This window comes from Rhinolophus ferrumequinum, chromosome 14 (assembly GCF_004115265.2).
Source record: "Rhinolophus ferrumequinum isolate MPI-CBG mRhiFer1 chromosome 14, mRhiFer1_v1.p, whole genome shotgun sequence".
In the NCBI taxonomy this organism is placed as follows: Eukaryota; Metazoa; Chordata; class Mammalia; order Chiroptera; family Rhinolophidae; genus Rhinolophus; species Rhinolophus ferrumequinum.
Window position 1 is genome coordinate 66,480,966 of NC_046297.1, and position 271,491 is coordinate 66,752,456.

At 47.4% G+C, this 271,491-nt stretch overlaps 1 protein-coding gene across 3 annotated transcripts; it reads right to left on the reverse strand.

The window, feature by feature from the left end:
• Positions 1-9,488: 9,488 nt before the first annotated feature.
• On the reverse strand, positions 9,489-234,785 carry KCNQ3 (potassium voltage-gated channel subfamily Q member 3). 3 transcript variants are annotated; one of them, XM_033126087.1, is made up of 16 exons: positions 233,965-234,785; positions 45,279-45,369; positions 43,449-43,575; positions 42,008-42,180; positions 38,829-38,984; positions 37,660-37,770; positions 36,063-36,158; positions 34,300-34,394; positions 29,051-29,077; positions 19,073-19,275; positions 18,212-18,314; positions 16,132-16,263; positions 13,602-13,700; positions 12,018-12,102; positions 10,649-10,779; positions 9,958-10,460 (listed from the first exon to the last, which is right to left on the reverse strand). In XM_033126087.1, the coding sequence occupies exons 1-16, from the start codon at positions 234,348-234,350 to the stop codon at positions 10,106-10,108; spliced, it is 2,370 nt and encodes a 789-aa protein (XP_032981978.1). In that variant the 5' UTR covers positions 234,351-234,785; the 3' UTR covers positions 9,958-10,105. The 3 variants fall into 3 exon arrangements, with proteins under 3 accessions (XP_032981977.1, XP_032981978.1, XP_032981979.1); XM_033126088.1 differs by having other exon boundaries at positions 10,649-10,737; positions 233,965-234,784; XM_033126086.1 differs by lacking the exon at positions 10,649-10,779 and having other exon boundaries at positions 9,489-10,460; positions 233,965-234,782.
• Between the last annotated feature and the right edge of the window lie 36,706 nt (positions 234,786-271,491).

Genomic DNA, 271,491 nt, shown 5'->3' on the forward strand with positions numbered 1-271,491 from the left:
TCTTTTCTGGTTCCTACAGGCTACAGGCACTGTTTTAACAATGCATTATGTCCATGGGCATCCTCACCAGCCTGCCCCGTGTTAGCCAACGTTGTCCTTTGACTTACAGAGTGAATAGTGGCAACTTGGATGGGTTGTTTACCTTTGTGCAGGTAGGGTTTTCAAGTGGGCTGGTGTATCAGACGATGATGCCCCACCCTGTATGCTCTCTGCCCACTGCTGAGTTCACCTGCAGTTGTAGCAGGCAGGCAGGTCCCAGCACACGGGCAGTTCCCCCTCCCACTGGCCATAGCTTTCTGCTCCTCTGCCTTAGGGCTTTGGCACCTCGGAGCTTGTTTAGTTGTAGCACAGGGAAACCTGACAGAGTAGAGCATTGCAAGCCCCAGGGGCAACCCTCAACCCAAGAAAAGCAGGAATCAGTGGATGAACGGTTGATTCCTGTCCCAACGCAGAACAATTCTGTGGTACATTTCCGTGGGTTCTTAGAGGGTTCCTGGTGTCATTGAGCCCAGTCACCCACAAGGATCAGCTCACTCTTTATTGGCTTTTCTCCCTCCTCATTCCACTCTCCTGCTCTCTCAGTTGTATTTCCTGGGATCATTTTCCAAATAAACTATCCGTACCCAACATCTTGTCTCTATTCTTCTGGAAACCGAATGAAGGCAGCTTGGCATGTGGGCACAGCATAGAGTCAAAGCCGTCAGTCATGGAACATCTGCTGTGTGCTAGACACTTTGCTAAGTTCTCTACACCAATCCAGATAATCACCTTTCAAGGTCGATATTATCCTCCCCACATTACAGATGATAAGTTAAGGCCCAAGAAAAGGCTAGGTAATTCTCGGCGTTTCCCCGTCCCACCTCCCTCTTTCTCCTGACAAAACATGCCTTCCTTCTATACTGATGAGAGAGAGAGGCAACTTGATGAGCTTTACTAATTTCTTTCCCGTGGACTCCCAGGCCCTCTGAGTCGGCCATTCTTTCTCCCTCTCCCCGGGTTTGGGATGTGAAGCTTCTCCAAAGGAAATAACATGAGGCTTGAGGGCAGGTGGCCCTGGAAGTTATTCTATTTATAACTTCCACGTAAGAGTTTCTGACATTGCGCAGGTCTTTTTATGTTTCTGGGTCTTGATTTCCTCATCTATAAAGTGGGAGTGATGATGCCTTATCACTGTAATGATTGGATAATGTTTTAATAACTGTACTTCCACCGCCCGTATAGTGACTGTTTCTAAGGAAATGTGCAATCAACATCGAGCTGTCTTCATGGCTATGAGCTATACTTTTGCATTTGGTTCTTTTCTTCCTCTGGGTCTGAAGGCCATCAATTATTTTTCTTTCTCGTGTCTGTATTCTCTCCCTCTCAACTGCTTCCTTTCTCACATCTTACAAATCTACTCAAGTCTCCTCTATCACCCCCTCCAGCAACCAATAACAAACTCTTTTTACTTGTCACTCCATGTCACCAACGAAACAAATAACATTCTGCCACATAATCACAGAAATGTCTATTTATTAATAAGTGGTACAGTATTTACTTTTTAAAGATAGAACATAAAAAAAATCAGGTAAGAATTATTTGCATAAGATATATGGAAATCAACCTATTAAAGTTCAAATAGTGGACAGAGCCAGAATATAAATTACACATACCGTTTAAAAATTACAGGAAATGATATTATAAAGAGCACTAAAAGGCCACTTGTGGAATAGTTGTGTTCCCGTGTAAGCCAGGACATGAAGAAAGCCTACATTTGTAGCATGGAGACAGATTCAAGGAGCAAGGCACCAGAATTCTATGCCATAAGAGGGGTTAAAGAAAATACAGTCCGAAATCAAATACAATGGATTCGTGTCATTGGAAATTTGCTCTTTAGAGGTTGGTGTTTTCCATCATCGTTACGTTAGAAAGAGAAAAAAGAAAAAGAAGAATAGCATATCCGATTGGAAGCAATGTAGAGAGCACTTTTCTCTTTTAAACAGGGAATGACTGACAAATCTGGTGAAGCTGGCCCATCGTTCTAAGCTGATTTTCAAGATGGACACTGCCTCACGTTTACAGCAGCAAATTTTCTGATTCTTGACAAAATGGCTGTCCCCAATCTTGGAACTTCGCCTTCCAGGAACTTAACCCTTCTCACAGGAACTTGGGGGGGTGGAGCTGCTCTTCCTGGCTCCGTTGAAAAAGTATTCAGAGGGGAAAGTAGGGCTCCATTACTAGATCAGGATGGTTTCCACTGGGAACCTTGATCTTTTACTATCAAGAGAAACACAAGTGTTCTGTATATTTGGCTTCCCAAAGAGTGTTTCTGAAGACTCACCTGTTTCTGCAGGATTTCAAAGACCTGAAACAAAGGTACAGTCTAAAGACAAAAGACCAGAGTCAGGAGGGACATTATTTGAACTTGTTCGGTTAAAACAATGACAGGACATCCTTGGGGGCCAAGAACAAGGGGCTCTTATGGGATTATCTGCAGCCACACTGAACTCCCAGAGCTAAGGGATCCCAGCATGAGCCAGATGAATAATGTATGTGGCATTATATTCTGCCACTGACAGCTGGATTGCGAAACCACTCAAATGAACAGGCAGGACTCACCAAATAGCTAACTGAAGAAGTCGGCGCAAAAATCACTCTTTTCTCTAGGGACCCAATGGGTCTGTGATTATTTTTCTATAAAGCTGACTGGGCAGAGGTGGGCAGGGCATGGTGGAGGACCACAGGGCACAATTTGAGGGCATTTCCATTGACCTGGGAAACTTGGGGGTGGGGGCAGAATGAGCTTTGGAGGTACATGTGCTTTGGTTATGATCCCCGCTCTACTTCTGATAATGAGTGACCTTTGCAAGACATTTTCCCTCTCTGCTTGTTTCCTCATCTGTAAGATGGAGACGATACACCTCCCTCGTGGAATTGTGATGAGGACTGCATCAAGTCAAGAGACAGAACTAATATGTCACATGCAGCTCATAAAGAGAGCTGAGGGTCAGTTTCTCCCCCCCTCCCCTGGCCTCCATCTTGTGGGCAGAGGCAGAGACTGGAACATTGAAAGAAACACTCTCCCAGTTTTCATTTCTCTTAGGCATCAAATTGTAGTTCATCTGACAGTCTAAGAGGAATTACAAATATATTCCTAGTCACTGGGCTAGGCTTTTCGCCAACATTCAGGTCATTCTGAAAGAGAGCCTATTTTGATTTATTTCCCCAAAACTTATTTTAAGAGCAGTGCTAACATGGGGGCTAAGAAGACTTAGGTGGAATGATAGTCTTTAAAATCAGTGGGTCAACTATTGCCATCCAAGAACTCGAGCACCTTTATATGTCTTAGGAGCTTCTGGTTCAGTCAGATTCAGGAGCACTGAACTTCCTGCTGCTGGGTTTAACAAGGGCTGTTGGGGAACCTGCTAGATTCTGGCAATTCTACCCCAAGAGTAACATAAGTAGAAACCCACTGTGGAAATCCACATTGGAGCCAACAGAGGCCTGTTTACTTCCTAAAATAATTTCCTAGTTACACAAACGTAAAATGTCTTCTGAGTAGGTAGAATCCTGTTTGCTTCTTTGTAGCTTTTGGTGAAGAACTTAGAGAGCTGGTTGTGACCTGGCCAAAATGGACATTCCCTGGGACAAAGCAGGAGGAATCAGGCTGTGCTCAGGCGAAACCCAGAGATTACAGCACAAAGGGATACCTTTAGTGGAACTGGCAACTTGGGGTCATATAGATCTCAACAGAAATCACATCCTATTTCCTAAAATCAAACCCATAAACTTTTTTTCAAAGAAAAGTTCTGCTAAATGGACTTATAGATGAGAGTACAATATGAAGCATGATTCTGGAGCTCAGTGAGTCCAAGTAATGGACTAAAGAGCTGAACCAGTCCAAGCTTGGCCGGACAAGGAGGAGACAAAAATAGAAGAGGTCAGAGGAGGGGAGGGGAAGGAAAGGGAAGAAGGAACGTTGTCATCTTTCAAATCATGGGGTCCCCACTCACATTCCAGAGAACAAGTCCCAACCAATGTGTCTAGTTTCACAGTTCTTGAGTGGCCAGGAAGTTTTCCTTCATCTCCTGGTCTCAACAACAATACTTTCTTCGCATTGGTTGACTTTTAGTTTTTGATCCTCAACATCTGGACCAGGAGTTAGCAGCCTTGGGTTCTCAACTCACTCTGCTAACCAATCACTCACTCCATCGTTGAATATGATTCTCGTCTCTTGAGCCTCTGCTTCCTGATCGAAAAAGAGAGGGGTTGATCTGGGCGAGTAAGGTATTAAGGTCTCTTCTTGCTCTGAGCATCTAGGAATCTACGAGTTTATGTCTCCCTGCATCTACGCTAATAAAGCAAAATCCTAGTCACAATTTGCCAACATGGATGCTGAAGTTGAGGCTGTTAAAAGGCCGGGAATAAATTCTCTAGGGAAGGTTTGGGCAAGCTTGAATCTTTCTTCTGGAAGTTCTCCATTCACTGTCAGGATGTTGTCTGACAGACGTCACGGCATGGTGGCTTTTCCTCGTTGGAACCCCTAGCTCCTTTGGATTTAATTATTCCTATTATTTGGCTTTGCCTCCCACAAAGGATCCTTTGAGAGAATGGTGCAATATCTGGTATTGTATGTCCAATGGAACTGCCACAGCGCAGCGCCTGGGGTCCAACATTCCTGCTTTTCCTCATTTTAATACAAAAGTAAGCATTCTAATTTGTAGAGATGTATTTACTTAAAAAGCAATTGTAAAAGCGCCTGATTTTGTTACATAATAATTGGGATTGTCTCTGCCACCCTTTTTCTGCAAAAAAATATTTTTCTAGTGTAAATTTAGGGTTCATAAGTAATACCAGAGTGCGACAATGGAGTCCACACATACTGTAAGAAAGGAGTATGTTTAATAGCCCCCAGTACGTGGCCATCACTGTACTAAGAACTATATATGTATTGATTGTCTCATTTAAAAATCAAAACAGGCCAGAAAAGTCAAGCACTTTTGAATGTTCTGAAACTCAAATTCAACCAGGTCACCTCTATGGCCATCTTCTCTCTTTGACATTTCCATTATTGGTTTCCAAAACCACTAACGCTATGCAGGTAGCCTGGTTCCTAACGTGTTCTAACCTAGGCATCGGCGAGGTGAGACCTGCTGCCTGTTTAGGGTACTCCTGACTTGGTTTTGAATAGTGTAGTACCAGTAACACAAGAAATATGGGTTGATTTGGATACAAAAAAAAGAAAAGAAAGAAATAAAGGACTTACAGTCTTTTTAAAAGTTCATCCTGAAATAAACAAGCCTTCAAGGACAAGTGAAGACCTGGGGGAAATTCCTAAGGTGCCTGGGGTTCAGAAAGCAAGGAAAGCCCTTGGGGTCCTAGGTGCCTTGGAAACATATGCATGGAAAACAAAAAGCAGCTCTGTAGCGTCTCCTGGGGAAAGCCTGGCGCGCTGGGCAGCACTGCACAGCCAACTTCTTAGAGCCCTGGACGGATTTCTTCTCTCGCCCCCGAAGAATTGGATCAGCAGATCCCCACAGGCAGACTCATGCCTTTCTCTTGAAATAATGCTGTGGCTTGGCCTGCACCATACGCTGCTCTTAGTCCACGTGATGAAAGGAAGTAGCTCAGCTCCTTGCCTGAACTCCAGCCTGCAGGAGTTCAGGGAGGAGAAGTCTGGTGTTTTCAAGAACCTTCCCAGAAACTCTAGAACTTCCTTCTTGGACAGCTTATCTGGAGCCGTAAAGTCCAAAGCATTGAACCCAAACTCAAGAGTCCCCATTCAACCCACTCAGTCTTCCCTGGGCTGACGGGGTTACCACTGTTTTGATGCAGAATTTTTGCTCTCACATTACTCCATGTTCAGTCTCTCGATGATGCCACGCTAAGAAGCACTGCTGTCTGTATAGTTGTCTTCAGGGATGAAATCAGATACTTGTCATTCCTCGGTAGACATAGTTTTGAAGGGACCTCTCATATTTGAGGCCACCGGATTCCTAGCTTTTTGAAAGCAGGAACTGTGGTTTTCTTAACTGAATTTTTAGTGCATCGTACAGTACCTGGTAGACAGCTTAATAAACTTGTAAATGAATAAACAAATGTTTTTATTACACTGTCATTAGAATGGAGTTGAATTATGAGAATAGTCTTGGCAAATTATGAGTAGATCCTGTTATATTAGAATTTTCTACAAGTAATTATTTCTTCAACTTACAGTGTCCAGGAACTGCCCTACATAAAACAGGCAAGTCATAATACATAATTGTTGATTAATTAGCTAATTTTGAACGGTAGTATACCTTGGGGTTTTCTAGATACGTTTTTATGAAAACTAGAGTTTCATAACATCAATGTCATGTCTAATCAGTCTAAGCTCTCAGTTCCCAGAAAAAAGTACAGTTAGTGAATAGAACTGTCTCAATTTGATGATTGTTTTTTCCTTTTCTCTTACAATTTTTTTTTTCTTAAACTTTTTGTGTTTGCTTGTGTGCTGGTATTTGATCATCAGAACTCACACTTGATCTCAAGTACTTTCTTCTCAGCCCAATAAGGATCACATTTCACCTAACATTTCAAAAGTAGATTTCTCAATCATTTTGATCCTGCTGAAACATGACCTCTCAAAATGTTCAGAGATCCTATTACGATGCACAGATACTGAATACGTATGAGGGGATCGTAGCTTCCCTTGGAAAATTATGCCTAGTTTTTATGACGGAATTGATTTTAAGGGATTCTGTCAAAACTGCAATTTCCTGGCCAAGCTTCCTGGTATCTCTGAAGGAGTATAATCTTGGGCCACATTATTAACCAATTCTGTTGGATGATTCCATTATGCTGTTCTTTTGTCTGACAAAAAGATCTTTGTAGAAGCATACATTGCTTCTCCCCGAAACTTATGTTTAATCCTAGACCTTGAATTTCTGTCTCATCGATGCTAACCATGTGGATGATACTGTCTATGGTCTGATTTTCTGGAATGTATGTTTTTATTTTTTGAATGTATTTTTTTTAAAGGGGGATATCAAAGCAAAATATTCCAGAAGACCATGTTTCTTTTTTCTTGGATGGAAAAGAATAGATTTTAAGTTTTATCACTTATTCATTCATGAAAAATGGATTTTGTCTTTGTACGGATGATGACAACTTACCACACATTGGAGACACGGTGGCAATGAACACAAACACAGTCCCTGCCATCGTGGCTTATGATCCAGCAGGGAAACGAGCCCGCCCTCCTATGGTTTGGGAAAGAACACAAGCTCCAACCCTTTGGAGGTTATTAAAAGAACCTAAGGCAGCCCTCTAACTTTGGATCTGTGGTGACTAATTTTAACCTGAGGATGAAAGGCTCACTGTTCAGCTGAGAACTACACTGAGTTCTGGGCAAATACCTCTATTAAGATGCTGAGACCAGCAGGTTCTGTAAGAATTTTAACAAGTTAAAAAAATAATCGATGCATATGCAGAGAGTTTGAGTCATTCTTCTTCTTTTTTGTTTCAAATAATCCATATACATATAACAGAACAGAGTAAGATGTCAGATGGTGGGTGGCTTAATCATTTCTGGTGAAAGATTCCAGGAATGTCAGAATTAAGAACCAATCCCTAAACAAGGGGCATAGGGATGCTTAGGTCATGAACTCCAGCGGCACTTTCTGGGACATTGAAGGACCAACTGATCCATGTCTTTTGCTCTTCACTGCTGGAAGGTCAAACGGCCAACCATAGGGGAGGGGGCTTTATGTCTGATGTGTGTGACCATTCTTGTGGATTTCCCTCCTCAGACTTGAAGGTCAACACCCATCCATTTGTGACACTCTCCACCTAAAACTCCCTTTCTACCTCTTGCAGTGCCTGCCCTTGGCCAGGGACTTCAGACTTTGGTTGTAAATTCCTAAAGGCAGGGACCAACCATTCATTATCACTGTACTCTAAGCCTTTTGCACGGTACGTGTTGACATGCAGGTTGAAAGGAACCAAACTCTGAGGAAGTAGTTCCACTCTCCAATATAGTTAAATGCAAGACCACTGCATTAGGTAACGATGAAACCATCAACCAGATGTCTGCCACAGATATGATGGCTCTTGACAAGACTGTGAGAGAGAACTTGTAAGTAGACATTCGTTTAGGTCATTTCGATCACCTTGATGGTTACCATGGCGACCATTCACAACCAGAGCTCAGATGTGTAAAAAGGTGTGACAATAACACTGTGGAATAGTCACTTAGCTAATTCAACCCAAACCTAACAGAAACTTTTAACACCAAAATGTTTCAGAGAGTAGCGGTTTCCCATATGAGATCACAGCTTATTAAGCTTGTCCTTAATATATAATACTTAGACAGTTGGGCAGTGTTCTCCAGGCTGTGTGCTTACACTTCATCTAGTCTTATTGGTTACGGGTGGTTTAAAAACTCTGAAGGAGTGAAAATGGATGGTTCTGGAAATTTTGCCCATTTGCATATGAATACACGTTGTAGCTTACTTGTATTATTATTATTATTTTTTCCTAGATCCAAAACGCAATACATCAGTAAGCATAGTTTGCAATGAAAGCAGACATCCTTCTCCTGCTGGATAAACTGTGTGGTAAGTGCTTTCCACACGAAACAGAGTACCGCTATCTTGGCACACTTCCTGGGTCCCATCGTGTAAAGGGCAGAGTAGTGTGCTCAGGGGAGACCAGCTAAGGAAGCAAGTCAGCTGACTGGGCTTTGAGTCCCAGCTCTCCAGGAGACAACGGAAGGACCCCGGCCGGACATGTCTCTTTACTTGAGCCAAAGGTTTCTCATTTTTACAAAGAACGATGTAGACCAGATCGTTGCTGTGCCCTCTTGACTTTAATTTCTATTTGAGATGGGTATTTTGTACAAGTATCAGGGGGAGGAATGGCAGTTGGAACTGCATTTTGAAGGCACTGCCCTTAGCTGCTGCCCCAGTGGGACACCTTACTTCTGATAAACGTCACAGTCTTTGGCTACATCAATTGGGAACTACTTTAACTTGTGTGAGAGTGTGTGTGTGTGTTTTCTCCCCACCAATTCATAACTCATCCAAAATGCTACCCTTGGGACTACCACCATTTTTTCCAGATGAGGAAACTGAGGCGTGCTACTAGACAATGGCAGACTAAGGGGGGTGGGTCCCTTTAAGAGCTTTTAGAAGGTTTTGCCAGTTTTTCTAATTAATAATTTTTAAAATTCTTGGTTTTGGCGATGTGATGACCCTCTCATTCCTTTCCTGACATTTTAGCTCAGAAGGCCACCTCAGAGGTACGCAATGCGTTTTTGTGGGGAAAATTATTTGCTTGCTTTAGAAAACAGTTAATCCATCAGTGGAGTGTTTTACATAAAGGAGCGGTGATCTGAGAAATAAACTACTTTCCCTGCTTACCGAACCAAAACCCAAAGCGACCGACCAAACAGACACAGAGCACAACTCATCAATAATTTCTCCCTGTCCTGGTCCAACCGTGATTAAAAGTAAGAAGAGCAGGTAAATGTGTATCCTAGAGGCGATTAGCAGTACCATTTATATAGTGTCAAGTCATGCAAACCATGCTGAAAAGGAAGCGGCTTCGTTGTGGTGACATGGGGAACACAAGGCCATGACAAGCCCCTGCCTGGGTGTGGGTCCACTGCACACATGCATGCGTCGGGTGCAGCCACTGGTGATCTCACCGCTAAGTGTCGGGCGTGAGAGCAAGTGAGCTATACAAAGTCTGTCTACAGTACAAGGAGGGTCAGCCCGTGGCCCCTTTCACATGGGCTTGGTGGAAGGGGTCCATATGGAATCAGAAATCCCGTCCCCTGTGGATGACAGAGGCATGGAGCCACTGGGGGTGAAGGGGTCTGTGTCTGTGTCTGTCTCACCCTCGGCGAGATACCGTTTCTCCCTCATCCAGCTGGAGCCCCCGTTGGGGCCAAACACGTCGTCTCTGTCCTGGGAGATGCTGAAGCCACTCGGAGACCGTTCCAGCTCCTCGTGGTTGACGGACATGAGGGACAGGGGTGTGTCGCTGTCCCTTGTGATGCTTCGTCTCTGCCGGGGGGAGGTCCAGTCTGAGCAGGGCCCGTGCAGTTCCACCTGGGACTGGTAGCTCACTTGGGAGTCGAGAAGAGTCAAGATAGGCAGGACCGTGGGCCTTTCCATATATGGTGCTGTCGTGGACAAAACGGTCGCTTGAACCTTTCCAGAACTGGGTCCCCCTCGGGGCGGGTTTGCTGGGTCATGGGCGAAGAACCCATAGGGGCCCACTTTGTCCACGGGCACCTGGTGGCAGCTGTAGGGGGCGTTGGGGGCTCCTGTCTCAGAATAGTTGCAAACGATGGTTTGCAAGTTCTCTTTCTCATCTGCCTCGGCTGGGGAGGGGGTCCCCTTGGGCGGGAAGTACTCCGTGACGTGCACCCGCATTCGTTCCATGTGCTGCGTGTGCATGTCCACGAGGAAGTCCAGTTTCTTCCCCATGTCATGGACCTGGAAAACACAAGGAAGCGGGAATCACTGCTTTCTCTGGGGGTGGTGTAGTTGTTGGCAGCGTTTACTTCTCAGAAGGGAAGAGGGCTCTGACATGTCCTCGTAACGACCACAGCTAATGATCTTGTGCCTCCTAATTTCGAGCCCTGTGCGTGTATTAGTGCGAATCTAGAAACAACTTAGGCTACCTGAGCCCAGGCTGGAAGCAGAGAGACAGTCCGAGGAGAAGTGCTAGTGGCCTTCCTTGTTCTGGAGGATGAAGTGGCCTCGTTGCTGGCTGTGGGTTAAGGAATGGAAGTTCTTGATTTGCATGTGTCCCCTTAGACAGAAGCATGTGGACTGTTAGTGTCCGTTTCTCCTATGTGGTGATGGGAGCCCCAAAGATGCAGGGCAGTGGTTAGCAAGAATCGAGCTTCTCAGAACGGGACACCCTACCTAGCAGCCTTGGAGGCAGTGGGAGTTCCACTGAGTTGGGCTGCAATGTAGTCCTACAGATTAAACTGGGAACTTACTTAGTACTTGTGAGTGTATATACACAAGTGTGCGGGTATACACGTGTGTGATGTTCTCTCCCTGACAAGTCATACTTACCAGGAAGTACCGTGGGCAGGTGTATCAACCGCTTTTCCAGACACAAAGCATAGAACTAGGTAATGGCTGAGATGGTACCCAAGCATCAATGGTAACTAATACTTACATAGCAGTTAGTAAGTGTCTGACTCTGTTTTATGCACTTTAAAGATATAACTCATTTAATTTTCACAACGACCCTACGAGGTGAACACCGTTATTCTCTACTCTGTAGGTGAGGAAACAGAAGCACCAAGAGATGCAGTAACTTGTCAAAAGTCCCAGAGCTGGTAAATGGAACAGCTGATTTAAAAAAAAAAATACGTAAATTAAAATTTAAAAATGAAAAACGATATTCTTGATATGCCAAAACAGAATAATCATTCAAATTTTCTCTCGCTTCTCCTGCATAGATCCAATTTTGGGCTATGAATAAAACACAAGGATGGATAGCGATCCTAAAGGAAACTGGCAGTGCCATTTATCTAGTGTGATGTTAGGCAAACTAGGCTAAAGGGTAAGTTTCTTTACCACGGAAACGAGAGGCGAGCGACCATTCGCCTGAAGGCCTCTTCACACAGGCCACACGCTGACCTGGACTTGGACGGAAGGAGGGCTAAGGACACAGGAAATGGCGGGAAGGGAACTAACATTTCTTAAGCACGTGAAAATAGTAGCTACCATCTTCCCAGTGCTTCCTGTGTGCCAGCTACTCTGCCAGGTCATTTACATGGATCAACTCATTTGATTGGCACAGCTCCCTTAGGAGGTACTAAAATCTCCCATTTTACAGACAAGGACACTGAGGCGAGGACGAGGCATTAACCTGCATGCAATCCCCCTGCCAGGAAGTGCTAAATCAGGGATCCAATTTCTACCTCCTTTCTGGAATGGCAGACACTCCATATGTCCCTATGGAAAGAAAACATGACATTTGAAAACAAATTCGATATACTTGTTTGTGGGTGAGGGCAAGGAAAGACCTACCTGTCTTTCGACTTTCACAAACTTTCCCATCATGCTTTGGTCTTCAGTTTCTGAGGTGGATGCTCTGGCAACAAATGGTTCATTCCTAGGACAGAGCCAACAGTGCCGTAAGACCGTTGTTATCTATTTCCGCTTTGCCAAGTCACTGCAGCTCAGCGGGCCACGGTCCCAGGAGCCATCACGCTCACACACGGTCTTCAGTCTCAGACGACTGGTTGAGCGTGCATTGGGGGGTGCGTGGGTGGGGAAGAGGCTGCCTCATCTCTGAAACGCTATACAGGGGGTATCAGTAGTTCATCTGTTCCATTTTGTTAATAGTGGAACACGGATGCTGAATCTAGAACATGATACGAGACGTACGGCTGGTGAGAATGGGATGGAGATGCCTGCTGGCCTTGGCCCTGCAGCTATCCTCACAGGTGACGTCTGCCTAAATTCCCGTTAGTTGCAGTACTGTCACAGTCTGTGCAGAAAGGCACTTTCAGGGGAGCCCAGCTAATACTGCAAACCACGAAGGTCCACCACTTCCTAGGTACTTGATGTTCTGTGCTAAGTCCTCCTGGCTCCTGCTAAGTCCCACGGTCTGTCTTTGGGTGAGCTGTCTTGAATCAAAGCAGATGGCCAAAAACACTGGTGGCCCATGTGTTCAGTCCGGCCCAGCAGTGTTTTCCTTATCCTGCACAGGGTTTTAAAAACAATGACACCATCTCAAAAATGGGGATTTCACCTAAAAGCTGGATCTTCAGCTTTTCTTGAAAAATTAGACTGTCTGGAAACACGATCTTCATTCCTAAAATCAGCTACAGCAGAAGAGACCTCCTTTGGATGGGGCACGTGCCTTCCAGGTCCCCAGAGACCACCATTCCCTATCCCAAATCCAGGACCGATGCTGAAGATTGATTATATGCCTTTATCATCTTGCTTCTACCCTTGTTTTCTTTGCAATAAGGAACCTTATTGTTAGAAGGTGCATAGTATTTCTCGTGCCTGACTTCCTTTACTCATTTACACAGTCGGCCTTGAAGGCATTTGGGAATAAAGAAGCATCAATTCAGGCAGTGCACTTGCTAAAGGCTGCTCCTCGTTCATCAGGACCTATAAAAGGAACATTTCCCAACATTTTGGGGGGCAGAGGGAAGGTCGAGCGGAGCTGCTCCGCTGAGGGACAGAGCTCTACCTGTTACCATGTTTGGGGGCCCTGACATCTGATTTCCTTCTCCATTTTTTTCTGGAAGAATCAGTCAATCATGATGACTATGCAGGATAAAGCCAAAAGAGCTGACCACAAAGGCCTTGGGTCCTGCTGACCGGAAGTATTCTTTCAGTCCCAATACAACTCAGAAAACTTCTCTAATTTTATAAAAAGGAAACCATTATTTTCATTTTTCAATAACCATAAAAATGTGTCACCCACATGGTCTGGGTAGAGGGGCAGTAAGTCTTTTGCACAGAAACCCTCCAAACGGCCACAAACCAGAACAGGCTTCAAACTCTTTCTCTCCATTTCATCTAGGGGACTGGCGACCTCCCCCAACCATAACGGAACCACAACCGGGCCTGTCAGCTGATGTCCACAGGCCCCACCTGGGAGACTGCTGGGACGGGTAGGTGAACGCTGCCCCTTTCTGAGACTTCTTATGTTTTGGAGTAGATGGCGGTCCAGGGGTGAAAATCATGTCTATTCTGGAAGAGAACACACAAAGAGGGGGATTACATCGCAAAGAGCTTTACATGTGCAGAGAGGAAAGCAATTTATTTTCTTCCCTCGTTAGTCAGGAATGCGTTTGGAATACATAAGAGAAGGGGAAAAAGAGAGATGGGGAGGAAAAGGGGGAGGGAGAGACAGAGAGAAAGAGAATTTAGAATCTCAATACATTAGTATCTTTTTTCTTTGGTCTGGTGGTACCGAGGGCATCTCCCCATTCCAGGGGAGAAAGAAGCAATCAGATCACTGAGCCTGGTGAGGGTCAAGTCTCCTTATTTCTTATAGGAAATGTCGTACGTGCTGCAAGCCTAGCTGGTCTTCCAGCTCTCTTATTCCTCCCCACAGCCTCTAGTTAGGCAGTTAAACCCTGCTAAACCATAGGCTCTGTGCGTCTGTGGCCACTGGAGGCCTGGTTAGGTGTGACACTAGCGCCCACACCCCGCTTCCTTTTCTGTGTAAGGCCCCAGCTCCCCATCCCTGCAGCTCTGAGCACAATAGGTGACAAAAGTCCCCCCATGGAGCTGCAGGGCTGGGGCAGGGGCGGGGCATGGAGCAGCCTGAGGACTCACCACAGGCCCAGGTAAGACCAGGCTCCCAGAAGTAGCCATGGGTCCTCCGGTTTTGGCAAAGCCGGCTGCTCCTCCACTGACACCATCATGGACCAGGTCGCCCCTCCTTTGTCTCTGGCCCACTCTAACATGAGCGCAGTCGGGGATATGCCATGAGTCATCCCGGCCGTCAGCCTTCAGCCATGGCTCATGGAAACACATTTGCCGGCTAAATCTCAAAAATGACGGCAGTGGAAAGGTTCACTCTACATTCAGATGGGCCGGTATTTTGGAGTTGGGGATGTCCTAGACACCACGCGCCCTCCGTCTCTCAGACAGCCGTAGCTGCATAAATAACAGCATGCGAGGTTCAGAACTCGTCCACACATGCTTTGTTAGGCAGGCAGTGGGCATGGACTGACTGCCCGCCCCTGTGCTAGGCAGCCACAGTTGACATTCCAGTTACAGATAAAGCAAGGTCACAAATAAGCATTCCTCTAACCCAACAGCACCGTTAACTTCCAACTCATGGAGTGTGGTGGTCCTAGCCCCTTTGCAGGACACCCCAGTGGGGAAATAGTCCGATGAGGAGACCGAGGTCCAGAGAGGACACGACTCGTGTCCATGTGAAATTTCACACAGGTCAGAGAAGGAGCTTCAAACAGGACTTCGGTTTCCTGACACTTGTTCTATGACTTCCTGACAGCACGTTTTCCTTTATTTTCTAAATGGTTTTTGTTTTTAAAAAGATATTACAATTCATTAAAGAGTCGATAAATTTAATAAAAAGTCACACATGGACTCGTCATCTCAGTATAGCTACTGTAATTGTTTGGGGGCAGTCCTATTCCTTTTCTCTAGGCCCCCTATATGGGAGAGTGTGTGTGTTGTGGGTATTTCTGAGCACACACACGTGCGTATGTCTCTGTGGTCATATTGTACATATATATTAGTCAATATCATCACAAGAACTAGGCACAATATATATGTTATATATATAATTATAATTTTATATATATGTGTATGTATATACATGTATATATCTGAGTATTATTAGTAATCATATTATGGATGTATTCACAGGTCATACAATTTTTAAATCTTATTATATACATTTTCTAAATATCGTTTGATGGATACGTAACTTTTTAATGAGAGCAGGTACCATTCTTTTCTTGATCACATTTTATAACTGAGGAGGTGTGCTTATTAGAGAGAATAGGAACTTTGTAACCAGTGGCACCTGTTTGACGTCCAGCTCTGCCACCTCCTAGCTGGGTGATTTGGGGTAAGTCCTTTGCCCTTTGAACTTTGGCTTCCTCATTGATAAAATGGCTCCTATAACACACTACCTTGACAGGGTTATAAGGGATTAGACCCATATAGGAAGAGTAGTACCCAGGTGGTCAACAAAAATGGTGGCAATTATGAGTTGGACGCTGATGATGCTCCCATATTTTTGTTATGATAAATAATAATGAACTTTTTTTAACACAGTGAAAAATTTATATTTAGAATTAGCCAGCTGGACTCAGTTCAGATGACTCCTGTTTTGTTGGCAATATCCAAAGTCTCGTAGCCAGCGGCCAATTGGACTTCTGCCTGCCTGCCTGTCATGAGGCCTAATCAGGGTGCTGACCATGGCCACGCCAATGTCACAGAGCTTTCTCCCAGCCTGTCTGGTCTGCAGCCAGTTGGCCTCGACATCCATCGTGTCTGAGGAATGTTCTTTGTTCTTAAAATGTCTCCCCTGCATTTTGGATTATTTCTGAATGCCTTTCACCCTCAGCGCTAAGGTTCACCAGGCTTTGATTCCTTAGCGGTGAGGCGAGCGCAGTCCTTCCAGACGTGAGTGTCTTACCTCGTCTGAAGGTACTTTATCCTGGAAAGCATGTCGAGATGTCCTGCGGAATACTGCTCAATCACATCCTTCACGTCATAAGGCCTCAAAGTCTCCTTGAATTTTTTCTTATAGAGACGGAATTGTAGAATTCTGCGAAATAGAAATATTGGTGGGTCACGAATAGAGAGTGAAGGAGACAAAATACAAGACTAACAAACTCAGGGGTGAGAGGAGACAACAACCCAACTAGAAAAGGACTTGACGGGGAGAAGTCCCAGCTCTGGGTGGTGGGTCTCGCCCTCCGAAACACACAGAATAGGCGGGTTAGAACCTCTCCCTCACGACCACCTCCCTTCCCTCATGTGAATAACAATCACATCATAGTAACAGTAAGAGCTAACATTCACTGAACATTCATTACAGACATTGAGCTAAGTATTTGATGAACCATCTGCTAACGTAGAGCACATTCTCCCATTTGTTAATAAAGTCAGAACTTTCCTCAGACCCCAGGTCCGTGTGCTGCTGACATCGCTCTGGCTCTCCGGTACTGTGTCTAGATGAGGACAGCAACTCCAGAATAGCCTCTCTAAATCTTTGGCGTGTGAGCTCCTAGAAATGAGAAACTACTTCTGTTCCTCGAGTTTTCTCAGATTCTTAGTAAAGTGGGACACTCAGAATCACAGATGTCAAACCCTCACTTCCACCTTCCTTCTTGGGAACCAATAAGGTCACCCCAGATGATTAATGCTCCTTGAAAACCCCATCCCGAGGTCCACTCCCGCTGAGCACGGCATTAATTAAAACCCCTAATCACAGGTCAGAGCACTTTTAAAGTTCATTTTGTTTGTCATCACCCATGGCTCCAGCCTCTGAACACTATTTTGGCACATTGCTTCTCCCATCCAATTGACTTGCCCTCCTTTTCTAACTTTGTGTCATTGTATAAGCCTGCCCTTTGCATAACTCCAGCTGAGGTAGGTGCCAGCAAACGATGGCTCGAAGGCAGATCTGGCCCACAGCCTGTTTTTGAGAGTAAACTTAGGTTAGAACACAGCCACAGCCATTCATTTATGTATTGTGTATGGCACTACAAAACTCAGAGTTGAACACTTGCAACAGAGGCCCATGGAGCACAAAGCCTCCAATATTGACTATCTGGCTCTTCATGGAAAAAGTTGTCCCACCCTCAACCAAGACATCAATGAAAATGGACAGGGCAGGAGCCAGACAATGGAGCATCCCAGCAGAGACCTCCTTCCAGGCTGACACAGATTCATCCACGGGTTTTCTCTGAGTAAGACCATTCAACCAGTTATGAATGCAGGTCGGTGTGCTTTATCCAGGTGTATTTCTGTCACACTGCGCATATGGTGCCATGAGAAACCAGGTCACGGCTTTGCTGAGGTCCACGTATTGTAACGGTCTTGTGCTTCCCTGATCTCTTGGACTGGGAACCTTGCTGAAAACATCATGACCAGTTCTTGGAGAATCCAACTTATTTTCTGGAATTCACTGCCACCATCGTGGAGTGCTTTTAAGTCCACGTTCTAATCAGCGTTTGTTTGAAGTGGCAGCAAATTTTCATGTTCTTATAGAATGCTAAAGCAAAATAAAACTAGCCAGGGTAGATTATAATTTCATCTGATATAGACAAAAAGAAAATCCTATAATTGATTATCTTGTTAAAAATGCTAATTAAAAAGAATGAGATGTATGAAGGCAGAGGAAAAGCTACTGTGAGAAGGAGCTTATAAAGGAAGAAAACTTCATGTTAATAGATTCCCTGTCCCACTACCCTTTAGAAGAAATGGTGGCCAAAGCCAGGCAAGAGCATGACAGTTGGAAATACTGTCAGGAGCCTGTGGGAGCATTTTTATAAACAGGAAAGCAAGAGTCACCCATGATGACTTGTAGGACTCATTCTTCTTCAGGCAGCACCCCACACAGAGTACTGACATACTCTTTGGATCTGACTCAGGGCTTCCTCGAGGGGCCTCCTGCCCACCTTCCCAAAGCCAGGAGCACTTTTCACAGGCATGTCCTGTGGAGTTGAGCTGGGGCCTGGGGAAGCCCACAGGTACGGGGTGGGCCTTACCTGACGGCTCGGATGGCGGCCTTCAGGGTGGGGATCATGTCTTCAATGAGGAAGTCATTCCCATAGCCCCTGTCTTCTGCCATGGGGTCGCCTGTCCCGGCATCTGGGAGGGAGACACCCATGTTAGTGGCACAGCCACAGCCCTTGGAAAGGCTCAGGACCTCGTTCAGTCCCAGCCGTCCCAGCGCCACCTCCAGGGACTCTGTTCCACCTCCAGAAACCCCGCAGCGTCCTCCAGTTGTGACGTCATCCAGCCTTTCTTAGCACTCCCCTTCTATTACCCAGGCGTCTGAGCCAGAAGTGCCTGCTGTTCAGGACTGTTGGTCGGGGCAGGAAGCTAGAAGGGAAGCGCCATGAGTTCCAGGGCTCCCGAGTGGCCCTTTGGAGGCAGCAAAGGGCACACATGTGGGCGTTAGACAGACCTGAGTTTAGATTCTTGCTCTATCAGTCATTATGCTCATGACCTTGGTTTGGCGGGGGGAGAGGGAGTCACTGTCTGAGCCCTGCTTGTGCCCAGCTCACTCTGCACCTGGACCCTCTCCATCCTTCAAGTTGACCTCCAAGAGAACACACTGATCATGGCCACCCTTAGGAAGGATGGGGACACGTCCCAAAGGTCTCTGAGGCATCTGCCCACATCAGTGTGGTGATTATGGCCCAGGAGAACAGCTAACTTGGTGGGGACATATCACAGAAGCCTCCAGACCAGGGGATCTGGACAGGATGAAGCGAGAAGTTGGTTCAGGGAGGGTAGGGAACGGGCTACTTTGCAGACTGTGAAGGGAGGGAAGAGAGGAAGGAAGAGGGCCTGGCAAAAGCAGAAGTGGGGGGACTCAGGGTGAGGGAGAAGAAAGGCCTTACCTTCAGAACTCTGCCAGAAAGCGTAGGCTTTCATGCGGAAGGCGGTGCGAAAACGCTCTTTATTGTTTAAGACAACAGGCTTTGGCTCTTTAGAAGGACTTTCTTCTATGGCATCTACATTCAGAGGGGTAAATAGCTTTCCTTTAGTATTGCTACCACGAGGATTAGAAAGGCGAACCCGATCCAAGAGACCCAGCTTTTGGCTACAAAATAAGCAAAAGTGAACAATTTTCCTCCTTGAGTGCAGGCTTTCGTATTTCCCCGTCCCTCTCCATAAAGACTCACACATTCTCCGTGAATGGGACAGGCGTGCCCTCAATGCTAAGTCTGATGTAGCCGCTTGGATGGGCGGGGCTTGGTTCCGATCCTAGCTCGCCAATTTACTAGCTATGACACCTCGGGGGCATTTCTTAACTTTTCTGGACTTCAGTTTCCTCTTACACTGAAGAGGAGCTTAAACGAGATACAGGATGTAAAATGCCTAGCGCGTAGTAGCATGCGCAAAGCTTCGTTCCTTCTCACTGCCATCTCCTTGGTATCAGTAACTTTGTACCACTCCATGATGCCCAGATAGCGACTTATACACCCAAAAAGCCTGACCAAATGTTCCCTGAGCAGAGGTGAATGACATAAGTTACACACAGCAGGTATCCAAACCTGGCGTCCACAGACACCTCCCCTCAATCGGTAGAATTTAGGGGGCGTCCATGAGCCTGGTTGGGAAAAACATTACCCCTTTAATTTACTAACCTCTAACGGAAACTTAGCACGTCTTTCTATGAAGAATGTAGGTAATAAACCCCAGGAATATCCTGAGTGCCCGAGTCATAACCCGGGGCTTTCCACAACAGAAATCGCAGATTATTTTACACGCTAGTATCTCCAGGTATTGTGATGCAGGTCACTGCTTCAAAGTTAAGGTGGTGTTCAACCCGCCATGAGGTCTCGTCATTAGATTCGTCACAGAGAAGCACACACATGACTGCCTCTCATATGCTTAAATGTTCTGACGACTATGTTTCAATGCAGTGTTGGCACAGGTTTTCAACTGTGAGGTCTACTAATAGACGGATTGTTTTTTCAATAAATATGCAGTTAGCTCTCTGTTTCCCCGAGTTTTGCACCCCCAGATTCAACCAGCTATGGATCAAAAAAATATTTTGCATTTGTGGTGGGGGTGCACCGATCTTTGCCATTTTGATCAAAAAAAATATTTTGCATTTGTGGTGCAGTTGCACTGATCTTTGCCATTTTGAGTATCCGTGGATTTTGGTATCCAAGGAAGTCCTAAAACTAATCCCCCACAGATACTGAGGGATGACTGAAGGTAAATTTGGGGGAGGTCAAAAGTTACATGGGGATGTTTGAGCGCCCTGGGGTGGCCCTAACCCCGGTGTTGTTCAAGGGTCAACTGTAATAGTTTCTTCTGTAATTGGATGCATTCTATTCGTGGCTTTAAAATTGTTATTCTGAGAAAGGGTCCCCGAACTTCATCAGACCACCAAAAGTGTTCTTGGCACCAAAAACAGTTACTAGGTCCAACATAAAGTCACCCTGAGGCAAAAACCAGCTGCAACTGCACCTGAAGTCCAGCTGTACCCGTCACCATCTGTGACCTTTCTGAGCCTCAGTTACTGCATCTTTAAAACAGGGAGAAGCACTCCCGCGTCGTCTGATTGCTAGGAGATGGTGTTGGTCAAGGAGTTGGCATAGAGCTGGCACACAGCAGGCGCTCCATAAATATCAATCTCTTCCCTCTAGTTCTCAGCTTCCACCCCTCACCCTAGTGGGACATGAGGCACGAAGTCCTTTTTGTGTGGTATAGAAAGAAGCCACATTGCATGTTTTTGCAACGTACCGGGGGTGCCAAAAAAATGTATACACATGATGTGTATTCATCTTTTGTGATCGGGCTATATTGAGTATTACCATTTTAATACAGGTTTTCTTCCCTTTCTTAATATGTGCATACATTTTTTGGGGACACCCTCTGTACAATACACTCATATCAGTGGCTTTCTCTCCATCGTCCCACACAGGGCTTGACACTCAGTAGGTGCACCATGTACTGGTGGAATAAATGCTTGAGCGAACGTTTATGGGTTTTCCGATCAGCTCTGCAGTGAACTGAGATAATTTAGACTTTCTAAAGAGCATGTCTGGTTATGACAGCCATGCGCTTGGCGCCTAAAGCAGCTGACGTCTGCGGTGTGGCATGGTGTGGTGTCGTGAGGGGGTCACGGGTGGTGGAGGCTGGAACATCCCCCCAGCCAAGAAGGGGCTGGGACCCTCCGCCCCACAAGTTGAGCAGGTGCCCTATGCCCTCTGAGCAGCAGGTCTTTCTGGGTTCAGTGAGTCTAACACCACCTGCTTCCTGGAGATTTGGGGAGCATTACCCTCTATAATATCGGTCACATTTCTTGCCTTCAGCCTGGCAATGAGAAGACACTAAGGCATCTCTGATTAACAAATAAAGGAGTGAACATATGGCCGAACAATCGTCCTTCCTGACTCCTCCGGACTGTTCTCTCTCACCCAGAACCGCTACATTAATAAGCTGCCCAGGGTAAATTCAGAGAAACTCCAGTACTTACATCGCTCCATTTTCCCTGACCTGAAGTCACAAGTTTCAGAACTGCTTTCCTCACCAGTATGAGATAAATGACTAATAGGACAGAGAATCTATCAGGGTCCACAGGCTAAAAATACTAGACAAGGCAGGAAGGGCTAAAAATATTGGACAGGGCAGGAAACCGACTGAACACACACAGAAGACTTTCCTCCCTTGGAGCTACATAAAAGGGGGACTTTAGGCCAGACTTCTCAGGGCCCTTCGTCTTAGCCCATCTCGCGGATCTGTCCTTCTCTCCATACCAAACCCCCTGTCTATCCCCACGTCTCCTGCATGCCCAGTCCTCCATCTGGCCATGCCTTTTCCTGCCTTCTCAGCTGACCTCATTCCCATCTACCCTTTAAAACGCCCCCTCTGCCCCAGACACACCTGCGGTTTTCTGTCACAGTGTCTATCACACTGCGTGGAGACCATGCGTTTCCATGCCTGCCCACCCCACTGGATCGTGCAGTCCTAGCGAAGCAACTACCCTGCCTGTTTGTCTCTGAGCCTAACACACACGCTGCTCTGCACCTCCCCCGTTCATGGTAGCGGCATAAGTCATGGATTTGGGGGTACCCCCCGCCTGGGGGGAAACGTCCTGAGAAAGATGTGCCTGAGGACACGGGACTCATTCTCTCTGGCCCCCAGCTTCGTCTCTCGCACAGGGATGACAACCGGCCCTCGTGACACACGGTTGTCGAAGGGGTCAGTGGAGGGATGCACGGCCGCTGTCTGTGAGAGGGAAGCCTTCGATAAACGCTGACTGTCACCATTACCTCGGTAAATGAGCCTCTTCCCACAGAAGCACGAGAACGCTAATGATGTGCGAAAAGCATGGATAAAATTTCCTGGGCCACAGGAAACTTTTTTTTTTTTCCCCCAGATGAACTGAAATGAGTTCTTGGGATTTGTGTATTATTTTACAGTATAATTAAAATTGTTTTCAGTTACAGTTGACATTCGATATTATATTATTTTACAGTACTTCTGAATGCTAGTCTCGAACACTCCCCATTGTCCCTGAACTTGACCTTGGCAGGAGATAAGCAGACAGGGAGCTCAATTCCAGATCAACTAAGCAAAAGTAATGGCAGCCGCTTTGTCCTGACTTGAAATCTCAGCGTAACTGCTGACTATTAGAAAGATAATGAGAGGACTCTCAGGATTCTCTGTGTGCTGGATTTAGGCTTTGCTTGTTTGGCATGGAAATGGTGCGTTTCAACCGCTAACAGTCTGCATGGCTTTGGCTATGTTCACTTAATACCCCTTTGGTCACAGAGGATGGTTTCTAAGAGATGGATTCTGCCAGCATTAGGAACCTAGATGGGCCGGATGCAAGTCAGAAGCCTCAGCTCTGAATTCCTCAAAGCCATTGCACCTAAGAGGCTTATGGAATTCTTCCTCCAGTAAAGTGGGTGATCAGCTTATTTCTTAATTGTATTGCCTGAAAGCCAAGACCCCAAAGGATAATCAAACGCAAGGCCAAGTGCACCCCTGAAACCCAAAACCCATCTCTGCTCTTCTCTGTATGGATTTCTAGTGCGTCATTCAGGCCTTGTGCTTGCAGGGGCTGTAGATCTAACGAGATAAACGCTACTTGCAGTTGATATCACACTTCCTTGGAAAGCTGGGGTCCCTGAATGTTTAAGTGCAGATAATTTTCAAACATGAATCGGAAAAACTAGAAATAGATGGACTGGGGACGGGAAAGTAAAATCAAGAGTGATTTTTCCTGGCGGAAGCAGACCTTGCCCTGGGCTTCTGCCTCAAGGAACTGCAGCCATATTAAACTCCGTGCAATTCCCCAACATTCACACCCACCAGCCTTTACACATTCTGTCGCCTGTACCTGGGAAAACCTGCATCCCTTTTTTTATCTAAATGACTCTGACTTAATTGTCTGAAACTTGGTCCAAGCATTAGCCCCCAGGCTCACTTCCACTCTTGGTCCAATTAGATATCTGTTCACTGTGCTTTGTTTAGGCTTTTCTCAGCCATGGCACTTAGCCACCATAACGAAACATTTGACTTATTAGGGACTCTCTCACTAGCCGGGAATCATTCTGACCCCTAACCCAGGGGACATCTGGCAATGTCTGGAACCACAGTTGATTGACATGACTTGGGGAGTGCTAATGGCATCCAGTGGATAGATGCCAGGATGCTGATAAACATCCTACAGTGCACACAGGGCAGCTCCCCACAACAAAGAATTATGCTACCCAAAGTGACAATAGAGCTGAGATTGAAAAACTAAAAAGTAATCTGTTGGTCCAGAAACTGGGCTGTGTTCAATTATCCGGCATCTAACACAGTGCCTTGCACACAGTAAGCACTGAAAGCATCACTATGATACTGAGTGAAAAAACGCAGGGGTACACGATGTGATCTTCTGATTACTAACATGCACCCAACCTCAGCGAAGGGAGTGCTGTACAGTGGGAAGAGTGTGGGCTTTGGAGTAAGAGAACTGGGTTCCAATCCCTGCTTTGTAGTTAATATTTCAACGTGGGTAAGTCAGTCATTAACGCTTTCTGGTTCCGTTTTTTCACCTGTAAAATAGAGCTAATATTATCTACGTATTAAACAAGAATGTCTTCAACACCTTATACATGCTGGGCTCCTGGACACTTGCTGAGTATACGAGTACAGCGGTGACTAAACAGACGCGATTTTCAGCCTCCACTGAGGCTATGACAAAGTCCAAAAGGCACATTGTAAGCACACAGATGCATGTAACTCTAGCTATCTGAGCAGAAAGCAAAGGAAGTGCAGTAATGGAGACAGGTCAGCATCGGGAGTGTGTCCAGGGAAGGCCTCTGGGGTGGATGAGAAGACCAATGAGGCAGCCGATTCCAAAAGCCCAGATGGGGACGTTGAGGCCCGAAGGGTGAGAAGAAGTCAGAATTCTAAGAAAAGGAGTGAGAACGCTCCAGGCAGAAGATGTAAATGTTCTCCCCACCCTCCAAAATTTAAAAACTAAATTAAGAAAAGTAAATTTAGATCTCCCCACCGTTGGGGTTTCTCAGTGGCTACGCCATCCTGCTGGATTCTTCCTCAGGCACTCCCTCCAAGGGTCGAGTTCTTTCCTGCCCCAATCTAAACTTTTCTCACTCCCAGTTCTGTTAAAGTCTCTTTTGTCCCTACTCTCAAATTCAGCTCCAGGTCCACTTTTGCACATTAAAAACTCATGGAAGTGCTCCTAGGAACAAAGTCCAAAGAGAGACCTCGGGCTGGTACTTTCGAATCCAACTCCTGCTTCCCTCCCTCCACCCCGCCGCCCCCATCCAGACACAGAATGAGATGGGGTTTGTGGGGAGGACCTGTCAATGGGGCTGTGACATTACAGAGTAGTTAGAAGGGAGGAAACCCAATAGGGGAGAGGAAAACCCAATAGGTGGATGAATGGGTGATGGAAACGGGTCAGAGTCTGCAATGCATTCTGTTTGCTAAGGAATGACGTGCTCTTAGCTAGAGAGGAGGCTACACGAAGGGAGAAGGAACAGCCTTTTTCACAGTTTTGCAAAGTCATAAAAACGGAACTTCCACCCTCTTAGAAGCATTAAGAAGAAACCTCGAGCCCTTACTGGCTTCTCCCCAAGCGAGGAGGCGAATTGTCTGACTGGCCTATGGTACGTGTGCAACAGCTACTGGCTCATTTTCTTGGTTGCGGGGCGGGGGGTGCTCCATATGAAAAGCCAATTATGTATGCAACGTCACACATGGTTTCTCTCTGGCTATCAGTGCCCCCTGGGGTCAGACAGGTCATGAGCCCGTGTGGCTGGCTGGGGTAGTGTGTGCTCTGTCCGTGTGCTGGTCCCAAGGCGATCTTCGTGAGAAGTGCTATGAAGCTCACTATTGCCTCCAGAGTCAATTCTGCTTTCCCCACCCAATGTAGCCTATATTTGGATCCTTCTCTGAAACCCCTATGTCCCTTGTCAATTGGTTCAAAAATCAAAGGGAAAATGGTGCTAGCACTCCCCCAGATTCCAAAAGGAAAATTGAAACTAAGCTCTTAGGACATGTCGGGGATCACCCTGAGGTTAAACAAAATTGATCCAAATCTCATCTCTGCATCTCAGTTACTCTGCAGCCTGGCACCAGTCTTGCAAGATCTGGATGGCAGGAGAAAATATGAGCAACAATGGCATTGTGTCCAAGGCTCTTATTTTGCTCTGGGTAACAATTTTCTCATCAGTAAAATTAGGGGATTGGCTTAATTGCGCTTTCAATTCCTGCATGCCATTAACAGTCATTGATTTTATGACATGGAAGGAGATTTACTGCCAACATCATCCATCACCCTGTGAGGTGGATTTCATGTGGCTGATGTCACCGGGAGAAGGCATCTGACCAATGCTCCTTCACTTCCCTGCCTCCACCGCCCCCCTCTCACGGCAGGGACTCCAGCTAAGTGAGCTAAGAAAGCGTAGAAGAAAACAAAACAACTGATTAGTAACTGTTCCCAGCAACCATGAGGACCAGCATAGTGATCGGGACCACGAACTACGGAGCTCGAAGCCATTGGATACAAGTCCTGTTCTTGCTACTTTCTTAGCTGTATGACTTTGTGCAAGTCACTTGCCTCTTTGAACCTCAGTTTTCTCATCTGTAAAATGGGGATTAAACATAGTTTCGACTTCGTGGGGCAGCGATCTGGGCTAGAGGTGCTTAGAACTATACCTGGCAAACAAAAAGCATTCTTTATTTATACATTATTGTTATTATACCTGAATTCTTTGATACAAAGAATGACCGTCTACTAAATTTGACAGCTCTGTAATGGGAAGGGCAAAATACAAGACAGGAGAGAAAGAAGATGCCTGGAACCAATTTCTTCCCTCTCCAAAGAGGAGACGCGTCCCAAGGGCCGCTGTTCAGATTGAATTGTTTGAAAATATAAAGTGGACAACTGAGCTCAAGCGAGCAGTTACTGTCAACAACAACCTGTCTTGAAAATTCAAAAAACGCTAGCTTCTACCACGCAAATGCCCCTAGTTATCAGCACTGCTGCATGTCCACTGAGTAGCTATAACTGACGTGCAGAATGATGACCCTAACACAAAATGCCAATCTTTTCTGATTAATCGATAGAACAAATGAGGCTCGGCATGGTTTATTGTTGATGTTCTGTAATGCGACATTATTTTTAGGGATTTGAAAATGTATGGGTAGAGTTTATGCTTGTGATGGGCAACTGTTTTTTGGCCACTCTGTGTTTCTTCGGGGAAAAGGACCCAGTTCTGTTGGGGAGCTGACTCCTCCAATGTCACCCAGGTGAGTGTAATGGGGGCTGCCAATCATAGCATCCAGACCCGACTCACACTGACAGGTGGATGTACGACCCAGAGTTGGGCTGGTAGTAGCCTCTTACTCTCGGAGCCATGGAGATTGTCCAAGATGTGACCCAAACGGGGCCAATCCAAGTGCTTCCCTGGGATTTTTCAGACTGGAGTTGGGTGAAGGATATGTGGACAGAAGACAGAGGAAAAAAAACTATGGCTGTTTGCATCCATCCTTCATCAGTACGGAGAAAGTCAGGAGAGAAAGTGAGAGAGAGAGACAGGGAGGAAAGAGAAGCAGAGACAAGAGAAGAAGAGAGAAATCCTAGAAGGTCCTATTCCTTATTACCCAGGGCTTCCCATTTGCTCTGATGGATGACTATTGGGACATGGCATTTTCCTCCTAGTCCAAGGTAGTTTAAGTTGGGTTTATGACATTTGTCATAAAGAGTTTTGTTTGTTTGTTTGTCATGAAGAGTTTATCCATCCACCCAGCCATCCACTCACTATTTCAGTTAGATGCATCTAACTGAAAATCTTAAAATGCATCTACCTGGGCCCTAATTAAACCGGAAGTGCCTAATCCAGCGCATAATAGGAATTTGCTTGTTGGTTCCAACTTGGCTGAATACTGCTCATGTCTGTATAGAAAATGCTCTACAGGTAGATTTAGTACCTCACTTGCAGTATCAGCACCTGCATGAGTATAAACCCTGTTGGTCATGAGAGGAGGAGGAGAGAGAGCACCCCATTTGGAGTCCTGAGACCTGCACCTTGTAACCCCTGGAGCTCATGGGCTCTGTAACTTGGGGTGAGCCTGCACTATTGGGAAGGGGACTTGGTGTCTGTAAGAGTACCTGGGAAAGAATCTCTGAGGTGTCTTCCCCCTCTGCCTCTGTGAGCTATGAGCTGCTGCAGGTTCTGTAGCAAACGACACTGTCCTTGTGAATTGTCCAGCCCTTCTCTGCAGTCTCCCCAAACACCCCCTACCGTCCGAACTGGGTCCAGGAAGGAACGCTAGGTCCATTTGAAAACACGCACAAGAGAGGCAGAAAGGCTGTCTGTGTTTCTGCACAGGAGCTAACTGGCGCTGTCTGTAACTGTTTCTTCAAGGTAACACTACGTAGGGGATGGGCCATCACGGCCCCCATTCAGGAAGGTTTGCCCAGCTTCCCAAAGGCCCCTGTCCTCAAGTGCTTCCATGACAATGCAGACCAGGGTCCTGTCCCTCCTCCGTCCCAACTCTGTCAGCTCTACAAGAACAGCAGCTGAGCGTAATGTCTAGGAGACGGATTGCAAGGCCTCCCAAGTGGTTTGCCCGCCATCATAGATTAAATGTACATTTGGTATACATATTATATATTTATACTTCTAAATATAGAAATATTAAGCTGACATTTGCGAGAGATGGCCTTTCTTGACAATCTTGAGCAGGGTCCATAGGCTCCCTCTATTGTGGCATCTTCTCGACAGGGAGAGAGAAGGGAGAGGTAGAGAAACGCTCGTAACCCAGAAGCTCAACCTGCCTCTGCAGCAGTCTTTAGTGAGCTTGCTCTACTGGGGAAACCTCTGCAGTTGTGGGGATCATGAATTATAATCTTGATTCACTTTTGGAAGAACCATCTGTGAGCCCAAGAAGCAAATGAAGTGACGTGTAGTAGAAGTAATATGGTCTTAATATTCGGATCTGAGTTTGACTTTTGGTCTTGCCATTCAGTAGCTGTGTGACCCAGGGGGAATTACTCAACCTCTCTGAGCCTCAATCTCTTCTATCCACAAATGAGAATATGAGGGCCTGTCTTACATTGAGGTTGTGAGGACCAAGTAAGATACCATACATGGATTCCAGGCACAGAATCCAGCCCTAAGGAGAAACTCAGTAAGTGCCAGTTGCTATTATGACTATTAAGGTGTCCTTCAGTAAATTACCATGAAGATGGCAGAGGGCTATGGTGTCCCCAAACTCTATCTGTGAGCAGCATGGCTGCCTAAGGGCCTTTATCGGGCCTTATACCATATAGACCTGGACCCTGTGTCCCCACTCAGTGGTGAAAGGAAGGGAATTCATAATCAGAAACATACCTGGCTGCTGCCTCCAGCTGCTCTTTCCTATAAGGAGATGAGGGAGAAAAAAAGTGAACAAAGTATAAATTATATGGAACAGCTGCCCCTCTCCCCAACATTGGCCCCCAAACTTCCCTTTGATGAAGATAAAGGAGCAGAGGGAGCTCTAGGACAAGATGGTGAGTATGGAGGGGAACCACTGAATGAGATCTGGGTTCCTTCGGCCAGACCCCAGGCCTCCACCGGGGCGATGGTTCACCTCTGAGCTCTCAAGGTTCTCCTCCGCCATTCATTCGTTTACTCATCCAGAAAATGGTTGCCGAACACCTACTCTGCCCCAGGCCTCGCGTGGGCTCAGGGGATTTATTTAGCAGTAGGGACAGACCAGAGAACCAGGAATTCCATAATTTAGCAACCACACACCCCGTAACCCTGTCACGACCACCATCATCATCGTCGCAAATATTACTGAGCAATAATTAATGGGCAGATAGTATTTTCAGTGGTTTTTATGGATCAACTCATTTAATCCTCATAACAACCCTATGAAGTAAGTATTGTCATCCCATTTTCCTGATGAGAAAACTAAGGCACAGAGAAGTTAAGGACATTACTCAAGTTCTCACAGCTAGGAAGCAGCATGGTCAGGATTCAAACCCAGGAGCGACTTCGTTCCTGAGTCCACACTATACAATCGGGGTGATGAAAAATGGAGTCATCCATTCCAGGTGTCTTCCAGGACATTCTAAAGATGAAATGAAACTGTATGTATGAAAGCAGATCCAATGGTGCTTGCCCAGAGGGGAAGATAACTGCCTGTGGTCCCCACTCTCCATTTCTAAGCACTCAATAATCTTGACCCTGGTCACACAAGGAACAAGGCCTGGTTACACAGGGAATTAACTGGGACATTTCGGTCAAGTCACTTCTACTTCTTGGGCCCAAGTCTTCCCATCTCCATTTTGGTTCCAATAGCGAATGATTCCAGAGCTTCCCTGTCCAATATGGTAACCACGAGTCCCATACGGCTACTAAGATTAAAATTAAAAACAATTAAAAATTCAGTTCCTCAGTTGCACTAGTGGCAGTCAGATGCTCAGTAGCCATGGGAGGCCAGTGGTTACCGTTGGACAGCACAGCTGTACCCCATTCCACCACCACTTTTAGGGAACCAAGAGGTATGCACGCTCTTGTTGATGGAAAGTAACATCTGGTTTCTAACATCTGCCCTTGTCTCTGTTGCATAGAGGAATGGTCCATCGATCGTCCCCAGTATCTTCCGGCACCTCCTCAGATTCCTGCCACGTAATTGCACCAAGATGACACAGTCTATGCTGGCCAGCAAATCAGAAGACCTGGGTTTGGGTCTCAGCTTTGCCCAATGTGATGTGTGGTCTTGAGCAAGTTCCTGAACTCCTGGGGACCTCCGTTGCTTCTCATACAAAGTTGACTTTGGACTTGAAACTGAGTTCTTTGCAATTCAAAAATGAATTGATCCATTGAAGTCATAAGAAAGGAAAAATAAACAGGGAACACCGTCACCCACCACTGCTTGCCCCAAACACATAGATACTTGCAAACTGACAAAGGACGACCCTCAGCTGGAAGCTTTGATATGGCACCACTCCTAGGAGTGGGTTATACAACTTCATTCTTCAAAATCTTCGGGAGGAATGTAAAATGGTGCCGCCACCATGGAAAACAATCTGGAAGGTTCTCAAACAGTGAAACACAGAGTTGCCAACTCGACTCCTAGGTATATACCCGGGAGAACTGAAAACGTATGTCTATACAACATGAACCCAAATGCTCATGGCAGCACAACGGCCAAAAAGCGCAACAACCCGAGTGTCCATCAATAGCTGATAAATAGATAAACAAAATGGGGCATAGAAGACAGACTATTAGTCAGCCATAAAAAAGGGATAAAGATCTGATACACGTGATGAGACAGGATGGTTAGCATGTCCCTAGGTAGACAGGGAGGTCCCTGGTGGAATAAACAAAGACAGCCATATCCTAAGACTCCAGGTTTTGAAATCTCTCCAGGACAAAATGTAACAAGGCCTTGAGGTTAATCATAAAATTCCTTTTGGCCTGACAAACGGAACAGATCTGATAGATAAGAATAGGTTACTTTGCTAATTCCTCCAGGATGGGCAAACAGAACAAACCTGGTAGACGGATTTCATTAGAAGGCGCCAGTTCCCTTCTTCAAACAGCTCGCCTTCCCCAAGCAGGCAAGGGAAGGTATAAAAGTAAGAGCTTTTGCCTCAGTCAGGGGGTACCCCCATTCGGGACCCTCTCCCGCTTGGGAGCTCTGACTCTTTGCTTTCAATAAACTATCCTCTTTTTAAAACTCTGCCTCTCCTGCATCCGTGTTTCCATTCTTCAGTCCCACGAGACACGATCCCGGCCTACACCCAGAAACTGCTGGCAAATCCAACATCACCTACATCATTTGGGGACTCACAGGAAAAATATTCCTCCATCAATGACGACATGGGTGAAAAGTGAAAACATTATGCTAAGGGAAAGAAACCATATATAAAAGGCCACATATTATGTGATTTCGTTTTTATATGAAATGTCCAGAATAGGCAGAATAGAGACAGAAAATAGATTAGCGTTTGCAGGGGCTGGAGGAAAGAAACCGAGAGTAACTGCTATATGTATATGGGAACGTAACTAGAAACACCACTGAATTGTCTACTTAAAAAAAATGAATTTTATGGTATGTGAAAACCTCTTATGGTATGTGGAACATATCTCAATAAAGTTATTTTTTTTTAAGCATACATAAAAAACAAAAATACTCAGGAGGCAGGTGAGGCCACGCCAGTGTATTATCAACCACTTCTTTGCTATGAAACATATGGAGGGGGCTGGAATTTAGGGACTTTCTTTTTCCAAGGGCCTGCCCTGTTTCAGAATGTTTGCTAAGTGCATTTCTCTAGTGACTTTACACGTTTGCCCTTGAAAAGAAGTAAGCCAGAAAGAAATGTTCTCTCTTAAGTTTCAAAGCCATTGTCAAGTCCCAGCAGCGGTCTGCAGCACAATGCATTCCTTCAAGCCTCTGACAGCTAGGACAATAGCTTGTTTATAATAAATCAACCCCACAGAATGGGCCCATTGCCAAGACCTTGGGATGCACAGCAAACGGAAATCATCTTGGTTCTGCATTCAACATCGCTGCACATTCTTGTTTCTGAGTTCGAGGTCACTCTGTTCTCTTAATGGGAAGTCACTTGCTACCCAAACGAAGACTGATTCCATCCAAAACCCAAAACAGTCATAGCAACGACAGAATTTTACAATCCATCGGAACCATAGAGGTCATCTTCTGAGCATTTGAGTCTAATGACGAGGAAGACACAAGCAGTAAACCACACGTTACCATTTACTGAAGCCTGGCTTCTTCTCATCTCAACTCTTCACAAGGCCTCACTTCCTAAGTTGTTCTCCCTCTTTGCTTATCCCCTTCCAGGTCCTCTCTCTCCTCCCGCTTCTTGCTGATACTACCTTGGTCCCAGACCCCATGACCTCTTATCCTGAATCCTACAATCATCTGCTAGCTAGTCTCCTTGCCTAGAACCTTGAGTCTGTCCGCTCCACCCTCCACACGGCTTCCTGTCACCTTCCTGAAACACGGATCTGAACATGTCGTTCCGTGGTCACATGGCTTCCCTTTGCCTTCAGGACCCAGGTGACATTCCTTCACAAGTCACCTGCGACCTCCCATGGTCTGGCCCAGCGCTTAGCACAGACAAGGGGCTCAAAAATATTTGTGGACTGAGTGCCCTGAATAGAAATTGGCGCACGCCACCAGAACCTCTGGAGAGTGACAGCACGGCAGGAGGGAGGTGGGAGCAGCAAGCATGGGCCTGGGCTTTCAGGCGTGTGGGTCGTGGTCAGCGTCGGGATCTTATTGTTTAGCATGATCACTGGTGGGTAGGGTTTACGCAGGAAAATGAGTTAGTAGAACCCAGATCTCTTGGATTTCCTTCAGTCTTTACTATAATCTATTGATGGGGATATTGGGGTAATTGAGGCCACGTTCAGAGACGGGTCTCAGGTCCCATAATGAGCATGTGGGGGAAGCGATGGAGACGGAGGGAGCCGTCCGGCTAGTACTGGGTCCTGCTCCAGTCCATGAAACCAAAGATATGTGGCACACACACACTTTGGAGCAGCCCCCAGCTGCAGGCGTGATGCGGAGGGTTCCTCGGCTTTCCTCCCAACTCAGGAATTTCAGCAGTCCAGCATTCTATGCACACGCTTACAGATCTGAGCTCAGGACGGCAGTATGGAAAACCTGGAGAGGAGCAGCCTGGTTCAGCAGCCCCAGGAGTGAAAAGACCGAGGGCCTGGCAGCCTGTGGATGGGGCTGACATTGGCCAAGATGTCCCCCAGTTCTGAGCCCCCGTCCTCCAGTCTGTGAGAGGAGACAGGTGAAGGTGGAATGTCCCCCGGGCAGACCGTGGCCACTGTGTTAGATGCACACCAGGCGTCTGTGTGAGAGGCTTTTCCCAGTCTAATGCCACCTGCGTCTGCACACCGCCCACTGATTTTAACACGCCTGGACCTTTGGAAACCTCTGCTTTATTTCATAGGATGCCTGTGAGGATTAAAAGAAATCTGAACTTGGATACCTGGAACATATTGGACATCTAATAAATACTAATTTCTCTCTCCCTTTCATAGGTGCTGGTCCTGGAAAGAGGGTTTTGTTTGTTTGGTTTTTTTTTTTGTTTTTCCTGAGGCTTTTCATTTCATCTCCCTTCTCTGAGAACACAAAACAACACAGGGGCCCTGGAGGACCTCTTGTTGCTTCCTCTGCCCGCCTGTTCCTAGCATTCAAAGTGGTCTGGGGCATCCAGGATTGCTAGGGTGGCCCATTGCCCTGGCTCCCCACTCCCTAGGCCACGGATCTTGCTCAAACATGGATGGGACCGTCCCTTATCAGCTACTCTACATTGTCTAGCTGGTAACCCCTGCTGGTACCCTGGAGTCATCTGGAGAGCTTTAAAAAATACTGATGCCTGGGCCCCCTCTCTGGGATTCTGATTTAATCAACCCAGGGTGTGGCCCGGGAACCGGGATTTTTAAAGCTCCCACGTGATTCTAATGTACAGCTCAGAGGGGGACCCACTGCCCTGAAGGATGACCTTCAGCGAGCCATGAAGGCCACAGGCACCGGGACAGATCCACAGAAGGGACGGTCACTCACGCCCCGAGCACTCCAGTTGCCTGAAGTCACCACTTGCCTGAAGAACGGAAAAGAGACGACTGATTCATAGAACCTCCATGTAGCCACAAGGTCCATCCTGCTGGGGTTGGTAGCGTAGTACCTCCAGGCAGCCTGACGGGGAGAGGAGAGGGGCAGGAATGAGCTGGCATTGCCCAACACGGTCTCACCGAATCCCGTTAGAACACTGTTTGAGCCCTTGACTCCTGAGACTTTGAATGTGCATTGAAGCCGGGATTCTTGGCTTTTTGTAGCACCTTTGAGAGAAAAAACTTCCGTACCCCATCGTGTCAGAGCTGAAATGGGTGGGGGGGGTAGGGGTGGGGAGGGGTGAACTGCAGTGCAGGGAGAGAGGGTGCTGCGTACAAAATCCCTGGGGGGCGAGGAGGACTTTTGCTGCAAGTTCCCTGAGACTTTGCCAATAGGTAGCAAGACAAACGTCGTTTCTGTGCCACTTCTGGGCACAAGAGATAGCCCGGAAATGAGATTTTGATTCTGAAATACTATAACTGCTAGGATAGTGTGATGGCTTGGGATTTAGGGGTTTGGGGCAGCCTCTGAGATTGGGAATGACCTAAAAGCTATGCTATGTAGGATAACATCCCATACCGCCCAGTATCAGACCCACAGAGACACTCACGACAACTGGCAACACGTTCACGAGTGAGTGGTCATGCAGACATTCAGTCCCACGTAGCGATAGCCAGAGAGCTTTACTTCCCTAATCTCTGTGCTCCCAGAGGCCCAGGAAACCATGAAGCAGGATGTCCCTCTGAAGTGTAGGAGGGGACACCTCTGCCGGCCGGTCTCACCACCTCTCACTACTGTCCCCAGCCCCAGCCCATGGTGCGGGGAGTGATGGAAGGGATGCAGAGTTGGCAGCCACCAACTGCTGTATGACTGTGTACTGGTCAGGACAAAGGGGCAAACCCTTCAGCATTCTGCACACAGAAGACATCTCTTCCTCTCTTGGCCAGTGGGCCCCTAGCCGTGGCAGATGTGCGGGGCCACCTCTCCTGGTCGCCGAATGGCTAAGGGGCCGGATTCCAGGTCGACTCCTCCTCCTGGGCCCCTCAGCCAAGACTGCGGTGGGAAGCAGGAGGAGAAGCCTAGTACAGACCCACATTCTCCACTCCAACACAATTAGAAAAACAGCAGATGGGCCCGTCCCTGTCCGAGTTCTGTGTCTATTTCTTGATTGGCTTAGAACCGGAATGGGAGAGTGATAGGATTGTCACTTTCAGTACCCAGAGACAGGCCATACAGATGACCACAGAAACACCCAAGCCACCCACAAGCAAGCATGGTCCTGGCTCCCTTTCCAGTTCATGGATATGACCATGCACGTGCGCGTGCACACACACACACACACACACACTCACACAGTCACTCACAGATACACACACTCACAGACACACACACACACACACTCACACTCACACTCACACTCACAGATACACACACTCACAGACACACACACACACTCACACTCACACTCACACTCACACTCACAGATACACACACTCACAGACACACACACACTCACACTCACACTCACACTCACAGATACACACACTCACAGACACACACACACTCACACTCACACTCACACTCACAGATACACACACTCACAGACACACACACACACACACACTCACTCACACTCACACACTCACAGATACACACACTCACAGACACACACACACACACACACACACACACACTCACAAACACACACGTGGGGATCTTAGTCCGTTGCACTTCATCCCCAGGCAGGCAGACCTGAATGAGCTCAGCAGCCGGCTTCCTCCTTTTCTCAAAGTGCTTCTGACGATGTTGTTCCTGCACCTTGAGTGCCAGCCCGGACCCCAGGATGCCCTGGAGGGAGAAGTCAGGCTCTGAAGTCAGCCCCACCCAGGCTTTCCCGGCACCCCACCCCCAGCCCCAGGAGCACAGTGACAACACTGAGCAAAGGGCAGATGGAGGGAAGGACCTCTCCCTTCTCTTCCAGGGCGTAGCTTACTGGGTTAAGTGGAGCCCTGAAGTCAGGGGGTCCTGACTCTGCCACTTGGGAGGCACTCTGCCTGGCCACTTCTGTTACTCTGCCACTTCCTGACTCTGCCTCTTTCAAGCCGTGATACCCTGGGCAACCCTTGTATCTGCTGTAGCTCAGTTTCTTCCACATGGAAGTGGGATAATAGTGCACACCTCATAACGCGGTTAAGGAAAAAGTAAAGTATAGGAACTGCCCAGTGAGGGGTAGGACAGAACGGAATTTTAAAAACATCACCTGCTTGAATTGGCATTTGAGATTTGGACCATACTTGGAATTGCCCAGAATTGTAATCTGTTTTGATTTCCAGGTCAGACCTGCACGTGGATTAAACGGGTAGATGTATACCCTTTTCAACTTGAGAGAGACCTTAAGAGACCATGTCGCACTCCCACAACCCCTCACCTGTTACAGAGGAAACTGAGATTCAGAAAGGTCACATGCCCAAGGTCAAACAGCATAGAAATCAATAGACAAGGTAAGGTGTGCAATGGAAAAAGAACACCCCTGACTTCAGGATGGCAGGTGAAGTGGGTAGAAGTGAATTGTTGTATCAGAAGGTTCTTTCCAAGCTTCACCGTTAAGAGCCAGGCTACAGAACCAGCAGACCTGGGACTCCTGGGTCCACAACGCAATAGCCTGTGATGCGAAAACTTTACTAACCCAATGAAGCCTCAGTTTTCTCATCTGGAAAATGGAGATAAATATAGCACCAAACTCCTCACATCGTCATGAAGATGAAATGAGATGACGTAGACAAAGCATCCAGCAGGATTCCAGCCCACAGTAAGTTCTACAGGTACCATCTCTTATGTTAACACTACACTTATGGGCACTGGGTTTCGGGGTACTTATTATCTATCAGGGGTTAAGACTCACTCTTGAGGGAAATACATTTTTTTTTTTTTTTTTTACACAAGCCAGGAAATGACAGGGCAAGCGAAGAGACTCACATACACGAAGGATCTACTACGTGCAAGACACACATGGGGGAAAGACAGCATTCCGGTCCTTGAGGAGCTCACAGTCTCCCGTGGAGGTAGATATGGAAGCATGCAATGCCAGCACGGTGTCAGAGATGCGTGGAGGAGGGAGGAATAACTCAGCCTAAAGAAGGCAGCGCTGAAACGGGAGATACGTGGAGGAATCACTCCTGGCAAAGGGACAGGCACAGCCCATGGTGGAGAGGCAGGATACTATGCATAAGGGGGTGGCTAGTGCACTGCCAGGGCTGGAATTCAAGGTATGGGAGGATGGACGATGAGGTGGGGGCCAGGCAGTGAGGGTCCGGCATGTCCCACGACGGAAAACACTGAAGGTACTTACCGCTGGAAGGGCAAAAAAGGAGACGCCGATTAAGGAAAAGGTGGCTGCAATCAGACGGCCTTCCCATGTTTTGGGAGTCTTGTCTCCGTAGCCAATGGTGGCCAGTGTGATCTGAAGAGAGAAGAGTTCGGATGTGGGGCTTCCCAGGGAGAGGGACATCGGGGATGTGTCCACGGAGCTCCACCCGTCAGCCTTTGTGCTAACATGGGGGCTGCTCCCATTTAGAACAAGGTTTCCAACGCAGGAAAGGCACCAAGTCAAGGAACGTATATGGGAGCCTTCCAACCACACCTGTTTCTGAGTTAAGGATTTCCTACTTATTGGCGATCACTTAGCAAATATTTCAATAATTGCAAATGTGTATGTGCATGTCTGTATGCACACTCGTGTGTATTTGCATGTGTGCTATTCACGATCCATGTTTCTGAATATATATGGTTCCGAATACAGCCATGGTTCCGAATGCATGTATGCCTGCATTTATATGTATTGTGTGCATACATGTGCATGCCTAATGGTTGGTGTGTGTTGTATATTCCTGTGTGTGCCTACATGTGCAGGTTATCAGTACACATGTACTTATGAACACAGAAGGCAGGATATCAGAGCAGTTAACAGTGTGGCCTCTGGAGCCCAACAGGCTGAATTCAAGTCCCAGGTCAGCCACTAAGTGGCTCAGCAGTCTTCCTTGCATTAGTTACTTAACCTCTTCATGCCTCAGTTTCCCCATTTTTAAAAAGGGTCTAATAACAGGAGTTACTTGAATTTAAAATATGTTAACAAATGGGAAGTGCTTAGAACAATGCCTTGGAGCCAAGTAAGCCTTCAATACGTGCTAATTTTAGTACCACGTGTCCTGTGGGGGTGGAGATGTGTGTTCGCAGGTGCATGGCTTGGCTGGTAACAGCACACAGCTAATGAGGTAAGGTCCCCCGGGACCAGCCTATCCAGAGCCCTGATTTCTTATAAACACTATGGAAAAGCCTGTTCCAAGTGCACCTTCTGCGGGGGAGTCTCCCAGTGGTAGGTTCGGAAATGGAAGAGGCTCAGCTCTCACCTGTGACTGCAGAATGCAGCTGCCCAGCTGAGATGCCCATAACCCGCCCCCTTCTCTCTCAGTCACAACAGTCAGTCCCCACGGGGAGGGGGTCTTCAAGGTGGTGACTCACCAGGCCCCACCAAAGGGCATCTGCATAGGTCTCAAACTCCTCTTTCATCTCTCCTCCTTGTGCGTCTACCTCCGGCACGTCTTTCTCAACCAGGTAGACAAGAAATGAAGAAAGGATGAGCGTCAGGAACCCAATGTACCAGGCGGTGATGAGCTCCTAGGAAAGCAAGGAATGGACAAGGAAAGTGGTCACTGGAAGCTCATTGGGAGGCAGGAATCCAGGTTTACCAGCTGTGTGACCATGGGCAAGTTGCTCACCTTCTCTGGTCCTCACCTCCCATCACTGTAAAATGGGGTTTGTAACATAGTCATTATTTTCATCCCTAACAGAAAGAGTCTAGGAGGAGAGGAAGATTTCTGCGTTAGGGTGACCTTGCTATTACAGCTCAAGAGGCTTCACAGCCAGGAGAACCTGGCTGCCGCCTCTGAGCTAAGGCTCTGGACTCAGGGGACTTGCTTCTGTGCAGGACTGGGCAGAGCAAGGGTAAAGCTCAGCTCGACTGGGAAACCGAGCGAGTGTGGGGCAGTGGACAGAGCTGTGGACACTGCTCCAGCCCTGTCACTGACTGACTGTGTGACCCTGGGCAAATGACCCCTCCTCCTCAGCCTCGGTTTCCTCATTTTTAAAATGGAGGAACTGACCCACAGAGTTCCAGAAAGTGCCACAGGTACAACTGGTGAAATGCTCATAGATCGTTTTTATGTTAATCACGTATTGATTTACACCATATTAAAAATGAGCATAAATAACGCGTAAAAACCACTGTGTCATGGAGACTACCACTCAATAGACTAGGACATATGAGAAAGTAAGTAAGAAAAAGATGACTGGAAGGAAAATGTGAAGGGATAGTAAGGATGGCGCCGAGATATGGCAAAGATCGGCATCGCTGAAGTTTCAGATGTCCTGACCACAACAACCCCGCAGGTTCTATTTATCTCCCTCTATTCCAGTTTCAAGGTTTCGCACAGTAGGTCGGGCAAGAAGAAAGTCACGGTTATTGGTGCACACGATCTGGAGAGGAGGCCTGTCAGGCCTGCTGAGTCATCACAGAGAACAGAGTTGTTCACGTGGATATACTTCATCTATCTGACTGTCTGGCCCGTCAGTTGGTCTTAGGTGAGCAGGGTCTCCCTGACACGTGGCCTCCTGCCTCCCTCTGCACCTTTGCTGACAAACATCTTGCTGCCTGAACTGTCCTTCCACGTGGGACCAACCAGAGCCTTAGCGAGTCATCTTCAGACGCATGTCACCTCCATTATGAAACTTTCCTGGATGTTTGCTCCCCTATCTAGAGTTACGGTTCATCTCTCGTGCCTTTCTGCCGCTGCGCTTTTCTAATCAGACTTCTCTAAATCTCTAACACTTCATTACGTTCATGTGCTTATAGGTCTGGCTTTCCCAAAGCCTCATATGCACAATGCGTTTGTGTGAGTTCACTCGACAGCAGAGAGAGACAGGTGAGCTTCGACAGTGCAGGTAATCCAGCCAGCATCCCCCTGCGGGGGGGTTGAGAAGGGAACCGGGAGTTGGATTCGTCCTTCCCTGGTGGCTGTCTGAGCACCAGCTTCTTGCCTTGTCGAGTGTGGTTCTAGCCTTCCCATGTTTTCTCCTACCCCCTGGTCCTCACATGCGAGTCAGAAGCTTCACCTGGTGTTTAACTAAAGAAACAGCTGTCTGTTCGTGTGTACACAGGAACACGGGCTGTGTTGGATTACGAAGAGGCGATATAATGGTCCCCAACGAGGAGTGAAAATGTGTCCCAATTCTGGGCTCGGCAGTCATTTAAAAGGCTATCCAAGGTAATTCTGACTTTACCCAATTTTCGCCAGCAGCTCTGTGGCTGCACCCTGATATCCAAGGGCTCCTGCACACCCCTGAGCCCCACTGCCGTCAGATTGGGGCTGGGAGACTTGGGGTCCAGTCAATGTGGGGGAGCGACAGAAGCAACTTCCTGACTGTTCCTTAAATCCATTCTGCAGGATGCTGCAGGCCCCTCTGCCTTTGCCTTGGTGACTCAAGACTCATTTTCAACACAGACAAGGGCCACCCCGGCCACATCAGTGAACAAGAAGATGGCAGTATTTTTGTGTAGGTCACAGAGACTCCAGGGCTTCTTTGTTCTGGGAGCAGAGCCGGGCCTATCCTAACCCTCCCACACTTCATCCCTGGGCTCCGCTGAACGACACCCACCCTGGAGGTCCTTCACTCTGATTTCTCCTGCACTGGCCTCCGAGGGGCTTGTCCTGCCCGAGCTGAGGCACAAGGTTCTCCTTCATTGTCCAGGGTTCAGCTAAGTCAGGCATGGCAAAACGAAGTGGTACCAACGGTTCGGGCTAACAACAGGGAGTAGCACCACAGCTCCAGATACACTGGACCCTGCCTGGCTCAGGTGCCACACCTGCTCAAGCCCACAGGAGGGGATCAGCCCGAGTCCCACCCGTCCTAGCTTCTGACCTCCCGTGGAGCGCTGAGCTTCACGCAAACCACTGAACACGGACTCTGGCGCCGGGCTGCCTGTGTCTTGTCCCACTGTGTGACCTTGGGAAGGTTACTTCCTCTTTCTGTATCTGCTTCCTCGTCAGTGTAATGCGGAAACGACAGTGCCCCACTCCTGGGGTGAGCCAATCCGCGTTCTAGGCTCTGATCAATAGTAATTGGACAATCGCTATGACTTGGGTGTATTCCAAGTGCTTTTCTCCTACGAGGTGAGTGCATTCTTCTTATTTCATAAACGCAGGAACCAAGACCCAGAGAGGTTACAGAACGTCTCCAAAGTCACAGCAGTCAAGTGTGGATCCACACGGTCTGCGTGACTCCGGAACCTTCGCCTCCCACCCCCCGCTGCCTTGCATTAGCGCGTTTCAGTATCTCAGGAAGCGAGGTATAGGCAGTATTATACCTGTCTTAAAAATGAGGAAACTGAAGGTCAAACAGCATTGAGCGACAGGTCATTTGCATCGGGTGGAGCTGGGACTTGAGCCCAGGTGCAGCCATTTCTGCTCACTGCAGCACACCTGCTCAGGCCCCGCCCCCTCGCCCTGCTCCTCTTGCTGTCATCAGTGGTGGCAGAACGACCACCCTTTGGGGACACCACATGGGAGGGGACAAAGGGCACAGGTGGGTGAGAAGCCCACGTGGTCTCTCCAGTAGGTGCGTGGCTTCTCCATGGCACCTACTTTGCTGTGGGCGCAGATGGCGGAGCCCAGGAGCTTCCAGGTGCCGCCCCTGCGGTCCATCCGGAGCATGCGCAGAATCTGCAGGAAGCGCAGGCTCCGCAGGGAGGTGGCCAGGACGTTGCCCTGGTTGCCCACGGCGACCACGGGCACAGAGGCAATCAGCACGAAGATGTCTGGGGAAGAGAACAGAGGGCCGGTGACCAGTGCTGTCCGGACCTGCAGTGGAGCCATCGCAGGCACCATCTGCCAGCACGTGAGCGTGAGCCAAGCACTGTTGTGTTAAATCGTGCCATCAGCCGCACACACGTGGTGAGTAGGCTTATTCTCCTGTGACAGAGGAAGAAATGTGGGATATAAGGTGTCGTTGAAGCCACTAAGGACATTTTTTCTGATTAAAGGGGAATCTGCTGGAATGGAGAGGAGGAACAGAATGGCTGGACTCAAATATTTGGAGAGCTGTCAGAGAAGATGAAACAAATAAAAACCTTGAGAGGTAGTGAGTGCCCCCTGACTGGAGGTATGCGAACAGAAGGGTGACCGACTGAAGTCTGCCGTGAAGGGAACTGGAGCATCAGACAGGAGGGCATGTTGGACTAAACTCTTTTGGAGGGCCCTTCCAACCCTGACATTTTATCATCCTGCAACTTGAACCATTCCTAGAGATTTGACACTCTAAGTCCCCTAAGTCCCCTCATTGAAGGCAGGTTTTGTCGTGTCATGATTTTAGGAGGATCTTCAGATGGGAACATGTGGGTCCATGCTGTACCAATAGGGGTGAGTGAGAGCTTCCACCTTCTCTGCTATCAGAATGCCTGGCCCCGAACGGAGGAGCTCAGTGATACCTCTCCACATCAACTTTTGGGTCAGGACATGGCAACACGGTGGGGTTGCGCACAGGTGCTAAGTTCTTCCAAACCTGGGTGTTAGGATGGACTATGCTGCTTATTATCTGTGTGACTGGAACGTGACTCAGCTCGGTGAGCCTCAGTTTCCACCTCTAGAAAATGGGCATAACGTGATTCTCTAGAGGTAATTCTCAACCCGCAGTGATGTCACGCCTCCCTCCCCTACCATAGCCAGTCTGGAAATGTATGGGCAATTTGGCTTGTCACAATGACTGGCGTGTACTAGTCTAGTGACCCGAGATGCTCAACATCCTGCAACGAGCTGGCTCCTTCATAGTCCAAATGCCAGAGTGACCCGGTCCCCCTTACGATTCACGGCTCTGTGGAGTCATGATGAGAAGGCACAGCAAGGAGAACTCAGCACCTGGAAGATGCAAGCTGTTCTTCCTCACGGAGGGAGGGTGAGAGGCTAGGCTGGCCTCCGTAGGGGCCCTTGAGTTCCCAGAAGAATAGTGTCTGCTTAAAATTTCCGCCGAAATTTTAACGCACCAAAAGAAGGGAACACAGGCCTCCCTGGACTCGGGGACAGGGCTTACCCAGCATGCACAGTGGCTTCCTGGCAAACTTCAGCCGTCCTCGCCAGCCTTTGTATCGGCAGCAACATCCGGCAGCCCAGACCCTCAAAGCAAACTCGGCTCCAAAGATGAAAATAGCAAATGTTTCCTGCATGAAAGAACATATGGAGAAACACTGATTAACCGGGGCCCAGTTGTCCGGAACCAGCGGTTTCTGTTCTGCAGTTTGGAAGAGCTGGAATTCTGTCGTTCTTCTGGGCGTCGAGGAGAGAGAACGGGTAGATATCTCCACGCAGGTCGGACGGCTCCCGTCTTCATTCTGATGCGCTAAGTGTCCTGAACATGAAGCCTTGCAAAGTGACTACTTGTTCTTTTTCTCTGTGTTTCTGTTCCAAAGGATCATTAAAAAAAAAGAGAGAGAGAGAGAATCCCTTTCATGTCCTAAAGGCTCCTAAGAAATGCAGGTGGGTTGAAAAGAGAGGGAGGTACCAATGAAATCATCTGCTCACCAGTGTCGTCCCCCCCCGCCCCCACCCCGTGCCTGGCCCCTGGTATTGCTAACAGTGGCCAGTGGTTACTGAGCACAGTTCTTGGGCCAAGGTACTACCCGGACAGAGGCTTTCATGATATTATCTTCATTTTATGTTTTGAGAAACCGAGGCAAGGAATGGTTCAACAAATTTCTCAAGGCTACCAAGTGGCAAAGAAAGAATCCCAGGTTGGGACTCGGGCTTAGTGCCCACGTCTTCCTCATAAGCACCATGCTGCCTCCTGGGACACCGGGGCCGCTGCTTCCTTCCTGTGCCTCCTGATTGGCCAGACACTGACCCCTCTGCCCTCCCTCTCTCTTTGGTGATCTCCCTGGGACTCTGGGAGAGTCCACAGCGATCCTGGAAACTTGGTTCCTAGAACTGCCTGTCTTTCCAGGATGCACCCGCTCAGGTCTCAGCTGAGGGTCAGGGCAGATAGATTATACACTCTTGGCCTCAGAAGGCACTTGCTGATTCTGGCACCAAGGATGGCATGTCAGTGTGAGGCAAAGATTCTGTTATTTTGCGAAACCTAACTGGCGGGCTGGCACCCCTTCACTGTGTGAAGGTCGGGACCGCACCCTAAAAAGGTGGGCTAACTGCTATTGCAGCAAGGATGCGTCACTCAAAGGGCCAGTGGCCAGTGCTGTCCGGGCTGCAGAAGGAACCAGCCCTTCCTGGGGGCCCCCTATCTGCCTGGAGCAGAAGAGGCTGCACCCAGCCCATCAGCATTCGCTCCTCACTTTACATTTTTCATGTATTTTAGTCACTTTACATTGTTCACATATTTTAGAAGATGTGAGGAAACCAAGAGTCAGTCAGGGGTGTTAGGTAACTTTCCCAAGAATGCTAGGTAGCCCCACTCTCTCTCTACCGCACCACTGGAGGGAGAATGGAGTGAAAGCAGGCAGAGGCCCTGGGAAGGAAGAATTAAGAGTTTTATGTAGAAATGGGATTTTGTACCTGGCCTTGAATGAAGTAAGAGATCCTCAGGGTTCAGGGAGAAAAGGTTTTAGAATGGAACATGCCTTTTTTAACGTTCAGAGGATTGGGAAGCTGTATTTTATCATTAACATGTACTGGTTTTTGCTCTGACTTGGTTTGCGTCTCTCTCTAATCTGAAATAACAGTGGAATAACAATGTGTCCAGGGAAGACCCGACCCGTTGATCCAGACATTGCTTTCTCATAGGCCTGGACTTGGTCAGAGACTCCAGGAAGCCAAAACCAGTTGGGCAGAACCACACCCTAAGGCAGACTCCTGACCTTGGCCGTGAAAGTCCAACCAGAGGCGATTACCCAGAAATGCTGCACCATCTTACCAGTAACAGCAGCCAGTCTCCTGAAACAGTCTCGTACTCCTTGAACGTGGTCAGGACGGCCAGAATCAAGCACCCCAGGACGATCAGGAACCTAGAGGGGAAGAAAGAAGGAGACTAAGGAAGAGTCGAGTCCTGGCTTGTTTCAAGGCTAGACAGAGAAAGGTGACAGCGGGGTGAAGCTACAACCTCCACCAGACATGGGTAAGCACTGTCTTATCCCATTTAACCTGATAACAAACCTGTAAGACAGGTAGGGGTTAATAACCCAGTTAAAGAAAACAAGGCTGAGAGAGGTTAGGCACTGTGCATACTTCTGCTTTAGCAGCTAGTTAGTAATTCAGTTAGAATTCAAACTAGATCATTTGGTCCCAACCCCGGGGACTGCTGATGCTCAGAAGACCAGAAGTTGTCACAAGCTTTAGGACATCAACAGGAATGTGAATACATTAATAACGTGCCCTGCACATATAGGACGGGGATTTTCAAATATATGAAAATGTTCTCAGTGTAAAGAAAACACAAACTCGTTCCAAAGATTAATAAATTCAGCAAAGGCCTCTAGCACCATGTCTTAGACATTTCTTTTTTACAGCCAACAGCTCCTCAAGGAAACGACCTCTTTCAATTGGGGATCTTCAGAATTGTTTTTGAAATTACAAAGCATTCTTCACGCTAGAAAGAAGAGAAACCACCATGCTGAATACCAGTCCTTGGAAAGTCACAGAGAGGTCAGCTGGTCCGTGCCCCTGCCTTGGGCAGGAGCAAACTGAAAACGATCCTTCGAGACTGTTACCTTTATAAACTTGGTGGGGGAATGTGTGTGTGTGTATTTGTGCGCATGCTGTATTGTTTCAATAAAGAAACATGGTTCTCCTTCTCTCTTGGTGGAGCGTGTGTGGTTCAGTGGTCAGCATCAGGTTCCCTGGGTGCCCAAGAGGGAATTTATAAGCCAGGGTCCAAGGGTGAGGCTTGGTATCATATACCCAAGCTCTCCTGCTCTATGTAATCTGGCTCTTTGACCTACTAGGTTCTAATCCATGCTTTTTTGGCTTGCTTGTGTGAGTACCTACTTGTTCATTCGTCTATCTATCCATCTATCTATCCAATATTTATGTGGCAGGCATTCGGCACACACAACTGGACTTCAACAGTGAATAAGCTGGGTCTGTCCTAAAATGTTAAGTGTGTGGTCCTGCAATGCAAACCATCAACCACAGCCTTGTATGAGTGCCTTTGTCTTTGTTGGCATTGACCATGGAGCTGAAGTCCACGGCGGGGGCAATGTGTGGGGAGGGAGAATAGCTCGGCGTCCCATTGCTGAACTGATTCAGTGAAAACTGGAGCCAGGCTCTGAAACTCTACCTACGCTCTGTACTTGGAATACGTAAATCTTGGGAAGATTCTACAAGGCGTGTGTATGGTGGGCATGCCCTAAGGAGGGAGAGATTTTCCTGCCGGCCTTGGAGTGAACGGCTCTGTTGTGAAGGGTCTATGAAAGCCACAAGGCAAGAAACTCTAGTGGCTTCTAGGACCTGAAAGCAGCCCCCAGCGCACAGCCAGGGTGTAAGTGAGACCTCAACCTTACAACCATCATGTGCACTTGGAGGAGAACTGCCAAGCTCCAGAAAGGCTCACAGCCCGGCCCACACCTTGACTGCTGCATTGTGGGACCCCGAGCAGAGGACTCAGGTAAGTTGTGCCCAGACTCCTAACCCACAGAAACTGGGACACAATAAACGCGTATCTTTATAAGCCACTGAGTCAGTGGCAATTTGTTGTGCAGTAATAGAAAACGAGTGCAGTGTGGCATGGGGATCTGTGCCACATGCATCCAGTTTTTACAGAGCGGGATAACCGCCCCCGCCAACCCCATTCATCAGCTAATATCTGGGCTGCACTTGTGTTTGGTCTGTGAGACTCCATTCCTTGAGGGCAGAGCCTGTCTTGTTTCTCTCTGTGCCCCAGTGATTACCTCAAAGCCTGAAAATGAGTAAGTAGCCACAAGTGTTTATAGAATAAATAAAAACAATTGAAGAGATGAGCAATTGCCCTGCTGTTGTTGGAATAAAAAGCAAAGGATATAAGGTGAGCCTGGAGAGACAGGCCAGAGGAGCATATGAAGCGCTTTGTAGGCCAGGGGAAGAAGATTTAAAAAAATATACAGCTCCATATCATATCTGTATCACCGATATCTGTATCCATATATCCATCTACATCATCTCTACATATCCATCTCTATATCCACATTCATTTCTCTCTATGGCCATATCTATATTGACAGAGACTGCCCTCTCACAGGGCAGGAAGCTGCTGTCATGGGCTGACGAGAAAGGATGAGGGCTGAACTGGAAAGATGACTGGGGTCCCACGAGAGAGTCTTCCCGGTGGCCTCAGCAGGATTTGTAACTAACGGGAGGCAGAGGCTGAGCAAGAGAGCTTCTGCAGCATCTCAGGGTGGATGACAGGGTGGACAATGCGCTGGTCACACACGTCGGAGGACGTGCACGGAACCAGCAGACTACAGAGAGAAACTACTGTGGACCTGCTGAGTATGAGGTGCAAGTGGAAACAGCCAGCAGGAGGCTCGAAATTCAAGTCTAAAGCTTAAGGGAGAGGTTGCGGCCGGAGAGCTCAATCCCTTCCAGCTCTAATAACCTGTGATTCTAGAGCCAGGAGAGAGAATAATTCAGGTTTAACCAATCACCTAAATGCAGTGTTAGCCTAGTTCCCATCTGCGGGGAGCATGCAGAACCAGCCTGTAGCCAGCAGGGGGCAGCAAATGCACAGAGGAGCCCCGCATTTGCAAACCCATCCAAGAATTGCAAGCACCAGCAACCTCAGGAATTTACTTTCTGAGATTTGAGAACAATCATTCATTTATAAAGCTAAAATCATTAAGGAAGTTCCTTTACCTAAGAAGGGGAAATGCTCTTTGGTCTCTCGCACATTTCAAGGTATACTTAGAACATGAATTTGGTTTCAGACAGTGTCAAGGATGGAAGCCAGATATGGGTGGCTGGACACCGTTTTCCCTTCTCCCCGTTTTGGCTACCTTGCTCTCTATGCCAGAGCAATTGTTATTTGCCTTCTCCTGTCACATCGGTTTCCTGCTCGGTGGCAGTTTCCTTCATCCCACTTTCCTCTCACTGTCCCGCCTTCCCTGACTTCGTTTTCTCTCCTCCCCACCCTCTCCTTCCCTCCACTCTTCCTTTCTCCCTCTTCCTCCCACTCCTTCCTCTGCTCCCACCCAGTAGTGCCTCTCCCTCCCTTCTGCAGGGGTGAGCCAGGGTTCCTGGTGGGAGTCTTGGGGGCAGCCAAGAGCTACCCTTCTATCTGCACTGTCCCGGCTGTCTTTGCAGATGAGGCCAGAGTCAAGGGCCTCAGACCTGCCCTCCAACCAGATACTTCTCCTTCACCCTCCTCCTTCGCCATCTTCCACTCAAGCCAGGGGAGCAGAGGGCCAAAGGTAACCGACGCAGGAGCAGCCGCTCTGTAGCTACACTTGGTGTCTTAAGTGTAAGGTCCAGGGGGCCAGGACAAACCAGTGCGTCCTGTCCAGGACCCTCTGACACTTAACCTGTGTCGGGCAGCAGCCCAGAAGGTGCAGGGGCTTTGCACAAGTGACAGTGGGAGAGAATCCGCAGTGGCACCTGGAATTCCCCACCACCCTCACCTCCCCCCGCCTGGCCTCCCTTTAGAACTGGGCCCACTGGAAATGTGAGACCAGGCTTCCCAGCCAAATATGCCCTCACAGGCTTCACACGGCGAGACAAAGCGGATGGGGAAACCCCTGCACTTGTCTCAGAACATCTTTTGCACACGGTTTTCTCCTTTACTCCTGAGAGCCACACTGTGAGGCAGGGGGATTGTCAACACTACGCCGTATTCCCATTTTACAGGCGCAGAACCAGCTCAGGCAGCAGGCTCACAAAGGGAGTGAGGGGATAGCACTGCGGGGGACCCGTCCCCAAGGCTGAGCGCGGCCACGGGGTACTGAATGAGAAGCTGCAGACAACAGGGCAGGGCAGAGCCAGTTGGAGAAGAGGGAGGGCAGATGGCTCTCAATCCAGCTCTGAGAGGTCACTCCCTTCCCTTCTCCTGGACTCCCAGGTTGGGGGAGAAAAGCTCACTTCCATTTCTGGGTCTCACTTCCGAGACCCCGCTGGCTCCTGCTCTAACTACAGCTTCTCCTGGGCAGCTTTCAGAGTGCCTGCAGCTCCTAAAGTTCCTAGACCGAGGGAGGAAAGCAGCAGCTGACGCCAGTGGACTCTCCTCCTTATGCTCCTTGTCATTAAATAGGGATGTGCAGAAACACCCTCCGTCATCAGACGAAGGCAGAACTGAACCTTCTAACAGAGCAGGTGTGACTGACGTCATAGGTAGCCCACCTGTCCTGATCTTAGCCACCATCACTGGTCCTTGCTCTCGAGCACAAGATGAAATGTCAGGACCCTACTACTCCCCATCCAAAATGCCTCAGAAATAAAACACCTACGGTGTGCCAGGGATTTCCTTATTTCCTAGGAGTCAGCCCAAAGTCCTCTGGGAATCACAGTGCCCAGCACAGAGGATTCACTGAAGAAGCTGCACAGCTCAGTTCTACTTCCAGCTGTTGTTTACTCGTGGAGGAGCCTGGAGATGGTCCTTCCTCATCCCAGGCCTCACTGGAACACTGGGCTTGACACAGCACGGAGGCCAATACCTCTTAGTTACTGCGGGAGTGAGTTTGAACTGGATGAGTCAGGTCTGTGACTGAGTCCCACATGGCTGACGGAACGTTTTGCCATTTCATCAGGCCTGGGATTCCTTACTTAGAATGGGCGCATCAACTAGGATTTGGAAGAAGCCCTAGTAAGATGCTGCCTGGGTCCCATGATGCACTGCACCATCATCCCGGTCTGAGTCACCACGTGGCTACCTCTGCAGGTCAGTGTTCTCAGGTCCATCCAGCCTCCAAAAGAAGATCATAGTGTTTTTTTTTGGGGGGGGGAGGTAGGAAGGATAGAGGCTTCTGCCTGAGGACAGAGTTATCGGCTTCTCCAGACCAAGCAGGTCTGTTCCACACTAAGAATATTGTCAGATGAGACATACAACAGCCCCACTAACACTGCCGCCCTCTCCAGTACCCCGTCTTCATGTGACACTTCCAGATAAAGGTGCTGCTATCCAAGCACTGGCAGGTCACATTCTTTTCTCCCACCAGGACAGAGACAGGAGCCATTAGCTCCACACTTCCAGCTCCAGCAGGACACCTGGGCCAGGCTGAGTGGCAGACATAGTGGGGAATCTGGGAAAAGCACATGGAGAGCCACAGGCCATCTCTGGCAGATTCCTGTTTTATTCCGCAGAACAAGCCACGTCTCCGATACATCCTGAGATGTGAAGGCCAATCTGGCCACCAACCCCCTCGCCCCGCCCAGTGGCATTCATTATGTGCACTGTGATTCTGATGTGTCAGGACTGTGTAGGGGCTGCAAAGCCTGGGCACCAACAAAGCATGTTTATTCAACTTCTTAAAGCTGCATTCCAGGAGAGGAGACGACATAAAGTGACATGAGACATAAAAGTGACATACGTGGTAAATTCCCTCTGCTGAAAGGGGCCTAGGACCTGTGTGGCGTTTGTGATCGTGTCTGCCGTCTTGCTAGTAGGTTCTCTCTTGCTGGCTTTGGTGAAGCAAGCTGCCATACGGGAGAGGCCCACATGGTATGGAACTAAACTTGGCCTTCAGCCAACAGCCAACAAGGGACTGCATTCTCCCAACAACCACAAAAGGGAGCCTGGAGAAGGATCCTTCCTCACTCGTGCCTTCAGATGAGACCACAGCCCTGGCTGACACCTTCCTTGTAGCTTCTGTGTGAAACCCTGTGCACGAGACCCAGGTAAGGTGTGCCTGGATTCCTGACACACAGAAACTGAGATAATGAATGCAAGGTGTGTTAAGCTGCTAAGTTTGTGATAGTTTTTTAATGCAGTAATAAATAACTAATACTAGTTAGCCAGGATCTGAATCTTGGCTCACCACCTGGAAACCAGATGACCGAAGGGTTATTTTTCTGAACCTTAATTTCTCATCTATAATACAGGAGTGACAAATCAAGGGGGTTGTTGCTATCTTATTCTTTATCCCAGTTTTGTGACTAAGAGATTGCACAGAGCAGCAAAGATCCTCATAACCAAAGGTCACTTCTCTAGCGAAGTGTCCATGAAGACGTCCTTGATGGTGTAACATCAGCCTATATCCGCAGCGTGCACGGTTTTACAGGTCAGTCTCTGCCTCCCCATCTGTTAGGGTATCCAATAGCACAAGGGGAACCGTTTGCAAAGTCAAAAGGCAAAGCTTACAATAGATTCAGGATTTCGTGAAATTGATGGATATGATGATGGACAGCTGTTCTAAATACAGCAAACCATTAACAAGCGACAATCTTATCAGAACAATTAAAGACAAACCAATTGATACTGCAAAGGATTCAAAGTCTCATACCATCCTTCCCCAAGATGTTGAGAAAATAAAACGTGAAGTCATATTGTATTATCATATAATTCTGGCATGGAAAATATACCCCCAAATTAACACTTGATTCAGTCTTTGTTCATTCCAACCATTAGAGCATAGTTGCAATTATAACCTAAATTTTGTTGACTGTGAGATAACGATAAACACATTTGTATTTTCGTTACTTTTTTTGTGATAAAATACTATTAAGGCAGGGGTGTCCAAACTGCGGCCCGCGGGCCAACTGCGGCCCGCAATCCATTGTTAATTGGTCCGCAGCAAATTCCAAAAATAAATTTAGTTTACTTAAATAAACCAGGTGAAGCAACACGTACTTCACCTCGAGTGAGTGGCCCGGCTGTTTGTGTGTTTTACCGCATATGGCCCTTGGTGAAAAACGTTGAAAAAAATTTGGACACCCCTGTATTAAGGTATTTTTCTTCACTGCGTGGTATGAAGTTTCGGTTCCCATTTTCAGCAGGTTCCCCTGAAGTGGATAGTCTGTGGAATAAAGGGAGCCTCTAAACCTACCTCATGGGATAGTCATGTGGATTAAAAGAGAACCAAGTGTGTAAACTACCAGAATTCTGGCAAATAGTAGGCATTCATCAGATGCCAGTTTCTTATCTCTTTCCTTCTCACCTTATGCTCACAGAGGAGAGTAAAAAAAAAAAAAAAATGCCCTCAATGGTACAGTTGGCCCTTTGTGGCCCCATCTGTGGATTCAACCAACCAAAGATTGAAAATACTTGAAAAAAAAGTTTCATTGTTGCTGACGTTTACTATGTAGTTAGGCCTCCAATGGTTACAGCTATACTTTTTTTTCCTTGTCATTATTCCCTAAATGATATAGCATAACAACCACTGACACAGCATTTACATCGTATTAGGTATTATACGTAATCTAGAGGTGATTTAAAGTACACAGGAGGATGTGTGTAGATTATATGCAAATACTGTGCCATTTTATATACGAGACTTGAGCATCCTTGGATTTTGGTATCTGCAGAGAATCCTGAAATCAGTCCCCTGCAGGTATAGAGGGAGATGGTATATGTATAATCACCTCCCTTGAGAGAGAGAGATATATCTTTATATATCCATATATAGTCTTTATATATATAGTCTACATATATATAGTCTTTACATATATACATATACATACATATATATATGTATGTATACAGTCTTTAAAAACTCCATGTTCTTGGAATTAGGCAAGAAGATCATAGTGATAAATAAGCACACACAAATCTCTATCTTTATCATTAACTATGTCCTATCCATAGCAATTTATAGATACACAGGTGTGTAATGGAAACGCAGGTTTTGACCATCTAAACCAGGAGTTAGCAAACTACAGCCTGAGGGCCAACCAGCCAGCTGCCAGTTTCTGTAAGTAAATTTTCTTATACCACAGCTATACTCCTTTGTTTATATATCATCTGCGGCTGCTATTGTGGCCTGAGTAGAGTAGCTGCAACAGAAACCATCTGGCCCAGGAGCCTAAAATATTTACAACTGGCTCTTTAAGAAGAAGTATCCTAACTCCTGACCTCTACTAATAGCCAAGGGCAATTAACTCAATCAGCATCACTAACGACGTGTTACATGTCCAATATAGTACAGAAAAAAAATATTTAAAACTTAAAAGGGACTTCATCTCAAAAACACCTATGTTGAGTTGGATTCCAGAATATTTAACACAAAAAAAAAGGAATAAAATAGGGGCATAGCAATGCTTGTGGAGGAAAAGAAATAAAAACTTAGGGAAAATACAAAATATGAATAAAAATCAGTATAGGGCCTGCAGTTTAAGCTTTTTTACTTTTACAGTAAATATGCCTCTGGAAACATCTATTTAAGTTTCACGGTATGTTACCATGCATTTCTTCTCATTGATGGTTTTTAAACAAGCCAACAAGTTTGAACTCACTGTTGCTGCCCCAGGAGCATATCTGTGGATGGTACTGTGTTATTTTAAGCTGTGAGAAAAACTGGTCCGTGACCTGACCAAGGGTCAAGGGGACCTCCTGTCAGGGAACAGCCAGGGCCCTGGGGCCGGACACATGAGGGTCTCAAGTCCAGCCTCATCACTGGGCTTCTGATTCTTCATCTGTAGAGTGGGAATGAATGCCTACCTCCTAAGAGGATTCAATGAGATAAGAGATATAAAATGCTTACAGGTGGGCAGTAGGCACTCACTACTTGGTACTTTCCTTCCAAGTCTGTCGCTATACATACCCAGTTACAAAATATTTATAACTGGGAGCATAAATTTGGGAATCGGATGTGGAATAAGTTAAACTTTTGACTACACTATTTACTGCTGTGTGGCTTTGGGTAAGTAACTTAACCTCTCTGATCCTCCAATCCCTTGCATTCACTGTGGGGATAATTATTCAACTTCACAGAACTGTTGCGAGGACTATGTGTGTCTAAGTTTCTCCATCTGTAAAATGGGGATAAAAAAATGCGTAGGCTAATGCTTGATAAATGTTAACATTATTATTAACATGACTTACTTTTTAGTATTCTATGTAACACAATGCCTGGGAAATTTGTAACTTCTTAATAACTGGAAGCAACTGTCATTATTACAACACATTTGGAATTCATACAACACATATCATCTTTGAGTAAGTCTCCCAAGAAACACTATACTATTTTATTATCTCTCAACACCATTGTCAGACATTATAACTGTATAAACTAAGAAAGGGAAACTGCCAATTAAATTATTATAGTCATTGATTGTATGTCACGTTCATTCTCATTTTAGAGATGTTAAAAAGGGGAACCTATGCATTTAGCACTGATGAAACGGAGGTAGGTAAAGCTGCCTTATGACCAGGTCTTTTAGGACAAACGCTTTAATGGGACGAGGCGTTAGGACAGGAGTCTGGGCGTGTTGGGTGGCTGGAGGCAGATCCTAGGTCCCCAGCACCAGCAGGGCACACGTATGAAAGTGGGGGTCCACGGTTTATTTGGCCCCAGCTTTCTATTTTTATCGGAGCTGGTACAGCTCCCAGTTTGAATTGCCACACATTTCACATCTTTCATTTCACAGGAACGAAAGCTCCCTATTTTCCCGGAATTAAGCTTCCCTAGGCTCCCTGAAGCTAGCAGACGGATGAGAGCCACGCGCTCGGAGCTGGGAATCCCAAACGTGCTCCTCAGAGCTCCAGGTTTTCCTTCTTTCCTGGATTGACCCTAACAGGCACCCCTACTTATAAGGACCTGGGTTTGAATGTGGATTCTCCTTCTTGTGAGCTATATATGACTTCCAGGAAGATACTCCATCTTTCTGAACTTCAGCTCTTCCACTTAAAGAGTTTTGAAACGAAGACGCAAAGGGCTGCCCACAGACTTGTGATGAGGCCCCAATGAGATAAAGTTTGTCAGGTGCCCACCCCGCTCCGCAGCCAGAATGCAGAGAGCCCTTCTCATTCCTCCCATCCCCCACCACAGCTGTGCCCCCTCCCCGTCCAGGCATACTGAGTCCTTCAGCAAATGAGTTCCATCCTTCCTCTGAAATAATACCATACATCTGGTCTACCTCTCTCTGTCTCTATACCAACGCCCTAGTCAAGCCACGTCCTTCTCTTGGCTTGCTCCAGCGGCCTCCTGATGGTCTCCTACAGCCTTCCACTCTATCCTGGAAAGTCTAGAGCAACATTTCCCCAGCCTCATTTCTGTCACTGCCTGCCCTCTCTGCCTCCCTAACCCCTTGCTTCTACTCTACAGAACGGCTTTTGTTTGGCTCCCCATTTCCTCTCTCCCCCTTCTCCTTCTGACCCATCATCACCCCACCTCCACACACACAGAGCCAAGCGCCCCCTGGACAACTTGCTTTATTAGAAAGAGAAGGGTCTTCAGAGGTAGGCACACCTGGGTTCGAATTCTGGATCATATTTCTAGCCATGTACACTTGATCACACTGTCTGGCTTCTGGAAACCCCAGTCTCTCTCTTGATAAAATGAAGGTAACAGGACGCCACTGCAAACACATACCAGAGGCTGCTATCCCAATGCAGGGGAGGCTTGAGCATCAATCAGACTGAAGAACTTTCAACCCCCTTGCCACCATTCCCAATGCCAGGAGTGCACACTCCCACCCATTTTATCAAATTTCAACCATGTTGACAGGGTTGTATCACCTTACAGAACTTTCCCATGTGCACAGTACACTCCCGGGGAAAAGCATGAAGGTATTACTTTTACACCTAACTAGGAAAGCTGGTCCTGGAAGGCTGGACAAGATACAAAGCTACGTCTTCACTCAGCCCACTCTCACCAGGACCCTTTTTATGGACTTTTTCATACTTGCAAGGCCTTGGCACAGGATGCATTGTATTCGAGAGCTGGATGGGGTGGAGGAGTCGTGCTCATCGTCAAAAGAGATAAAAAGTAAACCTTGAAAAACCAGAAGAGAGAAACAGCAGGTGCTTACTTGCCTTTGTTGCAGAAATCTGCATGATATTATAGGGTCGGAAAAACAAAGGCTTCATTGAAAAGCAATAAGCCTCAACCCCGGAAAGTCCAGCCAGCTTTGTAAACAAAATATTCCTTGTTTCACAGTCGGGGTGGTATTGTTGAGGTCGGAATCCATTCTTCCACGGACACCCACTCTGCACTGAAAGGAACTTCAAGAGGGCGTTTCATTTAACAAACACTTGCACAGCACCTACTATGCAGTGATACTGTGATTTATAATAAGAAATATACGTGCGATCTTTTTCCCTATTTCTGGCACGAGCTCCTAAAACCCTTGGAATTTTACAACAGAGGAGAGTAATAAAGCTGTCTTTTGTTATGTTAATGAGGTGACTTTTGGAAAGCACCAGATGGATGGGGGCTGGTTGCCAGGAGAACCAACCATGTCATCAGAGGGTTGGAGCTCCCAGCCCCACCCCTTTTGCCCCCCCACCTTTGAGGAAGACAAGAGGGGCTGGAGATTGAGTTCAAGCGACAAATGGCCAATGATTTAATCAATCATGCCTCTATAATGAAGCCCCATAAAACCCCAAAAGGATGGGGCTCAGAGAGCTTCCAGGTTGGAGACCACCTGGAAATGTGGGGCGAGTGGTACCTGGGGGGGCACAGAAGCTCCGTGCCCTTTCCCAACCCCACGCCCTGTACATCACTTCCATTGGGCTGTTTCTGAGTTACATTCTGTTATAATAAACTTGTGATCTAGTAAGTCAAACGTTTCTCGGGGAGCCGTTCTAGCAAATGAATGGAACCCAAGGAGGGGGTGGCTGGAACCTCCACAGGCAGTTGGTCAGCAGCCCAGGTGACAACCTGAACATTCCACGGGTGTCTGAAGTGGGGCTGGCAGGGCAGTCTTGTGGGACGGAACCCCTAACCTGTGGGATCTGATGCTATCTCCAGGCAGACAGTGTCAGGACTGAGATACATGGTAGGACACCCAGTTGGTGTCAGAGAATTGTTTGGTCCTGTGAGAAAACCTTCCCACCTCCCAAATCAGAATTAGGTGCAGAATTCTTATATGCATATTTTGAAGCACCTACTGTGTACAAAGCACTAAACGAGAGGCAGTGCACAGTCATGCAAAGAGCACTTCTGAATTAGACACTGTATCTGACCCTCAGCCCCTCCTGTTCACATTTCTGTGACTCAGATGAAGTGATTTGATTTCTCTTAGCCTCTTTCTTTGTGCATTGGTAATTCCACGGTCCACTTTGCGAGACTGCCCTGGATGGGCAGCAAAGGATGCCAAGTCCCCGGATACACACTCTGGTAGGTGGGAGGTATTCCACTGGGGTCCCTGGTAATATCGCTGTGGCTTCAGAAACTGGGCACAGCACCTGCTTCCAGCAAGGCCAGAGCAGAATCTAAGTGGCTGTATTTAGAGAGGTCGCCAGGTGGAGGGTCACCTCTCTCTCCTCCAGAGGGATGAGAAGGTCCAACAGAGGCTCCACAGCGCCCTTCCCTAGGCCTGAGTGGAGAGGGACTTTGGCCTATGAAGGTGCATGGCGGGAAGTGATGAAAAATCGTGAGAAGGCTGCATGCTTCCCCATGACCCCGCCCACCTTCCAGAAGGAGAGACGCACATTTTCTCTCCAGTGTGCCACCTGTCTCTCCCACCGAGGCACCAAGATCTCCTGAGAGGACTTGGGGCTTCTCCAGATTCTAGAGTCTGGACACAGGTATCCCTTTCCTTCCACCCCAAGTCACCTGTGCTCCCCCCATGCTCTTCCTGCCCTCTACTGCTGCCCTGACCGATTTTTCTTCTGCAAGTCTCATTGTAGGTCCAAGGGGTTCCAGCTTCGCACTGGTTCCTGGCCACGGTGCACGCCGACAGATTTCTCGATCCTATGCACGTTCAGTCCTCTTGGTTTAAAAGACCCAACTCACAAAAAAAGACATTCTAAAGCAGACAATGGCAACCAAAATAAAAGAACCATCATATTTAATTTGAAACCTAATGAATCAACTACTTTCATTTTCCCCTGCCTCCTTTCCAGCACAAGGACACAGGACATAGAATTTTTACATATTTGCTTTGTCACGACAGTATGTCCTACATTTTCTTATTAAAGCATAAATGTTCTCCCACTTCGCTGTAAAATATTCAAAAACAATCACGTTTAATGAAAGATGAACATTCTGTGACATCAGTGCACTGAAATATACACGGCCATTCTCTTGTGGCTAGATATCTAGGTTTAGATGGCTTCCAATTCTGTTATTGCAAATCATGTTATACAGTAAATATCTGTCTGCATATAATTTTTCCTTGTTTACGATTAACTCCCTATAATAAATCTCTAGAATAACTGGGCTTTAAAGGTATGGATGGATTCTTGACACATTCTGCCAGACTACTGTTCTAAAGGGTTATAGGACTTGAACCTGTCCCCAGGAACATATGAGGACCCCATTTTCACCCAATTTCACCAGTATTGGCAATTAACATTTGCTAATTGACTTGCTAGTTTAATTAATAGGAATAAAATGGCCCCTGGGGTTTGCATTTTAAAAGGGAATAAAGCTTTGCACCAAAGGACTAAGGTACTTTTTATGGGACCACCAGCGGAGGCACAGAGCTCCTAGGAGAAAAAGGGAGCAAGTCTTCCCAGCAGCTGTGAAATGGCCCCAGTGGCATTCACCTTCTCCACCCACGTAGTGGCCAAATCAGAGAGCAGGCTTTTCAGCCGCCTTCAGGCTGAAGAGTGGGAAAACCGCCAGTGTATAATTGGTGTATTACTTACTTTTCTTAGCATGCCCTGGAGACTTTTCACATTCAGATATAAAAATTAGTCTTCTCAGACCCAAACCAAAAGGTATAAACATCTTATATTTTTCTTACCTCCTTAGCACCTCCCTGCAAATGGCTTCACTGTTTCTTTTGAGGGCCTACAAAGTAAGATCTGGGTTCCATGCCTGTTTTCCCCCCAGCATGACACAAACCCCAATTATTCAGATTTTTTCTTTTTCTCTCCTTTTGGAAATCTCATTAGAATGGAAACATTTAGTGGCTTCAAGTTTCAAAAATGAGAGAGATTCCAAAAAAAAAACAAAACAAAAAACAGAGTGTGTGCCTCATGCTAGCACTAGCATGATGGAGACACATCTGTTTGCCCAGCTGCTCTTGTCGACACAATAGCCATCACGGCTGATTGTTTTTCGCAATTTCTTAGCCTCCCTATGCTCCATGTTTATCTTTAAATGCTCCTGGAATTTTATAGTCACTCACTCCAGCCTTCATCCAATACACATTTACTGAGCAATTCCTCTGTACTGAGAGCCCTTTGTCAAGCTACAGAGGACCCAAGACTCAGTTCTGCTCCCAAGATACCTGGCTTCATAAAGAAACCAATGATTCCAGTGGAGAGCGCCCAGCGTTTAGGTGGACATTGCAGAGATGGTCAAGACCAACCTACTCAGCTCACAGGGCTTATCAGCTCTTAGTTACAATTCCAAAAATGCACAGAATCCTGGGGCTCAGAGACCCCTTTCCTCCCACCTACTTCTAAAGTCAGTCACTCAGGGGAAAAAATGCAAGATCATTCACTGGCTACAGGTATTAGGAGTTACCTCAAGCTTGGGCTCCCCTGGCTCTATTGTCCCCACTCCTAGGACCAGCGTCAAACTTAGTGAATTGAGGCACCAGATTTATCTGGGGGGAAGGGGCTGAGAAAGTGAGGCACAGGTTGCATGTGTTTTGATATGTAGGAAAAGAGGGATGGGGAGGAAGGAAATACTAGGGTCCGGAAATCAGATTAAGTCTTTGCCACCAACTCCCTGGGTGGTCTTGGGCAAGGTGACTCTGAGTCTCAGTTTCCTCAGTTGCAAAATGGGTCTAACCATTTTGGAAGATGGCACCAGCCATCTTCTCCAAGTGCTCTGACAAATGCTGCTGAACTGGAAAAAGAAAAAGCAGAGAGCGGTGGTGAGAGGTCAGAGAGTGAGGAGGACACTGCACAGAGAGCTCAGAGAGTGACTGATGAATGAGACGGACAGGCCCAATGAATGTGAAACCCCACTGCCTAGCACCCTCAAAAAGAATGGGGCCTGACAGAATTACCCCCAGTGTGTCTAGCAGCCAAAACACCCACAAGGGGCCCATCTCTGTGCCCACACAGGTAGCTGGTTCCCAAGGACGGACCTGCCTCCTCCTGCTCATCACCATTGCCTCATAATTGAACCCCACAATTGAAGGCCTGTTCTGAGCCACACTCTGTCCTGTCCGCCTTCTCTCCAACAGCCTGAAGCCCAAAATGCTCCCTCCTAGACCCCGAAGCAAATAAGTCACAAACTTGTTCTAGTCTCCAGAAGGGAGAGTGACGGAATGAACCTGAGCTGAAGACCTACTATGCGCTGGGCAATGTGCTAGAGCGGTGCACGCGTGCTCTCTTGACTCTCCCACCAGGCCCCCTAAATCTCTCTTTCACAATCATGTTCTTTAAACCCGGCCTCCTAGGACAGACCTTCAAGTGTCTTTGCCATCCCGATCATTCTCTTTTGGACACGTTCTACTCTCCTTGTACACTTACTAAGTGGTCCTTGGAGCTACACATGGGTGCTCTTATGTAACGTGAAAGGCCCTCCATCTGTATGTCCAGGCACGGTCCCTTTTAGAAGAAGACTCTTCTTGTGTGAAGACTCACTCTGGGTACCTTCTCAGGCTTTCGTCTTCAGGCTGCAGACCACGTGCTCCTCCTGGAGACAAGTCCTCCTCTCCTCACTCTGCTCAGTCTCCACCGATGTCACCACCCATCCCCCTGGGCTGTGATGCTGGCCTTTCCCTACCTAGGTACGAACTACCTGGGGTAACGCCCTCCAGGTGAGCCCGCCCTGGCCTGCTCCTGTCCATACACAGCCCACAGGCAGCCACCGCCGAACTGCCTGGTGCTGCGGACAGAGGTGGCCTGCTCGGACAGCCTCTGAAGTCACTGGGCCCCGTGGGGGCACATGCATGGCACTGCTGACTTTTCAAAGTGAATGATGGGAAACTGAAACACAGCCTGCTTCTCACGTGTATCACGAAATCATGAATCATGTATCAGTGCTTGTGTAACTGGCTTCTGGCTGGGCCCACGCACAGGCCTTCACGTGAACCTTTGGGCGACTTCATCTCCTGAGACCCAGGCCGGCTCTCTAGCCGTTGCCGCCATTTCGGAAACTCAGTGCTGCCGCGGGACCATTAACCGTCCCTTCCAGCTTTCCCATCTGAACGTCTGGTCGTCTTCCCAGGGGCTCCATGGTCTCCCCCGATGAAGGAGCCACTCCCCTCCACACCTTCCCATGACTTCCCCCTTCTTCCTACACAACCCCTGCGCAGGGGGAAGAAGGATTCTGGCTTAGGTTTCCCACTCCCCTCTGCCCCTCCCCCCCCCCCCCCCCCCCCCCCCCCCCCGCCCCAGTCCATCTCCCAGAAAGACGGGCTGGCAAGCCACTGCCAGTTTGCCAGTTTGGCAGAACTGGCCTTTCCATCTTTCTCTCTCTCTGAGAGCAGCTGCTGGTGGTGCGCCAGGATCAGGGCTCAAACCGACACCAGTTACATTCAGCTCCTGCAAGGCGCTTATCATCCATCCCCGTCACCCTGAGATGGTGGTAGAGCTTGTCCTTCCTCTCTGCCTTACTCAGACACGGGCCTCAGGCTCAGAGGATGTGGAGAGCGCTTTCCGAGTGGACCCATCTGAAGGCCAGCCACTGATGTGGCAGGCCATTGCAAGCTCTGGTTTGGAAACCATCCTCACCACAGTAATGAAGACCCCAGATCCATTTATGAAGGTCCCCATGACCTCACGGGGCTCTAATGGGAACAGAGTGATCAATGCTTCTTGGACGCTGAGGTATGGGGCTGCATGGGAAATGTGTCATGAGGAAAGCATTTCAAATGGGATTTTTTTTCTCTTTGTCTTTAGAGATGAGGACGCTAAGTTTTCTCCTTGAAAAGAGGGCAAGGGAAAAAAAAGAAAAAAAAAAAAAAAGAAAACCAGACACAGAGAAGGAAAATACGCAGAATGACTCAGAACTAAGGAGTCTAGCTAATGCCTTGTACGTGGGTACACGTGTCTTCACTATAAAGATAAAGCAAGGTGCGCAGGGAGGGGTAGTGAAAAGACCCAGGACTGGGGTCAGAGACCTGAGTTCTAGTCCTGACTCTGCCCCCAACTACCTGGGTGGCCCAGGGCAAGCCACTTTACTTGTCTGGACTGTAATTTCCTCCTAGGAACTAGATAATTTCTTTAGATCCTTTCCAGCTCTGATACTAATACAAAGACCACGATTTAAGTAATAGATGTGCTCCTGAAAATATGTGGGTAAACTTTTTTCCCCACAATGGAAGTAGATTTTAAATAAACCAGGCTAATACTTCTTCCTCTTTTTCCCTTTTCTCCCTCCCTTCCTCCTTTCTTCCCTCTCTGCTTTACGTCCTTCTTTTAGAAGCAGAATCCTTTCTTCAAGAACAACCTTATGCAGAAGTCAAATAACCATAACAGGAAAAACAGGCGGTGGCTTTATGGGAGGGAATGATACCTATTCACCCCCCTTTCCATCCCCCACTTCCCCTCTCCTTACTCCCTCCTTCCACACACACAAGCAATCACACCATTTGTGAAGCACTGAATCAGACTATTTCCTTATTTGAAAGAGTCTTTGTTTTGATGAATGTTCTACCTGGAAAAACAAAATGGACTGTGTCAAATGTGGGCTAACAAAACCCTTTCATGCCATTTTCTGGTTCGCTTTTCTCTAGAAACCCAGCAGGCCGGGTGATTTGCCCCATGCCACAGGTGAGGAGACTTGGGCCTACGGATGACACGTGGGACATGTCATTCTTGATCACCTGGGGGCAGTGTCTGGAGCGCAGCCGGTGCTCGGGGAGTAGATGCTGAATGAATGGCAGAGGACTTGCTGACCACCCTCAGTCAATCCTTGCCCAGGCCGAGGGGCTCCAAGGGCTTTTCACCTCTGCTGGTTCACAGGCACTGAGATTCTCGTGAAACAGAAGATCAGTTCTAAATATCACCCTGTAAGTTTGGATTGTCGGTGGGGCACGGCTATCCCCACTCGCACCCCCAAACAACAGCGACATAGTATCTAAGGGGCTGTACCATCATTCATAGCAGAGGGAAATAAATCGCTATCCTAATTTCTTCTCTTTGTAAAGATGATTAAGGAAAAGAAGAGAAAGACAGGTATTCAAAAGCCTTGAGCAGTTCTGTTTTGCCCTGAAAGATTGCACCAGACACTGCTCGTGCTCTGCCCAGGTGCCCTAACCAAGGATCTTTAACTGTTCCCCAAACTTCTGCCTCCAATGAGCTTTACCTCCTATTCTGCTTTGGAGGAAGTAGCCCCTGGGCTGCTGCAACTGTTTTATTGGTGATCAGGAGCACAGGGCAGGAAGTGCCCCCAGGCGGGGGTGGAGCTTAGCCAATGACTGATTGGTGGGGTGGGCTAGTGAAGGCTCTGCTTCCTGTCTGGAGTCAGCACAGCTCTGAGCTGTAACCCAAATGCTAGAGCTCTCTATGGGGTAAGGTTGAAGCTGCCCTCTATGGGACTTTGCTGAAATTGTCCCCTGGTTTATATTCTGTACCGTAGAGTTGGGTTTGGGGGAACCTGATATAAGATAAAGAGGAGACTTGGAACTGAGAGTCCATAATTCAGTAAACATAACGATTCTGAGAATATGCAAAAAAACATAAATAGCCACATTTCTCTGTATAATGAACTCCTCTGATGATCCACGGAGAGGAGTTGCATTTCGTGGAAGAGTGGCAGAGGCCAGAGAAAGGGAAAATGGAGAAGAGAAAAGAGGGCCGAACCACATGGGAATGTAAAACGATGACAACAACAAAAAGAGCAATAACATAACACAACCTGCAACAGCCCTGAAGCTCAGGAAAGTTTGCTCCTTGCCCAACTGCCTTATGGACATGGCATTCTGAGGGACGTCAGGGGAACGGGTCGTGTTCTAGTTCTGGGACGTCACATGCATCGGTGAGGAAGCACTGCTCCCGTCCCAGGATGGTATCTGTGCAGGACTTCTCGGCTAAAGGACAACAGGCAAACATGTCCATGTTCCAGCCCGGTCTGTGAGGAGCAGGCTCCCACCAGTGGTGCCAACAGGTCGGAACCAATTCCACTTGGCTCCCAAAGGACAGGGAACTCCTGTTGACATCTGGGGTTCATGAGTGTAATTGCAAAGACCCCAGTGGAAGGGACAAGTACACACACAGCTCTTAACATGCATGGAAGAAAGTGGAAAATGCCACTCAAGGGATGCAAACAGAGTGATTGTGGAGCTTCTTGGAGGGAGAATATAGATTCCATCATTCGGTTATTTGCATCTGAGGAAATGCTTATTCTCTCACAGTCCTCTAGACAGCACAGAGAGGGAAGACTAAGAGCGGGAGAGGGTGTTACTCCAGGGCACGCAGGTGTCAAATGGAAAGAGACAGTGGTGTGCTGGAGCCTGTTCTTAGGACTCCCGAGAGCCGACTGTTAAACCCTCAGGAAATTTTCAGGCCACAGTTCAACACAGCTGGTATTAAAAAACAAATTACATAAACGTACAATAAAATAAATTATATCAAAAACAAAGGTGAGAAAGCTCAAAACGCATCACTAATTATTTTGCATTTCGCTGTTCTCTATGCCCTTGAGGTTATTTCTTTGGTTATCTGTACAGTAGAAATATAATGGTGCATATTTCTTTCCTGTGTTCAGTGGTGTCATGCTGGTAGTTTGAAATTGACCATGGTGGGATTATTTACACCACAGAAATCAGCGCACACTGCAATTTGGGGGTCTTCCTTTCCCCTGCTCAGAGCTGGTTATTCATCATTTACCAGCACACCATTGGAGAAGAATTCTAAAAGAATGTGCAGGGAGTATGCAGAGGAAATAAATGACTTCATTCATTCATTCATCCAACACTCCTTATTGATCACCTACTATGTGCAATGTACATGTAGTCACAGCTTCTTCATGGCTGGCTGTATGTAGCTCAGTCAAAACTGAGTGAATGAGCTAATTGGGGCAGAAGCCCATGTAAAACACTGGACGTCCCAACGATCGGGGATCTTCAATAAGTGCGTTTCGAGGACTATCCAGCTCATATACAACCATGGCTCCAACTAATGGCTGACGAAGAGCTGCCAAGGAGGGGTCTGGCGAGGCTTGCTTCAATAAATAGATAAGGATCACTTAAAAGCAGCCATTAAGTATTTGCATGCAAATGGCTTTTTGAGAAACAGTTTGTTCTCCTAAGGAGGTTAAATATTTTCAGTCTTGTTTGTGTTATTAATTTGCTTAGCCAAGTGTGTGGTTCTTGATGTCTTTTAAGTAGGGGATGCAAAGACCTTGCAAATTGGGCCTTATCCTTGAACCTAAATGAGGGAGGTTTTATGTATCCCATCAAAACGACCACAGACTTTGGGGGTATCCCAAGGAGAATATATCTCTGCCCCATTCAGGTCAGGGAGGCCTGGTGTAACCTACAGGATGGGGAATGAAACTGAAAAATGAATAAACACGAGGCGTGCTGCACCTGTGAAGTACCTAGCACAGGTGTAACCCACAGGATGGGGCATATAATACGAAAAGGAACAAACCCAGTCATGGGCATAGTACCTGAAATAGTACCTGGCACATGCTGGGTGCCCGGCAAATTTTGTTAAATAAATGAATGCTCTTATGCCATCATTTTAACCACAGTTTTGACCAAAAAGGGTCTTCTAATTATGGTAGACGGAAAACAGCCATAGAAGAAAAGGAGGGAGGAAGGAGGATTCGTAAAAAGAGTTAGACACTTTTCATACTATATCTCATTGAATCCTAAAAAACATGTGGAAGCTTTTATTTTCCCATTTTTACAGGTGATAAAAACTAAGGTTAACCAGCCTGCCCAGCCTCCCACAGGTAGGAAGGGCAGAGGGCGGTCAAAATCTGGTCTGTTTCAATTCAAAATCCATGAACCACGAAATAGTGACAATCTTCCTGGAAATAGTCAATTTCAAAAGAAAATCTTTCTCCACCCTCCAGAAAGCATGAATTTCCCTTCCTGGAGAGGACAGAATAGTGAAAAGTGAAAACTCACACCAGAAACACAATGGTGGCCCAGCAACACCTCCTCACCTCCTTTCCTCTTTCCTGGACCACAGTGTGTGTGTGTGTGTGTGTGTGTGTGTGTGTGTGTGTGTGTGTGTGTGTGTGTGTGTGTGTGATTGCTGATGTTTATTTTCTCGAACACTGACTTTTGCTTCATAATGATCTTGGTTCTAAACGCTACTGACAGCATCTCTGTCCCACAAAACTGTCTGTAAGGTAACATGGCCTCCACAGGGTGGATGAGAGAAGTGAGAAGAGGGAAGGGATTGGGCCAAGGTCAGTGCCAGCATATGGAATATCTGGGAATCCAGCACAGACTCATCTGTCTCAAAACAATTTTCCTCGAACAGTTTTCTGGAACTGCAATGTGTACACAGCAATCATGTGGGGACCTTACAAAACGCAGATTTGATTTGGCAGCTCTGGGGTGGGGCCTGACAAGTTGCCATGTGATGCCAAGGTCCCAGGTTGCATTTGATGAGCAGGTCCCTGCACATTCTGCCTTATTCACGTCCAGGTCAACTGATTCGTTAGTTTCCTAGAACCCATTCCATTTATCCTCATTTAATGCGGGGTCAGTTCTCACTTCGTCCTCTTGGTGAGGTCTCCTGCTCACCAATCATACCGGGGACCTGACAGGGCCAGGCGGGCGGCCGTCTGTCCCCACTGGAGTCTGGCTGTCTGTCTTCCCCTACCTCCTCTCTGTCGCTGGGCCAGCCTGCTGTTTCCCCTGGAGCTCCGCAACGTCCCTGCTCTTCTCTCTTAGCCTACACACAGCAGCTACTGCTATGAATAAATGGTCTCCGAGCCTGTAGCGTCATGAATCAAGTTTTCATAAAACAGTCATTGTGAGCTTTAAAAACGTAAATCTAAGGATGTCACTCTTGTTCTCCGGCTCCTTAGAAAGGGGATGGGACCGAGCCCTTTGCCCTGCACCAAATCCACCGGAGGTTTTCTCTGCTGTGGACAGGATGGCTCAACCCGAGGTTTAATTTAAAAGAAAATAAAAGATTTTGCTGCTAAGGAAAAGGAAGACTATCTCTGACCAATCCAATCTATTTCTTCCGTTTTACAGATGAGGAAAATGTGTCCCAGGTGGTCCAACGCCATTCATGAGGTCGCCAGGAAGGTAACTGTGGAACTAGCATACATCCCAAGACCCTGCTGATATTTTCTCTGCGTTTCTGCTTACCTCTCCATTGCACCACGCCTTCCTCACAAACCACCTTCCTTCCATTTCTTCTCAGTATTGTTTTCCTAAGATCCACTAAGTGAGTTCCTTTATTGGCTGAGAGTAAAATATTCACGCCTGCATATTTCTTCCAATCTGCCCCCTGCAATTCCAAGCATGAAGAAAAGCAGAAAGACGTGCAGACTCTGCGTTTGTTTTCATAAGCGTCCGTCGCAGACTAGACTGATTGCTTGGCCATGAGATCCTAAGCTCGGGAACAGTTAGAACCAAATAAGCAACAGTGACCACAGCCACCACTTCCTTCCCTTGGAGGAAGAATTTTTAAAAGCTTTTCTGAGGTACCATGGCCCAGGAAAGCTGAAGTTCTTTCAGCTTCGATAAAATGAATGCAGAAGCTGATAGAAATGACTACTTCCGGCCCCGAGATGATGGACATTTTCCCCTAAAGTACTATTCTTTTTAAAAATATCAAGAATATTTTGTGATGAGGGAAATCCCTCCTTTAATCACAAAGTTCGCCCAAAAAGCCTCTGTTTTTCAATCCATACAAGCAAACAAGGATCCCTAAAATCGGTGAATTCCCACATCAGCCTGTTGGTCTCAAAACCATCCAGGACAAGAGGCTAAAAAACATATTCACAGTGGCTTCATAAATAATATTCCTGGAGTGAATCAGTGTGTAGTGAAGCCTACTGTTGGCAGGAAAAACAAGTACTCGGCATATAATTGCTTGCTAAGTTAAATGGTCTACTTAAGTCTAGAGGAGAGCTGGGGGTGGGCTGAGAGCAAGGGAAGGTACTCTAATTAGTCTCTGGGTTGATGGCAAAGAGAAGACTAACCCAAGAGGAGCCAAGTCTGGAGGTGGGGAGGTGTCTCCTGCACTCGATACAGTGAAGAGGGCATCCCGCTGGAAGAGAAAACCAAGAGCCACGAGGATAGCTTCAGATCTGAGCCAAGAACTCAAATGTCTTGTGCAGTCAGCCACGGAAGGCTTGGGGCAGCGTCTTTCACACGCTGTGGGACATACATGCGGGTGGTATATGAGGGAACGTTTAGTAGGGTTACGATCATTATCTGTTTAATGTGGACTTTGAAAAAACATATAATTTAGCACATCAGATACACGACTTCACAGACAGTATTGCTTCCAATTGGGCTAAATTTATGGGAGTAAGAAGCAGTGAATGGACATAGAGAAAAACAATAAAATCAATACCAGGTTGGATGTGACAAAAATCATGCAGGGGCACAGGAGTGGAACGACAGACACTTGGCTTTTGTTTCGCCCCTTTTGCCAGGTGGGACTGCCATTTGTATTGATTGTAATTAATTAAGGTGTTTAAGGAATTTTAGTGCGCGATTCCCAAGATCCTGTGACCACTTCAAAACATGAATGCAACCTATTATTATGTCTTCTGCAATGAATGGCATCAAACTTTAGTGTGCGTGAGAATGTCCTGTGGCACTTATTTTAAAATGCACATTTTGGGACTCTTACCTGTAGACGCTAATACTGTATGCATGGAATGTAGTTGGGTTAATCTGAAATGTTAATAAATTCCGGGAGAATCTGATGTGGTAGGTACACATTTTGAGAGACTAACTTGTAAAAAGAAGGAATCTTAATTACTTTTGACATCTCAGTATGGAGCACAACACGTGACATATAGCAGGTGATGAATAAATGTTAGGTAAACACAAAAAATAAATTATTAATACCCAATAACAAATCCAACCCCCCATGCATTTAATTTATTGATTTAAAATTTACACCCTTCCCGAAAGCAATGGAGATAGCCCATAATGAAAATTCAGGCCCACACAAATATAGACAGGATGACGAATTGCTTTTTAAAATTTAATTTTATGGATTGATTAGCCCAGGCTCAAGCTTACGGCTGGTGGCCCTCCCTTCTGGTCGTGGAGACTGTGAGTGTCTATATGCCCTTGAAAGTGAGGAAGCGTTCTGAAGAACATTCTGCCTTGCTCCTCTCTCAATTCTGACCTGCCTCCCTCGTCTCCGTTAAGTGTGGTCAGATGCATCAACTTGTTCGTCAGCAGGAACATATCGTACCCTTAAGTACCAAACCCAAAGCGTGCTTTCTCAGTTTGCCATTCTATTCTCCAAAAAGTGTTAAAATTAGATTCATTGTGGCTAATTGAGTCAAAGAGAACAGGACGATCCTTTTTCGAAGTGGCTGAAAAAACAAGCCAATCTCCAGTCCGTGCTCAACTCAACTACCTCGATTTCAAGACTTTTTTTAGCTGTCAAGAATGCTCGGTCCTAACTTTGCATTCTGTTTGTTGGACTCTGCTTTGCCGAGCATCAGCTATGTAGTGGTAATTCAATTAACTGGAAGAATGAATGCATGGATGAATAAATGAACAAATGAATGAATGCCTGAGGAATGGTCAGGTTTCATTATTGAATATCTACTGTGTTCCAAGTATTATGTGAGGCACTAATAGGGTGATGGAGAGAGTAGACGTGGTCTCTGCCCTCTCTGGGCTTACAGCTTACAGGCTGCATTAGGCAGATATTTATGGTAACGATGGAAACGGAATGGACCCTCCAGTTTGTCCTCTGTTTGCCACTCAGGAAGTGATCTGGATGTGATTCTCAGCAGATCTTGTTCTGTGTGAGCCCCTAGAGGAAAAACTGTTCTCTGTTGACAGAAGCAATAGTGAGGAATATTGTGCCTAAACGAAAAGAACTTGAAAAGTATCTTCACACTTCATATAGGGATGGGGTAAGACAAATATAAAAGTAGCTAGGGCTGAGTGCCTGTGGGGGAGTATTTACACCACAGGAAGTGGCAGATACTACCCATCAAGGCTTTTCTTTGAGCAAAGTTATTAAATATTTACTGGCACGCCTCTGGTTATAGAGTCCAGGCTAACAGCTGAAAGAACCTGCATGGAACCAGGATTTAGACCAGAGCTGTACTCAGGCAGCACTGGCTGCCTTGGAGGCAATGCATTTCCCCTCACTTGACATCAGCATGGAGATTCAACTATCACATGGGTGCATGGAATGGATGACCTTGAAGGCTGCTTGTTACCCTAAGAGTCTGCATTCCTAGGCTAGAAATAGTCATGAAGGATTTTAAGACTGCGGTGGCAATAGCAATACACATGAGAATGAAACACCATACTGTGGAATATTTTCATCCACTGTTGGTGGAAAAGGGTGTGTGTGTGTGTGTGTGTGTGTGTGTGTGTGTGTGTGTCGGAGTGTGGAGGCAGGTCAGCGGAATCATCATGGTTTATTACATGGTGGTGTATCTAAAATAAACAAAGAAGCTGACAAGTGGCCAATACCCAAATTGGAATAACTTACAAGAACTACAGAGCCAGAAGGCCACGATTTCACACAGTAGGCATGGTGTCCTTAACAATAAACCTGAGTTTACTGTAGCTATGAAGGATTGTACCATTTTGCAGAAGTGTAAAGAGAGGCAGACTGAGGCTAGCGCAAGGTCATCCTGGGAAGACAGCAGGGTATCAAGTATCCGTGAGCTCCTAGAGCTGCAGTCTATGAGCCAGCAGAAGAAAACGGGTTTCACTGCAGATCCTGCCAAGACCAAATCAATTGATACAAACTAGGTGAGGAAAATATCATTATGTGCCCACATTTTGGCAACCCTCTCTGAACAATAAAAATAAAAATAACTACCATTTATGCAAGGGTTTTGAGAATTTCACATCCATTATCCTACGAGCCATCACTGCATCCTTGCAGGAAAGTATCACTGACTTCATTTTTCAGACGATAAAACCGAATCTCAGAGAGATGACGTCCCTTGATCATGGTGGCAGAGAAGGAAGTGGCACACACAAGTCGGTATATAATCAAGTACCGAATACATACCTCACTCCCACCAGATCCATGTATGGCTCTTATTCCTTCCACTGAAAAGGATCCGTAGTCCTCACACCTTTACTCAGAACCAAGGATGTGTAAGGCCCTTCACCATCGGACCTCCAGGTACCAGCCCCTCTCTGCTCACAGCTCTCCAGGGAGAGTAGCTCCCATCACACTGTGCTCTTGTTTCTAAGATGTTTTCTAAATGCTGTGACTTGTACATGCTCTTCAGCCTGTTCCATATCCCCTCTTCCCAGTCTCTACTCTTCAAAACTCTAATCACAAAACATTAAAATTTAGCTCCACTGTCCCCTCCTCTATGAAGCCTTCCTTAGAATTCCCGAGAACGTTATTCGTTTCTTCCCCTCTGTCCTTCACTGTGATCCCATTTTGACAACTGGGGACAGAGCTGCTCGGGGCGTTATGAGCTGAAATATGTGCTCCTCCAGTTCACAGGTCGAAGCCCTAACCCCCAGCACCTCAGGATGTGACTGAGTTTGGAGACAGGGTCTCTACAGAGGGATTCCATTAAAATGAGGCCCTTTGTGTAACCCTCATGCAATCTGTGATGGCCTTCTAAGAAGGGGGGGATCTGGACACAGAAAGAGGCACCAGGGCTTGTACACAGAGCAATGTCCATGTGAGGACATAGAGAAGGTGGCCGCCTACAAGCCCAGGAGAGAGGACTCAGGAGAAATCTGCTAACACCTTGAACTTGGACGTCTAGACTCCAGACCGTGAGAAAATAAATGCCCGTTGTTTAAGCAACCCGGTCTACGGCCTTCTGTTACGGCAGCCCTAGCAAACTAATTCAGGGGGCCTACTTGACTGGATTTTTGTGGGACCCTGCAGCCACCGCAGGCTGGTAATTATGAGGGCGCCGTGATGAAGGGGTATCTCTGGCATATTGGCTTGGTCAGTGGCAGCTGACACTTTTCCAGCATGCTCGGAGGAAGCTATAGTTTATCTCTATTTTTCATTTATCTCTCCTATACTTGGTGGTTCTTCCATATCTTTTTCTATGTTTGGGTTACAAGAAACACGCCCTCATCATAACTGCTGGGCTCCCTGGCCTCTCCGTACCTCTGCTGCCGTGCACATGCTTTGTTCTTGTACAGAGTCTGACTAATCTCCTTCTGTATTTTGATGTTTATCTCTCATCAAAAGGCATCAACCCTGTTAAGAGAAGGAGACCTTTTTCTAACCTTTCAAGTCCATAGCACTTACCACCTTTACGTACATTCAGTATTTGAAAACATACAGTGAAGTCTGTTTTTTCTACCTCTGTACATTGTGCTGGGCATGTAATAGGTACAATAAATAAATGAGTGATTTTTTTTTTTTAAATGAGGTAACTGTCATGAAGTCCTTAGCCCAATGTTTATTATACGGGAAGTAGTCAATAAATGTCAGGTTTCTCCTCTTGATCATGATGACTGGTACTGAAACCTTGGTCTTCCACGATATTAGAAGGCAGTGCCTCTTTATCCCAACCCCACTGTCAGTGGTTTTGTGGGAGACTTTACTATTACGTGTAGGAGATTGTATACCATTCCTATTTGGTCATTTGCCCATAAGAAGATTCCATACTGACCTCCCATTGCCTGTATCTTGCAGTTATCTTCTTTGCCCCACGAACTTCAGATTATTGTTCAGACTCAGAGAAGTTCAGAAGAAGCCTGATCGAGTTCACACAGAAGTTAAAAACCACCACAAGACAAAAACGCAACAGGATTCTGTTTAGTTCCTTCAACAGTGAATAAACTGCATTTGATGAAAACTCTCTGCTCACACAAAATCAAGTTGACAACATCAAATCTACCGCAATTAGCCAGAGGGAGCCCCTATGAACTCATCATACGTTTAGCAAAGACCCAGGCAGTTTTGCCTCCGGGTAAACTTTTTTGATTTATGCAAATGAAATTCACATGATTTCTCAACTAACGGAGACTTTTCTTTTCAGTGTAATATGGACACCATATTACACTGAATAAATTCACTTATCTATCCATCTGGTCATTGACTTATAAAGGCAAAATATTTATTGAGCACCTACTATGTGTCTGGTGTAGAATTAGCCACAACAGATACATAGTTACAAGAGAAAAAGTCCTTTCTTTCAAGGAGATGGAGGCCAAGTCCTAAAGAGCTTGGGATGTCCTGTTCAGGAGTTGAGCATTTATCTTGCAGATAACAGGGAGCCATGGAAGGTGAAGACATCCAGAATATATCACTGTGGCATTAAAAATTATTTTGAGCTGAAGTCATTTGAGAATCAAAAGATGGAGCAAAAGGCGTTGTCTGAACTCTCCCCAGCCCCCAATCTCCATCTGCCTACAAGCAGAGCCTTCCAAAATAATTCAACTGCCATAAATCCCCCTTTAAGAGAGGCTTCCTGTTTGGGGCAAAGACTGGTTCCTATCAAGTCAGCATTGGGATAAGAACTCACATGAACAAACATTGCCACAAAACCATCACACCCCTCCTCGAGTCTCCTAAGGGCCCACTTATCTTTCCCCAAAGTCATTCCTTTTTCTGTCAGTGCCCTTTCTCCCCCTCCCCTTCTCCTATTAAGATTATATTGTAAGCCCCAAATGTTCTTTGAGCCACATTTTCTGCAAGCTTTCACATACACACATGAATAAAGTTTGTCTTTTCTCCCATGAATCTGTCTTTTCTCAGTTTAATTTGCAGATCCCAATCATAGAACCTAAGAGGGTAGAGGAAAAGTTCTTCCTTCCTGACAAAGCATTTTAAACAGAGAGAGGGAGGGGAATTATGGTCATATTTGTGTTTCATAAAGACCCTTCTGGGTGTGGGTGGAGAACGGCATGAAAGGTGCTGCCAGGGTAGCTTTTCCCCAGGCGATTGTTGATTGCCACAAGCCAGTGGCAATGGACGGTAGCAGGGGGAGGCTGACTCAGAACACACCGAGCACTTGAAGTTTACGTGGCTTCTCCACTTCAGCGGGATGGATGGGGAGTCAAAGACGACAGGGATTGGAGGACGGGGCAGCTAGCACTTGCCCTTTGCTGAGTTTTGGTACAGAAGCAGGTTTGGAAGAAAGCTGATGAGTTTAATCGTGAAGGTTGTGTTCAAGGTACCTGTGGGGCGATCTGCAGGTGGTGATGGCTAGTCAGCAAACACAGGCTGAACTCCTGAGAGACGATGATCCAGAGCTAGAAATGCTATAAATCCAGAGCTAGCTTCCACCCTAAGCTAACAGGTGGTCAGTAAACCACGGCAATGGAGCGGACCATGCAGGGCATTCCAGGAGAACAGAGTTGGGACACTCCCAGACCTTCCAAGAGGTGAGTTCTTGTCACTAAATGTGCTGGGAAAGGGAGCAAATACAGCATTGCCCCAGGGCAAAACATGGCAAGGAGAGAGGAGCCTTTGGCAGAATGCATCAAGACTAAGAATATGCCACAAGGAGACTTGCAGTGGGGGAGCTGGTAACCACATCAACTCACATAATTGGACCTTTCACAGAACACGGTGAAGAAGAGCTGCTGTCTCTGGGCGGGCAGGATGGGGTCTGATCCACCCGGGAAGCCAACTCTGTCAGTAACACGTTTGTTTCTCTGCCTCAGGGCCATGTTGGAACTAGTTCACCTGTTTACAGGTAACAGGACCAAACACCCCTCCCAGCTTCTCCCCAAGGCTGCGTCCTCAGGGGGGAGATCAATCTGCATTCCAAAGGGCCCCCTTCTAGGGCTTCCAGCAGGAAGTGCCCCTGGAGGATGCAGTCCTCATTAGTGCCCCAACAGCTGCTCCCTGAGTTTCCCAGGCCAGGATAAAAACAGCTCCATACCTTCCTGGATGAAGCCCCTGAGAGAGAAAAGAGAAATCACACCCACGCCCAGCTGAAATACATCTTCCATTTTCTCAGCCTGTCACTGCTGAGAAAGAAAGAGACAGCTGCTGCTGCCAACACAGGCAGAAAGAAAAGGGGGGAAACAACCCTCCAACCTTTCACCATATTAAGTCATAGGAATTTTCTTACAGTGTGTCTTCCTGCCACTCACTCTGGAAGGTCCCTGCGACTTTATTTTGAAAGTTTCTACAGCGAGCAGCGAGACGAGAGTTTATCCCAATCCTCAGGCAACAGAGCAATGGGAAGACATAATTCTTAAAGGCCATGCCCACACGAGTGTGTGGAACGAAAGCACTATAAATCACCATTGGTTTCCAACCTGTCTTAGTTTTTTCTTTTTCCTTAACATTTTGCTGTGGCCATTTGTACAACATTAGGTTTTTCCCCCCATAGCTTCCGCCACCCCGTCCTCTCCAGAATTATAGCCATTTCTCACCAAGAACCCTTGCTTAGTATTATGAGTGTAATATTGTTCCCCTTCCCGTAAGGTATGTTGAAGTTCTAAACCCACTACCTCAATTGGTGACCCTCTTTGGAAATAGGGTCTTCATAGAGTTAATCAGATTAAAATGAGGTCATTAATCTAATATGACTGGTGTTCCGTAGAACAAGGGGGACATTTGGACACAGAGACAGGCAGGCACAGAAGGCAGACCATGTGAAGACACACAGGGAGGCGATGGCCATGTGATGGCATCTGCAAGCTAAGGAAGGCCAAGGATTGCCAGTAAATACCAGGAGCTGGAAGAGGCAAGGAAGGAATCTTCCCTAGAGCCTTCAGAGAGAGTACGGCCCTGCCCACACCTCGATTTCCGACTCCTGGCCTCTAGAACTGAGAGAGAATAAATTTGTTGTTTTATACCCAGTTGATGGTACTTTGTTAGGCCGCCCTAAGAAACTAAGGCACTTAGATAGGTGGGTCTCCTTGCAAATGCCTTTCAGCCTTTCCTTTGACTTGTGATGTCCACCCCAATTCTCTACCACCTGCCAGGCCATGTCACGTTTTGCGTGATGGCCCGAAATCATAACGTCCTTTAGCTCTTTCCTCCAGTCCTTACCAAGGTGATCCTGACAGCTGCACATCAGTTCTAATTTTGAATAGTCTTAGAAAGGAAATTCGCATTGACTGAGCTCCCACAACATACCAGGCAAGGTGCTCAACACTTCAGATGTCCTGTCCTGTACAATATCCCATTAGGAAACAGCCGCAACCATCCCAAAAATTTCCAGCAGAGGTGACTGAGCATCAGAGACCAGGTAGTTGATGAAAGTGGCCCCACTGGGAAATGCAGAGACTTCGATTTAAATCATAGACAAACAACTCTTTAGCATATGCTCATTCTTCTGTACCTTGGGAAGAAGTCCATTTTTCTTGTCCAAGTCTGTGTTCCTGTTCCTGCAGAGGTGATCAAGCCACTTCAAGGATCACTGTAACACCAAAGCTTCTCAATATTCACTGTGCACACAAATCACTGGGCTGGGCTGGGGGGCGGGGTGTCTCGTTAAACAGCAGTTCTGATTCAGTAGTCCTGGGACAGGGCCTAAGAGATAGCATTTCTGACAAGCTCCCAGATGATGCTGGCCTATGGACCACACTTTGGTGAGGATCTATATCACAGGACTCAATAGCCAGGAGGTCCATGCTTTCTCTTCTCATTGTCATGTGCATAAATTCTTCAGCACACACCTTCAGGGTTTGCTATGCTTCTAGTACTATGCTCGGTAATATGGACACGCACCAAAATGAAGAACTTTAAAATTCCTTAAGGGCATTAGCTACTATTTGACTTATTTTCCTTTGAACAGCCAATACAGTGGGCATATGGTAAGCACGTGGTCAACACATGGTTACATCCCGACCTCCTAAAATATAGCACTCAAGTTATAAAATCATTGCTGAAATTTACCCCTGTGGCAAATGTTCTCAGTCAGCTATTAGCATTCATTTTCCCTTCACTTTATTCCTAATGGATACCCATTTTCATTAAGAACTGCCCAAAACACTAACTCCCATGCTTGCCCTTGTACGTTGCATGGTCATGTGACATTGTTCTGGCCAATGAGATGTGTCAGGAAGGCTTTTAGCTTTTCCTTATAAAAGGCTTCCTGTGTCTTCCTTCTTCTGTCTTGTACATTGGTTTAATGCAATGTAGATGCAGTGTTTTATCACAATGAGACAACTAACACAATAATCATTTAGACATCAGCTCTGGCATTGTTGAGCGGCTGAACAAATGTCAGCAACTGCCTGCCTCATATATCTTGTTATGGGAGAAAAATAAAATCCTCTCCTTTAAGCCAATCTTTTTGGTGACCTGTGCTGCTGCCCAAAGCATTTCTAACTAAACCTCTCTTACCCAGAAGAGGACATGCCACTCATAGCACCAGCTGAGGTAAGAGTAGTTTATTTAAAAGTATGAGCCTGCCCGGTGGCTCAGGCGGTTGGAGCTCCATGTTCCTAATGCCAAAGGCTTGCCGGTTCGATTCCCACACGGGCCAGTGGGCTCTCAACCACAAGGTTGCCCATTCGACTCCTCAATTCCCCCAAGGGATGGTGGGCTGCGCCCCCTGCAACTAAGATTGAACATGGCACCTTGAGCTGAGCTGCTGCTGAGCTCCCGGATGGCTCAGTTGGTCAGAGCGCATCCTCTCAACCACAAGGTTGCCGGTTCAACTCCTCGAGTCCCATAAGGGATGGTGGGCTGCGCCCCCTGCAACGAACAACGGCAACTGGACCTGGAGCTGAACTGCACCCTCCACAACTACGATTGAAAGGACAACAACTTGACTTGGAAAAAATCCTGGAAGTACACACTGTTCCCCAATAAAGTCCTGCTCCCCGTCCCCAATAAAATCTTTAAAAAAAAAAAAAAAGTAAAACTATGTCAGATGTTGTTAAAAACTCATGTTTTCCAAATCAATTCCAGTCAAATACCAACCAGAAGCATATTCCATGACTTGATTTGGATTATTTCAGACGCAAATCTTCTGTCCTGTTTTCATTTTCCTCTTGACTGCTCATCCAGATTCTATTTGTCCATTTCATGAAATTATTTCAACTCAATCTCTGGTACAGAAAATGCAAAATTCTGGGTTTACCCGAAAGTTGCCAGTTCAACCTCGGTATTCTGCCAGGGCATGTGGGAAGCCCTGTGCATTTAGGATGCATTCTGGACTATCTCCAAGCTGCAGGCTCAACATTAGTGCTGACTCAGAGCTAATAAATCACCTGGGCAGCCTACTTTAAAAGCATCAATGGAAGTTTGGTTTCCCTCTTAGACTTTTGATACTATTGGGAGGAAAAAGCAGAGACCTACATCCTGCTTTCTTCCATTCATCTCACACATGAATACATCACTCTTCTTTAATGCTTAGGAGAGATTCTAATTTACACAGGCCCTTTTGTTTACCTGTTTTAGCCTGAGGACATAGAAAAAAAATGTTTGCCTTTGTTAATATTTTATAGAAACCAAATATAGATATATAAGATGAACTAGGCACTCAGGCATATACGATGGAATTACATCTTATATTCTAAAAGCAGATAAGCAGGCAAAAATCCCTTTAATAATAATAAAAAACCACCCATGAAGATCTCCAAAATTGCTCTTAAACTGTCAAGACCTTGCACTTCCAGTATTTCAGCTGAAGCAATAAAGGAAAAGGTCTACTTTGACCTGTGGGAAAAGTGATGAAGTGAATAAATTGAGTGACCAAATAATTTATTGTTCAAACCAGACCACTTTTGACAGTAAAAGGTGGAGCTCTAACAATTATGCTGGGACAGCAGGTGTAAATGAAAGCAGACCTGGATAGACCAGGACATGTGGTCACGCTATAAATAAGGACTGTCATCTTTGGCTTTTCCCTAAGTGTACAGAACTGAATGCTGATCGTGGGCGTGCACAGAGCAGATGAATCCACTTTACACTTGCAGATATGAAAGAATACAAGTGTGTCATTGCATTTGTACAGCCCCTTGTAATTCCTATGGCATCTCATATCCAGGTTTCACATGGTCTTCACTTCCTAAGGTGGGTGTTAACATCCCCCTTTTGTAAATGGAGAGACTGAATCTCTGAAGGGTTGTGATTTGCCCAAGACCACATAGATTGGTGGCGAGAGAGTCAGAACTGTGCACAATTCTTCCATCCCCACAAAAAGTGGTTTTTCCTTGGTAGGTGGAAGTCCAAGCAGCTCCTCCATTCCAGGTTTGGGAAATTAACTCTATGTAATAACAGGGGAAAACCTGAACAGTGTTCTTGAGAGCCAACCTCAAGGTGAGGCTTCCATCTGAGGGTGGGTGGGGGTAGGGGGTAAAGAGACAGGAAGATTCAATCTGGGAGATTTGAAAACAATAAAAATGACACTTACGGACTACATACTGCATCCTTGGCACTGTGATAGGACATATATGTGTTTTATCTTGTTTGGTTTTTACAACAAACACATGAGGGAATTATTCACGTTCCCATTTTTTCAGATTGGGAAACTGAGGCTCGGCTCAATTGAGTGATCTGCCCATGGTTAGGCAGGTAGCAAGTGGCAGATCCAAAGCTAGGTTGTGCAACCCCACACTTGTCCTCTTGTCACCACATCAGGTTGCCCAATTTGGAAAATGGGAAGCCTCAAGACCATTTGCTTCTCTTCATCACCACCACTGCCCTGGTCCAGCCACCATCCAATCTGACCTGGATCACTGTAAGAAAGTCTTTGCCTCACCTCATGCAGTCCATTCTCCGCACAGCGACCAGAACCATCATTTAAAAAAAGTAACCTAGATGTAATGGTGATGGTTGCACAATCATGTGAATATGAGGTTGGACAATTAAGTTTGCAAACTCATCCTAGAAAAAGTGCTACACACCTCCTTGCTGAACATCACTACGGTCATCTTCGAAGTACTCCCCTTGCGAAGCTATGCACCGCCACCAGTGCCTAGTCCACCCTTCAAAGCAATTTTGGAACTCTTCTTCTGGAATGGTCATCAGAGCTGTCGTCATATTACCCTTGATGTCCTGAATGTCATCAAAATGTCTTCCTTTCAATATTTCCTTTATCTTCAGGTAAAGAAAGAAGTCATTGGGGTCCAGATCAGGTGAGTAGGGAGGGTGTTCCAATACAGTGATTTGTTTACTGGCTAAAAAACCCCTCACAGACAGTGCCGTGTGAGCTGGTGCATTGTTGTGATGCAAGAGCCATGAATTGTTAGTGAAAAGTTCAGGTCGTCTAACTTTTTCACGCAGCCTTTTCAGCACTTCCAAATTGGTTACCTGTTTGTCCAGTTGGTACAAATTCATAAAGAATAATCCTCTGATATTAAAAAAGGCTTAGTAACATCATTGCAACGAGTCCACGAACTTAATTGTCAGACCTCGTACACTAAAACCACTAAATGGTACACTTGAACATGGGAAATTTTGTGGTGCATGATTTATATCTTGAAAAAAATAGTAATAGCCAGAAAAACAACAAACCGTATTTTGAAAACTAGTCAGATCGCACCATTCTCCTGCGTAACATTCTCCAGTGTCTTCCCATTGCACTGCACTTGGAGAAACACTCAGTGTCTGGATGTCTGACGAGCCTACGTGATGGGGCCCTGCCCCGTCATCCACCCATAGCCTGGACTAGCCTCCTCCTGTTCACTCGCTGTGCCGGCCAGTTCTTCAACACTGGTGCAGGATGTCTGCATTTACTCCAATGGTGGCTGCGGTGCTCTACTCGGCTCTGTAGGGCTGGCTTCTTTGCATCTTGGCCAAAATGTCATCCCTTGGATTGGCCTCCTTCCTGCTCCTTCTAATACATTGCTAGCATCTGCCAAAGATACTTGCCATGGCATCACCACGTTCATTTCTTGATGGCACGTACGCCTGTCTGAAATCATCCGATGTATGGCTTTACGTGTCATCGTCAGCTCACCCGACTTGGCAGGTCCTGCCCAAGGCCTGGCAGGAAACAGAGGATGAATGGAATTCTTTTCTGGAAAAATCCATTGAAAAAACATGATTCTACTGTGTACGGCCACCTACACTAACGTGGCAGTGGGACTGGACAAAACCAGAAAGAGGGTAGTTATCTATGTGGCTTTTTTTAATTCCATTATTACTGGCAAGAGTTTTCTGAGCTCAGTTAGAGAATCACAATTGCAAAGGGCAAACCATTTTCATTTGGAAAATATCTGATTCTGCCTGAGAGTGAATGTTTTGAAAATTATTTCTTAAGGGACAACTGTTTCCCAAATGATTTCAGCTTAACTACGACCTCCATCAACTTATTCAATCCAAACAGACAAAAGAACTGACAAATCTTTGACACTTGCAGAGATTAAGTGCCTTCTTGTAACAGAAAATTAAAGGCAATACTGACACAGAGAAAGCAGAGGGTTGATTGAGAATTAGACTAAGATCAATGCTAATAATAACAACAAAACAACAATGGCTGCCGCTCAGTGAGTATCTGGCCTGTGCCCAGAAGCACGCTAAGAGGTTTATTCACATCATCTCTTGATATGCCCATGATGGCAGGTAGAGCTCTAAGGTGGCGTCTAAGATACCTGGCTCCTGCATAATTCCAAGGACTGCGAGTATGATGGCTTTCACCCCTGTGATAGCGTTACCTTATATGGTACAGTTGACTTCGAGAATGGGAGCTTATCAGAGTGGGCCTGACCAAATCATATGAGCCCTTTAAATCTTGGGACTAGAGGTCAGAGGAAGTCAGAGATTTGAAGCATGAGAAGGATTCAGCACAAGTGAGATTTTCCATTGTTTAGCTTTGAAGATGAAGGGGACCATGTGGCAAGGAATGTGGGTGGCCCTGAGAGCTGAGAATGGCCCCTGGCTGAAAGCCAGCAAGGGGACAGAGACCTCCACCCTACAGCCACAGAAAATGAATTCTGCCACCCACCTGAATGGGCTTTGAAGAAGACTTTGAGATCCAGGTGAGAGTGAAGCTGGTTGACACCTTGATTTCAGTCTTGTGATTCCAGCCACACTATGCACGGACTTCTGACCCTGAAACTATGTGCTAATAAATGGATCTCATTTAAGCCACTGAGTTTATCGTCATTAGTTACACAGCAATGGAAAACTAATACACTCACAGTAACCTTACAAGGTACATTCAGTCAGATGACACAATGGGGAGTGGATGATGATGATGACGATGGTGATGGTGATCATGGTGGTGGTGATGAGGATAATGGTCATGATCATGGTTATAATGATGATGGTGATGATGGTGATGGTGATGATGGTGATGGTGATGATGGTGATGGTGATGGTGATGATGGTGATGGTGATGGTGATGATGGTGATGGTGATGATGGTGATGGTGGTGATGATGATGATGGTGATGATGGTGATGATGGTGGTGATGATGGTGGTGGTGATGATGGTGATGGTGATGGTGATGATGGTGATGGTGATGATGGTGATGGTGATGATGATGGTGGTGATGGTGCTGCTGGTGGTGCTGCTGGTGGTGGTGCTGCTGGTGATGCTGGTGCTGGTGATGCTGGTGCTGGTGCTGGTGCTGGTGCTGCTGGTGCTGGTGCGGTGCTGCTGGTGGTGCTGCTTGGTGGTGGTGGTGCTGGTGCTGGTGCTGGTGGTGTTGTGACTGGTGGTGCTGCGGCTGGTGGTGCTGCTGGTGATGGCTGGTGCTGATGCTGCTGGTGCTGCTGGTGCTGTGGTGGTTGCTGCTGCTGGGGGTGCTGCTGCTGGTGCTGCTGGTGCTGCTGGTGCTGGTGCTGCTGGTGCTGCTGCTGCTGGTGGTGCTGCTGCTGCGGTGGTGCTGCTGCTGCTGGTGTGGTGGTGGTGCTGCTGCTGGTGGTGCTGCTGGTGCTGGTGGTGCTGCTGCTGCTGGGTGCTGGTGCTGCTGGTGCTCCTGGCGCTGGTGCTGCTGGTCTAGCTGCTGCTGGTGGGCTGCTGGTGCTGCTGCTGGTGCTGCTGGTGCTGCTGCTGCGGTGCCCTGCTGGTGACGATGGTGTGGTGATGATGGTGATGATGGTGGTGGTGATGATGAAGGTGATGATAGTGATGGTGATGGCAACATCTACTGAGTAATTACTATGTGCTCTGTGCTGAGCGCACATGATCTCAGTTGATCCTAACTCTGAACTTTACAAGACTTCGAAAATGCTAGAAAATCTAAGGGTGCCCCATGCCCCACTCCCTCCTTCCCTCCTATTTAGTTTGATTCCATGGACTGATTGCTCTTGCAAACACACTCTGCTCTCGACAAATTGCTAAACCAAGAAGATATAATCAGCCACATTCTAAACCATGTATACATAAAAGCCATGTAAGAGACTGAGGGAATTTAACACCTCTGTAAGTACCTCTAAGGTTAATGCTTGGAGAATTAAGGCACATTTCATGTAATCCACTGGTTTAGGAAACCGATGATGTTGGGGATGACAAAACGACACACAAAGCAATTTGAGAAAGGAGGCGGCTTTGCTAGTCTCCCAGGAAGCCTTGGATATTATTACAGAAACTGACAGAGTGCAAAAACTAAAGACCACGCCAGGGCTGCAAAGTGCCCACCAATGTCATTAGTGACCCCAGCAATGATTTCCAGTGGAATGTGATATTTCACACAGGCTCAAATGATTGAGCCAGATCCTACAGAAGGCCAATTATAAATCAATTATAGAAAAACTCTCAGTTAAAGATAATACAGCAATTCCTGTACTTGAATTTTAGCTCTACATCATAATTGATGAGTGATCCTGGCCAAGTCATTTAAGTTTTCTGAACCTGTTTCTAAGTTGAGAAAATAATACCTGAGTTGTGACTATTTAAAGTTCCAATGTCATAACACAAAGAACAATCTTTGGTACAAGGTAAGTAACAGATATGTACCAGCTTTCCTATCTCCCATTTCCCTTCAAATCATGGCCTCTGAGGCCCTCAGATGGGCATTTAGATCCTGGCTCTGTCACTAATTTCATTGCCCTGGAAATGACTTAGGTCTCAAGGAAATTTTAAGGCTTTAGTATAACATACCCTTTCCAGGTGTGCTGGGAAATGCTGTCTTTATGACCAACTCTTCATGCTACAAAATCATGACACAGATTCTGAGAAGGAAGCCACACCCCATGATGTTTAATTCCAGTGACTTCCATCCTCTACTATGCTCACCTCCCCTGTGTACTAATCCCAGAAAATAAAGCAGACTTTCCTCCAAACAGGCAACCAACACCTTCTTCATGCCATCAAAGACAGCCCACGGGCCTGTGATTAGTAAGTGTCCTGGCACCACCTCCCCATGAGGGCAAAGACTTTTGTGGGTTTTCTCCACCGGTGTATCCTGAGCACCTAGCGTCATGCCTGGCACGTGATAAGCTCTCCATAAAAAATTGTTGAATAAATGAATTAGTTGATGAGTCTACAATGTGCCAGACGCTGTATTACAGATTTTACATATACTAACTTCTTTAACTCTCACAACACTCCTGTGAAATAGCTGTACTTGTTACAATCATTTTATAAATGAGGAAATAGACTTAGTGACGTGAAATAAGTTGCCCAAGGTCACAGAGCTGGAAAACTGCCAGAGCTCACCTCACGGTGTTTATGTGCTTCTAAGTATAATGTAAGATTCTTCTTACTTTATAAAGACGCCATGCAATGATATTATTTCAAATAATCATTTTGTTATGCTAGTTATTATCCATTGCCTTTCTTTGTCCTTAGAAAAACAAGGAGTGGTAGAAAGGAAAACGATTATTCCCATGCTTTACAGAGGTAGGAGCAGATGAGGAATTTGAACTAACTTCACTAAGACTACATCCAACACTGTACTATCCAAGACATCTGCATAGAGCAAGGATATTTTTACATGCGTAGGAACTTAGTCTTCTCTGCACCACCACTTAACAGCAACACCAAATTTCTTCTGAGGCAGGAAGTGAACTCAGCTCATTTGTTTTTTATGCATCAGTGGGAAAGAAACACCTATCTGAGCCGCGGAGAATAGCAAATACCGCGTATGTGGGTGAGTCAGAGCTGCTGACCTCAGAGGGAGTGAATGCATTTGCTTGCTTCTGTCCAGTAACTTTTTACTAGTCAATCAACAGGCATTTACAGAACACCTACTATGTACAGGACACTTTGTAGGGAATTACGGGGTGGGTGGTGGAAGGTACTCCCACCCTGTGTAGGAATTGGGAAGGATGCTGATATCCATGGACCACCTATGATGTGCTGGCAACTTGCACAGCTTGTCTCATCTGACCACCAAAACGACCTCTGGCCCTGTTTCTTCTTGGAGATGTCAACTGACCTACCCAAGGCCCCACAGCAGGTAAGAGGAAGAACTGGGATTTGAACCTAGACCTTGTTGATGTCAGAGCTGCAAGTTTAATTTGTGTACTACACCACCTTCAACAGCATAACATCTAGTTGATAATGATCTGTTTCCTTGTTCGTTTTCCTCACCAGATAGATGGTAGAAAAACTAGAGTTGATAAATATGCTAAAAATGTAAACTCCATGTCTATTTCATTCACTGCTGGATCGCCAGCACCTGGCAACGCAACACACAGTAGATACAAAAGAAACATTTATTGAAATGAATGATTATTTGAATTATTTTCATATTAGAATCCCCCAGGGCTTATCATACCTCCTGGCATTGTATTTTGGGGGGGACAAAACAATGTTTACTTATTTATAGGCACTTTGTTTACCCAAATCCTATGGAATACACCTCACTGTTCTAGTTTTATTTTATTTATTTATTTATTTTTAAAAATTTATTGGGGTGACAATTGTTAGTAAAATTACATAGATTTCAGGTGTACAATTCTGTATCACATCATCTATAAATGCCATTGAGTTTTATAGATGAGAATGTAAGTCTCAGAGAGAAGAGGAGTTTGCCCCGGGACAAACGACGTTGCAGCAGAGGCTGGCATGCCACATCTGCTCTACCATGATGTTTTACACAAGGAAACTGGCAGTCTTTGAATGCTTTGAGGAGGAATTAGATAATCAAATCTGTGTTGCAGAAGGAACTCTGGCAGGAGTGGATAAAAAGTGTCAGGATGGGAAGATACTAGATAGGAGAAGTAAAAGAGTCATCTCACCAATGTGCCCGTTCAGTTCTGATATGTGCTATGAGATTTAACTCTCATGATATTCAGCCCATTCTACAGATGAGCAACCCGAGGCTCAGAAACATAAAGTGACTTGTCTAAACTTACACAGCTGGTATATGGTAGAGCTAGGATTTGAACCCCGACATGTGAGAGATGATACAACCTCACACATCTGACACTCGTCTCTAGTCTCACACTGTCACTTCCAAAGAGGAAAGAACAATGTGATCCGGAATTGTGCCCAACAGCTCCCTGGAGGAGGTGGCTGGTTTGGGAAGCAGAGCAAGTGAAAAGGGAGTAGGGAGGGAATTCTAGGTAGAGGAACTGCAAAGGATTGGGGGCCAGAGAGGAAACACGTGTGGAGTTCTGAGGGGTTTCAGCCTGATGGGAACACAGTAAAAAGTAGTCAATAAAAAGTGAGTCTTTTTCTTACTCAGATATGAAGACTGTATCAGACTCCCCATCAAGTGAGCCAAGAGTTGCTTCATGAAAAGAGCAATAGCTTTGGAGTCAGAGATTTGGTGTTGGGTCCTGATCTCCAACTTAACAGCTGTATATTCCTGGCTAAATTACTTACCCTTCCTGAGCCTCAATTTCAAAGCAAGATCCAGTTACTAATGGTTCACTGTGTACAGTAAGTGCTCAATAACTGCTCATTTCCTTTTATCCCTTCCCTTCACTGATGAACCTGTAAGGGTAGAAATGCCCAGCAATTCTTCTTGCATCCAGATTCTAAGCTCTTAGGATAATATACTGATTTCATAACGTAGGTATTATCGTTTTCATACCCTACATGCGTGCCCGTTCTTTACTGAACACCTGATGGAGACCAATGGCAAAAGCATTTACTGAGCGTTCAGATGCCAGCTGCTGAAAGGAAAGCCACAGCCTGGCAGAGAAGGCAGGTGTCCTGGGTGTCACCGTGCAGATTCAAACACTGCTGGGGACCTAGGTTCTGGGTTTTCCTACATCCGCTAGAATCTGAGAACTGGACGGAACCCGAGATATCAGCAGGTGCAGGATTCTCAAACTTAGTGATGATTTCTCCATATTTCCTCACTACCGGCACCATCAGCTACTTATTTTTCTTGAGCTTGAATTTTTAATGTGAAATATATTTTCATATGTATTTTTCAAAAGGAAAATTTATATTATTACCTTCCATAAACAGAAGAAAGTTGTGAAACTACATACAATGGGGAAAAGAAGACCGACTAAATAGCCACATACTGCTGCCTGGCTAATGCTCTTTTTTTGGTGGTGTTTTTTAAGAAAAGAGAGGGAGGGAGGAAACAAGGGAAGGAGGAAGGAAACAAGAAAAGAGGGAGGAAAGGTAACTAGTAAGTGATAGCGAGATGTTAAAAATATACTACAGTGGATGCCCCTTATCTGCCATTTTGCTTTCTGTGGTTTCGGTTACCTGTGGTCAATCGCGGTCCCAAAATCTTAAATGGAAAATTCCAGCAATAAACAATTCGTAAGTTTTACACTGCAGCCATTCTGAGTAGTGTGATGAAATCTCACACTGTCCCGCTCCATCCCACCCTCGACGTGACTCAGCCCTTTGTCCAGTGTCTCCATGCTCCTGTCCCTTAGTCACCATCTCGGTTATCAGATTGATACACTGTCACTGTACTGCAGTGCTTGTCACCTGATTTTACTTAGTAACAGCCCCGAAGCGCAAGAGTAGTGATGCTGGCAATTCAGATGTGCCAAAGAGAAGCGTGAAGTGCTGCTTTGAAGTGAAATGGTATGTACACATAGGGGAAAAGATAGTATATATAGGGTTCAGTACTATCTGTGGTTTCAGGCATCCACTGGGGGTCTTGGCACGTACTCCCTGTAGGTAAGAGAAGACTGTACTATTACAATGAGACTTTCTCTTTTTAACCAGAAAAATTCAAACAAAAAGGTAAAATCTCTTCTACTGCGTGACTCAATGTCATCTAGTGTCCTGTTTCTCCATTTACTTTTTAAAAACATCTCATGGACTACATCCATATTTGGGAAAACACGGAGCCAGCCCGTCATTGTGCAACTGGGAGGCTGGGGTCTGGTGTGAGGACGCTGACGTCCAGTCCCATGGCACAGAAATGAGGCAGGCGTCCTCTCTGCTCCCTTCTGCACAGAAGCTCGGGATTCGATGCTTCTCTCATTTCTGCCTGTGTCATCCCATAATCCTTTATTAGAAACTCCAGAGCCTTGAGGTAAAAATCTTTTCATCATTTAGAGAAGGATGGTTTTTATTATAAAAGCAGATTGGGTATCTTTCGGTCAGTATTCCTTTTATGCATTTATTCACATAATTGCAATCACAATATGCATACATTTATTCTTTAGCATCTCGAATGGTCCTGTCTTATCTCCTGAGGGATGTAAAGTATCACCTCAAGCTATATAACTTGTGCCTGTCCATATCAGAAGCCTTGGGAAAGAATTGACTTTCCTTTGATTATTTTTCAGTGTTGTCTGTCCTTCAGTTACCTCATTTGCAAAGTGGGGATAATATTAGCAATACTTAGTCACAGGATGGGTGTGAGGATTCAATGAGATCACGTGTGCAAAACACTTAGAACCGGGACTTGCATGCAGAAAGAGCTGTATGTAAGTTTCTCCTGTATTACTCTTACTTGGTTTACCTTATCCAGGCCAAAGTTGGAACCAGCCCCACTTCAGGAGCTCTCTGCCAGAACATAGGGCTGACTTCTGGAAGCTGAGATGAGTTCAGGTCCTGCCTAAGCCCTTCAGCACTCCTTTCTACTGTGCCCCTCATCTTGGCACCCCTGGTTCTCCAGGATCTAATCCGTGCCCTCCTTTCTCATGCCATCTCCTGCAGTTTGTTCCTACTTGTAAGCATGTTGTTTAGTTTCATCATTCTGGAAATCTCCTATGCATTTGTCAAAGATGTGTTCTCCTATAGGAAAACCTCCCTTCTTTAAACTCTTTCCTTTTATATTATGACTGCAGCCTATATATGCATCTAATGTTGCATTTAGCAATTGAACTCTAAATATACAAGTGCTATATGAATCCATGTATTGGTTTAAAAAATTACAGATCAAGTTGAAAATTTTTCGAGTGTTTTAACCACCTCTCTTCATGCCCACCAAGAAAATAACTCAGTTGCTTGCTTTCACCACTCATCTTCCAAGTGAATCATGAATGTGGCCATGGTTTATATATGTCTCTGATATAACTGTTATCATACTTGACGTATTATTTTCCTACTCAGCATGTCTCAGAAATGTAAGATAGTAGAACATATAGATGACCCTGTTCTTTGTAACTACTGCATAGTACTTCACGGATAAACTTGTCACATTTGTTTAGCTATTTCCCAACATACATGTTCCTCCATCCCTGTACACGTTTTCCTGGGCAGATACCATTCATTTGCTTGTCTAGTCTACAATTTTATTTATCTCAGTAGTCCTTTAACCTAGTAGAGTGTCTTATTATAAAATGTGCAATGACTCGTTGAATGAATGTAGGGATGAACGGATGAATGAATGGAGAGAAAACTCTAAGGATCACTCCAGAATCTTATCTGCAGACCTTGAGAATTCAGAGCATGGGCAGTTTCCATACAGGATATGGTCAGGGGCCCTCAATTATTTTAGGGGAGGTCAATGGCTTACAGGAAACAGACTGCCTGGCCCATTTTTTGATTCTTGTACAAATGCCCAGAGCCCTTTGGGCAAAGGCAAAGGGGATTTAAATAAACCTAGGAAATAAATAAGTCATTGCTTCAAAAGAGCCAAATGGGATATTTCCAATAAACCATTTCTCTATAGGAGAGAAGAAACCGGGGGAGAGGGGAGCATGCCCAAAGCAGCAAATTTATGCAGAAGCTATAAAGTTAACAGAAATAGGAAGTTTTAGGGAGTTTGCAAAGAGAAATGTGCTGCTTTAGCATCCCATCTTCAGGGGATTGCTGGGGTGCTGGTTTCTTTTATAAGGCAGGCATGGAGTTGGAAATATCAGCATTTTAAATCATTGTTTAGCGAAGGGGAGAGTAATTGCAAAGGGGAGAGTAATTTCTTTGCTTAGGCAAGCCTGATCACTGCCTTGATAATGTCCCTTGCTCATTTGTTCTCTCTCTCCAAGAAGCTGGAAGTATTTGATAGATTGTTACAGTCTGTGCATTTCCTATGGCAAGCCATTACGTCAGATTATTTAACAGATTGTTCCATTTCAGAGTTTGTTTTTTTTTTATTTAACTTTCTTATTTATTTTAAGTGTGTTTTTCCAGGACCCATCAGCTCCAAGTCAAGTAGTTGTTTTCAATCTTGTTGTAGAGGGCGCAGCCCACAGTGGCCCATGTAGGGATTGAACCGGCAATCCTGGTGTTACAAGCCTCGTGCTCTAACCACTGAGCTAACCGGCCGCCCCCACCCCATTTCAGAGTTGAGCATGTTCCCTCTCCTTTCCTGCCTTTATTCATGCTGGCCCTTCTACCTGGAATTCCTTTCATCACTGCCCTTTTCTAACCAACTCTACTGAGCCCTCGGACCTCAGCCCAAACACTACTTTCCTCCAGAAAGTACTCAGCACCTTGGAGAATACTTTGTAGGGCTGTGTGTAATACATACAGGCTCTCTATGTATGTGACTCTGTGCACCTGCTTTAAACTCTCTGAGTCTCACTTTCATAATTTATAAAAGGAGGAGGTTATCAGTATCTGTCTCATCAAGTTCAGGTAGGCAAGGAGATGCTTAGAAAGTACTTGCCATTAAGCCACTGCCTAAGAAATGACAGTCATTGTAATAATAACTGCTGTTAGACTTTTTATCACGTGGTGTTCGCTCTTTCAAGGCTGAGGTGGGTCTTCCTCTCTATTCCCTCAGCAGCCGGTGATACCCCCGTGGTGGCTCCCATCACACTGTCCTGTCGTCATCTGTTGAGCTTCCTTTTCCTCGCTGTGACCGCCTGCAGAGTTCAGGTTCTCCATGAATTCCAACAACATTCTAACCTTTACCAATGGATATGCATTGTCTCCCCCTTATCTTATCGCATAGATGAGGTACCTAGAGATTAAACTGGGCAAGTTTTCTATTTCCTTGAGAGAGAAGAGAAAATGAGGCGCAAAGAGGCTGACTGTCTTCACCAGGGTCCTCCAGGTAAGACAGTCCCCAAGACCACGGCCCAACCGTGTCATCACCTGCTAACTCCCATTAGCCATCCCAACTCCCAGTTTGCTACAAGGCAAGGGAAACGCCCACTAATGACTGAAAATGCCCCGTTCAATGGGACTAGAACAAGGAGGGAGCAATGAAAACAACAGCAGCAAACACTCCCATACCACTTACCAGGTGCCAGACACGGTGCAAGCACTACACAAACACAAACTCACTTGGTCCTAACCCTAACCCTGGAGCAGGTACTAGTATCCCTATGCCATAGAGGTGGAAACTGAGACAGTAAAAGGCTGGACAGTTAGTAAATGTCAGCTTTTCCTACTCTTCCGATACCAGACTCTACTTTAGTCGCTCCTAAAAGCTAATCCACAGGCCTCTTTCAGTCTGTACATTTCCATATATAGATACAGATACACCATTGACAGTGTTCTTTTTCCAAGTAAACACATGACTCAGTAAATGAATATATGCATGTATGTACTATATATTCATGAATATGTATTAATATATATTCATGTGCTTATTCATGTACTTGGAGAAAAAGACACTGTCAACACTATTAACGTTAAGTCACAAACATCACTTGCCCAATTAAAAACAGGAGACGAGCTAGAGCATGATTCCTTCATATCAGCCTCTAGGGGGAGCTCGAGACCCACTCTGGCCGGTTCAGATCTCACTCATCCAACACCATGGGCAAAGTGAAAGCTCAGATTCCAACAAGATTTGTAGGGTCGTTTCTTCTAATAGTGGCGCCCGGATATTCTTTCCATGTCTTCCACTGCCATTTCTTGGCCCAAATGAGTCACGTGGAGCTGTCCCTTCTCCTACCAGGCGTGGGCACAGGCCCCAATCCAGGCAACCAGCAGATTCCCTCAGCTCCTGCCATGGTGATTGCAAATTAGTTCCATCATAGGTATGCAGGGATGGGGCTTGCTGGAACTATTGGGGAAGAGGTATTTCTCTTCTCTGGGATGGCTCATTGCTAAGACATCACCCTGGAGCTGCTGGTTGTGGTCTTGCTTCCATGAGGAGAGAGTCTAAGAGAAAACGGAGCCTCCACAGAGAAAAGCAGAGCCAAGAAACAAAGAGGTCCCTGACAACACCATTTGAGCGCCTGGGCTCTGCCTGGCTGGCTCTTCAAGCGATTCATGCATGGAGAGAAAGAGAAAGGCCGACACCATGGGATATTACATGTGAAGGTGACCTGCATTTAGGCGGAAGCTAACTACACAGTAAACAGTCGGTGGTTATCCTTTTATATGGTTGGGGGCATATATTTTTAAATATTTCATGAAGTTGCTGAGGTGGGTTTAAGAACGGTTTACACCTACTTTAAAATACAGAGTAGAGGTTCGGGGACTCAGTGGCCTCGTCACGTGTTCATGAACAGAGTATAACAACAATCTCTAAGGACCACTGGCACATCTGTGGGCCATTTCGCCATCTCCGAGAGGATCCCTGGACCTGAAGTCAGGCCCAGGCGCCTTGAGACACTTGCCATCTCACAGAAGGGCACCAGCGTCTCCTGCAGATCAGTGCATCCCACCCACCCGCTCCTCCTAAGTGGTGAAATGCCATAGCTGCCCTCCCGGCACTCAGGGAGGTGACCCCAAACTCATCCCTACCCCACTATCTACAAACATTTCAGCAGAGGCAAACTTTAGTAAGGGAGGATTTTGTGAAGAACAGTTCATCAATGGCCAGATGTTTTAAAGTCAACCCCTGGACCAGATGACATCAGTAGAAAGACCTCTGTCGGTATTGTGCTCCCCAAACCTGCTTTCACGGGATGGTGTGGAGATGAGCAGCAGACAGGGCTTTGCTCTTGATCGGAGGCCCACGGCGGCCACACAGGAGCCAGCTGCTATTGTCTGTCGCCAGGTCCCCGGGGATGCTCTCGAGTGTGCCGTCATCTGACAGATCCCAATAGCCCACTTTTAATCACAGCTTACAGGAACACCGGGGGTGACACTGCTCCAGGTAAAACACTGTTCTCTCACTTTGGCCTTTGTCTCTGGTTTTGAAGAGGGCAGCCATTCCATGTCACCATCCTCATCAATGGAATAGTTAGAACATCTCTGGAAAAGCTCCTTTCCACTTCTTCACAGAAAGATTTTAGAAAGGCTCCTACACGTCTCTTTCTGGAATTCACACACACACACATCTTTTTTCAGGCAGGATCACATATTTATGGAGGGTGTTCTGTGTGCTAGACACTGTTCTGGGGGATAAGACCGCCCCGTCACCCCCCAGAAGTTTGCATTCGAGCAGAACGTGGGGTTCACTCCAAAAGTAAAGAGAGCAAACTTGGAAGTTAGATGTGGGCACCACTCCTGGCTCTGATCCCAGCTGCCAACCTTGCACAGGTCACCTTCTCTGGGCATTTGTGACCTAGTCTATAAACTGGGGTCACCATGGCTCCCTGACAGAGTTAAGGGAATTAAATGACGTAATGGATGACAAGGCCTAGCAAAGTGCCCCGTGAGAAAAAGAACTAACATAGCAAAGCACCTACTGTGTGGCAGGGCATTGCCTGTAGGTACTAATGTTATCCCCAACTTACAAAAGAAGAAACTGAGACACAGAGGAACTAGGCCCAAAGTCACACCACCAATAAAGGTGAGCTCCGGGCTGGGACATCGGCTGTGTGATTCTGGACACAAAATGCGCTCGCACAGCTCCTGAAACATAGTGGCCCTCAAGCCTTTGCATTCCTCGCTGCCTCTCTGTCCTCTGCTTCACTCCCTTTTTCTCTTCTCTCCTTCTCTCCTCAGTGGGCTTAGAGAAAAAGGTGTCTAAGAGACACCTGGCATGTTTCGCAAACCATTCAGTTTCTCTCCTGGCTCCCCCTTCACCAGGTCTAAGCATGCACAGCGCTCAGAAACCAACCACGATTGATTTTACAGTAACCTGGAAATCTCCTCCATCTATTCCTGGCCTGTGAGCAGAACTTCACAAAAATTCACTTACAGGATGAACTTTTCCACTCTAAAGGCCCCACAGAAAATCCCACAGGCTTCCTCGATGACCTACATTCTAAAGTTCAAGTTCATAAATAGCCCAGGTGGAGAAAGCAGATGGGAGCTTTTTTTTTTTTTTTTTTTTGCCCCATCAAGGAGATGCAGGAGGTGGGCTTGGGAAGCCAAAGCTGCTAAATCTTTAGGACCTTGCTACTCAAAGTGTGGTCCACGGACAAGCATTACCTGAGAACTTACTAAAATGAAGACTCTCAAGACTCACCCCAGAGCTACTGAGTCAGAATCTGCATTTTCATCAGGCCCATGTGACATGTAGGCGGATGGCATTAGGGAGAGGGGACAGGGATGCATAGAACGAGCAGGAGAATGGATGTCCCCTGCACTCCTGCTGACGCGGAGTAGATGCACTTCCCGTTAAGCAACCGAGTGATTGGTAAGCAAGTAATACAGAAATGACAGCGGTCTTTAAGGAACAAATGAACAATTAAAAAACAAAAAAAAAAAACACTTGCTTAGACAAAGTAGGATTGTAGAGAATGCATAATGTGAGACGCACTGGCCTATCTCCCAAGGATGCTGGCATGATCACCAAACTATTGGACAGATCATCAAAGTATATACTTCTACTAATGCCTTCGTCACATTAGATTATCATTACATGTTATTATCATTACATACCATCCTCTAGACTGTGAGCTTTCTGAGGATAAGGAGTGCATAGTATGTCTCTTTGCATTCCCAAAGGCTGACAGTAACGGTTTGAAGACTAAAAGAACAGAAAAGACTGTTCAGGAATAGCAAATAAGGACCTCCCCCGCTCTCCCACCCCCCCCCCCCCCCGCCCCAGCTCAAGTCCTCTCTCAATAAAGGTAATGAAAACTGAAGTCAACTTTTTAAGAGCTCTGGAAATTAATCAAAGGCTTGGAACAATCCAGGAGTATTTATTCAAGGGAAATGGCGACTCGCAGCAGTTTTGATGTACCTTTGTTGCATTGTGTTGCATTTTAACTTGCCTTGGTCCCATTTCCCTTCCCCAGTCCCATGACAGCCTTAAAAACCAACAGCCCCACAAATCAGAATGAAAAACAGCAGTCTAGGAGTCTCTAGAGGGGACAGAATGGGGTTGCAGTGCCTTCAAAGCCCGATTCCCAGATAGCTGTCAGGACTTGATCTGTCGAGCAGTTCCCTGGAAAACACCATTTGCGGGGGCTAGTCTTTATTTGACCTAACTCAGAGCGTGGCTGTGAGAACAGCTTTTTTTCAAGAGGATTTTTTTTTTTTTTTTAATAATCAGTGGGAATTGTTAAAGGCTGCAGCTGACCGAGGTGGCAATAACTATTGGGAAAACAAGAAGCTAACAAAAACCTTAAAGGAAAAATCTAGGGGGCCGCCTGGGCTCCTGAACAGTCCTGGGAATCTAGAAGACCAAGCACGCACATAGGGATGTGCACATGCCCAGGCTCTAAGCTCTCACTTCCGGCTGGTTTTGAGGTTCTCGATAAATAAAGTGAAGACTAAGGTGGAGTCGTAAACTGCCTCCCTGACCATTGAACGCATGCCTGAACATACACAGAGAATCCCTCAGCAAAGACAGGGAGATCTAGGGTCCCCAGAATTTAAGGAAATCCTTGCCCAAACAGTAGTTGACCACTAAGCTAACTGAAGACTTAACTAGCCACCCTTGAAAAAGAATAGATTTTATAGAATTTAGGAAACTCACTAAACAAACACCAGCAATAAACAGTAAATAGCAACACAACAAACCCTGGTGGTATCTCATTTCTAGAGTTGCCACATTTTATTATTTAAAATGTCCAGTGTCCAATTAAAAAATTAGGAGCCATGAAAAGAAAAATGAAAGTATTGTTCATCCACAAAAAGCAAACAAAAATAGTCAATAGATACTGTCTCTGAGGAAGCACAGATATAAGACTTACCAGACAAAGACATTAGATCTGCTATTTTAAGTTCAAAGAACTAACAAAAATCATGTATAAAGAAATAAAGGAAAGTATGAGAACAATGTCTCACCAAATAGAGAATATCAATAGAAATTTTACACACACATACACACACACACACGTGTGCATGCACACACATGCACATTTATCTAAACCAGATAAAGAAACCACATGAAAACTACAGATCAATATCCATTATGGATACAGATATAAAATACCTCAACAAAATAGTAGGAGACTGAACCCAGTAACAAATAACAAGGATTATATACTGTGACCTAACAGGATTTATCTCAGTAATAAAAAGTTTGGTTCAACATATGTAATCAGTTAATAGGATATACTATATTAATAAAATGAAGAACAAAAAAATACCATATGCATCATCTCAATAGACATAGAAAAAACATTTGACAAAGTCTAACACCTTCCAGAAAAAACAAAAAACAGTCAACAAAACTAAAAATAAAAGGGAACTGCCTCATATGATAAAAGGCATTTACAAACACCCTACAGCTAACAACATACTGAATGTACGGCAAAGATGAATGCCTCCCCACCCAACAAAATCAGGAATACAACAAGGATCGCTTCCTTCACCACGTCTATCAACACTGTACTGGAAAAGTTCTACTCAGGACACTTAGGTAAGGGGGAAAAAGGCATCTGAATTGGAACAAAAAATTAAGGTATTTTCAAATGACATGATCTTGTATGTAGGAAGTCCCAAGGAGTCCACGAAGAAACCATTAGAACTAACAAATGAGTTCAGCAAAGCTGCAGGATACAAGATCAATACCCCAAAAAAACTGTATTTCTATACACAAAAATCAATGAACAATCTGAAAATTAAGTTAAAAAAATAATTCCACTTGCAGCAGCATCCAAAGAAATAACATACTTAGGAACAAATTTAATAAAAGAAGTGCGATCCTTGAACACTGAAAACCACAAAACAACATTGAAAATTTTTTTAATTTAAATAAATGTTAAGACATTCATGTCCACGGACTAGGGGATTTAACATTATTATGATAAACATAGTCACAAAACTGATTTACAGATTCAATGCAATCCCTATCAAACTCCTGGCCACTTTTTATATACATTGGCAAGGTGAGACCATCTGGTTCCAATTTGACCTGTACTCCCAGTTTTCTTCTCCAATGACTCAGGTGGGTTCCAAATATAACAGGAGGCTGCACCACATGCACGTTTGTTCATTTCTATGTGCTATGTACTCTCTCCTATCGGGACCGTGGGGACAGAAGAGCTGTGTCATCCTTTCCCACAAGGGACAACAAGATTCATTCACTTAGCAATTATTTGCTGAACACACACTATATGTCAACCATTGTTCCAGGAGCTACACATCCATACAGCTATGAAGAGAGCAGGGAAAACTTCTTTCCTCTCAAGGAGCTTTCATTCCAGTAGGAGTACAAGCAATTACAAATGAACAATAAATGCGTATGATGTCAGATTGTGATAAGCGCAACAGAGAATAACTAGACTAGGTCAAAGGGAAAGGGGGTGAATATCTGGTGGGGGGCATGAAGACAGTGGGTGGCTGGGATAAGCACTGTCTGGAAAACTGCTTCCAATAACGTGGGAGACTTTTAACCCGTAACACTTTCTTGCTTCTCACGATGGAATGATCCCCAACACGCTCCCATCTTTGGTGAAATAGCAGCTAAAATGAGGTGCTACCTGCTTGGAGCCTCTGCCGTGGTTCACTTGTCCATTTTCGCTTTCATCCATATCCATCCATCCATCCATCATCCATCCATTCAACCCCAACCCTCCATCCATCTAATTATATCCCATCGTCTCATTCATACATTCTTTCATTCTTTTATTACTGAGACAAATTCACATACCATGAAAGTCACTTTTTAAAGTACACATGTCGTTAGCTTTTAATATATTCTCAACGTTGGGCAACCATCACCACTATCTATTTTGAGAACACTTCACTACCCCCAAAAGAAGCCCCACATGAACTCATCATTCCCCAAAGTCCTAAGGTGTACATCTTTGCGAACAGGTCAGAGGCAGAAGAGGGACGTGGGCCGAGGGACACGCATGCAACTCAGCTCTGTATCAGGAGTGGGTTGAGAAAACTAGGGGGCGGGGAGGGTGCTCTGGAGCCATCAATCTATGCTGATGGACCAGTTTTCTCCCTGAAGACTGAGTTGCCTTGTTCTTGTCATGCGTGCTCCCTAGTGCAGCCAGCTTCACCCACGCCTGCCTCTCGGGCCTGCATCACCCAGCAGGGCTCCGCTTTGCTAAGTGGACTGCACGGGCCCTCGGACCCCGCTGTCTCATTCCCCCGGTGCACACACGGTCCGCGCCCGGCCGGCCCACACCCTCGTCCTCAGCTCTGCAGCGGGCTCCCCAAAGGGTGGGCGATGTTTGGAAGCTTGGAAGAGGAAGGCAAGACACAGTCTTCCCTCTGTTTTCGGCAGAGCAGAGTGGCAGGATGTGTGGGTGGCGAGCACAGTGGGGACCCAGCTGGCAGGAGCAGATGTGACCTGCAGAATGGGGAACAGTGCAGTGGTGACAGTCTCCGGTAGAGGTGTGGGGGACGAGGGTCACTGCTGACCTCGCTGCCCGCACTGAGAGGCGCCTTCCTGTTTGCAAGCTTCACCTGCCCAGCCCCTGGGTGGCAGCGGCACGGGGATTAGGGGATTCGGCTGCTCTACTGGTTTGCACCGCAGCCACAGAATACAATCCTTCACGTGTAGTAACGGGGCTGGGACTCGGGCGGAGGGCAGGGAGGCACCTTCTCTACGCCAGGCCCTGTGCGCAGGACTGTGGATTCATGGACGAGCTGGCAAGGCTGCAGCCCTCAAGGAGCTCACTGTCTCACCTGGCATACAGGTAAAAGGATGAATACACTGTGGTTTACAGCATGATAGGGCTAAGTCCTCAGTGGACGTGTCAGCTAGGGCCTTTGTGGGGAAGTAACCTCTGAGCTGAGGGGCTCGGGATGACCAGGTGTGGGGAGGGCACGCAAGCAGCGGGAATCACGAAGACAAAGGGACCAGCAAGTAGGTGGGGCGTCTTGCAACCATCTTGTACCATGATCTGCTCTTGGGGCAGAGACGTGCTAAGGAGGGTGGAGGCAAAATATAAGACGGTTTGGGTCCCGTTTGACACCATGGAGCTGCCACACCAGCCTGAGAGAGGCTATGTCCAGCCTTCATGTACACAAGGGGACAAGAAAATCTCTGTTTTGTCACTTAGGTCTTCTTTCATACATCAGAAGCTAAACGTAACTGAAACACGCGGACACTCAGTTTATGGAGTTCTCACTGTGGATGGCCAGTGAAGTCCCTGGATGAACTGACTCATTTAATTCAGCCAGTGACCCTCTGAGTGGGTACAAGCACTGCCCTCATTGTAGTCCAGGGACCTGAGATACTGAGATCTGAGTAACTTGCCCCCCAGGTTCTGCACTTACTAGGAGATGGAGCCGGGATTCATCTCCTATCTGACCCCAAAGCTGATGTCCCTGGCATTCTCCTGTGTCCCACTGAGACTGAGCTGAGCTGACACATGCCCTCCTCCTGCTGGTGTGCTTCTGACCTCACGGCTGGTTTACATGGTGACCAAGGGCATCTTGGCCTGGCTGCTCCAGCCCTGACAACATCCGCCTGGTAACTCATCCAGTGCAGGCAGTGATCGCAGATCTCAGCGTGCTCTCACGGGGCTCGCCCAAGGGCGGGCTTCCTGGGGCTGGGACCCCCGCTTCAGGCTCCCTGGTTTCCATAGAAGGAGTGATGTGACACTGATTGCTGGAGCCTGCATCCCCTCTGCTCTCCAGGTCCCTGCACAGAGGAGGAGTTGCCCCAGGGGCACTGACCCAGCAGGTTGTTGCTAATGTGCCTCCCAGAGCTGGGGCTGATGGAAAGGACCATTAGCCCAAATAGCCAGAGGCAGATGGAGGGAGCCACAGGGCCACCTCAGTAGACTGTAAGTGTGAAATCAGCCATCGGGTCCCAAGAAGACCACGTTGATCAAATCAAGGTAGACAAATGATTGCAGAAAGCCAAGAATAGAGAGAGAAGTGAATTCAGAAAGGAGAAAAGAAGCCCCAGGGATTCTGCTGGGAGCAGGGCTGGAGCTCCCTAGTATTGAGTGTTGGCATGTGGTGGCTTTCTATCTCTGTTAATGGCTCAGGTGACAGCAGCAGGCTCGGTGCTCAGCTGGCCTGTGGGGACCCCTGTGACTTCATCTTGGCCTCCAGCGCTGACCCCTCACTTTGCTTGTGCCGGAGACGGCCTCATGGCTTGGACACTGGGCGCTGTGTCCACACTGGGCATGCCCACCAGGTTGGGGCCCACCCCTGGCACCCCATGTCTCACTCCAGTGGCTCTAGGGCAGATCCCAGCCCCTTTACGCCACCCACCTCTCCTTCTGCAACCTGAGAATTTACCGTGTGTTACACACAAAGCCCAGCACCTTACGGTACTAATATAACCGGCACTCTGACCCTCTGGGGGGAATATGATCATCCCCAGCCTGGGACCGAAAACTCAGAGAGGCTGAGTGACTTGCCAAGTTGACACAGCATGCAAGTGGTGAAACTGGGATTCCAATCCAGGCCTGTGTGCTTCCCAAACCCACGCTCTCGACTCTTAAGCTGTACTTGCCGCGTCATCTTCAAATTCCCCCCTCGGCCAGCCATGGCATGACACACCTGGTACCTGTCCACAGGTGTCCAAAGGGCTGAGCTGGGCTGCCACCAGGTAATTGTTAAGTACTGAGCTGCCCACAAAAGAGTCAGCGCCCACCTCCACTGCCCCTACCAATCAGGAGTGGCTGTGCACGGGTCTCATCTTCCCGGTCGTCGCTGGTTGTGATAACATCTGGGGTCCCTGAGACTCGTGTACAGTGCGTCCAATGAGCTGGCCAGAGATGGCCCATGAGGGGAGCTCACAGCGAAGGGAAGACTGAACGCCGGGCACAGGGCTTACTCAGACTCTGATCAGAATCTCCTGTGGGACTTTGTAAAACACGGCATGTGCCAGAATCCCACCGAGAGAAGCAGATGCCATGCAGGTCTGGGGGGGTGGCGTGCTACAGCGAGTCGGCCCTGGGGTCCCCTTGTCTAGGCTCAGATCCATGCTGTACCCCTTACTAGTTGTGTGACACTGGGGAAGGCATCTCACTTCTCTGTGCTCAGGTTTTCACCTACATGTCAGGATAATGACTACCTACCTTACAGCATTGCTGTAAAAGATAAAGGAATATAGCCTGACCTTCAGTAAGCATTCAATGAGGGTGAGCAGTAATAACTGCTTACTAGCTATTGCTTTAAAAAGCCCCAAAGGTTAGAGTTGGCAGAGGTTAGAGAGGTTGGCAAAAGGAAAAAGCTGACATAGTAGAAAGAACCCAGGCTAGGTCTTAAACAGACCTGTGAGCTGTGTGACCTTGGGCAAGACACTTAACCTCTCTGAGCCATAATTCTCCCATTTGGAAAAATGGGAATAGCTCCCTTGTTGGAGGCTGAAAGGATTGGTAGTCATAGAGGTACAGGGCCTAGCACAGTGCCTAGCACATAGTAGGTGCTCAACAAATCACAGCTGTTGTTGCTGTTACGGCATTCTAAAATAAGAGAGCTTCACTAATTTCTACTGGACCTGGGGGCTTTTGGATGTGAGTGGCCATTTATCCTCCTTCGCTGTGAAACAGGCCCTCAGCATTTCCAAACAGGAAATTCGTATTTGCTCACAGCAAATAGCGAGGCCACTCTGCATCAACCAGTGTGCTTAGCACCTCAGGGGTGGTAATGGCGCAGCTTCAATTCTTTGGCAACGAGTCCACCCATCACCTCCCGGCTCTCCCAGACACTGAACTGCAGGGGAAAGGACAAGGAGCATTGCAGTCGGCACAGGCCCCATTGCTCCCGGGGGGTTTGCTGTCTCTGACGCCTCTACCTGTCCTTCCTCACCCCCAGACAATGTCTGAGACACACAGCCCATCGTCATGGAGACAGGCTTTCCCCACTGAGGCCTGTGTGTCACACACTGTGCATCACTGCGGAAGATGAGAGCTGTGACACACGCAAATTGTTCAAACTGACGTCAGAGCACATCACACCCTCTGTGCTTATGGCTTCTCTGGCTGTTTAATGGTGTTGTGTGAATCAGTTTGCCTTAAACCTCTGGCATTGTCTTGTCTTATTAGAACAATGTGAGCAATGAAACACACACACACACACACATATCAGTGTCTCTCTGGCTCTGTCCACTGTCGTCATCTAGACTTTGAGCTCCTTGGGCTTTGAGGCCTCACTTCTTATTTGCCTGTCTCTCCTACAGCCCGAGGTGGCAGCCATGGAGAACAGTCAGGCAGCCTGCCTCAGCTGTCACATACCAGCTGGGGAACTGTGCGTGGCAATTTATCCTTCAGAGCCCTGGGTTTCTCTTCTGTAAACAGGGGACGAGATGCCTACTCCCACAGTGGAGTTAGGAATGAATGATACCATTTATATAAAGTCCTTTCAGACAGTAGGTCCTCATTCAATGCTCCCTTCGAGTCATTCTGTACAGTCAAAGCATCAGTGGATGAAAGTGATTGGTGGACAGATCTCTCTGGAAGCGTTCTTTGCAAAGGCAGCATAAATGATGGAAGACCAGTCATCTCCTGACCCTCTTGGGGGCTTGGGGCAGGATGAGTAGGGGGCTGGTTTACTGAGCATCTCTTCTGAGCCAGGAGCTGAGATTATATTTACCAAATAATCCTCAGAGTCACTCTCAGAATGAAACATTCTTGTACCCATTTTACAGAGAGGAAAATGGGGGGCCATTTATCACAACCTGTTTTTTATTCCTTTTGGACACTTGGACTACAAATCCCAGCCTGCCTTGCAGTAGGTACCTGATGGATACAGGCCAATGGAATGGGAAGGAAAGTGACCTGTATCCATCAGACGTGGTGCACCAGAGCTGCTAGACACATCCCCACCTTTCTTCAGGCAGGAAGCAGAGGGCTCAGGGGCCTATAACAGTGGTTCTCACATGTGATCTGCTCCAGAAACCCTGGAGGGTGTGTGAGAGCCCAGATTTCTCGGTCCCACTCAAGTTTCCGATTCAGCAGGCCTGGGGTGAAGCCTGAGAATTTGCCTTTCTAACTATCTCCCAGGGGATGCTGCTGGCCCAGGACCACACACTGAAAACCTGTTGTTCTAGGGACAGCAGTGCTACAAGATGAAAAGCGCCTGGTGCCCTGAATCACCATATGGAGGAAAGCATCCCTCTGTATTTAATATTTGAAATGAAAGTTGTGTTACAGGTCTGCAGTTTGAGGGTTAATTTATGACAGCTGCTAGAGGGACACTAGACATGAAGGCTCAGGAAAAGGTTTTCTCCATGGGGAAATGGGTGGTTTTGTAGAAAACAAAAGTCACTGGCTGGGACCTGAGGACACCTGAGTTTCATATTCAGACACACTTGCTCAGATCCATCAGTAAACTCCAGTATGATTTCTGCGACTACAGTCCTGACACCAAGAGCCACCTTCAAATGCCACTGAATATAAAGAAGTGGCGACAATCCACTGTGAGGGAAACAAAGAAAACAGCCCCCTTAACCCAAGGTCCCTGATTATGTTCTCTCCTTACTTAGAATCCAGCCATACTCCTTCTTCTCACTCCTCACTGCTGAGGAGTAAACACTACAACAGAAACGTGTTTCCTACTTATTCTGCGCCAGGCACCATTTAACCTCTTTGCATGTATCATCACACTGAATCCTAGCATGTATTCCCTGGACGTGTGCACTGGCTTTGTAACTCACAGCTGGTAGGTTAATCTTCTCAAGGCAACGCTTGGAACAAGTCATTCTTCTGATCAAAACCTTCGGGGCCTCTCTACAGCCTACAGACCAAAGTCTAAACTCCCCAGCATGCCCTGAAATTCTCTCTAAAATCTCACGTATAGCTGCTTGTCAAGCCCAAACCTTTGTGACAGCCTGCACCAGTCACTCCTTCATGTTAGTGTATGTCAGGATTACTGGGAAAATTATTATTGACCCTCCTTAAAAAACAGCCGGTGATGGAGCCCAGGGATCTGCATTTTTGACAAGCTCTCTCAGTGATTCTGGTGCAATTGTTCTAAGGGCCATGCGTTGAAAAACACTGGTTTTTACACAAGAATTTACTTACCCACAAGCAAGGACACAACCAAATCCCTACTCTCTACTGCCAATTGGACTTTATACCAGAGAGAAATTACCTTTTAGGTTAAAGCCCTGCTAAGTAGCCAGCATTTCCTTAATAACGCACACATTTTGTCTTCCCCACGAGACTAGAAACTTCTGGAATACAAGAGCCTGATCTAGGTACCTCTTGCATATTTCTCTCCTCCTCTCTCCATCCCAGCCAGACCCTGATGCAGAGCAGGGCTCAGTAAACACTCATTGAAATGAGCAAAAGGACAGACTCCCTATGCAGCCCACACACGTCCAAATACAGAATTTACAGTTTGATGGCAACCTCTGAAGTGGACGATTTGTCAAGCAGTTTCCAAGGGCCCATTATCGGAGACCACTTTCTCTAACCTTTCCACATTCTTATTGAATACCTTGCAGCTTCCCTAGGACTTCTAAGCTTTATGAATTTTCTGGGGTGAAAAAAAAATTGGGCAGACTTTATCACTCAGCTTTGCTAAAGTAATCAGAGAACACTTTAACTCGGTGTTTCAATTAAAACTCTGGCAGTGGGTACTGATATTGCCAGATTGAAAACTGATGGTTGGGAAAAGGCCATTTTTCTAAAAATACCAAGTCAAGAATTCTCCAGTTTCCAACTACTTGAAAGAGAATCTCCATATGCAGGGAGTCCTGGTCGCAGGCATTTCAATGCAGAAATGGGCACATTTTGTTTTCCAAACAGCTCCTCTGAGGCTGTCCTTCCAAGAGCTGTGGGCAACAGAAGGCGTAACTTACACCACCTCCCTTTTCACTCTTCCCCTGGGCCAGATTTGGGGCCTTCTGGCTCTCAGTGTCCTTATTTCTAGAATAAGGAGGTCTGGACACAATGATCGGCAACTGCAGCTGGTGGGCCAAATCCAGATGTGGTCTGTTTTTATAAATAAAGTTTTATTGGAACACAGACACACCCATTTGTACTGTCCTCGACTGCTTTCCCAACACAAAGTCAGAGCTGAGCAGCTGCAACAGAGACCCCCCTATGTCTGAAGTATTTAACATGTGTATATTTTTATAGAAATATTCGCCAAAGTGTTCTCTTATAGAATATTTTTCACGGAAGAATATTTTCACAGACTATTTCTTTACAGAAAAGATTTGCCAGGTCATGGTGTAGACGATCGGTCTGCATCCTTTCCATTATAAAAGATTAAGAGAATCTTCATTTATTCATTCATCCCGAATGTGATATCTGGGGTAGAGTCCAGGACTATTCTTTTTAACAAGCTCTCCGAGAGATTCGTCTGCACGTTCAAGTTGGAGAAACTCTGGTCCCGGCAATTTTGTGGCCGTGATTGGAAGCCATTCGTTGTGAAAGAGTGACCAGGTGAAAACAAGGAGGAGCGGCTTGATGCACACGTCAACATGCCTGTGCCCTGGTTACATGCAAGCCCACTCTTTTCGGCACTGGAGCTACGGAAAGAATATCTTGAACCACCCCTGCTGTTGTCAGGAAGCTTATGTTGTATGTGGGAGCCCTCGGGGGGTCTGTTACTCTAAGAAAGAACCATGTCCCAGGACCTGGTCCAGGGCCTGACTTGGAGACGGCACGGACATGGGTTTGTGGAATGAACCAAAGTATTCAAAGGTCATACTTTGTCACTGACATTGCTATCTAACCCTGGCTCTGAGCCATGGCCTGAAGAAGGAAGCAGGTAGCCCTATGGAGTGCTGGGGAGAGAGGTGGGAGCTGAGGGCTGTCCCTGCACGGAAGCCCTGAGGCCCAGAGAAAAGAGTGTGGGGCTCGTTAAGAAAAATAAAAGCGGCCCATTCAGTTGGAGCAATGCCTGTGAGAGCAGAGCAGGAAACAAAGAGGTGGAGAGGGAGGCAGGGCCCACACCGCCCAGGGGACTAAGGCCAAGGTAAGAGGTGTAAGTGTAACTGAGTGTGCAAGGGGGGGGAGGGTCCCTGGAGGTTTTAAGTAGCGTCAGGACCTGAGCCATTTCGTTTCAATGAGACCACTTTTGAATGGCACGTGTTGTGGTCAGGGTAAGGATCCGGTTTTTCTTTGCCTCCCCAGGGCCGGCACAATTCCTAACACATAGTAGTCACTCAGTAAATAGCTGCGGACTGAGCGAACCAAGGAAAAGACGAAAGGACATATGGGAAATGGTTTCTAAACTACAAAGCCTCGGGAACACGAATGGATGATTGCTACTGTTGAAAAATTATTTACGTGCTCTTTCAAATCAAAGAAAAACACACTCAGTGAATTCACTGGGTGCTCTCTCGGGGGTGGGGGGGGAGGGAGGGAGAGGGAAAGCGAGGACAGGGCACGGAGCAGTTCTAAGCACCGCCGGCTTTCCGGGCAGCCTGCTGGAGCTGGAAGGACCTGCGAAGGCCGTCGATTGCGTCCTACAGGCCCAGCCCCTGCCTCACACGCTTCTTACGAGCGTCGAGGAATGCCCTGCACGTGCACTCACTGTCACTGGTGACATCCAGAGGCCCCCGTGAGAACCTCCTACTGAAGCCAAATAATAAAACTAAACTACTACACGACCACACGGACGATGACAGCCACCGCAACCACCGTCTACTGAGCACCCAGGAGCCCTCGGGGCTGCCACTGCCCTGAGCCCCTGTGGGAATGACCTCGTCTCAGCTCCACAATAGCCCTGTCGGGGGCCAGGGATGTACTTGTCTCATAGGCTTCCATTCCAGGGCTGCTCTTTAGGCAAATGAGCCAAATCCTAAAAGGACTCCGTTTTTATTTTTTTAAGCTTATTTGTCGTGTGCGCAATGACAATAATGCTAGCAGCAGCGACATTTATTGTTACCTCGCCCACACGTCAGAAATGGTTCTTGGCACTTTACGGGGATGATCTCACTTACTGCTCACGCCACTCCAGGAGGCGGGTGCCTTTGTCCATTTTACAGAAGAGGAAATGGAGGCGCCGGGGGTAAGGAACTCGGTAAAGGTCACCACGAGGCGGAATGGCAGAGCCGTCAACAGAACTTCAGGAAAGTCCAGTCACGACTCTCCCCTTCCCAGGGAACCCAGCGGTCTCTGGCTTTCCCTGCCCAACCTGGCTTCCTGCGTTCGCACTCAGTGGGTGGGGAGCCCACGACGCCCCAATACGGCAGCCTGTTCTGATTCCAGGACGATGGATGTTTACATGTCCTTATATTGGCTCTATTTCCTATATTGGCTCAAAATGGGTGTCGTCTCTCGCTTTCTGAGCTGGGGCCACACCTGCATTATTGGGGATGTCAAAACAACTTTCCACGGGCAGCATCACCAAGGCCAAGACCAAGACCGTGAAAGTAGTGAGGAGTATGTGGGCCAGAGAAAATCAGACCGGACCAGGCTCAAGTCCGAACCGCGCCACTCAGAGCTGGGTGACTGCAGGAAATGACTTAACTCCCACGCGTCTGTACCACCGGGATCATAATGCCGACGATAATGCACTGTTCAGAGCCGCGCTGTGACACCGCGATGCCATCTGTGTACACAATGGTTGGCACAGAGTAGGTGTTCAATCAATGAGTTTCCACTTTCTCATTTTTCTGAGCACAGAATGAGCATGCCGCATCAGTGTGAGACAAAAACTTTGAAGAAAAATGCAACGGAACTGGCTTAACGACGGCAAACATGAGTCGAGTAGACAATATTTTTAAAAAGTGAAAAGAAAAGAAACGTACTACGAGCTAGGCAATATGCTCACTGCCTTTGTTTTTTCTACTCAACGTCTGCAACCTATAAGGTACATGTCATCAGCCTCCTTTCAAAAAAAAAAACCAAACATCTCTGGGACTCAGAATGTCGAGCAATTTGCCTGAAGTCGCACAGCTTTTAAGTAGCAGATGCAAACTCAGGACTCTTGACCAAATCCTTTCCTGTTTCCAATTCCAGTCTTCTTCCCACTCCAATATCTGTTCAAGCCAACGTTACTATTGTGTTTGCTCAACCCTGGAATTGACAAGGACCCGGCTGAGCGTGCACATACCCTGAGGAGCTAGATGTCCAAGTTTGCAACGTGAATCCTCAAAAGTCTTAGAGAAGGAATTGCAAGGCTGCCAAATGAATCCAAAGGAGGACTCAGTAGAGAAGAAGGGAAGGGAAGACCGGCTGCGGAGACAGATTTGTGAGCGTCTTTTCGCGAAATCTAAAAATTACTAACCTTCTACATGTTAAAAGATTTTTTTTTTTTTTTTTTTTGTCAACACATGCAAGAACGCCCTGCTGAGAAGGAGCCCAAGTGAGCAGATGGATGAGTTCGCAGACTCACAGATGCTGGAGTTGGAAAAGTCCCTGCTGAGAGTCTCCAAAGGACAGTTCCAGAAACCCCACCCCCGCCAGGACCCCCTGTGAGCTGGGCTGGGTTCCCTACCCTCCTGGGAGCCTGGGAGCATACTCTCTGAAAACCTGGGCGGACAAAGGTCTTTTAGCTTCTTCAAATGATACTCCTGCCTCTGCACATATCTTACTATTTCAAAACTGGTTTGTTTTGAATTTGGTAACTATTTCTTTCAGTCTAACCAGCTTCTTTTGGAATCCTATTAATTGTATTTTATGCATTTAAATGCCACAGGCGAATGCCTAAAGGGTCCATCTCAGGGACAACAGATAAGAATGCTGATCAAAAGAGACTGGCTTCCTAAGACCATACTGTTTTTTCTTTTTTTTTCTTTTTCTTTTTTTTTTTTTTTTTTTGATGGTGTTTTCCTTGAGATTTTTCTTCACTTCCCCAAGCCCTGGGGATTTAGAGTAGAGACGTGCGGAATCTGAAATCAGACCCATAATTGACAATCTCAATTTGGACGGGAAGACAAGCATCGTTCTCACGAAATCAATGTCATGACCACGTCTGCACTTTCGCTCTCAGCACCTCTGGGCAGTCATTAGGAAGGTGATTGTACAGATGAGGAAATGGGTCCCCCAGGCTCTTGTTGTCCCTTGGCCATTTCTGGTCAACAGGGGTTGTGGCCACCACAGTGTGAGGCCAGTCTGCAGCTCCTTCCAAGGCCAGGGAGCGGCCATGATCCAGCCCTCTCAGCTCTCATCCCACGTCTCTCACCCATGGTCCTGCAGCTCTGAGAACTTCCTTTTGACCTCTCTTCCCTGGGTGCTCACACGCGTCCGCGCTCTGTCTCAATCATCCTTCTCAAACTCTTCCTCTATCTCACTGCAACTGCTCCTTCAAGATATGGCTCCAAAGTACCTGCATTGCAAGGGTTTTTTCCTCATGACGCCAGGTCGTGGCAGTATGTCCCCCCGCACTCTATACCCAACGCACCCTGTAAGACGCACGAGAAACACCCAATCTGTCAGCCCAGGAGATCAGGGACTGGTTCTATCTCACCAGCTTCTAGCGGAGTTTCAAAACAACCCATCTGCCTACGTGAATCGAATGGTGATTTCCTAAATAAAAGGGCATGAGAACAAGGCCCACTGAAGGTTGATCGTCCAGCCCTTTGTTCTGTTCTCAAGCAGGCTGAGCAGGGCCACGTCCTTCTTCTGAACTGTAGCAGGATGAGAACCTACAGCCCTCGCTCCGAAGGGAGCCACAGGACCAGAGCAGGCCGCGGTCTTGTTCCCAGCCCCGTTTTAAGGGACTAAACACAATTTTGTTCTTGGCACACTCCCGGCATCTCCGGGGCTCCCCCTCTCAGGAGTGCAGTACTTGGGGTATCTTTCTTCTCTTGTCTCCCACAAGACTTATTCCTCCTTGCTCCCTGCCAACCATCTGTTGCTGTGTGCTCCCCTCCGCGAGAAGAATTCCATTTCTAAGATTTATGCTTTGGCAGGGCTGCTTGGCACAGGGCTGCCATCTCCCCGAGATGTCTGCCAGGCCACCTCAGGCACTGAGGTAGGCGCCACCAAGCCCTCCTTTCCCCTTGACGTCAGATATCAAGGGCTCTGCTGGTCTGAAGCTTCCAAGAAAGAATTGTGCCATGACTTCCCCTTAGCACGTTGCCCTCCTGGTGGGCAAGCCTGCCTGTTAAATGCCAGTGGCCTGGCCCGATGGCCGTAAGGCTGCTCAGAGGCCAACAGCGCCCCAGCAGAGTGTGGGTGGGAGGAGGGAGCCAGGATGGGCAGAGAGGAAGCTAAGGGGAGCCTGGGCAGAGTGGGGAGAAAGGGAGACAAAGGCTTGGAGGCAGTCCCAGATGGGAAACAGAACATAAGAAGGAATGAGGAAGAAAAGACACAAGCAGAGCTCTCTGAAATTATTTTTCTTGGTGGAAGATGGCTATAGAAATTCTTAGTGAAGATCTGCTCTCATTGTCTGCCTGGGGCTTCTTTCCAGCAAGGCACAATCATTAATTCCCATTTCCCAGAGGAGGAAACAGAGGCTCAGACAGACAAAAAGACCAGTATTTATCTATGATTCTCCAGCATACAGTCCAGTGTCAGCGTAAAAAGCAAGTTCTATCTAGAGAAATGCTTATTGCATTAAAAAAAAAAAAAAGAATACCTTAATGGATTTAGTATATCTGACTTCAAATCATGTTCTTTTACGCTGATATCTTCCTGCATTTCTCTCAACAGGAAACACATATATGGAGGAAAGACCAGCTTAGTTCAGTGAATAAAAATGATTGGTTCCTTTCCACATTGGGCTGCATTTTGCTGGCAGGAACTCTGGGCTGGGCAGAAAAGCCTCTTCCTGCTCTCAGGTGAGTCATCAGCAGGGCAGGTCAGCGTGGCAGGTGGGCTCCCCAAGGCTCCCCAGGTGGTCTCTGCCAACCCATCTTCCTCATCCTCTGCCAGGTAGAGTGATGGTGGATAAGTCGGGGATACATCAGGGACACATCAGGCTGGATTTGAAAGGGCTCTGACAACACTGAGAAATATACACGTGTGGAAGGTGTAATATACACCTGTGACATGTGAAATATACACCTGTGACATGTTCAGTTCTATGAAGGAGGAGCTGGGGCATGTCTGACATCATCCTTTTACAAACTGGTTCCATCCAACATAAAGAAAAAGAGGGCACAGGAGCACAAGATGAGTAGGATCAGGGCTGGAATTCCAATCCTTTGATTTCTAGTCATTATTCAAATATCTGTCAGGCATCTATTTTTGTGCCAGAAAGTAACCATCCAGATGGGGCCCCTATCTTCATGGAGCCCCGAGTCAGAGGAGGCGAGGTATGTTAAACAAGAGGGCAAACGAGAATTACAAACCAGAATGTGTGCCATGAAGAAGAGGCCAGATGTTAGGAGATCCGCTCTGCTGGTGGCGAGAGGCCCAGGGTGGGTCTAAGGAAATGCGTCTGCGAGTTTTCAGGTGAGGAGGCACAGGGAGACCTTCCTGGTCCAGTGATGGGGAAGTAAACATACCTAGTATTGGAAGTTATACCTGCAAAATAAGAAAATGCCAGGCCTGCTGTACCTCAGTACTAACAGCCATTAACGCCTACTATGGATGAGGAGCTGTCCAGGATGACAAGCCAGGGGGTGGTGACCATGGTCTGTCTGCTTCTGAAGCTCCACAGATTTCTTTACGTTCTCTGTTGAGATGAGTGCCTTATCCCCTGTAAATGTGAGCTCTTCTCCAGTCTCCAGACCACCTGTTTTCCCTTAACTCCGTAAGTCACCCTCATGGCCTCTGCCCAGGCTTTTGCTTAAAATCCTTTCCTTCCTTCCTCCTTCGCCTGATAAGTGCCCATAAATTAATTGACACCCAGTTTGCCCACTTCACTACAGCACGCTGATTCTCGCGTTGTATTGTTTCCGTATCTCTACTCACAAAGTATGTTGCCCTTACCTCTTTCATAGGACAGTGCATTCACTGTTTGAGAGCTCTTTTCCCAGGCATCCATTTTGCTCTCTGGATTTTGAGATCCTTTCCTAGATGTGAAAGTCTTACACGAAAGCAAGAATGTGACCTCCAATGTCTCTTGTTCAATCTGTGACGACATCCTTGGTAGCCAGCAGAAAAATGCCAACGTCTCCAAGTAGGGCTGAGTCCCAAGCACATGGCCCTACTCTCTGTACCTCTTTCATAGACTCCTCCTTGCTTGCTTAGAAGCAGCCTCAGTTTCCATGATCTGTTGAAAAACGGTTTTGTAGAAAGGTGGTCGGGGAGGGACGGCATTCAGAGGGTAGTTGTCCAGACTTGAGACTATGGTAGTTTGAACTAAGGGTGACATCGAAGATGGAGAAGTGGGGACTTCAGGAGACATTTAGAGGTCGGGCCATGACGGCTCGCAGTGGTCAATTGGACATAGACAATGAGAAAGAGGGAGGTTTCAAGGATGTTCTGTAAGTTTTTGGTGGGAAAATAGATAGAAATGCCACCGATAGGGTTAGAAAATACTGAAAGTACCAGATTTTTGAGAAAAAATGAAGTTATCTACGTGGCGTAACAAGAAGGCAAGATAAGACGAAGGTACTTGCTCCCTTCAGACTGAGAGCAAATGCACAGATACATAACTGGGGGTGACATGTCCATGGAAGAGAACTGGAATCCTCAGCAGGGATGAGATTTCTTAGGGACAATATTCTGCTTGGGAACGACGGGTACCTCCAAGATGACAGAAAACCAGTAGTGAGAGAGAGAGAGAGAGAGAGAGAGAGAGAGAGAGGAGAGAGAGAGGAGAGACAGAGACAGAAACAGAGACAGAGAGACAGGAGAGACAGAGAGAGAGAAAGAATGAATCCAGGATATATAACATCATGAAAGACAAAGAAAGAGGAAATTTCCAGAAGTGCTGAATGAGACTGAGGTGTCAAATAGGTCAAAGACTAGAAAACGTCCCCTGGATTTACTGTCATGTACTGGGGAGCTTGGCAAGAACTATTTCAGTGGATGGTGGTGAAAAGAAGCCAGAGTGGGGTGGGCGAGAGGGGAGGAAGTAGAGGCAGCCGATCCAGACAATAGTTCTGAGGACTCATGGCAGCTGCTCGTGTATCTCATGCACTCAGCACAATGCAAATACCCAGGAGGAGCACAAGGAACGTTCCTTTCTTTGCCTCCCTCTTCTTGAACACGAATAGACTTTCCCTTTTGGATACTGAGAGAGATGAACACAAATGTTCCTTTCACAGCTTGGGAAAGTACCAGTAAGAATGATTCTCCATCGCCCAAATATACCCTGCTCCTGTGAAATGCGCAGAGAAGGGCCATTTACTATTCTTGTTTTCCAGGACGTTCCCAATGTCAAGTCATCTAAATCTGTACCATAATAAAGGTGATTTGTTCATTATGGCGAATTCGTGTTTATACCTCTGCTCGAGTTTTCAGACGTGTTTCTTGATCACATGCAACCACACTTAGTTCGGATAATACTGCTGCCAATGTATTAATATACTGATGACTGCGCAGAAGAGTCACGTTATCTATTTTACTTATTAAAAATCCACATGAGATTCACTTGGGGAAAATGAAAGCTTTCACCTCTTAAATAAAAGGGATGAAAAATACCATCCATACATAACTGGATGCAGAGTGACGCATGCCATCTATAACTCAGTATTGGAAGCTCGCTGAGGACCCTAAAGGAAAAATCATTTAAAAAAGAAAATGAATGAAGCCTGTCTTAGAAGATAAAAATGTAAAACAATCACTTGGCTTCCATGGGTTGCAGACAACAGAAGACAGATAATAAAGGAAGCAGTGGAGACAGTCCAGAGCCCAAGTGACCCAGACAGAGCCGGGGCTGCTCCAGGGGGCACGTTGAAGACCTTTTGTCCCCAAAACAGCCCCACTCCACCCTGGCCCTGTCCTAATGCCTGAAATCGTTCATTACTCACCCAGTTAAGAGTTCTAGGCTATCCTTCACCCATACTGAGTTCTAATTCCCAAATGATATGCTGGACTGATCTGTTGTTACTTTGAGGGTTAAATGTTGATATTATCAACTACAGACAAAGCAGGAAGGGTTTTTCTCACGGGGGCACCGAGCTCGCTGCAGGTGGCTTGACCCTGCATGTCTCGGTTTCCTCAGTAGCTACAGTGGGTCAGTAGTAACAACAGCTCACTATCATAATATATCAGGAAGTGTTGCTGAGACTTTATATGCGTTACCTCAGGTAATTCTCACTCAATTCAAGGAGCATGAGGTAAGCATTATTAGCCATCCCCACCATGCAGATGAGGAAAAGGAGGCTCAAAGAAACCAAATCACAAGGTTCATAGAGCTGGAATCCAAACCAGGCAATCTGACTTTTGAGAGTAAGCTTTGATCACCACATTACAAATGTTCGTGAATGGGTAGGTGGATGTATGGGAGGAAGAAAGGGAGAAAAAGGAGAAAAAAAAGGGAAGAAGGGGAGGGAAGAAAAGGAGGAGGGAAGGAAGGAGATAAACAGACGGAGAGGACAGGTGGAAAGATGGTTGAACAAACGTGTGTGAATGGATGAATAGTGAGATGGAAAAACAAAGAGATGGATGGAAGGATGGATGGATGGATGGATGGATGGATGGATGGACACACGCATATTCATTTGTCTTAAGCTCAGTACAAACCATGAACTTCCTAGATGACTAGCAACAGTGCTTTAACACTGACTCTCACATTGTTTTAATCTGGTTTCATGTGAGAGAATGATTCGTCAGTTACTGCAGTGCTGTACCTTTTATTACATGGTGGCTGGGTTCTGTGGAAATACATTCACATGGCACAGAGTCCAATAGGGTATAGAATAAAGTCTCCCTCCTGCTCTGCTATTTAAACAACTGTTCCCATTTCCACTGGCAAACAATGCGTCTAGTTTCTTATAGATTCTTCCAGACATGTTCTGTGCAGACACAAGAAAACATGCACATGTTTTTTCCTCCTCAAACTGTTTCCCACACAAATGTTACCTACCAGTCTACACACCGTTTATCATTTTGCTTTCGTCCCTTAAAAACCTACCCTGGAGACCGTTCCAGAGCGTTCGTATCCCTATGGAAGCTAGATCCTGAGAGATTCTGATGGGCGTCCAGACCCATGAGAAAGTCGGTTATTTTATCCGTGTGTCCCTTGTATTCATGGCAAATGCTGATTGGGTGGATCAGGAGAATGAATGAATAAATAAATGAGGTGAAAAAAGGGAAAATGCATTTTAAAATGTGATAAGGATGAAACAGAGGAAAGAAGGAGCCTATTACTATTTAATCCCTGGAGGCACCTTGCTCCAAGATCTGAGAAATGGCACGTCCTTGTTTTGGAAAGTGGAGTCGTTAGGGGGGGCACCCACGGCTTTCGCCTGCAGGTCCCATTCCCTCTTCCAGAATCGGGCGCACGACTTTTTAAAAGTCTCGACCAAACAATATTTTCCTGCCTCTCTGAAAAATGAAACAATTTGAATTCTGCGATAAGGTCACATAGAATTGAGCCCCCAAGGCCAGGCAATGGTGGAAATGCTTTCTCTTTTGGCAGAGAGGTTTAAAGTTTAAAGAGGCCAGGAGCCCCTTGTTTTTGCCATCTCAGAACTCCCTAGACAGCCGTCTGTCCCAGCACCTACGAGCCCTGGGGTGTGTGTTTCCGTGTCTGTTTCCCTTACTAGTGGGAAGCCCTCTGTAGGCAGGGACTGCATCTCATCCATCATCTCCTGATCCATGCCTGGGACATATTAACACATGATAACCTGAGTCCTACTGCAACGGGGTTGGGGGCTTAGCGCAAATGGAAAGACAGTGTCTATTAAGGGAAGGAAAGAAAAGGAAAGACACAATAGAGTGCGGATTCCAGAAAGTGACAGATTTTTGCATTTTCCCTTCCCGACAGGGAAAGCCCTTTGCTGCCATTTCACGTGGCAGAATGTTGGAAGTGACGGTTACCCATATGACAGGAGTGCCCTGCACAGAGATAAGAATACATGGACTTGAGCCACAACTTCTATTTTTGTTCCCAGCAAGAAGGGTTATTTCTGAATCAACTTTAAGGGTTTGCTGAAGGCAGGCACACTGCGGGGCGCTCAGGCTGTCAGAAAGTAGCAGGTTTTAAAATGGGTACCTGCAGAGAGATGCCCAAAGGCCTTCCAGGGGCATGAGATACATGGGGGAGTCCGGAACTCTGGGACACATCAGGGCTTGGCGCCATGACCCCATAACCGAAACTTTCAGAGCCAGGCGGGTCTTCTGTCCAGGCTGGGCAGGGGAGCTCGATGGTTTACAAAACTACCTGGACAAGTGAGCCCCAGCCACCATGCGCTACAACAGAACCGTGGGGAACTCCCCGGCAGAAACTCTGTTTTCAATTGAAACTCAAGCAAGGGTCATGTAAAGGGGCTCCCTGCCTGCCTGACCTCTGGTATGTTACTTCTCCTCCACGACCCGGTGGCCACATCCGTAGGGGATCAGGACCGGCCACACCAATGACGACCTGGTATGGGCATCAGAGAAGACGCTGAAGAAGCACCCTGTCGTCTGGAAAGCGCGACCCAGGCTTCACTAGCGTCCGGATGGTGATAATGAATGTTATCCACTGGCTGCTGTAACTAGAGATTCAGCGAGCCAACGAAGAGTGAGAAATACTGCCAGCTTAGCCATTTTTTTTTTCCTTCCAACTTTGCTAGAGAGAAGGCTCATAGTCAACCAGTGCTCAGCAGTTCAGACTGCAAGGCGATGGGCTGCACTGGTCTCGCTCCTTCTTTCCATACACTTCATGCCCCGTGGATCTCCAAACTCTCCCTCCAAACACTGCTCCCGCCTGGATGTACGCCGCTGTCCAGGTGCCTTGTGGGTGCCCCAGTTTCTAATGAACCTCAAGCCCGTAGCCCGTGCTCTGAGCCTTGTGCCCCCTCAACACTTTGCCTGTCTTACACCCCGTTCATTCCTACCTGGGGCAAGTAAACACAGATCTCCTGCCCAAGAACCAGCCAAGGCTCCCTATTTCCTGTTGCATAAACTCTAAATATCTTCTCCAGCTTGCAGGTCCTCCGCAGCTGACCCTCTGACTCATGCATCACCCCTCATCCCCTCGGTCTCCCCATCCCATAATGCTCCACTTCGGTCGGGCCAGCACGTCCTTCTTGCTGTAAAACGGTCTCTGCTCACACCAGCCACCATGCCACCCTCCCTGCCTGTCACACCTTCTTTTGCCCTCTACTTGGCCCCCAGCTACCAGCCCACGAGGCCCCGCTCGATTCCATTTGCTCAATTCCATTTTCCTCGGGGAGTCTTCCTTGATTGCTGTAATCTTCACTGCGCAATGTGCTCTGAAGTCCCACATGACAACAAGCCCCTAATTAAACAGTTCACTAAGAAAAGCATTTACTGGCCACCTCCTAAGTGACAGGAAGGGCCAACTGAGACGGCCGGTGAGTAAATGGAAAGATTGAAAGGGAGTCTTGCTTGGTGATTAACAGGATTAGGAAGGTGAGGAAAAGGAAGGACTCTGGGAGGACGCCCTCGATTTCTGGCCTGGTAACTGGGTGAAGGTGCTGCCATTCACTGAGACGGTGACCTATGGGATGGGAGGGGGATGAAAACCAGTTCCAAGGGGGACACGAGTCTGGGCTGCGGTGGAGCACTCAAGGAGGGGCGTCAGCACAAAGCTGGCTGTGTGAATTGTACAGCCCCAGAGCTCAAGAGCTCTCCAACCGTGGAAACCCACAATGAGCCCAGGAAGTAGGACATGGAGTAGTGAATGCAGCAGACAAGATGGAAACAGAGCTCAGAGAGCCCAAAAGAAGGCATAAATGCCTTCAGGAGATTTCTAGAAGATGTGACACTTGAGCTGGTCTCTGAAGGACTAGTCGGGGCTTAATATATAAATGGGAGGGAAAAGGATTCTGGGATGAAGGAAAACTCATATGCAACGGTACCGAGGCGCGAATGAGGATGGAGGATTCCAGAAGCAGCAAGCTGTTCAAAATGGCGGAAGAGTAGAGAATGTGAAGGAATCCGGGGCAATGGAGTTGGAGCAGGTGAAAGCGCTGCAAAGGAACAGCCCTGGGACCAAATCTGACCCACAGAGATGCTTGATGAGGTCGACAAAGTAAGAAAATAGCTATTTACACCAAAAGCCAGATTTCCCTCTTCTATTGAAAGAATAAGGAGGGGATCAGCTGTCATGTTCACATGTGACAATGGTGCAGTGGCTCCCTGTGAACAGCCACGGGCTTTCTAGTTTGCCAAACCCCCGAACGGCTACTTTATACTCTTGGTATCACCTGCCTGGCCCTTGTTGCCACTGGAGACTTGACCTGTCACCATGGCTGCAAAACAATGCTAAGGAGTTTGGACTTATCTCTGAGGGCAATGCAAAGCTGCTGAAGGCAAGAATGGTCATCTGGACAAAATAATGAAGACAAAAGGACAAGGTCATTTCCTCTGAGTCCCTTCTCCTGGAAGGGTTGACTGCAAACTAGTTCTGAATAGACACCATTAGAACGTTCTCGGGTCTTCAGAATCAGTTTCCCAGGACACAGCTTTTCCTCTCTCTCCTGCCCTCTCAAATCCATTTGTAGCAATGCTGTGTCCCCAGTATTGAGTCAGAATGCCTTGATCCAATTTGACCAGGGAATTCATCCATCCCCAAACCCCCCAGCATGGCGGTCCTTTGGCCCGTGGCTTCCCTGGACATCTAGAGACGTCTGTGTCTGTCCAGAAGGTAAGCGAGTCATTTTTGCATGCTGTTCAGGCGAACCTATTGAATTCGAATGCAATCTCCAGGCACCGCTGGTCTACCACCCTGGTGGGAAGTCATGCTGGGAAATGTGTGATGGCTGGAAGAAGAAAGACTCAAGTCAAAAGGACAGCAGACTTAAAATACTCCAAGCCAGAGCTATCGATCATCCGAGAACAGGAGTGTGGAAGGAGCCCAAGAGGGAGGCAGGCAAGCCAGAATTTTATCTCAGCAAAGATCTTGTTGATTTCCAGAATCCAAACTTATGAAGGAAAAAGATGAGCTTAGCCCCAGCTCCAGCCGGACCATTTCTGTACTTCCGGAACCCATGAAGGCAACAAGGATGACGAAAGCACTCACTGATTCAACGTTTCCTTGTACCTACTATGTGTCCCCTCCAGTGGTCCGGCTCCCATCCCCAAAGACCTCACTCTCTGTTAAGAAGCGAAACAAATAAGTGTCATACGACGTGAAAGTGCACTGGTTGGGATATTTACTAAGTATAATGGTGACATGTACGCAAAACTGTGCTTGAAGATTCTAGACTTCCTGGAGGAAGAGACAGTTGAAGTGGATCGTGGAGGAGGAATAGATAGAGCGTATCCAGGCAGAGGGAGCAGTTGTGTTATCAAGCTGAGTGTCTCTGGGCCCCCTGAGAACTGGGTTCCTGACCTGGCTCCATCATTTACCAGCTAGGTGAACATAAGCTGGACTCAGCTTCTGATATCCAAAATGTAGAGAGTAAGAGTATGCAGAATGGCACTGTCCCAAACAGTGGCCCTAGCCTCCTATGGTGATTTAAACGTAAATTAACTAAAATTAAATAAAATGAAAAAATCCAGCGTGTTACAACACCCGCAGTACAAATGCTCAATAGTTGCATGCGGCAAGTGGCTACCACATTAGACAACACAGATTATAAAACTTTTCCAGAAAGTTCTGCTGGACAGTGCTGATTTAGAGGATGAAACTTCTGGGTCTAAAAGACGTTTTCCATAGTGACGGCACACAAAAATGTTCAATAACATAAGTATATTGTATTAAATATTATATGATATTATATCGTCTTATGTTTCCCCAACACATATATAATTATAATGTGCAAAGGCCAACAGAAGTATTTCTAGAAGTGTGCAATGAATAGACAGTGATAGGTTGTAGTAACACAGATGAGGAAGAATTCACATCCATTGGGAAATGAAGCAATGGGGGAAGGCAGTGAAGAGAGGACAGGAAGCAGGAAGGCAGTAAAGGGGACAGGCAGGTAAGGCTTCTTCTGCATTTGTTCCCTAGAGCCATTTCTCCTTTTCCTGTCTTCCTCAGTGCCTGGGAGGCTGACCCCCACAGACCAGACATTCTCATCTGGCTCGCTCACTGCTTGCCTTCCGGTAGGGTTTGGCTAATAGGAGTGAGAAATAAAACAGAAACCAATTTGCACAATGAACGATGCCCCGAAGAAGGGATGCACTGAACCAGCCATGACATGCAACACAGATTAAACTCAAAGTGTTTTAAACACCAGCTCCTTCAGTCCCCTATGTTCCAAGATAAGACCACAAACTGATGTAACAATAACTCCACGTGTTCCTGAGATAAGACTGCTGACCTAGTTCACAAATTCTGCCCCATCTCTGTCCAGACTACGTTTCCTAACTTCGGCCCTAAAACCCTCCTATGACTGAGCTCAGCACCACAACTTTACGAGTACCTCCCCTAACAGCTCTCCTTTGAGCTATTTGTGAAATTCTGTGTCAGCGCTGCTCCTCCTTGCGCGTCACCTTTAATAAACCCAGCTTGGTTTAGTAAGCCAGTTTTCCCTGGGGGTGGGGGCTTCAACTGGAGGCAATGGCTGGAGTCAGGAGGGCAGAAAGGTGGGTCATAACGTCCCCATTCCCCACCCAGTCTCTGCACTGACTTTGGCAGTAGCTGTACCCTTAACCCAGCTGTAACTTCTGCTTGGTGGCCCGTACTTTAGGAGCTCCAGTAACACACTCTCTTCCTCCTGTGCCCTCAACCTGGGGGTGATAATGGCTTTCAAAGTTGCTAGCCTCTGGGTGACTTACTACCCCTTATTTGTCCTCTTAACCCTGCTCATGAGCTACACAATATCTCTTCATTATTTGGGGGCTAATTGAGCTTCCTAATGACAGTGCAGCGTAATGTGCAGGGAGTTTATTGTCAAACGATGTGCTAAGCTCCCTTCCCTGGCTTGTCTCCTTACACCTGCAAAACAGGCACTCAGCCCTATTTTACAGATGAGGAAATTGACTCAAAGGGTGGAGTGACTCACCCAAGGCCACGCATATCAAAGGAACACGCACCTGTCAAATTCCAACGTCTGTGTTCTTTCTACGACTCTGCACTGAACCCAAATCTGGGCCATTGAAAAATGGCTCCCTCCTTCTCTCAGATGAATGTTTTGTTGGTTCCTGGAGTTGTTCTCAGCGTGATGGCTTTTGTTTCTGTTTTTTCCTCCCGCTCCCAATCCTGGTAATACTTTCCATTAAGCTTTCATAGCTTCCCCTCAGGAGCTGACATATTTCCTTTACTTCCTCTAAGAAACAGCCAGCCAAAAGAATCATTTATTTTCCTTGCAGATCCCTGACCATCCATCTCAAAGTCGGCTTCAGCCTTGGCAGATGCCAGATGCTGGTACTCAGAGCCACAGAAACCATATGATGACTTTTAAGGAGGGCAGGGTGCCACCAGGGAGTCTCAAATTGGTCTTTCTATCCAATACACAAATCTGTCCCCAGCTGAGTGTGCGTGCATAGTCCTGACACAGCTAAATCACAACGACCTATGCACCTCGGAATTTATACCACAGAGAAATTACTACAGGAATCAGACAAGCTAGGAATCGTGTGAATTTGAAGTTAGCGTAGAAGATAACAACCTCTTCCCAGCTAGACGGAACAGGTAACCGTAGAAAGACTGACACTTAGGGGAGAGTCTAATGAGTGATATCCCTGAGTTATACACACACACAAATTGCTCTGGGAGAAGAGGATGATGGGATATGAGCTGGCTGCACAAAGGCAACCCCCTGACACCCTCCCTTTATATCTTGAGCCTGGGAGGTGATGAAAGAACCTGCAAAAAGAGTCTATGGGATTCTAGACGGGAATAGCCCAAGACAGGACACAAAGTGACTCAGAGATTGTGGGAGTCTTAGTCAGTGACATTGATTTACTACATGGGCCACGGCATTTGTGGGGGGAGGGTTGGTTCCAGTCTTACAGGTAGCTAAAGCTGATTCAGCCACCTTATCATGGAGTTGATTTTTACCGATCAGTGGCTGAGCATACAAGCATGGAATTAAAGAGGTGAAAGCTTGGAAGCCAAGTTGGTGGCACCTTGGAAGCAAGGGTAAGATTTGGGCCTGGCAATAGCTCCTATGCCGGGTAAACAAGCAGTCACTGGACTGTGCCAGACCTGTGTTCAACAGTGACACCATGTGGCAGTGAAGTTACTGCAAGAGTGGCCTGATGCGATGTTGCAATTATTCTCACAGGGCGCATCAAAAGCAGGACTGGCTCCTATCTGAACTGCAAAAGCCACTTGAGATTGTGGTGAATTCAAGAGGGCGCTGTGGTCTTCCTGCTAATAAGTAAGAAACTGGGAAAGTAGAAGTGAAGTACGTTAGAGCCATCACTTTGGGAACTCTAGGGTTCTGTTCTAGGAGTATCACTTGCTGTGTGACTTAAACCAAATCACGTTACTTGTCTGGGTTTAATCACCTCATGTTTGAAACCTCTTTTCCAGATCTAAGACTCCTCAGAGGGCTGTGAGCTCCATAACAACAAGGCTAAGGTTTTGTTCAGGGCAGAATCCCCAGAGCCCAGTGGATGGCACAAAGCACTCACTTACGAATAGTTATTTAATTGAATTGAATTAATGATCCCAAGCATGATATAGCATTCCTCAACAGGCTGAGCCTTGAGGTAAATGCAAAAAAAAAAAAACAAAAAAAGGAAAATCAGCTTCAGGCCAAGATGCTGGGCACTCAAGGATTCATAACAGGGATGAGTGTCAGGAAGATGGATGATAAATGTCCATCCGGTCATCTTCTTCTCCTTTCTGTCTTTGTAAACTTGAGTGTGATTTTTAGTGTCAGACATCCTTGGTCATGGAGAGAGACATAGAAATGTCTCTTCAGAGGCATTTTAAAATATTTAAAAGCCACATAATCCTATCATATAAAAAAAAGTACAGAGGAAATCTTAATATGTACAACATCTGAGTCAGAGCTATTCTGACTGGCAGTACAAGAAGGGAGAAACCTCTGCGATGAGCTGAGCGGCACGAGAAGGGGAGGGGTCTCTGTGATTGGCAGTGTTAGAATGGGAGGGGCCTGCGTGATTGGCAATGTAAGAAGGGAAGGGACCTCTGTGATTGGCAGTGTGAGAAGGAGAAGGGGCCTCTGAGATAGGCAGGGTAAGAGGGAGGGGCCTCTGATCTGGAGAATTCGCCTGGAGAATGCTTTGGACTGTGCTGAGCACAGTTGGACCCATGCTTAGCTAATGCAAGTCTTAAGCCTTCCAGCTGAGGAAACAGAAGATCAGACTTGCTGTGTGACTCTCTGGGAGTCACAACGCCCCCTCAGGGTTCTCTTCACTCTCCCGGATGACAGAAATGCACTGGCCAGCTTTTCTTCCTGGGCTGGCGGCTTCCTGCCAGCAGAGCCTGTTTCCTGGGCCCCCCCCCCCCCAGGATAGCAACACTGGCCTCCTGTCCCAGGAACAAACACTACGTCTTTCTGGGGCTTCCTAAGAGTTTCCAGGCCTCCAGGGAGCCATCCCCAGGCAGGAAGAGGAGAGAATGAGGAAAGGCAAGACTTCTCTACGGGACTCACATCAACAGCAGGCCCAGGGTTTTTGGTTGAATAAAACTAGAGCCCCACTCTGTGGCTCCATAGGCTCTAAGCCAAGGTCCCCCCTTTCCTCTATGGTCTCCTGGGTCCCTGGGCTTTCATTTTCTTCAGGACCTTGACAAGCCATTCCCATGAGAAGGCGAGCAGAGGTGACTCAGCATCCACAGCGACAAGCCCCACTGGAGGGAGGGGTGCAGGAGGGCTGCAGGAGCAGAGAGAAAGGTGTGACGTACTCAGCCTGGGGAAGGGCTGGACGAAGGACCTGGTTCTGGAGGGAGAGTGAACACGGAGAGGTGAGGAGGCATTTCTGTGGAGAATACAGTAATGGAGAAAAGCAAAGTTCCCAAAGCTACTCACTGAGACATGTGGGCACACGAGGCAGCTGTGCAGTCAGGCGCTGTAATTCGGGGAGTGCCTGTGTATATTTTTATGGTCATTATTACCATCAATGAGAGTAATAAGAACCACAAGCGTAACATTAATGGGGTAGGCATGGTGATTGACATGGTTTCCTTGCTCACGTAAGTCACAGAAGTCTCACAATAATAACTATGATATTAGAATGGTATCGTCCCCACTTTACAGATGGAGAAACTGAGGCCCAGAGAGGTGAAGTTAATTGCTTAAGATCTCACAGTTAGTAAGTGGCAGAACCAGAATTCTAGACCAGGTCGACCTGACTCCAGCGTCTCAACCGTTAGCTATTATCGTCTCCTGCTGCCCATCCATTCATTCCACAAATACTTATTAAGTGCCTCCTCTATGCCAGGCATTGTTCTAGATTTTCTCATGTTGATACCTGATACTTAATTTAAAGGCAAATTGCCAGGGCCTGGTTACTGTATGGAGCAGTGCACATGCTGGCAGAGTTGTGGAACTAAAGAATGATTCGGCTCCCCTTCAGGGCTGGCACCCTGAACACACTGGCCTGCCTCATAGGTGTGCCTCAGAAAATGAAGCCAGCTTCCGGCATCCATGCCAAGCAAACTGCAAGACCAACCAGCAAGGATTGTGCACAAGAAATCCAACGACCACCACATTCCAGCTAAAGGAATGAATTGGTAACTATGAAAAGGATTTTGCAAACGAAGAAGTGAAGAAGCAGAAGAAGTCAGGAGAACACATCCTTCTGATCACCACGTCTGGAAACACATCCCTCTGTGTCAAAGAGCACGCAGAGCTGTGAAACACTGAACTTGGAAGGGCCCCAGACACCTTCCAGACCTTCCTAAAGGCCAGGGCTCACCGTCTTTGTCTTATCCATACTATTAATGTATATAATATAATTCCCGTATTATGAATGACTTTATATTTTTAAAATCAACTTTCTTTCCTCCTGAAATGCAATTACAGCATAAGAAAAGGAAACTCTATATCATGACCTTTACTAGGCGAGCCAGATCCCCTCACGTAAATGAGTTACTATAAGAAAAAACTGTGCCGGCCCCAGAATATTAGGTTCAAAGCAATTTGAAAACTGAGGTAATAAATCCACGTGTCCCGTGTTTGGAGGGAGGACACTGAGCAGCACAGCGGGAACAGACCCTGCTCAGGCCACCGCACGGCCGCTGCCTCGCCCTGACTCGCCACGTGGACCTCGTGTCCTCAGAGGATTCCTGCCACTGCCACCCGCCTGCTGGGTGGCTGCTCTTTCTCATGTATCAGCTGTTTGTCTGAACAGATGTGCGCCCTCAGGCTCGTCACCATTTAACATAACCTGCCCCCTCCCACTCCAACCCCGGCTCCCATTTCCATTGCAGGCTTCTCCCTCTCTGAGCTTGACTCTGTTGCCCAGGCCTCCTTTCACTCTGGTCTCCCAGGGGCGTGCAGGGTGGGGGGCAACATGCCCCCCCAGGAGTCACCATGGTGAGGGCCCGGGAAACAGGCATGTGTACGAGGAGCAGGAGTGACAGGGTGTCAGGAGGTGAACCCCACTGCTTGGTAACTATGCTTGGGTGGGACGTTTGCTCCTGTGGCTGACGGAGAGGCTGGTCACATCCCTCCACCCCCAGCTCAGTAAAGTGGGGGTCAGACAGCACAGCTGCTTCTCAAGGTGAGGTTGGGCTTCACAGGCATCACAGCTGAACATCCTGATTAGGTGGTGAGGACATTTTCGCATTATGGGGTTGGGGGGACTCAGGCAGGGGAGCCTGGAAGGTGAGTCCAGAAAACCCATCCAAAGGCAAGACCCAGCGATAAGGTGTCTGACCCCAGTCATGAGCAAGAGCCCAAGGATGAAAGACCAAGGCCAAGGGTGGAAGGGCTCCGGGGTGTCTGAGGTTCCAATGAATATGTTTAAATCAAACTCATCACTCTACACAGTACGTAATCTACAGTCTTACGAGTGGCGTATGAGCTGAGTGGTATCCATGTTTTAAAAAAGGGTTAGAAGTGAACATCTGCATAAATCTTGAAATTGATTCTTTGACAACTTCTCCATGGTTTGTTTAAGTGATTGGTTTTAGACAATGGGGGTAAATCACCGATCACTGGGAACTAGCAAAGGTTCAGGATGAACAAACTATGCAAGAGTCACCTGTGTCTACATTTAATAAGGCAACTAACCTGATAGCTGAAAGCTATCTGTTTAGTCAGTAAATCTTTATGCAACACCTATAGGACGAGGGAGTATGCGAGATGCTCTAACACACACCACTGCACGTCCATGGGAATAACGTACAATGACTAAATAGGGCTAGTTCCAGGAGTGCTACGAGGGTTTAAAATCAGTACATCACTTAATCATGTGTATCAATAGAACAGTGGATCAAATTTATTATCCATCCTTGAAGAAAGCTGAGTAAACTGAAAATGGAAGAGTATTTTTTTGACCACAGTAAATATCGTAATTGTGAGCTATGAAATGGGATCCAATTCGTATCATGAACAAAGACAAGAACTCACAACAATATTATCCTTTTAAAAGGAATAGTCAGAGGAACAAGAAACCAGAAATAAGAGTGGTGGCTTTTGCAAAAAGGGGGAGAAATGTATCACTGCTTTCAGTAACACGATTGTCTGCCTCCGATAAAATCAAGAGGTCGCATTTACTGAGTCTTCATGAGGACTACACGTTGGTTAGCATTTTACATAAAGGACCTGCTGGATCTCTACAATAACCTTATGAAATCGGTGCTACTGTTAAACTCAATGAGTGGGAAAATGCAGAACCGAGAGGTTAATCTACTCCAGACCACACAATAGTAGATAAAGAGCCGGATGGGTTGGCTCTAAAATCCACATCTGAATGAGTATGTCCAAGCAAATCAACTGTAAACAAAACAACATCAACAGCAACCAAACCGAGCCATACCTCTAGTAAAAGTTAAGTTTCTAAAACGGCTGGATAGAAAAATAAAAACATGCGCCCAAGAGGATACATTTCCTATACGAAAGAAGTTAGGAAAGATAAAATTAGGGGAAAAAAATGCATTTCAATCAGCAAAACCACCCGCAACAATAATTCTAGCAACCACATAATGAGAGAAAGAAAATCCTAACACAAAACATTCAGATCATAGGAAAACAAAGAAAAAACATGTTTCTGGAAAAAGAGGCTAACTGTAAAGATTTTGGTCATTTTCCAATTAATTTTAGGTTTATTGTAATTCCTGCAAAAACCCAAAGATTTTGCTGAAAGAGACATGGTGAAAATCGTTGAATTCTAAAGACACACCTGGGAGAATATACCAGAATGTTGGGGAAAACAGAGTAATGAGAGGAGACTTGCCCTAAAAACAAACAAACAAACAAACAAACAAACAAAAACCTATTAAGTATATTTAATAATCAAAACAGTAAGGCACAAGACTATTCAGTATAACAAGAACTGGTAGGGAAAAGCAACAGGAAAATACACGGAAAGAGGCCCCAGTCATGTGAAATTTACTTCATGGGAAGTAAAGTAAATTTACTTCATGGGAAGTTAGCATCAGAAACAAGTGAGAGAAAGAATAACTCAATACATATTTCCCAAAGTAAAGAGCGAAATGAGATATTTCCTCTAATCCAAACCCCAACATAATACCAGGAGTCCTAACAGAGGGTATGATGTGTGAGACAAGTCTTAAAATACGAACAGCATTACGTCAGATGAACAAGGAAAGTAACAACCTTCGTAATAGGCAGAGAAGAGAAACGCAAGGCCTTCAGAGCAAACATGGTCAGTCCTTTGCAAGACACTGGTGAGACTGAGGACAGGAGTCCAGGATAGGGGACAGAAGGGAAGAAACCCATGAAGCTAAACGGGATTCGGTTAGGGAGTTCAGACACTATCCTCCAAGTGATGGAGAACCACCTGTGGAATGATCTTACGCAGGTAAGACATGTCAGGTTAGCTATTTAGGGAGCTCCGTTAGTGGGCGGAGACCTGGGACGGTGAATGTAATTAGCTGGAATATAATCAAAGTCGGGAATAGGACAATGAGGGAGTGGGGAAGAGGGAGGTAAGGTCTGGGAGGAGATATGGGGCCGGAAAGAAGGTAAGGATGAAGTCTTGGGTTTTGGTTGGTGGGCCACTGATGGAGATGAAGGATGAGGGGTGCAGAAGGGATAAGCGTTGGGAGATGTTTATGTGACACAAGCTGAAGGAGCTGAGCTGTGACGGGGTGGGTGGGTAAAGGCTCATACTCCCAGTATGACACTTATCCAGGGTCAACCTTAAAAGAAAAGTTGTTTTTTTCTGGCTCCGTTTCCTTTGAGGGTCTTTCGGGTTGGAATACAGGTTCTCTTCTGTGAGTCGTGTCTTCGAGTTGCTTTAAGTTGGAAAGACGACATTACTCAACAGCTCAGTTTCCCGTTCGTTTTTCCTTTTGCAAGGGCAATCCACGCCCTTTATTTTGCTTATATCTGAAACATTCTATTCAATTAGCTAATTTCCCCCTGAAGTCATATCCTTCACTTTAATAAGAGGAAAATGAGGCTGCTCTATGTATTATTAAACTTCATTTCAGGCTGAAATTGAATTAAAACTAGCACTAGTTCCTCTCATGTATCACAGGTCATTGGTCTATGATTCATGCTTCTGAACGGTCTTCAATCTTTTGGAGGCTATGGGGGAACAGTCTTAAAATAGCCTAAATGTAGCTCACTGAATATTTTTGAGAAGTCTATAATTTTGGAAACTTTTATAGAAGCGTTTTTACTAACAACAAGCCTGGAACAGGGAATCTGCTTCAGGCTTTGAACATGTGAGTTATGGTTTGTTTCTTTGCTTATTTTCTTTTCGGGAATGTTCTTGCTATTTTAAAAGACCATTCTTATCCCCAGGTGAGGCACAGTGATTAATAGGCCCATTTTATCGGAATTCCGTGATTTCAGCAGTTCACGCTGAAATAAACTCTCAGCCTCAGCCTGTCCTGAAAGATTGTATTTAAATGCTCAACGCACTTTGTCTGCTTTGAACGTTTGTAACTTCTCTTTTTCTGAATCACTTTGTCAAACTACTCACCATCTTAAAGAGCTGGGCGTTAGGAAGGAAATGAGAAAGAGAGGTTAAGGATAAAGTCTCTACCGTCAGACAGGCCTGCTTAGAACCCTGGCTCTGGCCCATCCCCAAGCTCTGTGATTTGGGGGGGCAGCTCCTGCTGTCCCCAAGACTCTGATTCCTCATTTGCAAAGTGAGGAAAGCAAAGGTTTCTCCTACAGAGGCCATGGTGAGGTTGTTCAACGTGCAATTGTAGGGAAGGACAAGTACTGCAGCCAGCCCAGAGGAAATGTCTGATACTATACGCGTACACATGGCATCGTGCAGCCTGGGATCAAGTACTGGGGCAGACTCGCTGTGTGATCTTGGGTGAGTCACCCACCCTCTCTGAACCTCAGTTACAACCATGTCAAAATGGCAACATAAAGGGAATGGATGTAACACATTCAGTCATTGAACCAATGTGCTGAGTGCCTGTGCAATGAGAGATGCTGTGCTAAGTGCTACAAAAGCATCAGCTGATCCTGAATCCACTGCCGCCAGGAATCCTGTGCCCTTGTCTTTAAGGATATTTGGGTTCCATGACCTTGGAGAAGGGCCTTAGATAGGCAGGAAAAACAGTAGGGTGTGAGTGCAGGAAACTGCCAGGGGTTGGCGAGGCGAAAAGAGATGAATGCCAAAGACGAAGGAGGAAGGTTTCGGGAAGACTGAATCATGACAAGATAGAATTAGGAGCCCGCAAATACCCCTGAGAAGTAAAGCGGTGCGGTGAACCAAGGCATCCAGAACCAGGGAAAATAAGACAGCGTGTTGGGGCAGGGAAGGCATGTTAAGGGGATGACACTGTTTCTCCATTTAACCCAGTGTTAGTTAATATGATAAGAGGCCAGAGTCACTCCTACCCCCAGACTGGCCAGATTGTAGATTGTCGGGGCCACTGAAGCTCAGAGACATTGGGTCTGTTGTTCAAGTGACACAGCCGACATGATGGACATTTGACCCTAGGTCTGTCTAACATTTTCTATTAGCTATTTTTCTCCTCGATTCTTAGAAACTAAAAATATGAAACCATGAGTATGGCTCCCCTCACCAGGGAGATTCGTGGGCATCCTGGAACTCAACTGAGCAGGGAGGCGACTTCTTCACGTTCCAGCCGCGAGGTCATGGCCGGCAGGGTGAGGGCTGTCTGTCGGTGGGCCTGCTTTTATCCTGCATCATGGACTCCCCTAGGAGGGACTTGGTTCGCATTCATCTTGTCTCCCAGCACCCAGCAGGCTCAGTCCTTATTTGTTAAGTGAGTTGAAAGAATAAATCAAGACGCAGGCGCCCTCAGAGCAGAGAACAGGCAGATTTCTCACTGAGCTGAGGCAGGCTGCCTAGGACGGCAGGACGCCATGGTTGGTCCGCCCCTGGTCTGATGGCCCGCTGAGCACGCACCATGAAGCAGCTGCACTGCCCCGAGGTGACAGATGACAGCTACACGTCCCTCTGGGCTCCGGCATCCTCTCGCGCTCATCTATAATCCTTGGATCATTGACGCAGCATGATGTAATGGGCTTTCCATTGCTCTAATGGTCTGGCCTGTCAGTGTGGATTTATCACAACATACACAGGGACACACAGGCCTGTTCAGGACTCTGTGATGGAAGATTTAGCAAATGAAGAGTTTACTTAGGCCCCTCTCAAGCTTACCTCCTCCGTTCCCCAGAAACGACAACCCCCCCCGACAGCCCCTACCGCCCCCTCCCCACAGCACCTATGGTGCTCCCCCTCCTGGACAAATTTAGCTCCCTTCTTGGACTACACGTTGAATGAACAAAATATAAAAGGAATACATGCCTGTTATGATTTCTAATGAACCCACAAGATTTTACTTCCAACAAATAGGAAAGCTGTCAAGGTTGATCGTACAATCCTTAAAAGAATGAATATAGGGTTTGATTTGTTTAGTTCCCAGGTTCGATCATTAGGAGTGGACTCTGAAGTCTGAATGCTACAGTTATATTCCTAGTTGTATCATCACTTACCAGATACGTGACCTTGGACAAGTTACTGAACTCTCAGACCTCAGTTTATCCATCTGTTAAATGGGGATCGTAATGCTGAGAGGCACAAAGCTGGTGCATGGAACAACTGAGACGAACACGGGCCAAGAGCATCATCACGTCTCACTGGAATGCTGACCTTGTGTTGTGGGAATGGCATTCCCTGCCTGTTTTACAGATGAAGCAACTGAGGCTCAGGGAGATGACATGATCTGCCCAAGGTCCCAGGGCGCTGAAATGCGGGATAGCTAGCTCCCCATAGTACACGGGGCAGAGCCACTCCCCAGTCTGGAATTTACCCAAATTGTTTGTGACCCCCAGGTATTCTCTCTGACCCTCTTCACCCATCTGATTGTCAGGACAAAAAGCAACTCTCACTGTATTTGGAGGAGGCGCTGGAACTTGATCTTCCAGAAAGTGACCTAATATAGCCTGACAGCGCAACTTGCCCAGACACAGAGCCCCTGAAATTCCGTTCAGCAACCAGCAGAAAAGGGAAGCCGTGAGTTGCTGTCACTTACAGCAGATGAGGAAACAAATCAACTCTGGTGGCCGGTGAAGCTTCAAAACCTGCACAATTTACTGGTACCTCCATCCACACCTTCTGAAGCCCCTCTCTCCATTTGCAACTGTCAGAACCACCTCTTTAATCCACATTCCCTCTCATAAGTGGTTCAAAACCGTGGCCGCACAATAGAATTACCTGGGTAACCTTTGAAAAATAAATAAATAAGTAGACCTACATGAGCCCAACTACAGAGAGGTCAGATTCAAGTGGTCTAAAATGGAATCTGGTCTTGGCGTTTGGAAAGCTCCCGCGTGATTTAAACATGCAGCCTGGGTTGAGAAGCACCGGTAGGTCCTAGCTATTGAATGGTCGGTTGGCTTGAGACATAAATTCATCCCATTTGGTAGTGTGCAGAGATACTCAGGAGTCAATCACAGAAACTCAGGATGCCTGATACGTGATTTATCATCTCCCAAACTGATCCCCCACCCACTTCTAGGTCTTGCCAGGTTCTTACCACCCTACGAAGACCTGGGTGAGCCCTCCATTTTGCCCTGCTAAAAACCCGCTTTGACACCACTATCTCACCCTGTTAAAAATCTGCCTAGTTACTACCATCTTTCTCTGCTAAAAGCTGGGACATGGACTGCCATCCACTGTGTCCTGCAAACACCCAGCTTTGGAGTCGCCATCTTGCCTGTTAAACCTTGGCCGTGGCACCACCCTCTTGTAGGAGCCCCAGGTTTGCCATAAACCCCAACTACCTTCTCCCTCTGCTACCTTCTCTCTGAGGCCCTCGTCACCCCTTCCCTGGGCCTTTGTGTGTCTCCTTGCTTCCATCTGCTCTCCCTCCACACAGACACAGGAAGATGCAGAAAATCTGTACCACTTCCAGGCTGGACTCTGACTCCTCCAGGATAAAATGCAAACTTCTCAGTCTGTATGTGTGTGTGGGGTGTGTGTGTGTGTGTGTGTGTGTGTGTGTGCATGCGTGTGTGGCTTTTCCACATGATTTAAACGCAAGACAGACTCATCTATGTCATTCATGTTCCGTTTCTAGAACACACCGTTCATCACCATACCTCTGTGCTTTGGCCCAGGTTGCTCTGCTCACCAACAATGGCCCCCACACCACGGAAATCCTACTTGTACTCTAAGGTCTATTGCACGTGCAGAAAGAATGCAGCAGCGTGAAAAGTGCCCTGGGTGGGCATCCCCAGCATGGCCCTGTGCCAGCCAAACCCTGGGCCACGTCTCTTTAAGCATTTTTGCTTGAAGTCCCCCTACAGCCCTAAGGGGCAGGTGTTCTTATTATGTCTGCATGACAGGGGTAGGAGAAAGGCAGGAAGAGGTTTTTTGTTTTGTTTTTAAGCACATTTGCTGGACAATGGCTTGGATATGGTCTCAGGGCATGGTTTGGTAGGAGTGAGAGAGCTGAGAGAGGAGAGAGAAGACGACACATCAGAGTCACGTGGCAGGCCTTGGGAGGGAGGCGCTGACAAAGGTATTTGGCCATTGAGAAATTCTTGGGGATGTACTCATGAAATCACGGGTTTCCCATCCTCAGTTTTCCTTGAATGTGTTCTACAGTCATGTGCTCAGCTCAGATATGGCTGCACCGGAATCCGGTGCAGACAACGTCTGCATCCCTCAGATGCCCTCACTGACCTGGGCAGGTTTCCAGGCCTCCCCATCAGCAATTAAAAACAGGCCCGTGGGGAAGGCCTTTGGATGCAGGTGGTGGTGACCCATCTGAGAGAATGGAACGTCCCCACATAATTACACTCCTCAGTGCAGCCTACGGACAAGCCCAGACCACGCCACGTGGGAGGTTATCAGGTTGGCACCAAGTCAAGTGCCTCGGGGGACCTCTGTTTCAGAGAGCAGTGATTATGGTTGCAGGAGACCCCTTGCTCTCACGGACCTTCTCACAGATCGGTGAGGTTCCACCTGCCCCCAGGAAGCAAGGAGGCCACTTTCCATTTACACCAGACCCCATACTCGGTACAGAGGCACACCCTCTTAGCCAACTACTCAGACACCTGCCTCTTTCCTCCCAAATTGAAACCTGATTTTGGTCACTTAAAGAAGGAAAGAAAACAAAGAAGAGAGCCTGTGGTCTCAGGAAAGGGGGCATTAGGTGGACATCCTAGTCGGGGGTCAGTAAACTATAGCCCACGGGCCGAATCCAGCAAACCCAGCCTGCCACGTGTGTTTGTAAATAAAGATGCACCGGAAGTCAGCCATGTCCATTCACTTCTGGACCTTCTATGGCTACTTTCATGCTACAATGGCGGAGTTGAGAAGCTGTGACAGAGATCGGCTGTGGCCCACAAAGCCTAAAATACTTATTTACTACCTGGGCCTTTACAAAACAAAAATTGCTGACTGCTGGTCATCTGAAAGCATCCTAATATAGGTACTTACAAATGCTTCTCCTGAAGCCTCACAACCTACAGTGTGCATTATTGTTCCCATGACAGAGTTCAAGTTACGTAACTTGCCCAAAGTCACATGGTTACCAGGACTTGAAGCCAGGATTTAAGCTCGGAGAAGCACTGGAGTTACAAAGATCCCCCAGACTGCCCTCCAGGCAATCCCAACCTCCTTAGAAAAAAGAGAAGAGAGAGTCTATTGAAAGTTGGAGCTGCAAGAGGCTCCTGAGGTCACCCTAGGCTCATCCCCTCACTTTACAAGGGAGACACCAAGGTCCAGGCCAACTCAGGCTTCCTCTGCAGGCTCAGTGCTTCCCAGCTCCTGAGCCAATTCCACCCAGGATACTGAGTAGCCCAGAGCCCCCCAGGCCTACCAGACAGAAGGGTCTAGAGTAAGTGATGGTGGTCACTTGTGTCTGAGACAAGCTTTGGGCTGTCTCATCAGGGGTGGAATTTCAGACCCTCCTGGGAGGCTCTTAACTCAAGGATTTACTCAACCCTCTAGCTGTCGATCTCTCTGCTGTGGCCCCCAGGCTGACATGCTGGCTTGAGCCAGGTTCTCCCCCGGGAGGCTGGGCATCTTTCTGAGATGCAAACGCTGTGAGGGTCCTTTTGCACCTGAGGAACTGGCCACCTGCAACCATGGCATTGAGATGTGCCACCCAACCCAGGCTCTGCAGCATCTCCTCCCCAGAGAATGGACTCCCTGAGACATCAACACCCCTCTCCCCCAAAAGCATATCTCTCACTGTCAACACTCTCCAAGTAGCTGGGTTTCCTGGAATCCTCTCCTCAGCCTCCATAATCCTGCACAACTTCTTTCTCTCTCTTGCCATCAGTTACAATCCATATATTGATGCCTTCCAATCTCTCTCATTAGCCTTGATCACTCTGCTGAGACCCAGACTCATGAGTCCAGCACCTACTGGACTTTCGCACTTAGATATTCCACTGGCATCGAAACTGTTCAAGTACACACCTGACTTCATCAAATCTGATCCATACTCTCTCTTCTTTTTTCCATCTTGGGGAAGGTTCTACACATAGGTTCTCTCCACTTTGGATGTTTCATAACCCGCACCCCCCGCCCAAGTTAGACATATCCCAAACTTTACGCTTGTCCCTGCCCATTGTTGAAAACAAAACCTGCCCTAGTCTGTTTTCAACCATGGCAATGTCAACGAACTCATCGTCTGAATCAAAACTTGGGCTTTTCCCTGACTCCTCCCTCTCCCTCATCTCTCACTTCTGAAGTCACCACGTCTACTGATGCTACCTCCATCTTTCCAGCGTTTCCCCTTTCTCCTGTCCCTGCACTAGTTGGGTTGAATTCTACACCCAAGCTTGCAGTTGCACCCTCAAGACAAGCCCCACTCATAGCCTTGCAGAGCCCCAACCTGCTGCAGGAGTCTTCTTAGAACACATCCAGTTCCGTCATTTCCTCTTTGATATTGACTACGCTCTTGCCTCACTTCCACACGGTCTTCATCTCAGCGCCCAAGGCTCCCGCGATCTGACCCCTGACTATTGCTCCAGCCGGGTCTCCCATGGTTACCTCTGCAGCATAGTTGAGGCTCCAGCAACTACACTCTCGTGTGGGCTCTCTCTCTGAAGTCACCACACTGCTTCATGTCTCCTAGCTTGGCTCTTCACGCTGCTCCTTCATTCTGTAACACTTCTGGATATTTTCCACGTGCAATAGCCCACACACCTTTCAATACCATATTCAAACGTCCACCCACCCCCAGGCAGCCTTCCCTGGTGTCTTTCCCCATCCACGTGATCAATTCACTTACTCTCCACCTCCACAGTTCGCACATGCTTCACTTTTCACACCTTTATAGTGTCTTTCATTGCATTCTCTCCTGTTGGCAAAAACTATACAATTCTGGAGAGCAGGGACCTGATTTACTTAACTCCGTATCCCTAATCGCTAAACACAAGGTCTCTAAATCCACAGGAATCTATTAGTCGAAGTAAATAAATGCGTGAATGAACAAATGGATGAATACAGACACGGTCTCTGGACCTCACTTTCCCATCTAAGAGAAGTCTGTCCCCTCTTACTCCTTCCTGACGCCCGTAACTGTGTCTCTAAAGAAGGACCACATTTGAGGAAAAGGAGAGTGAACACAGTTTAGTGTCAGGACTTGGGATAATTACCAAACAGAAATTCCCTTTTTACTGAGGAGCTATTTATTGAGCACCTACCACATGCCAACATTGTGCCAAGTTCTTTACATATATATTATCTCAAACTACCACATTGGCAGGATAAGGACAGTGGGTTATCAGCTCCATTGTTATAGGACGAGAAAACTGAGGCCAGGCGCTGACCTTCCCAGGGTCTCCCACAAAACAATGAAATGACAGCGGAGCTCAATTGCAGGAAAGCTCTGATAGCACAGAGAGTGGTCCCCAGCTCGCCTGGCTCCAGAGCCCAGATATCATCATGATGACATGCCACCTTCCTGAGCTTTCCTGTAATTGAGCTCCACTGTCCTTTCATTGTTTTGTGAAGCAAAGTTAGAGGCTTCCCTGCCTGAGTAAACCCAGAATAATGTATTCACTGTCCTACTTACATTTTTTTTTTTTTTAAGAAAAAATAAATCAGGGCAGCGTGTTCCCTGGCCATGCTCCCCCTGTTTCTAGGATCACCACACACCACAGCTCGGTAGGAGCTCGGGAGTGGGCAGAGCTGACACCCACACAGTGACAGGCTGGCTTTCTCTAGCCTTTTCCTGAGGCCTTGGAGGGACGGATGGGTGAAGACGGGTACTCAGGCAGTAAACGGAGAAGACACCAGCTAATCATTGAGAGCAGGAGATGGGATTCAGGAAACATCGGTCACGAGGATGGACAGGGGAAAAGTGTGCTGGGGGTGAGAGGACTGAGTGTCTCCTCAGCTCCAACACAGACTTGGGGCCTTGGTCAGGACCCTTCCCTACTTGGGGCCTCAGTTTCCCCATCTGACAAAGGAGATGGTGGGCTGGCGTTATGGGCTGAATTGTGCCTCCTCCCCGCATTCATATGTTGAAGCCCTAACCCCCAGGACCTCAGGATGTGACCATACTTGGTGAAAGGGTCTTTACAGTGGTAATTAAATTAAAATGAGGTCACTAGGGTGGGCCCTAACCAATATGACCAGTGTCCTTCCAAGAAGAGGAGATTAGGACTTAGATACACAGAGGGAAGACCACGTGTACACACAGGGAGGAGAAGATGACCCTCCAGAAACCAGAGAGTGCGGCCTCGGAAAGAACCAAACCCGGTTCTTTCAATACATCGGAAATGTATTGTCTCATGATTCTGGAGGCTAGAAGTTCAAAACCAACCAACCTTGATCTCAAACGTCTAGCCTCCAGAATCATGAGACAATACATTTCTGATGTTGAAGCCTCCCGGTCTGTGGTACTTTGTTAAGGCAGCCTGAGCTGACTGAAACAGCTGGACATGACAGATGTCCAGCTTCTGCTCCAGTTGTGACTCGCGGGTGGCTGTACCCCAACTGAAGAGAACAGGATTGCGAGAGGCCCGGACAAACCGTAAGACAATACATATGGGTTGTTTTCAGCTGTTAAATCTTGGGAGTAGTTGTTAAGCAGCAATAGGTGACCTAGATAATGAATGCAGGTCAGAAGGCACTGATGTCAGAATCCCAGGCTGGGAAAAGCACTCCCTCAGGCCCACCTTCAGAAAGTCACCGATCTGTACGCCCATCATTCTGATGGCCCACCGCACACCTGGCTGATGCTCTGAAGTAATCTTCTCAGCACACGTTGAGGTCAAGGTCGGAATGGGAGATTAAGCAGGAAGATGAAAAGGAAATTCTCTCCAACTGCTACTTGGCTGTGAAACGTGGGCAAGTCACTTAACTTTTCTGAGCCTCTGTTTCCACATCTGTAGAATGGAAATGGTGCCAGGATCCATCCCGGGATTATTTTAAGTTTCAGTGAGATTAGAACTATGAAGATACCTCACAGTCTATGTACCGAGCTTTGCAAGGCTGCCCAGGGGTCCGGGGCTGAGGTCAGAGAGGTTAACGGGGTTTGCCCAAGACCACGTAGGTGAAGCGCCAGGATCTCAGGCCAGAAACCTAGAGAATCCCATTAAAGAGTTCAACCAGCTATGCGTCACTGTGTTAGGAGGTGACAGGCTCCAGCCTACCAAGTTACCTGGCCCACAGCTGGACAGCTGTGATGTGGGAAGTGTGCCACCTCCCACCCCGAGCTCTACTTCTACCTGCTGGCGACACACAGAGACAAGGAACCAACCCCTCTGCCATGTGAGAGCCCTTCACCGGTCGGAGCTGGTGATCCAGTAGTGGGCTCCCTTATTCCATTTACGTTTTTCCAGCTGGTTCCTGAATCCCTCGCTCTCTTTGTCTTTCCCCACTCCAGCATGCACTTAGGTTCTTATAACACTAAGAAATGTAGACTGCCCTGCTTCTGGCCACCGAGCCTCTGTTCAAGTTGTACCCTCCCCCTGGACTTCCCTCCATCCTCCTGGTCTGACCCACGTCGCCATTGCTTGTCCAGGAAGCTGTGCTGTGATCCCAAAGTTAGAAGCTACTTTCAGGTCGTGGCTTTTTTCCACCTGGAAATGGCCAGGTCCTCGGCAGTGACTTGCCCTCTTGGGGCTTCAGTGTCCTCATCAGTTCATCTCAGATACAAGGTGAGAATCTGATCTGATGGGGAGGACAAGGACGGGGTTAGAGGCGAATTCTATGGAGCTCTAGGCGGGGAGAGGCAGTCAACACATCCATCTGATGACCTTCCACTCCTTGCCAGGTACTGTTCTAAGTGTTCTGACACGCATCCCCTTTCTTAATCTCATAAACCCTCTGTGAGGTAGGAGCTATTGTTCTCCTTTTACAGATGAGGAACTGAGACAGAGACAATTAAGGCACGTGTCCAAGAGGACGCAGGGATGTGGAGCCAGGCAGCCTGCCTCTGGGACCGCGTGCCCAGACACTGCACCCTCCACCTGCTCTCTGCCTGCCAAACCCTGCCTGCCCCTTGAGGTGTCACACATAGGATTTGCTCCCTCCCCTTCCTCAGACTTATTTTCTGTATGGGGTACCCTTCGTCTTATCACCCGTGTCTATTCATATTCCATCTATTTTGGACCAGAGTCAGCCTAATGCAGCCCACAGACCCTCCCTCAAAATGGTCTTATGTATAGGCAACAATGCACAGGGCTTCCTGCAGCGTTGTTCACGTTGCACACAGGCCAAGGGGTCTCCTGTACAGCCCAGCTCAGACCCCACTCAGAGCGTCGAGCCCTGAGAGGGGATCCAGGAGGAAGGAGGCCATTTTGGTAACAGATCTGCCCCGACAGGAGGCCCCTTTTACAATTTTTCCTTCTGAAAATGTTGGGGGTCACCTTTTTCTAATTTGTATAAATGTCCCCTATGAGCTGGTGTCGGCCATGGCACTGACACATAATTCAAGGGGAGCAGAGGCCCCGGAAGCCATCCATGGACCAAGCAGGGGCATCACGGTTCCTCAGGCCAAGCTCCCCCCTAGGAAGGTCGGGCTGGTAGCGACAGGCCCCGTGACGGTCAGCAGTTTGGGACTCAGAACACATTTCTACACACACGGAATTCACGGTGGGTCGAGAGCTTAGCACAGCCCTGGTGGGTGCTGACTTTGCAGTTCAGGAATCTCAGTGCAGACGTCATGGCTTCGGGTAAATGCATTCAGGCTCAGCGTGAGGATTAAAACCAACGTGCCTAGGCCCGTGCCTGGTATATAATAAATACTCAATTCACACACTCCCCCCACACCCTTCTGATGGTTGACGCTGGGCCATAAAGCTGAACTTAGAAGTCTCTGACAGAGTAGAAATGAGCTTCGCAAAAACTCTCACCAAGAGAGAAACCTCATAAAACGCACGTCATGTTCTTAGCATCCAAATATTTTTCCAAATCAGCCTAACAACAGGGAAGAGGGGGACCATCTCAGGGCTCTGTGGGGATGCCAGGTAAGGGGACAAGTGTAGTGGCAAACTTCAGAGGGTCGATGGGTTAGAGAAACAAATGGCTTATGTCATTCTCTTTCTTTGCAAACTTACTGAGAACCTTTGGCGTGCTGGGCAGAGCGCAGGGGAGCACTGTGCATGTGTCGTCCCTTCTCACTCACACAATGACACTGGGGGAGTGGGGATGATCACGCCGAGGAGACCCTAAAGGTTGAGGGGTGGGTAAGGCATGGCCCTGAGGTCACTCACCAATGTGTGAGGCAGAACCGACCTTGACCCCAGATGCTTGGCTCCCCAGTTCCCCTGCCCGGCGGGGGGCACAGATCCAGGAGTCAGACCACCTGGGTTTAAACCCCAGCTCTGCCATTTCCTCACTATGTGCGCTAGGACAAGCCCCACACCCTCTCTGCGGACGATAAAATGGAGATAATCATAGCACCTACAGCAGACGGTTGCTGGATGATGACTGAATCTCTGACAGCACTTCGAAGAACGCCTGGCACTTCCACACTGTTCATTTCACTAGCATTGCTGTTATTTGTATCACAGCTCTTTGAGAGTCGGTGGTTTCTCAGTGGTGTGCGGAGGGAAGCCGAGGGGGTGAGGGAACATGTGCACGCATCAGCCTGGATGGGGCCTGCCTGTCCAGAATTCCCATCTGTGCTACGAGGAACACGCCGCTTGTTTCTCAGCAAATGCCCTTTCCTGTGGAGGGGAGGTTGACACAGAAAATGGAGCTACTTCTGGCAGGAAACAGCCAGGCAGAGAACGGCTCTGGGGCTGGGTGATGGCCCAAGAGGGATCGGTGGTGATGGAGACCTCACAGAGATGTGGACTCCAAAGCCTCCTTCATCCCATCCACAAGGAGCTTTCTCCTGGTAGGGCTTCTGTGAGGCTTTGGGGAGACTTCCTTGCACAGCTCAGGAGAAGGCAGCGAAGGCCATGACAAGGGGCCATGTGGCCAACCTGTTAAAGGAGCTGCGTACTGAAAAACCCCACTCCCAACATTCCAAGAGCGCCTGGAATACGATGGAAAAGTCAGGAGAACCAGAGTTGAAGGATCTAGACGCCAGCTCTCCTCCTACCATTAGTCAGGCAGCCGTGTGGGCTCGGGCTAGTCTCTTCCCCTTCTCTGGGTTTCAGGTGCCTCCTCTGAACAATGTGGGAGCTGGACCACAGCCTGGACCAGACCCTTCCAGATACGAAATGATGAATTTGTCAAGAGAATGAAAATCTATGTTTCATATTACCTTTTAACTCTTTGCCTTCCTTCATCCATTCGTTCATTTATCCATTCATTCCACCAATTCAAACCGGGCAACCTAGAGGACCCTTCACCCCTTAAAAATCCAAATTGAATGAGCTTGCCCTCGTCAATTCCAGATACCTGGGAATTCCACACATTCCCTCCGAGACCTGCTGCTATGGTCTGAATGTGTGTGTCCCCCTCCCATCCACATATAGGAACCCTAACCTCTAACTGTGACCGTGTTAGGACGCGGGGCCTTTGGGAGGTGATGAGGTCATAAGGAATGGGATTAGTGTCCTTATAAAAGGGACCCCACAGAGCTCCCTTGTCCCTTCGGCCATGTGAGGACACAGCAAGAAGTCTTCCACCTGGAAGAGAGCCCAGCCACGCTGGCACTTTGCTCACGGACTTCCAGCCTCCAAACTGTGAGAAATACATTTCTGTTGTTTCAAAGCCGCCCAGTCTGTGGTATTTTGTTAGAGCAGCCTGAATGGAGGAAGACACCTACTAACCCCCGGGGCCTCCTGCTGGGTGGGGGTCTCTGCTTCGCTCTGCACCCCAGTACCATGGTCAGCCCCTTCACTGGTTTCTTCAACAAAAAAATCCACCCCCATGAAACATTTGATCAGTTTGCATCTGGAAGATGTGCAGGAGGGAGGAATTATGAGGACGGTTATATGACAAGCAAAGGACCCTGTGTCCTGGCTGCACTCTGTCCCTTTTTCCAGTGCTTTCTCATCACCACACAGGCCCGTTTTTCTCCCCTTTCCCCAAAGCCTGGGCCTCTGGCTGCACCCAGACCTTGGGAATATGGATGCGGCACCTTCTACTGCAAAGAGTGGAGACAAATACGCAGCGGCACAAAGTCTTCTCTGTAAAGACTTTCACTCTGAAGAAGCAGCTTAGATTGTGGGCAGTGACTATAGTTTCTGTCATTGCACCTTCACTGAGGACCCACCCAGCACAGGAACTGAGCTGGATGCTGCTACAGGAAGAGCGCTGCAAGGAGTTCTCAGCCTAGGGCCATGCTGTCCAGTACGGGAGCCGCTAGCCACACGTGGTGATCTAAATGTAAAGCAGCTACAATTCAATCCAATTTAAAATTCAGTCCCTCCATCGCACTAGCCACATTTCAAGTGCTCGGTAGTGGCTAAGCCTCCCATATTGGAGAGTGCTAATATGCAACATTGCCACCACGGCAGAAAGTTCTACCGGACAGCTCTGGTCTAGAAGGAGCAAAGAGAAAGGGGAGGGGAAGCTATGCCAGCCAGGAGGCAAAGCATCCAGCATGGACGCAGGGGTCTCCTGCCCAAGCTCAGCACTAGTACCTAATTGCCTGTAGGCGGGAGCCACTGATAAACCTCCAAGGAAGACGTATTGGGAGAGTCGGCGCGTTCAGTCTTTTTCAGCCTTAAAGTAAGATGGGGGTGCCATCTCTGCAGCTGAAGGCAAGTTCTCTGCTTCTCGAGAATTCAACTCAAATGCCTCCTCTTCCCAGATGCTCCTCCCCTCAGCTCCTCAGTGGCTCCTCCTGTGGCTCCTGCCCTAGCCATAGACAGTTGACTTTGGGTCACAGTCATGTATGTACATGTCTTAAGGTCCCTTCCAGCTGTGAGCTCCTTCTCTAGTCTCAGTTCCTAGCACAGAAAATTTGATAACTGAATGAACGAATGAGTCCGTGAAAAATGAGTGAATGTGTGAATGAGTGAAGCAATGAATGAATGCACACGGAATCGACTGGGGGCTTAATCCAGACCTGGTTTCTCTGCTGCAAACCTCTCCACTCACCGTTGAACTTGGAGAGTCTAAGGTTTTATGTCAGCGGTCTGGGTACCATCTCTCTAATTTTAGAAATCTGTGCACAAAGAGAGATACCCTGGGCTTAGCCACCTCTAATCATCCTGAGAAAAGCCTGTACAGCTCTCACATCACCATGCAGTTTTTACTAGACAAAAATAACTCCCTGAGTCACATCTTTCCCTCTAATATACGAGATGGTTTTGCACGGACAGAAATATCCCAACTCTTTTACCCAGTCCTTCTTCCTCTTCCGGTTCCTTCCAGACTTGGAGGAGCAGTGTCCTTTTTGCTTGTTGAAGCAAAACTCTCCGTGTCCTGATCCAATCGATAACCTTCTCCTTCAGGGGGCATCAATCCATCGATCACCGCCCGCCTCCCCGCCCAGTCTCTCCTCCACCATTGCCCACGCACAGCTGGTTTTCCATCAATTCAGAAGGAGGTGCTGACCTCTTCGCATCTTCCTAACATGCCCTAAACTCATTTGACAGCCCCTGGCTCAGACCCAAACATGTCCCTTTCTTTCTTTTCACCATCAAATCTCTCAAAAGAGGTGTCGCTCCTCCACCTCCCGCTCACCCTGAAATCTGACTCGATCCCCCACCCCCTGACACTTCTTTTAGAAGGAATAATCCCCCCCATTCTCATTACCCAAACCCCCATCTAATTTCCCAAATCCTCTTCTTCTCAAGGGCTGTTTCAGAGTGGAAAGGGGGACAAACAGGGCAAAGGTGGCCAAGAAGCAGCCTGCAGGCAGAATTTGGCCTGTGAATGAGTAAGTTTGGTTTGGTCCACAAGGTATTTTAGAATAAAGAACATTAACATAAAAATCCAGATTTGCCCCCTTTCATGACAGATAAGTTCTGGTGACACTGGGCTTTCATTCCCACCGGGCAGTAGTGATGTCTCCCTTTAGAGAAACTGGAGCTTTCACATTCTCCACAAGCCCCACTACTCCCTATTGTCTCACATTAATCATGCCACTCACCTGCAGTGTTTACTGGGTACCTGCAGTTTTTTTTTCCCCCTTGTGCTCATTTTATCATAAAAGTGTTTCGATAGTTTTGAAGGCATAGTCATGAAAATCTAAACATCACTGAACTGAGCACGGAAATTGTATATATATCTCGTTCTTGCTCACGAGATACGGCTTTTCTTCTCCCATCAGCTCCAGCTCTATCACCAACTTTTCTTACACACGTTAACCTTTTTTTTTTTTTCCAATCTTCTCTTTTGTGTGTGTGTGTGTCAAAGAAAGCCCAGGGCCATGTTTTCAAGGCCACCGTGCTGAGCCTTGTGAGCTTTTCCTAGAAGCTGGCGCCCCACTTAAGTGCATAAAACCTCAGTATCGCGCAGGACCGCCTCCCATCCTGCTCTAACACAGAACCTGGTGTACCTGCTGCTTGCACCGCCACCTCTCCTTTCCTGAAGCACACTCAATCCTCATGCTGGGTACTGGGTTCAGTGGATTTGACTGCTCACCCCACTTCTTTCATCCATTCATTCATTCACTCATTCAGTCATATCACTTACTCATTTGTTCATGCATTACCATTTTATTGTGAGTACACTGTTCCAGACCCTGTGCTAGGCACAGAGAAGACACATCTTTACTTATACCTTCTTATGGCGTGTACCTTACACGGCCTGCAGTGCCCGTATCTGTATTCAGGTCTTGGCACCATAGTTTGGAACCAGAGTCCAGGCCGAATCTGTCTGTGTCTCAAGCACCAACCTGGGAAAATACGCCCAGGAAGGCTCCATAAATGCTTATGAAGTTGGCCTGGGCCTGTGGATACAAAGCTGGCAGAGGTTGAAAAAGATGAAAGCCCCCTAATCTCCTACGAATTAAGCACAAGGTTCCAGCCTGAGGCAGCATGGGTCGTTTCCGGAAGGTAGGAGGAAGCAGCCACCAAGGTGCCGCTTGTGGCTTTCTCAGGGACCTGCCACCGAAAGGTTGGTTTTCTAGCTAATCCTACCACCCAAGAGACACTTCCGCCATGACTTCCCAAGTCAGGTGACATGCCTGAGGGGACCACCAGGTGATGTTCTGGATAACGCTGCCTGTGCTTCTCCCAAACTTTAGTGCGTGGCTCTCAGTTCCTTATTTTCTTTCCACCCTGGGATGAAAGGCATATCTGTGCCAAATCTGCTCAATGAAGAGGGCAGGAAATGAAATGAGATTTGCAGCCAAGATGCTACTCTCATTTTTCCATTTTGAAGATGATGGCTGAACAGAGGGCAGATATTCTGAGACGTGGCACATGTACTCTGTGCTTAAATCAAGCTTGTTGCTGGGCAATAATTGGCCTGTGTATTCGGTGCTTTGGGTGGGATATCCAGGCCTCTCTGGGGGCACGATCTGAGTAAGTGGGCAAGTATATTACGGGAGATACCCAAGGAAGAGAGGGGATACTCTTATAATGCACGGCAACCCTTCCAGTGATATCCAGGTAGTGAGGAAGTCTCCACTATTCAGAGTTGTGTAGGATCAGCATCCTCTTCACTAACGAGATACATTTAGAATTAGCCCTGACATTTGCCGAACACTTAATAGCCTACCCAGTAATTTCATGAACGTATCAAGTTCCAACACATTGCCAAAGTTAGGTCCACGCATGGGGTAAGTGGGAAGCTATCTACCAGGCATCACTTGAGGGAGACTGCAGCACCTTTCTTCCTCTTTCTGCCCACCACAAACATCTACGCCACCCATCAGCAGGCTACGGTGCCTAGAATTTTCAACCAGAGATTCTCTCTTGTAAGGTCTTCCTAAAGAGAGACAGTGACGAGTCCATTTTCTCATAGGCTCCTAACATTACACAGAGGAAAAAACAGGTGTCCTAAAAGAATGAATAAATTAATTACTGCATATAATGAAAAAGGCACGGGTACGGGCAGGAGACAGACCTAGATTTGAATACAGATAATTATGACTCTCTCATTTGGCTGTCACGAGGACTAAATGAGATTGCATGCGCAAAGCCCTCATCATATATTTAGAGCTGAATGCAGCAGCCATTTACTGACTTTGCTGTAGGTGCGAGCACCGTCCTGAGCACTTATTATGACACATACTGACTCACAGACCCCTCGAGAAAGCCCTCTGAAGGGGTGCAGTTAGGCACCCTGCATGCATCCCACCATGCAGGTGAAGAAACTGAGGCCCAGAGGGGTCAAGAAATGTACCCAGCATCACACAGCTCATCAGAGGTGGAACCAGAATTTGAATCTCCAGAGCCCAGGTAATCAACATGCAGCAAGTGACTTTGTTATATTCCTAGGGGAGACCACAGCACAGGCTACAGGTGCAGGGAATCGATAACTGATGGGGTCACTCACATGGAAGTGATGGGCGAAGTTAAGTTCAGTGTAGTCGAAGCAAGGGGGATTGGGGAAGAAGGAGTTGGTGGAGTCCAGTGGTGAGGCGGGTGCTGGGTGCTTTGGGGGTAGGGGGAGTCGTGAGAGCAGTGGGTTCCTGGAGGCTTAGGAGAAGGGGAAGAGAAGATGTCAAGAGACAAAGGATGTGAGGTACCCCAAAGAGGGGGACAAGGAGCTGAGATAAAGCGATCAGTTTCTCAAGGTCAGCCTAGCCGGCAGTATACAGCTCCACGTGGTCCGTGGTGCAGCTCTGCTGGACCACGTTCCCATTCAGTGGACTGAGCAAGAGGCATAGCATGGTGACTAACTTGCTGAGGGACTTGGGGTGAATCACTGCTCCTCTCTGCTGCCCAGGACACTGACATTTATGACCCCGATGAAATTTACAAGAGCACTGAATCCGAGGTCAGAAGTGAAACTTGGGGTTCTGGCTGAATCCCAGGGTGGCTCCATTTACTTAGCTTCTCTCCTGTGTTGACTAGAGTCACTTCTATCCATCCTGCTTCCCTGCCTTAAAGAGTTTTTCTTCTTTAATGAAGGTAAATACATTCGGAACCTTGGAAAGAATACGTAAAACTGAAGGAGCGTGACATTTCAGGAATTTGTTCAAGCAACTAATAGATACTGAGCATCTATGTTGTGCCAGGTCTGGTAGGCACTGAAGATGCACCAGTGAACAGGATGGTCCTTACCCGGTAAACTCCCAACAGACCAGGGAGACAGCTACTCCACGAATAACGACCTGAATGTAGTAGTGATCAACGCTCTGAAGGAAAAATCCAGTGTACACTGAGAGCACACGCTTTGGAGCAATCCACAGGCTGGGTTAAACATGGTCAGGACATGTTCAAACTAGGGATATATATTTTGTCCATTACATAGATCACTATAATATTGACAATGGCGATGATGATGATGATGATGATGATGGTGGTGGTGGTGATAATGGTGATTATGATGGTGATGGTAACAGTGATGATGATGGTGGTGATGATGTTAATCATGGTAATGATGATGACAATGATGGTGATGGTGACTATGGTGGTGATGATGGTGGTGATGGTGATGGTGGTGATGGTGATGGTGATGATGGTGATGATGGTGATGGTGATGATGGTGATGATGGTGATGATTGTGATGGTGACGATCATGGTGACGATCATGGTGATGATGATGGTGACAATGATGGTGACGGTGATGGTGACAGTAATGCTGAGCATGGTAGTGTAGTGATGCTTATTATCAGAGCATGACCATACCTGGTCCCACTCTCCCCACGACATAGGACCCATAGGAGCTACTCTACAAGTGAGTCTGGAACTTGAAACCACGTGGGTACCTTGCTCTGGCTGTCAGTTTCCAAACAGAGCAAATTGGCATTTCCACATTGACTTTCTCCAGCTACATTTCTTTTTCTGGTCTCTGCTCATGTAAGCATCACCTCCCTGAGAAAATGCCAGCCTCTTTGAGGTGAGCTGGAGACAGGGTGGCAGGGGCGGGAGCATCTCCAAAGGTCAGGATGACTCAGCCGTCCTCTGAGAAGCCTCGCGTGATAGGAGGTGGTAATGCTGGCAGCACAAGGAGACTAGAGCTCTCCACCACTCTCTCCATCATGGTTCAGAAGCTTGACTCAGTTTCTTTCACTTCTCCTACAAGTCTAATGAGGGAATGTATGTGATTCCTATAGTTCAGCTTCAACTGATGGTTCAACTCCAAAACCCTGGAGCAAATTGCTCAATGTTTGCCTGGTGAAATCTCCCAGGAGGTCCAGGCTGGAAGCCAAACAGGTGCCTAAGAAGCTGCACAGTCTCCCATTAGCCAGCCTTATGCAAGCTGCAGGCTAGAGCCTGGGAAATGAGAACAGGAAGCTGCTCCCTCCAGCCTGGTGCTCTCTAGGGCGATTGGGCTGAGCACAGAGCTGCCCCAAATACCAAACAGCTTCTTCTTGAGGAAGGGAAGCTGGTAATGCTGTAGAGATGCCGGGGACACAGGTGGTCTAGAGCTGAACAGGCGGGGCTAAGATGGAGATCAGCAGTTCAGGTCAACCGGCCAGTCTTGATTTTACACAGTTGAACTGAACCCTCTCTAGATGGGTGAGCTAGTGGTTTTGCCATCCTCCTCTACTGTCCTGTACTGGCTGAGTCACATACTGGTGGCACCCTGTAGACATGTGAGTTTGTAGCCCCAGGGCGGGCTGATTTCAGGGATCCCTTCTGTCTTTAGTCTGCGGTTCTCAGAAACAAGGTGTAGTGGGAAAAGCACCTACCAATCAATAGGTCTAGACTCTAATCCTGACCAGCAACCAGCAGTGCAATCCTGCCAAGTCCCTGCCCCTCCCTTTTTCCATCAAATTTCAAGAGCCTGGTAAATCCCCTTTGTTGACCTTCCAGGCTCCCTTTTAGTATTGCAATCCTGCAAGAGCGCGTCTGTTTGCTTTCCTCTTTGTCCCGACGACAGTTAATGTCCTCATGCTGGAAATACAACAGGGAACGATATGGCTGAGTTCTGTTATCTTGTGGAATTCTCTGCTGGTGGGGGAGGGCAGCAGACAAAGGCAGACACAAACACTGGAGCCAGTATACAAGGTACTGGTCAATGGTGACAAGAGCTTTGAGGTGAAAGGACAGGGCCCTCCGAATGAAGGACCTGTCAAAGATGGCCACATCAAAGAAGATCTCTTTTTTTTAAAGAAATGATGTTTGAACGGAGACAGGAAGGATTGGGTAAGAGTTATCCACTTAAAGAGACAGGGAAAATATTCCACCAAACAGGAACAGCAAATGAGGATGCTCAGAGGTAGGAAGGAGCGTGAAGCTTCCCTGAGCTTCTCCTTCATCTCCTGCATTGTAATGTACACGAAAGCACTGTATCGTGAAGGCTGTGATCTGCTCCTACAAGTCAACTCTCATTCACTCCCTAGGGGATTACTATTTGCAGCTCCTCATCAGGAACCCTGGCTTTGGGGAAGAAAAGCCAGGGTGTGAACTGCCCTGATTTGAAATCAACACTTTGCGAGGTGGTTACTTAGCACTTAAACTAGCTCTGTGTAAATTTGCACCAGAGGATTTGCTGGTTTGCATAAGGGCTGTGAGAAATAATTTTTCATGGGTGGTGTTTACTAATTAGAATCTGGCCCTACAACCGAGGGTCTCCGTGCTGCATGGGAAATTCAGTGCTACACCGTCCGCCAGAACGTCCTGTGACGAGGGAAACGTCTTAGAGCTGTGCTGTCAATATGGCATCACTAGCTACGGGAGACTTTAGAACACATCGCGGAGAAATGAAATTTTTAATTGTATTCAATTTTAGTTCACGGCAATGTGAACACCCACATGTCACTCGTGGCTACCCTACTGGGCAGCGCAGGTCCAGATTCTGGCTGATCCATCTTTCCCCCCTTCGTGGAAGGCCCCGCCATCTGATTGGACCACAAGGCTGGCAGGTCCTGCTTCAAAATGTCATTATGTCCACGTCAGTGTAACCTTTTCTTCACTTTACAGGCTACGCAACAGTTTGCAGTGCTGTCCATTTGTCTGCTTTACTTTACGTGTGTGATACAGGTAATGTTCCCACGTTGGCAGAATTTTGTCCTCGGCTGGCTTTCACAGTGACATACCATGTGTTAAAGAGGTTGGAGGGAGGGGACATATAGCCACCCCCGCCACCAGGTCATACCTCTCTCTGACCACAGAGGCTATCAATATTCACCAAAGGAATCTGACCCTTGCGGAACAGCCAAATTGGACTGGGTCTGTCTGCCATGGCCTCAGTTTCCTCACCTGTAAAACCAGCAAGGTGAGCTACATGGTCTCTGAGAACCCTTCCATTTTCCCACCTTGGGAGCCTGCCACACAAACTTAGGTGGACAGAGCAGGAAGAGACTCTGGAAGAGACCTTACCTGATGATAAGCTGAGGCCCTGTGAAGTGAAGTGGCCTACCAGGTCAGCAAATTAGGCACTCAGCTGGCATGTCAGGCCAAGTTGCCTGGTTCCCATTTCACTTTAATGGGGGAGATTGTGAAGACAATTTTACGTTAAATTAGCATCTAGTGAGGGCACTTCCAAGTGTGGGCAACTCATTAAATCGCAAGCACAGACAGATGAGGTATACTTCTCCTTGCCTCAGAGAAGGCAGGCTGGAGGAACAGAAAGGGCAGAGAGAAAGAAGTCAGTCATACTTGAGGCCCTGTCATGGACAAAATGGATTTGTCTGTCCCTTGAATCTGGGATTGTCATATGACTTTGCTTTTGACCAATAGCTAATAGGAGAGGTGACGCACATGGAGGCTTGCAATGTGCATGCATGTTTCGACGTGCCCTCTTGCGTCTCTGCCATGAGCTGAAAAGAACACGCCCTGGCAAGTGTACAGGTCGGAAGAGGATGAGAGACCTGTGAAGCGCATCCACCCCAGCATCCTGCAGACACGCAATTGGAAGGGGAGCCACCCAGCCAATCCCAGCCTTCATAAGTCAACCTGCAGACACGTGTGCAAGCCCAGCTGAGGTCCGTGGAGCCCCCCCAGCCACTTGTAGATCTATGAGAAAAGGTTGCCTTGAACCACTGGAGGTTGAGGACTTCTTGTTATGTGGCATTTGTGTGGCAACAGCTGACTGCTGTATTCCAGAGGTGAAGCGGCTTGCCCACGGCTACTCCGCTCGTCAGTCTGCAGCTGGAATTCTCAGCTGCCTGAAATGAGATCACGCTCCCTGGATGGGGCAGCCATACAACGAATCCTCCGAGTGGAGCCTCTTTGGAGAGGCAGAGTGGGCACTGAGCATCGCATAGGACCTGGGAAATGATTCTGGAGTGGCGGACGCCTTCCGCCTGCCAAACCTCACACTGAGTGGGTGTCCTCAAAGGTTTTTGGTAGTCTGGGTTTGTCTTGCAGCCACCAAATGTTCAACTCATGTGATATCTGCACCATCTGACGGGCCACAACCAACCCATGATGCAAGAAAAGTTCCAACAGAAAATGTCAGGATTTCAGAATTTCCTGGTGGGCCCATAGAGGCAGGCCCTGCTCTGTCTTAACGCTACCTGGATTGTTCCACTGCCAAGCATGCTAACTCCTCTTGGTAACAGTTTTCCCAACAACCGCAGGAAACGATGTGCCTTCATTCCCATTTTACAGATGAGGCCCTGAAGTCCGGTGCGGCCAAATGGCCTGCTATAGTCACCCAGCAAATGAGTAGCCAGATGGGACTGATTTCAAAGCAGGGGCCGCAGGCCGCTCCCACGTGGGGGCATCAGCTCATCCACCCCAGTCATGGACAGGCACTGCCACCTTCTACCCACTGACCAGGCACGCAGAACTCTCCAAGGGCACCAGAGAGCAAAGGAGGACAGGATCTTCCTTCTCCTTCTCCTCACCCTCCCCGTCCCCGGACAGCCTAGGGGGCTTGCTCAGCATGGCTAATACACACACGAGTCCCAACCCTCACCCACGTGCCCATCTTCCAATGGCACCAATCTTTTCTTTAGGAATTTTAATTCCTACAAAATCTAATTTTTTGAATGAAAAACTCAAGAAGGAGAAATCATTTTTAACAAAGCAACTTACTTTGCTCGTGACGGGAGGCCGAGGGGCCGTCCTCAAGCCCCAGGCAGGGGCTCTTCAGCCACCTGATCTACTCCCAGCCCAGGAGGAATAGCTACTGGTCCAGTTCCTTCCCCCGCTCCTCCCACTCTCACGCACTCTGGTTTTCCCCGGACTGACCGATCCGACTAACGTAACTTTAATATTTAGCAAGCATTGAAACGATCTCATTGAATCCTGAATCCCCGAGGCTGGGATGTCTCTGTCCTGCCTATGGGTGGCACTGTGACCAGCCAGGTTACCTGGAGGCAGGGGAATTATCTATCCTGGGGCTGTGGCCTGAGCAGCATCAAGCTCAACTCCTGCCTCAGTTTCCCTTCTTACTCCAAGAGGCGCTGGTAATAATGGGTAAGAAAAGCACTGTGGCTTCTAACAGATGTGGATTTAAACACTGGATCTGTCCGCTGGCCATGGACACACAGCTTCCACTGCAATCCTTCATTTCTATCTCGACTGAGTTCCGAACGACCTGAGCTACACCCCCTCTCAACAGAGGAAGGAGGTCAGCAGTTTTAGAGGCATCAGAATAATCAGTATTTATTCAGAACATACCGTTTGCCATGCAATGGTTTTGATTTATTTTATAAATTAAGTCATTGAATCCTAATAAAACTCTCATCACTGTGAGGGTAGCACTGCTGGTAACCCAGTTTTAAATGATGAAGTTCAGAAAGGTTAAGGAACATGCCCAAAATTGCAGAGCAAGGAAGCAGCTGATCTGGGATTCACTTCCAAGAAGTGCTTTAAAGCATTGGTGGTTCTCAGCAGGGGCGGGGGTGATGGGAGTGGGGGTACAGGGTGAAGGGATCATTTTGCCCCATCTAAATGACATTTAGCAAGGTCTGGAAACATTTTGGTGGGGGATGCTACTGGCATCTGGTGGGTAGAGGCCAGGGATTCCGTTAAACATCCTACAATGCACAGGACAGCCCCCACGACGAAGAATGATCAAGCCCAAAGTATCAGTACTGCTGAGGTTGACAAACCCTGGCAATTTAAGGAACACAGAGCGAGATTCGCGAAGATGCCCAAGTCTGCTGCGATGATTAGGTCAGATGCTGCCCTTGGGCCCAGGGGCAGAATTATGTTTGGGGGACAGAAACCGGCGGGGGTGATTCCTTAGCTCTGGGAGTGACAGATCTAACCACTAGATGGCGCTAGGAGTAACAGCAACAGTTACATTTTACCTTATGCCAAGGGGCTCATCTTTTTTCTTTGATTTTATTTTTCATTTTGGTGGAGATTACGCTATTTTAACCTGTTAGGGCAAAAATACTTGGTGACTCATGTGTCATGATTTGCATAGCTGAGTTCATGAGCTTTTGACAGCTCTATCACGGCTCCTAGAGTCAGGATCATTTTTTTTCCTTGGGGAGTTGGGGGATCTGTGCCGGCTCCTCCTGGTCCTAACCCCAGGTCCACACTTGGCAAGATGTCTGAAAAATGCTGGTTTGGACTCATGGAAGGGATGGACTCATGGAAGGGATGGACTCATGGAAGGGAGAGCAGAGTACAAAAAGGAGGATTTTGATTGGAGACCTGGAGGATGCAGAGGGCAGAAAGAAGGGAAGGCGGAGCAAGGGGAAGGGAGGGGAGGGGAGGGGAGGGGAGGAGAAGGGAGAGGAAGGGAGGGGAGGGGAGGGAATGTCCAGGCAGAAGGGCTACCAGAATAATAATAATAAATAAATAAAAGATAACTAGGGGAAGCTATTGGCACATGGAAATGGTCAAAACTGGGGAGGTGGACAAATGTGTTCAAGTCTTGGCTCTTTCACTGACAAAGAACCTTGGGCAGACATGGTAATCTCTTTCAGTCTCATTTCCTCATCTGTAATTTGATTTAATAATACCTGTCTTGGCAAACTTTGGAGTTTTAGAGCAACAGGTGAGACCACAGGCAAGAGAGAACGCTGTACGCTCTGAAACCACGACTAGTGGAGGCTATCACCGCCTCGTGGTCATGTGTGTGTGTTCCCTGCCTGCTAGTGTCCTGGGGACGGTAACAATGTTCCCCTTGTCTTTGCGTCCCCTGCAGCACCTGCTCAAGGCTTTAAAAGAGAGGGCTTGAACTGTGTAAGTTCCATGAGATGCAAGAATTTGGTTTCCCTCCCAACATCTTGCCTGTGCTAAGCACTCACTGAACGCCCACTATACAAGTTTGAAGAAAAGCTAAGAAGGCCCTCTACAGGAGAGACAGCTGGCTGCCGTGTGCTCTCTAAGGATGGAATTCAGCGTTCCTGTACTTGCCATTTTCAGGGCCTCCCCACCCATAGGTAGACTCACATTAACCAAACTCAAAGAGACTGATGTATAAACTAGCAAGCCAAATGATTACTGCACAGGAAGAACAACTGCCAAGAACAACAGCTCCTTAGGTCAAGATAGTGCATCCCTGAATACCAGCTGTAAACCTGAAGTTGTCTTGGTGAAACAGGAGTCAAAACAGGAGGCATCAATTACATTATTTGAGGGTTTCCTGGCACTGGGTTTCTGCTAGCCTGACATTTCCATCTCGCCCAGTCTGCTGGGCCTGCAGAGTGGGTGGTGCACCCCCAATATCCCTGGTAGCATCTGCTGTTTACATTTCTCAGCAGGCAGCCTGCTGACCTGGGGGTTGGTTGGGGTGCAGGGGTTCAGCATCCCTGCACCCTGCCTGGAGTATCACCTGGCATTGTCACTGCTATTGTGTCGGGCACAACCCCTGAGGACAAGAAGCAACAGTTCTAAAATGGTCCTGCGGTAGCACAAAGCTCTAGGTAAAGATAGAATGTAACTTGTTCTTTATGTTACTTAATTAAGTATGGATCTATTTGTGGAAATGACACAACACACCTCTAGGAAACAGACTGAAGTTAGAGTTTAGAATGCTTCCCTTCCCCTTATTGCAGACCTGTGGGCTTGGTGAGCACAAATTACTGCTATAAAAAGACCTGAAGGTCTTTGTCACCATGGTGCAAGGATCACACATCTAGTAAGGGCTCTCTCCCTGTTTCTAGTAGGGCCCAGGATGCCAGCCAGGTCCTCGGTGCCTTCCCACCTCCCTGCACCATCACAGGCTTGTTTGGAGAGCTGCTACCACCCTCCCCGATGGAGCTGGCCACGCCTCTCCAGAATCCCCTGTCCAGGGAGTGGTGACTGACCCAAGCTAGGCCAATAATAATGCCCCACCTCTCCACCACAGTGATTGGTTCAGGGATTGGCATGTGACCATGAGCCTGCCAATCAGAATGGTTCCCTGGGAATTTTCAAACGAGAGTTGAAGAGGAAGAGCCCAAAGCAATTAGAAAGTGAGTTTTGAGCAGGAACTGGTAGCAATTTTGTTTCCACATTTGTGGGAAAGCTGGTCTGAAAGAATGAAGCTGGCATGGAGATGGAGGTGTGGGCGAGAGGAAATGCCAATGGGTTCTGAGTGTGTGTCTGGTTTCAACTGAGCCTGCCCACCACATGGTCTGTTTACCTGAGCTAACACAGTCCCTTTTGTGCTTAAGCTGGTGCAAGTAGAGATTCTGTCACTTGTAACTAGGGAGTCTAGGCTCCTGGGACCTCTGAGACACACATCCCCAGAAATGTCAGAGCCAGGGTCCCCTAAATACCTTCATCCTGAATCTGCCTTCAGAAACCAAAGATTTCATAGATTCAGATGGTCCTCTTGGTTCAGGGGAAAACGGAACAGCAAAAGGCAGCCGTCACTGGGGTCCCAGGAGGTGAGGAGAGCAGGGCTTTGAGGGCATCTTCGAATGGCACTGTATCCCCTTATGAATGTGGTAACTCAGGCAATTATGCTTCCTTTCTGAACTTCAATTTCCTCATCTGTAAAATGGGACATCACGGGGAACTTTTCTACAAAGCAGGAATGATGTTTTAAGAACCACATACGGGAGTATCTTCCTACTTTGGGGATCTGGGTCCTCTGTATGTAAGAGCAGTCAGGTGAGCCCCAATTCTCCACAGAGCTGGCTACATGGGTCCACTCTGCAGAGCTCTCTCTCTCTCTCCTTAGGAACGGCCCATGGTCTGTATTTGGAAAAAGAACTATTAGGAAGCTCTTTTGGCTCAGGACAAAGCCCCATTTTCCAATGAACAGGATCAGCACTAAAGCTGCGACATGCCCCCATCAGACTTCCATGCTATTTCTCAAATGCTTTACAATCTGGAGGAATGAGGGTTGAGATTAATACTCCTTTCAGAAACAGCAGCACCTAGCATTCATTCGATGCTGGAACATGATAGTCTATCTGTGAAGTAGTGAGTCCCCCGTCACAAGAGGAAACACAACAGACGGCGATGGCCCCGTAACATAAATGATACAGGGGCCATTTAAGTTTTGGATTGGATTAGGTATCTTTTCAAATACGTGCCGGGTTTGAAGTTCTATAGTCCTGTGGCTTGGGAGAAAATGAAGGCAATCTAAAACAATGTGATTACAAATAATACTAATAAAAAGCCCTGAGATTCTAGGAGTTGAGTCACTTACTCAGGGAGCACCAAGAACATCTAGAAAGCTACCCCTTTTTTTAAATCAGCCAGAGAATACTGTGTTACTCACCCAGTCAGACCATCTGGCATTAGATTCACTTGACTTAAAACAAAAACAACACCCACTTTGTAAATGTCCCTGTCTTAGTTTGGGTTTCCCCCAAAGGAGAGCCTGAGGAAAGGGCCTGAGTGGGTGGTTCCTTTGGGAAGTAGCTCCAGGAAGCAAAAGTGAGGGAGCGAGTGGGGAGAGGAAAGCAGGGAGGAAAGCCGATGTGAGCCTGTGTTGTGGGGAGCAGGGGATCCAGTGTGCCAAGGCCACCGCAGACACTTAGAGATTCTCCCAGAATTATGTGCAGGAAGGACAGGAGGCTGGAGCCTTCAGCCACGTCTCCTCTCCCCCACGGGTCAGGTGGCCCCCGAGTCTTTCACTGCCCTACAGTGTGGCCTGAGTTGGCAGGTATGCAGGCCGTGTAAGGTCCGTCTGCAAGTCTGAGCTCGCGCTGGGCTGCGCTGGCAGCCACAGCTACAGGACTTCTGAGATAGAGGATGAGGGACAGCCACAGCTCCCAACTCACTTCTTGGATCGAGCCTCTGACTAGTCTCCAGAGCTCCAAACTCACAGGCCTGCGTCCTTATTGAGCTGAACTGTCATTTGTGCAAGTGTCAGTGTCCCCACAGGAAAGCAGCGTCTTGAGGTCTGTGACAAGGTCTTGCCCCACAGGTGGAACCTGGCGTGAAGGAGACAGTGACAATTACATGAGAAAAGGATGGCTCTGATAAACTCCCGTCCTGTCTTCCTTGCCTCTAGGACTCAGTTTCTTGCACTTTAGAATGAGGAAGGGGGCTGAGCTTCCTGAGAAGCATTAGATTTGCCAGATGCTTCTAAAGAATGCATTCTGAGGCCTAATGGGTTTGGGAGAGGATCCATCCTGGAGCCCCCTTTCGGAGTCTCTGTCGCTCGACAGAGAATCCTGGGCAGCTCTTTTCAAGTCCCAGCTCACTGAGTCGCAGAAAAGCGTTTGTTCTAAAACCCAGTAATATCTAGAGGAAGTGGACTATCCAAGAAGGCCCATCAGGTAAAGTAAGCTTTGCTTCCTTCCAGCTTAAGAATTCTACAATCACCATTAGCTTTTCACTAAACCGGACATTATAGACTTATTTATTTGATTCAGGAAAACAAAAAAAATGCTATCCCAAAGCTCTCCAAAGGTGAGGAGGTGGTGAGCTTGCAACCATGACTGGAGCTGTTCATAAAGAATGGATAAACCCCGCCAAGGGCTGGCCACGTGGACGTGGAATTCCCATACGGATGTGGAACTGGACAAAATTAGAGGACCTTCATTTTGGATCCACGCCATGTCTTTGTGGGATGGACATGAACCCCTGAAATAGATACTAATTTGTGTAAATGCACATTTTTTCCCCGGATAATGACCCAGGGCTTTCAACATATTTTCTAGGGGGTCTGTGGGACTTCAGAGGCTGAGGTCCCCTGGACTCCGTAACGGTCCAGACTGGCAGTTGGCAATTCTGTAGGAAACAAACAGCCAGACACCATCAGGCTCACAGTGGAGACGGGAGAACCGTCCTGTCCGTAGCTGGAACCCTACTCCAGGACGCTCATTAACAAATTCTCTGCACTAAGTCCCCTCGTGCCTGTTCTCTCTTTGATCTTGGCCCTGTACTTGACCTCTGCATGGCCCCCATTTCCTTATCGTTCAGTTGGGGGCAGCACCATGTAACTGTGACGGTCAAATAGGATGATAAAGCATCACACACTATGCCAGTTTAATAGTAGTGGGGACTCCACGAAATTAGCTGCCATGTAAAAACAAGGAAATCCTCACTCTTTGGTTTCAATCTAAGAGGGAGAAATGTTTCATGTGTGACCACTGATCTGATCTCTCAGATCGGAGAGATCCTGCTAGGCAACCTGTAGCTAATGTTTTATAACTAGACATTTTCCCGATTTTTAGACGTGGGTCCAGCTTCATGTGTTGTTCATTGCCCTTTCTCTTGTATGACATTATCACTCTTGGAGCTCTGCCAGGGTCTGTCCTGCTGGGGAAAGGGGTCTGCCATTATCTCAGCCTCCTCTGCCCAGGTCGGGCCATCAGCAACACCTTCACTGCGTAGCTTTATGATGCCCCTTGGACACTGGGGTCTTTGGACAAGTTACTGGGTTAATGGAATGCTGGATTTCCACATTGGGAAGAGGGCTACCCATTGAATGTGATCCTGCATTGTGGAAAGAGTCCTTGGGAGAAATCCAGCTACCCCTGTGGAAAGAGTTCACAAGGCGAAAGAGTGCATTCATGCTTCTTGATGTTACAAGTGCTCATCAGAGAAACAAGTGACGATGACGTTGACATGACTAATTATTGAAGGGGAGCTTACAAAGCACCTTTATAGGTATTTCATTCTTTTGATTCTCCTTGGCCAACCAAAGTCAAGGCACCCACCTGGCAGGTGAACAAGGTCTGATTTCCCCCTAGTCCTTTCACGTCTGTCCGATGCCCCAAGATGGACCATTTTACATCCTGCACCTGTAAGACCTCTCTTGCAATAATAGTCTCCATGGTAGAAGAAGGTCTACCAACTAACCCACTGGTTATGAAAGCACTTAGAACCTGTTTGTGAAATTTGGTGGTAGAACGGTAAAGTCTTTCCCAATCCTGTAATCCCAAGGGCAGAGTGAAGGAATTCACATCCATCCATCCAACAAATAATTACTGAATGCCTCCGATGCCCTTTCACATGGACTAGCTCATTCAGTCTCCTGATAGGTATCTTTATTTAGTATGAATTCTTTCATCAAATGCATACTGACCACTGTGCTAGAAAAAAATAGGAGGAAAAAACATGACACTAATGTCAAAAGGATGGAAAAGGACATGTAGAAAAAGACCCAACCTATCGGGAGTGGGGGTGGTGTTGGAGAAGACTCCACAGAAGAAAGGTACTGAATCTGAGTCCTGACAGCACAAGTCTGGATTAAAGGGCAAGAACTAAGGCTCCAGAGAAATGGTGCCATTCCCAAGGTCACATAGCTAGAAAAAGCAAGAACAAGAATTAAAGGTGATGATGATGGCACTAGCCTAAAAAATTAGTGTGTGGACTGAATAAAACAACAGATATGAAAGTATTTTGCAACCTGTAAAGCCCTCCAAAAATGTAAAGGATTACTCCAAGACCATCAAAGGAATTAGGAGTTATTTGTGAGAGGTACCCGTAACCAAAAGATTGCTCAAGAAGTTGAACAAGTCAGTTCTGAAACCAAGTCAGGAAACAACTAGGGTAACTTCATGTTTAGGGATTGTCTAGTGCATTCTGGACACTTTTGCTGTAACTACTTTAAAGCTCACCACCAGCCTATTAGCCCATTTTGCAGATAAGAAAGCTGAGGCACTGAGTACTGTCACTGCTCAATGACACACAACTAATAAGCTGGGATGCTGGACTCTAAAGTCCAGGCCCCTGACCACTCACCAAGGGCCTCTCTGAAGACAAGTGGTCTGGTGAGAAATGAAATTGTACCCAAGAACACCCCCTCAAAGCAGAACTCTTGGCCTCACTTTGTATTTGTGCTGCATAAACCTCTCCAGCCCTTCATTCCCAGATTCCCTTACCAAAACTCCCCAAATGTCCATTATCTAGGAGTCCCAAAGCAGAGGTCTTTTATTTCTACTATGTTTTTTTAGTATTACTCTTTTTAAAATCAATAGAATATTTTTATCCTCTGAATTTCTCAGGGTGTTGACTTTCTGATCATTGTTGTTTTAACTGTATCTTAGAATAGCAACTCTGTTTATTAAACTGTGAAATTTCTGTTTGTGGGAAATCTCTCTAATACATAATAAGTAAGGAGACTTAAACAGTAAACAAATATCTCAAATAGTCAACATTAATAGTCATCGATGATATAAAATAAAATAAACTTCCTTTTTTACTCATAAAAATTAGAAAAATCAAGAGGGCAATAAAACAAGGATTCTCAAGTATTGATTAAGGAAGAGTATACTGGTAATTACATTTTGTAAATTAATTCAGGCAAAACATATTTAGACCTTCAAACTGCCCACTTGTATGTCTAAAACTAAGACAGAGCTATAGGCCCAGTAAAATCCTTCAGTATTATTTATAATAATGTAATAGTGGAAAATGGTATCCTCAGAAGGAATATTATACAGCCATTAAAATTACATTAACAAAATGATGTTAGCAAACATTAAGTAGTAACTGTAAAATACTTCAGTTTTATGTAAATGAAATGAGTGGGATTTGAAATTACATGATGAAAACTTGAGGAAAGAAAAAAAACCGCTGACGACCCTCTCCAATGTTAACAGTGCTTTATCTTTTGAGTGAGCGCGGCTTGAGTGCTTTGCTTTATTAATTTTTTATCGACGATGTATTTTCCAATATTTCAAAAGAGACCACTATTCATTTCACACTGGAAAAATAACTTTTTAAAACCCTCAAAATGTCCTTGCAAACCACATAACAAGATCCTTCTACCTTTTAGTTCAGGTCTACCAGAAGATTCCAAACACAGGATCGGCTCTTTTCTCAGAATGTCACATTTGCAACTGTGGAAACACTTTCGTTCTTACCACTTATCCAAATTCAAATCACGCTTTAAGGACCTGCCAAAATCCCACTTTGCCAAGTCATTTGCAAATACCTACTGAGCACCTATAATTTCTTGTGGAAACAGGACGGAATAAGCCGTGACCTTGGGAAGTTCCAGATAGTTGGGGAAATCGGTGCTTAAAGAAACAAACAAGGAAGGAGGATGTGCTGGGACAAGTGGTCCGCCAGGGTCTGCAGCACACGCTTACTTCTGACTAAGCCACAGAAAGCACTGCCGGACGCAACAGTCACTGAGGTACCCAGATGCCAGCGAGCAGACCACGTGAGCTAGGTGATGAGGGCGGAGTGTGATTAGCCAGGCAAAGAGGGGACAGCACGACGGAGAAGGCTCCAAGCAAGTGTAAAGGTGAGCAGGCTTGAAGGACATGGGGTCTGCAGACACGCAGCCGCAGGAGAGCACATGTCCTGAGTTGGGAAATGACAAGAGGAGCTGAGGGCTTACGAGTGTGACCATGCTAATGAGACCTGCAATGAGGAGTGTGTAAGCAAGGTGGGGACACAGTGCTGTGTGGGGTTTAGAGGCTAGAGCGGAGAGGATGCAAGAGTTAGGGAATCCCATCAGGCAAAGATTTGAGTCGTGACGGGGAGGTCACAAACACATTGCCCGAGGCAACACCACAGAGACGCGCCCGGCAGCCAGGAGACTGAATAAGTACTATGAACAAGTCAGACAACGCGTTCGGAAGCAAGCCCTTCATTCGGCAAAACCTGGCCACCGGCAGGAGAGCGAACAGGATGCGTCGAGCATCTGATTCAAATCTCTCGCTGGGTACCAAGTAGTACACTAATTCTGAAGGGTATCAGTATTAGGTTGGTGCCAAAGTCATTGCAGTGTTCCCAATTATTGTTAACCTTTTACACTGCAATGACTTTAGCACCAACCTCATAGATAAAACCCTAAAACACAAAACATGTGGCAAATGACGTGGGCAAAGGCTGGATGCAAGGCTAAAAGTTGCTGGGCTTCTCAGAGTCTTTACTAAGCCCCTGTGCAGCATGACTCTCCAAATGATGGATAAGTGTTTCCCATATTATTTTGCTATCAAACCCTTATTTCCATAATTGATTAGTGTCCTTTGGAACACATTTCGGAAAATGTTACCAGGCCATGTTGTGTGTGTGTACTACAGCATGTCAAAGGCAGCCCCTCTGTTCCTAAAATTCTGCCCCTGGAAAGGTGCTGACCCAGGGTGACCGTCTGATTCCATGGCACTCTGTCCCCATCTACAGCCTGGGTGGCTCCTTGTAGCCTGCAGACTCAGCCTGGCGCCAACAGCAGCACCTCCAACGAAGGGCTCAGTGTGCTTCCGTCATTCACTCTGCCCCTTCCAAACCAACTTCCATGTCTGACCCATTTCGGCCTCCACACCCCACTGGCTCCCACTTCTTCCGCCTGTCTTCCTCTCTCCTACCCTTTCGCTGGGGACCGGTGAATCAGTCCCTGGGCTGTCCTACTTTATCCCAGTTGACCTTATACTTAAAACTGGAATCTCTCAAAGAATCTAAAGTCAGATGTAATTAATTCACTGTCTTCTTTTAAAAGTTGGCGGGTATCAATGAAGTTTGTGTACTGCGCGTGGCTGCAACGTTACCTTACCTCTTCATTTGTGACTCTGATAGTTGCGGGAAAATATTGTCCCCGAATGCCATTAGTTTCAACTCTTCAATCCATCTTTCCTGACATTTAGTCAATGAGTCCCTGGCTCTAATTCATCACATCGGACATAATGCAAAAATTGAATTAAAACATTTCAGGGCAGGTAGAATATAGATTATGACACAGGATGTGGCTAACATTGTGAAAGGTAATGCCAAGCAAATATAATTTGAAAACATTTAAGGAGGAAATTACTTTAGGAGGAAAAGAAAAAAAAAAAAAACACCCCCGTGTAGGTCTCCAAGTGTTGGCAACACATCTCTATACCAGAGAACTTCTCTTTCTAGGCTGATGAGTTCACATTATGTGGCCACAATAGATATCCTAAGGGTTCTCCATTGAATCTGTCTTTTCACTATGAAAAAATTCTCTGTCATCCCAGTGGGGAGCCAACTGCATTTATTATCCTGGGAGGGCTCAGGAAGGGGAATGGTGAGAGACCAGGCTGGAGGGACTATCACTGCTGCTTGAGTGTATGTAAATACCAGGAAGGGAGATACAGGTGTGTTGGATTTACCATTGTGTGTCCAGGACCTAGCACAGGCTTGGTACACAGTAGGTCCTTAATACCTATTTTATAGATGGATCCAGTAAACGGACGGGTAGGTGGTTGGCTGGATGGATGGATGAACGGCATGCCAAGGTCAGCAGGAGCTCATGACAACACTACAACGATGACAACAAATAACCATATAATAGTGAACATCGATAAAATGTACTTCTTTTGTGTATAGATTATGCCACTGTGTAGTAGGTACAATTATCCTCCTGACTTTACAGACTAAGAAACCAAGGCTGGGAGGGGTCACTTGGTAAAGATCACAGAGCTCGTAAGTGATTATCTCCTTCTCCACCTTTTTCTGGTGACAAAGAATATCAATTGATGACAATGTCAGTATCAACATGGTGACAGAGAAAGTCAATGGGAAGACGATGAAGGTTATTCTCGCAGGCCTGCTACTGAGTTCGTTTTTTTGCTCTTGGTTTGTTTCTTTTCTGAACGCATTCATTTACTATTTATTCCTTTTGACATTCAGAGCCAAGTATAAGAACGGCACACAGTAAGAGCATAATAAATCACGTTGAACACATTAATGGGTGAATGTTAAATCTATTCTCTGTTGGTCTCCATCCTAGGTGAAAAGGGACTAACATTTATTGGCCAGCAACTCTGCACGCGGCACGATCGATGCCCGCTGCATTACACGGGTGAAATCATTTAATTCTCACAATAGTCCCACGAGACAGGCATTTTTCCTACATTTACCCATAAAAAAAGGCAAAGAGTTGGGTGCCTACGCGTGTCTTTCCTATTACAATATCTGGGTTTGATTATTTTACAAGGTAGCACCCTGGAGTTCACTGGAGGCGGACTCCCGGGGGTTTCAGGCTGGTTCTGCCATTTCCCCGCTGTGTGTGTAACCTTGAGCAAGTTACTCAATTTCTGTGTGCTTCGTTTCCACAGCTGTAAAATAGATATGAGATATTAATGGTGCCTCATGGTTTGTTATTGGATTAAATAAGGGAATGCTGGGGAAGAATGTAAACAGAATCTGGAACAAAATAAGCATTCCATGTATGAATCCACTTGTCTAGCTACACAAGTACCAGTATGTCTACCTTGGAATTGATTTTTATAGATGTATACAGGTAGAATCAATATCTTTATGTAAAGGCTTTTTCATTCAAGTACATGTCAAACCCTCCCATTTGTTTTGGGTTTTGTCAACTACTTCCAGAGTACTCTAAAGTTCTTTCCATATAACTCTAGCACATTTCTTGTTAAGTCTATTCTTAGGTTATTTTATCTTTTTGTTACTATAGTAAATAGGCTTGTGGTCTCATTTGAATGTGTATGTTGATTTCTGTGTATTACATTTTTGCCTTGCCACCTTACTGAATCTCTTAGTATATTTGACTTAATTCTTTCAAGGTTTCCAGGTATTAGTCATGTTATCTGAAAAACAGCGAACATTTTACCTCCTCTCTTCTAAATTTCGTACTTCCAATTCTTTACTCTTGTATAATCGCATTGGCTAGTATCTCTAGTACAATATTAAATAATAGCCTTTCACAGATCTTTCCTCTACAATGCTTCCAGTGTTTTCTCAGTAGGCATGATGCTGGCTTTTGAATTAAAATAAGCCTATTTTACCAGGCAAAAAAAGTATACATCAATTCTAATTTTACAAAGAACTATATTGTTGAGTTTTGCCCTAAAGCCTTTTCAGCATCAACATGGTAACATGCTAGCCGTCCTCAGATCAGTTTACTAAGATGGAAAATGTTATATCCCAGAACAAATCCCATTTGATTGTGGAATATTCTTTTAATGTACTGCTGAACTCTGCTAATATTTTTTTTAGGATATTTGCCTTGATATCCATAAGTGAGACTGGACTGTAGCTTCCTCCTTGTTTGTGTACAGTTCTCCTTGAGATTTGGCATCATTGTTATGATTGCATTTTTAAAAGAATTTGGAAGTTTTCCTTCTTTTTCTTTCTGAGCCACACATCCTAAAAGATAAGTACAAATTAGCCAAGGGGAGGATGTTGTGGGGATAAAAGAAGGAGATTACATTGAAGGCACAAACATACCAAAGATGGATATGAGAAGAGAACTCTGAGCCTGCGGCCACGTCACACCAAGCCTGGGCCCCTCTCCTCCCAAACAACTCCTGATGACTGCTCAAAGACAGCTGACTATGATTATTTCTCCTGCATATCGATCACGAGTATTTCCTGTATTAGTATATTTTTGTCCTTTTTCAGCAAGGTTATGAGACCCTTTGTTTGCCCCCAGAAAATAAGTTCTTAAACTCCAGCAATGCACTGGTGTATAAAGAGCTGGATTACGGTATGCCACAAATAAATGAAGTCATTCACATGTGCATTCAGTCCCTCATTTGCCTAATATTTATTAAGCCTGGTGGCAAGACTTGGAAAAATAAGATGTTATAGCTCCTGCACTCAAGATCTCAGAGTCCAGAATAAAAGAATGAGCGTGATCGAGTCCCGATCTCCACGACACATTAAGCTACTGAATGGATTTATTTTTCAACTAAAAAACAATTTTCCCCACAGATATTTCTCAAGCCTCTAGTGCCTGTCAGCCAAAACTCAAAGATAAAATCAAACAAATAGGAAGCATTACTGAGATTAGTTGGAGGCTGGAGCACTGAGCTTCACAACTACTTCTGGTAGACCTCCTGCTGCAAGGTCATGTTGTACCTTCTCTTGATAGCTTCTCCTCAGATCACTTGTCGGAATGAAACACTCATATGTCACTGTGCTCCATCAGAACAACATGGCTCCCAGGAGCTCTGCCCCTCCCACACATACTTGAGAATCAAAACTCCCAGAGAAAGAGAGCATACTCCTGGGTACACAGTAGGTGCACACTCACAGGCTCACTCTTTGACATTCAGCTATGTGAGCCCTGAGTTTGCATAAAGAACATACTAAAAAGGAAGTATATTTCTAAAAGGGAAGAGACACACCTTCCTCAACCCATGTCATGAGGTAACAGCCCCCTCCATAGAGGATTTGTGGGAACAAAGGGACAGTAACGACAGTTAAGACTCAACATGAATTGAGTGGACTTACTCGGTTCACACACTATGTTTGGTATCTAATGTCTCATTTCTTCTTCACAAGAACGTACTTGGTAATAATAGTATTCCCTACATCTTACAATGAACTTTTCCGTTGAGAATAGTTTTAGATTTACAGAAAACTTGTGACGACAGCAGCAGAGAGCTCTCATATACCTACAACCAGGTCCCTGTTGGTGACTTCTGACATTACTATGGCACATTTATCACAAGTAATGAATTCATTTTGATACGTTATGATTAACTAAAGTCGTATTCTATTTAGATTTCACCATTTTTTCCATTACTTTCCTTTTTTTTTCTGTTCCAGGGTCCCATTCAGAATACATCACATTTAGGTGTCATGTTCCTCAGGCTTCTTTAGACTGTGATAATTTCTCAGACTTCACTTGTTTTGATGACCTTGATGTTTTTGAGGGGTCAGTTATTTTATTGACTGTCTCTCATTAGGGGTTTGTATGGTGTTCTTCTCATTAGACTGGGGTTATGGGTTTGGGGGGGCAAATTCTGTTCTCATCGCGTCATATAGAGCGTACATTCTCTCAATGCTCCATCACTGTTGGTGTTGACCTTGACCATCAGGTTGAGGTCGTGTTCATCAGGTTTTTCCACTGAAAAGCTACTCCTGTATCTCTCTCTACATACTGTACTAATTGGAAGGAAATCACCATATGCAACCCACACATAAGGGCTGGGGACGTGTGCCCCACCTCTTTAAAGGGGATTCTACATAAATCATTTGGAGTTACCCTATACTGGAGATTTGTCTAGAAGCAATGATATTCCAATAGCAATGAGCGTACCCACTATCCAGGTCTTGAACTCTAGTACCATTGTCCAGTAAAAGGAACCAGGGATCCCTAGAGAAAGGGCAGATTCGAGGACTGATGCCAGGATTATCCAAGATGAGCCTGGCACCTCACATGGTACCTAGAAAGTAAGGACGTACTCAAACATAGGCCTGTGTACAGACACACACACACACACACACACACACACACACACACCCCAACAGAGGTTATGTCAAAGGGACACAGCAGACAACTGAGAGAGTTCTTAATGGCCAAATCTGGAACAAAAATAACGTAGCATTAGACCACAACCCAAAGTATAAAACAAGTATCTACGAGTCCACGCTGACATAAACAAATGATTGCATTACCAGTTTTTAAAGATGAGGAGACGATGGCTCAGCAAGGTTCAGGAACTTGGCCATGATCACACAGCAGATGGGGGTGGAGCCAGGACTGAAACCCAGACATTCTGAGCCTGGAAACAAGTTCCCATAAGCGTAAGTTCTTATAAGCATTGCCACACACTTGGCAATGGAGGCTCCTCGAGAGGACGTGTGCACAGTGTTTAGGAAGGCATGAGGTACGACTAGGCTCTCAAGAGATGCCTGCTCTTGTAAAGATCACAACTATTATCTCCCCCCACCCCGGTGGGGCTCCTTAACTGCACGTCCCCGACCCCCGGCCTTCCCCGCGCTGCTCTGTTCCCTCTGCCCATTGCCCTCATTTTCTTTCTCTTATATCTCTCCTCTTTCAAGGCTGGGCTGACGTGTCTTCTGACTCCTGCCCAGGCTGACTCTGTCATGACTCTCAGCACTCCACCTGGGTACCCCCTTCACCTGTTCATGGTCTCAGAACCCCCAGTGTACCAAAGTGCAGGAGGGCAGCGACAATGAAGCACGCACAGTAAGCACTTAATAAACACCCACTGCATGCACGCGTGGATGGGTGAATGGATGCGTGAATGAATGAATGAACAGATGAATGGATGCATTTGTGTTTGTGTCCCTTGGTGTCCAGGGCAATGTTTAAGCAAGAGCAGACCCTTAAGGCATGTTTGCTGAATGAATAGATGGATGAATGCATGCATGCATGAATAAATGTTATTGCAGAAACAGGGTGTCTTACAATGCCGTCTGATGCCTGCCTAAAGCAGTGAGTCCCCAGTGCCACCAGAGGGCCAGTGGCTGGAAGGGGCATTCCTCTGCGAACCGCTAGCCTGCTTCCTCTGGCAGGCTCTCTGTGCCATTAGAGCCCATATGTTCTCTCTGGTCTCAGATGGTCCCGATCAACCAGAGGAGAGCAAAGGTGCTTGGCCGAATTAATAGCAGAGCAACAGGGGATCCAGTTCCACAGTTGGCAAGGTTGGGAACCACCCACCCCAAACCGGGGCAGACGCCAAGGAGCAGAGCCCAATGCCGGTAACGCCATCTTACTGGCACTGTTGGAAAGAATAACTGTGAATAACAAGAGACAGAGTTTCCAGAAGACTTAGCGACGTTCTGGTCCCACTGACTCCCCACCACTGCCCAACAAGGTCAGAGTCACTGTCTCCATTTTACAGACCAGGAAACTGAGGCACAGAGAGATCATGTTAATTCCCCAAGATCACAGAGCTAGTAATCTACTAAGCAGAGTCCAAGCCCTTAAACCTGTCCTCCAGTACTCTGCCCTTCCCATTTTGCAAATCCTCGGTGTGGCCCCAGGTTTCCCAGAGGCAGACCTGACCACTGCCTGCATGTCAGACTTCCAGCCACAGAAAGATTTATGCTGACAGTAATCTCACAACCACAACTTACCTACCTGCTCCCCCATCTTATATTAATTGTAGATATACCAAAATGGACAGAAAACACCTATGGACCAATTAATTAATTATGGTGTGTCCACACTTCATATAAGTATTTTTCTACTAGTATACAAGTATTTAAGTTATTTTTAGGTCCTCCCAATAACAAACAATTACAAAACATGTATCCTTGTTTCTATCTCTGTGTCCTTGAGTATTTGAACAGGGGACATCATACAGAACTTACTTCCATGGAGACAGCTGCAGCCGTGGAAGGTCTGGGGGAGTTCAAGCTGGACATTAGTCCAGGCTGGATGTGCCGTCAGGGGCAAATTTTGTCCTCCTCAGCTTGATGGTTTTAACTAGCTCCACTAATCTACTCCTTTTACCCTTTGTGACAGGGCCCTTCCTGCAGCTTAGCATAAGAGGGCTTTGAAAGTTCACGGAATCAGCTAGCAAAAGCATTTTCACACACGCGAGGAATGGGGGGTGGGGGTAGAGAAAACAAAGACCTACACCAACCGCACCACACAACACGAAGCAGACCTCTGCCCGCCTTCCAGCACAGTGTGAGTCAGCCTGCCAGGGAAGGAGGCTTTCTGGAAAGTCCTGGACAAGTGCCCGCAGCTCACAGTAGCTTTCTGCGTGCCAGTCCTGAGAAGAAACTCTCCGTGCTTCATAGATGAAGAAGCAGATAAAACGTGAAACTTTGGGGATTTCCAAAAGGAAAGCAACATCACAGAATCAGGACGGAGACAACAGGACGCGGACCAATGGCTTTTCCATCTTCCCCTAACCCAGGGGTGTCCAAACTTTTTTCAACGTTTTTCACCAAGGCCCATATGCGGTAAAATACACAAACAGCCGGGCCACTCACTCGAGGTGAAGTACGTATTGCCTCACCTGGTTTATTTAAGTAAACTAAATATATTTGTGGAATTTGCTGCGGGCCAATTGACAATGGATCGCGGGCCGCAGTTGGCCCATGGGCCGCAGTTTGGACACCCCTGCCCTAAGCTGACTCTCCTTGAGGCCAGGAACTGGGGTTTCTTATCTCCCTCAGCAGGACCTGGTGCACTTCTGCTGATGGGTCCTTTCCCTGGACTCTTGTCATTTCCTGCGCCTCCAGGTCTTGAGCCGCTTTGTGGAGCTGCAATGTGAGCTACTGGAAATTACACTGAATCCCATAGCAGGTACTTAATCATCTGGGGAAGTGACGTATTCCCTCAGAAATAATATCCTACCTACCTCTTAGGATTGTCGAATTTAGGCCGTGAGTATTGACTGAGAACTGAGTCCATGGAGCCTGCAGCCCAGTGCAGGAGGCAGATACATAAGCCATAAGGAGGCAGATACATAAGGTTTCAATAAAGTATGGTGAGGGCAAAGCTTCAGGCATGCAGGGTGCAATGAAATGCAGGAGGGAGGCACCAAACTAGACTGGGCAATCGGAGAAGACTTCCTGGAGGAGGTGAGGCCTGAGCCGAGTCATCAAGGATGAGATGGAAATGGCTGGTGGGAAGTAAGTACCTTCAATATGCTGGTCCCCATGAAGAATGGGATTTGTTACAGACTAGACCCTGTCTGAGAATTTGTCGTGCTTAAAGCAGATAGAAGTATTTCCAGAGGCATCAAAGGTGGCTCTTGTCTTCATGCCAAGCTAGGACAACCAGGCAAAAACCAGGACCACTCCCATCCCCCACGAAGAAAATAAAGCCATATTCCTTTAAGACTAGAGAGGGGCAGTCTGGATCCTTCCAAGCAGGGGCTCCAATGAGAACAGTCAGTAATTCCAGAGTAAATATCAACACCGGAGATCTAGTGGTTCTTCCATGTCCCTTCTGCACACGGGACACTCATTATGCCACTGCCCTTTGATAAGCACTGGCCTGTGATCCAGTCTTGAGAGCTACTCCAGGGGGGCTTGTTGCCATTGAAGACGTCGTTCTGCACAGCATAGGTACAAAGCCAAGGTCAAGCCCTGGAGGACAGAGCAGCCAGGCTTCCAGGAGCATTTACTCCCAGGCCTGCCCACCGCTTCGGGTTCCCGCCCCGCCCACATCGGCCCCCAGCGCTGAGTCTGCTCTTTTCATCGTGCGTCCTGGCTTCAACCGTGGGCACATGCCAAGCCCTTGAGTGCCTTGGTCTGGGCGGCCAGCATCCCAAATGCAGAACTCCCTTTCCTGCTTACCCACCGCGTAAGGTCCATAGGTGTTTTCTGGCCAAGACTGTAGTTGAACAGTGAGCTCCAAAATCAGATTGTCTCTGTACTGTCTCATTTCTGACACTCACTATAGGTCCTTTGGCACTCTCTTCCATCTCTCTCAGCCTCAAGTTCCTCATCTGTAAAATGGACACCTACTAGTACCTGCACCCTCAGGACTGTTCTGGGATTGGAGTGAATGAAAACATAAAAGCAGTTAGAACAGAGCCCAGCAAGGTGGGTTCAGGTGAGCACAGGTCTCACCCCTTAGCATGACCACATGGATCCTTGTGCATATTAGAGGCAGGAATGCACACAAACGGGGGAGCCCTGCTCTTGGAAGGAAGTGCCCCCTGAATGCTAGCTGTGGTTATTAAAGAGCGGGGAGAGGAAAGAGACAATGGAAAATGAGCCAAGATGTCGATCTCACAAAATTGCCACGGCCACGGTGTCTGGCCGGGATCCTGGATGTGTCTCTGAGGGGAAGGACCCGAGGCTCTCCTTTCCCGTTTCTGAGGTGAGTTCAGCAAATACCCCCATTTCCCTGGCCTCCCAGCCCCACTTCAGGCCTCTTCCTCCAAAGGGGTTCCTCTCAATGCAAGTGAAAGAACGTGAGTTCAGAATCACATCAACCTCCAGGGCCTCCAGCCTCAGAAGTGGGCATGGAAACGTCAGCTCCCTGCAGTCTGAACAGAGAGGGGAGAGAGCCCTGGAGACCTACAGCCGGAGCAAAGGCACGTAACCTCCCTGAGCCTCTGCTGATTTATCAAAATCCATTGGGGCAATAACAAAACCCCTCACATGCAGGGCTGTCCCTTTCGGAGGGTTTTCCAGCTCAGGAATCAGTCTCGCTTGCTGACTGTGGGCTCCTTGAGGGCAGGGGTGTGACAGAGCCCAGGGTCCCTTTCCTGTTAGACCCTCACGGACCGTCCAATGTGTTGAACTTGCCTGGCATGGCGAATGCATTTTCTCTCTACTTATAAGTCATGTCACCCGTCCAAATTGCCATGCCCACAGTTACCATCCTAATTCTTCAACTCTAAGAGATGTGGACACTGCTTTCTCCTCACATTAGTTTAGTTCTGAAATCAGAATGTCTTCAATCGATGTGTCCATTGAACGTGCCTGATTTCTCATCTTGAAAAGTTGTAGCTAAATTGCTGGTCTACCGTACAATCAGCAGCATTTTACTTTATAATGAATATAATTACCCGATTGCAAATACGATGCCGGTAATTCACAAGTGGGCATTTAAGTGCTTCCTACCCTTGTCATGTCGTTTTCCTGATAATCCACCCAGGCCTGGGCACCGAACAAGGTCTCCCTGACTGGGGGAGGGGGGACAGGGGAGGTTCTTGGCAGGGAGAAAGGAATGGAAAAAATGTAGGCGATGAAGCCTCAATGGTGAGAATTGAGAGAGAAAAGGTACCATCTAGCCTCAAGTCACTCGATTTAGAAAAACTACTGCTTTTGTAGACGCGACTGTACAGAGACGCCAGAGAGGTTGGTCCCAAGACTTTTGGGCTTTTTTCGAGGGGTTTGTTATTGTTTTAGAATTCGTTGTTTGTGTTTTTGTTTGTCTGTTTCCCTACTTACGTTCGTTTGTTTTTAAATTTTATTTTATTGTGGTAGGAACACTTAATATGCGATCTACCCTCTTAACAAAGCTTAAGTGTCGAATACAGTATTACTGACGACAGGTTACCTTGTCTAATTCAAACTTCATGCTCACTGATGAGTAACTCTTCATTTCCTCTGCCCCTGGCCCCCTGGCAACCACCTTTCCACCATGTGATTCTCTGAGTTTGACTATTTTAGAGACTTCATACACCTATAGCAGGTGCTATTTCTGCTTGGTTTGCGTGTTTATTTTTCACCTTCTCTACAGTGTGTGGACATCTCTACACATCAATGAAGAGACTCATAAAAATCCATGCCTACTACAGGCGTACTACTTGCGGGTACTTTAGGAATGGAAGCATCTCATTTTTAATCTCACCACAAATCTAGGTGGTCAAAAAGAGTAGCCTTGTTTTTCAGATGAGAAGGAACCCAAAGCTGGGAAGGGAAAAAGAACACAACAACTGAATGGAGGGGCCAGCATGTGAACCCAGGTCATTCTGAGTTTTCTCCACCACTACCGCCCCTGGGACCCACCCTGTCATCCACAATGGCTGTGAGGTACCCTGTTCTCTGCAGGTAACACAACTGCCCCCCAGGGATGGCCCTGCTCCCCTCTCCACATCCTTTCCAGCCCTCAGTGTTTGCCGTCTTCTAATTACCCTGATTCCTAACTACGTGAAGCAGTAATATTTTCCGATTGTTTCCTCCTATAATTTCACGTAACAGATCCCCTCAAATAGAAAGTCCTTAATTTTAATTGCATATTACGCTCCCTTGCAGAGAGAGGGCAGACAGTTATTTTTTCATCCAGCTAATTGTTCGAGAGACAAAGACAGGGAACATATCGTACCAAATTAAGTATTTGCTAGTTGCTCTTACTACTGGGGCTACGTTCCATTCCCTTGATTTGTTTTATAGGAGGTCCTGAGGAAATCTTGGCATCTTTTAATTTTTATTTTTTTATTTTTTGGCTTAGCCTACCTATGATTATAGAAAGGCCAACAAATCCTCGGGTTGTATTATTACCGGCAATGATAATAGTAATTAAGACAATGTAAAGATGTATAGCCATATGTTTTACTTGATAAAAGAGGAAAAAAGAATACAAATAGTGTGTGTTGAATGCCTACTGTGTGCCAAGCATTGGGCTGGGCCTAAGAAAAAATTCACCCATTTCCTCTTTCTCGTTCAAGAACTACTTAAGAGGGCCGGCCCGGTGGCTCAGGCGGTTGGAGCTCCGTGCTCCTAACTCCGAAGGCTGCTGGTTCGATTCCCACATGGGCCAGTGGGCTCTCAACCACAAGGTTGCCAGTTCGGTTCCTCGAGTCCCGCAAGGGATGGTGGGCTCCTCCCCCTGCAACTAAGATCGAACACGGCACCTTGAGCTGAGTTGCCACTGAGCTCCCAGATGGCTCAGTTGGTTGGAGCGCATCCTTTCAACCACAAGGTTGCCGGTTCGACTTCCGCAAGGGATGGTGGGCTGCGCCCCCTGCAACTAACGGCGGCTGGACCTGGAGCTGAGCTGCGCCCTCCACAACTAAGACTGAAAGGACAACAACTTGACTTGGGAAAAAAAAAAGTCTTGGAAGTACACACTGTTCCCCAATAAAGACCTGTTCCCCTTCCCCAATAAAGAAAAAGAAAAAAGAACTACTTAAGAGATGATTGTCTCCACTCTTGCTTTCATGAGAAATGAAGAGCAGAGAAGGAAAACCCCAGCCTGGCAGCAGGCACACAGCTGGCGCCCAGGCCAGTGGAAGCCCATGGCTGGGCCATGGCTGTGACAAGGCAGTAGGCCTTTCCAGCTTCATAAGTCACTCCACGAGGAGACACGCACTTCAATCCCTCCTTTGTGCCTGTGGTGACCTTCATAGACAGGACGTGATTGTCCTGACTTTGGTGGATCAAGCTATGTATCAGAAGCCGGATGAAGAAGGCGCCAGAACTCGCACAAAACAGCCCCGAGACTAAGAAGTCTGCATGCCTCTCGGCCTGGCCCACTTCCCATGCTGCCCATGCCAGCGAGATGCTGTGCCCTGTCCCCGGCCTGCCCACCCTGGATACACACACACACACCCATGGCTGTAGGAACCTAGGCACATTTACCAGACTTAAGACTTCTGGCTTTTCCTGGGAATCAGTTCTACAGCTGAGTGAGAAACAATGTTCAGAGGGGAACCGTCAGCTCATTTAATCCAGTCACTGAACACCCACCTGGTCGCAGGCAGGCCCTGTGCACACAGCTGGCACCAACACAGCTCTGCCCTCACGGACCTCCCAGCCCCAAGGGCGCGGAGGGGGATGAGGGAGTCCCAGCTCATCACTGCGTGTGGCCAAAGCATGGCTATAAGGAAAAATGGGCAGAAACAATGTCCTTTTACAACACAACGAATGAAAGCAGAAAGACTTGGAGCAGGGAAAGGGTGCGTCTGGATAGAGGCTTGATGTAGATTTCCACCGAGAAGTGGCAGCCCTTCCCATAGAGGTGCCGTCACATCTAGTGTCGCGTCCTATACAGGGTGCTAGGGCTCCCGGACCACAGAACCCCAAAATATTTCAAGGGAGCCAGGAGAGTCATGCCACAGGAAGAGAAGAGGACTTTCCTACAGATGGAAAATTCCGTGAGGCTAACTCGTACTTACACCCCTGTCAGCCTACAACGTGTTCACTCATTCAACCAACAGTCGTTAAGCGTCTGCTCTGTGCTCAGTACTATTCCAGGTGCTTGGGATTCACCAGTGAACAGAACAGGAAATGCTGGCTTTGGGCTGCAGAATGGTCCTGAGTTGGGGCAAGGGGATTGGGACTCTGTCCCCGTGCTGGTCAGTTGTTAGCTGTGAGCCTCCTCTGGAAAGAGGTATGATTCTGGGGTGAGGAGTTTTCTTCAGCCAAGGCAGTCCTCTAAGGGCTGTTTCCTCTAAGGGAATGTTCTCGTAACATTCCAGCACCTGGAGATGGAGGCAGGGGCCCTTTGTTCCTGATGGGGCGAAGGCTATCAGTGTCCACCCCCAACCCCGGCCGAGGGCCAGCAGCCTGACACTCATGGGGACCCTGTCCCTGTCCTTCAGCTCAGCCCCTCTGTGTACCATTGAGGCTCAGAGACACTGGCGGGTGGAGGTTTGTTGGTGATCAGGCTGACCCAGGACCAGACCTGGGGTGAGAACACTTCTGACCATGAGTGGAAGCCTGCTGGCCACGCAGCCAAGCCCTCCTTCACCACAAGCCTGGAGGCCCCGCTGGGTGAGTTCCCGCCCCTCCACGGCCTCCGCTGCGTTAGCCAGGCAAAGGCTCGTCCCCATCGCACTGGAGAACAGCCAATGCAGGCAGTACATCTCAAGGAAGAAGTACCAGGGGAAGCTGACCGTGATGCACTGTTTTGAAAATTCGCAAGTTGTTTTTTGTTTTTTAAAATAACAGCTTTATTGAGATATAATTCACATACCATACTACTTCACAGGCTTTTGAGCCATGTCACAGTGAAGATCAGGCTTGTGAAGCGAGGTGGGGAGACGGGAGGGAAGGCCCCAGGGGAAAGACATGCTTTAGCCTCCAGAAAGTAGGTGCAGACTCAAGCTCTGAGCTGCTGAGGACCTGGGGACAAGGTGGAAGGAGGGTGGCAAGGGCATGCCATCCTTGGCAGGGTGCTTCTGTGGAAAGCTAGGGCCAAGGGGTCAGGGGAACTGCACCCAGATTTGGGCTCTGCCACTTCTCTGCTCTGTTCACTTGGGTATGTTACTGACCCTCTCTGAATCCAGGGTTCCCATCTATCAAAGGGAGCCATGCAGGGACCTGCCCCAGAGGGCTCTTGGGGGCATTAAACGAGACCGGGTTTCTAAGCACCGAGTGTGGCTCCAGGCACAGTGTCACCATTAGAAGTATCCAGTTCTTCTTAAAACTCTCGTTCGCAAGAGACAAAAAGCCAACCCCTTGTCTTCTAAGAGACCCCAGTTGAAAACACCCCATCCCCAGAACATTCTTGCCTTCTGTGCCCACAAATCTGGCAACTTTCCTTTGAAGACCAGCTGTAGACCTGTTCGAAGAGGATACAAGACAGGTGGGGTGGGGAGGGAAGGTGGGTGTTCTGGAGAAATGCCTCCAGCTGCTGTGGAGGCAACATGGCATGCAGGGGCTGGGAAATACACACATTTTCTAATAAAAATGACTTGTGCACTGTGTTTTATTTGCAGAGCACATGCCATGGGCTCATGCTGACAGGATCAAGGCAGGGAGGGAAGTGGGGCCACTGCCAGCCTGCAGGAAGCAGGGGGTGGATATTGGCTAGACAGCAGAGGTCAGAGAGCCTCAGGCTGCAAGAGGGGCAATGAGGCAAAGAGATGGGAACAGTGATTAAAGTCCAGCACTCACGTCCACTCGCTCAGCGCGGAGACGGCATGGTGCCCCTGCTTTCATACATTCAACAGACCTTGCTGAGCCCCACGTCATATGACATCAACCAGTAACAAAGACTCTCTCCTTGACTAGACTACAGTCAGGCTCTTCTGAGGCCAACTAGGCCTCGACCTGGGCCCTGTCCTGTTTTTGGCCTGACCAGCCAATCTTAGCAAAGAATCCTGTTGAGTCCATTTAGCAAGAGGCCCCCACATTTGATATCTGACCAAGTCCCTCATTCCCCACCTTTGGTGCCTAAGTCTTTGGTCCGCCTTTAGGAAGAATCTTGTTGGGTCCATTTAGCACCAATCCCCACCCCTTGATGTCTCTTCCTAGTAATTTTCCATCCACTGACCAACCCCCACTCTTTGGCTATAAACCCCCACTTGTCTTCCTGTTCATTCAGAGCTGGGCCTGATCTCACTCCCCTATTGCAATAGTCTTGAAAAAGTTTTCCCCCACTGTTTTAACAAGTGTTGGAAGGGACTGCACTTTATCTCTACAGCTCACAGCACCTAAGCGGTGCTGACACAGAACATATGTGGGCTATGCAGAGAGGATGGATGGGGTCGGTGGAGGGCAAGGAAGGGCTTCTTGGTGGAAGAACCACCTATGGGCGGCTCTTCCCTATTTACCAACACGGGCCAGGTCAGCCTCTGAGGATTTGGCTCTGCCTTTCCCTTTGGGAACCAAACTGCCTCTGCTACTTCCTGGCTGTGTGACTCTGGGCACACCACATAACCTCTCTGGGCCTCAGCTTCTCCTCTGAAAAACAAGGATGAAGTGAGTGAACAGAGGAAAAGCATCTGGAGAGTTTCTGAGTTAAGCATTATCTGCGATTAGGTGTGATGAACTTTGTCAAGCCTCCATGACTGAGACAAAGCCCACTGGAGAGACTGGGAGTCACTGCAAGAGCTTCAGTCTGTCATCTGACAAACTCCTAGGCATCCTTCAAATCCCAAATCAGAGCTCACCTTCTATAACATGGCTTCTCTTCCCTGAGGCTGGCTCCCCAGACCCAGTGAGTCTTTGCTAGGTCTGTGTTTTACTTTCTTGTCTGCCTCCTGTCCCTGCGGGCTGCTGTGACAACCTTATCTCTGTGTACCCATCACCCAGTACAGTGATTGACAAGGAATGCACACCGACGCATTTCAGGAAATGAATAAACGAAAGACTGAATGAGTGATTCCCCCCAAGTGGAGAGCAATCAGAAAGAAGGTAAACACCTTGAAGGAATGGGGTGGCATTTTTGAGACTACAGGATGGAGACAGACTCCTACAAGCATATAAAGAGAAACAAAGAGGTTGCGTAGGATGGAAAAGAAAAGAATTGGGGCCCTAGGACTGCCTGGCACAATGCATTAAACCTCAGAAGGCAGCAGAACATCTATGCAGAAGCTTAATGGAAAAAGGTTGCAACCCCAGAATTCTACAGCTGTCAGCTGGTCATTCATGGGTAAAAGCAACACGGAGGCATAACCCCATGAGTCACTGCAGAAGTACAAGTTCAAGGAACTTTTTTAATACTTAAAAGTGATCGTTAGGAAAGTCGAGAGCAGGGTTTATACCTTCCAAATCAATAAAGGCGTTGTATTATAGTTAGACTGAGTTTTAGTAGCAATGCTGCTCTGTGATGAGGGTCGAGTTCTTTCATCTCTTGATACCTCACTTTCCCATCCATGAAATGGGAACACTGACTATGCCTACTTCATAGGGTGTCTGTGAAAGTTGAACAGGATAATCCATATACAGTGTTTGGTCCAGTGACTGGCACTGGTAAGCTGCGGTGGGTGCTGTGATGTGCCACCCAGATGCCCCTTCAGGAACAAAGGACCCCCGCCCCCCGCCTCCTCCTCCAGGTGCTGGAATGTTACGAGAACACCTCGGCAAACAGCCCTTAGAGGACTGCCTTGGCTGAAGAAAACTCCTCACCCTAGAATCATACCTCTTTCCAGAGGTGGTTCACAGCTAACAACTGACCAACACAGGGGGATAGAGTCGCAGTCCCCTTGCCCCAACTTGGGACCATTCTGAAAGGTCATCCCAGCTTCAAAGATCCCGGTGGTATTGGCTAAGGCCTTGGTAGAGACTGCATGGCAGCTCCATTCTCCCTCTGTTCCATGCTGCTTCCTTTGCTTCCTTTCCACGGGTCCCAATTTCAAGAGCAGTCCCTAACAAACAGGCTAATGTTATTCTTCTCAGAGTTTACTTTCTGGGAAACCCAACCTTCCAGCAAAGAGACCAACACTGAGACTCCCATATACCACCATCACATGAGAAGACCAACCAGCCACTGGGAGCCAAGGTGGAGACACTGTAGCCTGTCCACCGAGAATGGGCAGCAGGTCCATTTGACACACATTCTGAGTATGGGAATTTCTTTCCTGCCTTCAAGACCTAAGTCAGCACCATTATCTAAGAACCTGTAGTGTGTTTGGTTGCCAGCATCAGATCCCACATAACATCAAGTCAGACCGAGAATCTCCTCCTTCGAGCAAAAGAGGTACAGCAAAAAATAGAATACTAAGGAAACAGCAAGGAAATGCAATATATAGAAACCATAAAAAAAAAAAAACAAGATGGTGATGAAGACAGATGATCAAATATATAATAAATGCAAATAGATTAAAATTATCTTAAAATATTCTTAGAGGGGGAAAAACACATCTAACAATTTGCTATCTATTAGAAACACACCTAAAACAAAGTGACAAAGAAGAAGAAAAAATAAAATAAGGATTCAGGGATGGGGGTGTGGGCAGGGAAGATATCAGACTTCCAGGGATTGCTATGTTGTTTGGAAAGATCCTTTTAGTGATTTTGGTCTATATCTTCGTAGGGAAGCATACTCTCCTCATTGAAGTGAAAATGATAATGAGCACATCTCATATCAGAATTTAAGGGTGGTATCCAAAGTTATTTTTAGAGGAAAATGTATAGCCTTCATGCCGTCAATATTGAAGGACATTAGATTAAACAGATTGAGTGAGCTTTTAATACAATATAATTTTTGAAAATATAAGGAACAGCTTAATGGAATTAAAAATATAAAAGCACAAATTAAGAGTAAAATTGAAAAGTAAATTCTAGAGCTGGTTAAACATAGACAAATATCATTTTAATAGAAAGCTTTTATAACCACAGATACACATTTTTTAATCACAAAAATATGCTTTATAGCTAGTTCTGTGCTAGAACTTTAAAAAGTTGATAAATACATCGTTTTTTTAAAAAAAGATTTTATTGAGGAAGGGGAACAGGACTTTATTGGGGAACAGTGTGTACTTCCAGGCCTTTTTTCCAAGTCAAGTTGTTGTCCTTTCAGTCTTAGTTGTGGAGGGCGCAGCCCAGCTCCAGGTCCAGCTGCCATTGCCAGTTGCAGGGGGCACAACCCACCATTCCTTGCAGGAGTCGAGGAATTGAACTGGCAACCTTGTGATTGAGAGCCCACTGGCCCATGGGGGACTCGAACTGGCAGCTCCCGGAGCTAGGAGCACGGAGCTCTACCCGCCTGAGCCACCAGGCCAGCCCGATAAATAAATCATTTTAAAGGAAAATATGAATTACCAAAATTAGTTCAAGCAAAAAAACAAAACAAAACAAAACTCAATACAGCAGAGAGATGCAATAAAAAATTAAAAGTTCTTTAAAACCATCAAGAAATGGATCATGAATCATTTCTCTGGCTCTCAGAAAAAAACGAAAGTTCTCCCAATCCATTTTGGGGAGCATAGCAACATGTTAAGAAGCTAACAAAAATACGATTTAAAAAAACAAAAAGAGCATTCAATCAAATCCTTACAGAAGCAAACATCCTAAATAAAATCCTAGGAGTAGAATTGAGCAGCTATTAAAAGAACAAAACTCATTATGTCCAAATGGGACACTATGTCCAGTAAGGCCAGAAATAGTAAGGTCTTTATGCCAGAAACATAAAAGATAGTGTAACATTAGAAAAGTTATTAACGGGAGCCATCACATTAATAAGTCAAAGGAAAAAACTCCATATAATCATCTGAATAGGTGACCAATGGTAATATCTGTTCCTGATATTTTTAAATCAGTAGCATTGAAAGAATTTCTTAATATGGTAAAATTGTTTGAGACCAACAGGAAACCTCTTAATATTGAAAACCTAGAGACGGTCCCACTAATACAATATAGGGGAGACTTCAGGAAGCAGAAACTCAAAGATAAAACTACAAAAAAAAAAAAAAAATTAATGGGGTAGATTTTGTACCTAACAATGAGAACTTTTTGAAGAAGAAAAAGACAACATACTTTAAAGATAGGTGACAATTTTGGGAAATATCAATATATTTGCAATATATCTGATAATCAAAAGATTGTTGTTCTTAATGCATAAGAACTCTTTAGAAGACTGTAGCAAGTTTAAAAAGAAGAAACAGAAAGCGTTATATAGATAACATGTTCAGATTCACTTGAAATATATAAATTGAAAATTAAAATAAACATGTGGTATGAGGTTTTTTTTTGATCCATCAAATTAGCCCAGATTTTTAAAATGTATTTTTAAATGCAAGTATTTCTGAAGATTGTGGGAAAGAGGCACAGTCATCATTTGCTTAGAGAACTTTACATTGATTCAAAATTTTGGAAAAGCAATTTGGTAATAAGTTTAAACATAAATATTCATACCTTCAGCTACTTCTAGGAATGCATTCTGAATAAATAAACTGAAAAGTATATGAGGACTTCGAGACAGATGTTATCTATACTAGTTAAAAAGTGGAAGTTCAACAACAGGGCACTGGTTAGAAACATTCAACCTAAGATGGAATATCAGATAACCATTTTTCAATGGATTGGAAAAAAACATTTAATGATTTTTAAATTAGAAAAAAATAATGATATTAGGAAATAGGCAAGAACTATTGTTAAGTGAATAAATTATGTTGCCCATAGCATGTACAGCATGATTTGAATTTGTATAAATATTCAAAAACCAATGGTTTTCATGTTCTTTGAAATTTTATACTTTTTCCATATGTGTTACATAAAACAATTGTAAGCACAGTGCAATTCTCAGTCAAGGCTATAACTTGGGCTTTGCTGGGAAGCTGAAACAAATTCTAACACATAAACTGATAAAACAGATTTTCCCAAAAAATGTTTCTGAGAAAATTGGGTATCAATTGGAGGAAAAAAAAGTGAAACTAACCTCTGCCTCAAACTATATACAAAAATCAATTCCAGGTTGATAGTAGACTTCGATATAAAATATAAGACAATGAAGCTTCTAGAAGAAAATAATGGAGTTGATCTGTGTGATATTTTCCTAACGGAAATAATCTATCAATTTCACTGCATTAAAATTAAGAACCTTCATTCATAAAACAGTAGCAAGAAAGCAAGAGAAATGTGAAACCACAGAGTGAGAAAAGGTATTTGCTACACACCTAACTAATAAAAGGCTTTTACCCAGAATATGTAAGGAAAACTCAGGCAACCTAATGGAAAAGTGGTGTAGAGGCTGGAGTACCCACTTCACAAACTAGGATAGCCAAATGGCTCTTAACCTAATGAAAAGGGAGCAGCCTCCTAAGACATCAGGGAAATGCAAATTAAAGCCACAATGACATATGTCCACAGGCCCATCAGAATGGCTGGGGTTAAAATCGTTGACAGTGTGAAGGGCTGATGAGATGCGGTGAAGGGAGCTCTCTCCTACACTATGGCTAGGAGTACAAAGTGGTACAACCGCAAGGGAAAACACATTGGGCACTGTATCTGAAGATAAACGCCTCCTTGACCCAATCATTGTACTCCCAGGTATAGACCTTGCAAAAACACATACATATATGCACCAAAAAGCACATACAAGAAAGTTCCTAACAGCTTTATTATTTGCAATACTCCAACACAGGAACCAACCCAAATGTCCATCAACGATGACTGATGGTGGGGTCACACACTGGGATTCTACACAGCGATGAAAATGAGTGAGCTACACTGACGTGCAATAACGTGGATACATCTCACAAAACCAAGGCTGAATGAAAGAAACTCAGAGCAAAATAACACCTGCGTGGTTCCAATCCCATTAAGGCCCTAAACAGACAAAGGATAAATATAGCGTCTGGGAATGAATACAGACAGGGGTTACTTCTGGGGGAAAGTCTGCGTTGTGAACAGACCAGGGCAGGGCAGGAGCTCCACTGCTGGCAATGCTTCTTTCCTAGTGGCGGTGACAGCGCTGTCCCCTTTACATGAATGCATTCACCTGTATATTTGTTATGCATTTTTCTTCATGGAGTGACATCATCACAATAGCAAAGATATTAAAGCAACAACAAAAGTACTGATGCTTGGGCCCCACCCCGGACCAATGAAGCGGACTCTTGGAGTGGAGGGGGTGGCATCTGTGTCTTTTAAACACTCCAAGGTCACTGTCATGCACCTTAAGGGCTGAGAAGCACTGGTGCCATGGACAGAAGGAAGCACAGGCTCTCCGGTCTGTGTGCTTAACTTAAATGCCTTGCCCTTTTCACCTTGCCTCTGTGACTCTAAGCACTTCTCTGTGCCTCGGTTTCCTCTTCTGTAAAATGGGTGCAAAAACAGTATTTCTAAGGGTGACAAACACCAATATCCATGAAGGGCTTAGAGTGCTTCCTGGCACATTTTAAGTTCCCTATAAGATTAGGTTGGCATCGTTATAAAAATAAAGTAGCACTGCGTAGTGTTTTTTTAATGAGATAATGTGAACAAAGGGGTCAGCATAATTTCAAACACTTAGTAGGCTCTTTAAAAAGTGTTATTACCATTAAATATTTGGTTTTCACAATCTCTGGACAAATTAAGATCATCGTGGGTTGTGGAAAATCTTTACCTTTGGGCAGGGGTCAGAGTCGGGGCGGGGGGTAGAGTCAAGTTCAGAAAATTTGAATTTGAAATTCAAATTTGGCAAATGTCATTCAGAATCCAGAGATGACATAGTTGTGGGAGTAAGTGGATCTTTCCACCTGGGATACACCCTCTGGTTTTGCAGGTTCCCCTGAGACAAAGCCCTGATCCTTCTTTTCTCGACTCGGGCACCAGTGGCTGCAGCATACCCTGTGAGTGGCGACAGGCTCCCGTGCCTGGCTGAGCTGAGGCTCAGCTGTTCTGTAGCTCAGAAGCCTGCCCTGCCCACTACGAGATCAGAAGGCCAGATCTGAAATACGCCCTCCACCCTTTACAGTCTGGGCGACTTAGGGCCAGGCACATGCCCTCTGCAAGCCTCAGTGACCGCGTCTGCAAGATGCAGAGGATGGCAAAGGCGGCTCTGTCCCTTTTCCTACATGTTTTGGTGAGGCTGCGCTAAGATCAGGGATAAAAAGCCTGGAACACAATATGTGCTCAGCTAAAAAGTGCTTTCCGCCCCCACGCCTAGCAGGTGGCTGGGGAATGACATTGGTAAAACAAATTCTGTAGGCTGCTCAGGAGTTTTCGGAGCCTGTGGACCTAAAACAAACATCACCAGACCACTTGGCAAGGTTGCGCTTGGGTACGCAGGACTCACTGAGGGAAAACAGAGTTAGAAACATCCTTCCCTGAGGGTCTACAGCAACCAGAAGAGAAAACATCTTCCCCTCCCTACAGCAGGAGGCTCAAAACAGCTGCCCCACTTCTATGCTTTCTAACCCCCTGGAGACTTATTGTCATGCAAATGCCACGCAGCCTCCTGCACCATATTTGATGGGGAGCAGCCTTCTGTAGCCACCAGTCTCGCAGATGATTTTAACTGCTTCCCATACAGATGCTTTGGGCTGTCTTGGAAACTGCCTCCTGTGCTAGGAGAGGGTTGGTGTGCAGATTTACACAGCGATGAAAATGAATGAGCTACCCCAGTGCCTCCTGTGCTAGGAGAGGGTGAGTGTGCCTTTTCTCGAGCCAGAAAAAGGAAAATAATAATCCGTTCTAAAGCCTCCACCAAATACATACTCTGACACTGACCTATGAACAGCAAGGTGTACATGTCCAGGTACCGCACCTGTGGGGGTGTGCACGTGCACTCGTGTGTGTGTGTGTGTGTGTGTGTGTGTGTGTATGTGTGTGTGCACGCGCGCACGTCCTGCTGTCATAGACCACCGTGGACTTTCATTACCCAGCAGTTCCAAGCCAGAGCCTTTTAATGCCATCAGCATCCGGCTTTCCCCCTGGAGACACATATCTAGTTACAGCATAATTCCTCAGACCAGCATTGAGTCATTTTCTCTCCAAGGAGAACAGTGGCTCTTCAGTACTTGGGTCAATTTTATTGACTTGTCTCCAACAGAAACTCTCCGGCACTCATCTATGGTTCCTGAGTCGGATTAAAATGTTCCGGAGGAGAATTCATCCTTTTTGCTGACCCCATGGCCCATTACCTATCTGATCTCAACACCACCACTCACCATCTTTCCAACTCTGCCCCGGCTACACTAGCCTCCTCGCTGTCCCTCAAAAGTGCCAAGCACATCTCACCCCAGGGCCTTTGCACTAGCTGTGTCCACGGCCTAGCCCTTCATCTCCCTGGACTCCTTATTCAAATGTCACTTTCCCAAGGTCACCTACACTATTCCCTCCTTTAAAACTGCAGCACTCTCCCCAATCGCACTTTAACCCCCCCCTTACCCTGCTCTAGTTTATTCCATGGCACTTTTCATCTTATAATTCAAGACACTACAGGGTTTTTTTATTAATTGCTTTGTAGAGTTCTGTATTGTCTGTGTGTCCCACTGCTCTAGCATGTAAATTCCATGACACTAAGAATTTCCTAGTTTTGTTCACTTCCAGGTCCCCGACATGAAGCATAGAGGAGATATTTAATAAATACTTTGGAGATTTACCTTGCTAACCCACTCTTCCCCACTGACGTCTTCTATCTGGAAGAAGGGAATGGCGTCATAGGTGGATCTCTCTTGAAATGTCACTTCAAGAGAGAGGCCACTCTATCGAAACAGCTCCCTTCTCTGCTTCTACATCCCACCATCACTGTATTCTCTTCCAAGAACATATCACTCTTGACACCATGTAATGTCAGAAGTACAGAGGTTTCCCTTTGTTGTTGGCCATGCCTCTATCCCAGTCCCCTAGACCAGAGTTCAGCAAAATTTTTCTTTACATCAAAAAAGCAGAGAGTAAATATCTTAGGTTTTGCAAGCGATAACACCTTTGTTTCAATCATGCAACTCTGCCTTGCAACACAAAATCTGCCATGGACAGCATCTGAATAAATGAGCATGGCTGTATTCCAAAGCAAAACTTTATTTACAAAAACAACTCCATGGGCCAGATTTGGCCTGCAAGCCATAGTCTGCTGACCTCTGATCTAGAACGATGCCTGGCACACAGTAGGTGTTCAATAAACATTTGCTGAATGGATGAATGAACTGGATGACTGATCAAGTGCCTACTCTGTGTCAGGCAGCAGGCTTGGGCTTTCTTTCAAACATCCCATTTTAGCCACAGAACCACCTTTTAAACGAAGGACTGTTATTCCTGATTTAGAGGTCAAAGGACAGAGGCTAAGGAAGGTCCTGTGATTTTTTTCCTAAGGCCATCATGATGAAGTGACAAAGTGGGGACTGCCATTTAAGTCTCCAGGCCCCTGCTCATCCCACCACTGGACATGTGTCTTCCATTCTTACACGTATTCCATTCTTGTTACACGTTCCATGAAAATGCTGAGTCCTGCTGAAGATGACGGCTATCATTCTTCATCCTTCACTTTGTCCTAGAACTTGGTTCTGTTACCAAGTCGAGCCCATTTATTTCCCAAGTGGTTTATTATTATTACTGCACTTTTCATAAAAAGCCCCACTGCCAAAGACACACATCAGATTCAGCTGATCTAGTTTGATGGTGGCTTAATGAGCTGAAATGTCATTTTATCAAATCACTATCTGAAACTGTACTACTCGGTGTGGAGGCCAAGTCAGGCTCCCCGTGTCCACGTCCTGCCTGACTTCAACGCTCCATTTTCAATGCACAAGGAGCTGGAAGGGGGCCAGGTCTGACAGCAAGCACAGTACAGACTTACCATGAGAGGGGCAAGGAACCTCCTTGGCTCACAGAATATTTAGCTTGAAAGGTCCTTTCTACCCATTTAATAATTACAATGTTTAATTTTCATATAATGTTATTATTCATTAAAATTTTAATTATTTTAGAATGATTATGTAAATTACATATTTTTTATAATAATTATTTTTAAAAGGTTAAAGAAATAATCTCCAAAGAAGTAACTTGTTCAAGGGCCCAGAGAAGATACTGGACTCAAAATCATTACCATCTAAGTCCAAGTTCAAGAATTTGTTTTCCTTCCATCTAGCTAACCGCCAATTCTCTACCCATCTGCTTGCCTCTCGATCGAAAGTCCTTGGACTGCCTTTTAAGGAAAAGTATATCTATTATGAAAAAAAATCAAATATAAAATATTTACTCTTTATGCAGTCGCCTCACAAGGTTGTGTGTGTGTGTGTGTGTGTGTGTGTGTGTGTGTATGTGTGTGTGTGTTTGTATTTGGGTGGCTACTTGGGGACAGCACTAAGAGGCAAACACTGAGAACCAAACTCTAGAGTTATACCAAACTCCACATCAGTTAAAAAAAAAAAAAATCATCAAGTTTCCAGGGTAATCAATTGTCTTCAAATGCAAGCACAAGTTCCCAAATCCAGTCTCTACTTCTGCAAGCAGTCCCGGCAAAACCAAAAGCAAAGCAATGGGTTTGGAGCCACGGGCTTCAGGTCACTGCCTTTCGTTCATTTGTTGGTTCATTTTCATTTTCTTTTTGTATGTGTGCAGTACAGTCCCCCCAAATTTTGAAAGACTTGGGTTTGCTTTTGCATTTTATGCATTTTTTTTGAAAATGTATTTGAATCTAGTAGAATGGGAGAAAATCAAATTATAGTGGCTTTTATTTTTTAAGTGGTATTCTCTACAATTATTTGCTCATTATTCACATTTTCTAAATTCTTTATGTACTTTCCTCTTCCCCCCCCAAAAAAAAAAAATCTCAAATGTCATAATCTTATTTGGGGAGCCTCAAAAATTCAACATTTTATTAAAGGTTACTTGCATAAGACTTTTCCCCTATTAAAATGCTATTTCAATTTTGCTAGCGATGTGTAAATAGTATAAATAGTACAGGTTAAGTGGCTGGATACAGAGAGAAAGGCAGAGACTGGGTGATGCTGAGAATGCAGAGGAAGGAGAGGCAGAGAGAGGGGAGAAAGGGAGCAAGAGAGGCTGAGAAGATGAACCGGAAGCAAAAGGAGAGAAGGAAGGAAGAAAATAAACTACACAGCTTATGTGAAGGATCAAATCGGCTGCCTCAGAATCCCAGGTGATACTGGCCTCTGCCCCAAAGGGAAGGAAGCGGACATCAGCCTGCATCCCCCAGGCCGCTGTCGGCCTGGCGGACACCACCTCTGACCACAGGGTAGAGCCCCCGTGCCTGCAACTCCTGAAGACATTCAGTGCAGCCATTTGTCAAGTGCCCTTTGAGCCCGGCCCTCTTAGAAATCTACCAACAGAATGCAAAGGACTCCCCAGGTCCCTGCCCCACGCATGGCAGATGCCCACGAGATGCTGGAGCATACGTGCCAAAGGCATAATATGACTTACATGTTTATTCATAAGGTATTTCTCTGTACATGCAGTAGACTCAATCTGCTTCATAGGTTTTTATTAACAACCTTGCAATGAAAACTGTTTTAATGAGCTACAGAAATAGCTCTCACCTCTGAGCACCCACAGAGCAGCCCGAGCCCCAGCTTTTTCTTGGCATGTTTTTCTTCCAGCGCATTTGAACACTTTTGCGGCTTTTATAGGAGGCTTGTATCAGCAGGCAAGCAACAGCTGCCTGCCCCACAGAAAGACTCTCCTGATACACCCAGTTCCCGTTTTCCACGTTCTCTCATCGCACCCCTCAACAGCCTGGCCTTCAGAAGCTATTTTACCTCTGCAGCGCACTGAGCTAGGAGAAGGGAGAGAAAAGGTGTCCAAAACCTCTAAGATCTCAATAACCTCTTACACTGTCCAAAATACCAAGTGTCCATCAAGTTGGAAGAACCTTCCAGCCACTTCCATCGCGGTCATAATTAAATGCACTATCAGACCCGTGTTGTATCTCAAGTGAGATACTTGAGGACAGGATTTCCTGCCCATCCCCGGTCTCCGGTGTCTGCCCGATTACCAACTATTTGACCTCAGATAAATATTCTCTCTGAGCCTCCATTTTCTCTTCTGTAAAATGGAAACAATTCCCATCTATGGTTTGTTTTCAACATAGGATCCAGAGAGATGCTATTAAACCTAAGTCAGCTCATATCACACCTCAAAACTCTCTAGAAGCTTCCCAAATTCTCCAGAGTGAAGGTCCAGGCCTTATGGCATCCCCCAAGGCCCTGGTGATCTCCCCACTCTAGATTGTAGCTCATTAGGGCAGAATATCCTCCATCTCGTCTGGTGCTGCATTTCCAACCCAGCATCTAATAGGTGCTCAATAAATATTTGCTAGAGAAGAAATAAATAAAGATCGCAATTTCAGAGCTAGTGTCAAGGAAGAGAGAGCAGAACGCACAGGCTGCCCCTAGACTGTATCATGTAATTTAGCGCTTGATTCCATTTTGTTTTGTACGGTTCTTCATTCTTCTCCTTTGTAAGTCATCATGGATCCACAACTAAATCATGTCTTCCATCTCTCTTGGGTCCTCTGAAAAAATCATCCTAGCTTCGAGAGATGTAGTTGCTCAGCCCACTTTGGCTTTAACCACCCAGTCATTCATTTGTTCATTCATTCATTCATTCATTCATTCATTCATTCATTCATTCACTCCACTGGCGAATAGTGTGCTGTCCACATATGAGCCAGGCACTGGAGACAGAATAAATAAGGCATGGCCCCTGCCTTACTGCCTAGCGGAGGAGACAAACAGGTAAGCAGGCAAAGCCAACATGAAAAGCTACGTGCCGAGGAGGGGTACATGCAGAAGAACCCAACCTGGCAATCAGGGAAAGCTTCCCAGAAGCATGACATCTAGCTGAAACCTGAATGGTGAGTTGGAATTGGTCAGGTAAGGGGGAGAGGCATCTGCAGGGCTCAAGACAAACACATGTGTCCTTCAACCATTAATTTCGTAACGCACTCAACACACAGTTATTTGGCATCAGCCTCCAGGTCAGGAGAGGCACCCGCGAACTGAGCATTGAGAACAAGAAACCCGGCAGCGATGTCCCAGGTGGGTGGCGGTGTGTGGGTGACTGAAATTCTCTGGGCAACATTCTATCATTTGCAAATTGGGAGCAATGATGCCAAATTTTCTAATGTCACACGGATATGGTGGGGATTAAATCTTTTAATTGAAGGAAGGGTGCTGTTTCAAAATATTTAACCACAGGTACTGCCTAGGGACTGATTAATGAGAACAGATGGTGGCCTGGCAGGGGGTTCGGGGGGTGCCATGAGTGCCAACTGTCCACACTTTCTTGACTGGATCAAGTGGTGCTTGGGAAAGGAGGATTCAAGGGTGAGAGAAAGGGCTGGGGACTCACGAGCTTGGGGCAACAAATACTCCCAAAACCACACAGAAGGATTTCAGGGTTGTCCCCTGACTATCTGCTCTGTTCCAAAGGCTTCCCCTGGCTCTAATGACAAAGGGTGGAAAAAACACTAATAATTTTTATATGGCCACAAAGATCTGGCCCTGCCTGCTTTTTAAGTGTCATTTCCACCACAATTCTGTTCCTGAGCCCCATTCACCCAACACACACACGCGCACACACACACACACACCCACACATGCATCGATACACATATACACACAGAGTTACACAGAGACACACAAACACATACACACATGCACACACAGACACACACACCAGCAATACTAAGCTGGCCTCTTGCCTCAGCTCAGGACACAGTAAGTCTAAGAAACACCATCAATTTAACAATTGCAGCAGGACACAGGGGGGTGGGGCGGGAAAGCAGACGCTACATGAAATATACAAGTTGATTTCAGGAGTCTCCTTGGATTCAGAAATTAGGCCGGTGCTTCTCAACTCTATCTAGGAGGCTTCAAGTTTTTTTTTAAAAGTGTGTGTATGGTGAGAGAAAAGGAACCAGATAATCTGACGTGCGTGGGAAGATCACTGAATGAGGTAACTTCTGAGGAGAAAGAAAGAGGGGTTGTTTTCCATCCCCTTTTACAAACCAAGCCAGTGCCCTGTGCTCCCAGGCTGGGCACTTAGCTTCCTACACCAGGTGTACACATGCCATGAAGCCTTCCATCCAGGCCTCCACGCAGAAGACAGGCCCTTTCACAGAGTGGGGTGCTGGGCGACAGGAAGGGGATGCATGGGCGAGGGCAGGGTGAGTGCCACAGGAAGCAGGGACCCTCCCAGTCTCACCCCAGGAGGTGACAAGCCCCCCAGGGAACCAGAGACACAGCAAAAAACCTCCCTCCAAGCTCAGAAGACTGACTCCCCCTCTCAGATGGACCAGTGGCCTCATTCATTTGGCCTCTCGGTGTCCGAGGACGTCCCCTCCTGAACACTCAGGTTCCAGGACTATCCGTGATGGAGGAGAACGGACTCCCCAAACAAATCATGGATTGATTTTTCTCTTCACCCTGGAAAGTAGGGGCTTAGAGCTAGAGTCAACCGAAATTAGCTAGGTTAAACTGGATTCAGAACAAATCAATGTGTGAAGCATTTCGCAGAACCGGTGGTGCTTTCTGACGGGCTCGCTTCAGTCCCAGAATCAAAGCAGCACAGTCCTTTCAGTTCCTGCCTGTCTCCATTTCCTCTCTCTCCTGGCCTTCTCTGCTGCTGTGCCTTCTCCCTAGAGCAATGTCCCATCTCCTGTCCCCCCCACTGCCTTCCTCTGTCCCCGCAATGAATGCACATAATGAAAGTGCCTGCTTGCTTGTCTGTCTCCCACCCACCACCACCACCACCACCACCACCAGGCTAGCAGGACTCAAACTTCCACAGTCCTCAACCACCTGGAAAGCTCGTAAAAATAATAATAATAATAATACACGTTCCTGGTGCCACCCCCAGACAGTCTGTAGCAGACAGCAGAAATCTGCATTTTTTCACATGCTCCTCAGAGAAAGTACAAACAGCCCCCAGAGCACAAACTCTGGGCTACAGGAGGGGTCCAGGACTGTCCAGTTTCCTCGTGGGGCCCATCACAGCCCGCGCAGTGGGCTTTCCATGAAGAATTACTGGATGACTGGCTGGGTGGCTGGGTGAAGAAATGAATGAGTAAATCACTTAATTTAGAAATAAGCAACCTATTCACTCAGCCACCCACCCACTTAATTAACGAAGCTCCATTACCAAAAGACTATGAAAAGTATTGCGCAGACTATAACTGCCAGGTAACTTTTTTTTTTTTTTTTAATTATCATGGACTCAATTCAACAGCCCATCTCTTAAATTCTCAATGTGGAACGGTTTCCCCAAAATTCTCCCTAGAAAGCTTTGGCATCATACTCTATGGTGCTATTTTCCAGACTCCAACAATATCTCAAGGCTATTTGCCAAATAGTGGGGCAGTGCATTTGAGTCTTCTGCTTCTACTGCCTGGGGGTGTATGTCTGGGTATGTTGGGATCCTCTCCGTGCCCTGACCTGGTCCCCCAGGCACCTCCTTTACATTCAGTAAAGATGGTACCAGGCCCTGTACCCTGTGCCGTACTGAGGACACAGAGACGGAGTACACATGGGCCCCGCGGTAGGCGGACTTCCAAGGTGGCCCCAAGCCCCCAGTCCGTGGTATGCACACTATGTATCATTCTCGCCCTGCGTGTCAGCAGCACTTGTGAATACAATGGGATGGCACTCCTGGGCTTATGTCACCACCTAAAAGGGCAGACAGGATTCTGAAGCTGTAATTAAGGCCCCAGTTGATTTGGAGTTCATCAAAGGAAAGATGACCTGGGTGGCCTGACCTGATCTGGTGCGCCCGTAAAAGAGGTGATAGAGGAGCAAGTCACCGTGTAAACGGAGGTCCTACCACCGTGTCAGTGGTAGGGAAAGTGGCTGGCAGGTAGGAGCTGAGAAAGGACCCCGATGACAGCCAGCAAGAGAGCGGGACCTCAGTCCTACAAACACAAGGAGCTGAATTCTGCCGAAGACAGGTGAGCTTGGAAGAGAACCCCGAGCCTCAGACGGGAACACAGCCCTGGCCACCACTCATTTTAAAAGGACATAAGGTGGGTCATCATCCATAGAGAACCTGATGGTGAAACGAAAGGTTTTCAAAAAGGGAGAGTTTAAATTGGGAAGAAGGAGAAAGCTAGGCCAAGAGTCGGGACGCACTTCCTCCCGGAGCTTCTTGACAACCAAGACAAGAGTTCCGACTTCCCGCTTTCTCCCTGTTGCTGTCAGATGCAAAGAGGCAAACACGGCCACCTGAAGAGAGAGACGCTGGTCCTCGAGGCTTGGTGAGGAGAGGCTCACGGGAGAATTCCATGGGAAAATGCACTGCAGGTAGAGGAATAAGTGCCCGGCACACAGTAAGTACCAGGAACAACCAGTCGGCAGATGCATCGCTCTCTGTGAACGGAGGTCCTTAAAAAGAAAAGTGGGCAGTCTGTGACACCTGAGCGCTAACTGCAGCTCCGCAGAAATTCAGAGTCATGTGCGTCTAAGAAGTGGAGCTCAAGATACACTGCGCCTCATGGAGGTCAAGGTCAGGTCACTGCATGGTAGCTCGGAGAGATATTTTTGGAGACTGCTTCGCTAATTTATAGCTAGTGTGACAGATGGCAAAGTGGGACTTTTTTGCCTCGGTTTCGGCACAACTACCACCTGCCCCTACTTTTCAAAGTGAGCCGCCGACCTGTGTTTCTCTGAGCTTGCTGTGTACACAAAGCACCTGGCATCTTGTTCTAGCAGCTTCTGACTCTTAGGGCTGGGATGGGCCTGACCTAAGAAGCCACAGGTGCTGCTGCGGCTGCTGGAGGGGCGGCCACTGCCAGGGGCAGGTGCGAGACAGCTGAGCAGGGCTGCGTAAACTTGGCTGCTGAAAATCGATGGTGAGAGCTGAGCCCACCGCCTCCTGTCACCGTGTGGAAGGATTTCACCTGCAAAGGGGACAAGGAGAGGGAGCATTTTCTCTTAAAGAAATTGCTTGGCATCCTGTGAGTCCATTATCCCGGGGACTGGGGGAATGAGGAGCCCTTCAGCCCCCATCACCTCAGACCCAGTGAGAGGGACTTTAGAAGACCACCTGCATGTGTGTGTGTCCCCTGACCTTGGGGACACAGGATGCAAGGGCACCGCAGAGGGGCTTGCTGAAGAGGGGGGCAGTTGCCAAGTAACTGCATTGGCTCCAACAATAGGAAGGGGTCCAGCAGGCTGGGGCCCCAGGGGCGGGCGATGTGGGACTGGGGAGGGAGGAACGTCTGACCACAGATGCTGATGGGCCTTCTGTCAGCTGAGGGGGTCTCCTGGCAGAAAGAGGCTGGACGTGGCCCTGGGGTGTAGCAGCTGAGGGCACAGCCCTGGAGAGGCACTGAGGGAGGTGAAGGGACAGAAGGAATGGAGTTGGTGAAGGACACGCCCAGGAACCTGTGAAAGGCCTGCAGGAGGAGGTGGTCGCTCCGAATATCTGCCAGGGCCAGAGGAAAAGAAACAGAAACATCAGGGCCACACACAGGAGGCCTCCTGCTTTCCCCTTCCCTTCCTTTCCAGGTCCCCACCCACCTGAGCCAGAGGCAGCCCCTGGGCTGGGCACACTGCTTTCTAAAATGAGATCATTCTGAGACTGCAAACCCCTGGTGGACTTTTGATTCTTGACGCATACAGATTAGCCGCGGGGCTGCCGAGGTCGCATGGAGGGATGGAGCCCCAGCAGCCATGGGTAGGATGGAATGGGCAACTGGGGGGTGACAAGTGGCTGCGTGTGTTCCCCAGGCTCCCAGCCTGTTCCGTGAACCATTTCATCAGCCGCTTTGTGCACCGATTCAGCGCCAGCATCCGATTAAGCCTTTGTAGGCCCTAGACGACTGGGGTTTGAGCCCCAGCTTCACCCCGTACTGTGAAAATAGAGAAGCCCCTCCACCTCCCTCCAGGGAGGGAGTGAGAATGAAATACGTCTACTGTGGGAGACGAGGCACACGTCTGGCACGAGTGGCAGGCGCTCAACATAGTCCCTTGCTGATCCCAGAAAAAAGCTCTGTGCTTTAAAATGGTGTTTCTCAGACATGAAAGAGCTTCAGGATTACCGGGGGGGTGGTTAAACATGCAAACTCCCTGTCTTCCCCCCAGGAAATTTTAATCAGTCTGTGTGGGGCTCAGGAACCTGCTGTCTCACCCTCACCCCAGGGATTCTGCTTCAGGTGATCCACAAAGTACAATCTTGGAAAAGATATCAAAAGAGGAAGAGGCAGATTGGACATTTCTGTCCCAATGGAGTACCAAGGCATCTCCAGCCCGGCTTCAAAGAGGGCCTCGGAGTTCTGGAAATGTTCTAGGCACAGAACAAAACCCTTTTGCAAACATTGCAGGCCACCTGAGCTATCTGAAGGTAAGAGGAGTTTACATTTATGCATCACACATTCCAGCCCTTAGCCAACAGCCATGCCACCAGGAAAGAAACCCACCAAGCTCACAGAACAGGTGGGAAGCCATGAGGCTGCCCCACGGGGGACTTGGAACAAAGGGAGGACAGTGGGGGCCCTCTCCCCAGCCCCAGGACAGCACGGAAAGGACCACCAGCCGCTGTCCAGCAGCACCCCCGGAGCAGTGTGCAATGTTTACGGGTGGACCCAACTGCAAACAGGGTCCTGATGCAGGTTCCGATTGGACCAAGAGCTTAGTCCTGTCAGCCTCATTCATTTAAAGCCAAGCGACACCGACCTGAGCCGACAGGCGGCCTGGCTTTCCCGTCCCTATTATTATTCATAATAGGAATAATTCTAAGTTCCGCTCCTACCCGATACCCGTCAGTGGCTGCCACCAGGTCATCTGCAGACTTATGGAGGCGTGCCAGGACTTCTCCAACCTGGTTCATGTCTATTCTTCAGATGTTCGTCTATTTATAGAGTTTCCAGAATTCTCATGTGTTCCTCAAAATCTTCTTTCATCTAGAAACTCTAGGTCACCCTCCAAACTATAGTTGAATTACCACGTACTCCAGGAAGCCTTCCCTGACTGCCACACATGGGTTAAGTAGCTTTCAGTCAGTCTTTTTTGATTAATTCAGTAGAGGGTTATTATTAAATATCTACACTATGTCAGCAAACCCCTTCTTCGAGTTTCCATGACACTCTATATGGGTCTCCATTTATCTCTGTCCTCCCAAGTCTAACGCAAGGCTTGGAACCCAGCAGGAATGAAATGCATAGACTGTGGAATTAGTTAAATAAATTTCTCCCACGATTCCCAGAAGACGTGTGTGCCCCAACACTTAACAAACATTGTCAGACATTGTCAAGGATGCGGCAGAATGGAAAATACCCCCTTTCTTCCAGAACAGAACAAAGCTTCTGCTGCATATGGCACAGGCAGCAGATTCTCCACATCCATTTTCAGAAGCTGAGGTTCCTGCTTGTCTCCTCCAAGAAGCAGGGCTTCCTCCGTGTGTGTCACGCTGTCTGCAGGAGCACGTGACTGGGGAATCCCATCTGTTCTCTCGCACGCCCACCCATGACAAGTGAATTCGTCTGCAGTGTTTGCCAGGAGCTGCTGCCTCGGGAGCAAAGGAGACTGGCCATGAATTATTCATCCAGAGGAGACGCTGGCTCGACCCAGCTTCACAGAGCGGGTGCAGCCGGGGGAAGCACCCCCTGTGACTACTGGGCTCAGGTCCCATGACGCAAAATAATAATTAATAATAACAGTCGCATCTACCTCGTATTGAGTTCCTACAATGCGTCCTGTTGGGAGCTTAGCCTGTATGATTTCATTTAATTTTCACAACAGCCCTGCAGGGTATGAAATAGCATCATCCCCACTTACAGATAAAGGATCAGCACTGCAGAGGGGTAGGCAATCCGCCCCAGGTCCTGCAGGTTTCTAGAAGGTCTGCTTTCCCTTGCAAGGGGGAGGTGTATGAGGGAGGGAGCAGGGAAGCCCGGAAAGCCCAAGGAGGGATCCTCTCAGGCAGAGCTGGGAAATGCCTGGCCTCCCCTCCCCCGTCTGGATTTCGCATTCTCAGCAGCACCTGCAGGCGGGGCTACTCCGAGCCCTCACCAGCCTGTCAAAGGCAGCAGCTATTTCCAGCAGCTTCTCTACCACAGAAGCCCTGTCGCATTTGATACGGCCCAATCGATGATTTTGGAGGGCATACAGTTATATACTGCGGAGATGGAGAACAAGGAGTGGGAGGGGGCCCTCTCTCTGGGTGCTCAAGGCCTTGACACAGTTCTTCATGTCCAACCAAACAGACCGATTAGAGGGACAGAGAAGGGACAACTGACATGCTCCTTTCAGGAGAGGAATGAAAATGAAAGTGGGCGTGAAGCAAAAGATTATGTCAAGGGAGCAAACAGACATTTTGCTTCTTATGAATGTATCACCCTCCTTGTTTCACAAAGGATGTGGAGTCACAAGATTCCATCCTCCATGGCAAAACAGAAACACATACGCAAAGGAGAAATGAGAGGAACGCTGAATCATGAACAATGAACAGTGAGTCTGGAGGAAGCCGGGTGGGCCGACCTGGGCTCCCCGCCCCAAACCACTGCTGGGAGAGGCTGCAGCAGTTCTGTGAAAGACACTCATTCTGCTGTTCTCTGGGAGGAGTGCGGCACCTCACCAGGGACACTGAAATGAAAGGCCCCCAGGAGAGAGCAGGTGCCGCGGTCTATGGGTGGGGGCCTCCCCTGAGCCACATCCCGCCCAGCCCTGGACTGCAGGCTGCTTCCCTCGGCCCTTCCTTTCGGCTCCACAGCCTGAGTTTCCGAGCAGCCTTGCTCCTCAGCCTGAGCTCTGCCAGCCTGAGACGAGCAGGATTCCGCAGCCTCCAATGGCCCAGGGCAGTGAGCATGAGGTCCACCCCCAGAGGACCTAACACCCCCAAAAGGTGAGCCCTGCCCAGGGCATTCCTCTACCAGGCCCTGCGGCTCACCCCGCTGTCCCCCCACGAGTCTGAGAGTCCCTGGCGGCGGCGAGTTCTGAGTCTTGTCATGCTCTGGATTCCTGGGGCCTGGTTCCCAGCTGCTGAACCAACAGCAGACTCCATGTGGTTGGGGCGGGGGGAGTTCACCCCTTAGCAAAGGTGAAGAGATCTGCCAGAAGCCCTGTGTCCCTGTGGGAACATGTCACTCAGACCTCAGCAAACTTCATTCATTCATTCATTCATTCATTCATTCATTCATTCCAGGCACTGTACTGAATAAGGCCACCTCTGTGAACAAAACCCACTTGCTTCCTAGTGGAACCAAGGCCTCCTGGCATGCAGACGAGGCAGGCCATTCAGAAACTCGGTTCTGGAACCTCTGTGGGTGACAACTGGAAAGAGAAGTTCTCCTTTGGTCACCTTGGAGTAGTGAGGATGGAGACTCAGGAGCCAGCCAGGAAGGAAGCCCAGTAAGGACTAGAGGCACAGGGATGGTCCACGGCACCCCTGCCCCGCAGGTCAGTGATATAAAAACACTCCTGATTCGTGGTCCCCCTGAGCCATCCTGCCTCCCCCTTCCAGGGGCAGAGACTTCCTGCAAAAACCCGGGGTGGGGACAGGTATCCTGGTCGCAAAGAATTTCCATGAAGCCAGTGACACTGAGCCTTTCCGGCAGCTAGCTGGTGGCTCGGAATAACAAAGCTGATGTCGGGTTTTGTCTGAACCAGAGCAGCATTGCGCACGTCGAGGGTCCCACAGGAAAATGAAGAGGAAACGATTACTTTGAGGCCCGAGGACTAGATAAATAGGAGCTCAGATCTCAGCCTTTCCCGAGAAGACTGGCATTAACTGGCAGCCAGAAGGAGAGGACCGGTGATGGAGCGGAGGCAACATCTCCCGCTTCTGTGTGGGTTTAACGAGGCGTGCTCGGGGGAGGCGAGGTCCAGAGCAGGGAAAAAGCAATCGTCAGGTCAGGAGTTCTGGATTCTAACGTGGGTCTGCGTCTAACTGCCTGCGAGGTTAGGCTAAGTCGTTTATTCCCCACTCAGAGTTTTCGCCTCCTCATTTGCTAAATTAAAAAAGTAAATAGCTGTAAGGGGGCCAGGTGAGGAAAGTGGCAGCACCACGGCGAAGGAGGCTTGGAAATCAGATCTCCAGCTCCAGCCCAAATTCAACCTTTAACAGCCGTGTGACATAAGGCCAGTCAGTCTTTCAGCCTCTGTTTTCCCATCTGTAAAATGGGTATGACAGCACCCACCTTACAGCATCTTTGTGGGGGTAAAGAGAGATAAACAAAGACCAGATGTAACAGAAACACAAGAAGAGAATCAGAATAACTTAGAGGGGATGGGTCTAGAAAGGTCTGTAAGATGTTTCCTCTTCTATCCAAAATCCTAACGCTGAGGAAGCTAAGGCATGATGGCACTGTTCGGATAAAGAGGAAATTCCTTCCCAACCCTCCCAAGCTTGCTGCTGGACAACAGCTAGCTCTCTCACCCTCAACAAGGCTTAACAAGTCATCTTTCATCTCAGTTTTCAGCTGTGGCAAAAAACACCCTTGAAAAGTATTAGAATTTTTGCCTTCATTTCTGAACTTACTGGTCACAGTTAAAGAGAAAGCCACCTGAGTAGAATTTAATTATATGTATAATAGTTTTCATTTGACTATTGCTTTTCAAGAGCATTATTTCCCTCTGTATTACCACTGCGATTTCACTGATGCCAAAAGTCACACAGGAAATCCGGCATCTTGAGTTCCTAACTCCTGGGACCAGACAGAGCCCTTCTCAGCCTCAAAGTACTTGCCAAAAAAACCATCATGGAGGCCAGAGAAAAGATGGTCTGGACCACACCCACCACCTACAGAGGCCCCCGTAGCCTCAGAGAGGGACTTAGAAAGCAGTTCTCCTCTGTCTTATCAGCTAGTATGTGCAGGGGACTATTTTAGTTGTTGTACCAGCTTCATTGTTACTCCTCAAAACAAATCTACGATGGTCAATATGATTAGCCCATTTTACAGATGAGAAAACTGAGGCTCAAACATCCTTCGGTGGCTTGCCCAAGACAATACAGTAACACAGCATCGGTAACAATAACTGCTGAGGCCTGCATTTGAGCTCAGCTAATGTCTGACTGAGACAGCCTGTGTTCTCCCAAACACGTTCTCTCTTCAAAGAAAAAAAAGCAAACAAAAGAAACAGCTGACGTCTTGGATGGAATATGTGGGTATCCACCCAAAGGGGGGGGAAGCATATTTGGCTGATAATTCTGATGTGTCTAACTAAGAAAACATCAGTCTTGTCACTGCAGTGTCATAAGCACCGATGATGGGTGGCCTGACAGCTCTCGGAGCGGTCACAGTCAGGAGACCAAACTGGGGGACATCTGCAGCTTGGCCCTTTCCCTTGAACCAGAAGCATCCAGCATCAGGACTGGCTGTCTCCTGGGCTGACACCCAGCAGTGTGTGGGCTGTGTGTTTTTTCCTCAAGAAGACAGAGATTCACCAGGTCCCAGGCAGCACAGACGGGGTCACGGTGGTCAGAACAGACTCACGGAGGAAAGAATTCTCTGGGCAAGCACGAGTGTTTATTTCACTGCTTTATGCCTCAACGAATAACTAATTTATACGAAACCACAGTGTTCTCGAGATGTGCTGAGAAGCAATGCTGCAGAAGCAATCTTGTTTCTGGGCTTTCCATGTGCTTTACATTCCGCGGCTGCGGGGAGAATGCCCACTTCTCCGACTGTGGCTTCAGGGCTTCAGACACTTGCCAGCATAGCACCCAAGGCGCCTGCGTTTCTCCAGGGCCAGAACCAAGCCTCATTTCCCTCTGTAACTCCAGCCCTGGGCTAGGGCTAGCGTGTCCGTAGTAGGTGCTCAAAGAAAATACTGCTTCGGTTCACATGGAATAAACTTACATTTGAATCCAAATGGTAAACATGATGCTTGAAAGGTAAATGAGAAGGCAGGACTGCTACATTCCAAGGGGAGGTTGGAGCAGAAGGGGACATGGGGGATGTTTCAAAGGCTTATTACACCAGTCAATGTGTATATTGAGGAGGGTCTCGCTGTATTTTCTAAATTTTCTGATTAGGTTTATGTACACTCATGGATATAATATTCTGTATTGTGCTCACTGTATCTGTAGATAGGCATAATAATCTATTTGAAAGTATCTGATGAATAAATATATGCATGCCCGTGATTGACACATGGAAGCTCTCCGTAAAATGGTAGCTTTGCTCTGGTCCAAGAAAAGCTGTACGAAAATGAAATTGCGACAGTTTTGTCATAGATTGTTCGAGGAGGAGTCTCTAGAAACCAAGGTTGGGAATTGGCAAATGCTCCCCCCCAGTGACCACCGATTACCAAGGGCAAGCGGGTAAAAGGAACAGCAGACGTGAGATGAGGGAGACATACTGAGTGTTTCAAATCTGTAGGAAGAGCAAGAGGAAACTGCAAACCCACAAGGGGCAGAAGAAAAACAGCAAAGATGCCAAAATTGGGTTGCATAATCTTGTGGAGGAGGATGGAAAACAAAATGGGGGTTCGCTTGAGCAGATGGTGGACCTGTCACAGATGAAAGAGAGAAAGTGGCCTTTTTCACCTCAATTGGTGCTTCTGTCTTCAGCCACAAGAATGTTTTCCAAGCTAGAAAATGAGGACTAAACCTGAGGCAGCAGGAACAGACTGGAACAGAGGAGAGAGAACATCACAATGGGAAATCCTGGCCTAGACACACCCTAGATCGGACAGCAGAATCTCAAAGGAAATTTGATTTTTAACACAAGGAATGGGGGAGATGGGCAAATGCTGGCCGCACTTCCCAAAGGGTAGGAGGCGGATTTCAGATGGAAGGAACAGCACCAGCAGTCAACGAACAGTACATCCTGGGAGGAGCGGGTCCTGGAGGAGGGTGGGGAGAGCTGGGACTGGATATGTAGGCAGGGGCTCAGGACAAATGGGGAGCCCCTCCCCAGGACTCTCATACTCTAAACACCCCGCTGTCAAGGTGCCAGCCCCTTCTCCAGGGCAGGGAGAAGCCAGAATTCTCTGCTGGTTGTGATCTGACAAGATGATGTATTACCATGTCTCACCTCTCTGCTGCCTGTGGGGAGGAAGAAAACACAGTGCACGCGCCCTCGGGAGGACACAGAAGCTGCCAGAACAGGTCACCACCTTCATTTCTGGGAAAGGATGGTCAAGCTGCCCACTTGGCATGCACTGGCATTCCAGGACTTTAGCCCAGTTCCACTGAATCAGGTCTACGTCCCAGCGACCTCTCTCCCCTCTGCACCCGCAGAGCGTGCAAGGTTTAGCTTCTTTTATCAAATAGCAATCTCATGACCAAACACCCACCAGGAAAGGCAGGGAGGGGAAGGGGTTAAGAGAGTGGACTTGGGCCAGACTCATGACGTGGCGACGTGACCAGGAGACAGTTGCCTGACCTGTCCATGGTGCCAAGTCTTCATCTGTAACACGAGGTCACCAACAGCTCTACCTCACAGGGCTGGTGTGAGCGTCAAAGGCAAAGCTTGGAGAAGGCAAATTGATACCCATTTTGCAGCTGGGTAAACTGGGGCTCAGCGAGGTTAGTAACTTACCCATGGGCACACAGCTACAAGTGTCAGAGCCACAGAGTCTCATTCCACAGCCCATGTCCCTGACCTCTGGACCACACTGACCTGCTCGGGTTTCAGCTGGAGCCCAGCCCTGGCTCACCCCATCCATCCACCACTGAGACCCGAGCAGACAGACAAGCAGCTCTGAAGGTGACTCGGGGACACTGAAGAAAAGAACGCATTGTATTTCAGCTCGGTTAACTATAACCACATCCTGAGCACAACTAAAACTAGGTCAAAAGAATTATTTCTGGGATTTCAAAAAAAAAAGCAAAGAAAAACCTGCAGGAATATCCTAAATGTGTCTGTCATCATTTGCAGCCAGAAGATCTCTAACGGAGGGCTTGTTATTATTCTTTTTCTTTTCCCCCATGTTCCTGACTGGAACGAGGCGGTTCCAATTAACAACTCACACCCTACCCCCTCCGCCCTCACCCCGCCTCAGCCAAGTGGGAATGGGCAGGAATAGCTGCTGACGCAGATGGGCGCAACTCCAGCCAGGGGCACAGCCGAAAGGGGCAGCCGAGCCCCTTGGCCCCCCACCATGCCTCCCCGTGTCCACGGAGCACCAGCCTCTATCCCCTTCTGAATGCTAGACTCCTGAAGTTTCTAGGCACTGCCAATACGTCCAAGGATTCTCACCATGACCTCAGGTCACCTGATACACTACCCCCCGCCTCACTTTGCAGATGAGGAAACTGAAGCCCAGAAAGCAAAACAGATTGTCCCAAGGCCCACAGCCCGTTAGTGGCAGACCAGGGCAAGATCCAAAGGCTCCTGGCACTAGGACTGGTCATCTTTCTGTCCCACCAGTGGACGAGGGTCTTGAGACACCATGGGTATACAGTAGTCGGCTCCCCTTGTTTGCAGGGGTGCGTTCCAAGACCCCCAGTGGGTGCCTAAAACCGCGGATCGCACCGAACCCTATGCATACATGTGATAAAGTTTAGTTGATAAATTAGGCACAATAAGAAATTAACAACGAATAGAACACAACAATTACAGCAATATACTATAGTGAAAGCTGTGTGAATGTGCTCGCTCTCACACACACAAAATAGCTGGGATTTTCCAGTTAATATTTTCAGATTGAGGTTGACCACGGGTGACTGAAACCACAGAAAGCAAAACAGTGGATAACGGGGGACTACTGTGTTAGTTTCCTGGGACTGCTATAACAAATTACCACAAACATATTGGCTTAAAGCAACAGAAACATATTCTCTCCCAGTTCTGGAGGCCAGAAGTCCAAAATCAAGGTGTTAGCAGGGCCTCCTTCCCTACGAAGGCTCTAGGGGAAACTCCTTCATTGCCTTTTCTAGCTTTAGGCGACTCCAGGGGTTCCCTGCCTGTGGCCATGCCATCCCAGTCTCTGCCTCCATCCTCACGTGGCCTTTTCCTCATTTCTCCATGTGTCCTTTTCTCATAAGGACACCTGTCAATGGCTTTACAGCTCAATCAGGTAATCCAGGATGATCTCATCTCAAGATCCTTAACTTCATTACATCTTCAAAGACCCTTTTTCCAAATAAGGCCATAGTCACAGGCTCCGGAGATTAGGGTGTATCTTTCTGGGACCACCGTTCAACCCACTACAGTGAACTTCTAATTGGGGATTCTAAGGACCTTTGAAAATCAGGAGTTGTGGGCACAGCTGTAGGTGAAGATGCTTCCATCCAAGTCACATCTGCCCACAATGCCGAACAGCACGTGGGTCTGCAGCGAGGACCTGCCTTCCACTGGACACCAGTGCCTTGCCATACAGCCAGGAGAGAGACATAAAACACAGTGTCAGGATAAAGACTTCAGCTTACTGCATCCCAGGCACTGTGCTAAAGCATTACACACATTTCCTTTCATCCTACAACCACCCTACAAGGGAAGCAGTACGTAAACTCCATCACTTGCTAGCTGGGTGACTTCAGACAATTAAATTCTCTAGGCTTCAATTTCCTTGTCTTAAAAGTGGTAATAATAATATCTGCTTTGAGAGGTCCTTAGGAAGGGGAAGGAGAAAATGGAAGGGAAATAAATGCCCAGCAGTGAGGCAGACACTCCGTGGAAGCTTTTATCACCGCAATCGTCACCCTCATTACTCCTATCTGTATTCCATGTCCACAACTGATTTTTTCTTTTTTTACAAACCAGTGCTGTATCTCCTTTCCTTATAGCTGTGACCCCAGAACCTCCATAGTGTGTAAACAGTAGTTATGTATGTGGAGTGCTATTATACTTTAAATGCACCAGGGAGTTTGTTGTTTAAAGGAACCCCCGGGGGGCCCCATGTGTAAAGGTGTAACATCCCCAGGCTGTATGAATATTAGTCTGCTAAGGTGTCTGTTCTAGCTTGTGTGTGCGTGGTCGTGTTCTAATGATTTAAGCGGGGCACAAGCCCTGTCAGCTCCACGAATCTGTGGTTTCCACCCTCGGTTATATTCAGCCCCACTGACTGCTTACCTCCCCTTCTCTGATTCTTAGACAAGGCCTGAATTCATTTAGACGATTTGGTTCTCCCGACTATCACCATCTGACAAACACAAAGATAAACTGGGAAGGAGGTGAATTCTGTCATTAAACAATGCCCAGGCATGATGAAATGCAAACACAGAAGCAGCCCCGAGAATGACTGACAGGACTAGAAGAACCATTCAGTCAGTATTGGCCGCCACAACAAGCTCTTGGCAGGAGCCCGCGAGGGAACGGGAAAGATCACGGAGCATCAGTCCTGGGCTCCAATCCCAGCTCTGCCTGTCCCAGCTGCGGTGGAAGGCCTCACGTTAAGGCCCAGTGTCATGTGCTGCCTTGACACGTAAGGAAATCGGAGAGCCTGGAACGGCCTAAGCTCACGATCCCCTCCCTGCTCTGCTCCTGCACATAAGGTCCCCCAGACAAACAGCCCTACTTGTCAGGGAATCGGCCACAGTCCCCGCTTATCCCTGAATAACGGGTTTCCGTTCTCCGCCGGCCCACAGTTAGACCCAAACGAGCCAATCACATCCTCCTGCGGGAACAGGAGCAAGCCCCCCACCTTCTTGTCGTTACAGAGCCTGCCTCCCACAACCCCTGCTTGTTCACAGATGCAGTTTCCATGTGGTCCTGCAGGGCATGCGGTGTCCTCGTCCCCGGGCTGTGAGCATGTGGGAATAATACCCTCCTGTAATCTCATCCGTCCGCTGTCGTGGGTTTGTTCAGCCATTCCCGTGACCCTAGGTCCAGACTCCCGACTTCACCAATGGGGTGATTAAAACACCGGCTGTGTGAGCGTGGCCAAATTCTCTTGAGCAATGATTTCCTCATCTTCCACAGGATAATAGAATCAAACCTTCCTTGCAAATTCCTATAGCCTAACTATCGGGGCTCTCTTGACCCGCCCCCCCCAAACAAAATAAAATAAACAGAAAGCAAGGACATAAATAACCACTGGGACTGGACTATACATTTCCTCTTGCTCCCCCTCTTTCACACATAAACCACACTTGGATTCCTGAAAAGGATGGATTAGATCCCTTGTAACTCGAACATTGTATGGGTTATTATTAATCAGTGGAGAGTGGGCCACAGAGTAAAACTATGAAGCTATCTACACAAGGAAAAGCAACACTCCAGGAAGAGAGCACCAGATAGTGCAGAATCTAAATGATGGTGGGTGCTCCCCACGCACTGCTTGCGAAGGCTCTGGAGGCAGCGGATCATGATTGAGTAATGATGCCTGTGACGGACTAGTGATGTCTGCCACGGGAAAGGGAGTGGGTCAGGCAGCAGGAGAAAGAGCACCTGTCTCACACACGAACCTTGGGCTGCAAGTCAGGCCCCTTCGCAGGGCCTCAGCCTCCATCTGCAAAATGAAAAGGACTGAGGGTCTGTGAGGTCCCACCTCCTCCTCCTTGTTCTGTCTCCTTTAATCGAATTCATCACATCGTGGTGAGGGGCCAGGATGGGGTCACTGATCGCAGAAGGGACAGAAGGAAACCATTCTGACTATCCTCTTGATAGTTGTACTATTTCCCGATTAACGCTTAAAATCCTACCAGGTCTGACCCCAAAGGAAGCCTTGGAAGTAACGGAATTTCTGCAAACCCTATTTGCTCTCCGCAACAGCAATTTAAAATGTAAAAATAACATCTTTGTTCCAGCAATACTTGGGATCTGAGCAGCAAAACCAAAGAAACCAAGGCCCTTGCTGGGCCCTGTGCACACTCCTTCCAAGTTACCTGGGGAGGGGCAACCCCGGGCCCCCAGCCCAGCCACAGGCAGGAGGAAAAGAGGGGAGCAAAGCCTCACCCCACGCGGCCCTCACACACCATCAGCTGAAGCAGCAGCTGAGCACAGGGGAGAAAATGATCCAGGATGGTCTCTCTTTACCAAAGAGGCCCAGATCTCTTTTCAATAAAATGGCCTTTAATTGCTTTAAAGATTTTATTAAAAATTCCCCATGGGCCAATTACAGTCAATGCTTCCCGGCCACGATCTATCCAGCAAGCACGTATCAGCCTGCGACGCTCCCTGGGCCTGGCTACTTCCCTTCTGTGTCCCTCACCCCAGGGTGTGTGTCCCCACCTATGCCTCTGTCCCTGTGTAGCTCAGCCTCTCCCTGCATCTGTCCCCATCCCTGCAGCTCTCAATATCTACCTCCCCTCCCATGCTTTCCTTCGCTTTTCCTCCATCTGCTTCTCTCTCTCCTCGTGCCATTTCCCCTCCACCCCCTCCTCCTCTCCGTGATCCTTTCTCCTTCTCTCACACAGAGGCCTTCTGCTATCTAGGCTCTCCTTTCATTCTTTCTGCCTTCAGGGAAGTCTTTTCCAACTCGAATGACTGTCACAGCCAGTCCAACATTCCTTGGAAACACACCCTCTGAGCTACTTTTGCATAAGGCAACCTATTTACAAAACATCATTGCAATAATGAACACAAACAATTTAAAATAGCAACCACAGCCTCTGGTCCTTGGAAACCAGTATCTAGAAATTAGTCAGCATTCCCTTCTTCCCCACCACCCCAGACAAAATACACACACACACACACACACACACACACACACACACCCCACATAGTTCTCCATAATTCACTAAAAATGATTAACCCTTAAAATTCTACCGAATTTGTGATTTCCTTTCATCGATCTTAAAAATGGAAGCTACAGCAAGGCACACCCATCTTAAATTATATCTGTAAGTTTAGAAAACTATTTAGCAGGTGCCTTACCAGGAACGTTACTTCAATGTGTTTTAGAACATCTTTCCCAGCGGCACAGAACTCCATCCATGCAGTGAGACAAGCAGACAGGAAGCACCCTGTGTTCTGGGGGGTGACATATACAAAGGAGACCATCCTTCTACCACAAAGGCACTCACGCACTGATGAAGGAAACAGACATCCAAACAGAACATTCTATGATACGGGCGAAAACAGAAGGCACACCTGAGGAAGGTCAGAGGACGGAGGTGGAGAATTCTTAGCTTATTTCCTGAAGGATGGGTTAGCCATTTCGGGCCATAAAACAGGATAACCTGGGCATTTGGAGTCATGCTTCCTATTTTTAAAACATTACGTGAAAGCACTTCCGCCCAGATCTGTCTGTTTTGATCCTCACAGGCAGTGCCAGGCACACAGCGGGCAAACAATGCATGCTCGTCCATGAGGGATGCAGGAGTAGCTGGTACCAACATCTCCAGGCAAACAGGCATCTTGCCTGATAATCTCAGCAGCCTAAGCGCAGAGCCCATGCTGGGCTCCCAGCAGATGTCCCCTACATGGGGACTGAACGAATATCTGGGTGAGGCAGGAAGTGGAGACATCCTCTCCTTATTTGATAGATGATGAAACTAAGACAAAAAAACAACCGCATGGCCACAGTTACCCAGCTAATTAGGAGAACTGCTGAGACTAGGAGTTGGCTGTCTACTATGCGATGCCATCCACCCAAAACATGCCCTATCCTCTTAAACACTGATTTTTTTTTTTTATTCCAAAGAACGAGTTTCTCTAGATCTACTCTCCAAGGTTTTGTCTCAGTGTCCTATCATGAAATGGAAGCAGAAATCTGAGTCCTATGAATGGGGAGTTCTCTAATCACTCAGCCCAAAGGGTTCCTCTGCTCACTGCCTTAGCGTGTTTCCAGAATCAAGCGCTTCATTCATTCATTCATTCATTCATTCATTCATTCATTCGTTCAGTGAGTGGTGACTGATGCTCAAACATCTACTCCCTGCCATGCTTGACTTTCACCCAAAAAGATTAAAAATAAACACTAAGCTCAGCTTTAACCCAGACCAAATAAACCAGAACCTCTAAGGTGGAGCAGGATACAGCCACAGAAATTCTAAAAGTGCCCAAGCAATTCCAGTGACAGGCCCATGAGGAACTTTCGATAGAATCCCCTCAACACACAGCACAGAAAGGTCACTGCATCGAGTCAAGAGACCCAGTGCCAGCCCTGGGTCTTCAGCCAACCTGCCATGTGACTTGGGGCAGGTCACTTCCCATCCCTGGACATGGTGAGTTTCCGTCTTGCATGAAGTCAAGGAGCCGAATGAACTAGCGGCTCTGCTGAGGGCCTTTCCAACTGTCACGGTCTGATTGTCTGTGCAAAGTGCTACCTGGGTTAGCACCCAGTCCATTCCAGAACACCTACGGCAGCGAGGAATCAATGGGAAAACCAACCACCGCCAAGAGCTCCTCCCTGTGCTTTCAGAACAATTCGTTTCGGAGAGAGAGAGAGAACTGGTTCGTGGTGGTGTACCTCTCTCCAGATGCTGCCATTTACACTCTCAAAGGCTAACAGAGGATACATCTCAAAGGGGGTTCCACTGCCCAGCACCCCCCATCCCCGGCCATCCCAAAGTGCCCAGAGCTGCTGCCCTCTGCCCATCATGAAAAGGGCTCAGCAGGGGCCTCACTGCGCCTCACATGCCCACGTACTCTCCTGGCTGCCAACCTCAGGGCGCTCTCCCCACTTCCACTCCCACTCACCCCATGATTATGTGGCTCAGTGGTAACCTCCCTCTGCCTGGCAACAAGTCCTTATGCTCCCCCCCATTAGGTGAGGCCCCAAAACCTTCTTTCCTCAGACTGACCCCAGCTGGTGCCCAATCCAGCTCATCCCAGAGGCCACTCACATCCCCTGAAACCCCAAATACCACACATTGGGATACTTCCATCCAACATCCCCTAAAAGAATTGTGTCCTCATCACTTACGTGGACCATTTTCAGGCATCACTAGACAGAAGAGCAGCTGCTGTCACTCACACCAGAATCACATTCTCCCAGAATCCAAAGCAACTGGAGGAGGTAAGGGTCAGACACTTAGGTCCAGGGTTTCGATTCTGCTATAACGTTCCTGCCAAACGCCCATCTAGGTTCCGCCTCCTTGGAGTCAGGGGACACAGCCCTCCCTGGCCAGCTCTGATCCCCAGGGAATCCACAGTCACCCTTGCATCTGCTGGCCCGGTTCCCCTCAGAGCTCCTGGGGGCACATCCAACAAAGCCGGGGCTGGGTTCTTTGTCTCCTTGACGATGGAGCCTGCATCGCCTGAGAGAGCATCTCCACGTAATCAGATACGTGGATTGAGGCACGTTGGCTGTCGTCCTTACCAGGTGGCCTCAGTCCCCAGACTGGGAGGAGAGGGGAGTAAGTTATGTTTGGAGGGCACATCTAGGGGTGCCTCATTTTCATGGCCCTCTTGAGAAAGTTCCATCATTCCTGCTGGGGCCCAGACAGATAACAGACTGGGTTGTGCCCCGCCGCACACAGAGATCCAAGACAGAGGACTACGTGAGGCCAGCCCTGTGTTCTCCAACCAGGCACGTGCGGAGTCCTTTCCACCTCTGGTCTTTGACTAGATCCAGGGGCCGGGGTTCACGTCTCAGCTATTTTTCCCTCACTGACTGTCCAACTGTGGGCAAGTGGCTTTGCGTGTCTAGCATCAGTCTCGCCTTCTCCAAAGTGATTTTCACAAAATCTACCTCATGGGGTTGTTGTGAAGCATCCCTGCGAACCCAGGTAAAACACTTATTGATTTCACGTACCTTGATTCATGCCCAAAGTTGTCCTGTTAATTCGCTATTGACCCAAAGCAGAAATTCACATACCCAAGGGACCCCCCTCTATCATTGTATCTGCAGCTCCTGAGACGGGATGGGGGCACTTGGCAGGCCCTCGGTGCGTGTTGGTAGAATGAACTGGAATTGAATTAATCAGGGTTCGGGTGAGAATCCATGGTAACCCAGCTTTCCAGGGGTAGAAAGATGACCGGCTAAGACACCTAGGGCCTAAAGTAGAAATTGAATAAACATGGCAAAAACCCAAGACATAATGAAACTGCCATCTGTCAAAATACTGGACTGGATGCTGTTTTCAAGTGGGGAGTTTAAATCAATCAAGAATTTATTTAAATACATTCAAGTCGAACACTAACACGAGGGTGAACAGCACGCTCCTTTCCCACACCCTAACGTGACTGTGCCAATAATGTCTTCACCAGCCTCCTGACTGGTCTCCTTCCTTCCAAGACCCGCCCCCCCGTCTTCCCCACTAGACTAAAGGCTCTAGGAGGGCAAGAATCCGAGTCTCTTGCTTGAACCCCCAGTGGCTGTCACAGTGCCAGGGGCAGGTAAAGTGCTCAGGGAGTATTTATTGAACAAATGGCCCAGTTCCTCTAAGAATAACTTGACACCACTTGTAAAGAAGAGAATACACACAACAGGTACAGCAACTACACGACCCCAAATTCTGGGTTACGGAAAACGAGAAACAGTCTTCTCTCAGAGTCCCCAGGAAGGGGCACTACAGTTACTGCCTTCTTCGATGCCCGAGGTACGTCGTCAGAGTGTTATCCCGTCGGAGGAGGATGCGAACAGGTACCCTGAACTCCCCACGAGGTTATTTCACGTTTCCGTCTGGATGGGGACGTCATAAAAGTCAACGCCATTCCTCTGGGTCCTCAGCCCCTACCACTTCCCAGTTCAATGAAAAGCTCCTAGCAGCCACCTGTTTGTGGAAACCACCCCCGTACGGCGTGTGAGCTAGTTCTGACCCCACAGAGAAGACCCTTCCCCCACAAAAGGGAGGCAGCCAGGCTTGAGAAGAAAAAGCATCCTCTTTAAGCTGCCTCAGGTGGGTTCACACCCACCCCTGCCACTTCCCAACAGCAGGACCCTGGGGTGTCATCCAACCTCCCCTGCCTCTGTGACACAGGACAGCATGAACGTGCCTCAAGGTACACTAACGTGGGCAGGAGCCTGTACACCATAGGGCCCAGCCCTACCAAACCCCACGTCAGGGGGGACTGATTTTTGGGGGACCATGAATGACGTGCTCAGGGTGATACCTCATTGCCGTGAGGAAATCGGAAAACTGCTCCTCACTTGGTAAAGATCCCCATGGGCTCCTCCCTCTTCATCCCACTGCTGCCACCACAGGCAGGTGTGATCAGCCCCATTTTCCAGATGAGACAATTGAGGCTCCCAGAGGGGAAGTGACCGGCCAAAAGTCCCAAGTACCACGTGTTATAGCCAAGCCAGGATCTCTGCCTAGCAGCCTCTTTGCCACTCCCAACATGTAAATACCTCAAAAAGGGAACCAAATTCTTTCTCTGAATCTCAGTTCCAAAGTCTGCAAAGCCCACTGCGTTCTCCAAGGAGCTTTATGCACCAGGCATTGCTCTCCCAAAGCCCTTATGGTGGTGACTTTGCATTTATTTTTGTGGTTCTTTGAATAACGTCTGTCTTCCCACCAGCTATAAGCTCCATGGAGTCGGAGAACCATTGGGTTTGCTTCACCATTGGCTCCCCTATCTGAGAGTCTGGCACATAGTAGGTTCACAAATATATTGGTAGAATGAACAAATGGCTGCAATCTCCAAAACCAAACTTCTCAAATGCTGGTTTCAACCAAGATGGGCCAGCTTCTCTCTCCATTCGTTCCCACAACAAGCTACCTGGAAAGCCTGCTCCATCTCTCAGCCTGGCGAGCCACACCTGCTCCTAATTGGACCTGCAAGTCTTCAAGTGACCCTATGAAATCAAAGCATCCTCCTTCCCCAAACAAATATCCAGGGCAGAAAGACCACTCCACGGTGCGTGAAAGCATCTCACTCTTTGAACCATCACTGTCCTTCTTCCAACTGTACTCATAACCAGGTAACCTGATGCTTAGCAGGGTACGTTTTTCCTTCCTCTTTACTTAGAGTAAAAACACATTTGAGATATTTTTAACTGAGAACACCCAGCCCCCACCCCCACCCCTTCTTCTGAATCTGTGCTCAGATATGGCACTCTGCCCCAGAGACAGGCTTCTGCCTTGGGCGGCGGAAGCAGCTCAGGCCATAAATCTCGTCTGTGGCTCAAACCATAAATCCTCATCTGTGGCTGGTAATCGACAAGGAGAGGAATGACAAATGCTCTATTTAGCACTATTTCCAAGGAAATTAGAATTACAAATTGGAGCTATCTCTGAGACCTGCTTGAGCATAACCTTTGGAAATAAAGGTGGGGAGGGAGTGGGAAAGGACTGGCATTTGACTAACCGGATTCATTGTCAGGTTAGCTGGTGTAGAAATCTTCCCCACAATGGAAATCACTCCCCCTCCGCCCCAGCCCACCAATTAAGAGCTGGTGGCCCTGGAGTATTCACTCAGATTTGTTCACTGCTAAAGGCACCACCAAACCAGGTAAGCAATCACTTCCAGGGAAAGTACAGAAAATTGCTTCTTTAATTGGATAGATTCTAGGGCTAAGAATAATTTAATTAAAAAACAGCGTTAATGAGAATCAAAGGGATTTGGAAAGGGGTTGGGACAGAGATGCCCACGTCAGCGACAGGTGAGACCCTGGGTCCTTGACAGGCATGTGGAGAAAAGACTTGATCAAAAACCCATCAGTATCACCCCCACAAGTACCACTCTCCCCTCCCCCAAGGCCCTGAACCCCAGGTCCCAGGCACAGGCACATGGGGCCAAGTCGCGGTGCTCATCTCAAACCACGGACAGCCCGCGGTGGGGAGACTGGTTTTGTTTCATTTTGTTTTGCAGCAAGTGGTGAGATGTAAGGAAAGCAGCATGGATCTATATGGGGTGGTTCCAAAGTCCTGGGTGCAGGTCCTGCTCCTGTTGGAATCCCAGTGGAGTCGTCCAGCCCCTCTGAGACCCTCTTCCCCAGCTGTGTGTTTTCATTGTTCCCTTAACACCTACTTTCATAGCTAAGTGCCAGATAATATTCTCAGTGCTTTCTAAATACCAAGAAATGTAATCCTCAGACCAAGCGCGATCTCTGTCCCCTTTCTTCAGATCAGAAACCTGAGAGGCACAGAGAGGTGAAGCGACTCGCCCCAAGTGGCACAGCTGGTAAGTTTCGGAGCTGGGATTGGAACCCAGGCAGTTTGACTGCAGAGCCTACCCTCCGATTACAACATGTAGATGACACTATCACTCCATCAATCCCTATTTCCTGTGGGGTGTGAGAGCCGAGAAGGTGTGGGCAAGGTACGAAGCCAGCGATTCTCCACTTGGTTGAGCCCGTGTCCCTCTGGGGGTTTCTCCTTCTCTTGTGTCCTCCTTTCTGCCCTCACCAGCCACCACACACGATCGCATTAAGCTCTGTTTCCGTGCTGGGAATGCTGAGTCTGTGTCTTCATGCTATGATGGGTTGTGCATCCAGCCCATGCTGGAGAATCTCTACACCGAATATAGTAGAATCGTTAATATTATTCCAAACAGCCATAGATTCATAACAAAGAGCCACCACTGTGTACAGGCTAAGAGCATGGACTGTGCGGGCCAACAGCCTGGGCTTGAACTTGGGCAAGCCATACCCCTTTTCTGGACCTTGGTTTCCTTACTGGTAAAATGAAGAAATGAAACAATAGAACCTACTTTATTGGGCTGTATCGATTGAGAGAGAGAGTTCAAATCTGGAAAGCTCTAAAGAATGCTATTGGCAGCAGGGCGAGTGTTAGATAAACACAAGGTGTTACTGTCAGCCCAGTTCCTGTTGGTGAAACCAGCTGATGAAAGGGCACCCTTCTGCCACCCTTCCACCCCTGTCAAGTAATGCTGGAACTGTGGGCAGTGAGGTTAGTGCCCAATTAATCCCTAATTTGGGAAGTGCTGTGCGAAATGGCTTGGCACGCTGCATCAGGCCACACATTAGCTGGACCCAAGGGCACCTTGACAGGGAATGGACAGAGCAAAGCGTAGACAGAGCTCTGGAGACCCAGGTACTGATCTCCTTTGCCACTAGTAAACTAGGTGTCCTTAGGCAAACCTCTTCCCCTCTCTGGGCTCAAGGGCTTCATCCCTAACCCCTCTTCCAGCTCCAAAAGTCTATCGTCCTGGGACACCGGTAAAGCCATGCGTCCACGTGTCAGCAGAAATTCCCAGGGAATGTAATTACTGGCACTTAACCAACCCGTAGTTAACTCCAGGTAATTTCCGGAGGATTTACTGCAACTCTGAAAGCTATTTTGTGAAGGGAGCAATGCGTATTCAATATCGACAGGGCAAGAGGCAAGTTCTCTATCTCCAAACCCATGCATTATCCAGGGCGTCAGGAGGACAAAAACCACCGACGGCTTGTTACAAGCAAGCTGCCTCCCAAACAGAAGTCAGGATTTATAGTAAGCTCTAAAAAAAAATGTAGGAGACGAGCTGAAAGCCAGAGTCACATGAGTGGTGTGTGTGAGAGTATGTGTACATGTGTGTCCCTGTGCACGGCCTTAAGAAATCAGAATATAAGGGAAATGTCCAATGCATCTAATTACGATGAATGGGACTTTCTGTCTGATCTCATTCAACCAATTTCCTGAGCTCCTCCTAGGATGAGGTACCCTGCTGGGGGGAAGTGCGGGTGAGTCCCATGGGTCCTGGCCCTGAACAAGCTTACACATGTGGCCCTCACTCTTTCCTGTGAGACACTAAGTTCGCCTTAGACTCCTTCTGATGCTGTTCTCTCATCCACAAAAAGAGAACCCCAAAATGTACGTCACGGAGTGTTCTGAAGGCTTTACGAAGTAGCACATGCGAGAGAAAGAATTTTAAAAATTAGTGATAACATAGCTATCAATAACTAATACAGGGCAGAATGGGCAGGAAAAGGTCCTAATAAACATACCAAAAAAAAAAGAAAGAGAAGGATGCTAAAAGTTTCTGGGAGAGGGACTGTGGAGAAGACATTGTAAGAAAACAGAAGGAGAGAATGGCGAGGAGGTGATGGTGGAGGAAGTGGGGCACACAGTGATTGTGCCCCACTTCAGGAAAAGAGAGATCGCAAGAGAACGGAGGAAAGAGAAGTCGCTGAGGCTAAAGAAACAGAGGGAGCAGGGTAGTGGGAGAAGAGAGAAGATTTAAAAAGAACCTAAACCGCAAGGAGCAGAGATAGAACAGGGAACCAAGAAAAAATGCCTAAAGTTGATTCATCAACAGACAGCACAAGCCTGTGATGTAGCCAGGGGGAGAGAACCACTAGGAAACCTAAGGAGAGACAGACAGATGTTGCTTCTGGGAGTGGAGCTCGGGTCGGCACAGGATGACGCAGGGCTGTGGCTTTTCATTTTAAACCTGTGAGCACGACGTGGGGCTTGAATTACATGCACATTCCTTTGCTAAACATAAATATAATTGAAAACTTTTTGAAAGGATGGCAAAGGAAGTTAACGGTGAGTAAATGCTACAAGCTGGACACTGCTTTCATCTCCTTACAAATAAATGCTACCTCGTTTGTCATCCCCGTAACCCCACAGGGTAATCCAGTCCTCTTTGGATTTCCCATTTAATGGCACCTATTGTGTAGCTGCGAGGAGTAAGAGCGTTAACACAGGTAAAGCGTGTGGGGAAGTGCCTGGTGAAATGTGAAGGCTTCACACCTGTCAGTTTCTATTGTCAGAGATTTTGAGAAGCACTCCCCCATTTGGGGGAGCTACTGTTCTCTGTTCTGCAGTAGCTGTCATGCTCTCTCCTGATCCCTGCGCCCCACAGCCACGAGTTGGGAAGTGGTATCCACCTGTGGGCACCTGGGTCCCTAACTTGAGAACCAAAGAAGGAAGGTCAGTCCCTCTCCAGGGACAGAGGATGTAAGCCAAAAGGAGTAGAGAGAATAAGGAAATCAGAGAGGGGTAAAGCTCGGACACTGTAGGTGTCCCATGGAACCCACCATGTGGGGGGATTCTGCAGACAGAAGCAGAGATGACATCTTGTGTCGGGGCAGGTGTGCTTGGGCCCAGGTAAAGCCACGCACTCCTTCATCGGTCTTGTTATTGGTCTCCCTTGGGATCCATGAACCCACAAGCTCCCTGACATGCTGGTTTGAGTAGGGCTGCCTTCACTGGCCTCCAAAAGTGTCAAGAAGGTTCCAAAACCATCACCATTTAGGTCTTTCCAGGGGTACCAAGAACAGGTTACTGAGCCCTGGGCTCCTGATGTGGAAGGAGAAAGACGCAAAGACAAAAAAAAAAAAAAAAAGGAGGAAGAACAAGCATTCAGAAGATCCTGCCTTTGGGATGCAGCTATTTTAGAGCTAAGGAGAAGCAAAGCAACCTTTGGTCACAGCTAGCAAACTACTCTTAGCGTTTCCATCTTGTCAACCCACGATCAGTGCCATTTGGATTTCATGGCCTAAAAATAGCTCCCAAACTTCCAAGTCTGCTGGCATGAGCTGGTGGACTCAAATTTTTAATCCATTTGCAAATGTTTCCACACAGCTCTTTTTTTTTCCCCTCAAATGCAATTTTGTGCTGAATCACTTCCATCATTCAGGCTGACATTTATTGTGAGCAGGAAGGAAATCATCGTGAACACAAATGTCAACCCTGGCCCTGAAGGCTCCTGAAGGCTGCAGAGAGAGTGAGAGAGAGAGAGAGGCCCCCACTGGTTGGAGAATGACGTGGGTTGCCACCAGTCCAGTGGGAAGATCAGAGGCTCTGGGACTGGCCACTCCTGGCTTCCTCTGGCTGTGACACCCTGAACAAGACACTGGACCTCTCGGAGCATGTCCCTCACTATAATGTGGGGGTGACGCGATTCAGTTAAGCTGAGCTGTTGCAGAGATTCGGCAGGTTAGAGTACCACGGGTACCCCCCAGCCCAAGGTGGCAGCTTCATAAACGGCCCGTTCTGAGTTGCAGCCGTCATCGTGGAACAGCTAACCACCACATCTACCTCTGCACTCCCATCCCTTCTCCACCCAGGGGCAACGTCCCCCTTACAAAACACAAATCTGATCATGCCAGTCCCGTCTGGGAAACCCAGTGGCCTTATGGTCAGACTGAAATGCTCACTGTGGTCTACACAGCCACGTGCAATTCCCCAACCGCGCCTCCTCCCTGCCTCCCCCACTGCCTGCCCTCCAGCCTGCAAGCTGAATAGTCCAAGCCCCACCTCACACGGTTCTGCCTTGGACGTCAGGCCCCGCACAGCGCTCACTGCTTCCCATGCCCCCCGCTTTCTCCACCTCGCCAGACCCCCACTCATGTTAGCAAAATGACTGCTGGTGCTCCAGATTTCACACCCTCACACCATACCACCTACGGGAGGAGACAGCTCGTCTGGTATTCCCTCCCAAGCCCTCAGTTCACTCCCTCCGCCCACGGGCTCTGACTGGGTGGCGTGTTCTTTCCTGTACCCACCACTGGGGCCAGGGAAGCTAGGCTGACCTGCTGATTCCAGATGGAGCAAAAGAACATAGTTAAGAATCAAGGGAAAAGAAAGTTCCCGAAGGAAATTCAGGGAATGGTGGTCAGTGAGAGAAATGGAGGCTTGATGGGGGAAACAAATGATCGAGGGTCAACACCAGTTTCCACGGGCCAAGTAAGGGGCGGGGCCAGGATCACAGAGGGTCAGAGCCAGCGGAGGACTTCGAGTTTCACAAGTAGGAAAATTAAGGACCAACATGGGTGTAAGACTCACCCAAGTTCACCCTAGGGCCATTGCTAAGGGTCCAGACCCCCATCCCGATGCTCTTCCCACTGAATTATGACAATACCCCCGCCCCCCAGGAAAACATCTTCATGATTCAATCCATGTCATGCTCACAAAGTCCAGGCTTCATAACAGAAGATGTGAGAAATGCCTTGTGAATCTGAATTCTGAGGACCGTGGGGCTCAGAGGGGTCAACCCTGCACCGTCTCCTCCAAGCAGAGACCCATGGAGTCGGGCACAGAGCAGGTGACAGGCTGTACGTCGAGGTGGGAGAAGGAACTGGTGTGATCTTTCTCCTTCAAGAGCAGTCTCCCCACCCCAGCTTTCCCTCCGTTCCTCGTCACCTTCCTTTCCTCTCTGCCCCTCCATCGGTGAGGAACAAGAAATAGGGAGGGAGAAAGACGGTAAGCCGAGTTGCAAAGGGTGGGTAAAGCATGGAAGAAGGCTTTGATTTAGGAAGTTCCTTCCAGAGAGGGACGGAATTAAACCCTCTAGAAACGACCTCAGTGATGCCTTTTGGTTTTGGCCCTTCTGAAGAACTCCTTCTCTCTCAAGCTATGGCTCCAGAAGCCCGTCTTTTGGGAAGACTTCGTTGACCCCCCACCCACCCCAGTCAGACTTCATCTCTCCCTCCTGTGTGTCCACTGGGCTGGGGACACACTGCATTCTCTTGTGTGACTGTCCTCACAGCTCACCTCCTTGGGAGAGGAAATCAGTACATGCTCGATAAATGTTGAATGGAATAGTTAATGGAGTAGAAGGCCACAGCCATTACCAGACTTCAGTGACGAATTAGATTTCGTCACGAAACAAACAGCACCCTAGGACAGATGCATCTATTTGCACAGGGCTCCTGGAGCATTGAGGAACAGGACTTCGCCGAGAGTCGGGCAGGCGTCTAAAGACGGTAATTGTTGCAAATATTTAACCCATGCCATTTTCTCCAGTGAACCGATGATGTGAGATCGGATGTCCCCAGGCCTTCCAACAAGCCAAGTACAGCAGGAAGGCAGTGAAAACAGGACAAGCACGGAGGCTGGCTGGCTGGCAATGCCGAGGGGCTCAGCTGGCTCAGGGAAACAGGACGATGGGACACTTCCAAGTGAAGTTCACTTCTCATGAAATGAAACATTCTGTAGGTGGAGCGGATCTCTTAAACCACACGGTCCAAACGCCCAGCGCTGTACCTCGTTTCTCACCCCACAGCCGAGTTCTGTCCTTTTTAGAGTGTGGAGAGGTATGCATAACAAAATTTACCACTTCAACCATTCTTAAGTGTACAATTCAGTGGCACTAAGTACCTTCACACTGTTGTGAAACCATCACCACCACCCATCTCCAGAACTCTCTCATCGCCCCAAACCGAGACGCTGTCCCCCTTAAACACCCACTCCTCACCCCCTCCCCCAGCCCCTGGTCACCACCATTCTCCTTTCGGTCTCTCCGATTCTGACTATTCTAGGAACCTCATAAAAGTGGAATCACGCCATCTTGTCCTTTCGTGTCTGGCTTTGGCAAAATGCATTCAAGGTTCATCCACGTGGTAGTGTGTGTCAGAATGTCCTTCCTTTTTAAGGCTGAACAATATTCCCTGCAGGTGGTGTTCTGTCACGTCCACTGGGACTTTCCGTGGAGTCACTCCCTCCCTTCCACGACAGCCCGCCGCCTGCAGTCAAGCCTGACTGGTACCAAGTTCTCGGGTTCATCAGCAGATAAGCCTGTTGTTCCTTCTCTCCACTGCTCCTTGCGTGGCCCGTGAAACCACAGAAAGACAGCCCTCCCCCTGCACGGGACTTGGGATATGCAGAAGGGAGGCTCCCAGCTCTCCCTCCATCCTTTCTCCATCCTAGATCAACCTCGATCTATAAGCAAGACGGGGGCTTTCGGTCATCCTCTGGCCATCCTGCTCACCCTCTTCTAGACACACTCTAGGGAGTCTGTCTGGGCCATTTTGCCAGTCAACAAACATACACGATGGGCAGACCCCAAGCTGGGAGCAGGAACAAGTGAACCTGACCTGGTTTTGCTCACTTGGAGCTCCCAATTGAGTGACGGGAGACACATGAACGCATACCTTACAGCCTGTGGTCCTCACTGCTTGTGACATGGTGTTTCGAAGGATATAAACAATGGTGAGGATGGACCTGGAAGCAGTTGATCACAGAGCCCCCAACAAAAACTAAGGAAGGTATTTTATATGAGTGGAGAGAGAGTCTTCCAGGCCAAGAAAATGGTAAGAGCTGAGGCCCTTCCCGAGGGGAAGCAGGACCTGGGGTGCCCTGGGAAGGGCTGCCATGAGCTGTAACCCGGAAAGCCCGGCCACGGTGGTGGGGAGCCGGGCCTGGATCGCTCGGGCTTATTTATGAGTCTGAGCAATGACAATGGGTTTTGTGCCGCGGTCAACAGACAGCCAGTGAAGGGCTTAGAACTACAGAAACATGATCTAATTCACACCGGAAAATGACAACCCTGGCTTCCAGGTGGAAAACGGATGGAGGTGGGCGAGAGGGGAGGCCAGAAGTTAGGATACTGCAGGAGATAAGGCCAGTGGGGTCGCGCTGCCCAAAACCATGAGACGGGGCTCCTTGAGGCCAGAGCCCACTGACACAGCCATCTTTGTACCCTCGGGTCTTCTTACCACATAGCCTGGGGCTCACCACCAGGGGCTGAAGGGGCCTGAGCCTCTTTGAGGCTGACAGAGCTCCCCAGCCCCCGGGGTCAAAGGCCAGTAGCTCCTTCCTGGTTCCCCTCTACCTCGGTCACTCCCTCCCTTCCAGAAGGCTAGGTAGTAAGGGGTCAATTCCTATCCATCCTTTCAGTGCCATCTCCGAGCACAGACAACCCCCGACTTCAAACCTGGACCAGAGTCCACACACAACAGACTCTGGCTAAATTCCGCCTATTGGCTGGGATGGTTGTGAGGAAATGGCAGTAGAGCTGACCTGGCCCAACAGAGCACAGAAGCCTCTTCGCAGGCCGCCAGGTTCCTGGCGTGCTTGTGGAGTTCCCAGGGAAATCAGCCGCGGTCAGCGTTCCAACAGCAGTTTTCCAAGCCCATGTTCAGATCTGGGTTTTGTTTGGAACGCAGCGTGGATGCTGCCAGGCCAAGGGATTAGTCAACAGTGTTTGTTAAACACGGACTGCGTGCCCAGCATCACGCCTGGCACTGTCGATTAAAAGAAAACAGACCATGCGTGGCTCTTGCCTGCAACACAGCCATGATCTGGGCTAATCATGGCAAACCTTGCCAAGGCAGAGCTTCCTGCAGGACGAATCGGGGTGCCAGGTCTGCTGGAGCTCAAGGAGAAGGGCCCAGGAGAGGACGGGGAGGTGAAGCGCTAGCGTAGACGCAGGGCCATCCTGTCCGTGCAGCTCCACAGCCTAGCAGCTGTGTGCCCCTGGGCAAGTCACCTAACCTCTCTGAGCCTCCACTTCCTCATGTTCACACATAAGGTGGGTACCATTAATTTCCCCATTTTATTGATGAGGAAACTAAGATCCAGATAAGTGAAATGTAGTTTGCCTGAGGTCACACAGCTGGAATTTAGCTGCAGCCTCACGAAGACCCCCTGCTCCAACACACCTTTCTTACCTGAAACATAAGCCGCGTTTCCATCCACACACACCACCTCCCCATCCAGTCACAGGGCCCAGGCTCCTGGCACAGCGACCTCTGCAGCCTAGGGAGGCTGAGTGTGCTGCTGAAATCCCAGTCATGACTGTGCTGCTCTGCCGTTTCCGACGTCAGCATTTCCCAGTGCTATTTTTTTCCAGATGGAAGCAATGAGGTCCCCAACTTAATTTGTTTCATGCAGTGACACTAATTAATGTTCCAAACACTGGGGCTTAGGGATTGAGGGGTGTGTCTGTGAGTGTGTGTGAGTGTGTGTGTGTGTGTGTGTGTGTGTACACACAGGCGCACACTGCATGTGGTTTGTGTTTGGGTAACTTTCATGTTCCCCAACTTTTGAAATGATGTATCTGGGTGTTTTACCTGAGTCAAAAAGCAGGTTAGGCTTTCATGAAAACACTGTGCTCACCTCACCAGTGCAGTAAACCCTCCAACCCACTACATATGTGTCTTTGCTTCAATTCAGCACCGACGGTGAGAACACTGGGGAGCTGAGGCCAGAGACATCAACCGGAGTCCCGGCCACTAGGGGCCAGTGGCTCTAAGCCGAGGCCACTGCCACCCCCTTTAGAACCTTTGCAAAAGCCTGGGAGTGGTTTGATTTATTGTAACTCATTGGCTCTAACAGCATCTCGTAGGCAGGGCCCAGGATGCTGAAAATCCTGCAAAATGTGTGACATTCCTGCCCCTTGCGGAATAGTCCCCTCTGTAATGCAAGGAGCTTCTCCACTAAGAAACCTTAAAAAGTATCCCACTACCTAATTCTTCAGGAAAGAAAGAAAGGCACAGAGGCATGAGGTTTCTTGTCCAAGGCTGCACAGCAATTCCATAGTTAAAAAAGGTCTGACCCTTCCAACTACATCTCCTATTTCATCCTCTCATCACCCAGCTACCCACCCCCCATTCACCCAAAGAGCCTCTAGCTTCAGCCACTGGGAATGGTCACACCGACTCACCTGCCCATTTCTCACTTCCAAGCCTTTGCCAAAGCTACTCCTTCGGCCTCCAGCCCTAACCCTGACCCCGACACCACTGCATCTTTCTATGCCTGGATCAAAGGCTGCCTCCTCCAGGCAGCCTGTCAGAGTCCCATCTCAGAACCAACCCACAGCAGTCTGTCTGTATGCCGACTTCTGGCCTGTGTGCCAATCTGCCTTTGTATGCGAGTCATCTGTTACCATTACCATCAACAGTATGGGGGCAGCTGCTCTACAGCCATTATGCCATCCTAGGGTCACAGCAGTCTGCTGAGGCAGGTCATCTGATCCCATTTTACAACTTGCTGGAGGTCACACAGGTGGTAGAATGAGGGTTTGCTCCCATGTCTGACAGCAGAGCCCACCTCACGGCTACGAGGCCACCCTGTCTCCCTGCACCTCCTGTCTAGACAGTGGGGTCTTTGAAGGAGGAAGCCATGTCTAATCCATCCATCCACGCTTACCTTATGTCAAACTCCATCAAGGATGTCTAAGAGCCCGGGACAAGAACTCCGCTGTTCTGCCTCTGGGTCCAGGACCTGTTCATTCCATTAGGCCACCGCTGGCCCAATGACCTCCCTCCAGGTACTTGGTGAGTGAGTCAGGGGCAAGACCATACAGTGCGAAGTTTCCCACGGTTACCTGCTGCCCCCCCCACCCCAAGAACCCACTGTAGTTAATTACAGTAGTTTCCATTGCACAGTAAAGGACGCCCAGTCATTGCTTCCTGGCTCAGCAGGCTGCTTGGGGTATCACAATGGGACAAGGCTCATCAGGGTGTCCAGCACTTCCAGAACCTTCTGTCACATCCTCGACCAGTCTGGGTGGGAAGGCAGTGGGCACACAACTCAGAACCCCTCTCTGCAGAGGGCCAGGCCTGGCAGCCATGCAAGCAGGGCCTGCGGACTGATTGATGGGGAAAGAAAACACGGGGGGATGTCACTCATCCCTCCCCCCCTCTGACATGGGCTCCTGGTGACGACATGGCAGACATGTTGGGCAGAAGTCACTCTTCCATCTTTCTCCTTCTAATAGAACCCCGTTTTGTCTATCTGGTATACCTGGTGTCATATTAGGCTCTGGGCTGCAAAGAATGAATATTTGCACCTATGAAAGGTACAGCCAAGAAACAAATCTTCAGCCTCTTTACACAGCTCAACTCATGGTTCCCCCAACTCTAGGTTTTATGATCCCACTGTCTCTTACTTCAATCCCAACACCTTTCCTTGAGTGTGAGAATAAAGCAGATCTTTGGGCTGAAAATGTGTGACACAGTCATGGTCACGGTTGTACATTAGAAAATGAAGGAAAAAGCGGTCTTTACGTTAGCCCTGTATAGATGATGAAATCTGGTTCTTGTTGATGGAAATCTTTCCTGACTCACTTAAATAGTGTTGACAACTTTACGGGAGCCCCAAGTAGACTCATTATATACAGTAAGTCCTCACTTAACGTCAGCAATAGGTTCTTGGAACTGTGGTGAAACAAGGTGTAATGTTTTTTTGCCACAGGCTAATGATATAAACAAGAGTTAACTTCCAACGGCATCTCATCAACATTGCAATGAAAGGATGGTAGTCGAGGACCTGCTGTACATATATTAAAGTGAGTGTCACACCACTAAGCAATTATTTATTTACCTACTCTACCGTGAGCCCGTCAAGGCAGACACTGACTTATTCAACCCTGTATCCCCTATTCCTAGCCCAAGGCTTGGCATCCAGTAGACCTGAAATCAATGTCTGCAGAATGATCATACTTCGAGTTTAAACAGCAGATATTGGGGGAGCATATATAGTAAACCTAAAAAAAAAAAAAAAAAAAAAAAATTAAAAATTGCTCCATGAGGTTTCTTCCCGGCCAAATAAGGTGTTGAAATCCTGGCACAAAAGAAGATTCTAGAAATCTCAATATTCCCTTTTCCATTCCAGAATCCTGAAGGTCAATGTTAATTACTTCCCCAGGAAAACAGAACTGAGGCAAAGGGCAGAAATCAGGGCACCCCACTTCACAACCAAGATCCTGCCATTTTTCTCAACCAAAGATGTGTTTGTAAGAACAAGCGGAATTTCTATTTTAATCTTGTTTTGAAAATGCTAATGTTTCTCACGTTGTAAATTTGTACCGTTTTTCATTCTTTGAAAGCGACCCAGAAGTAATAGTGTCAACAGGACTGAGGTTCTCCGTGCTTATGTAAAATAACTCTCCTGTTTTATTTGGTGAGAATTACTAATATGTGAGCGGACCATACTTTCAACAGGCTGATGCCGACCACGGCCAAGTTCCATGGTGCTTTTGAGAACTCTACAATCCTGGCACATAGAAGAGCTCAAAACGATGAGCTATCATTAGCTACCAGGCACTGAATCAATCGACCTATTTACAAATACTTTTAATTCAGTTTTTTTCTTTTTTTTCCCGCAGTGACATCCTTAATAAAAAATTAATGAGGGGTGAAAACACGACAGGATTACCATGAGCTTTAGGCCACGCTGCCTTTACTTAAGAACCCCTGAGGAAACACAGAAACGCGTGCGAACCTCACGTCACAATAGTTCCTTCACTGTAGAACTTGACAATGGGTAGCAGTGCTATTGGTGCCCTCCTGGACCACCTCAGTACCCTCTCCCAGCGCCTGCCAAGGTGGCCTTTTGCAGACAAACGCCTTTGGCCAATATCCCCCATTTTGTCTCCGAGAGGAACAGCCCTGGGAGCAGCCCCGAGCCAGTGATGGATGGAGTTCAAGGAGAATTCTGTGCTGTCTACACTGCAAGTCAGGGTTCCCCACGAGGACTGAGTGTCACCTGTTCTCCTGGTAAACTGCCTGATGCTGCAGTCTTCCAGTCTGCTTTCCCTCTCCTGTCTCATCTCCCCACATTTCCCCACAGTCCCCGATTTTACCTGTTTGTCCAGTTTTTCTTGGAATCACTTCCTCAGTCGTGCACTCTCATTGGATAACACTGCTTCCAAGGGGGCAAAATCCGTTCTGGTGGGGGACAGGTGTGAAAAAAACTTACTCTTTTTATGTATCGAGCCCAGATATACACATAGGCCATAAAGAGACACACAGGATAGCTATGGTATTAAAATGTCATGGGTGGGGGCAATTAGGAGGAAAGACTGAGCAAAGGGGAGAAAGTGAAACCAAGATGGCGCAACCCTGTGTTAAATACACCACGTCTACTGAGAGCCTTGCCTCGGGGAGCTTCTACCAGTGTTTCCACCCCACTGAGCGATGCGTGAACGACCTCATTTAACCCTTCCAACAACCTGGAAGGCAAGGAATACTAGGTCCATTGAGCAGATGAGAAACTGAGGCTATTCAAAGTAAAATGACTTGTTGGCGGCTGCAGGGCAAATCAGTGAGATTCAGAGTTAAAATCCCGGGGGCGGGCCTCTCAGCCACACCTCAGGAGAACCATCCAGAAGGAGCAGCCCAACATGGCCCAGGGAAATAACTCTATACACGTCAGTTAATGTTATTAATGAAAATAAATCAGGTTCCCATGAATGGAACCGATGGTGGTGCTGCCCCACCGGTGACATTATAAACAACGCCAATGGATCCAAACATTTGTTATCATTATTAGGAAGGTTTTGAATGCCTTTCAGCTGCGTGGCGATCAGGGACAATTTTATATGACTCTTGGTGGACGACCGGAAGTGAGGATGGGGGCGTGGAACAAAGGGGTCTGGACACTGGAAATTTCAACAGGAAGAGAAGCCCTTCTTGGCAAGAGGCCGGCTGGAGCCTGCGTGCAACTGCCTGATCAGCCCACAGCTGACTTTACTTTCGTCTGTTCATTTGATCAGATCCTAAGCAGCAGGTAAGAATGCGCTGTTGGAAAGCAGCTGCTGGAGGACCACGAGGGGAAGCCAGTGTGGCCGGAGGGAAGCCAACCTTGAAAGAAGCAGCCCTGAGTTTGCGTCCTCCCGTTGTCAGCAGAGTGACCTTTGGCAAGTTCCTAACTGCCCTGGGCCTCACTTTCCTCTTCTCTACAGTTCCCTCCAGCTCTGGGTTTTGTAATCTGCCGAGTGACTCTCTGTGCCGGGTCCGTCAAAATCCCATCAACTGCTGTTAAGTAACTTATCTGCTGGTAGGTTTGATCAGACCTGCTGATTAGTAAGTCCTGCTGGTTTCATTTTTTTGGACAGCCATCAGTAGGCGGAGAGGCATCCGTAACCCATATACATGGATGAGATAAAGCGAAAGCTGGAATTTTAGGAAAGGGCAGGCGTAGGGAGATAAAGCGGGTGACAGTGCTAAGTGACTTTCCCTTAGTACAGAGGGCAGCGCCTGGATGGGCATATTCCCCCGGCTCAGTATTCTCAAGTCACGTTAGGTGATATTTCACCCCACCCTCCCCCAAAAGACATCCGTAAAGGTACAGACGGGCTTAAGCTGCTATGACAAGTTTAGAGAGACTCTCAGGGGTCAATGCCACAGAAACTATGCACAGGCTGCCTGCTCCTCGGACACAACACCGGCTCAGGAAAACCAGACTTGGTGATTTGTAAGTCAGGACTTGCTGTGACGGCTACTGTCACTAATATATGTAAAGCATGGTGTTGCCCAAAAGGGGGCTCTCATAAACTATGAAATGATGTAAAAATGTAGGTTATTATTGGTCCGTTGCTATTATATGCCCCAACTCCACTGCAAACTCTTAAGGGGTCCAGGTGACATTATTTATACTTGTATGTCTCACAAAGGACAGGAGGATGGAGAGGAGGAAAGGAGATCGCACCCTGAGGTCTTCAGCCTGGAGGGAAGGCCACCTCAGGAGGAAGCCAATCAGAGACTATGTGTGGGACGCTCCATGAGCCGACTGCATACGTATTTACTCTTTTTCATTCGTAAACTACGTGCAAGAAGCCATCTTGTTCCTGAGTTACTTGTTTTCAGTCTCTCTCTCCATAGAGAAAGAATTATGGCTCATGTCTCTCAATCGCCTGGCACGAGGCTTGGCACTTAACTCTGTGTGGCCTTGAAATAAATGCACCTTTTTAGCGTATAATTGTCATTAGCTAGACAAAGCCCACGGTGGAGAGGAACCTTGAGACACGGTCTATATAGAATCCACGAAAGTAAGAAAATGTGTTCTTACATATATCACATCTTCTTTATCGGATCGTCTACTGACCGACACTGAGGTTGCTTCCATAGCTTGGCTATGGTACATAAGGCTACAATCAACCTAGGGGTGCGTCTATCTTTTTGAATTAGTGTTTTGGATTTCTTCGGATCAATCCGTAAGTAAACTTGCTGGGTTTTCGTTCTGCCTTTGCCCGCAGAGTGACCTTTGGCAAGTTCCTAACTTCTTAAATCCTTGATTCTCAATAATGAGAAGGAAAGTGACACAACTGAGGAAGGAGATGTCAAGAGGAAGATTAGTGGGGTGAAAAAAAGTGGGGATGGACTGAGCTGGTTAAGACGACTAACATCAAGTGAGAAATGAGAAAGAATAAGATCCATGGGGAGCAGAAAAGGGGGACAGTGGGCTAGAGTCAGAGAAATAGGACTGCTGAGAGAACTGAAGCCAGCTTTGTCTAGAAAAGAAAAATAATGTCGCTTCAGTAATGAATTACAAGTTGTCACACGGGATGAGATGCTGCTTGAAGGGATTCCTTCTGCCTGGGGGCTGAGGTTGACCAGATGTCAAAACTCTGAGATTTCTGTCAATATTAATGATGTTATTATTAGATTATACATATATTCCATCAGGGCAGATATTAGATTATATTATTTTTGTTTTCTTTACTGCTCTATCTTTAATGAAGAGTGCCTGGCCCAAAGAAGGCACTCAAGAAATATCTACTAACTGAGTAACATTAATACACAAATAACTATTATTGCTCCTTTCTTCTATGCAAGGTATTCTTAGTTTCACAAGAGCCTATACTGATAACATTTTTCAGATGAAGAAACAGAAGCTCTTCTCTGTTTTTTCATCATAAAAGGGGATCCCAGTAGGGTCGTCACAGAGTCACAAGGTTGTCAAGAGGCTAAATACATTAATACATAGAATCACAGCAACAACTAACATTCTTTGAATGTTTTCCATGTGCCAGGTATACAACTTGCCCAAGACTATACCAGCTGTGAGAGGCAGAGCGACTTCGGGAAACCTAATTTCTCTCATCCCAAACTTGCCAAGACTCTGCCTGACTGAGGAGTCTGCGTGGAAGTCAAGTGTCTCTCCTCCACGTTCGGGACCATAGATGGTTTAGTTAACATGCTAAGTCCACCAGCCGGGTCTCTTACATTCCAGAGCAGCTGATGGGTGCTTGGGTCTCGCCTCTCAGTCTCACCTGCCAGATGCCCCTGAGGCCAGTCTACCTCCGAGTATAACCGGTAGGCATTCCCTGTGCTCATTTCCCCTTGGTCTGTCAACAGGTGAGTGACTGAGGATACCCAGCTGACCGCGGAAAAGTTGTCAGGGCAGTGGGATGCTTGTGCAGTGCCACCCCAGCAACAACGCCAACAGGAAGCCAGCGTCTCACTCACAACAGGCTAGGAAGGGGTGTCCCTAGACAAAGCCAGGGCAGCACAGTGGCTGGTGTGTATGACTTTTAAGGAGACCCCTATGCAGAAACGACTAATGAATACTGAGTTCCTGATACGGGGAGAATTTCATTTATATACACTATTTCCTTTACATCTAAAATCCACCCTCTGACCGGTCCGTGTTATCGTCTGCAACGACAGGTCATTTCCAATTTAGCTCATGCAAAGTCACAGATGTAAGGCAGAATCCAGATGTGAACTCCAAGGTCATGGCCAAATCTCTGCCCACATTTTCTATAACATCAAAATGCTTCTCAGTCATAAGGCTAAAAAAGCAGAGAGATGATCAGCCTTACTGGGCTCAAAGCACGGTCTCCCACCTGTTCCCCCTCCCCCCATAGTCCATTTGAAGACTTCTGAGAGCCATTCTTATCATTCAAATCCTACAAGGCTGACCTTGGCTGCTTAGTGTTGTTGTGATAACAGTAAAGCCATACAGAACAGTCTTGGTGAACCAGGCATATTCTTTCACTCATCCTTTCAGCAAATGCTCACCGCGTCATTTCCAGGGCCTGGCAGCCTGCTGGGGACTGAGAATGCTAGAGAACAGCAGAACCCCTGCTCTTAAGGAGCTCTCCACTCAATGGACAAGATGAGCAGGCCAATCAACCCAATGCAACGTGCGAAGTCCTAGGATTGGGGACGCTGCAGAGGAGGGGCAATTCTAGTTCAGTCTGGAGGGTCAGGGAAAAGCTTCTCCCAGAGGAGGTGACACTGGAGCTGGGCCAAGTGAGTGGCCAGGAGAAAGTAGGGGAGGGGCATTTAAGGCAAAGGGAGCAGGGTGTGTGTGGGGGGGGGCGGTCTTTGATTTCCACATTTGCTGTATTCTATCTTTAGGATAGAGGGGGGAAATTACATCTCATGGGTCAGGTTCTTTTTTTCTTTTCTTTTTTTAAAGCATGTACGAGACTGCGAGCCCATGGTTAGCCCAATTTCTTGGCACCCTTATGCCATTAGCCACAGCTCACAACTGGAGAATGGATGCTCTGAAACATGAATTTCAGTGTCTTGTAAAAGCCTGAATCATCAATGAAAGGTTCAATTTCGTTCGCCTGACTGGACTTCCTCCGAAGCTGGAGCGAGGATGTACAATGCATCCATTAACTAGGTAGGCTTCAAAATCAGGATCTCACGCCCAGCCCAACATGGGTTTTCCTGTACAACTCCCAGTGAATCACAATCCACATTCCCACCAGCACCACAGCTTCTCCCATATTTCCCTAACAGTGCGGTTCCCGGGGTTCTGACCATCCCGTTTTGATCCCAAATTCCGTTTCTAGCCATTTGCCAAGGAAAAGGAAACAGGCATTACTAAGAGCCTGCTGTTTACCAATAGGGTCGGGGCACCCAGTGACCCATAGTGAAATACTGCGAATGTTGGCAAGGGTCAGAACTGGGATCTGGGCTCAGAAACGCTGACCCACTGCACTCAGATGTGTGCTCCATAAACATCAGCTGCGGACTCTGGGACAAGTGGTTTTATCTCTGGAAGCTTTCATATCCTCATCCACAAGATGTAGATAATGATTCCCACTTCCTAGGACCATGGTGACAATCCAATGGTCTGCATGTCTGAAAATACCGGCTAGGTATTCAACTCCTGCCCCTCTCACTGTCTTACACTTTTCCTGGATCCTCTCTGGGAAACTGAGGCTGCAGGTTCTGGCATTCTCAAACTTGCTTCTGGGTGATGGAATAATTCTAGAGAAGGATAATTGTGGCTCTGGCATCTTAGCTATCCCTTCCCCAGACTGGGCAACACAGGGCTGGGGTGCTGTCTGGAAAATGTGGGAGAAGTAAGAGGGAGCCCACAAGCTCTGGTGGGACCCCAGGTTCGAAAGTCAGCCAATACATGCTGACTGCCATTTATGTGCAAAAGGACATGTGAGTCTGTGTATGTTTGTGTGCACGCAGCTAATTTTTGTGTCTTTTTGCATTATCACATATTCCAATATTAATTTCAGTTCAATTTAACTAAATACAGCAGACGAATGTATTTTTCATCTCTTTTTTCCACCTGAAAAAAGCAAATGGAAGAGCCACAATTGCTAATCCTTCTCTCCAGCTACTAACACCTGCAAATACACGCGGTCGCCGAAGGTTGGACCCCCCCCAAACCCATGTTCCTAGCTGGATGCTCCCTCCCTCCTGCTGGTTCCTCCGTTTCAGGGGAGGCACCGTCTCCAAGGGACCATAACCTCTCTGAAGAAACCTGTTGCCCACTCAGAGGTTCTGTGTGGATGCCCCCACCTGGTGGCCAAATTTGGAAAAGCTTTCCAACCAAGGAAGATTGGCAGGTAGTCCAAAGCTCCCTGAACTCCCTCAGACCCCATCAGTCATGGGTCAATTGGAGGAGGACAGAGAGGAATATCTACTAGTAAAGGCACAAGAGGGGTCAAGGTCATGTGCAATTCTCTGCCCAAACCCTCGTAAAGAGACAGCCTCCTGAAAAGCAGCCATCAGAATGACTAAGCCACAGACAGGAGGCAAGGGGTAACTGGAAGTGCCCTGCCAGCTCTGAGATCTGTGCTGACAACCCTGATTTCCCCTCCTGGGTGAGGAGCCAACGCTGCCATCCTTGCCCTCTCCCCAAATTTAGAAGGATGTTCTATCCAGAGTGGCCGGTGCAGAAGGGAGTTCCATCTTCCTTTTGGCCACGTATTTAAATCCTGATTAGCAAGGAGACACTTTCTAGGGGAAAGGTGCCTGTGGGCAAGCCTCCAGCCCAGGCCCCTTCACAGGCCCCAGCCCCTGCCCAGCCAAAGTCAGAGAAGGGGCAGCAATTGAGGCTGAAGGGATATCAGGACCAAATCAGGGAGATGTTTCAGCCAAAATAAGCCCCTGAGGCCCTCACCTCCCGCACTAAGCTCCAGCCTCTCAGTCTAGGCTTAGAGCCTGACACACACACTCTCTCTTCCTCTCTCTCATTAACTTCCCCCCAAAGCACTCAAAGACATGCTTTTTGACCAGACCAAGCCCCCAATTAGAGCAACCAGGATCTTTCCTATACCAGGACGGAGCCCTAAGAAGGGTGGTACAAGCAAGCAACACACACACACACACACACACACACACACACACACACACACACCCCACTGTGGGTACCTCCCATCCCCAACTCCAGGATGTATCATTTAAACTCTGCAGCGATCCCAAGAGAAGGGACCCGCCCCAAGCAGAAGCACAGCGCGCAAGGGAGGGTCCGCTTTACCCTGCTCCACCTCCACATTAATTGGAAAAAAAAAAACCCACAGAATTCTTTTAAGCTTGGATACCAATATCCGGAGAAGATGCGGTACACGCGCACCCGCGCGCACACAAACGCCAATTTAATCTCCGAAACAGCCGAGGAACCGCGCTTGGACCTTTCACGCCTCGGGGTCCAACACCCAGAGACCCATCCAGCAGAGACGCACGCACTGAGGGCGGGCTGGTCTCCTCCTCAGCTCCAACCCTCCACCCGAACCCCAGCCTGCGCCGCCGAGGGGCGCCAGGTACTCACACGAGCGCGTGGTAGAGCAGCGCCCAGCCCCGCGGTCTCTCCAGGGCGTCGTAGATCAAAGTTTGGATGCGCCGGCACTTGGCGTTGTTCCTCTTGACGGGGCGGCTCAGGGGGGTCTTGGCCAGGAGCCCGAGGCCCTGCGGGGTCCTCCGCAGCCCCTCGTCACGGCCGCCGCCCTCCAGTAGCAGGGTCCCGTCTTTGTCAGCGCCGGCCCCGAGCGCCAAGGTGACTTGCTCCGCCTCGCCGGGCGCCAGCCCCACTTTCCGCTCCTCGTCGCCGGCCGCCGCTGCGTCCCCTCCGGCCGGGTTAGCGGCCCCGCCACCTCCGCCGGCCCCGTCGCCGCCGCCGCCAGCCGCCCCCGCCGCTCTGCGCGCCTTGAGCCCCATCTACCTCGCCCCCGCCGGCCGCTCCGCCTTCTCCGCTGCTGCTCCGGGAAGAAGGGGCGCTCGGGGTGCGTGGACGAGGTGGCGGCGGCGGCTGCAAGCCCGGGAACTCCAATGCCATGATCCGCGCGCCCCTCCCCACCCACAGCCCCCAAAGCAGGCAAAGGCGGGCCCCCCGGGGGGCAGGGGAGGCCAGGCGGGGCGAAAGGGGGTCACATCCCGAGCGGGTCAGCCGCGGGACCCCGAGGGGCGCGGGCGGGGGGTTGCGGGGAGCGGGCGAGGGCGCGCGAAGCTGGCGCGGAGGCGGCACCCGGGCCGGCGAGCCCGAGACAGCATCGCAGTGTATTTACAAGCCCGGTGCCCGCCCGCCTCCTCCCTCCTCCGCGCTCCCACCGCGCCCCTCCCGCCCGCTCCAGCCTCAGCCCAGCAGCAGCAGCTGCCTGTCAGCGAGCGAGCGCGAGCCGCGGGCCGAGCGCTCGCCGCCTCCCTCCCGCCTCGCCGGGGTGGGGCCGTGTCGCCCGCCCCGCCCCGCCCCGCCCCGCCCCCGGCGCCCCGCCCCTCCCCGCGGGCGTTGGGCTTTCCCTGGGTGGGGCGTGGCGGGCCGGGTAAAGGGGAGGAGCACGGGGGGATTTCGTCTTCCTCTCCGCCTTGTGGCCGCTGCAGCTTGACGTTTTCTTGTCACCTGCAACCGGGCTTCTGGGCCTCAGAAGTCAAACCCAACTTGCTGGGTGGGCCAAGGCCGAGAGCACCTAGAACCCACCGGCTCCACGGTAGCAACGTGGCTCCCCAGGCCCTTCGGTTCATCGTTCGCCGTCGGTACTGCCGCTGTCACCTCCGCTGGCCCTTGAAGAGCACCTCCGCCAGCTTGGGTGAGCAGAGGGCTGAAGAGACGGAAAGAGCTCGGGAATCCGAATCCTCGTTTCTCCCTTCGCTCCTAACCTGTGCTCTAGGCCAGTCATGCCCTCCCTGTCTTGCCTGAGTTTCTGTTCACTGGCACATAGAATCCATTACTGCACCTACAGGAGTGAGCTTCTATCGAGAGGGCGATGTTCTCAGACCAGGCCACCCAAGGTCCCTCGCTCATTAAGCTTGCATTCTAGGGAGACGTGGAAGACGATACCGGAAAAACAAACATAAACCGTATAATTGCCAATACTGCTAAATGCGGTGAGGAAAGGAAATGGGGTGTGCCAAAAGTGGGGAGCTTTTTTATGTGGGCTGGTCCTGGAAGGCCTCCTTGTGGAGGTGACATTTTGAGATGAAACCTACACGACAAGCTGCTTCAACTATGGACCTAAATGTCCAGAAGAGCCTTCCAGGCAGCAGGAATGCGAGTGCCCAGGTGAGGTGTGGCTCCAGGTAACTGTACCTGTACCAGGGAGAGCAGAGGGGGTGGGGCCACAGTTAGGCAAGGGCTGGATCTTGTAAACCTTTGGCAGAGGACAGTGCAGGTCCTGCACTTCTAAGTCCTCTGCTCCCTCCCACCATTGCCACCAAGGTGGGTTAGAGAAACCCTCCATTCCTGTGGTACCAGGTACCTTCTTCACTTCCCACTCGCTCCCCTCCTGCCTGCTGGCTTGGGAGGAAGAGAGAGGTTGTGAGCAAAGCCAAGCCTAGACTCTTTCCTTAGTGTATAAGACAAGAGTCATCAGAAGGCCTGCAATGCAATGCCAGCTCTGGGTTTGCCTGGCTGCTGGTGTTGGCCAAGGAGAGCGGAAGAGAGAAAGCAAGGGAGGGGAGGAGAAGGGAGAAGAGATGGAGGAGGAAAGAGGGGATGGGTGAGGGGAGGAGAGAAGGAAGTGTGAGTGAAAGAGGTGGGAAGGAGAGGCGTATCAGCGGAGGACCTGTATGAAAACCATCTCAGGGGAGAACCTTAGAAATTTCAGAACCAAGAAGGATGGAGTTTCAAGAAGGGAGTTCAATGATACTACAAGGCGGAAATCATTAAGATGGTATCATATTGGCATGAAAATAAACTTCTTGATGCAACAGAATAGTTTGCTCTGAACGTGGCTTTAGTCGTGTGACAACCCGACAGAGAAAGGTTATGCATGGGGTAGTGGGCTGAGGGGTGGGTTTTGTAGGGCTACATGAACTAGCAGTGCTCCCTGTACGGTAGGACCCCATAAATGTTTATGAATAGATTAGTGCTCAGCAGAGAGTGGGAGCTTGAAAAGTCAGTGCAAACTCTGGAATGGAGGAAAAGCCCAGAGAAGGGGCATCACCTGGGTTTGAAAAGCTCCCCATGGACGCTGGGCATCCAAAGCACACCCCAGAACTTTCATGAGCCCTTCACCCCAACACACCAACACATCCTGTACTTTCTGTCCCAGCCAATCCCAACTACCTAGGGAGCAATTCCACCCTTCATATGTGAGCACCTTTTCTAAAGTCGTCCTTTGCCCTCAATCTATTCCTGACTCACTTACTTGTTATATGTATCCTGCCTGAAATGACCATATTTGCATTGTGCTTACAGGTTTCCTATTATCTCACTAAGCTAGAGCAGGGACTCAGCACCCTATCCTGGAAGCCTAGAAGAATGCCAGTTACATTGTAGACTTTCTGTCCTTGTTTACAGCATGAGTGAACGATGAAGAAGTGATTGCAGACTGGAAAACCCCCAAAACGGGGCCCAGCATACAAGGAAGCATTCGCTGTATGTTTGTGTGTACGACATTTTTTGTTTTGTCTTTTACCACTGTGACAGTCTTTATTCTTAGGAAGTCTTAATATTCACTGTAACTTAGGTAACATGGTTACAAAAACATTTTGACAGTGCTTAAAAGAAAAAGCCTCACTAGATAAACATAGAAGGAGACTAGTCAAGGACCACAGCGAAAGAAGACAGGAAAATTCGTCACTATGCAATTAATCAAACATTCAGATTTCCAGAATGACAGTTTGGACACTTGAGGACATGAAGAAGCTTCTATTTTGATGATAGCCGCTCACGGTCAAATATTAATGTTTTACGATCAAGTGCAAGGGCTATTTTCATGCCTCCCATAAAAGGTGAGGTAAAGTCAATATCAAATTCATAACCTTGATCCAATTAAATCCAACGATAGAGAAACTGCCAGGTAATTTAGAAATTGATTTGCTTTAATAGTTTTATAATCCAATGGAGAGTGTTTTTCAGATATGGGGCTTGGAAATGTCATGAAAAACAGGATACACTCTGAGTGACATTTGGGGGACTATATGATTTCAACTTATTACACAGATTCCAGCTAAAAGAGATCAAACATCCTATATCCCCTTGGAAGGAATCTTCTTTGAGTCCTAACGTCCCTGAGAATCTCAGATACCAACTGGGCATGGTCCCAAGACAGAGTTCAGTGACAGGGTATCTGCCGGGGCCAGGCTAGGGACAAGGTACAGGCAAAGGCCTTCCCCTCCTGGCTTTGCATCGCAGCTCCACACAACCTCAACGTGTGACCTTGAAAACTCAACCAACCACTTCCTCATCCTCCAGTTTGCCCCCCGTTACCCCTGCTCTGTGCCTTTGCTTCTGTTTTCCCCATTCCCAGTCTTCATTTGATTGCACCTTAGGGCAGCTGAACTCTTTCTCCCTTGCAGGAGGGGAGCCTTCTTAGGAATGAGTAAGGGGACAGAGATCAAAAGACCTGCTGGGAGCCTCAGTTCCTGCCTCCTCCTTCCCAGGGTTGTAAGCATCTAGTGATGAGAGGAAGAGCAGGGCAGAATCTCAGGTTCACAGGCACATACTAATGAGGCCTCTGCCTACCTTCTCACCCTGTTCCCCAAGCACATTAAATAGAACTGCTTTAGACCATTTTAAAATTTACTTTTATTACTTGTTGCGCAAGAAATGCGTAGGAGTTTTAGAGAAATTATTAAAATATAAATCAGCAAACAGGCAACAATAATAATTTGTCATCTTGTTACCTAGAAGTACCATCTATTAAATCTTCTGTTAATGACAAAGGCTTCTGCAACATGTCTGATCTGCAAAGAGCAGACACTAAAGGTGAACCCCCAATGTGCACCCTTCCCCCGCAGTCCAGCCAGCCAGCAGGTGGCAGGTAGATCACATTGAACGTTCCCATCGAGGGTAAGAGGAGATGTGTCTTCATTGTCTCCTAGATACAAAGTTGCCTTCTTTGCCCAGGATGCTTCTGTCAACATCACCATCCATGGACTTGAGAATAGCTTGTTCACCGTCTTAGAATTCCACATAAAACTGCTTCTGATGAAATAATGGATCCTTCCCAAAATTCTTGCTCTGTACCTGGTTACAAGTCTGCCTATAGGAGAAGCCAGTCAGACAGGTCTTGGCAGCTCTGCTGTTTTGGATGGCTTACAAGCCAATTTTGAGGCTTGTAACAATGGAAGCCAAAAGGAAATACAAGTATGTTTGGAAAGGAAGGACCCTAAGCCTCCCCTATATGTATTTTTTACTCTTGAAAACCCAACTACAGCAAATCCTCAAATGTGCCGCCCTCTTCCCTTACCAACATGCCTTTGTTTTCTTTTTCCTAGACTTCACCTCACTCTACATTAGGACAGATGAACAATGCTCCCGTGCAGGTGAGAAGCCTTCCGGGAATGAATAAGGAGAGGCAAATGTCACCCAGGGGATGAGGGCACCTTCAAGTCTGGAAGTTAGACCCCAACCCCAATTCTAGTCCCAGCCTGGTGACTTTGAGCTTCGTGACCATGGGCCATTTGCTGGACTCGTATCCAACCTCAGTTTCCTCATCTATAAAATGAGACAGTGTTTCCTACCCTCCCTGCTTCAGACCTGGTCCGAGCACCATTCAGAGATCCATGATGATGGACAGCTTTGCAGACTGGAACATTTACTACATTACTCGAAGGCGTCTGGACATATGACTGTGGAAGGCAGCTCAAGTCGGGCATGACAGGAACGCATGAGCTCCGAGCCACATGGCGCTCACCTTCACTCCAGATGGCAATAATTAAAGGACTTAGCTTCCACTGGTCTCCATTGAGAAAAGTGTTTCTTTTCCCTGCCTTGCATTTTGCAATTCTTGTATTAACCTTTAAATTTATTTTGTGTGTTTCTTCATGTAATTTTTGTCTTTCTCTTTTAAATGATTATATTAGGTAAAATATTCACTCCATCTATTTAATGAATTCATTCCTGCCGCCTTTCAGGGAGCATTGTGGAGTGCCTGTTTCATGCACTGCTCTCGCGCGTGCGCTCTCTCTATGGGAAACAGGAGGAATAAAAGAAAATTGAGTAATTAATCCCATATTTACTTGAAGAGACGAGATAAACAAAGCAAAACAATTTATTCATCTCCCTAATTGTCTTTGCATCTCAGTGACCCGGCTCATGACGGATGCTCATTCATCATCATCACCATTACTTACTTTTATTGAGTGCTTACTGTATGCCTGGCACTGGGCTGATCGCTTCCTATTTATACATTTAATCCTGGCAACAAAGTTACGAGGTAGGCATTGTGGTTATTGCTATGTTAACCATGATACATTGACATAGAGAGGGTTAAGTTCAAGGTTACATGGCCAAGAAATGATGGCCTCGGGATTCAGAAGCAGGTTACCTAACTCTGCAGTCTGTATTTTTTTAACCACTAAGTCATATTACTTGCTGAGAATGCTGTGCCAGGTGGAAAGTTCAGGACATGCAAAGGCTCAGAGTCAAGGCAGAGCATGCGGTTTGCAGGGCAAGAGGTTCGGAAGGCAGGAGGCAAGCATGAACGCAGTGTGGGGGGCCGTGTGGGGCGCGCTCCCCTGTGTACCAGGCTTACAAACCTGGGGACTGACCACCAGGCGCTTTGATGCGATCCCAGGAGGTTTTAGAAAGGGCTTTCTGATGACTCTGGAGCAGAGGGGCCTAGTGGCAGGAAGTAATTCAATGAGAGCAGTGGCCAGACTGTTGGTGGAGCCCAGCTGAGAGATGCTGAAGCCCAGAAGGGAAGAGGTGGCAGGCCCCGGAGGAACGGCTGCAAAAGATACTCAGGGAGGAGAGGCCCCAAGGGTTGGTATCTGGAAGGGGAGGGCTGGATCAAGGGTCGCTTGGCATTGGGGAGGCAGAAACTAACGCACCCAACCACCCAGCCTCCCTCCAGTGTGACTGGCTTCCCTGCTAAGCTGAGCGTCCCTCCTCTGGGGCCAGTAATTGGCTCCTGGGCAGTCTGTTCTTTCTTTCCATCAAATTAAGCTCCTTCTCTTCGGGGTCTTGGTTGTTCAAACACCCTGTTTGCCCGTGCCGGTTCCATATTCCAATTACCCGCTGCCATTTCCTAGCTAATGAGCCCATGTGCCTGCCTTCAAGAGCAGCTGGCCCGGAGCCCGCTCGTGGCAGAGGGCTGAATGTTCCAGACAGACACTGTTCACAGCCTCTTCAGACAAGGAGGGCTGGACCATTTGCTCACCTCCTCATCCGGATGGACTAGACCTTTGTTACTCATTACCCGCCCCCACAGATATCCTGATGCTCTGTTTACCTTGGAGACAAGAGGAAAAGCTCCCTGCGCAATGGAGAAGCGCTCCATGTTCTTACGGCCATCCTAACAGGCCCACTGGACCCTTCGTGAATAACCACGCGCAGAGCCTATTCAGTCTGAGGTCTCCCTCATTTCCATCACTGGTTCTTTGCAGAGGGGAAGCCGGTACCTGGGTGCTAAGTAACCGGATGGAGGATTATGGGTAGCTGCCCACTGATGCTAAGGAGGGAGAACTCCGGCCTCTGGCAGGCAGCTGTGGGCTCAGTGTCTGACCCTGGACAGGTCACATAACCAGCCTCAGCCTCACCTGGAAAACAGGAAGAAGAATTAGCTTGAGGGGATGTTTCAGGAGTAAGAGAGTCAACAGGTGTAGAGTTTTGGCACTTGGATGCACTTAATACATATTAACTGGTAGGTTATAAATATTAACGTATTCATTATAATAATTACATTACTATGATATCCAAATTAGGAGAGAATTTTGGGGTGTCAAGGTCAGTGCTTGTCTCCCTTCAGTGACAGCGACCCACATTTTAAATCACAACCCCGTCCACATAATACAATATACTCATAACTAACTAAAACAGTGCCATCCTGACTAAGGAGATACCTTCTGATATTTGCTGTTCCATATTTTATAAGGTGATTTCAACCTATAGCGTTTGCTACTGCTGCCAAAAACAAACAAACAAAAAACACCAAAAAACCCCACCGCAGAATGGGTGGCTTAAACAGAAATTTATTTTCTCACAGACCTCAAGTTCAAGATCAAGGTGTGGGCAGGGTTGGTTTCTCCGGAGGCCTCTCTCCTTGGCTTTCAATAAGCTGCCTTCTCACGATGTCCTCTCAGGGTCTTTTGTCTGCGTGTGCCCACTCCTGGAGTCTCTTTGTGTGTCTAAATTTCCTCTTCTCATATGGGTGCCTGTCAGATTGGAACAGGGCCCATCCTAGCGGCCTCATTTTAATCTAATCACCTTTTTGAAGGCCCTACCTCCAAAATAAGTCACATCCTGAGGTACTGGAGGTTAGGGCATCAACAAATGAATTGGGGGGGGCACAAAACGGAGCCCATAGCATGAACCCTCTACAGTGACTTCACACCCCACTAAGAGGTCATGAACCTGGCCTATAGAAGGCTAATCCAGTTCAATCCTTGCCAAGTCCTTTGGTTTCCACTTTGCATCTGCAACAAGTTGCCTCCAGAGGAATCCTATTGTTGAGGACCGAAGACATTCACCACTTACTGAGTGCATGCTTTGTGGCCAAGGCCTGCGCTAAGCACCTTTCCTTCCTTACCTCCTTTGTTCATTGGGCAGGTAGTTGTCACATCTGCCCAAGGAAGTGGTTATTACACAAATGTACTTTTAAGAATGTATACAGATGGCCCAAAGTCAAGGAACAATGGCTGCGCAGAGATTCAAGCCCAGATTTTTCTCCAAGGCCCAGAAGATATTGTCCTCATTACCAGAATGTTCTTCTTCATGATGGGATAAAAATTTCCCCAGGTAACGCGCATATAACACAAGGTGCTACGATTCAGGTGTTTCATAGGAGAGCAGAGCTAGCACAGCTTTGAGTTTGTGAAAACCTGGGTTTCAGTCCCAACTTGGCACTTTCAAGCTCAGCGGCCTTGGGAAGCGGTGTGAGTTCTCTCATACTCCGTTTCCTCTTCGGGAAAATGGAGATGTGAATAAAATCTACCTCATATGGTTGTGGTGAGGTTCAAGCTAACTAGAGAGACGCAGAGGACTTATTGCTGCATTACAGATGGACCACATGTTTATCACCATCTGATCCGCTGTTAGTCTTTCTGAACCTCATTTTCCATTATTATTATCCCCCATGTTATATATTAAGTATTAGATCCATGACAACTTCCTCAGAGACTATTGAAAGGTGAGATGATTTAACACAGGGGTGTCCAAACTGCGGCCCGCAATCCATTGTTAATTGGCCCACAGCAAATTCCAAAAATATATTTAGTTTACTTAAACAAACCAGGTGAGGCAATACGTACTTCACCTCGAGTGAGTGGCCCGGCTGTTTGTGTATTTTACCGCATAGGGCCCTTGGTGAAAAACGTTGAAAAAAGTTTGGACAGCCCTGATTTAACACATGTATGACATCGCATTATTTAGAATTTAATTGTCTTGACTTTTCTTTGGACGCTACCAATTGATCCAGAATAAAATGGAAAAGAATACGTCATTTGTCTTCCTCAAAGGAAGAACAGCCACGTTGGTGTGTGTGTGTGTGTGTGTGTGTGTGTGTGTTTATCTCGAGTTAAGGCTGCCTTTTAAACGGGTGTTAGTTTGTCAATTTTCTGAGACCACCTCAAACGGGCTTCGTGAGTGGAAATCCTGACCAGGGTTTGCAAACCCCTGTGTCAATAAGGACTGGGCGGGTGACAGAAAGTCCCAGAGCTGATGTAAAGTGTAGTTCACAGCACCGAACACAAGAGGGAGCAATTCATAAGTGGTAGTGGCAGGTCTGATCCTGAGGAAGGCCATATCCAGGAGAGGGAGAAGAAAAGGATTGAGGGCAGGAGGGGGTGACCCTTGGGCCCCCAATTCTGGGGAATCAGTGCTCCCCCAATCTGTTCCCCGTCTCCTAGACCTCATAAAGGGTCCCACTTGGACATAGCCCTATTCACAGGGAGGTTCCCTGTTCTGTGATGTTGTATATACTTCCCACCCTGGGGCGATGCCCCCCGTAGTTATCAAACTGGGAACCCTCTTTCTTCATCTTTGGTTGTTTACCATAAAGTTTTCCTATTGGCGATTTGTAGCAAAATAAGAATAAAATAACACATGAAAACAATCCATTAAATATTATATACCATTTATTGTTTGCATGCACCGTACTATATCTATCTTCTTTTCATTTAAAATGTTTCTCAAAATTCTTTACATAAAATGATCCCTCAGGATGGTGTGCAATGCGTATTCTGTTATTTTGTACCCCTCCCCCCCCCACATAGTCCTGTAAGTCCAAAGGACTAGATGTGCCCTATTTAAAAAACACATTCCTCAAGTGACTTTTAGGGGCCAGCATCCGTTGAACACCCCATCCAGTGACAGTAAGCTCCCTCCATGACAGTCCTCCCATAATTGGAAGATTATGTCATGGAACCAGACGTCACAGTGAGCTCATTTCCAAACGTAACCTTTGGCTGGCCAGCCGTTCTCTCTTTCACTTCTGGAAAGAGGGGCACAGTAGGACCAAGTTCAACAGGGACCAAGGACTATATATTTTGGGAGCCCATTTATCAGCTGAAAAGACCAGAATTATGATGAAAGAGCCCCTGCTTAATCAAGAAATTGTATAAACCCTGACTTGAAAAACTGTTACTGGGAAGTATTATATATTTATATGCAGTTCTGAGAGATTTATGCCAGTCTTAATGGCTGGAAATGTCCTTCAAATTTTCCATCTGCCTTAGAATAGGTCTAATGTGATAACAAACAGGAAATCGACTGGGCGAAGGGACGTGCAGTTCTGTTTTGAACCATAAAATATACAAGGCTGCTGACACTGCGTATTAATTAGCTGATCCTTTTCTTTCCAAATTAAGAGCTCAGTTTTGTATTACTTGCACGGACATAAACCTTGGCTCTGCGGTTTGGGATGCATGGAGCTCTCATTCACTAGATATTTTTGGAGCACCTCAGAGTTTCTAGGATCTTCCAGGCTTGGCAAGGAACAAGGTAAGACATAACCGAAACCATGGAAAATTTCTCACTATCTAGGAAGATGGTAGAGTAGGATACGGCAAGAGTAAAAAACGATTGCAGTAAATTGTTCCAGAAATCTCTGGGCTTTTCCAAAGCACCCGGTATGATTTTATCCTGCAGTCATTGGGAATCTTGGGAGTCTCCTGTTTCCCGTTGGCTTTGGCCAAAAGAAGGCTAAGATGTGATTTTTTCTCCGTGCTCCCCGATTTCTGTGTGTATGTTTAAAAACCCATTCTTGCATTCATTCATTTCATAAATAGTTATTGAGCAACGACAATATGCCTTGTACTCTACCAGATGCTAGAAATACAGCTATGAACAAAACAGGCAAAGATTCCTGCACTCAGGAAGCCTAAATTCAGCTAAGGGAGATCACAGGCTCCATATGGAAGGAAACAGTAAACACGACAAATAGGTAAAAAGGAGAATAAGATTTGCTTCCTGTTCAGTGATCTATTGCTATGTAACCAACCACCCCAAACTTGCTGGTGCAAAGCAACAGCCCTGTTATTCGCCTGGATTCTGTGGCTCAGGAGTTCCTGACCCACATTCAGTGGGGACGCCCTGTGTCCGCTCCGTAAGGTTTGGGCCTCCACTGGGAGACTAGGATGAGTAGGGCCGGACCAGGTAGGACAAAAAGATCCACTTCTGAGATCGCTTCCTCACTGGGGATGGTTGGAAGCTGGGGGACGTTCTGCCAGAACACCTACACATGACCCCTCTGGTACGGTCCTGTCCGGTCCCCTTCTTACATGGTGGCAGGGGTTCCAATAAATGAGGCAGAGGCTGCCTGGCCTCCTGTGGCCTAGCCTAGAAGTCACACAGTGTCACTGACAATGTACTCCAGTGGTTGGAGGAGTCAGAAGCCCCTCAGGTTTGGACACTGACCCCATGGAAAGAGTGTCAAAGAATGTGTGACTGTTTTTTCAAACCACCACATTGCTGTAGGGCCAATACATGATAAGGGTGAAGGACTTCAGATGTAGGGTCAATCGAGACCAGGATTTGAACTCTGGATCGGGCCTGTATTCACTGACTTAGCAATGTTACTGGATGCTCATGTGTGCTCGTCACTTTGCTAGGTGCTCCGGTGCTGGGGGCTCCGTGGTGAACGAGAAGAGGCAGTCCCTCCCCTCCCAGAGCTCACAGCCTACCAGGAAATTCAGGTGACAAAACATGCAATCATGAGACCATTGGATAGGTGCGGTGACAGACCATGGACAGAGCTCTGTGGAAACACATGGAAGGAGGGGCTAGCTGAGTGAGCTTGGGCAAATTATTCAAACTCTTTCTGCCATTAGTTTCTTTATTTGTACAATGAGGCTACTCAGACCCACCTTATAAGTCTGGTACAAGGATTAGATGCAGTAAATAATCCAAAATATTGCCCCCAGCCAGTCTGTTCACATCATTCTATTTTAGGTCTGTGCAAATCATTGATCACACTCTGAACTTTTCCCAGTTTCTTGTTTGCTTGTTACTTGCTTATTGCCTGAACTTCAGAAACTAGGATGTAAGATATGCAGTATATTTTTATGGCTGCTGTCTAGAAAATGGATATCCTCTGCCTAGAAAGCACTTCCCCTCAGATACCTCTATAGCTCACTCCTCTACTTTTTCCAAAAATTTGCTGAAATATTGCCTGATCAATAATCATCGTCATAGTCTTCCTATAGCTCCTGGCTCTCCCCTTATTCTGTTCTACTTTTCTATTCCCCAAAGCACGTACCACCCCTAACGTTTTCTATAAAGTTTACATTTAGCAAGTGGAGTGTCTCGCCTGGTAAAAATGTAAATGTCATGAGAAGGGATCTTTGGTTTTTTTCTCACGGATGCATTGCAAGTGCCTGTCATTAGGTCTTTCATGCGATGGACTAGATGAATGCATTGAGAGAAGGGGTAGAAGGAGAAGGGCAGGAGGGTGGGTAGGAGGGTGCCCACTTTGTGAGCCAAGGTAAAGAGCTTTTTCAACTTCTATGATAAACATTGTAGAATTTTATGAGGCACGATAACATGAACGTACATTTTTATATCATTCTGGCTGCCATATAGAGAAAGGAAGATGAGGTCACGACCGGATGGGAGGAGATGACTCAGGCACTCTCTCAGGTGTCAGGACACATACTGGGGGCTTGATCAAGGTGTCGATAATGGAGATGATGTGATATAGACAGATTCAGGATATACGTGGAAGGAAGGACTGACAGGCCATGCTAATGGGCTAATGAAGGGTGCATAAAAGGATACTGAGGATACCCAGTAGGTTTCTGCTTTAAGCAATTGGGTACAATGTGGTATCCCCTATGGATGCGTAACACTAAGGAAGAAACAGATGGCATGTATTGGTGGGGAGTAAGCCAAGATGATATGTCAGCCTTGTGAAATGTATATGAAGCATTCTGGTACAGTATTCTCCATCTAGAATCTATCCAAAGGAGACAATCAGCGATGCCCACCCAGATTCAAAGAGGTTCTTCATGGCATTATTTGTAAGTCAAAAACTGGGAGCTACTGTATTCTGAGATTGGAGGACTAGACGTCCTTCAAAGGGCTGCTTATGAAGATTATAACGAGACCAAGAAATTCTCATTAAATAAACGAACAAATGAATGGGTGCGTGTGTACTGCATGGTGTGAAAAGCATTTGTAGAGAAATACCCACAAAGTTCTCTCATGGTAAACCCTATAAATCATGGAAATTTAAAACTGAAAGACACCCTGGCGGGTGCATCATCTCATGATATGTGCTGAGTTGAGAGAAAGAAAACATCTGCGGAGATTAGAGGGGCTAACGAGATCCTCGTTTCGGCCATGAAATGTGAACTTGACCCTAGCAGTGGGAAAAGACTCGAATTGGGGAGGACTCAGAATGGCCCCTGGTTTTGTTGCTGCTATTTAGCTGGATGACCTCGGGCACAGCACTGCACGTGTCTGAGCTCAGTTTCTTCCTTGTTGCCTGAGACACTTGGTAATCCTTGAGAGTCCTTACTTCTCAGAGTTTCCATGGTTTGGGTGCCACAGACTCTTCCCACAGTGAAGAGCATTTCAGCTGGAAAGAGGCTTTGGGTTCATCCCTTTTCAACCCACTCATAATTCAGCTCAGGTGCGGAATGCACCTTAAAGAGACCTTCCCAGGGACACCCAACCATTCTCTAAATATCAGTGTATAGACTTCAGTAGGAGACGCAGACGTAAACATAGGAAGTAAAAATGTGGCTGCTAGAAGAAAAAGTGATGAAAGAAAATAAATAATCATCCAGCCTTGGCCTTAAAATAGCCAACTGCCACTTTAACTGATTTCAAAGCAAATATTGCCAGCTTTATTTATGAGGTATATGAGACGGTTGAAAGTTATGTTTGCATCAACCATTAGGGCTTACTAAGAAAAACTGGGCTTCTACACAGATTTCGCTTCCCACTACTCATCTGGTCCCCACTGCTAGTCTGTCTTACATAGAGTGTCCCCAAAGCAATCTTCAAAAATGCAAAGGTCATTATGTCCACACACACACACACACACACACACACACACACACCTCTGCCACCTGAAACATCTGTGCTTGAACCTGTTCAACGGGCCGCCATTTCCTGCGGGATAAAGATTAGGGCCCCCAGACCTGGCCCCCACGGAACTCTACCAGCTTCTCCTGAGTCGTCGGCCATCCCGCTGCCCATGCCCGTCCTACCCTGAATATGTCAGGTTGCTTCGAAACCTTCCTCTCGTGGCTGATGCTCTTCTTTCGTCCTTGAACGGCTTTTGTCACATGGGTAAACATCTCATGCTCACCAGGCAAACATCTCATCTTTCCAGAGTCAGCTGAGCGGCATCTTTGCTCTGAAGTCTTTGCTGACCTCTCCCGCCCGTTGGATTGCTTGCCTTTCTCCTTTGTGGCTGTTGAAACTCTGTGCTCTACACAGGCTGCTATGCTACCCAACAGAGCAATGTGCTTCTTCACTTGTCTAACCCCCCAATCTAGACTAAAAGCTCCTTCGAAACAGAAGGTGTGTTATTTCATCTTGGAATCCCCAGTACTTACGATGATATTTTCATTAACTCACAATATAAATGGATTGAGTCCCTTCTAAGTTCCCGGCACTTTACTAGGCCCTGAGCATCTAGATTTTGTTTGCCAAACTCCCCTTCTTCCATAGTGGTAGGTTTGTTATTTGGGTGCGTGGACACCCAGCTAAAGAGTACACTTGTCAGCTACTGTCGCAGGTATGTGGTCATGGGAACAGGGTCTAGCGAATGGGAGGGGAATGGAAGCTATGTGTTCACCTTCTGGGTCAGGATAGGGGAGCCCTCCCGCCACCTTTTCCTGCTGGTTTGAATGTAGACATGACAGCAGGAGCTGGAGCTGTTATTTTGGATCACGGACTGGAAACGACGTGTTGAGGATGGCAGAACAAGCTAGAAGGAGGCTCATTTCCCTTCACCGTCAGGCCCTCACACCGTCTCTGAACTGACTCTCAACTTACAGGAGAAAGTGAAATCAATGGGTGGCTTGTTCAAACCAACACATTTTGGGGGCCTGCTTCTCCATTCAGCCTGCCATGATAAAATAACAGACTGGGTGACCTATAAACAGCAGATATTTATTTCTCACAGTCACAGAGGCTGGGAAATCTGAGATCAAGGCACCAGCAGAGTTGGTGTGTGCTAAGCTTCCCGGTTCAAAGATGGCCATCCTCTCACGGTGCTGTCAGAGGGAGAAAGGGGTGAGGAAGCTCTGTGGGGTCTCTTATCGGGGCACTCATCCCATTCATGAGGGCTCCACCCTCGTGACATAACCACCTCCCAAAGGCCCCGCCTCCTAACACCATCACGTTGAGGATTAGGTTTCCACATAGAGGTGTGACCGTGAGGTCACGAACTCGTCCTAGAAAAAGTGCTGCACACCTCATTGCTGAATATCACTACGGTCACCTTCGAAGTACTCCTCTTGGGAAGCTATGCACTGACGCCAGCACCTAGTCCACCCTTCAAAGCAATTTTGGAACTCTTGTTCTGGAATGGCCATCAGAGCTGTCATCGTATTACCCTTGATGTCCTGAATGTCATCAAAATGTCGTCCTTTCAATATTTCCTTTATCTCCGGGTAAAGAAAGAAGTCATTGGGGCCAGATCAGGTGGGTAGGGAGGGTGTTCCAATACAGTTATTTGTTTACTGGCTAAAAACTCCCTCACAGACAGTGCCCTGTGAGTTGGTGCATTGTCGTGATGCAAGAGCCATGAATTGTTGGCGAAAAGTTGAGGTCGCTTAACTTTTTCACGCAGCCTTTTCATCACTTCGAAATAGTAAACTTGGTTAACTGTTTGTCCAGTTGGTACAAATTCATAATGAATAATCCCTCTGATATCAAAAAAGGTTAGCAACATCGGTGCAACAAGTTCGCGAACTTAATTGTCAAGTCTCATGTATTTTGGCGGGACACAACTATTCAGTCTATAGTGGGCCTCTTTGTTACTGCAGCCGACCGTATGCCTTGCTAACACAAATGGTTGTCTGAAGCAGACATGACCTCTTTACTGATTGAACTTGCTTAAGGTAGAATCTGAGCACATGGCTTTTAACAAATGAACAAGTGAGTGAGTGAAGGTCTAACCAAAGCCAGTTCAAGGTCTAACCAAAGCCAGCCAAAAAAGAAAAAGAAAAAGAAATAATGTAGCAATGTGTCACAACAGGCAGATAGTATCGCATGCTGCGAGGCTGAAATTACTTGGAGACTGTGCTTCAGACAGTGGGCTGATACATTCCAGTGTCTCGGTTCCATCTGCCTTTCCCTCTGGACCAAAGCTACTATGATCCTTTAATTCTCCCCCCATGCTGTCCTTATTCAGTCCCCTCCTGGCCTTTCCCAAAGCCGGAGCTCAATTCAGATCCTTGTTACTGCTTACCTAAACCATTGCACTAGTTACTAAGCTGGCCTCTCCACCCTCCAGTCTTTCCCCAGAGCTGTTGCCATAGCAATCTGCCCCTGGCACAGTGCTGATCAAAACCTTGGAGGGCTCCCCACTGCCTTCAGGTAAAAGGCCAACCTCCTTAAATTAGCTCCGTGCTTTGGCACACCCCTCCTTCCCTGCCTCGTCTCCCACGCATTTGCCTCGCCTCCGCTGTTTCACGGTCCGGTGACACACTTGCCATTTCCGTCCTCGATGCCTTTTTCCAAGCTGATCCCTCTCCTTGGAATGCTTCATCCAGCCTCACTCCTGCCTCTGCCTGTTAAAATCCTACCCTTCTTTCCAAGTCCAGCACATTCTTTTCCTTTATGAGGCTTTTTTATGTTGTACCATCGAAAGGATTCCACCCACTCTGTAGACGTCCCCAGCCTTCTGTATTCCCAGTCCAGCATGTATCACCCTTGGACTGGGAGTGGATGTGGAGTACAAAGATAACACTAGTTCTAATACCAACGACAATAATATTAATAACAGCCGTAAGGACGTCTAACCATTTGCGGAGGCTTTTCTACAGGCCAAGTCGTCTCCCAACTTCATGAACGACATCAAAGCCCCCAGAGCCTGCAGCACGAGGAAGTCACAGGCACAGAGAAGTTAAGTAACCTGCCTAGGGTCACAGTGCTGGGATTGAATCTCGAAGTGACCACGTACGAGGCGCCTGGACTTCACCGAGTCATGTCACCTGTTTGAGCCTTAGTGTCCCCACCTCTCAACTGCAGTGTTGAGACAGCTGAAGACTCGATGACTGGGAAGTGTCCAGGCCAGCTCCAGGCACTAAGCAGGTACTCGAGTCACGCCATCCTCTCGCCTGCAGGGCTCGAGCTCGGAAGTCTTATCCCCACGGCTTCTCATCTATTTCCCGGTCCCTGGAAGGTGCCTGAAAAATGTTTGTTTATGCTGCGGCGTATGTGTTGTCTTAGACGTCAAAGTCCTAATCGTACACTGCCAGTACTTCTCCATGTGACATCGAGTAACAGAGTGGCTGTCCACTAATACTCCCTTCTTCCTATTGTTAACACATGAACCACAGGAACAATCAATTTCACCTTAACACAGGCCTTCACACGCCTCTCACGCTGCTCGATAGGACTTTAGTAACTCAGTTCAGGCCAATGGTATGTGAGCAGCAGGGGTGGAGGTAAAGTGTCTCTCCTCCTAACTTATCCCTTCCTGACACCTGAGATAAGCAGGTGACCGTGAGTCCTCAGGGACCATGCAGATGGGGCAACACCCTAGAGATAGCTGAGTGACAGGATCGAAGGAGCCTGGCCCCCGACAGCTGACATTAAGATTGACACATGAGAAAAGTTAACTTCTGACTTGTTTAAGCCACTGTACCTGAACCTCTGTTACAGTCACAAATCCGATGCCTTAACTGGTATTGTCACGTGATCCCAGGTGCGCACGATGGCACTGCCTGCTAGCTGAGTGACCTGGGGCAAGAGCCCTCAACTCTCAGAGCCCCAGTTCCTTCATCTGTAGGGTGAGGTGACCATGGCATCTCCGCTACAGGGTTGTTGTGAGGGTAAATGAGGTCATGCGTGTGAGTTGCTTAGCACAGTACTTGGCACATACCGAGGGCTCAGTGGTTTTAGTGGTTATTGTTCTCACAAGTCAGCCTTTCAGGTACCTACAGCTATATCCCGCTGGGCTGCTGCTTCTGCTCCTGAACTAGATGGTGCAATGATCTCATCCTCCCATGTGGACAGAATTGGCTGCACACACGTCTCTCTCCGCTCCCTCCTACTGCTGTCACCCCTGCCCTCCCTGCCTTTCCCATGTGCAGAGTGTGGAAGGGCTCATCTGAATCCCAGCAGGAAAGCAGCCAGGAGAGTCATGCCGCTGTCACTGTAACACAGTTCTCACACGTCTGTGGACGGTCAGGGCGCACACTTGGCTTGATGGGGGTTCGGGGGAGAAAGCACATGTGTACTGAGAATGTCCCATGGCCTGGAACTCCCAGGATGCTATGCATGTCACAAAATCCCCATTCTCCCCTCTGTGGCCAGAGCTTTTGATAAAATGGCACCGATTTTAACTAAGCATGAGAGACATGAGATGACGGGTCCAAGGTCACAGAGCTGGACAGTGAAGCGCCAGCACGGCAAAGAACGCTACAAGAGGTCTCTAACTTTCTTTCATGAGACCAGCTGGCCATCCGAGGATGACAAGCCCCCAGGGTGTAAAACCGATTCATTTGGGCGTTGGGAGTAATCCCTTTCTGAATAATACCTCTGGTCTCTGCCACCTGCTTTTGGCAATGAAGCCCCAAGAGACACCATTGCCACTGGGACTCTCCGTTTTCATACCTCTTGGGTCCTCTAACTGCCATCCCACAAAAGCTGCCGCCTTTCTAAGCAACCTGCTCTCCCATTCGCCAGGCTGTATTTTGCACTCAGGTTATATTTAGGTTTCAGTAAAGGAGAATCCAGATTTTAGGTATGGGAGTTTTCTTAACTAAATAAAAATGGAGTGTTATATACACTGTGCCTCTGTGTTCAGGGCCTCTGAGGAACAGGGCTGGGCCCCGTGGTTTGCAAGCTCTTGTCCCCGGGCCCAGTGGCGGGTCACAGGCCCCCAGCAGGTGAAAACAGGAGGACACCTGGGATCCGAGCGGTCACATAGGCTGCAGTTCCACCCTAGCCGCCTGACTATGATATGTTTCATACACTGGAACTTTACTGAACACGTCATCTTGGAGAAAGAAGGCCTCTGCTACCAAAACTTAAAAACAAATAAGTGTCCAAACCATGAGTATGTTAGAAAAATCATCGATAGGGTATAGGACAATCCTTGGTCCTAAGCCCCGATCCTCTGTCATGAGTTCCTGAGCAAATTTCCTTACCTCTTTTCCTCACCGCTTTCTTTTTTTAACCTGTCCTCAGAATCTTAATGATCCTACTTGTAACATGGGAAACCCAGGTCTCAGTTTGGAGGACTGATTTGAAAATGGAGATGACAGGTGGTTCTTATCATTATTCCACATTTAGAAATCTGTGAGCTGACCTGAGTTCTCACCCTCTCTCCTGGCAGGATGCAAACTAAAGAAAGGCAAGCACAACAGAAACCCATAGATTACACAGTAAAGGATTGTTAAATCAGCATTTCACAGAATACTTCCTTAGTAATAAAGTGTGCTTGTTCATAGTACAGATTTCTGAGCTCAACCCAGAACCACTAAATCAAAACCTTCTGGGGATGAGCTGGGATCCCTGAATCCACATTTTAAATGAGCAACCCAGGTAATTCTTATGCACATGGAAGAAGAAAAATTCCTGACTTAGAGTGATAACAACAGACGGTCCCTGCACAACCCACGGATGGCTCAAATTATGGACTGACACCACCAAATGCTGGCAAGGAGACAGACCAACTGGAATTATACATATCTTAGCGGGGGGACAGGGACAGGGTTGAAAATGCTACAAGGACTTTGGAAAACTGTTCTGCAGTATCTACTAAAGCTAAATGTGCAATTTTTCTATGAACCAGCAATTTCACTCCTAGGTACTTATCAGGAGAAGTAAGTGCATATGTCCACAGGAAGACATGTACAAAAAATGTCCAAGTTGCTTTATTCATGATAACTTCAAACTGAGTAACTCAAACACACATCAACAAACAAATGGATAAATGAATTAAGGTATGTTCATATTGTCAGGAAATCGTTTCTAATATTTGGAAAAGAGCCAAAGAGCTCCCTGGGTGTCCTTCTAGTGCAGTGCTGGGTTTTGTCTAGAAAACTCTCCAGGGGGTTTTTGAGTATATACAGGATATGTCTTTCTTTCTATGGACTATGTGAGTTTACAACTCTGGAGGGAAAGAAGTTATGGAAAACAGACAGCAATGCAAAGGTTTCCTGTTCGTAGCAATTAAAGTGATTCCTGTTCATGGCAAGGCCAACAGATTCTCTCTCGTAGAGAGGATACATCTCAGGAAGTCAAATTCACACTGGGACCTGTTTTTAATGTTTTACTGAGTCACCCATAAATTAATGAGTTGAACAAAATCTTCGATACATGGTAAATTGACATTTGTAGAAGAGCCACATTTTTAACTTTGGAAAATTATAATTTAGATGTATAATTGGTGACTACACAGTAATACAAAAGAAGAAACCATTGACATACACTAAAACATGCGTGAATCTCACAGATCATATGTTAATGAAAAGAAGCTAGACACAAAAGAGTGCAGACCGTTCCTCTGTACTGTTACAAAGAACAAGAATGGGCAAAAATAATGTACGGTTCTAGAGGTCCAAATAGTGGTTACCTATGGTGGGTGGGTGGGGAAGGGCACGGGTGTCTGGGAGGTGAAGGAAATGTTCTATATCTTGATCTCGGCAGTGGTTACATGGGGGGATACACCTATAAAAATATCATCAAGATGTACATTAAAGACGTGTTGACTTTTCTGTAGGGAAGCGATACCTCAATTTGTTAAATGCCAAACATTGAAAAGAAATGAAAAGATGGTCCTTTATCCTCTGGGCCGTGGCTCTGGCCTGAAACAGCACTGTCACGCCGCCGCCCCAGCCGCCCTGGCGCTGGGTCAGGTGGGAGGTGGCGGCGCCAGAAGACCCCGGTGGCCGACTGCCTCATCCCAGCCGGGCCTGCTGTGACAAGCATTGTCCTGACCCGAGCCTCCTCCAGAGCCATGGCCGGGAACACACTTTGTCACTCTAACAACTTCATTCAAGTGGCTGAGGGCAGAAACAACCCCAGGTCCAGGCAGCTGGGAGGAGATAGATGCTTCTCATGTTAAAGCTCAGGGAAGTGTATTTTAAGGAAGCCCCAACGAGCTTTATAGGGAAGGTCTGTCAAAAATGATGGCAAGCGTCCGTCTCTAAAATGGCCCCATTAGCAACCTCTTTTATACGAAATCAAATCAAAATGGAATCTTTGCCCGGGAAGAAAATTTCAGTGGGGCCCTTCTTGTTGGCCGGCATCAGTCCTTGGATCCTCCTAGAACACCTGTGCCAAGGGACGGTGCAGCCTAATGGCGGACAAAGGAGCTCCTTGCCTCTCGGTGTTTATAACTGGAACTTACCAAGGACTTAGCTTCATTTCGTTTAAGCCTCACAACAGCAAGGGAGTAGGTGCTGGTGTTACCACCATTTCACAGATGAGGAAGCAGGATTAGAGAGATTTCACGGATGTATCCAAACCACACAGCCGGTGAGAGACTGAGCCAGGGTTCACAGCCCGCTCTGCCATCCAGGCCCAGACCATGTGACCCCTCTGCTGGGTTCCCTTCCATGACAAGCCAATTCTACCCTTGGACAGTTTTGATATTAGAAAAATGGTGCTTAGAATGAAGACAATCCGCCTTTTAGTATTCTCACCTCCACAGTCTCTACCGAGTTATTCTGCCTCTGCTCCTTGGAGCCACACGGGACCACCTGCTTTTCTCTTACACGCGAGAACTCTTCAGATATTTGAAAACAGCTCCTATGATCCCCCTAGTCTTCTCTTCCACAGTAAACACGGAGAGATGTTCACCTGATGGTAACCAACCACCCACATTTTCCGGGGACAGAAAATACCTGGAAGGGGATGCTGACACGGGGACAGTCCCCGTGAACCAGGCCCCAGAGGATCCAGCCCAGAGTATAAGTTTTGGACTCTGACAAATGAATGAAAGAATATGTGAATGAGTAAAAGAATGACTGAATAAGTGAACTACGGGGAAAGACAGAAAAATAGAAGGTGACTTATCACCAAATTAAGCATATTCCATGCCAGTTCCTCGGCTTCCTACAAGGAAAATCGTTTTCCCATGCTGGAGGCCTAGAGGAGAAGCATAACCACAGCTGTTCTTTACTGAGCTCCTCCTCTGTGATGGCCCTGGTGTGAACCTGCTCTGCAACCCACAAGGAAGGTTTGATCACCTTCATTTACGAGCAAGAGAATGGACACCAGAGGTCACAATTACCAGAGGCCACCTAGGGAGAGTGTGACAGACCTGGGATTCAACCCAGCTCTCAGTCAGGAATCCGGTAGGCTTGCGATGCAGTCAGAAAGGCAGAGAGCTCTGGGAAGGGGGGCGCCTCCTGTCTGCTGAGTGGCAGTTGTGTGCGGCCACTGCGGTCAGCGGTCTTAGCTCTGTGAGCCCTGGTGGGTCAGTGGAACGGGTCCCACTTTAGGAGCAGGAAACTGGAGCCAGAGGTATTAGATAGACTGCTCGACGTTGAGCAGATGGGGAAGGACAGAACCAGATTTGAGCCCAAGCTGATTCCAAAGTTGTGTTCTTAGTTAGGAGACGGTGCTGGGCTTGGGCTGAGAAGGAGGTCCCTGGGGAAGGAGAGGCACTCTCTGTAGTAGCAGTTACCTTTCTCTTAGAAGGAGACTTAGAAGACTTGATTAAATCCAATCAAACCCTAGCTCCCTAGATGGATGCAAAGGCGACCTTTTACTCCCGGGGCGACGCCGGGTTGCATGGCCTGCTCTAGCCCCACACCCAAGGACAAGTAAGGGAATGCACGACGTGACTGAGGGACATGCTAGATCAGACAGGATGAACCCTGTCTGCCTCAGGGCTTGGAGGGGCAGACGGAGTTTGCATTTGGGAACAAGGTTCCTATTTCACCAAGGATGTAAAGAAGAGACTCAGCAGGACCAGCCGGGGAGGGCAAAGTCAGGGACAGACGAGGCAAGTCAGCCCTCCCTGTGAGGCTGGGGTGCTGTGTGACCTGAGACAACTTCCTTCCCCTCTCTGGACCTCAGCACTCTCTAATGTACCTACCATTCTGAGTTTTTGCAGCACTGACAGTCTGGGACTGCCAGAAATAAAACTAGCGTCTGGTCCTGGGGAACAAAGACAATATAAGAGAAATTTTGTGTGTGTATCCTTGTGAGAGCATTTGGTTATTCAACAAGATTGCTCAGGAGCCTACAATGTCCACAGATGTGGGGAGAGCTTCACTCTGGCCCATATATGTGGGTCTCAACTTTGAGCTGCTCTTGGCTTTTGCAGAGCTCATAATCGGCTGATTTCAGAGTCACACCCCCGCGGACACCAGTTCTGATTGGCTAGCAGGGTGTATTTTTTCACGGAATTAATGATTTTATACAGGGCATGCCCTCGCTGCCCTGTCACAGGCCCATGCCCACCTTGGTCTTGGCTCTGGACGCCATTTGAGTTTGTGCCAACAAATGAGACTCCTAATTTGCATTTGAGGATGCTGGTCCAGGCCTCCATCTCTTCTCATCCCTCCCCACACGAGGCAGGCGGAGGAGCGAGCCGTAATTTGTGGGCCAACCTTTCACTGAAGCAGGAGGAAAACCCACACCATAATCCTCCTTGCCCTGTGGGGCTCTGCCCAGAGCCAGGCCCCCGCAGAACCTGGAGGCCAGCGCAAGCGGGATTCTCTCCTATGCATTATTCACACCAGTGCTTCCCTTTCTATTTTTAATGTTTAGTGTGTAGCAAGCGGTTCCCTCTGCCAGCTATTTTTAGCAACGCTGCTGCCAGCTGACGGCAGAGACAAAGGCACCAAGGCACCTTGAGAATGACAAATGGCGATTTCCATGATGAAAATAGAATGGCTATTTTTCTTTCTGGAAAGAAAGAGAAGAAAACGTCTCCAGCGGCGAAGTTGCTGTGGCTTGAATTGAATTTATAATTTGGAGCACAGAGTTTGCCACGCACATAAAGGATTTCCTCTCTCTCTCGTTCTCTCTCTCCCTTTGTCCCAGATCAAATATACCCTCCTTTGTGAAGCATTCCCTGATGCCCACCTCTGTGTCTCATCAGCTCTCTTCTCTCTAGATCTAACACCTCCATTATTGCAATAATAATAATTGCATTGTTCTCATATAGTATTGTAAATGTTTGCTTCCCTCCAGGCTGTGAGCATCTCGAAGGCAGGGACTTTTGTTTGATCTCCATTTTCTAGTGCTAACAAAGAAAAACAAGCAGTCCCTGCCATCCAGAAGCCAGCTGGGCACTCACAGCTGGGCCATATCATTCTCTTGGGGTCCATAAACAATCTCACAAAATACTAACATCAGACAAGGCTGCTCTGAGACTGTGGATAAGTGAGACAAAACAAGGCCACTTCATCATTTGGGCTGAGCACAGATAGAAAACGAGGTCTCTATGCCACCCACAAAATATCATACATCACTGTCTCTTGACTAAAATGAGGGACCGTGACTTCTTTTCCAATCACAGAGTTATCTGTGTTCCAATCTGTGTTCCCTAGGAAAGATTGACTGAGGTACCCAATCATATAATTGTCCCCTCCTTCTCACAGCACCCAATTCGAGCGGACCCCTGCTTCTTTAGACACCTCCCCACCCCAAATCTCCAAACAAAGCCTGAATCCTAGGATGGGTTCTTTCCAGCACCCACCCTTTCAAGGAGACTCAAACAGTACCTGGCACATAAGAGGCACCCAAAGAATTTTTGTGCAATAAATGAACAAGAGCTAGGATGTTTATGTAGAAATGGGGGCAGTCAGGAAGAGTGGGAGGAAGAAAATGGAAATTTCTAGGGCAGTGTATTCTCACAAATCCTTTCCTCGGAACTAAGGGAGTCATATGCCAGCTCAAAAGTCATGTGTTTCATTACTGAAGAAAACAGTAAAAATGGAAATGGGCTGCATGCGTGTGTTGGGGGTGTGGGTGTGCACGCACAGGCGTGTGATTTTATAAATAGAGAATCATATGTGAGAACATGAATGAGAAAACCTTGAGATTGCACGAGGAGGTCCTCAATAATAACTGCTTGTAGGTCTGGTAGTTTTCATATCAGGGCTTTTCCCATTACATTGAGATATTATTTCTACCACACAGAGTGTTTGCTACAACGTACCTACTAACGCCAAGTGCTTAGGGGTGCACACAGTAGGTCTCTTGCGAGGCGAAGGAGCTGTGGGCAATGGAGTAGAGAGGAATTTACTTGTACCTAAGTTTGGCCAACTTAAGCCCCTGGGTGAATAAATTCTTCATCACGATCATATCAGCCTGGAATTACTGGGACCCGGTCAGCTTTGGGGTTTCCATCTCTCTGCTTCCTAATGGGCACCTCAGGCTCCTGGCTTGTATTCTTCTACCCCCCTGACACCAGTGGCACTCCGTGGGCCCACTGAGCAAGCACAGTTATAATTCTCTTAAACGTGACAGCCCCTCTGAAGGGGGCACTTGTGCTCTCCACCCTCAATAGGGTCAGGCAGAAGTTTGGTACTTCCCAAGCTGGATCTATGGCAAACCCTCTTCTCTTTCCACTCCTAGGGCTTTTATCCTCACAGCAACCTGCTTTGGGCCCACTTCCGCCTGACCCTATTGAGGCCACGTGGAGAGCACAAGTGCCCCCTTCAGAGGGGCTGTCATGTTTAAGAGAATTATAACTGTGCTCAGTGGGCCCATAGGGTGAAAACCAGAGAGACAGATTCCAGCTCAATAGGAGGAAGAAGCATCCGATTAGGAAGAGCAGCTCAAGGATACAGGGGACTTCTTTAGGAAGTAGTGAGGTAGTGAGATGTCCGTCACAGGGATCAATGAGACCCTCCTTGTAAACCGACAAAGAACAATCTCTAAAAATATCAACATTTGCTTCCTAAAACACAACAAAGGCTTGATCTACCACACAGAGTGTTTGCTACAACGTACCTACTAACGCCAAGTGCTTAGGGGTGCACACAGTAGGTCTCTTGCGAGGCGAAGGAGCTGTGGGCAATGGAGTAGAGAGGAGGTTCATTTTCAGAATGACAAGAGGCCTCAGCCTCAGAGGCAGGCTACGGACCCCAGAGGGATCTTACATAGAACACACATTCTGCTTCCACACGTTTGGCCAAAACGGCCTTGAGCACAGCCTGTGCTCCCATCAGACCGAGAACTGATGTGAGAAAGAGGATGAATCACCTGCCAGTGCTGGCTCCTGCCCTCCCAGCCGCCCCGCCTTTAAGAAACCTCATGGATAGCCCTGCTCTGCTCTTAAAATCCATCTCCTTCCCAGGGCCAACACCAGTAGCACCATTTCATGCCAGTTCTCCCAGATGAATTCTCTGCTGCAGGCATCTGGAGTTCAGTTATTTCCCCAGACCCAGAACTTCACACATGCTGTTCCCTCTGCACAGATATGCTTCTCCCAGCCTTCATTTGTTATTCCTACATACCTTCAAAGAGCAGCCTGGCTGCCAGCTCCTGGGAGGCAGTGCAGCCTGGTGGTTACAGATGTAAGCTCTAGAAACAGACTGGGCTGTCTCCCAACTCTGCTCCTCCCCAAGTAAGAACTCAAAAATAACTGTTTCTTCAAGAGGGGACTGCTGTCATGGCATCCACGCAGGTCTGAAACCCTAGTCTCGTAACAGATGAAGAGCATGTGACTCAGACAGACCTAGCCGTGGTGGACTCTAGCACTACCAGTTCATGGCTGTGTGATCTTAAGCCAGGATTTCATCTCTGCGATTGAAACTCTCATTTGTAAAGCAGGGACTATGACTCATACCCTGTTTCCCCGAAAAAAAGACTTCCCCGGACAATCAGCTCTAATGCGTCTTTTGGAGCAAGAGACGGTATCATATCATATCATATCATATCATATCATATCATATCATACCATATCATATCATACCATATCATATTATCTTATACCTGGTCTTATAGCAAAATAAGACCAGATCTTATATAAGACCCGGTATTATATTATATTATATTATATTATATTATATTATATTATATTATATTATACCCGGTCTTATAGCAAAAGAAGATCAGGTCTTATTTTGTCCGTCTAGGTATTATTTTTGGTGAAACACAGTATCTCCCCGGGTCTTGGGAAGACTAAGACACAAAGCCTGAATACAAGATGCCACCCAAGGCCATATCCCTGTGTCTGCCATGTCAACTATGGGGTGCGTGCTACTTGAGGATCCAGGATAATTTTAAAGGCTCAAACATTCACAGACCTGGGTACTTAGTCTCACCTCTGAAATTAGCTCTTAAGTGTGAAAGAAGCTAACTGGCTGGTTTTGCAGCATGAGGTCTGAGATGTTACTTTATTATGTCAATCAATAGATAATTTTAGCAGACACATTAACAACATTTAAATAGAAATTTGGGGTAATTAATGAATAAATGAGAAACAGCAGATAGAAAAAGTCTCCATTTTCTAGGCTTCCTTTTCCAAAACACCTTAAGAAATTCTTTTACATAGATAGTTCTCGATAGTTAATCTTTAGAGTTTCCTTCGGACCCCCTCGACGCACTTATGTTGATTTAATATAGGTATATATTCAATAAAGTATGTCTAATAAAAGGCCTACCATGTAAGAAAGCATCACTCACCTCCCATTTACGCATTTACTCTATTTCACTCATTCACTGAACAAATGCTATTGAACACCTGCTGTCATGTTCAGCTTATACCTGATGTGTACAAGACCGTGCCGGGCTGTTAGGGTACTGTGGGAGGAAATAAAAGATTCTACTTTCGTAAAGCTTATAATTTAGAAAAGGAAAGAGATTAAGACCTGCACGCAAATATCAACAATCTTAATATTGAAAGTGATGCAGAGAAATACAGAAAAGGGATAAGATAATTCAGAAAAGGGGACAAATTGCTTCCATGTTGAGTCATCCAACAGCACTTAATGTTCTTTGGAAGAAATACGCTGGGTCCCTTTGCCAGCACTGTGCTCCGTTCCAGTGGGACGAGGAGAAAAGCAGAGGTTTCTAACATATAGGAAGGCCCCGAACTGCCCCCACTGTCCTGGCTATGGTGCCAACTCTTGTTCAGATCTTCCTCCTTGCCACCCCCCAGAGCCTTTTCTGGTTCCCATCTGGGTGATCACTGATACAACTGGCCATCTTTTCCGTGAAGCTGGTCTTTCCTCAGTTTCTCCTCTTTCACGCCCCACCCTTTTCTCTGTCTCGTGGGTTCTTCACTGAGGCATTCTCTTGTGACCATGCCTACAGGTAGGGGGTCTCTTGGACCTTCTTTGCCCTCAGGAAAGAGAAATCTCCAGGGTTACACAAAATACTGCCTCATCCATAGGATCATTTACTTCATTAGTACCAACAGTATTAATAGTATTTGCAAGACAATAAATATAGTAAGAACAGGGGCACTGAATAAGGTATAAATGGTTCATTTACGATTTGAAGACAGGATGGAAACCTAGCCATCACTTCCCGCCTGAAGCCAGAGAGTATGCATGGGAGTGGATTCTAAGGGTGCTTGATCAAGGGGAGCAGAACATGAACCTGGATAGAGTTTACTGACTCCGGTGCACTCTCCTGAGTTACAGCGTTAAACATCCTGCCAAGGACCCAAGGAGATGGTGTGAATTCATGATCCTGGAAGCTTAGGAAAGGCAGTGTCTTAAGCTGAGCAAAGGTGAACAGCTAGAAGAAGTGCCTTGGCGGGTGGTGGAGGGCGGGAGTGAGTGAATGGCTCAGGGAGGGGGGCATGCTGAGATTGACTTACCATTTCCACACGGGGAAGACCCATCGAGGGATTCATGGGAAGGCCTGGAGGACAAACCACTTCCCCACACATAAGGGATCCTCTGTTGAGAGGGCAGCAGCATCACAGAAAGCGGTGGGTCTCCTCTGTGGGCCAGGCCTGACGTAGGAGAGGCCGCTAAAGACCTTGGCTTGCAGATAGCAGTGGGGCCGATAAGGCCCTAAGACAATAGAGGCCAGGTGATAGGCTTACCTGCCAGAAACCAAGGGGTGGCAACCACCACAATTGTCAGACAATGGAGCCTGACTGTGTGCACAGAGGACTGTGGAAATGGTGCACAGAACGGGCATCCTCAGGGGCAAAACACATGGGCAGGGGAGGAGGGTAACACCCTGTGTGCACCAGCAGACGGAGTCAAGGATGAATGACCACCAAAGCGGTAGCCGCAGGTGAGTAGTTTGTCCCGCTGGGTTTCCCTTCTAAGTCTCCCCTTCGGAAGAGAAGCCCACCAGTATCCTGCGGGATTGACTCCCCGGATATAGGGGGAGAAGTGGATCCAAACAGGGCAAGGGGGACTGGATAGACGTGTGGATGGGCTGCCCAGGGGCTTTGCCCAGGAAGAACCTGCTGCCAGTGACAGGGCGCGTGGTCCGCACACACCCTCCCGTAGTGACTGGGCTGCCTTACCCAAGATCATACCCTTCGTGCGGCAGCTGGGGGCCAAGCGCAATGATAACAACCCCACTATTACCCGGAAAAGTTCCTCTTAAATAGTCCTCTTGATATACTCTCCTCGCAGTATCCACCTTCGCGAGCGCCTTGACTGACCGATGCAGTGCCCAACAAGCCTGGTTCACCTATGGACACCCCCAGAAACAAATGATCGGGGGCGGGGGGCAACACGTTAAAGATCTACTTTATTGAGCAGGTCTGTGTAAAACTCGTACAACTCGGGGTACAAATATAAACACAGGCTTGTGATATGTATCCCGCTCTAAGTTTTCTGAAAGATTTTGCATGTGTTCTCATTAGCCTATGGATGAGGCATTTTGTTCACCTTCCAAGCTGCCGACTGTCTTAGATGTCACCCACTGAACATGGCACTGACTGGCCACCATCAATCAGCCAGGAGTCAGTCTCTTCAACACGGCAGATCCTGCCAGGTTCAAGCACACATTTGTTCTCTGGGGGCTTCCAAAAATATTGACAGTTCTTGGAAGAGATTCAGCACTAATTTGGGGGACTTTCTCTTTCTCTTTTCCATGGTGACAGCTTTCCTGACAGCATGAGACCAAGCATTTTCTGCTGTTTAAATGGTGATTTAAAAAAAAAAAAAAAATGAGGATGATGATCTCATCTCTGTAGTTCTGTCTGGGTGGGGATGAGTGGCAGAGCCTCTCACGTGCCAGGCTGTGTAATGAGCTCTCGAGACGGGGATGAGCTCATCCGATTGCTAGCATGAGTGTGGCCTTGGGGTTGGACTGCTGTCTGTGTATCCATGGCATCTGGGTTCTTGCATATGGGCACCTTTGCTTCTGAAAATGGCACTGCTGGCGTTTTATTTTCCAGCTGGCCATTGGAAGCTCCACCCTGTAGGGATGCTATTTGCAACAGATGCCTTCTTCTCAAGCTACACTAGATATGGCATTACTCAAATGTGCCCTTTGCTGTACTCTCTCCAGACCTTTGTTGTTCCGTCCCCCTGGAATGCCTGCTCTACCATTTCTACATGTGGAAGTTCTCATTGTCTTACAATTGCCATTATCTCCATGAAGTCTTCCCCCGGTCCCTCATGTTGGATTTATTTCCTTTGTGTGCACATCCCTAACATTTTACTTCCACGACAAGTTTTAAATAATATTTGTGTAGCATTTCACAGTTTTCTAAGAACTTTATACATACGTTATTTAATCCTTACAACTTATGACATTATCCCATCAGTTGTTGCAAGACTCATTCATGTGGCAATCACTGGTAGTCCGCACCCCAAATTCCCAGTTCTCCTCTTGGCACATAATAGTGTTGCATTTCCCTGCCCCTGTGAAGTTAAGTGCAGCCACATGACTTTCTTTGGCCAAGAAAACAGAACTGATATGTCATTTCTGGGCTAGGCTGCAGCTTGCCACACTCTCTTTTTCTGTATACCATGGTGACCAGCAATATTTGAGGTTGTGACTATTCCGACAGCCTGGATTCTCTGCCAGGTGCTAAGCATACAAGGTGGATAAGAGTTGGTCCACTTGGTCTTAGAGAGAATTTTACGAATTTGACTCCAAAGGCAAGGAAATTAAAAGCAAAAATAAATGAATGGGACTATATTAAACTAAAAAGCTTCTGCACAGCAAAAGAAATCATCAATAAAACAAAGAGGCAATCAACCAAATGGGAGAAGATATTTCCCCCATTAAGAAACAATAAGAAACAATACCCCCAATAAGGGGCTAATATCCAAAATATATGAAGAACTCATACAACTCAACAACAAAAAAACAAACAATCCAATTAAAAAATGGGCAGAGGACCTGAACTGACACTTCTCCCAAGAAGACATACAAATGGGCCATACATACAAAGATGCTCAACTTCACTAGCTATTAGGGAAATGCAAATCAAAATCACAATGAGATACGACATCACACCTCTTAGAATGGCTATCATCAACAAGACAATAACAAGTGTTGGAGAGGCTGTGGAGAAAAAGGAACCCTCATACACTGTTGGTGGGAATGCAGACTGGTGCAGCCATTACAGAAGGCAGTGTGGAGGTTCCTCAAAAAATTAAGAATAGAATTACCATACGACCCAGCAATCCCTCTTCTGGGTATCTACCCCAAACATCTGAAGACATTTATCCATAAACATATATGTACCCCTCTGTTCATTGCAGTCTTATTCACAGTGACCAAGACATGGAAACAACCAAAGTGTCCTTCAATAGATGAATGGATAAAGAAGATGTGGTATATATACACAATGGAATACTATTCAGCCATAAGAAAAGATGAAATACTGCCATTTGCGACAACATGGATGGATCCTGAGATTATCATGCTGAGCGAAATAAGTCAGATGTAAAAAGCTGAAAACCATAGGACTTCACTCATATGTGGGATACAAAACTGAAAACAACAAAAGAATAAGACAAACAAATGAGAAACAAAAAGTCATAGACACAGACAACAGTCTAGTGGTTATCAGAGGGTAAGGGGGGGTGGGAGATGAGGGTAAAGGGGATCAAATATACGGTGATGGAAGAAGAACTGGCTCTGGGTGGTGAACACAGTGCAATATGTAGATGATGTGATACAGAACTGTACACTTGAAACCTATATAATTTTATTAACCAATGTCACTCCAATAAATTTAATAACAATAATAATAAAAAGAGTTGGTCCAGCCTTGGAGGAGCTTATGGGCTAGGGCAGAACTACCAGTGCCAGTGTTAGTGCATTACCACCAGCACAGAGATTACTGTGATAAAATGAAATCATTGCTATAATGGAAATATTTTCAAAATAATGTAGTTATGTAGGAGAAAGACCCTAAAGTTGCCTAGAAAGTTCATGGAAATAGTTATATTTAAACAAATACTTGAAGGATGGATAAATGTTAGCCAGGTCAAAAAGTTGGAGTGGGCTGTTTCAAGTAGCACGTGAAAGCTGCAGAAGAGGTGGAGGAAATGAACAGCCTCCCAAAGAGATGGTGATGCAAGATGCACTCTTGTGTCTTTGTAAACACTTATTATGGTCCCTTTATTACTGATAGCACAAAGTTAGCACTGAGGAAATGACTGTTCCCGAATGCCTCTCTGAGGTTTCTGAGGTCAGGAATGAGAAACACTTTCATATTCTCTATAGAAATGTTGTATTAGAGACCTAGCTCTCTGTTCCCCAATGTCCGTCTCTTGTTCTTTCTTCAGTCATGTAGGGGCAGGCCAGCAAGTATGGGGGCCAAGCAGAGGCCAATGGAGGAACCAGTTTCTCCTTCTTGCTGGCTTGCACCAGCTATTCTGAGCAATTCTCTTGGCCCCTCTTTCCCTTGGCTTTGACAAGGATGGAAACCGTCCACACATCCTCCATTCGCTAACCGATGGGTGAGGAGTAGGTGAGTAGGAAAGGAGAACTAGAATTTCTCTGTGCCGTTCCTGTATTTCCTAAGCAGGTATCTTCACCTACCTCTCAAGAGTCCACTGATACTGTCACATGGTGCTGATGGAGATGGGAGTTGGAGGTGGTGGTGGTAGGAGCTGTTGTGCTGACATGGCACCTCTCAGTGAGCCGTGAGAAAGTGTCCAGGTAGCATGCGAGCCGCCTAAGGTCTTCTGTTTTCAGTTGTGCCCTTAGTTTTCTATTCTAGGGAAAGAAAGTGAGGTCCCGTTCAACTCTTATCAGCATCCTTTCACATATATGATATTTTCTGTCTATTCCATGAGTTACCAATTCATTTTAAAAATAACTGCAATATAGATGAAGACTATACCAAAATATAACACTGCCCCCTGCCTTTTAAGCCTAACATTTCAATAGAACCATTTCCATGACTTTTCAACTTCTTTCTAAAAATAATCTCTGACATCTATAGTTTACTCAACCATTGCTCCACGGGATATTAGATGCTTTAAAAAAATTCCAGCACCATAAATAGGGTTGTGATGAATGTCACTGAGCCAAAGATATTTTTATGTGATTCTGATTATTTCCTAAGATTAGGTGACCAGAATTAAAATTTTGAGGTCGTAGAATATAAACATTTTTAATATTCTTGCTACATCTTGAGAATGGTCTTTCCAAAAATGCTGTACCAGTTTACACTGCTGCCAGCAACAGGTGTGAGAAGCCCGGCTGTGATGGATTTGAAGGGGAATCAAAGACACACAGGCTTTCCCTGTCCTCAGACAATGACATCATCTCTTTGTGTCCCTGCCAAAAACAAGTCTCTGTCGGGTGGACTGTGAAGCGTGACTGCTTTTGAAGCCAACGGAAGGCTCTCAAAAGTGAGATTCTACTTTTTTTTCAAGTGAGCGGTGGCCAGCTGGCTCTGGATCTGAGCGTAGACAGAGGAAAGTTTGAGCTGAGATACAAAGATTTGTTTGTTTGTTTTTAAATTGAGTGATTCACGCGAGGGTTTTCTTTTTTACATCTAAAACCTTCTTCAATAGAACAGGAATTTAGCATAAAAGAGGGGTTTCCGAACTGAGTTCAAATTCTGACTCCTTAGCTGCGTGGTCTTGAACGTCAGAGGTAACCTCTGTAACTGAAGTTCCTTCACTGTAGAATGAGATTACTAAGACTCGCCTCTAAGTGTCGCTAAAACACGTCCCTGCCCAGCCCTCTCGTGAATTCCTGACCCCATCTGCCTGCAGGACACCCCCTCCCAGGCCACCCAGGAGGAGTTTGCAGTTCAGCGTGGCCCGGGCTGAAGCCCAGCTTCCACTGCCCCAGACGAACACTCCTTCGCATTCTTCCAGACCTCTGTTCACGCTGACTCAAACACTTCACTGTCACCCTTGAACCTCCCCGCTCAAAACACATACACTCCATGTGCAAATCCTAATGCGTCTCTCCCAAAAATATATGGAGAATCATCACTTCTCCCAACCTTCGTCGCCACCACCCCGTAATCCAAGCCAGCACCGTCTCTCTCTGGATTGTCACCCACGCTTCTAACTGGTCCCTGGATTTTCCCCTTTCCCCGTGGGAACAGCCAGAGCGACCCTTTGCCATCGTCTCACACAGACTCCCACCCTTTGCTGTCCTCCCCTACTCACTGTGAGCTGACAGAGCGCCGTGAGGTCCCTCATAATCCGGCCTCATTAACTCCCAGACCACATGTCCCTCACCTGGCTTGCCCCTCCCCCTCCAGCCATGTGGCCTCCTGGTCATTCTTCCAAGGAACTAGGTCATTCCCACCACAGTGCCCTCACATCTATTCCTTCATCTTCCCTTGGAATCCTCTTCCCCAAGAAGCCCATTCTGAGCCTGACAACTCACTGAGTTCTTGTCTTAAATGCCACCCTGCCTGATAACAGCGTGTAGCATTCCAGCCCCGGTGGTATGATTCTCTGTCCCTTTCTCTTGCTTGTTTTTTTTCCATACGTCTTACACGACGGGGGTGGCTTGTTTACTTACTTGTCTGTCTGTTTATTTATATTCCATCTCCCTTCAGTAGAATGGAAACTCCGGAAGTCAGAGCTTTTTGTCTGTTTTGTTGATTGCTGTATCCTCAGCCTGGAACACGCCAAGTGCTCAATCCATCTTTGCCGGAAAAAAAAGAAGGGCACAGAGTAGACGCTTCATCAGCGTTATCATTATCATTTTCGGAATATTAGATTAACCTCACTTCACTAAGGATGTGCTGATAAGCTCGATTTTCTGGTTTATTGTGCATTACGCCATTGTTGATGAAAGAACGCATTTTAAATTGTATTTTTGAAGGTAATTCTTCCTTAAAAATGATGATTGATTAAAATGACTCTTACTTGCTCACGTAACACCCGAAACTCATGGAATGGGCTTCATCAGGCCTAATGGTAACACAAGGGCAGGTGTGCAGGCTCTAGCCAGCAAGCACCGCCTCTGCCTGTCTCCTCTGTGGAGCTCTGGACAAATCTTAGAGAGGAATGGAGCAGTGGCGAGGACAGGTCCAACAGGCCCTGCTCACTCACCTTCTAAGAAGTCTGAGGTCTTCCCTTTCGATACAGGCAGAAGCTGGCAGTGTTCACGTTTGTGCTGTGATGGCTGAGCTCCTCTCTCAGTGACTTCATGATGTAGGCTGTGTCCAGAGGGGTTGTTCAGGCCTGGGCTTAAATCCTGGCTCTTCTGCTAATTAGCTGTGTCATCCTGGGTAAGTAACTTCTCTGCAAGATCTGCTTACCTGTTAAAGAAGAACCTCATGGAATTGCTCCCCGGATTAGAGATGAGGTTTGCACACTCCTCGTCCCAGGCCTAGTGCACAGCTGGCTCTCAGCGTTCAGTTCCACTACCACATGGTTTTAATTACTCAGTATTTTGTAGACATTATTCCTCTCTGTCATCAAAATAATCACCATCACCATCACCACAATCATCATCACCATCATCACCATCACCACCATCATCATCACCACCACCGTCATCACCATCACCACCATCACCATCACCATCACCACCACCATCACCACCATCACCACCATCACCAACACCATCACCATCACCACCATCATCACCATCACCACCATCATCACCACCACCGTCATCACCATCACCACCATCATCACCACCATCACCACCATCACCATCACCATCACCACCACCATCACCACCATCACCATCACCATCACCATCACCACCACCATCACCACCACCATCACCATCACCACCATCATCACCATCACCACCATCATCATCACCACCACCGTCATCACCATCACCACCATCATCACCACCATCACCATCACCACCACCAACACCACCATTACCACCATCACCATCACTATCGTCTTGATAACATTTCCTGACGTGACTACTACATTCCAGTACCAACATATGCATTTAACCCTCACACCAACTCTATGAGGTCAGCATTATTAAAAACCTTACTTTACAGACGAGGAAACAGGCTCAAAGGGGGTATGTAGCATTCCAAGATCACACAGCTAGTAAGTGACGAACAAGGATGTGTTCGATCTTTGTGGGAACACATATTTTCTAGGACTTTCTATATTACCATAGTGCTTCCCTCAGCTACAATCCTCCCTTCAACTATCTGGCCCCTCTGTAGTGTAGAGGAGGCTATTCCAGGTCCTGGGACAGACAGCCCTGGCCTGAGTTTGCTCTATTTTGTGAACCGCTGAATGAGTCCATTTAATTTCAAATAAGATTGTTAGTCCTTGTAAAGCTTTTAAACACTGAGACTGGCCGCTTTGGGAATGACTGGTGTTCACACTAGGGAGAAAATTCACAGGCAGGGCTAAGCACAGGTTGGGCTGCCTGAAGATCTACCTGGAGGAAGCTCCACTCGGAGGCTTCCACTGAGCTCCCCTTTATTCTAACAGCCCCCCCCCCGCCCCAGCTCCTCTCCCATCCAACGTGGGGGGCCAGACAAGTTAGATCCAGCCCTGGATCTAACCAGGGGTATCCAGCAGGGGTAGGGTTATCACAGTGCCTGAGAGTTGCCCCGACCCTGTCCCATTAGCACAACTCACAATTGATCTATCTGGTTGCCTGGAGACGTAATGGGCTCTATTTATGGGGTGCGCCATGTACAGAACAGTTCTGATTGGGAACACCCAGCTCAGGAAGCCAGGGGCCCTGAGTTCTGGCTGGCTGAAGGTGCAGGGAGAGAGCAGCCAAAGAGAGCAGAGTGATCAGGACGCTCGTGGGCACGGAGGACTTCACCTTCTTTGACCTTCGGATTCTGCTGATGGCTCATGCAGACCTGCTGATATTTCTGCTGAGTTTCCATTCCTGCCTGAAGTCAGCAGCTGAAGGGGTTCTAACTGCATTCAGGTAACACTTCAGAAGGTAATTTCACACACTGCCTCAGTGCTGATGAGGCACTATTAATTTGGGGACACTTCAACACACTTCACTGTG

Excerpts from the sequence above, each read along its gene's own strand:
- KCNQ3 (XM_033126086.1), bottom strand. The coding sequence starts at position 234,350 with ATGGGGCTCAAGGCGCGCAGAGCGGCGGGGGCGGCTGGCGGCGGCGGC. Across the intron at positions 43,576-45,278 it reads GAGACTGGCTGCTGTTACTG|GAAACATTTGCTATTTTCAT; the intron begins GTAAGATGGTGC and ends TCTTTCATGCAG. Across the intron at positions 37,771-38,828 it reads ATGCCCTTTGGTGGGGCCTG|ATCACACTGGCCACCATTGG; the intron begins GTGAGTCACCAC and ends TTCTCTCTTCAG.